This window comes from Carcharhinus amblyrhynchos, chromosome 4 (assembly GCF_965287045.1).
Source record: "Carcharhinus amblyrhynchos chromosome 4, sCarAmb.v2.hapA, whole genome shotgun sequence".
Classification (NCBI taxonomy): Eukaryota; Metazoa; Chordata; class Chondrichthyes; order Carcharhiniformes; family Carcharhinidae; genus Carcharhinus; species Carcharhinus amblyrhynchos.
In genome coordinates this window covers 100,705,660-100,919,416 of record NC_137327.1, presented here as the reverse complement: position 1 = coordinate 100,919,416, position 213,757 = coordinate 100,705,660, and the positions used below count along the sequence as shown (strand labels likewise).

The 213,757-nt window shown below is 42.5% G+C and overlaps 4 protein-coding genes and 1 pseudogene across 4 annotated transcripts; 3 read left to right on the top strand and 2 right to left on the bottom strand.

Moving 5' to 3' along the window:
* The first annotated feature begins 64,571 nt into the window (after nucleotides 1–64,571).
* fundc2 (fun14 domain containing 2) lies at nucleotides 64,572–84,093 on the top strand. The gene is made up of 5 exons (XM_080187674.1): nucleotides 64,572–64,624; nucleotides 71,050–71,206; nucleotides 72,834–72,909; nucleotides 77,749–77,877; nucleotides 81,162–84,093. The coding sequence occupies exons 1-5, from the start codon at nucleotides 64,609–64,611 to the stop codon at nucleotides 81,237–81,239; spliced, it is 456 nt and encodes a 151-aa protein (XP_080043800.1). The 5' UTR covers nucleotides 64,572–64,608; the 3' UTR covers nucleotides 81,240–84,093.
* On the bottom strand, nucleotides 71,464–71,565 carry LOC145342737 (U2 spliceosomal RNA; annotated as a pseudogene).
* Nucleotides 84,094–89,222: 5,129 nt separating the features above from the next.
* On the bottom strand, nucleotides 89,223–94,717 carry cmc4 (C-x(9)-C motif containing 4 homolog (S. cerevisiae)). Its single transcript, XM_080187675.1, has 3 exons — nucleotides 94,540–94,717; nucleotides 92,004–92,071; nucleotides 89,223–89,559 (listed from the first exon to the last, which is right to left on the bottom strand). The coding sequence occupies exons 2-3, from the start codon at nucleotides 92,059–92,061 to the stop codon at nucleotides 89,414–89,416; spliced, it is 204 nt and encodes a 67-aa protein (XP_080043801.1). The 5' UTR covers nucleotides 92,062–92,071; nucleotides 94,540–94,717; the 3' UTR covers nucleotides 89,223–89,413.
* A 62-nt stretch (nucleotides 94,718–94,779) lies between these two features.
* brcc3 (BRCA1/BRCA2-containing complex, subunit 3) lies at nucleotides 94,780–121,165 on the top strand. The gene is made up of 8 exons (XM_080187673.1): nucleotides 94,780–94,996; nucleotides 102,207–102,327; nucleotides 103,517–103,603; nucleotides 109,558–109,646; nucleotides 113,439–113,494; nucleotides 113,900–114,031; nucleotides 116,558–116,601; nucleotides 119,541–121,165. Exons 1-8 carry the CDS (start codon nucleotides 94,892–94,894, stop codon nucleotides 119,690–119,692), a joined length of 786 nt encoding a protein of 261 aa, XP_080043799.1. The 5' UTR covers nucleotides 94,780–94,891; the 3' UTR covers nucleotides 119,693–121,165.
* An 8,460-nt stretch (nucleotides 121,166–129,625) lies between these two features.
* LOC145342459 (amine oxidase [flavin-containing]-like) lies at nucleotides 129,626–211,958 on the top strand. The gene is made up of 15 exons (XM_080188023.1): nucleotides 129,626–129,674; nucleotides 142,026–142,120; nucleotides 148,363–148,500; nucleotides 173,160–173,264; nucleotides 175,195–175,286; nucleotides 176,955–177,096; nucleotides 178,270–178,419; nucleotides 179,509–179,668; nucleotides 188,561–188,657; nucleotides 193,181–193,234; nucleotides 198,383–198,440; nucleotides 199,694–199,791; nucleotides 200,587–200,698; nucleotides 204,101–204,163; nucleotides 210,405–211,958. Exons 1-15 carry the CDS (start codon nucleotides 129,626–129,628, stop codon nucleotides 210,549–210,551), a joined length of 1,560 nt encoding a protein of 519 aa, XP_080044149.1. The 3' UTR covers nucleotides 210,552–211,958.
* The last annotated feature ends 1,799 nt before the right edge of the window (nucleotides 211,959–213,757 follow it).

The following is a 213,757-nucleotide window of genomic DNA, read 5'->3' as shown; positions in this document are numbered from 1 at the left end:
AGTTAGCCCCATCTTACCCATGTAACTGTCTCAGTTCTTTTTTTTTAAATACAAAATTGTACCCATCTCTATTAATACCTCTGGTATCTCACTCCAGACACTCACCACCCACCGTGTGAAAACATTGCCCCTCTGGAGCCTTTTGTATCTCTTCCCTCTCACCTTAAACCTATGTCCTCTAGTTTTAGACTCCTCTACCTTTAGGAAAAGAAGTTGACTGTCCACTTTATCTATGTCCCTCTTTAAGATCACTCCTAAGCCTCCTGCACGCCAGAGAAAAAGTCCCAGTGTATTCAGCCTGTCCTTATAACTCAAACCATCAAGTCTAGGTGGCATCCCAGTAATTTTTTTCTGCACTCTTTCTAGTTTAATAATATCATTTCTAAAATTGGGTGACCAAACGGTACATAGTATTCCAAGTGTGGCCTTACTAATGTTTTGTACAACTTCAATAAGGTGACCAACTCCTGTATTCAATGTTCTGACCAATGAAACCAAGCATGCCGAATGCCTTCTTCACCACTCTGTCCATCTGTGGCTCCACTTTCAAGGAGCTATGAACCTGTACTCATAGATCTTTGTTCCATAGCTCTACCCAACGCCCTACCATTAACTGAGTAGGTCCTGCCCTGATTCAATCTACTAAAATGTTCTAGGATTTAGACCTAGCAACAATGAAGGATTGGTGATATACTTTCAAGCCAGAGTATTGAGTGACTCAGGCATCTGCTGACAGAGGCCTAGAATACCAGACACTCCTATGCAAAGGCCCAGACAAAAATGATCACCTATTGAAGACTAATTCCCAAAAATAAGCACACAAATCACAACCTGAGAATTTTGGAGTATTTTAAATAGTCCTAGAATACATTCAGAAGGCATTTGCGTGAAAAATGCTCAGAGTTTCTATGTAAAACCACCTTTAATAGCTTGAAAATTCAGCATACAATTCTTTTAAAGGTCATTGCATTTTCTTCAGCAAAAGTTTTTGCTCGCTGTAAGTTTACAGAACAAAATTCATGAAACATAAAGAGCATAAACTGTAACATGTGGAGTCCTAGTTACTGAGAATTAACCATTGAGTGCTATACTGTACTCACCTAAAAACTACCAAACAACAGGATTGCTGGATTGACTTTACCACAACACATAAATGAACAGTTTTGTACATCGTACCTGAGGTTGTATCGTTCACCGAAGATACAAAGTATATCCAGAACTGTGACTTGAAATGCTCAGTACATGAACCAATGTTGCACTGATCAAGGTTTTGTTAGCCCCCACATGTTTTGTCCAGATGCATAATTTGTCCTTAAAGTTTTCACCAACATCGCCTCCTTCATATTTCTCAGCTGTTGAATCCAACAAAGTCTGAATGAGATAAGGGTACCAGTGCTAAGTTGGGAATTTGGTGCAGGGGAAAGGAGATGTGTCTTTTCTTAAAATTTGGCCCCCAAAAGCTGAAGAGTGTTCAAAACCTTACTTAGGTGAACAAATAACGTTTTAAAGATCTTATCCCGATACAATATGCTAGGTAGTTTAAACCTGTACTGCGGAGATGTAAGTATTACATTTATAGCTTAACTCGTTAAACTATGTATAACTACAGGCAACACTTGAGTGATATTTCTAAACATGAAAGCTAATTAGTTAAACAAAGAAAAGGCAGAGCAGGTGATGTGCTGCAGCTGTAGCATGTGGGATACTGGTGGACACCCATGTGATCCATGGCGACCATATTGGCAGTAAATGTCTGCAACTCAAGGAACTTCCATCTTATGACCTGGTGTTGGAACTCTGGGCACTGCATTGTTGTGGATGAGGTCAAGTGTATTTTAAATTCATTCATGGGATGTGAACTGATATTTATTGTTATAGTGGTATTGTCACAGGACTGGTAATCCAGAGACCCAGAGTAATGGTTCCATGCATGATTTTACCACTAAGTTAGTCCCAATTGCCCGCATTTGTGTGATGAAGCCAGGTTCATTCAAGGCATTCAATTGGGAATTGGATTGTTATCTGAAAAGCAAGCTTAAGGGGAGTAGACAAGAAAATGGCATTTCATGGAACTCTGGTCTTTGAATCCCACCAGGGCAGATGGTGAAATTTGTTGGATCCCTCACCACATGCAACAGTCCCAGTTTAACAGCCACAGCCTTTAGGACTGAGCCAGCTCAGTCTGTGGTGGTACAATCAAGCCACTCTTGGTGATGGACCTTGAAGCCCCCATTCAAGGTACATTCTGCACCTTGCCACTCTGTTCTGTGCAGCTGAGAGCATGAGTCTCAAGTTGTGTTGCCTGCCTTGATGGCAGTTTTAAAGATATCTTCTCAGGGCTGGAGAGGAACTTGGAATGGGAGGAAAGGATCAAGTTGTGGTGGCCTACATGGGTACCAATAACTAGGCAGACATAGGAAAGAGGTTCTGCTGAATGAGTATGAGCAGCCAGGCACTAAATTAAAAAACACAACCACAAGCTAATGAATTATGGATTACTACATAAATGATGAACAAATTGCCAAAGGGTAAATAAGATCAGAGTTGAATGTGTGACTCAGAGATTGAAGTGGGAGAAATAGGTTTCACCTCATGGGACACTAGGGAAAGTGGGAGTTAGATTCAGAACAGATCTAGTAGCTCAAAACTGGGCATCCAATGTCAAATTAATCTTAGTATTGGTGAGGCTTTAGAGACAATGGGGCAAAATTAATAATCATTTAGGAAATTGAGTTAATTAAGGAAATCCAGCATGGATTTGTTGACGATGAATTGTGTTTAACTCGGCTGGATTTTTTTTGAAAAAGTAACAGAGATGGTTAATGATGGTAATGTTGTTGCTATGGTATATGTATATGGACATCTACAGGACAATTGATACAGTGATACACAACAAACTTGTGAGCAAAGTTATAGCTCCTGGAATAGAAGGAACATGGATATAAAATTGGCCGAGTGACAGGAAACAGGGTGTAGTGGTTAATGAGTTTTTGTCACACTGAAGGACCGCTTATAGTGGAATTCCCCAGGGGTTCAGTATGAGACCTTAGCTGCCTCTTCCTGACATATAATGTTGAGCTAGACCTTAATGTATAGGGCACACTTTCAAAGTTTGTGGATGATAAAGCATTGAGAGCTGAGAGAAGGATAGTTTAGAACTTCAAAAGGACGCACACAAGTTTGTGGCATGTGCAAACGAGTGACAAGTGAAATTAAATTTAGGTAAGTGTGAAGTGATCCATTTTGGTAGGACGAACACGGAGATAGCATATAAAATAAGGGGTGCAATTCTAAAGGGGATGCAGAAGCAAAATGATCATAAATCATTGAAGCTGACAGCACAGCCTGAGAGATAAATAAAGCATACCATATATTAGACTTTATTAATTATGAGCTTAGAGTACAAAGGGAGAGCAGTGCCATAGTGGTATTGTCACAGGATTAGTAATCCAGAGACCCAGAGTAATGGTCTTGGGACTAGGGTTCGAATCCCACCACGGCAGATGGTGAAATTTGAATTAAATTGAAAGGAAATCTGTAATTAAAAGTCTGATGATGACCACAAAACTATTGTCAATTGTTGTTTGAGCCATTTTGGTTCATTAATACCCTTTATGGAAGGCAATCTGTTGTCCTTACCTGGACTGGCTACATGTGACTCCAGACTCACATCTGCGTGATTGACTCTTAACTGCCGTCAGGGATGGAAAATAAATACCAGCCACATCCCATGAATGAATTTAAAAAAAAATTTACAAGAACAAGAAGTTAAGTTAAATTTGTATAAAATACTCATTCTTCCTCCAATTCTGGATGTCACACTTCAGGAAAGATGTGAATGCATCAGAGTTTAGAGAAGATTCATAAGAATGGTTCCAGGGATGAGGAACTTAATATTAAATAGTTGGAGAAATTGGGACTGTTTTCCTTGAAGGAGAAAGTTGAGAGGAGATTTAACAGATATTCAAAATCATGAGGGCACTGTTCAGGGTAGAAAGGGAGAAACTATTTCCATTGATGGAAGGATTGAGAACCAGAGGACACAGATTTAGGGTAATTGGCAAATGAAGCAATGTCAAAATGAGCTAAAATCTATTTCATGCGAGTGGTTAAGATCTGAAATGTGCTGCCTGAGAGTCATTGAGGTTTACAGCATGGAAACAGTCCCTTTGGTCCAACTTGCCATGCTGTCCAGATGTTACCACTAAGTTAGTCCCAATTGCCTGCATTTGTCTGATGAAGCCAGATTCATTCAAGGCATTCAATTGGGAATTGGATTGTCATCTGAAAAGCAAGCTTACGGGGAGTAGATAGGAAAATGGCATTCCATGAATTGCTCATTCAGAGAACTGGTGAAGACACAACGGACTGAATGGTTTCCTTCTGCACTCTGACAATTCTGTGATTCAGCTGCTTTAGGCCTGGAACTGTTGGCCAGCAAGGACAGTATGGACAGTAGATGCTTTCTCTAAAGAAAATTAGTGAACTAGCTAGCAACCATTACTGATAATAGTGTTTTTAAGATTTTAATTGAATAAAATGAATTTAATTTCTCCTGCTGCCAAGGTGGGTTTTGATCTCAAGTTTCTGGATCATTAGTCAATACAGCAGGATTACCAGTCCTGTAACAATTATTGTGCTACCGAACCACGGCTGACAGTGACTGCTTCTATTTAATTTGTGTATCTGAGGGAGAACATAAAAATCAAAGCTCAGAAAAAGGCATCACATGATGGAGGATTGTGTGAGCAAGAAAGGGTAGTTTGGATAGAAATTCCTGAATTTGAACTTAAGAAAGGGAAGATATTTAGTTTTTGATTTGATTTATTATTGTCACATGTATTAAACAGTGAAAGGTACTGCTTTTTGTGTGCTATACAGACAAAGCATACTGTTCATAGATGAGGAAAGAAGAGTGCAGAATATAGTTTTACAGTCATAGCTAGGGTGTAGAGAAAGATCAATTTAATGCACAGTAGGTTCATTCAAAGGTCTGATGGCAACAGGGAAGAAGCTATTGAATTGGTTAGTACGTGACCTCAGACTTTGTTTTTTCCAATGGAAGAAGGTGGAACAGAGTATGTCCAAGGTGCATGGGGTCTTTGATTACGCTGACTGCTTTTCCAAGGCAGCAGGAAGTGTAGACCGTGTCAGTGGATGGGAGGCTGGTTTGAGTAATGGACTGGGCTTCATTCATGACCCTTTGGAGTTTATTGCAGTCTTGGACAGAACAGGAGCCAAAGCTGGAGCCGTAGCATCAAGAATGTTTGGTGAAGAGGAAAAGATGCTAATAAAGATACTTCTCAAATTTGAGAGTTTTTGGTTTTTCATATAAAAATATGCAGTTTGTTTTTCTGACAGCTTTAAGTTTATAAATGTTGCTATGAATTTTGGGTTTGTACTGTGGGTTCGGCATCACTGGCCTGTTACACAGTCAACCCCTATCTCTCATCATTTAGGTGTTTATTGGTTAGTATATATTCATGCAACAGTGGTACCAATGAAGTGTCTTGTTACATGAATTAGATACTGAAATCCCATATGTGTCACCACAAGGGAGTCTCTCATCATCTGAAAAGCAATCTAGTGAACAATTTAGTGAAATGAGGCTAATTATAAATGATTGGCTGATTTATTTGAAAAATAATAAATTATTGTAGAAAATAACCGTCATAATAAATCTCAGCTTGCTTTAAGTTATTTCCATAACAATGTGCAACATGTTATCCTTGTTAGTGGCCAATATCCATTCCTGTGGTCAGAAGATTTCCCAAAAATGTTTAACCCTGAGACTTAAGAGAGCATCTTTAATTTGGGTGGAAGTGGTATGGTGGGAGGTGCCCATCCACCACTCACCCACCCAATAAAATCTCCAGCTTGGAGGCAGTATCCTCATAGCTACTCCTCCTTTTCACAACATAGTTCCAATTTACAAGCTGCAAATGGAGCAAGCATATATTCTTAATTTCCACATCACAATCTTACTGTTTGATCCCTATCAGATCAAAGGAGACTTTTTGACCATGTGTTTCTTTGCTTCCCAATTATTCCCTTAGTTGGACAAGTAGGTAAACATCTCTCCCCTTCATCCCCCAGTTTTCCATGTCCAGGCATTGGTCAGTTGAGTCATCAGTCAATCCATCTACTGCCCTCCTGAGTAAGGGTCTGTTGGCAGCTAATCTCTTGAATGAATGGACTCTTGTCCATATAATTGGTGGAATTTCATGTTCTCCCTCTTGGTGGGTTTGGCAGTGGGCTGGAGATTTTATTGGGTGGGTGAGTGGTGGATGGGCACCTCCCACCATACCACTTCCACCCAAATTAAGTCTGCAGTGGAATGGCCTGAGGTTGACCTTTCTGGCCCATTGTCCTTAAGTTGCTAATTAATGATTACTTAAGGACCTCATCCCTTCATCATTGTTGAGAGAAGATTCACCATGTGGGGAGCATGACAAGTAAATGTGGGGGGGAGGGGGTGCAGGTTCCAAGTTCAAAGACACAGTGCCTTGGCATTAGGAAAAAGGGGCCCACTGAGAGCCACCCCCACCCCCATACCCTTACACGTGACCCCCTTCCCTCCCTGAGATGAGAAATTTCTGCACCCAGACTGGTGAGCCTGAAGAATTTTTTACAGAGGAAACAGCTGAGGTCAGGACATTGTATATTTTCAAGAAGGAGTTAAAGTTTTGGGCTAAAGGGATCAAAGGACATGATGGGAAAATGGGAGCAGGTTACTGAGTTGGATGATCAGCCATGATCTTCACGAATGGTGGAGCAGGCGCAAAGGGTCGAATGGTCTTCCCCTGCTCCTAATTTCTATGATTCTATGTTTCTTGCACCCTAACCACCCCCTTTCTTCAAATCACTCGTCTCTGACCTGGGTTCCTCCACCATTCGAGATTGCAGATTACTGTCATATCAACAGCAGCCACTGCCTATCCGGTTATGATACCATTTAATAGAGCTCGCAGCCTCAAATTGGCCAGCCCCAGGGCTTCTTGTTCCCAGGGAAAGCCTGCCACTGCCAGTTTTCTGAGTGGCACCTGTTGTGGCAGGCCATTCCAGAAAGCAGCAATACTAGTCTCTCACCAGCTCTTAGCCAACGGACAAAACCCTTGTTTGCCTCTGTTAAATGCCACCCAATGAGTGTGAACATTTACTGGAATATCTAAATGAACCTTAATTGTCTTAAATGATATGTATCTAGTACCATTCTGGACAGATGACTCATCTGCATCTAATCTAACTTTCTCAGAAACAACATGTTATGGAATTAATCTAAACTGAATTTCATTTAACGTCATGATGTTAATGTAAGTCACACCAACAGTTTTCTGAGTCCAAAGAGTCAGAAATATTTTGGCTTTGACAGAATCACTTCCATGGTAAAATAAAAATCTTTGTATTTAAACACAATTGTTAAACCCCTGCCCCTAATTAGAGGGTGGCTGTGGCATAGTGGTAATGTCACTGAACTAGTAATCCAGGGGTCCAGGCTGTTCCTATGGAGGTATAGAGCGGAATTCTCCCACAGCAATTGGTGAAACTTAAATTCACCCAATAAATCTGGAATTTAGTAATGGTCTTAGTAATGATAACCATGAAGCTATCAGCAATTGTGTAAAAAAAAGTATTTGTTTCACTAATGTCCTTCAGGTAAGGAAATGTGCCATCCTTAGTAGTTCTGGCCTACATGTGATTCTGAGCGCACAGTAATATAGTTACTCTTAACTGCCCTCTGAAATGACCTATTAAGCCATTCAGTTCATGTGCAATTAGAGATGGGTAACAAATTCTGACCTTACTTTTGATGCCCACCATGAAAGGATTTAAAAAATTAAGAGGGACAACTGCTCACATTTATCTACAACACTTTGCATCCTCAAGACATATCAACATACTTCACAGCCAATGAACTACATTTGAAATGTAGTCACAAGACAGCTCAGTTGCGCCATAACACCTTCCACAACCAACAACGAGCTGAATGATCAGTTAATCTATTTCTGGTTATCTTGGTTGAGAGAAAATTAGTAGACAAGACATTGGAAGAACTACCCTGCTTAAATAGTGCAATAGGATCTTGTATGTCCACCTTAACTGGCAGCTGGGGAATCAATTTAACCAATCAATTTTTCCTTCTAAAAGGAGAGTATGTGCAACATTCCAGCATTTCCTCAGTGCCCTGTGTACGTGTGTCTTGGTTATGTGCTTAGCTCTTAGGAGCAGGAAATAGACATAGTCAAATGCTATTGATTTGGGTTTGGTGGTGAGTATAGTCATGCAGCAATCATATTACTGGATTGGTAATTCAGATGCTGCACTAATACTCCACACAATAAAAGTTCAAATTCCACAAAGGCAGTTTGAGAATTTAATTTATTTGGAAGACAAGTATAGGAATAAAATTGTTGTGAGGTGTTAGGCATAGTTTGGTAGATCTTGTTAAGGTACTCATAGACTTAGATAGTTCAACAATAAGCATTTATTAACTTGTAGAAACTATATCCATAGGTACTGTAAAGGTCCAAGTGATGATCTGTCTCCATGCCTGCTCCTACACGTGGCTCTATCCAACACTACACGGACTCCCCTGAGGTCTAGGACATGTGTTCCTTTCCATCACTGTGTGGGTCGTACTGTGCTCAGTCCCACGTAACCCTTTATGTGCCAGACCCTGACACTGCAAAAACTGCTTTCAGTAGAAGTGACCATGATTTACAGTTTGTCATAAAATTGGTTCACTAATGTTTTTTAAGAAAGGAAATCTGCTGTCCTCACAATCTCTGGCAACGTGTGACTCCCAACCCAGAGTGAGGTTTCCTCCCACAGTCCGAAAGATGTGTTGGTTAGGTGCATTAACCCAAACAGGTGCCAGAATGTGGTGACTAGGGGAATTTCACAGTAACTTAATTGCAGTGATAATGTAAGCCTTACTTGTGACTAATAAATAAACTTTAACTTTATGTGGTTGCCTCTTAACAGAGCCCTGAAATAGCATAGCAACCCATTCGGTTGTATTCAAGAAGAGGCTTCCATTGTCTTCTTAAAGGCCTTTCGGGATGGCCATTAATTGCTGGCCTTACCAGAGACACTCATGCCTTATGCATGAATAGAAAAGTACAAGTTTGGAACACAAAATGTTTAGGGATTGATGCACAAAGAGAAAAGACCAACATCTATATTTAGTGATGCTCTCCTGGAATACTGCCGGATGCCTTTTCCGAGGAAAGGAGGAAGAAGCGTCCAGCTCTCACCAAAGAGGCATAGTCAGATATGCTTGAGGAGATGAGAAGCAGGATAATAGTTTCCTACTCTTGGATCAAAGTTGAAAGTGGTTTAGTGACTTAAATCTGTCAGAAAAAGTGAACACATGTTGCATAAGGAATGCGATGAGTGCAAATGAATGGATAAATGGATAGATAGAAGAGTGCAGGAAAAGTGAAGGTTGTTGGAAAACCTTAAATGTGTGTGAGGCGTGACGTTCTCATGGATTCCCTACAGTGCAGAAGGAAGCCATCTGGCCCATTGAGCCTGCGCTGACAACAATCTGACCCAGGCCCTATCCCTGTAACCCCATGTATTTACCCTTTTAGTCCCCCGACACTAAGGAGCAATTTATCATGGCCAATCAACCTACCCTGCACACCTTTGGAGTGTGGAAGGAAACTGGAGCACCTGGAGGAAACCCATGTAGACATGGGGAGAATGTGCAAACTCTGCACAGAAAGTAAACCAAGGCTGGAATTGAACCCAGGTCCCTGGCAATTTGAAGCAGCAGTGTTAACCACTGTGGCACTGTGCTACTGCATACATGAGGTGATGTGATATAGCACACTTGGTACGCAAAGTAAGAAGAAGATGTTGTGCACCACAGAATGTAGCTTAAATGTATTCACTTTCCTTGACAGAATTAAGTCATTGATTCACCTGATGAATGCAGTTGGAACTCAAATGTAGCTGATAATGCACATTCTGACTTTATCAATGATTGAACTAGGACAATACAATTGATTGTCAGGATTGTTACTTTGACACAATAAATTCATATCCCTGTTCTTGTCTTCCAGGGGGTTAACACATACAGCAAGTATTGCTGGAGATGCATGAGATTAATTCCTCAGGAGATTACACTCCGTCCCTCTGTTAGAGGATGTATAGTCACGCACCAATCAAAATACTCACACTTAGTCTAGCTAGAGAGTTAGTTGGATTTTAAACTGGTGATTAATAATTTATAAGTCTGAGCAGATATGGATGACAGAGACAGCTGTGAAGAGTCCGTGTCAGGGGCTGGAGAGTGGTGAGTTACTCTTCGCCAAGCTCAGCTTTGAATACAGATGTCGAACTGCAGAAACTATGTTGGAGAAGTAGATGGGACAGCAGAAACTTTGAGGTGTTGACAGATGTTCCACATACACCATCCACAATAAAGGGGCAGATGGAGGTGTCCAACTTTAATATAAATGGATTCCGTTACAATTATGTTTTTGTACTGTAACTTTCACTTAAGGTAACACGTAGGGAGTCAGGTGATCTGTGTTGAAGTCTGCTGGACAACAGACCAAGGTGAGGGAACTGTTAGCTTTGAAGGAAGGCTCAAATTGTTCTGGTGGGAAGAAGGTGTAAGACATTCTGCTTGGAAACCATGGCAGCAGAATCCAGATTTATAGTTGTTAGACTGCTAATCTCCAGAGTCCTAGAAAGGTTTTGAGAATCTCAGGTTGTAAAGAATTATGTCTTAAACTATCCATTTACTTTCAAGATAATAAAGTAGGGGTTTTGAGGAAAGCTCATCAGCGTTTTTAGCTGGTACAAGGCCCATGTGATTCATGTTGCCAGGTTTTAAGAGGAAAAGAATTTCGAAGACATCCCTGAAATCTCACAGACACAGGCAGTCCACTCTGATCCAGGAGAGAGAAAACAACTAGCGTTCAAATGTTTTTATGGGTCACTGGGCAGGAGTGCAGGTGGGAGCTCACATTCAGATTAAAAAGACCAAATTCATGAGGAGTTAAAACAAGGCTGGAAGATTAATCCAGGTTGAGGAGGAATCTGCAAAAAATACTCTCACCATGAAGGACAGCTCCCTGACAGAGAAAGGAAAAAAATGGAAGTAAATAACCTCATATGGTATGGAAACTGAACCTATGCTGTTGCATCACTAACCAGCTATCCAACCTACTGAGCTAAGCCAAGGTCTTTTGTGGGGTTTTGAATTCCCAGGTTGAGACAAGGACATCCTGAGGTTTAGCCAAAATTTAAACAAACAAGGTGTCACAATGTGTTTTATTGCATTCACTGAAACGTTAAAATGGTTAAACTTATTGCTGAAGTGTTACCCCTAGACCATTTTAAAGAATGGATTTGTCTCAGTACTTCCAAGACATCAGGGAGGGATTTTGACCCAGCGACAGCAAAGGGAAGGCAATATATCTCCTTTTGGCTTGACGGCATTTGTTGAGTGAAGAATATGAAGATAAGAACATAAGAAATAGGAGCACGAGTAGGCCATCTAGCCCTTTGAGCCTGCCCCGCCATTCCATAAGATCATGGCTGATCTGAAGTGGATCAGTTCCACTTACCCGCCTGCTCCCCATAACCCTTAATTCCCTTATCGATCAGAAATCTATCTACCCATGACTTAAATATATTCAACGAGGTAGCCTCCATCACTTCAATGGGCAGAGAATTCCATAGATTCACCACCCTCTGAGAGAAGAAGTTCCTCCTCAACTCTGTTCTAAACTGCCCCCCCACCCTTATTTTGAGGCTGTGCCCTCTAGTTCTGCTATCCTTTCTAAGTGGAAAGAATCTCTCTATCTCTACCCTATCTAGCCCCTTCATTATCCTGTAAGTCTCTATAAGATCCCCCTTCAGCCTTCTAAATTCCAACGAGTACAGGCCCAAACTACTCAATCTCTCCTCATAAGCTAACCCCCTCATCTCCGGTATCAGCCTGGTGAACCTTCTCTGTACTCCCTCCAAGGCCAATATATCCTTACGCAAATAAGGAGACCAAAACTGCACACAGTACTCCAGTTGCGGCTTCACCAGTGCCTTGTACAGTTGCAGCAAGACCTCCCTGCTTTTATATTCTATCCCCCTCGCTTATAAAGGCCAACATTCCATTCGCCTTCTTGATCACCTGCTGCACCTGCAGACTGAGTTTTTGCGATTCATGCACAAGGACCCCCAGGTCTCTCTGCACACTAGCATGCTGCAACTTTTCACCCATTTAAATAATATCCCATCTGCCGGGCCATGAGGTTGTGGATTGTGCTACAGTTCCACTGCTATTGATGGCCCACAATGCCTCATGGATGCCTAATCTTGACTTGCAAGATCAGTTCGCAATCTGTCCCATTTAGCACAGTGAATTTGCCACACAACATGATGGAGGTTATTCTCAGTGTGAAGGCAAGATTTTGTCTCCACAAGGACAGTGCGATGGTCACTTTTACCAGTGCTGTCATGGACAGATGCATCTGCAGCTGGCAGATTGGTAAGGATGAGGTCAAGTATGTTATTTCCTCTTGTTGGTTTCTTCACCACCTGCTGCAGACCCAATCTGCAGACCTAGTCATACCCTTTAGGACCCAGCCAGCTCAATCAGTAGTACTGCTGCCGAGCCATTCTTGGTGGTGGACATCAAAATCCAGAGTTCATTTTGTGCCCTTGCCATACTCAGTGCCTCCTCCTAGAGTTTAAATGTAAAGGTTATTCTGGATAAGGATCAGCCCTGAAATTCACCAAATGCACCAAGCCTTTGATTAAATCTGAATACAAACCCCCTTGTCCTGGTCGACAAGAATATTTTACAATGTTGCTGAACAGATTCTGCATGTGCAGACAACTAAGGGCAGCATGTTGCTTCAACTTGAATACAGTATGGGTGTGACAACATGTGAGATTGATGCAATTTCATTTTCTCTCATTGTTAAATAGTCTATTGTAAGCAGATGAATTTGATGGTCTAGCTGTCATCTGATTGAAATATAGTAATCTAGTCCTATTTTGGAGAGGAGTGAAGAGGGATCAAATGAAATATCGGATCCTGTATCCTTTATCCTTTCCAATCTGTTTTCATGTTCCCAACAAGAGTTTAAAAGGTCGTAGTTACTGTGGGGAAGCAAAGGTCTCTGTTTATAGTTACTTCCTGTGTGGCTGAGGCACAACCTTCCTTCATCTGTTTCTAACTGAAAATGATTCACCAGAGAAAAAAAACTTAATGCAAATTAGGTACGTTTTCATCTTTAAAAATGAGTAACTTTGACATTCTAAATCACTTTGATTTTTCCTACCAGTGAGGTCATTAATTCTAAAAATAATAACATACCTATTGCTGAGCATGTGTGTAAGAAACCCCCCTCCACTCCCCTGCGTGTGACTCACCTGGATCTGGAGTTTGTGAAATTCCAATTACACACACACACAGACTCATGCACACAGATACACAGACAGACATATACACAGACACAGACACACACACAGACACACGCACACAAACACAATCTCACACAGGCACACTCACACCGACACACACAGGCCAATACACAGACACACAGATACAGACTCACACAGACACATACATACACACACTGACTCACAGAGACAGACATAGGCACACACACACAGCCACACACGCTGACACTGACACACATACACACATAAACTCATGCACACAAACACACACACAAAGACACACACATGTACACAGACACACACAAACATGCACACTGACTCACATAGATGCACACACAGATGCATGTACACAGACACACACACAGATTCATAAGACACATGGACACAACACAGACTCACACAGAAGCACACACAGAAAAGCACTCAGACTCACACCAACATATACTGACACACACAGATAGACTTAGACACACACACATACACACAGAGTCATGGACACAGATGCACATACACACAGATGCATACACACATAGACATATGCATACAGGCACAGCCACACAAACCCCTACACAAACACAGACACAGACACGCACACAGACATGCACACTGGCTCACAGACACACGCACATAGATGCACATACACACGGATGCATGTGCACACACACACACACATGCAGATTCATATAGACACATGGACAAACACAGACTCACACAGACACACTCACAATGACACATACAGACACATACACAGACACACAGATATAGACTCACACAAACATGTACACACAGGTGCACATACACAAAGATGCATGCATACACACGCACACACACATATGCACATATACACAGAAGCATGTATAACAGACACACGCTTACAGACACAGACTTATACAGACACACTCATAAACACGCATACAGACACATGCACACAGATGCATATATACACACACTGACACATGCACACAGACATGATCACAGATTCACATGAACATAAGCACAAAGACACACATACACACAGACGCATGCACACACAGATACACACTTGTACACAAAGACATACACACAGACACACACAGATGCACATATACTCATAGAGACACAGATACAAAGACACAGACCCCCACACATGCACAGACACACACACTGACACACATCACATTAGCAGATAGACGTAGGCACACACACACATACACACAGACACATGCACACAGATGCACATACACACAGTCACACACATGCACACAGACACACAGGCTATAGACAAAAGTGTGTAGTTTAAGATGAGATGAAGCCACTTTGAACCTGCTCTTTAACCCTTTGCACAATGGGTTTGTGGCTCAGGTTTCTCAGCCTCTTTTTCTTGGCAGTGGTTTCAGCTTCCTGACAAGCATTTTAAGCGTGACTTTGTGGTAATTTTGTGACAGTCACCACTCATTACATTGCTGCCACTTGCCACCTAATCTCATTCTTGTAGCTGTGAGTAAGACTGATGACAGTTCAGTTTGAATAGCTGGGAAAGTCCTGCCAGGATTATGCCTCCAGTAATCTCTCGAACCTTATGCTCTAATCTACAAAATTAAAAACAGTGAATCCTCTAATCTCGGAAAAGCTTTCAATAAATAGTTTACTTGTGTCTGCAGAGTGGAGCTCTGGCATACCAATTTAGCATATGTATTATGTATACAGTGGAAGGCCATATCTGTAAAACAAATCATCTAATCTCGAGAAATAACAGCATGCCATGGACAAACACAACGTGTGCTTAGACAGTATCTTTAATGTAATCAAATCTTCGGGCAACTTATAAAACAAAATTTGATAGCAAGCCATGTAAGGGGACAGAAAGTTTGATAGTCATAAACATGATCTGGAGATAAAGAGTGCCTTAAAGGAGGAAAAAAGGAGAGAAAGATGGAGAAGTTTAGATGTGGAATTCCAGATCTTAAAACTGGGGCTGCTCAAGACACCAATAGAGAGGAGTGCAAATATGTTGGATTTTTCTATGGCTGGAAAAGATTACAGACATAGGAATGAACAAAGTCATGGATGGATTTGAAAACAGGATAAGGATTGCAAAATCAAGGCAATATTTAACTGGGTGACAGCAGACATCAGCAAATAAAAAGGTTATAGGTGAACAGAATTTGGTGTAAGTCGCAGACAATATAGTTTTGGGACTTTAACCTGATGTTGTAAGACTTTTTACTGTGTTTACCCCAGTCCAATGCTGGCATCTCCACATCCTGTTTTCGTTGGAGCAGAAAAGACTGAGGGGTTGACCTGATCAAGGTGTACAAGATTATGGGGAGCCTAGACTGAGTGGATAAGGAGCAGCTGTTCCCTTTAGTTGAAGGGTCAGTCACAAGGGGACATAGATTCAAAGTGAGCAGTAGGAGGTTTTGAGGAAAAACTTTTTTACCCAGAGGGTGGTGATGGTCTGGAATGCACTGCCTGGAAGAGTAGTAGAGGTAGGTTGTCTCACATCCTTTAAAAAGTATCTGGATGAGCATTTGGCACATTGTAACATTCAGGGCTAGGGGCCAAATGCTGGCAAGTGGGGTTAGGTGGGCAAGTCAGGGTTCCTATCCCACGTGCTTTAATTTTGCCAACTAACCTCCTGTGGGGGATTTCATCAAAAGCCTTCTGACAGTCCACCGTGTTCACCCATTCCCCTTTATCAATTTTGTTAATAGCATCCTGAAAAAGTCCAACAGGTTTGTCAAACATAATTTCCCTTTGATACTTCTACGTTGACTATGACCAATCAGATCATTATTATCCAAGTCTCCACTTATCAAATATTTTACAATAGATTCCAACATTTTTCTTACTACTAATGTAAGGCTAATAGGTTAGTAGTTCTCTCCTTTCTCTCTCCCTCCCTTCTTAAATAGTGGGAAGACATTTGCTACATTCCAATCTGCTAGAACCATTCCAGTATTTATGAAATTTTGGAAGATGATCACCAATGTTGGTGTGCATTTTGGTGATAGTGACCACAATTCGGTTACGTTCACCTTAGTGATGGAAAGGGATAGGAATGAACCTCGGGCTAGTGGTTTTAGCTGGGGGAAGGGTAATTATGAGGCTATTAGGAGAGAATTAGGAAGCATAGGTTGGACTAGGAGATTACAGGGACTGGGAACGTCTGAAATGTGGAGTTTTTTCAAGGAGCAGCTACTGCGAGTCCGTGATAGGTATGTCCCTGTCAGGCAAGGAGGAATTGGTAGGGCTAGGGAACCGTGGTGCACCAAAAAAGTTTTTTCGTTGGTTAAGAGGAAAAAGGAGGCTTATGTTCGGATGAGGCGTGAGGGCTCGGGTAGTGCACTAGAAAACTTTAGATTGGCTAGGAGGGAGTTGAAGAGTGAGCTAAGAAGGGCTAAAAGAGGACAGGAGAAGACTTTGGCTGATAGGGTTAAGGAGAATCCTAAGGCGTTCTATAGGTATGTTAAGAACAGAAGGTTGGTTAGGGCAAGATTAGGGCCAGTTATAGACAGCATAGGGAAGTTATGTGTGGAACCGGAGGAGATTGGAGAGGCATTGAACCAATATTTCTCTTCGGTGTTCACGCAAGGGGACATGGATATAGCTGAGGAGGACACTGGATTGCAGGGGAGTAGAATTGACAGTGTTGCAGTTGATAAGGAGGATGTGCTAGATATTCTGGAGGGTCTGAAAATAGATAAGTCCCCTGGTCCGGATGGGATTTACCCCAGGATTCTCTGGGAGGCAAGAGAAGTGATTGCAGAGCCTCTGGCTCTGATCTTCAGGTCGTCGTTGGCCTCTGGTATAGTACCGGAAGATTGGAGGTTAGCAAATGTTGTCCCATTGTTTAAGAAGGGGAACAGAGACTTCCCTGGGAATTATAGACCGGTGAGTCTCACTTCTGTTGTGGGCAAGGTTTTAGAAAAAATTATTCGGGATAGGACTTATAGTTATTTGGAGAGTAAAGAATTGATTGGAGATAGTCAGCATGGTTTTGTGGCGGGTAGGTCGTGCCTTACTAACCTTATTGAGTTTTTTGAGAAAGTGACCAAAGAGGTGGATGGGGGTAAGGCAGTGGACGTGGTGTATATGGATTTTAGTAAGGCGTTTGATAAGGTTCACCATGGTAGGCTTCTGCAGAAAATGCAGATGTATAGGATTGGGGGTGATCTAGGGAATTGGATCAGGAATTGGCTAGCGGATAGGAGACAGAGGGTGGTGGTTGATGGTAAATATTCATCATGGAGTTCGGTTTCGAGTGGTGTGCCTCAGGGATCTGTTTTGGGGCCACTGCTGTTTGTAATTTTTATTAATGATCTGGATGAGGGTATAGTTGGGTGGATTAGTAAGTTTGCTGATGACACCAAAGTTGGAGGTGTGGTAGATAGTGATGAAGGGTGTCATAGTTTGCAGGAAGACAGACAGGTTGCAGAGCTGGGCCGAGAGGTGGCGGATGGAGTTTAATGCGGAGAAGTGTGAGGTAATTCACTTTGGTAGGAATAACAGATGTGTCGAGTATAGGGCTAACGGGAGGACTTTGAATAGTGTGGATGAGCAGAGGGATCTAGGTGTATGTGTACATAGATCCCTGAAAGTTGGGAGTCAAGTAGATAAGGTTGTTAAGAAGGCATACGGTGTCTTGGCGTTTATTGGTAGGGGGATTGAATTTAGGAGTCGCAGCGTCATGTTGCAACTGTACACAACTCTGGTGCGGCCGCACTTGGAGTACTGTGTGCAGTTCTGGTCCCCACATTATAGGAAGGATGTGGAGGCTTTGGAGAGGGTGCAGAGGAGGTTTACCAGGATGTTGCCTGGTATGGAGGGGAGGTCCTATGAGGAGAGGCTGAGGGATTTGGGGTTGTTTTCGCTGGAAAGAAGGCGGCTAAGAGGGGATCTTATTGAAACATATAAGATGATTAGAGGTTTAGATAGGGTGGATAGTAATAGCCTTTTTCCTCTGATGGAGAAATCTAGCACGAGGGGGCATGGCTTTAAATTAAGGGGTGGTAGTTATAGGACGGATGTCAGGGGTAGGTTCTTTACCCAGAGGGTGGTGAGGGATTGGAATGCCCTGCCTGCTGCAGTTGTAAATGCGCCTAGTTTGGGGGCGTTTAAGAGATCCGTGGATAGGTTTATGGACGAGAAGGGATTGGTTTAAGTTAGTGGGTCATTGTTTTGTAACTGGTCGGCGCAACATCGTGGGCCGAAGGGCCTGTTCTGCGCTGTAATGTTCTATGTTCTATGTTTAATGTAACCACAATCTCCACAGCTACTTCTTTCAACATTCTGGGGCGTGGAATATCAGGTCCTGGAGGCTTAACAACCTTCAGTCCAATTTATTCGTCCAATGTAACCTTCTTACTAATACTAATGAACTTTAATTCCTCATTCTCCCTAGCCCCTTGCATCTCTAATTCTGGGGATTTTTTGAATTTTCTTCAGTGAAGACAGACACAAAGTAATTATTTAGCTTTTCTGTTATTTCTCTATTCCCCATTATAAACTTTCCTGTCTTTTTGCATATCTATAGAAGCTTTTGTGTCTGTTTTTATGTTTTTGTTAGTTTACATTCATATTCTTTTCTCCCTTTCTTTATCAGTTTCTTGCTCGTCCTTTGGTGTATTCTAAAATCCTCCCACTTGTCAGGTTAATGACTACTTCCAACAACTTTATGGGTCTTTTCTTTTAATCTTATACATTCCTCATTTTCCTTTGTTATCGACAGTTGCTGGACTTTTCTTTTTGGGTCTTTGTGCCTTGAAAGAATATATAGTTGTTGTAAAGTTTGTATTAATTCCTTCAAGACTATCCACTGCTTATGTACCCATCATTCCTTTTACTGTGTTTTCCAATCCACCTCAGTCAATTTTTCCCTCATAATTTAATTTGTTTAAATGTAACACTTTGGCTTCAGAATGAAGTATCTCAGTTTCAAACATAATGTAAAATTCCATCATATTATTATTGAGGTGTTCAAGATTATGAGGGATATGGAAAGGGTAAATAAGGAGCAGCTGTTCCCCTCAGTTGAAGGGTCAGTTACGAGGGGACACAAGTTAAAAGTGAGGGGTGGGAGGTTTAGGGGGGATTTGAGGAAAAGTTTTTACCCAAAGAGTGGTGATTGTCTGGAATGCACTGTCTGGGAGGGCGGTGGAGGCAGGATGCCTCACATCCTTTAAAAAGTACCTGGATGAGTACTTGGCATGCCATAACATTCAAGGCTATGAGTTAACTGCTCAAGTGGGATTAGGTGGGCAGGTCAGGGCCTTTCATGCATCGGTGAAGACTTAATGGGTCAAAGGGTCTGTTCTGCACTGTGGTATTCTATGATTCTGTGATTATGGTCATCCTGAAAGGTTCAGTCACAACGAGCTTATTAATTAGCCCTTTTCATCACAGAACCCATTGTCTCATCAGTTTTTCAACAAAATGCTCAAGAAAATAATTTTTCACAGCATTAGTGCTGATTAGGTTAATGCAGTCTATATGCAGATTGAAATCACCCATGAGTTCTGTATCACCCACACTAACTGCTTCTCTAATCTGATTAACTCAATGTCACACATTACCACTACTGTTTGTGGCTTACAAACAACTCCTCCCAATGTTTGCTGCCCTTTGCTGTTTCTTGGCTCCATCCAAAAAAATTCCACATTTTGTTTTTCTGATCTGAGATCCTCCCTTACCAATGTACTGAACCCAGCCCTTATTATCAGCACAACACCACCTCCTTTCTACTTTTGCCTGTCCCTCCTAAATGTCGAACATCCTTGAATATTCAGTTGCTAATCTTGGTCACCCTGTAGCCACATTTCCACAATGGCAATTAGATCATGTATAGTTATCTCTTTTTATGCCTTTAAATCTTCTACCTTGCTGTGAATTCTTCATACATTCAGGTAGTGTGCCGTTAACTTTGTCTCTTATAATTCATCTACACATCAAAGCTTGCAAAACCTCCCCTGCTTTTTGAATATGGTATTTCCATATCCTGCTTTAATAACTTAGCAAACCTACTGGAAAGGAACAGCATTTATTGTTATACACAAGACAAAGCCACTATTCCAGAATTCCCAGCTTTATTTTTAAAAATTTATCCAATTACAAGTTATTCAAATACATTATGAATTACAATACATTATAATTTCAGTCCATTTTACCAGCCTCTTCAAAATAAGTGCTACTGAATCATGGTTTAGAATGAAGTATTAAGAGGCTGGCAGAATTGGCCCTTTTCTTGAGGAGGTGGCCAATTCCCCATTAACTGTCAGCTGAATTAAACAAACTACCACAGTCAATCTTGACACAAAACCATTTTAGACAGCCAGAACCAACCTCTTTTCTACAAAAGTTAATAGCATGAATGTTTTTACACAATGATAAATTATTAAAACAACAGGCTGATATAATCATCAATGTCAACAGCAAAAATACCTCACACAGTGGAAACAGTTCAAGTTCTTGTATGCTAATTAAAACAAAGGGTTTAACCTTCCAGGATGTCACCTTCTACGACACATAATTTCCAACCGGAACAACAGTTCTCACGCAAGTCTGGACCAGGATACTGGGACAATAATTCTGCAGACCCTTCCTGGTATCTTCCTTATAAAGAACTCAGGTGACCAGTTCACTTGGGCAGGTCATTGCCTGTTACCAAGGGAACACATATTCAATGCCATCACAGGGAGATCAATTAGAGATTCCCCACGGAACTCACGGGGATTATCACACCTGCTCATGTCTTTTGATATTATTGGATAATTTAAGCTTTGCTACCACTCTGAATTCTTCTTTCATTTCGTTGTGTCAGATGCAGCGAACCTGGGTGAATGTCTGCCTGGACTCAGAGTCGATACTGAGACTCCTAAGCAAAGCTGTTAGAATATCCTTGTGCTTCCTGTGACCACCATGTGAGCACATCCCACATTCAAGCTCTCTATAGAAGATTTGCTTTGGTAAGCAAGTGTCAGACATTCTGGCTGATGACCAGCCCAACTCAGTTGAACTGTCTCAATATATCTTGGCATGCCAGCTTGGTCCTGTCATCTGGTCTTCAGAAGCTTCCTATGGCAGTCCAAGTGAAGGTGAAAGTGGCATAAAACTGGCAAACAGTTCAAGTCTTACATGTGTAGAGCTGAGTAGGCAGGGCTATTTCTTATAGACCTACAGTGTGTCAGGTATACTTACTCCTCTTCATTCTCAGATTGATGTTTGAAGTCTGCTGGAGGTTACATCTGCTTTGGGAATTCTTGTGTGTGTTTCATCTTCCATATAAACAGCTCAAGAGAGAGAGAGAGAGAGTGTGCTACCAAGGTAAGTGAATTTGTTTGCTGCTGACCTGATCTGGTAATGGTATAAAATCTTGGGCACAATATAGGGCTTTCCTGAAGCAGGCTGGCACATTATTTTGGTTTTCTTCTAGTGCTGGTTCTTAAGGCCAAAGTTGTCACATACATTGGAGAACAAGTCCACATTATGCTGCACATCCAGCTCTGCAATGCACACATGCACAATCTTCAGCAGCCAAGAAATTGCAAAGTTTGACCTTGGAGACCTTAGTCTTTGCCTGGAACTCTCTAAAATTGAGCAGCTTCCTGTCCAAGCGAAATCTGATTTTGATGCAAAGATTGCCATCATGGAGAACCAGAGAGCATGGTAGAGGGAAACATGCTGAAGAAGGTTGGCCCTAGCACACAGCCCTGTTTAACTCCATCACTGTCTGGGAATGGGTTAGAAGAGTCACATGTGGACAAGTACATGCATGCCATCATAGAACTGTCAAACCGTTGTGATGAATTTGTCAGGGCAAGCAAATTTCATCATTGTCTTCCAAAGGCCCTCAAGGCTGATTGTGTCGAAGGACTTGGGTCAGGTTCAATAGATGTGGTATGGAGCTCCATGTTTTGTTCTTGGTGTTTCTCCCGAAACTGTGAACACCACATCAGTGGTCCCTCAACCTTTCCTGAAACCACATTGATTCCTTGGGAATGAACTCTGGTCTAGATGTTACACTAAGTCATTCAAAAGAATTTTCACAAAAATTTTAAAGGCAAAGAAGAGGAGTGAGATTCCTCTATAATAATCACAAGATTGGTCAGCTCTTTTCTGCTTGTACAGTAGGGCAATGGAGGCATTGTTGTTTTCTTGCAAGATGATTTCTTGCTCCCACATTGATTGAAATAATTCAATAAGTTTCTTGACCAGCATTGACCTCTGGCCTTTTAAATCTCAGCTGGGATAGCATTGGCTCCTGGAAATTTACAACTAGACAGGAGTTGGACAGACCTTGTCATTTCTAACAGTTTGCAAAACTCATTAAGAGAATACTTGATGGTAACCTGTGGCAGCCTGTAGATTGCTTCTTTTTTGATGGATGAAGACTGATTGAGAATGTGGTTAAAGTGCTTTGCCAATCTTTTGAGAAGTTAGGCTTTTTCTGTGAGCAGTGATCCCTTTTGGTGCCAAGGATTGGTAATAAACCAGGAGACTGGGGAATATGGACAGATTTCATCGCATTATAGAATATTTTCCAATCTTTTTCGTTGCAATATGACTGAGGGTTGTCTGCTTTCTGATGCAGTCAAGTATCCTGCATCTCTCTGAGGTTGCACTGGATGGTCATGTGGATGTTTCGGTAGGTATCTTGCTTGGATGGGGATAAACTTGTCATTAAGGTAAACCCTGTAGAGGTGATCGGGCAAATTTTCCCCCTCCACCCGCTACAGGTATCATACTGAGCAAAGAGCGGACGAAGGAAAGGACTGTTGACCCTGGGCAAGGTACCTGGTTTCAGAATGAGGACAGCCGGAAACTTCCAGACGATTGTTTTTCCCAGTAGTTTCTGGATTATCTGATTAAAATTAATCGATAAAGTTTATTTATTTATTAGTCACAAGTAAGCTTACATTAACACCGCAACTAAATTACTGTCAAAATCCCCTAGTTGCCACACTCAGGCGCCTATTCGGTTACATTGAGGGGGAATTTAGTATGGACAATACGCCTAACCAACACGTCTTTCGAACTGTGGGAGGAAACCGGAGCACCTGGAGGAAATCCATGCAGAAACAGGGAGAACTTGCAAACTTGTTTAAGAAGGGGAACAGAGACTTTGCCGGGAATTATAGACCGGTGAGTCTTACTTCTGTTGTGGGCAAGGTTTTAGAAAAAATTATTAGGGATAGGATTTATAGTTATTTGGAGTGTAATGAATTGATTAGAAATAGTCAGCATGGTTTTGTAGCGGGTAGGTCGTGCCTTACTAACCTTATTGAGTTTTTTGAGAAGGTGACCAAAGAGGTGGATGGGGGCAAGGCAGTTGACGTGGTATACATGGATTTTAGTAAGGCGTTCGATAAGGTTCACCATGGTAGGCTTCTGCAGAAAATGCAGATGTATGGGATTGTGGGTAATCTAGGAAGTTGGATCAGGAATTGGCTATCAGATAGGAGACAGAGGGTGGTGGTGGATGGTAAATATTCATCATGGAGTACAGTTACGAGTGGTGTGCCTCAGGGATCTGTTTTGGGGCCACTGTTGTTTGTAATTTTTATTAATGATCTGGATGAGGGTATAGTTGGGTGGATTAGTAAATTTGCTGATGACACCAAAATTGGAGGTGTGGTAGATTGTGAGGAAGGGTGTCATAGTCTGCAGGGAGACTTAGATAGGTTGCAGAGCTGGGCCGAGAGGTGGCGGATGGAATTTAATGCGGAGAAGTGTGAGGTAATTCACTTTGGTAGGAGCAACAGATGTGTCGAGTATAGGGCTAACGGGAGGACTTTGAATAGTGTGGATGAACAGAGGGATCTAGGTGTGTGTGTACATAGATCCCTGAAAGTTGGGAATCAAGTAGATAAGGTTGTTAAGAAGGCGTACGGTGTCTTGGCGTTTATTGGTAGGGGGATTGAATTTAGGAGTCGCAGTGTAATGTTACAACTGTACACTACTCTAGTGCGGCCGCACTTGGAGTACTGTGTGCAGTTCTGGTCCCCGCATTACAAGAAGGATGTGGAGACGTTGGAGAGGGTGCAGAGGAGGTTTACTAGGATGGTGCCTGGTATGGTGGGGAGGTCCTATGAGGAGAGACTGAGGGATTTAGGGTTGTTTTCGTTGGAAAGAAGGCGGCTAAGAGGGGATCTTATTGAAACATATAAGATGATTAGAGGTTTAGATAGGGTGGATAGTGATAGCCTTTTTCCTTGGATGGAGAAAGCTAGCACGAGGGGGCATGGCTTTAAATTAAGGGGGGGTAGCTACAGGACGGATGTCAGGGGTAGGTTCTTTACCCAGCGGGTGGTGAGGGATTGGAATGCCCTGCCTGCTGCAGTTGTAAATGCGTCTAGTTTGGGGGCGTTTAAGAGATCTCTGGATAGGTTTATGGACGAAAAGGGATTGGTATAGGCTAGTGGGTCATTGTTTTTGTAACTGGTCGGCGCAACATCGTGGGCCGAAGGGCCTGTTCTGCGCTGTAATGTTCTATGTTCTATGTTCTATGTTCTAACTCCACACAGACAGTGACCCAAGCTGGGAGTTGAACCTAGGTCCCTGGCACTGTGAAGCACCAGTGCTAACCACTGTACCACTGTGTTGCCCCACTTCAAACCAGTCTTGATGCTTATTGGAGGTCGGTCCAAGGGCTTCTAGAGTCATGGAATATACTGTATCCCTGAAGATTGCCCATTCATCCCCAGTACATCTAGTGTCCATTTTGGCTATTGATAGGCAACTCTTGAGTTTCTCTAACAGAGATTTCTTCATAATTGCCTGTTTGATCCTTAAGACAGATCTTCCTGCCCTTGGGGCATTTAGGGTAATGGATCTTGATGTTTAGCTTTGAAAAAAATGGTGGTCAGTCCAGCAGTCATGGGTACAATGTCTAGATCCCCATCCTAAGTGAAAATAATCCATCTGAGGAAGGCTGCACATGGCTCTCATTCTTTGCAATATCTATCTGCCTTTCTGTCCAATACCAATACATGGAACAGGAGTACTTCCAAGATGTCTTGCTACAATTAGGGATGTGGAAAACTTTGTTGATGATTAAGGGCTCATTCATAGCCCATATCTTCAGTAAGAGGAAACCATTGATGTTAATGCTGAAAACCACATTTTTATTTTCCCTGACCCTCTTCCCTTGTCTGGTGATCTGCACCAACTCCGTTCAAGTCACCAAGAATGATAACCTTTTCTGACTTCAGTGGAGCTTCAGCCAAGAAGTGGAGATCATTATGAAATTTATCCTTGACTTTGTCAGGGTGGATTCTAGTGGGGTCACAACACACTGATGAGAGTTGTGTGCCTTTTGCCACATTGGGGGAGTTTTCGCGTCATCAGTTGATCACTGGCACTCTTGGGAAGACAGGTCAACTTACTGATGAGATCATTTGTGACAGCAGAGCCTATACCAACTTTGCACCATCCTTCTTTTCTATGGCCGCCCCAAAAGAAACCCACCATCTTGCATCCATTTCCTTGTGGTGACTTATCCAGGTATCACTGAGGGTGGGGATCTGAACACTGTACCTAGCCAGATCTCTATTGACAAAAACAGTACTTCTCTCAGGTCTATTGGCTATGGTATTGTCCATGTGTATGCTTAATGTGTTCATGGTTACTGGTGCTTTATCTAACTGAGACATAAAAACACAACTCAAATAATTCAACTCTATTTGACATAAAATACTACCTGATTGTGAATTCTGAGTGAATTTCCATTGGATACCTCATCCAACCCACTGTTACAATGATTCAGTGTAATATTCAATTGTTCCATGTTTGATTGTATGTGCCTGATTATGTGCATCTGTTGACTCTTCTCTGTTCTGAATGCTGTTACTCAAGTCTGTGGGTGTGGTTCGAGAAAGAGAAACTGAAGCAGAAAGCTTCAGTGAATTAATATCCATATCTTTAGGGTTTTTTGTTTCATATTATTCCTAGATAAAAACTATCTTTAAAGTTTATTTATTAGTCTTAAGTAGGCTTACGTTAACACTGCAATGAAGTTACCATGAAAATCCCCAAGTCACCGCACCTGTTTGGGTGTAGTGAGGGAGAATTTAGCATGGCCAATGCATCAAACCAGCATGTTTTCAGACTGTGGGTGGAAACCGGAGCATCCAGTGGAAACCCACCCAGACACAGGGAGAATGTGCAACCTTCACATAGACAGTTACCCAAGCTGGGAATTGAACCCGGGTCCTTGGTGCTGTGAGGCAGCAGTGCTAACCACAGTGCCACCATGTCACCCTCTTTCCAATTTCTGTCGTGTGTGTGTGTGTGTGTGTGTGTGTGTGTAGTTCTGAGGGCCATTTTCCGAGTTTGAATGTATGAATAAACAATACTTCTGATGTAACCCATAAGAAGATTTGCTGTAAGTTGTTTTAAAATTGGCTTGACCGGAAACAGACCAGGATATTTTGAGGATCATGATTATGAGGGTACATTTCCTTTTCAAATGAATGAAGTTAAAGTTAATTTATTAGTCACAAGTAAGGCTTACATTAACATTGCAATGAAGTTACTGTAAAATTCCCCGAGTCTTCACACTGCAGCACCTGTTTGGGTCAATGCACCTAACCAGCACATCTTTCAGACTGTGGGAGGGAATCAGAGCACCCGGTAGAAACCCATGCAGACACAGAAGAACATGCAAACTCTACACAGAGAGTGACCCAAGCCGGGAATTGAATTCAGGTCCCTGGTGCTGTGAGATAGCAACGCTAGGTGCTGTGAGGCAGCAGTGCTAACTACTGTGCCACCGTGCCACCCATTGTTGTATCCAATTGTTCACTCAAGTCAAATTGTCACACACTTTGACCTCAAGTGCCATATGGACCTTAAAGTGATTAGACATTCATTAGTCCAGCCCAGCACAACATGTTACCTGCTGCCCACATTAGAAGCAATCAACAGTTGCTGTGACACTCACCCAGGCAGATTGAGTGAGGTCATTAACACCTTTCCAGGACTGTACTCATGATCTTCGATGCATCCATGGTTGCTAACCTCCTCCACCATCTCCAGCCAGGCTGCCTTGTCAGGCAGAAGAGTCTCCCATTGTCATCACTTGTGAAAAGTACTTCCTAAAGGCATTGCTGAACCATTTGGTCAGTTCTATGTCTTTGCTCTGATATTTCCAAAGTGACATGAACGGGATGGTACATGATGAATCTTGCAGTCCCAGGACAATAAAGATTAATGCAGGGGGGAGATTTCTGAGAAGTGGTGCACAGAAAAAATGAGTCTGACTTCTGGTAAAAAGGAGGTGGGCAAAGAAGTTGGGACCTTGTTGCAGAGCCTCCCTGTTTTTCCAGGCAGCTCTTTGAAAACCTGCGCAGAACTCCTGAACAGTCACATGATGGTGGGATCCTTCAATGGAAAACCACCTGTCATGCAATTGCACATGTTTCGACTACCCCACACCATTCCTGATACAAAAGTGGAAGTACTATCCACCTCCATTTCTGCCATTGGGAAGGATCTACCCTTGATTAAATTCTGGTCCCAAGCAAGAAGTTATCAGACTAAGAGCAGAAATGTTAAAAGTATTGTAAATAAAATTCATTTTTAGACAATAGAAACTGGTATCATCTCTCTGTACCTCTGAGGCATAAAACACAATACTCAGCGTCTTCAGCAGGCACTATGCATCTCCCCTGGAGAGGTGAGGCTAGTTTAAGTATTAGGCACTTACATTGTTGGGTCCCTTTTTGAGCTGTGTAGCTAATGAACATTATGGAGAGTGTTGGTTGTGTGCGGAAATCACTACAATGAGCACAAAGTTAGCACATTGTCTATATTTTACTGAATAGGCGTCAGCTAATTATGCATTGGGATCCTGTCCCTGTTTTCAGGAGTTAACTCATTTAACCCTCATCAAATATAAGACTAACATCAAATGAAACTGAATGAACAAACATTGTAGAAGTAATAATATCAGCAGGCCCTTAAATCAGATGAAGCACATACATCAACAACAAATACTTGTAATTGCATAATGCGCCCATGTCGAAAAGATACCTCAGCAGGAAGTCATTGAAATGTAGTTCAAGCCCTGCTGCAAGCCTAAGAACATCAACTCTTACTCTCAATACATGGAATTGCAAACATAAACTGCTGTGGATCCTTTATTCCTATCTCACTCCAACACAGCCTCCACATTTTTCAGTAATTTCTCCTGAATAAGTGGACAGTTATGAGAATAGGTAGTCCAAAGTTGTGCATGTTAGATGGAGTGGCCATGCTAAATGGATGGCATTAGGGGGATAAGGCAGAGGGGATGCTGCTTTGGAGGGTTGGTGCAGACTCAATGGGCTGGATGGCCTCTTTCTGCACTGTAAGGATTTTAATTAATCCTGCTTCATTCTCCTGTACACAGCACCATGGGCAGCTGGAAGTCTGTGGCTACCAACATGTAGGAAAGGTGTGTCCAACACCTCCTTTACCCTGGGGACTCTGAGATTTTCAGCTTTTATTATGTGAGGAGACAGGAGACTACACGGGCCTGACTTTATAAACAGGAAAGCTAACAAGGATCAAATTGTTGGCTCAGATTGACTGCCAATAAATATAACTCCAACCCAAACCTAGCCCCAAAATTTTTCTTGTATATCAGCCCTTTTATGAGGTTTTCATGAAGGGATCCAGTTCTCATTTGCCAAAAATCTCATACCTGAAAAAATAAATAGTAAAATTTAGTGACAAAAAAAATGCCTGCACTTATGGCTGCTGTAGGTTATTTTATTTCTTTCTTGGGATATTGGTGTTGCTAACAACAGCAGCATTTAATATCCATCCTAAGTTGCTGTTGTGGTGGTGGTGGTGACCCTTCCTCATAAACAGTTCATGTGTTGACAGCACCCCCACCCAAGGGTTAATTAGGGTGTTCCAGGAATCTGACAATGAACAAACAGCAATGTATTTCCAAGTCAGGAAGTTGTGTAACTTGCAAGGCCAATTGAAAGTGGTGGTGCCCCCATGCATTTGCTGCCCTTGGCCTTCTAGATGCTGGAGGTCATGAGTTTGGGAGTAGCTGTCAAAGAAGCCTTAGCGAGCTGTTGCAGCCATCCTATAAGTGATACACACATATTAAAGTTAAAGTTTATTTATTAGTCACAAATAACCTTAACCTTGCAATGAAGTACTGTGAAATTCCTCTAGTCGCCATACTCTGGCACCTGTTCAAGTCAACACATCTAACCAGCACATCTTTCAACTGTGGGAGGAAATCCACACAGACACAGGGAGAACATGCAAATTCCACACACACAGTGGCCCAAGTCAGGAACTGAACCTGGGTCCCTGGCACTGTGAGGCAGCAGTGCTAACCACTGTGCTACCGTGCCACCCATTTGTGAAAGGAGTCAATGTTTAAGATGATGGATGTGCTGCCTATTAACTGGGCTGCTTTTGTCCTGGATGGCGTTGAGCTTCTTCAGTTGTAGCTGTGTTCATCCATCTCACTCTTGACTTGAGACCTGCAGAAATATGTAATGTTAATGTTTTGATGAATAATGTGTGCACTAAGGAGGTAATTTTCCCAGCCCGCTGTGCTGCTTTTGTAGCGGAGGCCATTTCGTGGGCTTCCTGCTGACCACCATGATGTTCGCGTGTTTCTGGCAGCCGAATTTCCTTTGCTGTCAGCTCCACGCCGAAAATTGGTGCAGGGCTGCATAAATTATTTAAATTAGAATTTAAATGCAATTTCAATGTCATTAGCGGACCCGGGACTGAAGTCTCCAGGCCCACTAGCCTCTCCCCACTGTGCCAGGTGGCTTTACTATAGCTTCCCACTTATGGGGAGTTGGCAGCCCGATCACATTGGAGAGAAGGGAGGGCAATCGAGGCTCCCATTGGGTTACAGACCAGAGGGTGTCCCTGGGCATTGCCACCTTGGCAGTGCCAGAATGGTCTCCCTGGCACTGCCCAAAGACAAACTGCCAATGCCCATGGGGCATTTTGGCACTGCCCATCAGGCATTGGATAATGTCAAAGAGTGTGGCCTAATGAGGAAGGGCCTGACAGGAGTAGGGCACCTCCGAGGGGTGGGGGGGTGGGGAGGGTGTGTTCTGTGGAGGGGGAGTGATCTTTGGTGGGGGGGGGGGTTCCCACTGTCACTGACTTTGGGCTGAGGGACAGAGGGAGGGAGGCCAATGATCATGGCTGGTCATCGGGATTTGAGGGGGAAATCTGGGTTGTAGGAGGGGGTCAGGACTATGAGGTGAGGTAGGGTCAAGGCTGCGGTGGAGGATTCGGAAGGCAGGGTGGGTTGGGAGATTGGGGTTCCAAGTTGGTGGGGGCATCTGTAGGTGGGGGAATCACACAGCTGGCGATGCAGGGGTTGCAGGGCTGACCAGTGATCGAAGTGGCCACCAACTGGGAGGCCAGCAGACAGGGGCCACTGTGCATGCATTGAACTCGGCACTGACAGATCAGTACATATGCAGTGGCCCGCTCAGCACTGTACTGCCGGCCTCTCCAGCGGGAATAGGCTCTGCCCACAGATTTTTCATGTGAATCACACTAGTGCATCTGCAGTACACAGCGTGTGGGAGACTCATTTTGAAATCCCCACTGAGAAAAACAGCGTGATTTACTCCAGTTTTTAAGTGAATTCGCGTTTAGAATATTTTTGGGAGAGTCGCCCCCTATATGTTGGATACTGGCAGACTGAAAACAATTACTTTAAACAACTTGAATCAGGCCAGAAAGAAATTTCTCTTTAATAAAAACAGGATGATGCTGGTTTCCATTGCAATAATAACTGAAAGAAAATGTAATTTTGGAACATTTAACTGCACCCGTGGATTATTTCACAATAGAGAAAAGGAATTCCTCCCCAACATGCAGGAAAAAAACTAAAATTAGTATTTAGTATATAAGTCACTTTTGTATTTTGCTTTAGGAGTAACCAGATTCTATTTGCGCTTTTACTACTTTGACAACCCAAATTTTATGATGCATGGAGTTAATTGGCAATCTTTGTGCAAGGGTCTTGCTTCAAACATGATGGGGGTGGGGGGATGATTGTTCCTTCATAATGCTTGTACCCATTCCAATTTTCCCAACTGTAACCTCAATAGTCGTTGTGTGACTTTGCTTTGTAACCACAACCGGCCAACTCATTTATACTTATCAGACACAAGGTTGAAATTGAAATGTCAACATGAAGCCAGAGGTTTTTACTGTTCGCTAGACTAGGCAACTTGAAAGGATGACATCATTAACAGATTAAAAAAATTCTTCAAAAAAAATTACCACAAAACTTTCCTCAGGTGATGATGCGAGTGTCATGCAAATAAGAAGCAGAATCAGCTGATGAGATGAGACCTGGAACTTTATTTGACGTGAATAATTGTCAGAAAATCACACATCAGCCCCTACATTTCCTCTAAGTTCTCCCGCCACAATCTTGAGTCTAAGGATTACATTATTTATAAAAATAGATGCATATAAATAGGGCTGCAAGGCCAGTTCAAAAAAATGGTGACAGACATTTGTCTGTTTGTTTGCATTTGTGCTCTAAGTAGTGTTTCTGTCCTAAACTGTGCTCGATGGAATTAGAAAAAGGGAGACTTTTGCACGCTAAGAGCTTGACAAAGGATAATCATGAAAAATGCACAGGAATATCAGGGATGCAGGAATGCAGGAGATAAAGGTAAATTACCATGATTATTGAACTGCAGATCAAATCTGGTGTTAGTCAGCTGATAGGAATTGCTTGGTCTATGGTTTGAGCGCAGGGATTATTCTCAAGTATTAGTTAGTGCAGTGCAGTGAGGGAGAGTGGCCTGAGAACTCAGAGCAAATATTCAGTGCTACTCCTATAAGATACTTCAGATAGCCATTCTGCCACAACAGAGTCAGTGACCAGGATTAAATCGGAATGGTAGACACAGCAGAAGCTCTAAAGTCCTGATCTATAGTGCCTTTCAGAGGCACCATCTACCTTCACTGCTATAGTGAAAGTTATCAACAACTTTAAATCACCTCAATGCAGAATCCATTAACTATCAATGCAAAATGCAACATCCTGTCCCTGATTGTTGCATGAATGGTAAAAGGGCTGTGTCTTTCTGATGCTGAGGCTGTGCTCTATGCAGCAGATCATGATGGACCTTGACATGCTCTTTAGTGAATATTGTGGGTGTAATAAGTCTTCAGAGGCAGATGCCCCTTCACCAGAATCCCTTTACTTACAATTCCAACAGCAGTACACAAAGTGCTATCAGTCAGCAGTCTACCTTTGCAGTGCCAGAGGAACTGACGCTACTGGTTAAATACAAGGAAAAGACTCTCTGATTGGCCCTTCAACTGAAAGAGTCCACATTCCAATAGGCCAACCTCAATTGCCTGATTGAAGTCATTACAGTAGCATTCTTCCAAATCAGACCAGGCAGAGGAAGAATTGTTTTGCTATGGTTATGATCTGCTTGTGACCTTTTGTAAAGCTCTTATTATACACATGCTACCTTTTGTGTTGGTTTGTGTATCAGAATCATGTGCCATGTGGTCAGCAGATAATCCTCCCTCTTATTCCTCTTTGGCAAGAGAGAATGAAATCCATTCAACTATCACATTAAAAAAGCCTCAGTAACCTCCCCTATGCAACAGTGAAAGGCAAACTGGGAGATATTCCAAATATCACCTGCCTGGAAGGAGCCTGATACATAAAAGTTTGTGGCTATGGTCAGATTCATAGCGATTGTTAATGCTAAATTTGCCTCAGTCTGAGGTTGCAGCCAATGGCAGTGAGTATGTCCTTTTGAGGGATTGATATCTGGAAAACTGTTCCTCAATGAAGTTCGGGTCGTAAAATTATTTACTGAAGTTTCTAGTTGCTGGCTTCCTGCTGCCAGACCTTATCCCCTTCCTGACCCTCCTGTGTCCAGCCATTTTTCCTGCTCAGTGCTGCCTCTGCTCATTTTCCCTGACATACATTAGGACAAGGTATAGTACTGAAACCATATCTGGGTGCACAGAATCCTTGAAATTAGGACAAAGTCCTTCAGCACATGGTATACCACTCTCTGTACACAAATTTAAACAACTGTAATAAATCAAGGCAACTCAAAGTGGATCAAATTAACAATGGAATTGCAGCAAATGATAAACAGATTTTTACAATGAAAGGGTCAGACAGATTAAACAATGCAACTGTGCAATGCTCCTCTCTGGCTCCAACTAAGGATCCTCCCCGACCCGGGATACACATTCTCGCACTCGATTGGTTCAGCTTCCTGTCTCAACACTCCATGGGTTCCATTTCCCTTCATTTTTGAATAATCCTTTTTGCAATCTTTCAATTTAATGGAACCTGCCCTGGATCTAAGGATTTTGGGAAAATTAAAACCAATGCATCAACTATCTAATTAACCACTTCTTTAAAGACCTTCAGGTGAAGTCCTCCTGGACCAGAAGATCTGTCAGCTCACAGACCCAACAATTTGCCCAGTACCACCTCGTTGGTGATTGTAATTTTCCTGAGTTCCTTCCTGTCTTCCATTTCCTGACTTAGATTTTTTCTGGAATGTTACTTGTATTCTCTACAGCGAAGACAGATGCAAAATTCCTGTTTAATTCATCTGCCGAAGCTCTACTTTCCAATATCAATTCCCCAATGCTTACTTTATAATTCTTTCCTTTTTAAATAAATAAATAAGAACCCTGTTCTTAAATGAGTCACAATCTGAATACAAAATACCTCTCACGCTGCTCACAGATTAAATTGAACCACGACATCTTCTGCATCTGAATTGATCCTTTTCCCATTTAGACTGTAATGTGGATTCCTGTGGTGCATTGCAGACAGGATTAAAAAGAACCAATAGAAGGTCTATTACAAATTTAAATAATCTTTCTTGTCATAATTGGGAAATCAACACGAAACAAGATATCATAAAATAAATCTCATAACACTCATTGAGAGCAATTTTCTCAAAATAATTCTAAGTGCCCAATGGGAGTGAAAATGAGAGATTTTCCCACCCTTTTTTTTGGGTGAGCTGAGTTTTGATAATTTGTGGCACTCTGTGCAATACAGAGGCCGTCAGACGACTCATACAGTACGGGGGAATGGAGCCTACTTATTGTCCATCTTTATTTTACTGGCTAGATTTTCTGCACCACCTAGCTTTTCCTGCCTTATAGATCTTTTTGTCATTCTTCAATGTTCTTCATATATTTTTTCCAATCTTCTGTCCTGCCACTCATCTTTGCACAAATATATGTTTTTTTCTTTAAGTTTAATACTGCAGTATAGTGTGTCTTTGAGGAGAGCATGCATTGGCTGCCCCTTGTCTTTCTAGGTAGTAGAGTTCACAGATTTGGAAGAAGCTGTCAAAAGAGCATTGGCAATTTGCTGCAGTTCATTTTATAGATGCATGTTGGTGACGGAGGGAATGGATGGTTAAGGTGGTGGCTAAGGAACCACCAAGTGGGCTGCATTATCCTGGATGTGTTGAGCTCCTTGAAGACTGGGTGTTGGAAATCTGGGTTCCTAGGATTCCTAATATGATAATTGTTCACATGTGACTCCCTGATAGAGCTTAGCATTTCTTTCAAAACAACCGCAATTGAACTGAAGAAATGGTCAACAGTCTGCAGGTTAACCCGATCAGATGCTAAGCACATACCTGTCCATCAAGACCATTTACAATTAATCCATGGCTTTAATAAATTTACTGAATTCTTTCTCAATGTTAGTAATTATCATAATTTCTGGCGCTCAAAGTGGCAGGCAATGTTGTCTGTTATATTTGGCAGAAACATTTACTAGGTCATGTGTGAAGACAAGATTGTTGTATTTTTCAACTGGTGTGAGACTTCCTTAATGTTGAATTATGGATAACAAGCTCAGTTACCTCTCAATGTGGCACAAGTCATCATTTCATAAAACTGAAATGCTGGCCAGACAACTCAGATCTGATTAGTGTGTTTATAGGCAATAACATCAACTTTCATTTAAAACTAATTGAGTAGAGAACATGGTTTAGTGCTTCAGCTGCAGTTCTAAGATCAAAGGAAAGTTATTTCTGAAGTCCAGCAACAGCATTTCATTAAGTATTTGGAATACTTTTTCTCACTGAAAGTTCATGGAGGTGATTTTTCTGCCCCACTATGCAGGTTGAGTTGCATAGCAGGGCAGGAAATTTCAGCGGGAGGTCAATAACAGGAATCGTGCCCGGCGACTGGCTGGTTATGATCTTCACAGACTACGTTTGGATGCTGAGGGACAATACTGTCTGGACTCACTTAGGTTTCTGATCTCAGCAGAGGAAGTCTACACCAGTGGGGATCACAGATGGTCTCCAGCAATTAGGAGCTGACGTGATGGCCTTGCTGGTGTGACTGGAGGCCATTAAGGCTACCCGGCAGGTCAGGGGTGGGCAGTTTTCCTCGATCAATGCCAGTCTGGCATACTGACTGCAAAGGGGGTGGGGCCTCTTGTGGGCAGGGCCAGACTGAGGGAGGGGAGTTAGGAAGGGAGTAAAGAGGGGATCTCTGCATGGGGGAAGGGGGTGAGGGCTGGTGGTGGGGTTGGCAATCGGGAATTGGGCCAAACTTTGGGAGGCTGGATATCGGGGGGTGGTGGTTGCTGAAGGGGGGGGGGGGGGGGAGGGGTTTGTGATTCGGCGATGACCTAGGGTAGGGGAGGTCGGAGCTGGTGATTGGAAGGCCGGCGATTGGGAGGCTAGCGATCGGGGGAGTCAACCGATCTAGCCCCCTGAGTACTTCTATGTTAGGGAAAACTCAGGGGAATAATAGTTGTTGTTTTAGCATATTGAAGAGGATAGTGAAGTTTACAAAGTTCAAATATACTGTTTGCAATAAGCACTTAATGCTGCATAAATTGATGCAATTGGTTTACAGTCTGAGCTGTAGGTTGATAGTCATTCATCACCAAGAATGAGGATGCTATGTGTGTCATATAAAGTGAAATACCATAGCAATATTTCCCTGTTTAATTCCTTGGTCTTACTACACTTCATTAGATCTTGCAAAGATAAAATACGCTCCTTAGAGGTCATCAGGTTTGCTAACTAGAGTGGTTATTGATGCTGGATTAAACTGAATGTCAAAACTCCAAACTATATAAATTAAGCTGTGTTGACTGCGAATGAGACTGCACTGTCAATATGGAGCCTTGCAAAAGTCATCCTTAAATAACACACAGATCTTACAGCATGAGATTGATGGAGTTCTGAATACATCACAATGCCATTATTATTGCTTTTGCACAGGAGACCAAATTTGGTAAAGAAAGATGTCAATTCTATGTAAAATTACATGAGGGAAATAATCAGAAGGCCACTGACAGATGTTAAATGTTACTGTAAATATAGGCAGCGCGAAAGAGTGGCTTGGATTGAGAGTGAAGTAGGTAAATAAATTTCATAAAGTCCTTGGAGCAATTTGAAAAGTTGATTAAGAGAGAATGTTGGCTCCAAATGAATCCCAGTATGTTGAGAACTGGGATATATGCCAATTAATTTATATTAAGCTTCCAACAAAAAGCATCCTTGACCTCATTGGATACCCGATGGTAGCAACACAAGGAATGATATGTTGGACCTACATTAGTTTTGGGTAAATCAACTGGAGTACCTATGGAAAATACTTACTATTTCTTGGGAAATGCTGACTGCTTCTACCTGAGTTATCTCAAGGGCAGACCTCAGGAGCTCTTCACGTCTTACTCATAAATGCACAGCTCTGACCGTATAGAAAAGGGCAAAGAAGAACATTGCATTTAGGGATTGGGAAGGAAAACGTGCACAAAGCTGTTTATTTAGATGATTAAAAAATATAAAAAGTTCTGAATGCGTTCTTGTCCAAAACAATTTAAACAATTGTGGTTTAAGATTTGATTGTTGCAATATGCTTTGATAGCAAATTGTAAACAAGAAATCAGGACAATATTATGTGATGTTAGTAGTTCACTATTTTGCTTGTGGTACGTAAATCCTGTGTGTGCCGTGAGATTGGGGGTCAGGTTTTGCAGATAAAAAAAATTGCATTCCTTGAATGTAGACAAATTTTGAATGTTTCTGACCAATTGCTGTATAGAATTCCAAATGGCTCAACTCAAGCACGTCCCTTTGATAAATTGAATACTTTTGGAAAGTACCTGCAATTGTTAATCATGGATTCTGTCTGATCATTTCAGTCAATACAGGACATAATAAATCTTTTAGACCCATCAACTTTGGTCCTACCGCAGGTCATGTGCAATGTGCCCAATCATGAACTATGTTTGATTTAATGATGAAAAGTTCTACAAAACTTACTAAGCTGAACATCAGAACATTTCTCCATCTTTACAGGTCCACTATTCAAGTGCAATGTCACCCAGACAAACTTTCCACCAACCATGTTGTTGCAGCATAGGATTATTTTGTCCCCTAGAGCATTTGATCATCTCAGCCTGTCCCTATAATGTTCAGCCCCATTCCCAACCAAATATTTATTTTTCTGCTTTTGGAACAAGTTAATTAACATATTAATGACTGTTTTTGCTGGAAATTAGTTCCTCAAAATCTGACAAAGGGTCTGATGAAGTGTTATCCAGACTCAGACTATTGGCTCCAATCTCTCTCCACAGATGCTGCCAGACCTGCTGAGATTTTCCAGCATTTTCGGTTTTTGTTTCAGATTTCAGCATTCGCAGTATTTTGCCTTTATCTCAAAAAAGCTGCTAGCTATCATGGCTATCACAGCAACCATGAAGTGAAAATGCTTTGACTCATTGGGTCAGATTTTACCACTAAGTTGCGCCTGTTTTCGGAAGCGAAAACTTGGTAAAGTTGGGCGTGAGGTGAGTAGCGCAATCAGTACCCGCCTCTGCGCTGGTTCCCCCTTTACCAAGGCCCCAAAAATGGTTGTGATCAAGACCATGCCCAAAATGGGTGTGACGGCCATTTAAATCCACTTGAATTCAGAATTGCTGATATTTTTGCAGGCAGAGTGTGTATGGGGGTGCCGGGGAACAGGTCTAAAAGTCGGATCTGAAATACTCCCAGTTTCACGTCCGCACAGCACTTAGAATCAAAATGGTAAAATAGGGCCCATTGAATTTCTGTTTTATATTTTAGGAAGATTGGTTGCAGCAGTTAAACTATTGAGACAAATCATATAATCCTGTAATATATATGTTAGCCATCTGGAACATGTTAATTGTCCTGAGCTTGATTTTACATTGTCATGACAATGTGCAGTGTCCACGTAGAATATTAATCCTTAATTTCATTGGCTGTTCAGATATATATTGAACTTCTTTAAAATGACTTTTGCCAAACAAAAATGCTGACTCTAAAATGACTGAAGTCACCTGACCTACAAATTGGCAAAGTCTGGCAACTTCTGAATATGGGTTTGCCAGGAGACATAACTATAAGCATTTTTTCTGATGGACTGCACACCTACCATTGTCTAAACTCTCTACACAATGTAAAGGCAATGGGTCTTAAATTTCTGATTCTGGAAACTACCAGGAGCAGTAGAGGACCAATAAAGCTATATTGCAAGGAGAGTACAGCAGTGCAACAGGCTGGAATGTTGATCCACCAGAAGGAACTCTTCAGTTATAAGCAATAAAATAAAACAAGACTTACTCCAACTTATAAATCAAAGAAAAAGGTTCAATAAAGAAATTTTATTATTCCAACAGTTGAGGCCTCACCCTGGGCCATTCAAAACTCCCACATACCCCAGCAGCTTCTTATTTATATTGAGTCAGCTGACCATCATTTCATTTTGTCATTGGTTGCATAGTTTACTGGGTCAGCTGACCCTTACAGCATGTTATCATTGGTCACACTACAACAGATCCAATGTTATCATTTGTTATATTCTAACATGGGAGACATAAGCGGAGCCGTTAAGTTCTGTGCCTTGATATTAGGTGCAAATGTCATATTTATAGGATCAAGAGAAATCAGAGTATACTCAATCAAATTAATGTAGGACTTAGGTTGCCGTTGAAATTTTCAGTTGATAACAAAACATGATGTATGCATAATACTCTAGAAGATGGAAGGAAACTTCAAACAGCCTCTGTGCATTTCTGATCACCGGATTTCCAGCGTCGTCAACTTCACACTAGAAATCAGCATAGAACTGATTAAAATGAATAAATTCAAATTTGAATGCCATTAGCAGGTCTGGGATAGATGTCTCCAGGCCCGTTAGCCTCTCCCCACCCGCCAGGAGTGTTTCACTCCAGCAGGGTTTACAACAGGTCTCCACTAATGGGAAGCTGCCGGCCTGACCCCACTGGAGTGAAGGGAGACCATGGAGGCCCCCCCAGGAAGTTGGGATAAGGGGATGCCACCTGGGCTTTGCCAGCCTGGCCCCCTGGCATTGCCCAAGGGACAAAGCAGCAATACCTAAGAGGCACTTTGGCACTGCCCACTGGGCATCGGCTGTGCTAAGGGGGTGAATGATGTGGAGATGCCGGCGTTGGACTGGGGTAAAACACAAAGAAATCCCACAACACCAGTTTAAAGTCCGAACAGGTTTATTTGTAGCAAAAGCCTCAAGCTTTCCAATGGGGTGAAGCCAGAGGGAGCAGGACTTTTTGGGGGAGGGCAGATTGATGGGGGTGGGAAGTCCCTTGGGATCAGTGACAGAGGGAGGGGTGAACAGCCATCAGAGCTGGCCATCGGGTTGCGGGGGGGGGGGGGGGTGGCAGCGGGGGAGAGGAGGTGTGGGAGCACTCGGCCTGTTGTGGGTTCAGGGCTGCAGTGGGGTATGGGGAGTTAAGAGGGATCAGGAGATCGGGATTGCTGGGAGATGGATTGCAGGGGAGTGATCAAAGCGGGCCAGGGAGAGGTCAGGTCTGGCATGGAGATGTCCAGAAGGCCAACAACAAGGGATGGGGTATTGGAGGGACAGTGTTGTGAGGTCACAAGCCTGGCCAGCAATCGAGCTAGCCAGCGATCAGGAGGCCGGCAGTGCAGGACTGCTGTGCATGCACCAATCCCCACTACGATAGATCAGTACACGTGCAGTCAGTGGCCTACTCAACACTATGCTGCCAGCCTCTCCAGCGGGAATAGACTCTGCCCACAGATTTTTATCATGATCTGCAGTGGAGCAAATGTGGGAGATTCATTTTGAAAATCCTGCTGAAACAAAAACAGTGGGATTTAGTCCAGTTTTTACCTGATCTTGGCAGTCAGAATTTTTTGGGAGCATCCCAGCACATGTTAGTCACTTATACTAATCTTAATAGAAATTCTTTTGTACCTGACACAATGTAGATAAATGCATTTCTCCTATGTCTATTTACTTATCAAATATCTACCATTATACAGCCAGCAAATTAACCATTCATAACAAACAAAATAAATCCTCATTCGCTGCTTTTCATCTTACCACTTTACCAACAAATTCACAGAAGAACTGTGATTATGTTCACATAGCATGCAAATGTAACTATTGAAATCATATGTCTAACTGCCATGTCTATTGTTTTTTATTAGTTGACCAGAAATGCAATTAGCCACATGTGGCTACTGAATTGGACATCGTAGAGTAAACTGTACAAGACTGTACAAGGTGGCACGGTGGCACAGTGCTTAGTAATGCTGTCTCAAAGCTCCAGAGACCTGGGCTTGATTCCTGGCATGGGTCACCATCTGTGTGTGGTTTGCACATTCTCCCCATGTCTGCATGGGTTTCCTTCCATAGTCCAGAGATGTGCAGGTTAGGTACATTGGCCAGGCTGAATTACCCCTTAGTGTCCCAGGATGCATAGGTTAGAGGGATTAACAAGGTAAATATGTGGGGTTTGGGGGATAGGGTCCAGGTGGGATTGTGTTGGTGCAGAATCGATGGTGCGAATGGCCTTGTTCTGCACTGTAGAGTGTCTATGGCCGTAAAAATAAAACAATTAATTCTTCAGAGCTTTGAATGTCAGCTTGTCTTAATTAGAAGATTATAGAATCATAGACTACCTACAGAACGGAAGGAGTCCGCACTGATAACAATCCTACCTAGCCCTAACTCAGTAACTCCACATATTTGCCCTGCTAATCCCCTGACACTAAGGGGCAATTTAGCATGGCCAATCCACCTAACCTATTTAAGATAGGTTCTTGATTGGTAAGGGGATCAAAGATTATGGAGAAAAGACGGAAGAATGGGTCTGAGAATCATATCAACCATGATGAATGGCGGAACAGACTTGGAGAGCCAAATGGTCTAACCCACACATCTTTGGAGTGTGGGAGGAAACCCAGGCACCCGGAAGAAGCCCACACTGACATGGGGAGAACGTGCAAACTCTACACAGAGAGTGACCTGAGGCCAGGATTGAGTCCAGGTCCTGATGCTGTGAGGCAGCAATGTTAACCACTGTACCATCGTGCTACCAAAAGATTAAGGGTACAACCCCAATCCAGAGAATATCAGGCTAATACTCCAGCGTTTTAGTGAGTGTTGACGTCAATAAGTTGTTAAACTGAGCTCTTAGCTGCCTGTTCTATTGGTTCAAATGGACATTACATAATAACTGAGATGGTTCCAGGATTGAATAAGGTGCTATGTAAATGCAGGCTCTTAATTAATTTTAATAAAGCACATTTAAATTTTGAAACTCGATTAAATAAGCGCACTGTATATCACTCAATAAGAAGGAGGGAAGTGAGAGATAGTTTCAGTCTTAACAAAAATAATTTTATTTTCTTAGAATATTTTTTCTGATTGAGTCAATACTTCAATACATCAATACTTTGATGCCTGTTGACCTTGTGATTTTTTTTAAACCTAAATTATTGGTTTTTTCTTAAACACCACCTGGGAAATTTATTTCATTTCAATCAATCAGGTCATTAAAAATTCCAGTTCATGCAAAAGAAAAGAAAATTTCCCAACTGTACTAAAGTACAGTCAGGATGGTGTGGTGGACTTGCCACTTTCTAACAGATTGAGTGCTGACGGGGCCGACACAGGGGAAAGTGTCGGGAAATGCTCCAGATGAGATGACTTTCAATTCGACAGCCTCCAGTTTCATGTCAGACACAGATAATCATGATATGAGAAGTGTGGGGCTGTAGGCACGTAGTGTCCCAGAGTAACTGGGGCAGCCCCAGCACTGACTAACAGCACCTCAGCAGCCTTTGAACAACTCAGGGGCTGAACCAGGGGATTTCACCCAGCTATAACTGACGTATTAAAAGGTTGGCTGAGGGCAGCTCAGAAAGACCGATGTACAGTAGAACAGCAGTCTGGCTAACGCCTGCTCAGAGAGAGTGGTGTATGAAAAGACACATGACAGTAGGTCTGTTGCCTACTGCTCTGTTCCAAATCAGGCTGCCTGCACCTGCTAAATATTCTCTAGCTCCCGCTCTGGGTTTGGAGTTTGCCTGCAACGAATAAAAGATCGAGCTACTGCTACACTCAGTGTGTGTTTGGTGATTGAACAGCTCATCGCTGGAGTCAAGATTGAAGATGCCATCTCTAGCTGAAGACAGCAAATACTGAACAGGTATGTTACAATTCATGGTTAATATTCTTTCAACATATCAAAAATGTAAAACAAATACTACAAGTAAAAAGGCACACATCCAAGTTTTAATAAATGGAGGTTTTACTAAAATAAATTTGTTCAAGGTGACCTGATCAGTTTTGTTTCACTCTTATCATCTGGCACGATATGGTGGACCTTTCTTCTATTTGTAATGTAGAAATACAATTTTTAGTTCAGCTGTTTCAGTTGTGTGCTATTTGTTCAGTGTATATGTCTGTGTGACATACTGTTCCAACTATACAGCTTTGTTCAGTTCAATATGTCAGTTATTTGACACATCTTTCACTCCGGCCAGTTCTTCAGTGTAACACCTTTTATTTGTCTAAAAGCACTGTTGAGTCCTCACAACTACCATTCCAATGAGTTTTCCATATGTTTGTAAGCTTAGCTTTATGTAACAGGCTCATTACATATTAAGCTGCACTGATTTAAACCTACACATGAAACAGTTAAGAATATTGATAAGATATCGAATCAGAGGCGTAAACATGGGCATCTGTTTTCTGTTTGTGCAATAAGTTCAGGAAACAGAGGGGAAGCATTTTCAATGAAAAACGATATGACACGTCTGGCTCAGACCACCACATAAACCACAAACAGCATCTCGACACCTGCTGACATAAACAAAGCATTCAGCAGTCTAGGTTCATGCCTGGCTAATGAGATGCTATGCCGTCGTCTATCAAAATAACTAGAATGCAATCTAATGTCCCATCAGAGCATATGCAATTTCCTTCTATTTGTTAGGCACTTAGCAAGTTTACAGTTAAGAAAAATGTAGAAATAGTTCCTGGTATACAAGTTCATTGAATCAAGGAATTCCACTGCATCAGTAGTTATGGTAGTTTAGAACATAGATAGAACATAGAACATAGAAGATTACAGCGCAGTACAGGCCCTTCGGCCCTCGATGTTGCGCCGACCAGTGGAACCAATCTAATGACCCTCTAATCTAAACTATTCCAATGTTATTCGTATGCCTATCCACTGACCATTTGAATGCCCTTAAAGTTGGCAAGTCCACAACTGCTGCAGGCAGGGCATTCCACGCTCTTACTACCCTCTGAGTTAAGAACCTACCTCTGACATCCGTCCTATAACTACCACCCCTTAATTTAAAGCTATGCCCCGTCATGTTAGCCATCACCATCCGAGGAAAAAGGCTCTCACTGTCCACCCTATCCAATCCTCTGATTGTCTTGTATGCATCAATTAGGTCACCTCGTAACCTTCTTCTCTCTAATGAAAATAACCTCAAGTCCCTCAGCCTTTCCTCATAAGACCTTCCCACCATACCAGGCAACATCCTGGTAAACCTCCTCTGCACCCTTTCCAATGCCTCCACATCTTTCTTATAATGCAGCGACCAGAACTGTACGCAATACTCCAAGTGCGGCCGCACCAGAGTTTTGTACAGTTGTAACATGGCCTCACGGCTCCGAAATTCAATCCCTCCACCAATAAAAGCTAACACACCGTACGCCTTTTTAACAACCTTATCAACCTGGGTGCCAACTTTCAGGGAGCTATGCACATGTACCCCGCGATCTCTCTGCTCGTCAACACTACTAAGTCCTTCCATTAGCCCTATATTCTGTACTCCATGATTCCATGACTAGTTAATCATCAAATGTGCAGATTGTATTAATTAGTTGCTAGTTAATGAAGGATAATTAAATGCTAAACTGGCTCTTGAGATGAACAACAATGGGGGAATCCACATTTAAGAGAAAGATCTGGAAAAGACTTTATAATGATGCTGTATCCAATTATTATTTTGCTACATAATATACTCTTTTGATGGAATGATTTAAATGATATTCAAGTTTCCAAACACGAGGGAAATATATTGCCTGACAGACACTTTAGGCAATGCATTCTCTTTAGGAAAATAGTCATTCTATTAATCTTATGTTGATGTTTTCTGGATGCTTTAAAATAAATTGTTGAGTTATATATTTATGGGAACTAGATACGCCAGTTGTACTTTCCAGGGTTTCCTGAAAATACAAAATGTCCACTCTAGACCAAATGTTAAGTAGGTAACAGTACCCTTTAAACTTTACACATTGGGCTTAGAATAGCATTCCTCTTCTGTATTAGAACCATAGAAAATTACAGCTCAGAAATAGGTCTTTTGGCTCTTCTTGTCTGTGCCGAACCATTTTTTGCCTAGTCCCACTAACCTGCACTTGGACCATATTCCTCTACACCCCTCTCATCCATGAACCCGTCCAAGTTTTTCTTAAATGTTAAAAGTGACCCTGCATTTACCACTTTATCTGGCAGCTCATTCCACACTCCCACCACTCTCTGCGTGAAGAGGCCCCCCCTAAAATTCCCTTTAAACTTTTCTCCTTTCACCCTTAACCTATGCCCTCTGTTTTTTTTCTCCCCTAGCCTCAATGGAAAAAGCCTGCTTGCATTCACTCTATCTATACCCATCAAAATCTTGTGCACCTCTATCAAATCTCCCCTCGTTCTTCTACGCTCCAGGGAATAAAGTCCTAACCTATTCAATCTCTCTCTGTAACTCAGCTTCTCAAGTTCCGGCAACATCCTCATGAACCTTCTCTGCAATCTTTCAACCTTATTTACATCCTTCCTGTAACTAGGTTACCAAAACTGTACACAATACTCTAAATTTGGCCTCACCAATGCCTTATATAACCTTACCATTACTACAGTAGATGTTCATATCCCTTTGGAAGACATAACGATCAGTTCCAAACCCATTCACTGCAATAACATAGAATGAGTGAAATACACCCATCTGGTCCTGCACCTTCCTGCGTTCCCAGAAGAATCAGAGTAAGACATAGTTCCAGAATAATAGTTTTTTGTGCCAAGGGGCCTTTGAGAGGTTCTGGCGGTAATGAAGGTGAGCATGGTAGAAGCCACAGATAGCAGGGGAGGTCTAAACTATACGCCTGGCCCTGTAAGGATTTACCTGCTTGGGCCTTTTCTGGTCACAGGTCATATTCTGTCTTCAAAACATTATTCTCATTTAGGCTACAGTCCAAATTGCATTCAGGGTTCAATAACATCATCAGACCCTGATCTGCACATTTTTTGAGTCTCTCCAGGCAGTCACCCTTGCACCCTGCTCAGAATGCCAGATGGTGAGACCCATGTGAAATGTCAGCGGTTAAATCATCTCGATGATTTCAACTGCCCAGGCTGGTGGGGTTAAAATTGTTCCAGTAATTGATCATTTTCTGTTCTATGTAACATATCCATGTCATGCATCGATCAGTTTCTGCCTCTACTGGCATCCTGTTTTCACTCTATTTTACACTGACAATTTAAGAAATATATCTTGTTTTGCAACTTACATTCTTTTGATTTGTGGTGGCTCATTACCGACATTACCATTCTGGCTAGAAAAGCTCCTTTGCAGCATTTGCTGAAAATAAATAAAATGTAATGAATACATTTTTGTTGATTCGTATCAGAATTTATTAGGTTTCCCTAAAACAGTATGTGAGGCAAAAGCTGAGTGAAACAATAAATTGAAAAATAGAAAATGTTGCATTTCAATCTTCTAGTTATCAGTAGGTTCAAACTCACTGGCAGTTCAATTAAAGTGGCAGCATGGTGTTCTTCTGTGACTCTGCAGGCTATCCATAAATGTGACATATGGAGGAGGCATATTTATGCATCGTTCAGAGATCCATCTTTGGCAGCCTGTATATAAGCTGGTAAATGGTGCATGTGCAGTTGCACACATGAATTGTTTTGCGAGCTTATTTTAACAGTGATCTTCCAACATCTGTTTGATTTTGACCTCAGTGGCCTCTGCTGGTCATGGAGCTTTGGCTTCTTAAAATCTATTCATTGTTCATGTATTTTCCGTTTTTATTACAGGGTTACATGAAACCCCCAACCTGGCTCTGCAGAAGTCACAACCTGATGATCCCAAAAAAGATGTTAATCAGTTGCTCAGTAGCTAGTGTAGGATCTGTTCCACAATACTACAGCTACATCTGGTTACTGGGTCTCTGATGACATTATCAAACAACAAATGATGTTCATCAGGAATGAGGAGTCAATGGGATCTCACAAGAGCGTTGGGCAAATGGCAGTGCCATTGTTCGAAGTTCGGGTTCATACCTGCTTTTTACCACTTTGAGAGCATTTAACTGCATTTTATAACTTGACATTCATACCATTTTGTTTCCTTCTCATAGTAATCAATGGCACAAGCTCCAGACTGTTAAGTATGCCAAATGTGCAATCTATCCCATGCCCATCACTATCGGCTTCAATCATCTCATTATCATACGCAATCTATAAGAACATAAGAACATAAGAAATAGGAGCAGGAGTAAGCCATCTAGGCCTTCGAGCCTGCCCCGCCATTCAATAAGATTATGGCTGCTCTGAAGTGGATCAGTTCCACTTTCCCGCTTTCTCGCCATAACCCTTAATTCCCTTGTCTATGAAAAACCTATCTACCCATGACTTAAATATATTTAGTGAGGTAGCTTCCACCACTCCAACGGGCAGAGAATTCCAGAGATTCACCACCCTTTGAGTGAAGAAGTTCCTCCTCAACTCTGATCTAAACTGCCCCCCCCCCCCCTTATGTTAAGGCTGTGCCCTCTAGTCCAGCTATCCTTTCTAAGTGGGAAGAATCTCTCTACCTCTACCCTATCTATCCCCTTCATTATCTTATACGTCTCTATAAGATCCCCCCTCATCCTTCTAAACTCCAACGAGTACAGACCCAGTCTATTCAGTCTCTCTTCATAGTCCAACCCCCTCATCTCCAGTATCAGCCTAGTGAACCTCCTCTGCACTCCCTCCAAGGCCAATATATCCTTCTGCAAGTGCGGCGACCAAAACTGCACACAGTACTCCAGCTGTGGCCTCACCAGTACCCTGTACAATTGTAGCAAGACCTCCCTACTTTTATATTCTATCCCCTTCGCTATAAAGACCAACATTCCATTCGCAACATTCCATTTATCAGATTATGTTGCAGTATAAATACATTAAAGTATAATATAACTGATCAGTGCTGACAACAAACCTGATGAATAGAATTTAAATTAAGTGGAAAACTAAATAGAGAGAGAGGTAAGGAGATGCAGAATTTGAAGAGAGAATAGCAGAAATATACACTGTGAAGACAGTGTATATATTTGCATCACTCAGTGTTATCTACTTAAATTTAAGGATGCTGAGAAGTCATGACGACCCAGATCTTCGCAGAATATTCATCGATGTGGGTTTATAAAATATTTGCTATCAGTTGAGGAGCTTTCAACCAAGCCAAAAATAAGTCAATAGCAAGTGCTACATAAAATATGAAAACAAAGAACAGGATAGCAAACAGTTTGACACTAGAACTCAACTTTAAGAACATTGGAAACTAAAATGATCTGATAATGAACGGGATTTATTCAGCTCCTGCAATCCTGCATTGAGTTCACTAATTCCCTTGGTGTTACTGATTCACTGCAATTCTGCATTCACTAAACCCCATGGGGTCAAACCTATACCAAGCTCCCTATAGCCCAAAGGTTAGTGCATCAATCTAATGCTGCACTAAGCTCCCAAACCAACACAATAATTACTGTAATCCTGCATTAAACATTCTTAACTCTACATTATCCCTGTGTCACTGCAATCCTGCGTTAGACTCTCTAACACCCACATTTTCATTAGATCACTGCAATAGTGATCACACTCCTTAACTGCAACACTGAACATGTTTTTACAGTCCTGCACATAGATATTAATTTCCCATATAACTTAAGCAATGCCAATGTGCACAAACATCTTTGCCTTGTGAGCCCAGTAGTGGTCATTAGAACCCGGGAGTATTCCCTGGATAGACTTCTCTGATTCCTCCCCAGTGCTTACTCCTGAGTTCTGGTGGGATGACTCTCCATGTTGTTGGGCACCTACATGTTTGGCTTAGACACTTTGTGTTATTAGTTAGTCACTACAATAACCCACGTAGCCTGACTATATAGGGATGTTCTTTATTGTTATACATAAAATAAAATTACTACTCTGTGGCCTATGTGCATAAGTCCCAACTTTCTTTTTACTTTAACAATTCATCCAAATACCCTCCATCACCGAGGGTCATCACTTGGAAGGACGCACTTTGGTCTGCCCGAAACTTGCTGATCTTCCAATTGAAAGATTTGTCCTCGATCGAGTGTTGCAATCTGGCACATTCCAAGGTCCAGGACTACGTGCTGAGGGAAGCGCTGAAGCTTGGGGCAGCCACCGCAAAGGCATAATGGGGAAAGGCCACTGTGTAAAGCCTTTCAACCGAGGCAGACTGGGGGCCTGGTAACTGCAGAATACTCTTGGTCTGCGTAACTGTGTGATAAACTGAAAAATAACAGCACACAGTAAAATATGATGTATGTATATAGTTCTAAGTTTTGAAATGTAATGAATGTAATGTGTAAATAAGCATTGTATAGTATTGTAAAAACGACTGTTCTTTTGCACTGTCTGTGATCATTGGATGTGTTGTTTTGCATTGGTTTATTTGAGAGTTTTTTTATGAATAAAGTATACTTTTGAAACAAAAAAATTCATCCAAATACATTATAATCCAAATACATTATAAATTACAATCCAAATACATTATAATTTCACAATGATTAAAACAAGCTGATATAATTACAACAGCAACTATACCTTCCTTAATACAGCAGGGGGTACCACTCTGTGCTGTCTGACTCCCTGGTTCCCAATTGCACCCCCCCCAATCCCCCTTTTACTCCAGCGGAGTTGGGTTGCTAGCTTCCTGAAAGTGGGGAACTATTCGAAACCTCACTGGAGAGAAATACTGTGGCAGGAGGGAGATGCTAACTGGTCTGGAGACTCAGTCCCGGGCCCGCTAATCTCATTTAAATTATATTCAATTGACTATTTAAATGGTCTGCATCTCCCTGCCAATTTCCAGTGCAGAGCAGACTCTGCTGGAAATCAGGCACTGGAAGGTACAAGCAGAGCGTGAATGCTTGCACAAACCCCTGGAATCAGCCACCGTGGGATTCTTCCAGCGCACTGCATTATGGGAGAATCAAAGCTGCAAGCTTTATTTCCAAAGAGCCCGTGGTTTTTTTTTATATTGTTTTTGAATACCTGGACTGCTCACTCAGCCAGGTCTTTTGAAGACGGGTGATATAATGCCATGTGCATGTGTCTTACTCCATTTGTATTCACTAAGGTTTGAAACTCCCTACTGGTAAATGGGGTCCTGAAGTCCATTACAAGGACCTCAAGAGTAGCATGTATGCAAAGGATTGCCTGAGTTTTTCGCTGGTGTTGTAAGAGGTAGTAATGGTCATCTAGTGCACATCGATCCATTTTGAATGGACATCAACCAGAATTAATAACATAGAGTCCATAAGTGTGTGTACCCGCACCCAAGGTCACAACAAGGCTGCTGAAAGACCTTTTGGTTTTCCTGGCAGATTTTGCACCACATGACCAGGTTTTCAACGTCCCTGTCTGCACCAAGCCACCAGATATAAGTTCCTGCAAACATTTTCATTTCGATGCAATTTGTGGGGTATTGGTCACTGGCCTGGACAACCATTCAGGTTCTTCATCAGATGATATCATTCTCAGTATTCACCTCTGGATATTTGGAAGTATATGGTTTTAGATCCTGTGAAGGATGCCTTTGTGGTCCACCATTTAGGATGATATGACACTGCTTCGCCAATGTAGGGCGCTTTTGGGTCCAAATTTGAATTTGGTTGATGGATACTGGTGGAGTGTCCATGAAGTTCAATGTCATGATGGATTTTATCCATCTTTGGAGGTGAGGTAGGCAGGTGGGTAAGCGGCTCAAGGCATCCACATTGGCGATCTGTCTCCTTGGAAAATGTTCTGGGGTACATTCATAGGTGTCTAACAGCAGTAACCATCTTTGGACCTGAGCTGAAGTTATGGGAGGAATCGCCTTGTTTCCTGCAAAGAGGCTCAGAGGTTTGTGGTCCGTCATTATGGTGAAATGCCGACCATAGAAGTATTGGTGGAATTTTTTTTACTGCTAATACCATGGGCAAATCTTCTTTCTCAATTTGCGCATGCCTCCTTTCTGCATCCGCCAGGGTTTGTGAAGCGTACACCATAGGATGCCCGGTCCCATTGTCTCAATAATGTGACAACACCACTCCTATCCCATAAGGGGAGGCGTCGCAGGTTACGATGAGTGGTCTCCATGGATTATAATGGGTCAAACAGCAATTGCTGTTTGACACTTGTAAAGGCTTTCTTCTGTGGCATTTGCCATGACCATTTCTGATTTTTTTTAGCAGGACATGGAAAAGTGCCAGTTAAGTCACCAGGTTTGATATGGATTTCCTACAGTAGTTGATGAAACCAAGGAAAGACCGCAACTCCATTATGTTCCTTGGAGATGGAGCACCTTTTTTGGCCATCACCTTCTTCCCGAAAGGGTGTAGTCCAGCCTTGTCGGCTCTGTATCCAGCGTACATTATTTCATTTATCTGGAACACACTTTTCCATTTTTAGCCTGACACCAGCCTCAGAAAAATGCCATAAAATCTCCACCAAACTCTCCAAATGTTGCTTTACTGTAGCTCCTGAGATGAAAATATCATCCAGGTAGATTGCAACTCTGGCCATCCCTTGAAGGGTGTTCTCCATTACCCTTTGAAAAGGGGTGCAAGCCAAAGACACCCCAAAAGGCAAGCAAGTGTATTTGTACTGTCCTTCGTGAGTATTTATAGGGGCATACTTCCTGGATGACACCTCAAGCTCCTATTGGAGGTAAGCATGGCTCATATCCAATTTGGAAATATATGACACCCAGCCAGTTTTACGTATAAGTCTTCTATGCATGGCATAGGCTATCTGTCTAAATGTGAAGCTATATTGAATGTCAACTTATAGTTCCTACAGAGACGGACTAAGTTGTTGGGTTTTAAAATGAGAGCACTGGCACGGCCCATTCAGCAAATTGTACTGGGCATATAATGCCAAGTTCCCCTAGATATTCCAATTCAACCTCTACTTTGGCACGTACTCATGCCTTGAATTATTCAGGTTGGCACGTGGCTCCACAAAGGTCTTGGCTCTGGCACTTTAATCTTCTCAACGTCTTCTTGGAAAACTTTGGGGTACATCCCATTGACTTTGCATAGGTTGCTAGTACCCATTTTAAAGATCGATAGCCAGTGCAGTGGATTTTCTGTATAATAAGAAGTCCCACAACACCAGGTTAAAGTTGAACAGGTTTATTTGGTAGCATAAGCCACAAGCTTTCAGAGCGCTGCCCCTTCATCAGATGAGTGGGAGTTTTGTTCACAAACAGGGCATATAAAGACACAAACCCAAATTAAAAAATAATGGTTGGAATGCGAGTCTACAGGTAATCAAATCTTAAAGGTACAGACAATGTGAGTGGAGAGAGGGTTAAGCACAGGTTAAAGAGATGTGTACTGTCTCCAGCCAGGGCAGTTAGTGAGATTTTGCAAGCCCAGACAAGTTGTGGGGGTTACAGATAGTGTGACATGAACCCGAGATCCCAGTTGAGGCCATCCTCATGTGTGCGGAACTTGACTGTCAGTCTCTGCTCAGTGACCCAGTGCTGTCATGTGTCGTGAAGGCCGCCTTGGAGAAAACTTACCTGAAGATAAGAGGCCGAATGCCCGTGGCTGCTGAAGCATTCCCCAACAGGAAGAGAACACTCCTGCCTGGTGATTGTCGAGCGGTGTTCATTCATCTGTTGCCGTAGCATCTACATGGTCTCCCCAATGTACCATGCCTCGGGACGTCCTTTCCTGCAGCATATCAGATAGACAACGTTGGCCGATTTGCAAGTGTATGTACTGTGCACTAGTGGATGGTGTTCTCATGTGAGATGATGGCATCCGTGTCGATGATCCGGCATGCCTTGCAGAGGTTGTTGTGGCAGGCTTGTGTGGTGTCGTGGTCACTGTTCTCCTGAAGGCTGGGTAGTTTGCTGTGGAGGTTGTGTGGTTGTTTGAAGACAAGAAGTGGGGGTGTGGGGTGGCCTTGGCGAGATGTTTGTCTTCATCAATGACATGTTGAAGGAGAAGATGTCATAGCATCTCAGCACCTCAGCACTTCACAGTACAGCAAGCCCACGGATAACCTCATGATGCTCTACTTCTCCAGCTTCCACACTAAACACATTAAAGAAGCCATCCCCTATGGACAAGCTCTCCATGTACACAGGCTGTGCTCAGATGAGGAGGATCGCAACAGGCACCTCCAGATGCTGAAAGATGCCCTCATAAGAACAGGATATGGCGCTCAACTTATCGATCGACGGTTCCGACACGCCACAGCGAAAAACCGCACCAACCTCCTCAGAAGACAAACACGGGACACAGCGGATGGGGTACCCTTCGTCGTCCAGTACTTCCTCAGAGCGGAGAAGCTATGACATCTTCTCCAGAGCCTTCAACATGTCATTGATAAAGATGAACATCTCGTCAAGGCCATCCCCACATCCCCACTTCTTGCCTTCAAACAACTGCACAACCTCAAACAGACCATTGTCCGCAGCAAACTATCCAGCCTTCAGGAGAACAGTGACCACGACACCACACAACTCTACCACAGCAACCTCTGCAAGACGTGCTGGATCATCGATATGGATACCATCATCTCACGCGAGAACACCATTCACCAAGTACACGGTACATACGCTTGCAACTCAGCCAACGTTGTCCATCTGATACACTGAAGGAAAGGATGTCCCAAGGCATGTACATTGGGGAGACCGTGCAGACACTACGACAATGAATGAACACCACTCGACAATCACCAGGCAAGAGTGTTCTCTTCCTGTTGGGGAACACTTCAGCAGTCACGGGCATTCGGCTTCTGATCTTCGAGTAAGCATTCTCCAAGGTGGCCTTCATGACAAACGACAGCACAGAGTTGCTGAGCAGAGACTGATAGCCAAGTTCCGCACACATGAGAATGGCCTCAACTGGGATCTTGGGTTCATGTCTCACTATCTGTAACCCCCATGACTTGCCTGGGCTTGCAAAATCTCACTAACTGCCCTGGCTGGAGACAATACACATCTCTTTAATCTGTGCTTAACCCTCTCTCCACTCACATCATCTGTACCTTTAAGACTTGAATATTGTAAAGACTTGTATTCCAACCATTATTTTGTAATTTGAGTTTGTGTCTTTATATGCTGTATTTGTGAACAGAACTTCCATTCACCTGATGAAGGGGCAACGCTCCGAAAGCTTGTGGCTTATGCTACCAAATAAACCTGTTGGACTTTGACCTGGTGTTGTGAGACTTTTTATTGTGCTTATCCCAGTTCAACGCCAGCATCTCCACATCATGATTTTCTGTAGCCAGTGCTACAGAAGACTGGGACCCGATCCTTGCACTGCTACTAGAGAGTGTCAGACTATCTGTTGCCCATGTGTAACTGGGGTTACAGTTGTCAAAATAATACGCAAGGACTTCCCAGCATATGTGGCCAATCTAGCCTTGGTGTCTCGCATGCTTAGAGGCAAGTTACCTAATTAGAGTTGCCTAAAGGTGCGCTCCCCAGTGACAGTTCCTGTGGCACCGTGTCTACGTCCATGTCTAGGAGGTGGCCATTTACCTAGAGTTGAATCCAGATTGGGACCACTTTGGGTGTAGTGATGCAATTTAGTTGCATCAATTCCTCTCCTTGGGCTGATTTATTTGCAAAGCCCTGTTTTGAGGTGTCTTTGCCCTTTAGCCTGGCAATAGGCATTTTGCCAGTTTCAGTAGCCTTGTCTGTGGTGAGCACAGCATGGATGTGCTTGCTCGTCACTGTGTTGTGGAGAAACCTCTCTCCAATTCTGGGCTTTTGCGCCCTCCTCGTCCAATTGCTCTTCCTTGGCAACAAACGAGAAATGTGAGTACTAACTGTAGGTGACTTGGTTGTGTGGTACGGAGGTCACCAAAGGCTGATGACTTTGAGTTGTCAACAGATCCCTGAAGCTCCTGCGCTCCTTCCTTCCTTTTTTGTGAGAAAGGGCCAGTTCTATGGTTTTCTTAAGGTCTGAATTCAGCTCAGTCAGTAGCTTCCTTTGGGTCAGTATGTTATTTATTCCACATACAAAACAGTCCCTTAATATTTCCGGAAGTGCTGGTCCATGTTCTGTCAATTTCCACAGTCTTGTCAAGAATCCCATAAGCGGTTCACAGCAAGTTTATTTGAATGTTAAACCTGTAGCGCTGCAATATAGCAGATGGTTTGCAATTAGAATCATAAAATAGAACCAAAGAATCCCTACAGTGCAGAAGGAGGCCATTCAGCCCACTGAGTCTGACCAACAATACCCACCCAGGCCCTATCTTCGTAACCTCACGTTTACTCTGCTAACCCCCTGACACTAACGGACAATTTAACATGGCCAATCTACATAACCTGTACATCTTTAGACTGTGGGAGGAAACCAGAGCATCCAGAGGAAACCCATGTAGACACAGGGAGAACGTGCAAACTCCACACAAACAGTCACCCAAGCCAGGAATTGAACCTGGGTCCCTGACAGCAATGCTAACCACTGTGCTGTCCTTGTAGTGGTTTACTACCAAAACTATCAGTTCTTTAAAGGATTTTGAATCCAGAGCTGCCACGTATGTTAACTCTTTATAATGCTGAAAGTTGGGCCCCCGCAAGCAGTCACAAGGATGAATTTCCATCGGTCGACTCTTCTATCCGGTATGCCCGGAAGCAATAATTTGATAACCCACATCATACAGTACCAATTTTCCAAACAACAGCATTGTCAAATCTCCTCGTTACTGGATTACTGGCTCCGTGGAAAGGCAAGGTTATCCAAAATGTTCCTGTTGCTTGATGCCAGTGTAATAATTCAGGAAACCCAACCAGAAAGAAATAGTATTTATTGTTAAACATAAAATAAAGCCACTATTCCATGGTGTACATACATAAGTCACGACCGGGTCGATAGCTCTGCAAGTCCTTCCCAATGTCTGCCTTATAAAGGGCTCAGGCGATGAGTTCCACCCGGGCAGGCCATTGCCTTATTACCAAGGGAATTCATTCTTGTACTCAACAAGCGCCCCCCTTCCATGCCCGCTCCGCACCGCAGGGACTGGGGTGTATTATTGACCTCTTTGGTCACATTTTAATTTGATGTTTTAAGTTTCCTTTCCACTTTGTTTTTTGTTTTGGGCAGTTCCCTCCTTTGAGGGAGCTGCCCTTTTTAAGTTGTCCCTAAGTTAATTTGATTTTGTTTATTTGGTTGAACACAAAAAGACTCAACTCGCGCCACAGGGAGATCAATTAGAGATTCCCCTGGAAAACAGGGGGGTTTTCACAGACACATTGTTCAAATACAAACAGGAAAATTTAAAACAGGATGTAACATTTAACAAATAACAAAATTATAGTCTAGGCCAGGACAATTCATGTGCAAACAGTCATTATTTGTTGACAATAATCAGAACCCCTGGGTAACAGGGTAAGCAAAGCATATCAATGGATAGCAAGAGATAGAGGACCAAATTCTCCCATTTTGAGGCTAAGAGCCCATCTGGTGGGAAAACGGGAGTGTTTCTCACTGGCACTGGCATCATCTTTCAAGTGGGATTCACCTGTGATTTCTTCAAAATGACGGTGGTTTTCAAAAGAGGAAGTGAAACCACAGGCTGTGAATCAGGCTTAGACTCAGTCAACATTGTGGTCAGGATCAATGGGGTATTGAGATCTATTCAAGTGTGAAGAGAAATAAGCATAAACATAGGTGACTGCAGCAGAAATCCAATGAGCTCTCAATGAAGCTATTTCAGAGCTCTGCACATTGAATTTGTTAGAAATAAAATGGTTCCACTGGAATGGAGAGGGTTATGAAACCTCAGCAACTTCAAATCAAAGCTGTTCAGACATTGGAGCTGAGTGTACAACAGTGCTGATTGGACCCACCCCTTCCTACTCGCCCCAGGTGAAACTGACATCTGCTCTTTGTCAGTGGACTTCAAAAGAGTCTGCTTTCACCTGCAGCTTCTGACAGGGAGAAAGGAAAATCTCTACTGCACAATGGAGTGTTGTAATGATTTAAAGTCCTGCCAGGTGACCAGAGGACAATGGAGATTAAAGTGACCTGGCTACTTCAGAATTGACTCAACTGACGGGTAGGAATGCAGACGTTGATCGTAGAATTGCCTGAAATTATCAAACCAGGGTGATCTTCAGGCCTGTCAGTGCTAGAAGGAGGAGTCCACTCACGACACTCCCATCCTGGCAGAGTGGCCTTGCCCCCAGCCTGAGACCACTCTACCCCAGGATCCTCGAGGGACTCTTCCACTGAAGCCCGGCAGCAGCCTGGTAACAGCAGTGGGGCAAATGGCCACTGGACTTTCTTCCTCAATTCTACTTGGGGCCCAAGACGAGGATGTCAGTGCCAAGGAGGAGTGCACTGTTGGCACTGCAAGGCATGTGACCAGAAGGGAGGCCAAATGAGGAATCTGAAAGAGGGCTGAGTGGGGAGTCTGAGGGGAAAGAGGGCTGATTGGATGGCCTGAGAAGGGAGGGTTGAGGGAGGTTGGGTCACGCTCATACTTGCGTGGTGTATGGTCAGGGGTGGGGGGTGGGGTAGGGATGCCCTGTAATTTGTGGGAGGTGGAGAGGATGCCTCTCTTTTCTAAGGGGTTGGTGAGGCTCCCCTGGACCCTCAGGGTCCAGCATGCATGACCTCATTTGTGAGTAGCAACTGTAAAGCCCGTCTGCTGCTGATCCCACTAATGGGCCAGGTGGATGGTGTGAGGCTGGTGAAAGGCCTGTCAAAACCCACTAATCATATTCAAATTAGTGGGTTTACATAGTTATTACGTTACCTCCCAATCTGGGCTGGAATCCGTTCGGAGGCAGCAGGGCTGGAACCTAATCAAAGGTGGCAGGGCTGGAACCCAATTGGAGGCGGCAGCATTGGACCCAACCAGAGGTGGCAAGGCTAGTCGGGTGAATCCTGAGAGCCCTGACGCCCACTGGGAATCTCGATTTTTAGCCAATGACCTGTTCACTGGGGCATCAGGATTCCACTGGCCATATAGAGGTTGGAGAATCAGGCCCAAAGTTTGTTACAAAATGTATTCAGAAATGTTTTAAAACTCTATTCCTTAATAAATGTTCATAAAAACTAAACATGCTTGGTGCTGTGGATCATATTTGGAATAAATTTTAAAAATTCATGAGTTGTAATGCTCATGTATACAGTCCAAATTCTTGTTGTTGCTCCGTTCTCTCTACTGGTCTCTGTTTCCAAACTGCAAGCTCAATTTTCTAATTTGTCTTAATTTCCCACAAAATTACAACATCATGGGCAAATAGTGCAAAGGATTATAAAAATACAGTTATTCCTCAGTGCACAATATGTCTCCAATGTTCCCTGATGCTCCTACAATTGTGTAGAAAAAATGATAGATGCAAACCTCTTCCACAGCTTCAGCTAATCATCAGAAACAAAATTCCTCTCCAGAGATATGAAATTATCAAGACAGTTTTCATTTCTAATACAGCTCACCTGGAGGTACAAATTAAGTATTGGAGCAAAACAAAATTGGCAGAGATCTGTCTTACAGGATCTTCTCCGATTTTGAGCCTGACCAATTACAGATTTTTGGAGGTACTGATGAGTCCAACTAGAAATAGTTGGATGCTTCATTGTCGTATTATGATGTTAATGTTACCTTGTATAGATGTTTGTTTTCCAAAACGTTATACTCACCAATACATTTCACTTATTAAATTTGATCATCCAGAAATTCATGGAAGTGATTAATAATAATCTTTATTTTATTTTTGCAGTTTATCCTTGGAATCAAATCTATTAGTGTAGACAGTTTGTAGGATGACTGCAGTGCACCTATGTTTCCAAGCAAATTAATCTTTTGGACAATGGATAAATCCAATGAAATCCCTCTATGTCTGTGATACCTAGATAAAGAGAGGTGGGATGAAGAATGATGGGGAAAGCAAGTTAATTAAATCATGGGAGGGTTACATCTGTCAGTTATTAATGTTACAAGTGCTTATGTAGACAAAGGTGCAGACATGGATTATTGCCCATGAACCAATCTTCCAGCCACTGGGATTTATCATTCATCTACATTCAGGGCTGTCAATCTTGCATTGATTTGGAGATGGTCCGAAAGTCAGTCAGGATAACCAACTTCACAACCAAGATCTGGACGTTAAATATTTGTCATAGGCAGCTTGTTACACATGTGTACAACCAGAGGAATCAATCTTTCACCCGTTGGAATTAACCATCAGGAACTACATGATAAATCAAATTTTAGATGTCAGAGATACGCAGGATTGATTGCAAAAGTAATCAATCTTATCAAAATCTATTCCCAGTTTAGCTGTGTTGCTGTTGAGTCAGCAATATTAATTAACCTTATGTTTGTTGTACCAGGTGTCAGGCTGTAACCTATAACCAGAGGAACCAATGTTGCAGTTACTGGAGCCACACTTCTATTTTTGACGTAGTCAGAAAACCTGGCTTTCTGACATTACAGTCAGCTTGGAAACCAGCAGGGCAACTGCCTTTTTAGCACGTCAGTCTTCTGCTCCAACATGAGCTAACTAATTGCAGGAAGTTTAGTTACTATAACCTAAAGGAATCAATTTTCTAGGCACTGGACCCAGGCAGGGCCACAAAAATTCTATTCAATACAGCAAGCCTATCTTGTAGATTCACAACCAACCAGAACATACATCTCTAAGAGCAAACTTTCAAGCTACTAGAGTCAAGCAGGATCAATACCCCGATGAATTAACTTGATAGCCATTACATAGGATAGTTAAGCTGCTGCCCATTGGTCTAAGCCTTTACAATGGTTATTAATGCACGTGGTATTACATTACAAAGTCAGTTAGATTTACCACTAAAGTAACTAGCTTTTCAATCATTACAACCAATCAACCTTTCTTCCAACCAAGATCTGTATCTAGGGTAATTATTTTTTCATTCACTCCAGACGTTTTATCTTCATGTTAATCTTCTTTCTATTGAAGCTGCTGGGCAAATGGAGGGGAGGCATCAGAGGAGAATGATGCGGATGTTTAGGGATGGGCAACAAATTCTGGCCTTCCCAGCAACGCCCATATGCCATGAAAAGACTTTCAAAATTCATATCCAAAACTGCAGAGAGGTTAAGGAGGGATCATGCACCATGATTGCACTATAGTCAAAGAGAAGATAATTTGTGGCTTTTATTAGGGCTGTTTCAGTGCTGTGGCTCTAAAATAATTCATTTTCTAGTAAGTTTTTACTTCTGGGTCTGGAAGCCCAGGGGTCTGGGTTCAGTCGTCTTCTTATCAATTAGTTCACAGGTTTTCAAGTTGGAAAATGTACTTTAAGAGGAAGATCAAGTGAAGGTTACAGTCTCCCTCTCAAGTCAGGTAAAGCAACACGGATAGATTGGATTTATCCAGACTTCCTGAAGAACACCAGGGAGCAACTCTCCCCGCCTGCTGCACTGCTCTAGCAGTACAGCAGGCTGGGAGACATCAGCAGAGGCCATTTAGTGTGTTCCCAGCTGGGCACCATGGCATTTCCCGTGTTGTCAGCTCTGTGCCGAAAACTGGCATGGAGCTGATTTAAGTATTTCGATCCCATTAGTGGGACTAAATTCTCTGCTAGAGATTCCCCCCACTACCCTTCGCCAGGAGTGGTTTCCTCCAGCGGGGTTTACAACAGCACCCCACTAATGGGGAACTGGCAGCCAGGGCCTGATGGAGTGAAGGGGAACATGGAGATCCCCCCATGAGGTAAGCGGTAAGAGGGAGATGCTCCCTGGGCATTGCCAGCCTGGCAATGCCAGTCTAGCCCCCTGGCACTGCCCCAGGGACAAAGTGGCAATGCACAAGGAGCACCTTGGCTCTGCCCAATAGGAATTAGACAGTGCCAAGGAAGTGAGGTCAGAGGGGGTGGGGTCTATGGGGTGGAGGCCATGGAGGCAGGGCCTATGGGGAGGAATTGGGGGAATGGGAGGGTCCCGTTGCCACTCTATGCAAGGATCAGTGGCAGAGGGAGGAAAGGGGCTAATTGGAGTTGGCCACTGGGGTGGGGTTGTTGGCAATCTATTTATCAACATTCGGGGAGATCAGGACTGGCGGGGGGACCATCGGGAGAGGTCCAGGTGGCCAGCAGTTGGGTGGGTAGGGGGGTCATGGGTTGGCCAACAATTGAGCTGGCCAATGATCAGGAGGCCAGCAGTGAGGGGTCACTGCACATGCGCCAATCTCAGCACTGCCAGATCGGCACATGCACAGTGGCCCACTCAGTGCTATGCTGCTGGCCTCTCCAGCGAGAAAAGACCCCGTCCACTGAATTTCAATATGAATCTCGCTAGAGTACTCCGCAGTGCTCAGAGTGTGGGAGCTTCATTCTGAAAATCACCCTAAAAAAACTAGCAGGACTTACTCCCGTTTTTAACTTGGCACTTTGAATTTTTTTGGGAGAATTGTGGCCCAGATCACAAGGAAAGAGGTTGCTGGCAATCTATTTATCAACATTCACAGCACTGGCACCATTCCAAACATCTGATGGCAATCCAAGATAGTGGCCATTGGCCAGGTAGGGGAGCCACTTGATGACCCATGTAGTTACCAGCTCATTATCCTGCTATCAATAACATATAAGATCCTGGCACACCTCCTGCTAAACATACTGAGACCCTAGAAGACTGTCCTCCCTTCTGAAAACCACCACAACCACTATTCCTCCAACCCTCCAACATCAGGCAGGTTTTCGTACAGGCTGCTGCTGTCCCAAGTAAATCCTGATGCTGACCTCACACCTTGAGGCCAGTTTCCAGAAAGGCCAGGAGGTGCCTTGGTTGACTTATCCTGTGCCTCTGACATAATGTGACGCACAAACATACTGCTGAAACTCTCCAAAATCATCTGCTGTGTGAAAACCCTAAAACTAATCAACTTCGTGATCAGCAACCAACAGCTCTGTGTGCACCATGGAGATTAAATCAGCTGCCCACGTGTATCCAACAACAGGCCCCCACATGAATTATATACTCATCTATGTACTTGTGTCAGTCAAGTTTTTTAGTCCAAATCTTTAGGCAAAAAGTAGGGGTTCTATTTGTACATGGGTAAAATTTTTGAGGGGTTGACAGACAAGTGTTATCAAAAGACATGAAAAGCATTTCCTAATTACTGGTAAGTTATGCCATGCTTTCAGTATGCTAAGCAGTAGCAATAGCTAAGCAGTAGCAATTGTGAAGGCATATTTGGGAGGAAAGAGAAGCTGTGGAAAGAGAATGATTCACAGCATCAGCAGGGAAAATATGTAAACATTTTTGTAATTATGACTGATCCCCTACTTGGAACACACACATCCCGAAATCAATGGGACTAATTGTTTTTTGCTACATCTGCAAATCAATGAGAGCTTGTATATCTGCAACTGCTCCAAAAGCCAGAGGATGCCACCAAAATATAATTAGTCTTTTTAAGGTCTTCGCAATTAATTAGTACTTTTGAAAGATAGTCACTTTTGTAATCAATATTTCTTGTAACATTTCATTGTTGTTCTCTGTGTCTTTACATTTTCTTGCACAACTACTCATATCATACTTAAGACTGATTAAGGCTTGTATGGAACTTTCCAGATTGCTGTATGTCAGCTGCACATTGATTGTGATGTAGAAAACACAGCAACCAATTTTCACACATCAAGCTCCCACAACCACTATATGAGATTGACCAGATACTCTGTTTTCATGCAGATTGAGGGATAAATATTGACCACATGAGAGAGAAAACAAAACATCAGCTTAAATTCTCATCTCAGAAATGGGGCAACTAGGTTGTTAGGGAGCCTCTTTGAGGATTTTCACTCAGAATCATGTGGACTGCAGTGGTTCAAGAAAGCATCTTACCACCATCTTCTCAAAAGTAATTAGGGAAGCACTATAATTGCTGGTCTTGCCAGTAACACACATCCCAGAACTGAGAAAAATTACATGTTATTGGGGAGTGCTGCATCATCAGATATGCCATTTTGATTTCACAATTCTTGATGTGAAATGAAGGGGGAGGGGGAGGGGGGGAGTGGTGGTACCACACACATGATGGATGTTGTCCTTAGTGTGAGGATGGTACTTTGTCTTCTCAAGGTGGTCACTCTTAACAATTTTCATCATGGATAAGTACATTTTTGACAGGTACGTTACTGAGGGTGAAGTCATTTGGGTTTTTCCCTTATGTTTCCCTTCACCCCCTGCTGCAGACCCAGTCAGGCAATTCTTCAGGGATCCATCAGCTCAGTCAATACTGGTGCAACTGAACCATGGACACTGAATCTCCTTGTCAACCCACCTTACCCCAGGAATGTCCACCATTTCTTTTGTACTCATGTGGGACTTGAATCTACAAGATTGGTAAATATAGGTGATAACTGGTTAGAAAGACAAGTGTTAAAATAGGTGATTTGTTAGGTAGACGGATACATTAGCATATAGACAGAAAGTGCAAAGCCATCTTCCAAAATTGAATTATTTCTAGGGCTGTGGGAAGAGGAAGGAGACTAGGTGTAATGGGATAAATCTTTCAAAAGAGCAAGCATAGGTGTGATGGGCTGAATAGCCTCCTTTATTGTATAATGAATTGAAGAATTACATCAAAATTACAACATGGAAACATGCCATTCAGCTTTTCTGCTGCCAACATTTTAATTATGCGCATCGTTCTCTCACATGGCATGATATATTAACATTGTACGTCACTAACAATAGTGTAAAATTGGTGTTATATAATAATTTGCATCACTATTATATATATCTTAACAGTGCACAAAACCAATATCTATGGAGTTCTAATTCTTTAATCAAAATGTATTACACATAAGAGAAAACACTGCGGGAGTGGTCTCTATCCTCCCACCACATGCAGCTACAGGCAGCTCCTGGAAGACTAGCCTTGGTAGGCTGACCCTAGCATGTGGACACTGGCATGCTGACGCTGGCAGACTGACCCTGGTTGACTGACCCTGACAGAATTACCATGACAGACTGATCTGGACTGATTGACCCTGGCAGATTGATCTGACAGAGTAACATGACAAACTGGACCTAACAGATCAGCCCTGGTAGACTTACCTTGACAGGCTGGCCCTGGCAGAGAGACCCTGGCAGAGTGATCCTCAGACTGACCCTGGCAGAATGAACTTCATGTTGACCCTAACAGAATGGCCCTCACAGAATGAACCTCATGCTGACCCAGGCAGATTGACCCTGACAGGCTGATCCTGGCAATGACCCAGGCAGTGACCCTGGCAGAGTGACTCTGGCAGAGTCAGCCTGGCAGACTGTTCGTGGCAGGGAGCCAGGCAATGACCCTGACAGGCTGATCCAGGTAATGACCCAGGCAATGACCCTGACAGGCTGACCCTGGTAATGACCCAGGCAATGACCCTGACAGGCTGACCCTGGTAATGACCCAGGCAATGACCCTGACAGGCTAATCCTGGCACTGACCCAGACAGACTGAAACTAAAGCTGACAGACCTGGTTGTCAAACTCGATGACTAACAGCGCATGCTCACGGTGACGCGGCCCAGGCAACGGTTAGATTCTATCTATTTCCGCTGGTGTGGGAGGATTGTTTCCGGGTGAGGGGGTAGAACAGGATGGCGGAGGCGAAAGGTGAGGAAGGGGACTGGAGCGGGGCTGGGAAACTGATGTTCGTCATGCGGGTTGAGAGAGACCGCAAGGGGGAAGCGAGAGGCGGTGGGGAAAGAGCAGCGGGCAGCCGGTCGAAAATTTAGGAGTCAAGTCAAGGTTACACCGACAAACTCGCCATGGACAGGCCTGGCGTGGACCCAAACATGTCTATTATTCATGTATAAACTGTACTGTCAGTTTATATTACTGTTTGATATTGTAATAGTGTCAGTGATAAACCATATAAACTGCACAGTAATGTCAGTTTATATTAGTGTCTGATACTGTAATTGTCAGTGATAAACAATATAAACTACAGTAATGTCAGTCTATTAGTGTTTGATACTGTAATAGTGTCAGTGATAAACTGTACAGTGGTCAGTTTATATTAGTGCCTAATACTGTAATAGTATCAGTGATATATAAATGGCAATAATGTCAGTTTATATTAATGCCTGATACTGTAATAGTGTCAGTGATAAACATTATTATGTAAACTGTGCAGGAATGTTAGATTATATTAATGTGTGATACTATAATAGTGTTAGTGCTAAACATTAAAAAACAATCTTGTTATACAGTAATGGGACCTCATCTCCAGTGAGCAGTGTTCTCTATTTTGGGGTTAACTGTTAAACCTGTTGGGTGAGATAGTGAACCGAGGCCTTTGTCAACTATCTCAGGTGGATATGTAAGATCCCATTGCACTATTTTGTATAAGAGGAGGAAAGTCAATCCAGTGTACAGCCAGTATTTATTCCTTCATCACATCATAAAAAGCAGGCTTTTCTGATCATTATCATATTGCATGTATTGGCTGCTATGTTTCTGACATAACAACAGTGGTCGTGCTTCAAAAATACTTCATTGGCTGTAAAAATGCTTGAGAACGTCCTGAGGTTGTAAAAGGCATGAATCAAATGCATGTTTTTTTTTTCTCTCCCTATCAAATAACATGTAACGTTCAGAACATTAGTAGAATTGATTTCTTTTGACAGATACCATCAGCTTTCAGACAATCAATTCAAGATAAACTATTGATGGGGAAAGCTAAATTATAACCAACACAACCATTCATGTAAGCATCCTAAATAGAATGATCATTGTCCCCAACCTGTTTGCGGTACTGCATAGCCCTGGGTTACTGTACAGCCACACTCCCATGCAGCTTGGAGAGAATATTGGTTATAGTAGATTGATTGTAATTAAACTTATATGAGCAGTTAGTGGTGTTATTAAGTCCAAAACATTGACTGGTATGTGCTGTTTGCTGTATATTTTCAGCTTCATCTGATTAGTTTTTTATTTTCAGTTTCCTGGCTGCTTCAATATCTTGTCACTTACTTATTATTATATGTCTTATATTAGTCAATCTATTGCAACTAATATTTTCTCTAAACTGCACAGTAATTTAGGATATTTGCATGCATGGTTGTGCAAAGGGACTGCACAATGCAAAATTAGAGGCACATTGGTTATAATTTAAACTTTACATACCAATAGTTTACCTTGAATTGATTGTTTGAAGACTGATGATATCTGACCAAAGAAATCAATTCTACTAATATACTGAGTGGTACACATCATTTGACAGAAGAGAAAGATAAAACTTGCTTTCGATTAGTGCCTTTTACAACCTCAGGAGATTTGTTAGTTTGCTCTGAACAATTGAGGGAGAAACCTGACCTCAGGTTAAACAGAGTTTACTAACTGGGCTACAGTACAATGCAATATGATTTTACAGTAGACTGTTTTTCACATAAATGTTTTGTCATAGAATCCCTACAGTACAGAAGAGGCTATTTGGCCCATCGGGTCTATACTGACCACAATCCCAACCAGGCCTTATTCCTGTAACCCCACGTATTTACCCTGATAATTCCCTTGACACACTAGGGTCAATTTAGCATAGCCAATCAACCTAACCTGCTCATCTTTGGACTGCAGGAGGAAACTGGAGCGCCCGTTAAAAGTGCAAATTCCACACAGTGACCTGAGGCTGAAATTGAACCTGGATCCCTAGTGCTGTGAGGCAGCAGTGCTAACCACTGTGCACCATGCTGCCCCATGTCTGTATCTATAGTCAGATTCATTGGATAATTCCTTGTTCTGATTGGTTGCTGTACAAGCTTTTCTTTATAATTTGAGGATAGTTAAATGCTGTAAATCCTGAATAACATATACTTTATGTTGGCCTTTACTGACCTTAAGATGAAACCGCTGCTTATTGTAAGGAAGATATATCCAGTGGTTAATGCATAATCATAGAACACTGCAGCACAAACAGGCTCTTCGGCCCACAAGTTGCACCGATCATATCCCTACCTACCAGGCCTAGTTATAACCCTCAATCCCATTAAATCCCATGTACTCATCCAGAAATCTCTTAAAAGACCCCAACGAGTTTGCCTCCACTACCACCGACAGCAGCCGATTCCACTCACTCACCACCCTCTGAGTGAAAAACTTACCCCTGACATCTCCTCTGTACCTACTCCCCAGCACCTTAAACCTGTGTCCTCTCGTAGCGACCATTTCAGCCCTGCGAAATAGCCTCCGAGAATCCACCCTATCTATATCTCTCAACATCTTATAAACCTCTATCAGGTCACCTGTCATCCTTCATCTCTCCAGGGAGAAAAGACCTAGCTCCCTCAACCGATCCTCATAAGGCATGCCACCCAATCCAGGCAACATCCTTGGAAATCTCCTGTGCACTCTTTCAATAGCTTCCGCATCCCCCTTGTAGTGAGGCGACCAGAACTGCGCACAGTACTCCAAGTGGGGTCTGACAAGGGTCTTATAAAGTTGCAGCAATATCTCCCGACTCCTAAACTCAATCCCCCGATTAGTGAAGGCTAGTACACCATATGCCTTCTTGACCACATCTTCCACCTGCGAGGCCGATTTAAGAATCCTATGGACCCAGACCCCAAGGTCCTTCTGATCCTCTACACTGCTAAGATTCCTACCTTTGATATTATACTCCTTCATCCCATTGGACCTGCCAAAATGGACCACTACACATTTATCCGTATTGAAGTCCATCTGCCACTTCTGCGCCCAGTCTTGCATCCTATCTATGTCTCGCTGCAACTTCTGAATCCCTCCAGACTATCCACAACACTACCAACCTTTGTGTCATCGGCAAACTTACCAACCCATCCTTCCACTTCCTCATCTACGTCATTTATGAAAATGACAAACAGCAAGGGTCTTAGAACAGATCCCTAGGGCACTCCACTGGTGACCGACCTCCATGCAGAAAAAGACCCATCCACAACCACTCTCTGCCTTCTGCAGGCAAGCCAGTTCTGGATCCACAAGGCAACAGCCCCTTGGATCCCATGCCCTCTCACTTTTTCAAGAAGTCTTGCATGGGGGACCTTATCAAACGCCTTGCTGAAGTCCACGTAATCCACATCCACCACTCTTCCTTCGTCAATGTGTTTAGTCACATTTTCAAGGAACTCAACTAGGCTCGTAAGGCACGACCTGCCCTTGACAAAGCCGTGCTGACTACTTTTGATCAAACTAAACTTCTCTAAATGTTCATAAATCCTGTCCCTCAGTATTCTCTACATCAACTTACCAACCACTGAAGTCAGACTCACCGGTCGATAATTTCCGGGGCTATTCCTGTTCCCTTTCTTGAAAATAGGAACCAAATAATTGCCTTCGCGTCACTTATAATTGCACATCCAAGGTACCAACAAGTGAGCTTTTGCCCCTCCATTTTCCATATTTCTACAGCAACTGATTTACTCATCTCCATTTATAAAACGCTCATACCCAAGAAAATCTTTATACTCCCCATTTTGGCTGTTCCAACTAATATTGTCACATCAATCCCTGTTCTGCATTGACAAGATTGAACTTAATGTCATCAAACCCACCAATATCTCTCTACCCATTGCAATCGTTCTGTCACCCTCCTTGACCACTACCTTGAGTTAAACCAGAATAAGTGCAATCTTTCTATCCTATTAGACAATGCAATGAGTTTCTAATACCTTTAAAATTTACTATTCCAATACTTTATTTCTATCCTCTCTCCTCTGTAAACTCCAGCTCATGCATATTGTATAACAAAACAAGTGACATCACTGCTGATTGACATTGGCTTCTGTTTCCCAAATGTGTCAAATTTAAAATTTTTAACCCTGTATTTGGATCCCTACATATGGCCTTATCCCTCTGCTGTTTTTCCATAGCTTCCTTGAGCCCTATGACTGCCTGACCACCAACAATGCTCCTCCCCCACAAACTCTGTTCTTCCATTCTGATCTCTTGTTGACCTATGCCATCAATTATTTAGGCTCCACACTACAATTTCTCCTTAAATGTTTCAGTCTTGCATAAAACTTTTGATCACTTTCCTAACATGTCCTAGTTTGGCTCAGCATCCATTTTTACCTGATCATAATTCTGTAGCGTTCTAGCCAATGATAGAGAAGTCAGCTTGGGTTACTGATTTTGATGACTGTTAGATGATCTATACTATAAAATATAAAGGTTTGGACTTTTCATCTCCTTGTTGTCTTGCTTACTAACACTTGTTTTCCTCATTTACTTTAAAAATGGCACATGGGGAGATGCTGGATAATTGGTTTGGAAATAAATAGAGCACTACCTTTTTTGAACAGAATTTTGGAACTGATATAAGAATGTCTCAAGAAACATTTTTACCTTATCTTCATTTGATTACATACAGACCTACTTTGGGTCTGTGTACTAAAAGCAGCTGCTGATGTCTGTCATTTTACAGCTGCCGCATGGGAATCCTGCAAGCATTCTTTTCATGGTTTGTGCAGACTGAAAAGTGACAGCTGATGTGGGTTGTTGGGATTAAACCGCAGGACTATCAAATCGTCTTTGATTTTGGCTAGACCGAAATGGTTTCAGCTGCAAGTTTGTTTGCAAACTTTAAAAAGTGGAATGGATGACATACAGAAGAGGGTCGGTGCATCTCAGGCTCATTCAGTTCACATGGTATCTAAATGTCAGCAGCTGATTGACAAATATAATTGCCTCAACACTTTACTTTTACTTGCTCAGTCATTTTACTGAATAACTATCTTCTACATCTCTTAAAACCATGATTTTGTTTTGTTATTCAACTACTCAGTTGTGATGTTAAATAGCGACATGTCATGATACATCAGTTGTGTCCGTGTGCAAGAAGAATGTAAGAAAAATTAGTAAGAACCCCAGCTGATAACCGTTTGGCATTCCTGGTCTGAGATCTAAAATGTGACTGCCTCCAAGCTGGCCTTTGTGGCTGTTTGTTCTTCTCGTAATGTAATTTTGTACTTTACACTGCAAAGATCAGAGTTAAAATTATGAAACTAAAAATAAATTCTTGCGAAATGTACTTGCTTGGTATGCTCAAGTTCATATCTCTGGTTTTATTCGGTGATTGCGCTGTCCTGGATTCAATAACCTGTGATGTTTTCTTTGATCACCATAGTGAAGCATTACAGTCATTATGGTCATCATGGGGAAACTGTTCTCAGCAGGAGTACCCACCAGGTTTGGTTGATTGTTAATTATCATATCTTCTATTTAAAAAGAAAAGCTAGTCTCCTATGCCTATAAATGCCATTAGCAGGTTCTGACACATGTTCCACTGAGCACTGAACCATGACATAACTATATTCTGCAATGGCAGACATCCCTCAACCCAATTATTAAATCATTATTTTGGCAATACTGGAAGTTAAAAATGCACTTCCCGTACCACTTCAAATGTATGAATTGGGATGTTGCACCTTCATTGTTCCTAAAGTTTTTGGATGAGAAGAAAATGTTCCATTACACCTGTTTGTAAGTGATTTTGTACAATGTACCATGATGGTCAGAAGATCAGGAGCACAATATTGGAAGGGAAGAAATGTGCAGTTTTTTTAGGCACTACTTCCCACATCCCATGAGTGAATATCTCTAATTACCCTTGAGATGGTGACAGTGAACTGAAGGAGGGAGTGGGTATTGAAGGTGCCATTCAAGCAGGTTGCTTTGTCCTGCATGGTGTCAAGCTTCTTGAGCGTCGGTGGAGTTTCACTTATCCAGGCAAGTGGAGAATGACTTGTGTCTTCTAGATGGTGGATAGGAGCCAGAACGTGAGTTACTGTCTACAGAATTCCCAGCCTCTCACCTGCTCTTGTAGCTGCAACATTTGTATAGTTGGTCCAGCTCTGTTTCAAGTCAGTGGGAACCCTACGATTTTGATCGTTAATATACTCTTTGTTCCCTTCTAAGATGTTGGATTCGCTTGAGAGTTGCTATCTGTTCACCCTGTCATTCTATGGATGACTGTGCAGCTTGGAAGAATTTACCACAGATAGCAGATGATACATTTAGATATTCTCTGCAAAAAAAACTGAGATCTTATTGTTTCTCTCCAGAGCAGGGCAATGATAATGGTCAGTTTGAGGTGTTGGATTTAGCTGAATATGCCAAACGACAAAGATGGTGGAACCGATTCTTTGGAAGAAATTCTGGACCAATTGCTGAAAAATATACAGTTGCAACACAACTGATGATTGGAGGAGCCAGTGGTTGGTGAGCTTTGAACTTTTAAATGTTGACCCTAAGCAGAGGGGTTTTTTTTTGTTGTTTTTATTCCAATTCAAGCAAATCGAATCCAATTCAGAATCTCAACACTTTGAGACATTCCCGATCCAAGCTGACAAGACAGGGCTTTCACCTCCTGTCTTGGGCTTGATCTGCATGATCCAAGCTGATTGGAGTAAGCACAGCTCCTCTTCCAAGGCTTGATCTCATTTGCATCTTAGCCAAAAGGCCGTGATGCCGCTTTTAAAAATTGCTTCAAATGAAGCTAAAATGTAACCTAATGACTTCCAACCAAGCACAGCATGTGAATACTACACTTGATCTTAGCCAAAAGGCCGAGAGGGTATTTTTCTGCTTGTTGGGTATTGCAGTTTGAATGAAGAGAGTGGGCAGATGTTGATTTTATATATATATATATATATACATACAGATTGTATTTGAAAACTCATGTTATGTGGTGAACAGATTAACAAACACTAACTGTGAAGTAGTATGATTGTTGCCAGGTGAGGTTACTTTTCCAGGAAACATTGAGACTGAAGCTATGCAAATTCATTCTGATGGTGAAGTAAAATGAAAGATTTCCATTCCACTGCAATATCCTGTGAATGGATTGCAAATGTAATAAAGTACCATGTCTAAGTCTATGTAAATTGAAGAAAGTATCTAGAGTATCCATCTATTGTGATTTGCATCAATAAAGTTAAGTTTATTTATTAAAAGTCACAAGTAGGCTTACATTCACATTGTAATGAAGTTACAGTAAACAGAGTTGGCACACCCCGGTGCCAGTTCGGGTACACTGAGGGGCAATTTAGCATGGCCAGTTCACTTAATCTGCACATCTTTGGACTGTGGGAGGAAATCAGAACATCCGGAGGAAACGCCACACAGTCAGTGACCCAAGCCGGGAACTGAACCCGGCTCCCTAGGGCTGTGAGGTAGCGGTGCAAACCACTCTGCCAGCGGTGGCACGTGACGATCAAAGTAGCTCAAATAGTTTTTGGTTAGGTGAATAGATGAGATAGAGTAATTTAATTAAACACAAATTCCATGTTCCCATTTGAATCACTGACTGTTCCTTAAATCACTTCTAATTACTGGTGTGTTCCTGCCGGATTTCATTCATGTAAGTATTAGAACAGATTCAAAACCTCAAATTGAAGAATGGTGGTTTCAATACTTTTTGCATTAGGTATAAGCATGAAGCACTCTCTGGTCAAGTGCCCAATACTCTGATAATTTCAGCCTCAAACGTCTGCTTTAGCAGCCATCCTTATTTCTTGAGTGTGGCTTCAAATTTGTGCAAACTTTTGGATAGTTAGTGTGGATTCATAGTTTATAGGAACTAAGCTGCTTCCGCTATTTCATTTTACCCAGGGTCTTTATTTCCTAACCCTTTCATACTATTAGTCTAAGCTGCATTCAGACTCATCTTCAATTTTATATCCAATTGCAATATACAGTCCCGAGTTACTTTACAAAATAATTTGTACAAGAAGCTCTTCATTGTCAACTGAATCTAAAATGTAATGAAGTTTCTTTTTGGATGAGGTGAATAACTCTATCATTTTCTCCATCTGTTTGTAATTTTTCTTCCACTTTTCTTTTGCAGGTGTGCAGGGTTCCTGTTTCAGAAGGTTGGAAAATTAGCTGCAACAGCAGTCGGTGGAGGCTTCTTCCTGCTCCAGGTGAGACTTGGTATTTGATTTACCAATTCAATGACATTCTGGAATAATGGACTTCAGGAAGAGTGTACAGCTGTGGAAAAGCTGAGTCAGTACACAATCTGGCAGTGGTCTATCATGATCCATGCATATTTTGGGGCTAATATATATTTGTTGTTCTAGGAATTTAATCCTGTAAAAAAAAACACTGGGTGGATTTGGACTGATAGTCAACGAACAAATAAATGAAAACACCTGCACTAATTAAAGCATATTCATTAGTTCATCACTGACTGTGTATGAAAAGTATGTAATTCATTCATTTATTGTCTTTAAAAGATGCCTTGACTACACCTCACACTTTGCTTCCTATAAGTACTCATTCAATTTTCCCACTTTCTCCATCTCTGTTGCATCTGTTCTGATGATGCTATCTTCCATGGCACTTCTGACATGTCTGCCTTTTCCTCAACAAAGGATCCACCACCCCCACTGTGGTCGATAGGACCCTCGACCGTGTGCAATTCATTTCCACACTTCTGCCTTCACCTCTTGTTTATCCCCTCAGACACGTGATAGGATTCCCCTTGTTCTCTAGCATGCTGCCACCACCAAACACCTCTTTCCCTCCTCTCCCAATCAGCATTCCAATGGGTCCATTCCCTCAATGACACACTGGTCCACTCTTCTATCATTCCAATACCTCATCTTGTCTGCATTGTACCTTCCCATGCAATTGCAGGAGGTGTACATCCCTTTGTCTTCCCTCCTCATTGGCTAAGGCCCCAAGCATTCCTCCTAGGGGAACCAGTGATTTTTGTGTACTACTTTTAATCTAATCTACTATATCCACTGATTATAATAGTCTTTGCTACAGTGGGAAGACCAAATGCAGACTGGGTGACTGCTTGGAGGGACACTTTCTCCCAGCCCGCAAGCATGACCGCAGCCTTCCAATTGCATGCCATTTAAACTGACCACCCTGTTCTCATGCTCACATTTCTGTCCTTGGCCTGCTATAGCATTCCAGTGAAGCTCATCGCAAGCTAGAAGAACAACACCTCATCTTCCAACCAGGCACCTTACAGCCTTCTGGACTCAACACTGAGTTCAACAACTTGAGACCATGCACTCTGTCCTCCATTATGATTTTTTTCTCCCTAAATTCTGGAATATATCTGCATCTCGTTATGCTTTCAGACAGGACTGACCTTTATTCTGCTATTCACACCTACTCTGGACCGACCCTTTGTTTCTTTAATACCTTCATTGCCACTCCCGTTGCCCCTGGTCCAATGATATCTTTGTCATTTAACCTGCCCTACCCTCTAACCTATCATTGACTTTCTCTTTTGCTCCACCTGCCTGTTTTGCAATAGTACAAAACTGATCATACCTATCTCTTAGAAGAGTCATATTGGACTTGAATTTTGTTTCTTTCTCCACTGGAGCTGCTAACAAAGAACAGGCCCTTTGGCGTCCAAGCCTGCGCTGATCGTGTTTACATATCCAGACCATTGCTATTATCTCCCTATTCCCTGTTTGCTCATACGTCTATCAAGATAAGTCTTAAATGTGGCTAATGTAACTGCCTCAACCACCTCCTTGGCACTGCATTTCAGGCCCTCACCGCCCTCTGTGTTTTAAAAAAAACTTTCCCCACACATTTCCACTGAACTTTCCCTGCCACCTTATCTTGAACTTGTGCCCCGCTTGTAACTGTCATTTCTGCCCTGGGAAAAAGCTTCCAACTGTTCATCCTATCTGTATCTCTCATAATTTTATAAACTTCTTTCAGGAACTAGCTTCAACAGCTTTCTGTGGTAGAAAATTCCACAGGTTCACAGCTCTTACTTCCTGCTGGGATTTTCCAGCACTTTGTCTTTATTTCAGTACTTTACTTTTATTTTACCTCTGGTCCAAATGTGGATGAAAGAGCTGACTGCCCTTGACAGCATTTGATTGAGTGTGTCATCAAAATTGAAGTCAATGAGAATAGGGGAAAGTTCTCACTAGCTGGATGAAGCACAAAGGAAGTTTGGGGATGACAGTCATCTCAGCTCCAGGATATTACTTCAGAATCTCCTTACACCTTGGATAACTGTGTGGAGTTTGCATGTTCTCCCTGTACCTGTGTGGGTTTTCTCCTCGTACTGCGCTTCCTCCCACAGTTGAGGGGGGCAGGCGAAGTATAATTCGGATAAGAACATAAGAAATAGGAGCAGGAGTAGGCCAACTAGCCCTTCGAGCCTGCCCCCCCATTCAATAAGATCATGGCTGATCTGTCGTGGCTCAGTTCCACATTCCCGCCCTCTCCCCATAACCCTTAATCCCCTCTCTCATCAAAAACCCATCAACCCGCGTCTTAAAAATATTTAGCGAGGCAGCCTCCACCACTTCAACGGGCAGAGAATTCCAGAGATTCACCACCCTTTGAGTGAAGAAGTTCTTCCTCAACTCTGTTCTAAACCGCTCCCCCTTTATCTCGAGGCTATGCCCCCTAGTCCTACTATCCTTTCTGAGCAGGAAGAGTCTCTCCACCTCTATCCTATCCATCCCATTCATCATCTTATACGTCTCAATGAGATCTCCCCTCATTCTTCTAAACTCTAATGAGTACAAGCCTAATCTATTCAGCCTCTCCTCATAGCTCAACCCCCTCAACTCCGGCATCAGCCTAGTAAACCTCCTCTGCACTCCCTCCAAGGCTAAAATATCCTTGCGTAAGTACGGCGCCCAAAACTGCACACAGTACTCCAGCTGCGGCCTCACCAATGCCCTATACAGCAGCAGCAAGACCTCCCTACTTTTATATTCAATCCCCCTCGCGATGAAGGCCAGCATCCCATTCGCCTTCCTGACCACCTGCTGCACCTGCAAGCTGGGTTTTTGCGACTCATGCACAAGGACCCCGAGGTCCCTCTGCACCGTCGCCTGCTGCAGTTTTTCTCCATGTAAGTAATAATCCTTCCTACCATTATTCCTACCAAAGTGGACCACCTCGCACTTAGGGTAGTGGGGGTATGGAATGCTCTGCCAAGCAAGGTGGTGGAGGCAGGCACGCTGAAGTTGTTTAAGAGTTACTTAGGCACATGAGCGGGATGGAGATGGAGGGATATAGGAGACTGTTTTAAATAAGGTTCAGGAGCCTTGGGACGTCCCTGGGAATTAATATGGATGTGGATAATACTGATGTTTTTCTCTTTTAATCCACAGGTGCTTTGGTCCGCCTTGTTGTCCAACAAGGGGCATACATGTGATGGGTCGTACGAGGGCTGCTCTTGGTTGTTTCGAGAATGGCCTAGTACTTCAGTTCATTAGTGTATGCTTAAACTGGACCAGATGCTGGGCAACACGACAGCTCAGTGACTATCACTGTTTGCCGTGCAGATACGTGGATTTGGGCCAGTGTCTGTGGGAGTTTGCGCATTCTCCTCGTGCTTGCGTGGGTTTTCTCTGGGTGTTCCGGTTTCCTCCCACACCCCAAAGATTTGCTGTTAGGCTGATTGGTGTAACAACTTGTCCCTAAATTAGTCTTCCCTCAATGTGGAATGCCATAAGCATAGACAAGGGTCATGGGTGGAGGGGGGACTCATAATGTTAAAATGGCGGCACGGGCTTGTTGGGCCAAAAGGCCTGTTTCCCGGGTTGTTTTGTTCTTTGTCCAGAGATATGCAGATGAGGTGGATTGGGTATGCTAAATTACCCCTTAGTGTCTCAAGATGTGTACGTTAAGTGGATTAGCTGTGACAAATGCATGGGGTTATGGGCGTAGGCCAGAGGGGAGCGCCTGGGTGGGATGTTCTTTCAGAGAGTTGCTGCAGACTTGATGAGCTGAATTGCCCCTTTCTGCACTAAAGGGATTCTATGGCAGTGTCATAGGCTCAATTAATTCTCAGCTGCTTCATTAGTGACCTTCCAGCTCTGCAAACACTACCACCTACACTGTGGGAGCACTGGAACACTGCCACCTACAAGTTCTCCTCCAAGTCACATACTATCCTGACTTGGAAAAAAATTGTTTTTCTTCATCACTGCTCAGTCAAAATCCTGGAACTCCCTACCCAATATCATTGTGGGAGCACCTTCACTACCACTTTCTCAAGGGCAGTTGTTCATGGGCAATTAAAGCTGGTTTTGTCCGGATCTCATAGAATCCTACATTGCAGAAGGAGGCCATTCAGCCTATCAAATCTGCACCATCCATAGTCCCACCCAGGCTCTATCCCCATAACCCCATTCATTAACCCTAGCTAGCCCCTTGAAACTAAGGGGCAATTTAGCATGGCTAATCCACGTAACCCACACATCTTTGGACTGTGGGAGGAAATCGGAGTACCCAGAGGAAACCCACGCAAACATGGGGAAAACGTGGAAACCCCACATGTACAACAACCCAAGCCGGGAATTGAACCTGGGTCCCTGGCGCTCTGAGGCAGCTGTGCTAAGTGTTGTGCCGCCCGTGAATGTCCTGTTGCACTGTGATTTAGCATGCCTGTGTTTATCAACCTGTATATAGTGTTTGTTATTCCCTATCCCAAGAGGAGATAGCAGATTGAATGCTGTTGAGCAGAGAAATTAATCCAGTTTCCGGAATACAAATGAAAAAGGGTCCGCATTTGCTTCTGTGGAAATGGTGAAAAACAACATCCTAAGAAGGTGTTCTTGTTTCACTTGGTAGAGGGGGAAGAGACAAACTATAGTGACAATATTCTATGGCAAAAAGCAAGCTTTTCTCATGATTCAGAACTAAATAATGCATTTATACACTAGGAAATTCTTTACTTTTCACAGGGTCTGGTGTTAATGATTGTTAAAGCCTCCCCATTAGGTGGATGTGGTGATACTCTAGCTTTTTTACAGATTGCCAATCACACCGGATATATCACTATTGATTGGAAGCGAGTGGAGAGGGATGTGAACAAAGCAAAGAAGCAGTTGAAAATGGGCAAGAATAAAGTTACTCCAGAAGTACATGGTGCAGTTGATGAGGTAAGGAGATAATGACAGAGTGGTATACTTTTGTTAATGCAGCACAGTCTTAGTAAGCAAATAAAAGTCAGTGGTTAAAAACAATTGATTCTCTTGGCACTTGTTTTCAATTTCATCTTATCAATGAAGCTGCATTCTTTAATTTTGGTTTAAGTGACTCCTAAGTAAAGATGAAAAACACTATGGATTGCTGTAATTTTGTGCCATACCTAGCAGCAATGGCGTTTAGATTTCTGATTTCAAAATGGTGTCTTTGCCAAAGCTGGGCAACTAGTTTATTTTATTTCTGTAAGAGCAATGTTATTTCTTTAAAATTACTGTCAAAATATCTAAGTTTTGTTTCAACATTAAGCTGCTTTAATTGTATAATCTTTCCTGAGACCATTTTGCCCTGTAAGCTCGCCTTTCTCTGGAGCTTACTAAAAATAATTCTTAATCTGTCAATCAATCTCCCTTCAAACAGTTCCTGACCCTTTTACATTTCTCCTGTCTAGTGTCCCACCGCATTTAAATACTTGGATGTTTTCTTGCATGTGAGAAGCAGTTACATAAAAAGAAACTGTGGAAAATGTGATGCCATATTTGTGGTGTCAACCGTCAGTGTTGAGGGGGAAGCTTTCAATATGTTTCCTGTGCAATATGAATACAGAAACAACAGTGAACATATTTCCCATAAGATTTGAGTAAATTGCTACAATGTATTAAATGTATTTTAAATGCAAAAAATCTGGAACACGTATAGTTGAGGTATAAGTATTATAGTGAGCAATTTGTGCCAATACATTTCTAATAGCCTTTTTTAACTTGCTGACATCATGTTGACAATTAGTAAACACTAACTTCAACTAATTCTTTAAAACACTTTCCCACAGTAATTGAGGACAGTAGTTTTTTCAGTTTCTCCCTTTTTCTCTTCTTGGTTTCTCCCCTTTTTTCTTCATCATACTGATGACCTTCAGGTTAAATCACCATCAGTCAGCTGTTTCTCAAAAGGGAAGAGCAGCCTATGATCCTCTGGGACATTGGTGACATTTACATTTCCTGATTTCATGCTACAATACCTATTTCACATGCATTGCTAGTCCTCCAGTAACATGTCCATTTTGCACACTTTCACATTCACTTGACAAAGGACAAAGTACAGGAACAGGCCCTTTGGCCCACCAAGCCTGTGCTGATATGCGGTTTCAATCCCCCCTTTGCCTCCCATTCATGTGTCAAGATACACCTTCAACGTTGCTAACTTGCCTGCTTCCATCACCTCCATTGACACTGCATTCCAGGCACCCACCATCCTTGTGTGAAAAACTTTCCCCACACATCCTACCCTTTAAACTCACTGCTTGTCACCTTAAACCTCTGCCGCCTTGTAGCTGCATGTTCTACCCTGGGAAAAAGCCCCTCTCTATCCTATATATGCCTCTCATAATTTTGTAGACTTCTATCAGGTCATCCCTCAGCCTCTGTCTTAACAGTGAAAACAATTGGGTTTATCCAACCTCTCCTCATACCTAAAATCCTTCAGACCAAGCATGGCCCTGATAAACATTTTTTGCACCCTTTCCAAAGCAGTTACGTCCTTCTGGTGGTGTGGTGGCCAGAACTGTCAATGTGGCCTAACTAAGGTTTTATATTGCTAGAACATGTCAACTTTTATACTCTGCCCCAGCTGATAAAAGCAAGCATGCTGTATGCCTTCTTGATCACCTTAGCCACCTCTGTTGCCACCTTCAGGGGCCCATGGACCTGCATACGCAGATCCCTCTATGTCAGACTTTAGTTTCCACTTCCTAAAGTCAGCCATTTTCCTTGCTGTTTACATTTCAGATTTCTGTGTCATCTGCAAACTTTGAAATTAATTTGAAATTACAAACTTTGAAATCTACAACAAAAAGATCAGTAACCCCATTGCTGAACATAACTCTACTTGGCTCTAGCCTGGAAAAACCTCCATCTGCTACTAACTGTGCTTTATGGTGGCACAGTGGTTAGCACTGCTGCCTCACAGGAACCTGGGTTTTGATTCCTGGCTTGGGTCACTGTGTGGGGTCTGCACTTTCTCCCCGTGTCTGCATGGATCTCCTCCGGGTGCTCCAGTTTCCTCCCACAGTCCAAAAAGTAGTTGGTTAGCTGCATTGGCTAAATTCTCTCTATGTACCCGAACAAGTGCTATGGTGTAGTGACTAGGAGATTTTCACAGTAACTTCATTGTAGTGTTAATGTAAGCCTACTTGTGACACAAATAAACAAATTTTAAAACTTTTGTATCCACACAGCTATAGCTCCTTTGACCCAATGAGTTTTAAATTTGCTAAAAAGTCAATTATGTTGTATTTGATCAAAGACTTTTGTGAAATTTCAAATGCACATTAATAGCACTGTCCCCTCTGTTACTTCATCAAAGAACTTAATCAAATTCATCAGACCAGATTGTCTTATCAAATCCACACTGGCTGTCATTTAGCAACCCATGTATTTCTGGGTGACGGTTTCTGTGAATACTGTCTTTAGAAGTTTCTCTACTGCTGGCAAGTGGGTTAACTGGACTGTAGTTGTCAGTCTTCTGACATCACTTCCATATCTAAGGAGGATTGAAAGACTATGGAAAAAGCCTTTGTCATTACTCCTTTTACTTCCCTCACCATCCTAGGATTCTGGATCAAATGACTTGCACTTTTGAGTTCTAAATATTTTTATCCTCTCCAATTTTTCTATCTCCTCCTTTTACAATGATTTTGCCAGTATCCTCTTATTTTGCAAAGACAAAAGTAAATTACCCATTTAGTAGTTAAACCTTGCTCTTCACCTTCCTTTTACTCATGTCTCTTCTGTACTTGAACAATGTCTGCTTTGAAGGTCTCCCAAGGCCCAGTTAATGTTTTACTAATCAATCTTTGTTTCCAATCCATTTGAGTCGGATCCTTTTATTAGTTCACTGAAATTAGTTCTCTTCCAGTTAAGTATCCTCACTTTGTCCCTTGTCCCTTTCATAAACTACTTTAAACCTATTGATATTTGAGAGATTTTTTTTTTGTTAATTAAACTTGATCATTAAGCTTTGCTTGATTAAATGCTGCCAAAACAAAATTTCGCAGTGTGTAGTGAGTTCTCATTACAGCTCTAGACAATGTAAATCTGATACATTTATGATTTGCATTGTTAAATATCACTGTTTTAGAAACAGCTTAAACTTGCAGCCTTGTTCCATGACGTAGGGTGTCCTTTGTTCTCTGCAGATGCTGTTGGATGCTAACCGTTCTATCATTTTATTCTCTCTTACACAGGTCACTGTGTTTGTTAAGAAGAACATCGTCCTCACTGGGGGTTTTGTTGGTGGATTCCTACTTGGACTTGCCTCATGAGGATTAGTTGAAGACTTTACTTCAATTGAAGAACTACACTCCATTATTACTTCCCTCCCTGCCCCTGAAACCATTGATAGATTGTATGTGCTTTTTATGTAGGGTATGAGCGCCCCTTAGACAGTGCTAAGCTAGTATACTGTACTGGAGGGGATTTGTATTACTGAATTGACTCTGGCCTCAATATTCTTAATGTGTGATTCAGAAGACTATCAGCATTTGCTTTTGCCCTGGTTTATAACCATAATCTAAATTGTAGTACAGTGCTTTAAAATGGTTGGTAGCATTGTTTGAAGAATGGGATTCACATTTCAACTTGTTTCATAGTATGATCACAAACCCTAGTGATCTTCCCCTGCCGAATATAAATATTATGATATTTCATAAATGACATCTTGCACATTTTATCACCATGTGTAACTCAGAACTGACATTGCCCCTATCTTTGTAGGTTTGTTGAGCTATATGCTGCACATTGCCAACAGTATGTATTTTCTAAATGTTGAGATGTTTATGAAGGCTGGGCACTGCATAATGACACTTTAGAAAGACTGGAACCTATGTCACTTGTTTGTATTACACCACATGCTGTAATTAGCAGCATGACACGGGTATATTGACAAATCCAATGCGATTTTTGAGTTCTGAAATTGGACTCTTGAGAGTATTGTAAGGGTATCACAATATCTTGAGTTCAGATGACTTTTTATAAACACTTCCTTGTTTTGCTTTGTCCTTTGAGCATCTTGATAATAGTCTAGCTTTTAAAGTCACTTCTAGATGTCTCCATTCTGATTAATAGCTTTGCCACAGTTGTTTTCAGATCATGTCGCTTACAAGCAAAATCTTAATCAACATCTGCTTTTCCAGAGATTGATGTTTATAGTTCAACTGCTGCAGTACACCTAGGGGTTAGAACTTGTTTAGCTTCAGCAGTAGTGATTAAAAGATTTGTAATGTTGGGACTTCAAGACTTCTTGTCACAGTAAATGGAAAAGTACTCGAAGCATGTTACTGGGTTTTATGATGCCTTGCCATTTCCATATTTGCACTGTTGTTATCACTTCTAAAGTTAAGACTCGCTTTTGAATTGGAAAGCCATATGTTCATATCCCACTTCAGCATGAAATCCAGGTTGACACTGCATTAATAGAGGTGGTGTTTTTCTGATGAAATATTATACTCAGGCCTCCCATTCCTTTTTGGATGGATGTAAGAGATCCTATGATTGTTTGAGAGTTCCAGTGTCCTGACCTATATTTATCTCTTATCTAGGATCACTGAAACAGATTATCTAGCTACCATACGACCTTGCTGTGTACAGATTTGGATGTTGTGTTTGACGACACATATTTTGACTATATTTCAAAAGTACTTAATTGAACGTGAAGGGTTTGGGGCATCTTGAGAACATGGAAAGTGTGGTGTAAATGTGAGTTTATTTTTTAACTTTTAAAAGTGAGCTAAATTCAAATTTCTATTTGCTACTAATGAAAACGGAAGATAAGACACTAACTTGTGTTTTTGGTGTAGGCCTATAAGACCTATAATCTACATTTAAATACCTAATTTTTGGATGAACTAGTGACTTAGTTCTTAAAAAAAATCCCCAGTTATCCACTTAAAGCAGATAGTAGCTTTTATCTGCACTATTCAGAATGGGACCCAAACATAACTCTTCAATCTAAATCTTTCATATCTGTTTTACTGAATGACTTTCCAATATTTAAAATTTTCATTTACTAATTAACAAAAATTTAGGTAGTCACTTTCATTTAATTTTATGTCCTCGGTTGATTTTGTCCTCCACCCTTGCCATCCTACTCAGAACTTGGATTGAAATGTAAGTTCTATCATGGGGACGTTGATAATTGTGTCGCTAATTTATTACTTGTCTGAGAATTGTGTCTTCAATTTGAGGAAATTAAGTAAAGATACAAGGCCACAAGACAGCTATATGTGCACTTGCCTCTGTCCACCACACAAAAATTACTGATTGTAATTACAATTCTTAAGTTGAAGACCTTGACCTACCAGAGAATAAGATATACTAACAATTTTGAAGATGTTTGTTATTTAGTCGCTGCGTTAATGATCTGAAATGGGGAGTCTTTTTCTTTCAAAATTAATGCACCTATGGGAAAGGATCATTGCAGTAACATTGCAAAATGTGTCCTAGTCTTCAATCACTGATTCTAAACAAAATCTAATGCCTTTCAAATTAGTATTAGAAAATTGTCATTTCTTTCTCTCCTACGTCACCACCGGTTAAATTTGTCTTATTCACAGATAACTATAACAGGATGTGAAGGGAAGGTTGGAGGATGCGGCTGCTACAGCTGTATTCTATATTCATTCAGTGAAAAGACAATATAGCTTTTTTCATTTTTAAACATATTTGCTTGTCTTTCTAGCCAAAAGGCAGTATTTTTAGAGGCAGTTAGTTCTTTGCTGAAAAAATTAATGCATTAGAGATTTTGTTGTCAAATGTGTCCCTGATTTAAATTTAACAATGCAGCTGAAGGGCATGTATGATGTTGCAATAGTGTACTGTATTTAAACGCATTTATAAGTGTGCCAAGATGAAGGCAGTACTGTGACCTGCAATCTAATATGCATTTGAGAAACTGATCATTTGCATTAAATTCTCATGTATGTAGAGATCTATTTTTAAAGTGTACACAGTTACTTCATGCTTAGTACATATATGTGCTTTACTGAATATTTTGCCACGTTGTGCCTCCTATTTACATTATGTTTATGATTGTACTTTAATTATATTGTTTCTTGAAAAAATGCACTATTCTGATAACTTGGTGTGGAGAAAGTGCTGCATAAAGTTTTACCAAATGTTGTGTACCTCATTGCTTTTTGTATTAATCCCAATCTACAGTGAGATCTCATGGCAACATGGCCTAACCATGTGTCACCTAATGTGACAATAATCAAGCTGTGAAGTTACTGCAACAGTCCCATATGAAATCTTTGGTTATCATATGTTAAGATATTCTGATGGAGTTGCCACTGGATGTCAGAAGTGCTTATTCCAGAGGTGCCAGCAAGTGGAGTGAATCACTGGTATGGCAACATTGTGGCCTTTACAATAAAAAAAAGCAGTCATGCTTCCCTTCTGTGGAGAAGGATGGGGGCACAAAAAGTGGCCATTTAGCTGATCATAAATTGGTTGTCAGTGTAATTTTTAACACACAAGATTATTTAGCTATGTCCAACCGCAGAATCACATCGAATGTTGGGCACTGTTTTGAGTTTTGCAAGCAAGGATTGGTTGGGTACAATCTGTACCTTGCCCACTGTGAACACCGGAAGGGACATGCTGTTTGATGTGATCTGCCAGTCTTTGAGATTTCTGGCTCTTCCAGGGTAATCTGAGGTAGACTGGGCACTTTTCAGGGCTGAAAGTGACAGCCTAAGGTGCATTCATGAGTTTGCAGACATGCAGCTTTTATCTCACAAGATGTCTTTGATGTGCCTTATTTCAACATCAAGCTTGCATGGTGAGCAAATGGCTTGAGCTCTAAGACCAATCTTATAGCACATGGAACTGTATGAATCCCAACCTGTGTATTGATCAGTGAAAGTAGGCTTGGGGTACAGCATTGTAGAGAAACTCCTGGTAGATTTCTCAATTAGTACATCAAACCAAGGAGAGTTCATTAGACTGTTCATTTCAAAAATGAATTATGGAGCCCAGCAAGACAATGTAAGGATATTATTATGTGTTGTTATGGATTTAAATATAGCAAATATATCATCCACATATAGGATATATGCACGAGGTAGGATGTTAGGTATCCTTCCTTTGAAGAGTGTTACTCATGGAACCTGGCTAAATTGTTTGGGTCTGGGGGATCCCATGGCAACATCATCCATTTGGGCATTAATTGTATTGGCAAAGCTGAACTCAACTGCATGAACTGTTGAGTTCATAAGCTCTAAGTACTGATTTATGTATTGGTGGTGCATCTAGATCGCCATGATATAGTGCTGCAGCACAAATATTTATGGCTTCCTCAGAGCATTGGTAAATAGGCTGACCATGTCAAATGAGCATGTGGACACAGCATTACTATCAATATGCAAGTCCTGTATGGTTTCTGCAAATGTGAAGGAATCCCTCACTGTACACGTGGAAAACTTTGTTAAATTCACCCAACCATTTGGCCAATTTATGCTGTGCTGAACCAGTCATAGATAAGAGGGTGTAAGGGACATCACTTTTATGTATCTAAGGCAGCCCCCACACACATGTGGATGCAGTGAGCTGTAAGGATGAACCCAGTCATATATATCACATGGCAACTTATTGCTCTTGCACAAGTCCAACAAATTGATTTTATTTTAGCTTACTTTCGAGCAAGCTAATCCAGTCGTTATTGAGCAGCAGGTGGATCCTTAAGAATGACATGCATTTTGGTGATACAGTCACGTTTGCTAAAAATTACTTTTCCCATCCTTTTGTCAGGTTTATTGATGTGTATGATTGGGTTGGCTTTTAGGCCTTGCAACACTAAGATGTATTCATCACTTTCAGGATACTCTTGACAAGCCTGTGATACATGAGTAACGTGGTTTATGAATTTGTGTCAGTACGATGCTGGGTGTGTAGGACGAAAATCCCCAAGTCTGGTGAATCTTAACGGCATGTCCTTTCTGCCTTTCCCAATGGCCTAGGTACATCCTGTACTCAACCAACCAGTGCTTGCAAAACTCAAAACACGTCCAATATTAGATGTGATTCTGTGATTGGACAACATTTGCTAAATAATGGTGATGCGCTAAAACATTATGCTGACAACCAATTTAAGATTGTAAGAGGGGGGTCACAGTGTGGCATATTTGCATATACCAGAAACTATATAAGTTAATATGCAGGGTCCTGTTTTTCGCAGACGGAAACAACATGTACACGCATTGTGCCTGTTTCAGCTAAACAAGATAATTGATGGCCATTTGTTGCTTCATTCCTCAGAGCAGTGCTTTGACGAGAGTCATGCTGGCTGGTTTAAATTTTCAAACAATGCTTGGCAGTTAACTGTCAGTGACAATTAACTGGTGCATTTGCTATGCCAATGCATCTGTCCAAGTCCACTTGCCAACAAATCAGTACTCCCTTTTCATACACTATAAACTTATTTCCCTAACGTTACATTCTTGTGACTGTCCTGAAGACTGCAAGACAAAAAGCTTCAATAAAATGTTTTTTTCAGCAATGCTCTTACAACTTCCTTACAGTTGGACAGAATGTCTCCATTTCACTGGCCCTTTTCTATGATTCAAACTGATTTTCTTTGGCCAACCTATGACATTAGTCATTGTGAATATTGGAAAGCTTTGATCAGGCCTAGAGATTTGTTTTGTAAACTGAAGCACTGAGGTACATGGAAACTAGTCTTACATAAGATAATTTTGGAAATCTGCAATTCTTAAATTTTCTTTGGAAAGAAGACAAGAATATATTCTCTTGATCCCTGGCGTAATTATCCTTGGGGAATTCCAGCTAGCTTTAATCTATTCTTGGAATTTAGGTGTGGCTGGCAATGTCAGCATTTGTTGCCCTAAGGAGGTGATGGTGGACATGCTTGAAGTTACAGAAGATGATGAAAGGACTGTCAAAATACTGTTGGGTTATAGTAAAATCCAAGATTTTGACCAAGTGAAAAGGAGGAACATCCATTCACATAAGTGTGTTTGGTGTTTGGCTTGAAGATGATGCACTTGTCTTTCTAGGTGGTACAGGTAGTTCATCTGAAGAAACCCTGATGAATTTCTGCCACTCGAGAAACATGACATAATTCTTGCAATATTTGTCTTTGGTGCCGTTGGCCTTTCATCCTCGGTGGAAAGATGAGGAGGAATGTATTTTGAGATGAAATAGATGGAAATAATGTGCCCTGAGGCAGATGTCTTTGCAAGGAGAATCTATTTTCTGATTCTAGCATTATTGGCTACTGTCAGGAAATTCAAACAGAGTAAATGCTATGTGCATTAGGCTTCTGGATACAAGAATGGCAGGAAATGACTTTGAATCACTTAAGAAGAAGCTGAGTGTTTTAAGAGCTAGACAGATGAGGTGGACCAAGTAATCTTCCACATATATTCTTTGAAGGAGGCAAAATATATGGAAGATTGAAGAAGAAAACGTGTTTGGGGACAGGTCCATTTGTGAGATGGACTCTAGTTCTACAAAGTATCACCTAAGACCATGTTTGCACATATAGCTTTGGATATGGTTTTTCACAATTGTAACAATGTCAATCAGACACATGACCTTCCATATTTCTAAGAATCCTAAACTCTGTTACTTTTACTTCATCACAAAGTCCTATTTAATGCTTGAATATACATCAAGATGTTCATGGAATTCTTCCATTCTCATTTCATGAATGTGTTATACAGAAATGTATTTTATATGTTGATCGTGGAAGTGATCCAGTGCACCTTACTGATGATTCCTTTTGCGTAGAGACGATACCATCAACTGTACTGGTGTCACTGTTCATTGGGTTTTCTGTCATCACTAAAGGACATATTTTAATAATACAAGGACTGCATTTCAAATCTGGATATCCAAAAACAGATACTAATGTATGAAAACTGGACATTTTTAAATGTTGCTATGCATGCATTATTATTATGTTATGTATAATAAGTTGGCAGCGTGTTGGGCGAGGGGCTGCATTGGCAGAATGACATGTATGCTGAGCCCAGCAGATTTAAATGGATAAATCTAGTGACATAACAAAAGTTTATTTTCTGTGTGATGGGTTGGGAACAAGAGACTGGCACTGGAATTAAGATTCATCTAAATAATGTATGGTTGGGGTTTAGGCATACAACTGCTATGTTGTATCTATAACAAATGCAGACAACCCAGGAAAGCTTTAAAATATCAAACGGGTGTTAACCTTGGGAAAGAGACATGACACTTCTAATCATGGTAATTTCTTAAATGGGGGAAATAAGGTACCTATCGAGAATTCCTTGTACCTATAGGAGTATTTTTACTAAGCAGGATTCAGTGACCTGATAGAGATCAGTAAATGTGTTTCAAATCTTGCTGTAATAAATTCATATTAGTATGTGATGGCTATCTTATAAGGGGAATGGTGAAATTGTTTTTCTGTGTACAGTAATGCCTCTGGAGGGAGCCAAGAGGCAAGTACCTCTTTGCCAGTAAATACCTAGACATTCTGATATATAGATTAACAAGGAGCAAATTACATCAATTATAGATAGAATGGTTAGTCATTTGACTCTCGACATCTATGCTCTCTAAGAACTAATCAGTTAGTCTCTTTCCCCTACAGTCCTGAAAACCTCTCTTTAGGTACTTAAATAATTCAAATAAATCCACCATATTGCAGGTCCAACCCAGACTGTATAAAAAGATTTCTCATCATGTTGTCATTGCTTCCTTTGACAATTGCCTTAAATTGGTATCCTCTGGTTCTCGAGAATACTGCCAATTGGAGCAATAGCTCCCCATCTATTCTGTTCGGACTCCTCACGATTTTGAACATTTCTATCAAATCTCCTCACAATCCTATCTAAGGAGGACAGCCCCAACTTCAATCTATCCTTGGAACCATTCTTGTAAATCTTTTAGAGTACCCCCACTCTGAAACTTTCTCATTTTTCTTAAGGTGCAATGCCCAGAACTGGTCACAATTCTCTGGCTGAGGCTGAACCAGTGGCTTATAAAGGTTGACCATAATCTTCTTGTTTAATACCTCTATTTATAAAGCCCAGGATCCCTTATGTTTCATTCACTACTTTCAACAGGCCTTCAGCAATTTCTGCACACATGCACCCAGGTTCTGACTGTCCTTCTGTTTAAATCTTACACAGAGTCTCTATCATTAGGCTGCTCTTGTTTCAAAATGATATTCACATTCTAGGATTAAATAACTGTGATACCAGTTATTGGTAGTTTAAGAAATAATGTGGAGTTGATGGCCAGAAAATTGTACAACGGGTTAAACTTTAATACATTATTCAATTAATTTTTGTGTAATTCTGTACATTTGATTTAACATTTGACTGATTTGAAGTCATCGCTGTTATCATTATATCCTCTTTTTCAAATTCGTCGTGATCAGTAGTGATGTGACATGGCAATCTGTTAAGCTGAGGCATGAGCAAAGGATTTGCGCTCATTGGCAATCAGTTGATGTTTGTGGTCTTTTCTTGTCTTCTTTCAAAAAGCCTGAACAACAAACAGATGTCTTTGCATATATCTGACAGCACTTACGCATTTCTTGGATCACATGCTGACATTTGCTCTCCTGATAATTGTAAGCTATAAAAGAAGCATGAAAAAGTATGCATCATCCCCGTTTCATAGGTGTTCATCCCAGTATTTCTTTCATACAGAGTATCTATCACAGACCCCAGCTAGTTGTCTGGCAGCACTGAACAGAAAGCCAAAATTCTTTTCCTCCAGAAATTACTCTGTTCAGTTCATTAGTTTACGTTGAGAAGTTAAACCATAATACAATGTGATGAAGATAAAACTGTTATGATCCCAGCTCATTGTTACTATTGGACAAGTCAGATCTAGGGTGGAGACCTAACCTTTTTTTTGTTTAGCGATGTGGATGGCTGTTACTGAACAGAGCGACAGGAGTCAGCTTACACTTATCAGACAAAATATTAATTATGTTACACCAGTCTTTGACTCATACCATACCTCTAACGAAGGATCATCCAGATTCAATATTAACTCTGTTCATATATCCAAAGATGGTGTCAGACCTGAGATTTTCCAGCATTTTGTTTTTGTTGCATCTTCTCTCAGTTGGCTGGATAGCAGGTTTGTGATGTAGCGCGACATTAACAGCGCAGGTTCAATTCATGTACTGGTCGAGGTTATTTGTGATGGCCCTGCCTTCTGAACCTTCTCCCTTGTGTGTGGTGTGGCGATCCTTAGGTTAAATCACCACCAGTCAGCACTCTCCCTCAATGGGGACAGCAACCTATGATCATCTGGGACTATGGCACCTTTACCTTTTCTGATATATATAGATTTGTACTGATAACACCAGGATACAAAATCTATCTTATACTCTGATGTTCTCAGGCAGTATTCAATCCATGTAAACCAAAAGGCAAACAGTGGTCAGAAATCCCAAACTCTGAAACCAAGTGGCAGATGCCACCAAAAACAACTTCTATGGATTTCTCAGTACTTGTCCCACTGTGAGCTGGTTTCATTGGAATTCTTTTACATAAGGATTTCCAATCTCCACTCTCAAAGAACATGCCTTGAAATCTTCCTCAAAGGATGCTTTCTCTTGAAGTCTTTATCAAGGATCCACCTCCAATTTTCAACTGTCCTGCAGCACCAGATTAATTCAAGCTTCCTTTCTACACAATCTCACAGATACCCAGCTATGCCAACAGAACTGCTTCTAAGGCTCGTAGTAAGGACTCAACATCCTTATGGTCATCTTGGACCTCTGGCTTCTCATAAGCCCACTTTGCTTTCCATCTGCTTTCTGCAGCTTTATCTTTTTAACTTGGAGCCCCTACCTGAACTTCACTGAACATGACCTGTTTCTCAAATTCCCGTCCTTGTTTCTTGACTTCACTTTCTTTCTGGAACCCTCTTCTGTCACATTCCCTGGTTTCTGGGACTTGTTTTCTGTAATATTGTCTGTTCTGGCCATTTCAGTGCAAAGCTCCTTGCTTCTAGGTTATATTCTCTCAACTGCACTCAAGTTGCCTTTGCTTTTCTGTGTGGGCCCTTGGTTGCCAGGCAAAAGCCCAGTTTTTTGTATTGTATTTCTTTTAGATCTGTAATAACCTTATTAAAAACGTAAGCATCTAAACAAACCCACAGCCTTACAGGCAACTTTTAAAAATGAAACTTAAACTTTAAACTATATCTTATGTCCAACTCACATAAAGCAAATATAGATTATCTAAAACTATATCTATTTCTGAACCACATGTTTCTTGCCCATCAGTTTCTCTTCCTCTTATGAAGGCACTAACTCATGGTTCTGTGGGTTCAAATGGCCAGTCTTTGTATGCAGATCTTGATATTCTGTGACAGGCCATTGAATTGTGGGATATTACTGAAGGAGAGACTCTGGAATACATTGAGCACGTCTCATAATTTGGCCACTTTGATCAAAAGGCCTCAATTGGCAAGGAGGTTCAACATTTGGTCAGCCTGGGCAGTTCAGCCTTCTACAAATTACAAGCAACAATGTTTGATCACAAAAACCACTGTAACATAACAGCTGTTCTGTACACTAGGACTTTTGTTACTACCACACACCTGTACTGCAGTAATGCCTGGGTTATATATCAGCAACATGCAACAACACGACAGAAAATTGTATATTTAATATTAGTGATAAAGTGTCAAACACCTTGTGAAACACAGAAAATATCGACAAAATTTATCTTATACTCTAATGTTCTCAGTCAGTTTTCAGTCCAAGTAAACCAAGAGGCAAACAGCGGTCAGATATCCCAAACTCTGAACCAAGTGGCAGATGCCACCCAAAACAACTGTGACAGATTTCTCAGCTCTTGTCCCACTGTGAGCCAGCTGGTCTCACTGGAATTCTTTCTTTTACATAAGGATTTCCAATCTCCACTCTCAAAGAACGTGCATTATCTTAGTGTCTCAATAAAATTAATTTAAGATACATAATACTGTGTATATGAGTGTTAGACTGAGATACTTCAAACTAAGTACATGGAGTGAAATGGGAAAATGCTGAATTTTACCTTGTAAGCACTTCTGTATTTCACAGGCCTGTTTCTGGCAGGGATCTTTGGTAGACATGGCAGTATGCCTGAAAAAGAGAAGAGCATATATGTCACTTTTTGTTTTGCATTTTTATACAGTTGTCTCACTTCCCTTGGATACTCTAAAAAGAAAGCTTCAATCATAGGAAAATGATCTGTTTATCAAATTTATGTAAGGCAGGACACTCACAATTATAGGTCATATTCCAAGCTTATTAAGAAAGTCTAATAACTGAGTGATGCATCTTTAAAAGATGCTTTAGAAACCTGCCCAAACTAAGTTGAAATTCTAAGATAAAAGCAAAATATTGTGGATGTTGGAATCTGAAACAAAAACAGAAATGCTGCAAAATCTCAGCAGGTCTGACAATATCTGAGGAGAGAAAATAGGGCCAATGCTTTGAGCCTGGATGATCCTTTGTCACAGCGCCACAAATGCTGTCAGACCGGCTGAGATTTCCCTGCATTTTCTGTTTTTACGTTGAGTTGAAATTCTCGTCAGTTAGCAAACAGGATCTGGCATCTTTATTGAGCTCAGGACTAAATCAAGTCTGATTGAGAGAGCTTTATAAGGAACTGATGTGATCATTTGTGTAGTAGATGGTATTTTTCTGTTCCTGCAGCAAAGATATGCAGTTGGCAAAGAATAGAGTTCCATCCTTCAGCGAACCTTGACTACATGGTCTAAGTAGAAAAAATATCCTTTTAATTGTTGCAAATGAAATATTGATCTCCGAATATAAAATATCCTGTATATCTGAGCTAATCAGCTGTAAGTGTTACTCACATTTTGCATCTGTAACATTTTCATGTGATATTGAGCTGTAATAGCCATATGCAAAATGCAAGACTTTTAAGTAGATATTTAGAGAAACAATAAAAATTCATGAGATGATTAGAAATCTGTTGATTTCATTTGTAATTAAATAAGGTCATAGCCAGCTCAACAGCATGGAGCTGCCAACACTGACGCCAGATTTCTTGTTTAGGTCAGAAATAAGAGTTACATTTAAGAGTTGATTTAGTCATTTTAAATGGAAAAAAAAGTCCCAAAGTGCATTTATACTGTAACTTCTCAGTTTCTATTTCACAAACATGCTGAAGTCTCTACATCATTTGAGAAGTGAAGCATAGAAGGGGACCATTTGGCCCATTTTGTCCAAACTGAACCAAAGACATGCAGCTGCCCTATCTAATCCCATTTTTCTGCACACAGTCCACTGCCCTCCAGCTTATAGAACTTAAGGTGCAGATCCAGGTACTTCTTAAAAGTTTCTGCCTGCACTACCAATTCAGACAGCAAATTCCAGGCACCCACCACCCTCCACGTAAAAAAATCTTAACGTCCCCTCTAATCTTTCTGCCACTTAGCCTGAATCAATGATCTCTGATTTTTGAATAGTTCTGATATGGGACTCTCCAGAGAAGGTACGTCTGTTTCAAATTTTAAGAACTGGTGCCTTCATCGTCATACCAAACCAAGAAGTAGGGAAGTTCTGTTTAAGAAGTGAGTTTTGGGCAGCTACCTTGTATTTTCAAAATTTCCAAATAAGTGTCAAATAATTCCAAAACTTAAAAATTCAAAAAATGAACAGTTCTGTTCCAAGTTTCAAAACTATTGTTATTATAATAACCAGCTCCACCCTGTTTACATTGCCTAGCAGGAATTTTGTTCCAAATTCTGGCAGTAGCTAAAACATTTATATTAGCTGTAGACAGCAATAAGTATCCCATGATTGTACCATCACTGTATGTGGTGTCTACAAAGTTAACATTAAAATCCAAAGTTGACCGTATTACTGCCCACTATTGGTTTTGGATATGGCAACAAGTGTAAACACTATCTTGAGCCGGTTTCAAAACCTCTGCTAAGTTTGCTGATGCCTCTAAAATTACGTCCTCCCATCAAGATATATCCTACTCCTAAACACCCAAGTTGAGGTGACTTTAGTTTACCTACTTTGGTATATCTCTCAACTACATAGAAGAAATCTCCATGTGTTTGCATTCACGGTGGCACTGTGGTTAGCACTACTGATAAACAAAGCCAGAGACCCAGTTTGATTCCCAGCTCCAGTCACTGCACAGAATTTGCACATTCTCCCCATATCTGTATGGGTTTCCTCCAGATGCTCTGGTTTCCTTCACAGTCTGAAAGATGCACTGGTTAGGTGAACTGGCTATGATAAATTCTCTCTGTGTCCCCAAACAGGCACCGGAGTGTGGAGACCAGGGGATTTTCATAGTAACTTCATTGCAGTGTTAATGTAAGCCTACTTGTGACACTAATAAAACTTTAAACCAGTTTCTTCCTTTGGTCAAAGACTCACTGACGTTAATTTGCAATAACTAGGATTAATATTTTTATTCCACTTCATTTGGACTCTTAGCTGGGGGGAGGTTTATGCAAGAGCAGCTTCCTTTGAATCTCAGGATGTGAAAGTTAATAGCTTTTCTTTATGAGTCTGTTTAAAGATTATAACTCATTCTGTGAACAGTGATGTATTTTTCTCACCAGCCTGAATTCAGTCTCCTCCTGCCCTTCACCTGCTGGAAAGCCGGTGTCACCTCATAATCTGCTCGGGTTCAGCTCAGTATGAGCCGCTGAGAGGTAAATAACATCTCAACCCCGCCTGACAGCCCCCCCGAGTGAACAACGCGGACTCCCTCGGCCTTCCACGCCTGGTGTGATCACTCGGTTTATTTTTCTTTGCTGCCGCTCGCTCCGATTTCACTCGGCGAATGTTCCGGAACCCAGTTGCGCCGCCGCGTTGTTCCACCCGGCACCGATTGCTGCCCATGTTTGCCGGGGAAGGGGATCCGGTTTTGGTTAAAGGGAGTTTACATCCGATCCGGGGGGCCGGACAATGGCGGTGTGCGGGGTTCACTTGGACTCGGACGCGTTCCTGGTCTGTTTAAATCATGCCCTGTCCACCGAGAAGGAGGAAGTGATGGGACTCTGCATCGGAGAGGTACCTCGCCCGAGCCTTCCCTACGCAACCGGGAGACCGTCACCCTGACAACCGCCCCCCTCCCCAGCCGAGCAGAGCACTGTTACCCTGGCAACCAGCCCCATCCCTTCCCTGACCTCCCCTGGCCCCCCCCCCCCCCCCCCCGTCCCCGGGCCTTCCTGGGGATGGGATGGGCTGTTCCATCCCATCGTCAGGACCAACCATCTGGCACTGCCTGAATTTCCATCACTCCTTCAATGCGATGCTGCTTACAAAATAATACTGCAGGAGGCCATTCATCCCATCCCCACCTCTGTCGAGGTTTTCCAATTACTTCTCTAAATAGTCCTTTTCAAAATAAGAACGTAAGAAATAGGAGCAGGAGTAGGCCATCTAGCCCTTCGAGCCTGTCCCACCTTTCAACAAGATCATGGCTGATCTGAAGTGGATCAGTTCCACTTTCCCACTTTCTTCCCCATAACCCTTAATTCCCTTGTCTATGAAAAACCTATCTACCCATGACTTAAATATATTTACCTAGGTAGCCTCCACCACTTCAATGGGCAGAGAATTCCAGAGACTCACCACCCTTTGAGTGAAGAAGTTCCTCCTCAACTCTGTTCTAAACTGCCCCCCCACCCTTATTTTGAGGCTGTGCCCTCTAGTTCTGTTATCCTTTCTAAGCAGGAAGAATCTCTCTACCTCTACCCTATCTATCCCCTTCATTATCTTATATGTCTCTATAAGATTCCCCCTCAGCCTTCTAAACTCCAACAAGTACAGACCCAGTCTATTCAATCTCTCCTCATAGTCCAACCCCCTCATCTCCAGTATCAGCCTAGTGAACCTTCTCTGCATTCCTTCCAAGGCCAGTATATCCTTCTGCAAATGCAGTGACCAAAACTGCACACAGTACTCCAGTTGCAGCCTCAGCAGTACCCTGTACAGTTGCAGCAAGATCTCCCTGCAAATATTCTAACCCCCTCGCTATAAAGGCCAACATTCCATTTGCCTTCTTGATCACCTGCAGACTGAGTTTTTGTGATTCGTGCACAAGGACCCCTAGGTCCCTCTGCACCATAGCGTGCTGCAGCTTTTCACCTTTTAAATAATAATTCCTCCTACTATTATTTCTACCAAAGTGGATCACCTCACGTTTGCTAACATTATACTCCATCTGCCAGGTCCTCGCCCACTCACTCAGCCTATCCAGATCTCTCTGCAGACTTTCCACACCTTCCACGCAACTTGCTTTTCAAGATAATGTGCAGGGATTAATTACTGAAGCTATTGGATCCCTACAGTGCAGAAAGAGGCCATTTGGCCCTTTGAGTCTGCACCAATTCTCAGGCACCTTAATCAGGCCCGTTCTGCACCTATTTTTGTAACCCTACACATTTACCAGGCCCACTCTGCTCCTGCTTTTTGTAATCCCACGTGTTTACCTTGCTAATCCCCCTAACCTACACATCTTGGGACACTAAGGGGCAATCCACCTAACTTATACAACCTTGGACTGTGGGAGGAAACCCACACAGACATTGGGAGAATGTGCGTATTCCACTCAGTCACCCAAGGCAGGAATTGAACCCTGGTTCCTAGTGCTGTGAAGCAGTAGTGCTAACTGCTACCACCAGAATGAATCTTAGAACTTGAGCTATTAACCCAACCTCTGCAGAAATCATATACAAGTTCCAATATGGTGAAAGGCACTGGTGAGGCCGCAGCTGGAGTACTGTGTGCAGTTTTGGTCGCCGCACTTACGCAAGGATATTTTGGCCTTGGAGGGAGTGCCGAGGAGGTTTACTAGGCTGATTCTGGAGTTGAGGGGGTTAAACTATGAGGAGAGGCTGAATAAACTAGGCTTGTACTCATTAGAGTTTAGAAGAATGAGGGGAGATCTCATTGAGACGTATAAGATGTTAAATGGGATGGATAGGATAGAGGTGGAGAGGCTCTTCCTGCTCAGAAAGGACAGTAGGACTAGAGGGCACAGCCTCAGGATAAAGGGGGGGCGGTTTAGAACGGAGTTGAGGAGGAACTTCTTCACTCAAAGGGTGGTGAATCTCTGGAATGCTCTGCCCGTTGAAGTGGTGGAGGCTGCCTCACTCAATATTTTTAAGACGCGGGTTGATAGGCTTTTGATAGGCAAGGGGATTAGGGGTTATGGGGAGAGGGCGGGAATGTGGAACTGAGCCACGACAGATCAGCCATGATCTCATTGAATGGCGGGGCAGGCTCAAGGGGCTATATGGTCTACTCCTGCTCCTATTTCTTCTGTTCTTATGAAAGCTGTTATTGTTTTATTCAAATACAATTTTTTTTCCTGACAAAATAACATTTTGAGTTTTTAATTCATTTACGGGATATGGGCGTCACTAGCCAGGCCAGCATTTATTGCCCATCCCTAATGGCCCTTGAGAAGGTAATGTGAGCCGCTTTGAACCATTGTAGACCATTCTAATGGTATGAGTTATTTAAATTTGATAACTGTAGTTTGCTTGGGAAGAACAAGTGATGTTGGATCTATGCTTCCCCAGCTCTCTGCTATTTGGGTTTTGGTCAGATCATTGTTAGGACCCCTGCACTACAGTAGAGTAATTCACAGAATTGTTACAGCACAGAACCTGGCCTACTAGTGACTCCAATTCACAACAATTTTAACTGCCCTCCAAAATGGCCTAACAGCCCTCTCAATGGAAGGGAAATTAAGGATGGCCTTGCCAGCGATGCTCATATCCCTTGAAAGAATAAAGGGAAAACAAATTCTTCTGAGTTCCCTTTTAGCCACATTGCATTGGAGCTGGAGAGCCTGCTTTATGCAATTTTGCACTATTTTGGATTAGTTCATAATAATGCTGTGAAATTATTAAAATTCCAATAAGTATCTGATTATAGCATTACCTCCAGCAGAGATTTGAGCCACCATCATCACAGCAACAGGCCAAAGTGTTTGTTCTACTACTGTATGGACACAGAAACTGAATAACTCAGCCCAGAAACCAGCTGTTAGCCATCATAGTTTATAACTCATGGAGGGGAGAACAAGGTCAGCACCTAATGCCAACTAAGCCTCGGTTTTGTTCCATGAATTGCCTGGAGCTCACTGTTCCTTAACAGTTTGCTATTCTGTTCTTGTGTTGAAAGTTTCATTTTCACAGTGCTAGCCACTGTGCCACTGGGCTGCCTAATGGTTATTTGACTGAGATGGTTGCTACTACTGAGCCGCAACTAAATTTTGTTTTGATTAATTATTGTCACATGTATTCGTATACAGTGAAAAATATTGTTGCATCCTCTTTCTTAGCAACTTACCTCTTTTTTTTTGGACAATGTGTGTCCTTCCGAAGGAAATGTCCACTCCATTCGTTCCTGGAGTGGAGAATAGCATCACCCATGGTATGATGTTTTTGATAAGCGAGGGGATTAAGGGTTATGGGGAGAGGGCGGGAATGTGGAACTGAGTCACGACAGATCAGCCATGATCTTATTGAATGGCGGGGCAGGCTCGAGGGGCTAGATGGCCTACTCCTGCTCCTATTTCTTATGTTCTTATATTTATGTTCTTATGAAAGCATTCAGATATTGACAAGAAATGTAGAGAAGACTGTCTTTTTAAGATGAGAAATGCGAGCATTAGTTATGTGTCAACAGAACAACAAGAAATTAATCCAGGCATTCGGATCAAATTAAAAGGTTTAGGATTTGGATTCGAGGGAGGCAGGCACATGGGGTGGAAGAAAATTAGTGAATGCATTTAGAAATCATATAAACCCTATAGTGCAGAAAGAGGCCATTCGGCCATCAAGTCTGCACTGACCACAATCCCACCCAGGCCCTATCCCCATATCCCTGCATATTTTACTCACTAACCCTCTAACCTATGCATATCAGGACACTAAGGGGCAATTTATTATGGCCAATCAATCTAACCTGCACATTTTTGGACTGTGGGAGGAAACCGGAGCACCTGGAGGAAACCCACGCAGACATGAGGAGAATGTGCAAACTGCACACAGACAGTGACCCAAGTCGGGCATCAAACCCAGATCCCTGGAGCTGTGAAGCAGCAGTGCTAACCACTGTGCTACTATGCTGCCCATTTTGTTTCACTTAACTTTGCATGAAAAATTTGATTCGTGGTTAGGTACCAGGACAGGCCACCTGTGAAAAAACTCAATCAAATTAATTAAAATATAGTTTGTGTTTAACAAATCTGTGCTAGTTTGCTTTAACTAATCAACCCAAATCCAAGTGCTTGTTAATTTTATCCCTGATTATAATTTCTAAAAACATTCCCACCATTATGGTTAAAGTAACCACTGTTGCCACATCCATAACCTGTAGGGTGACCATCTGTTGAAATGTGTTATCTATGAAACCCAGTCTTGTGGTCTGATTTAACTTGAGTTTATTTGGTTTGACCTTAAAAGAGGCCCAGTCTTGTGTTTGCACTCTCTGACTTTAGCCCCACTCAAACTCCAAAACCTGGAGTTCAAACGTGTTCTGCACATGTCATTGTCCAGGACATGAGAAGTTTCCATGTGAAACTAGATGTGTTCCTAACTAGATTGAAGTGTCCAGTCACATCTTTAGTTCTAGGACGACTAAGTAAAATTCTGAAAAAGAACATTTAAGATTTAAAATCTGATTCAATAATTCTAGTTCCTTATCTTAGTTCTTAAATTCTTAGCTCATATTTGCCCTTGACACTGATCTTGGCTCCTTCAGGTTCTGCTGTTTCTTGTTCTCTGCACTGACTTTGACCTCACTCATCCCATTTTTGCCTGTGATCCTTCTGGCCACACCTTTGCTCTGCCATTATACCTGTTAGCAAACTCTGCTCCTCCTCCAGCTCTGCTCTCGCTCAGCTCCAAATCCTCCTGCTCTTAGACTTGATCTTCCCACTGCACCTTATTACCAGCTTTGTTCTTACTCAGCTGCTCTCCTTTTGGTCAGTGCTGTAGAAATATTTCCAGGAACTGCAAGATAACTATAATATCCAGATTCAATCCAATAGGGACAAACTATTTTTGGGTACTTCCTCCAAGATTCTCTCAATCAACCACCTGAACTTCAAGATTTCTCCCCCTCTTGGTTACTGATCCCATTGAACTGCTAGTCTGGGACAGGTGGTTCGAATGCATAGGGTGACAAAATTAGAACCTGAAGAAAGGGCAAGCCCAGGTCTCTGTCTTAACTCCAACCACCTTGTACAACAATGGTCTACCTCCAACCCAATCCCTGAAGTTTATCTTTGCAGATAACATCTGCTGTAACATATTAGCTGAGAGATGTACCCTGAGTTGGAAGGCACACTAAATGACACTATTGCAAAGCTGCTGACCACTGAAAGAAGTCTTACTTGATGAAGGAGCTTGAGACTCCAAAAGCTAGTGCTGCCAAATAAATCTGTTGGATTTTAACCTGGTGTTGTGAGACTTCTTACTGTGCTTACCCCAGTCCAACACCGGCATTTCCACATCATGACCACTGAAAGACTTGGTGCCCAAATGTGAGCATCAGTGCAACACAGTGAACATGGAACGTGTTTGACAATGCCAGCATTCCCAGAAACTGAACGTCACCCTAGATGACCAGGAATTGAACAATTATCCCTGTCCTGTTTTATCCTGGTGTTATCCTTGGCAGAAACTTCAAGTACAAACAGCACCTCACCAAGACTGCAGAAAAAAAACTTGCAATAACCTCCTTTGTAAATTGGCCAGTTGCTCATGGAATCATTGCTCATGACCCATCCACGCTGCCCCCCCCCCACCAATCACGTACTCACTACAAGAATACTGTGCATGAATGTACTACCAATCTGTCCACACCAAAGTTGTCGACATGCAACTTAACAATGTGCACTATTGTGTACTCTTCAGCCAACTCACCTCCCCCGTCTCCCAGTCCTCAATAACATTGTCACCCTTGCCTCCATATGTTAAAGGGTTAATTGCACCAGGGAAGGTACTAGAGAAGTTCTACTCCAACTGTCCTTATTGAATGACTTCTTCAATCCATAAGCAGTATGCCTTCCATCATAGCAGCCTGTATGGTTAAACCCACTACACTGAGGATCTATGGCAGGAGAAAACATTCACCAGAAACCACTCTCATCCTCGACCCCACTGCCCATCTTTGATCTCCCATGGCAATAGTGGGCCCTTCTAAGCTTTCCAGACCGGCCATGGCTTCTGTACAGCCATGTAATATTATTGGGTCACTAATACCTTCCCAGCTGCAGCTATGGTGTGGCCCAAACAAAGATTCACATTGCCGTATGAACAAGTTGCAGGAGTACACCATTTGGTTCCTCAAGCTTGTTTCTGCCATTCAATAAGATTATGGCTGATTTGATTGGAACCTCAACTCCACATTCCCACTTGCCCCTCATTACTTTTTAACCCATGTTTACCAAAAATTTATTTAGCTCTGCCCTAAAATGTTCAGTCTCTGTTTTCACTGCTTTTTGAGAAGAGAGTTCCAAAGGCTTTCAACCCTCTTAGAGGAAAATATTTCTCCTCACCTGCTAAATAGGCTCTATTGTAGATTTTCCCACTACAGAAATATGCCTTTCACACTTGTCCTGACAAGACTGCTCAAGATCTAATATTTTTCATTCTTTCATTTATCTTTTATAGTCGAGAAATATCCAGTGACTAAACTTGAAGGGCTTAAAGAACTCCATCTAGCCATTTACAAGGCTGTTGCTTGGCTCTGTGACTGCACACACTGAATAAATAAACCTCAAGATTAATGGAAGCCCAGTCTTTTGCCACATGGCAACACTTCTGCCAAATGATTGATTGGAGAAATACAGCATCAATAGTGTTTTTGTGTTATGTTTACCTGGTTCTGAAGCATGTTGCCAATAGGGTAACAGAATACTTTCATTTTAGCTAATCAGTATCAGCATTATGTACACTCAGGTATAACATGAATAGGATGCAGAGGTCTCTCTATCTTACTCCAATTATTTGGAATCTCGGTAGATCACTCTGCATTGCACTTGTGTGACATTTCCATTTCTACAATCATCTCAAGTTTAATTAGAACGGCAAAAGCTCACAGTCAGCAGACATAAAATTTTAATCTGTTTTCTCTGGCTGGACATGAGACCAGCTTCCAGGGATAAGAGATAATGTTCTAACTCAGTTTGCCACCAATTCCCTTTAATATGCTATAATGAAACAGAAGGTAATTAACTTCTTCATTTTTGTTTCAGGTTGACACAAGCAGAATAGTTCATATTCATTCTGTCATCATTCTTCGCCGTTCAGACAAACGCAAGGATCGTGTGGAAATTTCTCCAGAGCAGCTTTCTGCAGCTTCTACTGAAGCTGAGATATCCTTTCCACAAAGATTACTATCAGGACAGACTCTGAGATTCATGTATGATCACATTTTAAATGGCTAGCAATACATTACCATAGTTTAAAACAAAATTATCAAGATGAGACATCTAAATGCTCAGAAATAAGGATCTTTTGCAGCCAATGTTCTGTTCAGCAGACCAAGATCGGATAAATTCAGGTTACGTGAAGAGTAAAGCTTGCTTCCCCCATTGCCTTGTGAAACAGTCTGAGGTCAGATAATAGTATTTGTAACCATTTTTACTCAGGTACAAGGCAACCAACAATTGCCACTGCAAATAAATCCACGACCTTCATAAAAATTGAACACTGAAATGACAAAACTTCTAAAACCCTTAATTTGCCATTGTGTGTCAGTTAACATATCCACAAATACATTGACCCTTGCTTTCATTTCATACAGTGTCTTCCCATTAGTGTATTCCACTCCATTATTGTTATGAAATTTCAGTGACTGCTTTGATTTTAGTGCTGGCTGTTGTTGCTGAATTTGCATTTCTCCCTGTATCTACCCTGCTCACTTCAAAAAATCGGAGAAGAAAGCCTGGACAAGAATGAGAGGGAAAATTGTCATTTAAATGTCAGTAGTAGTGCAGCAGAGCAACAGCTGAAAGTAGTAGCTGATAGGGATGCATTGGTATACTACTGCTGGGCCCACTGAGTTTAGAAACATAGCTCCACTGACAAGAAATCTGAGAAAGGATGTGATCTGCTTCAAAATGTCACCCCCCGCTTCTACAACACCAAATTCTTGGTTCTTAATAAGGATATAAGAATGTTAGTCTTACATGTGGGTTTTGAAGTTGAATGCAGACTCAAATTACTAGCAGATGAAGAGTAAATCTCCCTCCATGCTGCTATATCAATGTATGAAACAAATTTAATCTTGCCTATTTAACTAGAAGCTACTGAGATGAGACAAGAAAATGTCTTTTTAAATCATAATATTCCTTCACAACCTTATTTTTCTGTTTTTCTATTTGGATTAGGAGAAATTCATATTTTTTGATGCGCTTTGATGTCAGAGGATTCTAGGGAGGTTTGCATTATATCGAGTTTATGAATTTGCAGGATTCTGGGAAGGTGATTTTATGATTCGAAGATGCATCGCTTAAAGCTTACGCGGCAGAGGTTTCATTTATGATCTTTGACAACTCGCACAGGTTAGCTGAAATGACTGGTCGCCCAATGAGAGTGGTAGGATGGTATCATTCTCACCCTCATATCACAGTATGGCCTTCACATGTGGGTAAGTAAATGATTGAATTAGTTATCAAGTAACAGTGAAGCTATGGTGATCTATGTGAGCAATTAAGAGAGTAGATATCCCCTGCTAGTGAAGACTTTTCTCCCCTTTTCTCCTTAATGCCAAAGTTGTTAACAACCATAGAATTGTACAGCGCAGAAAAGCTCCTTCAGCCCATCGAATCTGCGCCAACAATAATTATTCGTAAAGTCATGGTAATTCCATTTTCCAGCGCTTGTCTCATATCCTTGAATGTAATGATATTTCAAGTGCTCATCCAAATACTTTTTAAAGGTTGTAAGGCTCCTGGCCTCCATAACCTTGTAAAAAGTCTGACAACACCAGGTTTTAGTCCAACCGATTTATTTGATAGTAAACTCACAAGCTTTCGAGGGGACTCCCTCTTCGTCAGGTGAATGGAGAGTTCTGGCCTCGGACAGAGCATATAAAGCACAGACAGTTTAGAGATTACTGATTAGAATGTGAATCTTTACACCTAACCTGCTGTTCAAGTCCTAAAGTGGCTGACCATGTGTGTGGAAGGAGCACTGATCACAGGTTAAAGAGATGTGTATTGTCTCCAGACAGCACAGTGAGTGAGGTTTTGCAAACCCAGGCAAGTCACGGGGGTTACAGATAGTGCGACATGAACCCAAGATCCCTGTTGAGACCGTCCTCGTGTGTGGAACTTAGCTATCAGTCTCTGCTCAGCGACTCTGCGCTGTCGTGTGTCGTGAAGGCCGCCTTGGAGAACGCTTACCCGAAGGTCAGAGGCTGAATGCCCGTGACCACTGAAGTGTTCGCCAACAGGAAGGGAACAGTCTTGCCTGGTGATTGTCGAGCGATGTTCATTCATCCGTTGTCGTAGCGTCTGCATGGTCTCCCCAATGTACCGTGCTTCGGGACATCCTTTCTTGCAACGTATCAGATAGACAATGTTGGCCGAGTTGCAAGAGTATTTACCGTGTACCTGGTGGATAGTATTCTCACGTGTGATGATGGTATCCATGTCGATGATCCGGCATGTCATGCAGAGGTTGCTGTGACAAGGTTGTGTGGTGTTGTGGTCACTGTTCTCCTGAAGACTGGGTAGTTTGCTGCGAACAGTGGTCTGTTTGAGGTTGTGTGGTTGTCTGAAGGCAAGAAGTGGGGGTGTGGGGATGGCCCTGGCGAGATGTTCGTCTTCATCAATGATATGTTGAAGACTCCGGAGATGATGTTGTAGCTTCTCCGCTCCGGGGAAGTACTGGACGACGAAGGGTACTCTGTCCACTGTGTCCCGTGTTTGGCTTCTGAGGAGATCGGTGCAGTTTTTCGCTGTGGCGCATCGGAACTGTCGATCTATGAGTCGAGCGCCATATCCTGTTCTTATGAGGGCATCTTTCAGCGTCTGGAGGTGTCTGTCACGATCCTTTTTATCTGAGCAAATCCTGTGTATATGGAGGGCTTGTCCATAGGGGATGGCTTCTTTAACATGTTTAGGGTGGAAGCTGGAGAAGTGGAGCATTGAGAGATTGTCTGTGGGCTTACGGTACAGTGAGGTGCTGAGGTGACTGTCCTTGATGGAGATGCATGTGTCCAAGAATGCAACTGATTCTGGGGAATAGTCCATGGTGAGTCTGATGGTGGGGTGGAATTTGTTGATATCATCATATAGTTGTTTCAGTGATTGTTCACCATGAGGCCAAAGGAAGAAAATGTCATCGATGTATCTAGTGTATAGCATCGGTTGAAGATTCTGTGCAGTGAAGAAGTCTTGTTCGAACCTGTGCATGAAGATGTTGGCATATTGAGGTGCAAATTTGTTCCCCATGGCTGTTCCGTGTGTCTGGATGAAAAACTGTTTGTTGAAGGTGAAGACGTTGTGGTCCAGGATAAAGCGGATGAGTTGTAAAATTGCATCTGGAAACTGGCAGTTGTCAGCATTGAGTACTGAGGCAGTCGCAGCAATGCCATCGTTGTGGGGGATGTTGGTGTAGAGGGCCGAGACATCCATTGTGACGAGGAGTGTCCCTGGTTCAACTGCTCCATGTGTGCTGAGTTTCTGTAGGAAGTCCGTAGTGTCGCGACAAAAGCTTGGGGGTTCTTTGTACAATGGGTTTCAGGATGCCCTCGACGTAGCCGGGGAGGTTCTCACACAGAGTCCCATTGCCCGATACGATGGGACGACCAGGTGTGTTTGTCTTGTGTATCTTTGGAAGGCAGTAGAGATCTCCAACGCGGGGATTACGTGGAATGAGAGCACGGAGGGTGCTCTGAAGGTCTGGATCAAAGGTCTTGATCAGATTGTTGAGTTGACGAGCGTGTTCTTAGGTCGGATCTGTGGGTAACTGTCTGTAATGTTCCTCATTGTTTAGTTGTCGGTACACTTCTTTACAGTAATCCGTTCTGTTCAGTATGATGATGGCCCCTCCTTTGCTGGTTTGATGACAATGTTGCGGTTTGTCTTGAGAGCGTGGATGGCATTGCATTGTGCTCGGGTGATGTTCGGGGCTGTCTTGTGAGTGTGGCTGATGAATCTGGTGTTAACACACCTCCTGATGGTTTGGGCATACAAGTCCAGTCGAGGGCAGCGGCCTTCCGGAGGAGTCCAATTGGACCCTTTCCTCTTAGGTTGTTGCACTGCGGATCTCTCTGTCAGCTGTTCTGGTTCATTGGCTGTCTCATTGTGTTCACTGTTGGCCACTTGGGGTTTGTGGAAAAACTCACGCGGTCTCATTCGCCTGCTGAATTCCTCCATGTCTGCTGCGAGACTGATGGGGTCCATTTTGGTGGTGGGGCAGAAATTGAGCCCTCGGCTGAGAACTTCGATTTCATCTGGTTGAAGTAAGTTGACAATAGACCTCCCTGCGGTGGTGCTGTTTCTACTGTGGTGCCGGGGGAGGCTTGGTTGTTGCTGGCGGTGATGCCGAGTTTTTCAAGTTTCCTGTTCTTGGTGAGCATGTAGGTGATGTAGTTCCTTTGTCTCATCTGCTTGGCAGAGTTTCGCAGTTGGTCTACATCCTGAGCGCAAGTTGAGAATATGTATTCCATTTTAGTTTCCAGGGTGCGGCGTTTGCTGTAAAGCTGGTGTATGAGGTGGTTGAGGAGTGTGAGAGAGGTGCGACGGCAAAGTCTCTCAGCGTAGTCTGTGTTATAGGTTGCCCTGAGTGGGTTTGTGATCTGTAGTCCTTTTGGTATCTTGTCTGCTTTCTTGCATCTCTGTAAAAACTTGATGTCTGTGTCGATATGCGCAATCTTCTTGGAGATCCTCTCCACTTGGATCCGGCAGTTTGCGGTGTCGATAGTAGTCATGATGTACTGTCTGGAGACAATACACAATTCTTTAACCTGTGATCAGTGCTCCTTCCACACACATTGTTAGCCACTTTAAGACTTGAACAGCAGGTTAGGTGTAAAGATTCGCATTCTAACCAGGAATCTGTAAACTGTCTGTGCTTTATACGCTCTGTCTGAGGCCAGAACTGTCCATTCACCTGACAAAGGGGCTAACCCGAAAGCTAGTGAATTTACTATCAAATAAATCGGTTGGACTGAAACCTGGTGTTGTCAGACTTTTTAATGTGTTCACCCCAGTCCAACACCGGCATATCCACATCGTAAAGAAAACAATCCAAGCCTATCGGGTCTTTCCTTATAGCTCAGATACTCCAACTCGGGCAATATCTTGATGCATCTCACCTGTATCCCCATAGTGCAATCACATTCTTCCTGTAGTGAGGTGATGAGAATTTCACACAATACTCCAGCTCTGGTCATCCAGTGTTCTGTACAGCTCCAACATAACCTCCTTGTTCTTATTCTCTGCATAAGTGATAAAAGCAAGTGTCCCTTATGCCTTCTTGACTACCCTATTCACCTGCTCTTCCACCTTCAGGAATCTGTGAATAAGTACCCCAAGATCCATCTGTTCCTCTGAGCTTCCTAGTGTCCTATCATTCACTAAATACTCCCTGGCCTTGTTACTTCTTCCAAAGTGTAACAACTTGCACTTATCAGGGTGAAATACCATTTGCCACTACTATGTCCATCCAACCAACCCATCTATATCTTCCTGTAACCTTCTTCCTTACTGTTAACCACCAATACATTACCATAGTTTAAAAAAATATTTTATCAAGATGAGACATCTAAATGCACAGAAATAAGGATCTTTTGCAGTCAATGTCCTGTTCAGCAGACCAAGATTGGATAAATATGGGTTATGTGGAGAGTAAAGCTTGCTTCCTCCATTGCCTTGTGAAACAGTCTGAGGTCAAATAATAGTATTTGTAACCATTTTTACTCAGGTACAAGGCAACCAACCATTGCTACTCCAAATAAATCCACGACCTTCATATAAATTGAACACTGAAATGACAGAACTTCTAATACCCTAAATTTGCCATTCTGTGTTGGTTGACATATCCACAAATACATTGACCCTCGCTTTCATTTCATACAGTGCTAATCTTGGTGTCAACTCCAAACTTGCTTATTATTTCCTCCACATCTGTATCATTTATGTATATAACAAATAATAGGGACCCAGCACTGAACCTTATGGTATGACAGTGGACACCAGCCTTCTACCTTCAAGTAGCCTTCTACCACCACCTTTTGTGTCCTATTATTAAGCCAGTTTTGGATCCATCTCACCAAATTTCCCTGAATTCCATGTGCTTCAACCTTCTCAATCAGTGTCTCATGTAGACCTTGTCAAAAGCTCTGCTGAAACTCATATAAACTACATCAACTGCACTCCTCTCATCAACAGAGTTGATTACATTTTGGAAAAAGTTTCTCTAATTTGTTAGGCATGACCTTCCTCTGACGAAGCCATGCTGACTATCCCTAATCAACCCATGTCTTTTCAATGGAGGTTAATCCTCTCCTTCAGAATTTTCTCCAATAATTTTCCTGCCACTGATGTGAGATTCACCGGTCTGTAATTGCCTGGTTCATCTCTACCATCCTTTGTGAAAAGTGGAACCACATTAGCCGTCCCCCAGTTGTCTGGCACTTCCCCCGTGGACAGAGAGAAATTAAAAATTTGTGTCAGAACCCCTGCAATTTCTTGCTTCGCCTCCCATAGCATTCTTCTGATACCTTACTCAAATAAATTATTTTTATGTATGAGCTAGGACACTGTGAGATAGACTTTTAACGTTCACTGACAGATGTTGATGTTAGCATTGTGGATTGAATGTTCGTTGTGCACACCTTCCAGTATTTCCTATCATCTTCAATAGAAGTTGAAAAAAAAATTGACTTTTGTATCTTAACTAATTGTCCGGAGCACGTGTACTTACAGCGGATCACTTATTTGTATTTTCTTCTTCCTGCCTGGCTTTGTGGTTTACAACCTAGTTGAAGTATCCTCATTGATTCCAAAGACTGGCAAAATCAGAACAGAATCTGGAATCTTTGGGTCAAGTGGACTCATGATATCAAAGAGACATACGGATGCTTCCATTTAAAAATAAACGAGATAAACCAAAAGGCTTTTCACATTTTACTAAGCATTTTGGATGGTTTTTACCCCAAAGTCGTCAGGGAGCTTTATCCAGTGGCTTAAATTTGTTAAGTGACTTTGGTTTCTAATATTGTCATGCAGCATGGGCTTCTGTGATCTCTGTTTTGTTTGAGTCTGCTTAAAAGAGAAAATTGGTCCTTTGCTTTTCATTTTGCAGGAGTGGATATATTTCCTTAAGGATTTTAACAGTAACTGTCTGCATGAGGGCAGACAGTTATGTTAGCCCTTTGGATATTATGCATTATGTCATAATAGAAGTGCACCTTGCCAGTAAAATTTGTCTTAAGTCTGTAATATACCAATTCAGATCCTAACTGTTAATGTCTTTTTGCTGGAATGGTTTGGAGTACATTTAGTTTCCTTGCCAGTTCAATTTACACAATCAATCTATTCAAGAAGCAAACATGATCAATTTCTTTATATTCTCTGTTATCTCTGTCAGATGTCCGTACTCAGGCCATGTACCAGATGATGGACCAGGGCTTTGTAGGGCTGATCTTCTCCTGTTTCATTGAGGACAAGAATACCAAGGTACGTACCAGCTCTTTACTCTACTGTGTGTCCTTTTGGTGGCAGCCAGTGGCGGTTTACTGCTTCTGAAAAAAAGTCAGATTGGACTTGTGTTTCTTTCTCCACGGAACTGCTGAGCTTTTCCAGCACTTTCTGTTTTTATTTGTGATCTGCAGAATCTTCAGTATTTTGGTTTTATTTTCATGGTTCACTACTTTTTCAAAGGATGGTAGAGAAAATCATTTGACCTGCTTTTGCCCTTTAGTGGCTGTTGACGAACAGCATTGTTGTTGCCAGACAGACTGAAATGAAAGTTTAGTGAAGAAAAATCTCTTGTCAATAAATTCCATCCTGACTTAGAAACTGTCAGAAAGCCAAGGCAGTTTTAAATAACCTACGTTTGTACTGTTGGGTATCAGAAGTAAGGTATGGATTTAAGTGAGTTTAATTTAGTTTTTCTGGGTAAGAAAAAACTCTATGTTAAACAAAGGTGTTTGCACGTCTGTGTCTCTATTGTGCTTATGTTGTGAGCTTGGAGAAAGAATGAGCTGTTGCATAGCAACCATGGGCCACCTTTAAGAAAAAAACTAGAGAGGAATCCCACAAAAAAATTCCAAATATTGAATTTGCATGAATACTGGAGTAAACCACGCCAGTTTTTTCAGCGGGATTTTCAAAATGAATCTCCCACACTCTGTACTGCAGATGCGCTAGCATAAATTTCATTAAAAATCAGTGGGTGGGGCCTATTCCTGTTAGAAAGACTGACAGCATAGCGCAGACTGGGCTACTGTGCACACACCGATCTGTCAAAGCCAAGGTCAGTACACGCATAGTGGCGTCTGTCTGCCAGCCTCCCAATTACTGTCCATCCCCACGACTACGCAATGCTGACCCTCTCAGCCCCCCATAGCCTGATCGCTGGCCCCCCGAACATTCCGGACCACCTTTGACCTCATCCTCCCAGTCCACCTCGATTTCACCCCTCACCATATTGCTGACCCCACCCACCAATCGCTGGCCTCTCTCCTTCCCCCAACTGTAGTGGCAGCAGGACACCGTCCCCCACTGATTGGCATTGCTCACCAGGCAAAGGGGAAATGTGCCCCTGGGCATTGGCACTTTGCCCCTTGGACAGTGCAGGGGGCCCAGGCTGGCACTGTCAATGTAGCAATGGTCAGGGGTCTCTCCTCCAACATCTGACCCTCTGGGGGGCCTCAGTTGCTCCCTTCACTCCAGCGGGGTTGGGCCGTCAGCTCCCCGTTAGTGGGACCTATAATAAACCCACTGGAGTGAAATAATCCTGGCAGAGGCGAGGAGAGGCTAGCGAGCCTGAAGACTTCAGGCTCTGTAAATCATTTAAATCATTTTAAAATCAGGGTCTGAAATATAATGCAGCTCAATGCTGGAAATCCGGCGCTGGGAGACATGCTCAGAACTGGACACTAAAAAATCAGCGCAGCGGGCTGGAAGAATTGTATCCCCCGCCCCCCCCAGTGTTTTTGGTTTAACTGGACCCTGACAGAAGGAGCTCAGCAGCTGGACAGAACTGCCCTCTCTGCTCCGTTACATGCAGAACAGTGGAGTAATGTGCAAAAATGCAGGTACCAGAAACTAAAGAATAGTCATAGAAACTAGAGAATTAAGAGAAGTGTCCAGGAACACTGAAGTAAAGCTAGAGATATCAGAAGCATTCCTGAAATTGGTGGTAACTTAGTATAGCCTGTGAAGTTAAAGTTGAAGCAATTGGTGGCTAGATCCCTGAAAGGTTATGTGCAAGTTTGAAAGCTTGCAGTTATTCAAAGAAATACTGAAAGTAAAGTTGCAAATTCTGTAAATGGATCCTTGTTGGAAATAGTTGAGGGAAGACATTGTTTGAAAGGAGGGTTTAAGGTGTGTCTTTTCAAGAGCAGAGTTCGGCAAGTCTCAAGTGAAAGCCAGAGTCCATTGAGATCAATTGACTCACAGTATAATAATCATCTGGAGGATTTGAGGAGAAACCTACAGAAGCTCAATTGGATGGCATCTGCCACTTGGTTTCAGTGTGGGGTATTGTCTGACCACAGTTAGCTATAAATAAGAACTATAAATATAGTTCAATAAATATAGGTATAGTTCACAGATATAAATAATATCACTACAAATAAGAACCTGTTGGGAATTGTGGGGAGCTTGGATAGGCCCAGGGCAAGGCCCCAAGTTTGGAGTAAGGGCCCTTCTTGCCCGTTTTGAAACCTCGGCCTTAATGAGGACCTTTCTCCCTGCGTGCATAGTGTTAAAATCTGCCAAAAACATGGAGCTAATGCGTGACCCTTCTAGTGCCAGAGAAGCATCTGTTAATACTGATGGCAATTTTAGATTCATACCCAACTGGTATGGACTATATGTTTCTCCACACCACCACTCCGCTCCCCCCCCCCCCCCATCTATAAAGAATTTTCGAACGCACTGCCCATGGTAATGCAACCTGCAATTTACAGCCCAGTTGATCCACCAAAATTTTATGCACCATGTCATCTGTAGCTGCGTGATCCCTTTCACAGAGCCCATTGCTGAATGGGCTCTCTGCTGCAGTTTGCATTATTACAGTATTTAAATTTTCACACACACCTTGAAACTCATCATTTGCGAATTCACCGTCAAAAATTTAGATGGTGTCCCCAATCCTGTTTAAATCCAGAATTTTATCTATAATGGTCTTTTTATCTTTGTTGTAAATCACCGTAGATAGGCTAAACTGGGTGGCCAGGTCCACAAAATGCAATAGATAGCCGTCTTTGTCACTGCTCCATATCTTTTGATCCATTGCCACTACATCATTGAAATCTCGTGCTAATGGTAGACTCATGACTGGATGTCCTTGTATACTCCAAAGAAACACTGTTCAATAGTGACATCAACTGAGCTCAGAACAAAACATATTGGTTTTTTCATCATCACTGGAGCCACCTACCTGACAGCAATATGGGAGTAATATCACCACATGGACTGCAGTTAGTTTAAGAAGAATTACTACCACCTTCTGGGATGGGCAATAAATCAGTCCTTGCCCATGACGTTCACATACTTTGAATTAATTTTTCAAAATGGAAGAATTGTATCCCCCGCCCCCCCCAGTGTTTTTGGTTTAACTGGACCCTGACAGAAGGAGCTCAGCAGCTGGACAGAACTGCCCTCTCTGCTCCGTTACATGCAGAACAGTGGAGTAATGTGCAAAAATGCAGGTACCAGAAACTAAAGAATAGTCATAGAAACTAGAGAATTAAGAGAAGTGTCCAGGAACACTGAAGTAAAGCTAGAGATATCAGAAGCATTCCTGAAATTGGTGGTAACTTAGTATAGCCTGTGAAGTTAAAGTTAAAAAAGGACTATCTGTTGCAACAGTATAACGTTGCCCAGACAAATCCTCCTTGTTGCATTGATGAGCATGATTGCCAATTTGTAACGATTTATTGCTAGTTTCATGCTGTAGACTTGGGTTGATACTGATCCAAATGTGTTTCACATCCATACCTTACTGCTATCAAAGGTAAAAGCCACATTTATCCCTTCAGTCTGGCTTAGATTTGAATATATGCTCATAAAGAGAGAGGCTGATTTCAGAACAAGTTTAATTAAGGCATGAGTACTTTCCTGCAAAATTATTGTGATTCATGCTTCAGGATGTGAGTAGTTAATTGAATTTCACCTAAATTTTACGGTAGCTTTTATTGTAAAAAGCACCAGTTGGAAGGATTTGTGGTTTAAAGTAAGAAGACAATAGAAAAATTAGGCAGCAGGATTAAAGAATATGTTTTTTACATGTTTTTTCAGACTGGCCGAGTTCTCTATACCTGTTTCCAGTCAATTCAAGCACAGAAAGGTTCTGAGTAAGTATAATGTACACTAAGTATGTTACTCTAATGAAAATAATTTAAACTGAGGACCATCGTTTTTAATATGAGACGATTAATGTTATAAGTATGGGAAAATGCTAAGTGGAAGTAATGGAAAAGTCGGACATTTGGCCCATGCATGCATATGTCCTTGTAGTACTTTTCAAAAAGGCTGGGAGCTGACCGTTTGCCTTCTCTGTCAGGGTGTGAACATTGTGTGAGATAACCAATTAGTGGAGAAAACAATATCAATTTACAGAGATTTAATTTTCAGAATACATAGAAGTTAGTAGAGCTGTAATTTAATCTGGGGGTCATACAAGTATAAAGTACTTGACCTAAGCTTATAGGCTAGGATATTGTCCAAATCTCATTAACCTTTTGATAATTTGATTACAGGTATGAACGCATAGAAATCCCTATTCATGTTGTTCCCCATGAAACCATTGGTAAAGTGTGTCTGGAGTCTGCTGTGGAACTTCCAAAAATTCTTTGTCAAGAGGAGCAGGATGCTTACAGAAGAATTCACAGGTAAAGTTAGAAATGAGATGTAACTTTGAGTATTTGACACTATTTAACTAGCGACTAGGTAGAAACAATGGCGGTCTAAAGAGACTTTGGCTTCCAGGTATGCCGATCATTAAAATGTCATGAACAGGTACAGAAAATTATCAACAAAACTAGTGGAATGATGGCCTTTATATCACGAGGAATGGAATACAATGGATTAAAAGACATGCTTCAGCTATGTGAAGCTTTGTTTAGATCACACTGGAACACAGTGAGCATTTCTGGATGTCATGCCTTAGGGAGGATATATTAGCCTATGGAAGAAATGCAGCATAGATTTATTAAAATGATGCCTTGTCCCAAAGTTAAATTATGAGGAAAGATCACACAAACTAGGATTATGTTCCCTAGAATTTAGAGGTTGAGGGTTGTTTTGATCAAAGTTTTCAAGGTATAAGAGGAACAAATAGGATAAATTGGGAAAAAACAATTTCCCCTAGTCAGGAAGTTTGGAGTTAAGGAGATTAGTCAAAAGATTAGAGCCAGAACTTTTAGAGGTGAAATTGGGAAGCATTTCTTCATGTCAAGAATGGTACAAATTTGGAACTTCCTTGCACAAACTTCAGTTGATGATAGATCAATTAAAGAATTAGTCATTGTTCACCATAGCTTGAGGAGCACCACTCCCATGTTAATAATGGGACAAGGCAAAAGGGAAGGCTTCTGTAATCTATCGCAGCCAGTATGGGGATTGTATATGTGTCATTTATATCATTCTATACCATTCAGCCAACTGGGCTAATCGACTCCCATATATAGATCAAGTATTAATTTTAAATTTGGTAGATTTTTGTGGACCAAAAGCATGAAGGGTTATGAGGCAAAACTGGGTATATGGAGTTAGGTCACAAATCGCCATGATCTCATTCAATGGAGGAAAAGGCTTGGAGACTAACTGACCTGCTCCTCTTCCTATGCTGAATTTATGTATATGTGTGTTTATATATTATATATGTGACCAATTGTCAATGAAGTCCTTCAGTTCTGTTGAGTGGATGCATTATCACTCTGGAGAAAAAAGACACTGAGGTCAGTGCTGTAAAGGAATCTATATTATAGTGCAAACTAAAGGATTGCACTTTATTCCCTTCTGCATATCATAGAAGTGATTAAGATTTTGTCAGCGGCATTATGGTTTTGTTGACTTGTTTTTATACAAACATTTTAATTCACTTATCAAACAGATGATGCTAATGCTGCAATGCTAATTTGCAGCCTAGCATCAAGAACCTGAAAACCAAGTATAAGGTGGGTCAGATACAGATAATTTGCTCCAACAGTGTGCTAATGCGTATGTTTCAAGATCACCCTCTTTATCACTTTATCATATCAGTAAGCTAGATGATTAACAATAAACTGAAATTAGTGTTGAGTTAAGCCTTTGTTTTCTTTATTCTTTCATGGGATATGTGCATCTCTGGCAAGGTTATTAGCATTTGCTGCCCACCCCTAATTGTCCTCGAACTGAGTGGTTTGCTGGGCCATTTCAGAGGATATTTCAGAGCCACATTGCTGTGAATCTGGAATCACATGTAGGCCAGACTAGGTAAGGATGGCAGATTTCCTTCCCTAAAGGACATTAGTGAACCAATGGTCCCATGGTTATTATTAGACTGTTAATTCCAGGTGTAGTTATTACAGTTAAATTCCACCATTTGCCATGGTGGGATTCAAACTCTGGTCCCCAGAGCATTACCCTGGGTTTCTGGATTACTAGTCCAGTGACAATGCCATGATGCCACCACCTCCTCATCGGCATCAGATTTATGTTTGATTATTAGAACCTGAATTAATTATTTTTTGCTGAAGATTCAAGCTCACTTGTATGTGGTTGGGACTGCCAAGACCTATTTACTTGATATGATTGATGGCTTTCAGACAGTGAATTTTGCCCCCCTCCCCCAGAGTGAAAGGGCAGCCAGTAGCTCAGTGGATCATCCAGTCTTTCTCTTCTTACAATAATCAAACACTATGATCCTGATTCAGTTAACCCAATTTTTTTTTATTTGATGTAATCAAAACTAATGTATATTCCAGTGAAAATATATGATGGTACTGTTCATGTCTACAAAACATTTCTCAATCTGAAATTCCAGAGTTTTTGAACAGAATACTTCTGTTGAAGCCATTATTTAGAAGCCAAATTAAAAGCAATTGATGATACTAACAACTCTGTAACTGTCACAAGCATCAGTTGGATTCATTATCTCTTGTACAAACAATCCTGAGATATTCCTCTCCCTATAGCAGAAGACTCGGTTAATCTGCTTTCTCGTCTCCCACCTTAATTTGTTTTTATTTATTGGTGTTTGTACTGTTGGAAACAAAATAATGATTTTCTGGTGGATTACTAGATTATACTGTGCCCTTTGCCTTGTTTTTGTATGTGCAAAGTTTATTCATCTAGTTTACTTTCTTGCTGTCAATAGATGTTTGTATCCAATGGAAAGCTCTCCATAAGCTGAAACTCTCTACCATTTCTTTCAGCCTGACACATCTGGACCCTATAACCAAGATTCACAATGGATCAGGTAGATAATGGCTCTGTGCCTCCAAAACCATATTTTTAACAAAAAAAAGTGCACATTAAGTTCATAATTGACGTCACCCTGACTTGAAATGTTAGCTCTGTTCTCTTTCCACAGATGCTGTCAGAGTTGATGAGATTTTCCAGTATTTTGTTTTAGTTTCAGATTCCAACATCTGCAGTAATTTGCTTTTACGTAATTGAAGAGTATAGTTGGAGACCTGTGTCTATGACCCTGGGCAGCAAGGACCTAGATTCACTGCCAGCCTTGGATGATTGTCTGTGTGGAGTTTGCACATTCTCATGGTGTCTGCATGGGTTTTCTCTTGGTGCTCCAGTTTCCTTCCACACTCCAAAAATGGACAAACTAGGTAGATTGGCCATTCTAAATTGCCCTTTAGCGTCCCAATGTATGTAAGTTAGATGGATTATCCATGGTTTAGGGGAGTGGAAGAGGAGGAGTGATGGATGTAGATGCTCTGTCGAACAGTCAGTGCAGTCTTGATGGGCTGAATGGCTTCCTTCTGCATTGTGGGGATTCTGTGAGGTTCTATGATGAGAGAGTTAGAGAAGCTATAATAAGAAGGGGAGAACTATGTAGATGAAAGATGGCTATTTCACAGATTGGGTCTTTTTTTCCCCCTTGCCCTTAGTTTACAAAGGTTTTCTGTAGGAAGAATGGTTAACTATGAGCTGAAATTTATATTCCTTCTTCTTGACTTCTCTGTCCAAAGGCGGGTCTGACCCACAGTGCCACAACCTCCATCATGGGTTAGGCAAGGAGATAATTGCTGAATGCTCCCAGCCAGAATGGGGATTGAATGCTGTGCTGTTGATACCAATCTCATCCATACTCACTGCCCAGCCAACTTAGCAATCTAGCTTTTCCAAGGAATCCTGAGTTGCTGTAGCAGTATACATTTGTACATGCATCTTGCAGTCTGGAGCTATGGGTAATGATGGTAGAGGCCCCAGTTTCTTCCCATCACATGGCTGATCAGGAATCTGTCCCACTTTCCTGCCATATTTGGATGGATTTACAAGTTGATACCCAACCTATTTGTTGGCATTATGAATACACTTTCCTTGGCCATCAATACAACTTGAACTGGGGCTTCTGGCTTAGAAGCAGGATACTATCTAATGTGTTACAAGACCTCCAGACTGCTATATAGGAGACAAAAATTACAGATAACAGCACTGAGGGGATCTTGAAGGGTTACTGCTGCCATAAGCTGACGTTTTTTAAATTGAAAAATGTGTAAGAAACTGGTGTAAGATACTGCTGTAAGGCTGCCTGATTTTCAGTAAGATGGAAAGGTTTATAGTATTTGCCATATGTCTGGAGCACATTTCAAGCTGTGCCACAGATACATTGCAGTGTATGTCACATTACAGTTGTAGAATTATGGTTGATCGGTAGAACTGCTAGCACTAGGTTAAACATGGAGTGCATTGTGAAATTGCCTCCCTGAAGTAGAGCTCATTATTAATTGTCTAGTGTGTGCCTGTCATGCATTATTGGATATGCTTTCTTCATCATTGATTAATATTATATCTGAATACTGTTGTTGATGCAAAGTGATTATAGTGAACAAAGCTCATCCTTTCTTTGAATACTCTGCATTTTTAAATGAAGGGAAAGGGAAGGACACTGTTGCACTGGGGGAAGGTGGAGTAAAAGTGCCAACATACTGTATGGAGTTTACCAGTAGAATTTCTAACTGGCAGGGAAAGGATAATTATTGTTAAGGTAGTTTGAAAAATTCAAAATTTAGTTAGGTAATGTCCCTCGGGACCCTAGCAACACCATCCCACCCCAGGAAAGCAAATGCTAATTGTTGCAGGAGGAGTGAGGTCAGCATGTTGAAGGAGTATGCAGAATTCTAAAGTTTTTGTGTCTAGCCCTGGCAGAATTACAACCTGTGAAGCTTGAACAATATTCAAGAAGTTGAGAACCTTGAGTTGACAAAGACATGGATGAGAGTTTCAGTGGAAATCAGGATGGTGAAATAGGAATAGAAATAAGTAATGTTACCAATTGAAATACGTGATTTTTGTAATGGATTGGATATAGAGTATAAAAGGGTTCTGAGACTGTGCACCATTAGGTCCATAACTAGTGAGTTCCACAAACAAATGATATAGTAGAGTATACAAAAGCAAAGTACCATGGATGCTGGAATCTAAAACAAAAACAGAAAATGCTGGAAAATTTCAGCAGGTCTGACAGCATCTGTAGGGAGGGAATAGAGCCAATGTTTCAATTCTAGATTACCCTCCATCAGAAGAGTCATCTTGACTCAAAACTTTGGCTCTATTCTCTCCCCACAGATACTGTCAGACTTGCTGAGATTTTCCAGCATTTTCGGTTTTTGATACAATAGAGTATTTGCTTTTAAAGGGCAGTGTTACAGAAGTTATCTTTAAGTTAGTTTAAAACAGAAAGGGGTTTCCAAATCTGTTTGAGAAGTCTGATATTTAGCAAACTTTCTCACTATCTGCTGTTGGACATATGGTGTGATGCACCTTAAACTGGAAAGTGCCATCTCAGAAGCAATCCTATTATTAAATACCACCAGATGAATTAAATGAGAATAAGAGGATGGGGAAGCAGTATTTTACTGTAATGTTCCCATTTTTGTGTAAAATTATAGATCCAATTAAAATAAATGGTGCAAAGTATGATTGAGCTCTTTGACCTGACATTTACAAAATGTGAAAAATCACTCCATCGGTGTAATTCTAAACATTTTTTTAAGTAAGAATGAGCTAAATTTAGGGTGAGACATACATTGCTTTAGAATTCTATTTGTACCACTTATTTTCTCTGAATTAGTTATACATTTGTTAGCATATTGTCAGTACAAAAATATTCACTCATGAAATATACCCTATGTGGTTTTAAAATTTCTTGACTGACTTTTCATCTTTTATGTCTAGTTTTCACGAAGAATCTGTGTAGCCAGATGTCATCCATTAGTGGTCCTCTGCTGCAATGGCTGGAGGATCGCCTAGATCAGAACAAACAGCACATCCTGGAACTTCAGCGGGAGAAAGAACAGCTCCTCCAGGAACTAGCAGCCTTAAAGTGAAAGGAACCATAGGAGCTTTGGAAAGAGGGACAGGAAATTGCACACACATTACTCTTTGGTTACTGATGAACAAGGAAGCTATTGGACTGCAACCAAGATCCCCTTTTCTTTTACCCTTCATCTTGCTTATCAAGCCAATCTAATGCCCAAACAAATGGAAGCAGGCACTTTGCAGCTTTGGTTGGCTTTTGTGTCAAAGGGGGACTGTTTCAATCATTATTGGACTTAGGAGTCTACATTTCAAGAGTCCAGCACTGAATTGGGTGGCGCTATTTACATAAAGTTGTTGTATTAACAAGTTTTCTATCAATGTTTTAATTATCTTTTCAGTTGCACAATGTGGTGTTAGATGTTGGTTTAATCAATATTATTTCTCAAACCAAGAAAACAATTGTTGACTGTTTGATAAATTTGTCAACAAAACAATGGCTGCTTGTGTTTTTATTTGCCTGCATATCAGACAGTTGTTAGCCAGTAGATGTTCTGATCTTTTTATACGTGCCAGATATTGGAAAATGTTAGAACTGGCAGATACTGGAGAACGAATCTTTCAAAGCCACAAGATTCAGCTACAACTAAGGAGGGTAGACTGTTTATTTTTCACTATTCTCCCTGAGAATGGATTTAGTGAATAAAATGGACAAAATTCTGTGTCTCAACTCCTGATATATTTACAATGGTATGAGATCTGGAGCAGACGGTCAACACATCACCAGTCAGCATTATATTGAGTAATTCAACACTTTGGCCCCTTTATCCTGTGACGTCTAGGTGGACCATTACCTTAGACAAACAGCAGATCCTGGAATTTCAATAAAGGGCCAGTTTTTTTCATCACCTCTAAAAGGAAAGGAATTACGGGAGCTATGGGAAGAGGGACAAGTAAATTGCACATAGACTATTTCTCTGTTTCTGATGAGAAGGGAAATCATTGACTTGCAACAAAGCTACATAGCTTGGCTTACATTGTAACAGGACCACTTTGCAATCTACTATCATGTTTAAACAATTTTGAATGTGCCTTTTTTTCCTGAAATCTGAGGCGTAATTTGAATTACTTCATTCATTCGTATTCAAGCTCAATCTGAATACACTTAGTTATTAATATACATCTGATGAGCTGTTAGATGATACAGCCACAATTCAGTCTGAAATGCACTGAAAGTTTCTATAGGATTTGAATTAGTACTTTGTAGAAATAGTTTACACATATCCCACAATGACTGGTGCTGCACTTCTTGCCAAGTTGTAGTTTCCATGGATAATAAAAATTTTGACTTGCTTACTATCGTTGCACTAACTTCCCATTTGTGATTTTTGGTAAGGTGGACTGACCTCTATAGATCAACCAAAGCAGCCTTGTAGCCTTCAGTTTAGATATGCACTGATATGGTTATGGGATAAATTGATATTTGTATTTAAAATGTAATTTGTAATTAAATAGTATTAAGAATAAAACCTGCTTTCTATTGATCTGACATAAGGTATAAAAGCATTTGCTGCCTTAAATATTTTCCATATGTACATGTTCATTGAATCTTAAAAAAGGCTTGTTTAAAGTCATGATTGTACAGTTTACAACTGATTCCTTGGAGCATTAATGCTTGGAACTTATTTGTAATATAAAAACATACCAATGCACGTACTATTCACCACACATCATTATTTCTAATCAGACAGAAAGAGTAATTTTTAAAGAACAGGCAATGTCTCCAGAACCAAAAACAAAGGGCTGAAGACTCCAGATTGTCTTCAAAGCCTAGGATGTAGATTTCCAGTCTGAAGAGCAATACATAGCAGCAGTTAGACTTGTAGGCACAAAAGGGACATACACACATTTAAGTTTTAGTAGATAAATAATATTTTATTTGGTATAAACAAAGAACAACCCAGCACGGGAAACAGGCCCTTCGGCCCAACAAGCCCGCACTGCCGCATCACCCTGCACCTATTCTACCCTGCGTATCCACAAATAGAACCCCTGACTTAGCCAGATTCAGAATAGTGTCAATTTGGTAAAACCAATCAGCCTAAGAGCACATCTTTGGGGTGTGGGAGGAAACCGGAGCGCCCGGAGGAAACCCATGCAACCACAGGGAGAATGCACAAACTCCCACAGACACAGGCCCAAATCCATGTATCTGCACAGCTAGCAGTGCTAGTCACCGAGCTGTTGCGGCGCCCGTCTACTGGTCCAGGATCAAGCACACACACCGACACGAAGTACTAGGCCACTCCCGGAACCTCCAGGAGCAGCCCACGCACGACCCACCGTGTGCATGCCCCTCGTTTGACAACGAGGTGGACCTCCACCTGCGGAGTGAAAAGACAAAAACGTTAATCACAAGCCTGCCTTTCCAGTGTCTCCTGAGGTTCTAACCCTTATTCAATAACCCCTACCATAACCCTCCATCCTCGTTTCACTCATGTGCCTATCTAACTGAACCTTAAACGAGTCCAACGTTCCCGCCTCCACCACCCCACTCGGTAGCGCGTTCCATACCCCCACTACTCTCTGCGTAAAGAACCTTCCTCTCATATCCAAATTATACCTCTCCCCCCTCACCCTTAAATCATGTCCTCTTGTATTCGTAACCAATCTAGGGAGCAGTCTCTCACTATTGACCCTGTCTATTCCCTTCAGTATCTTATATACCTCTATCATGTTACCCCTCAATCTCCGTCTTTCCAAAGAAAACAGTCCCAGTTTCTCCAACCTTTCCTCGTAACCCAACCCCTCCATGCCAGGCAACATCCTGGTAAACCTCCTCTGCACCCCTTCCAGAGCCTCCACGTCCTTCCGGTAGTAAGGTGACCAGAACTGGACGCAGTACTCCAAATGCAGTCTAACCAATGTTCTATACAACTGAAGCATTAGACGGCAGCTTTTAAACTCTATACCTCTTCCTATAAAGGCTAGCATTCCATAAGCCTTCCTGACAACATTCTCCACTTGTGTCACAACCTTCATGGATTTGTGAACCTGCACTCCCAGGTCCCTCTGTGTTTCTATACTCCTAATTTGTCTACCTTTATCACATAGCTCTTCTCTACATTATTCCTTCCAAAATGCATCACCTCGCATTTGTCCGGATTAAATTCCATCTGCCACCTATCTGCCCAATGCACCAACCTATCTATATCCTGTTGTATCACCTGACAATCCACTTCAGTACCCGCCAACCCTGCCATCTTGGTGTCATCAGCAAACTTGCGGATCACACCACCTATGCTCTCTTCCAAGTCATTTATGTAGACTACAAAGAGGAGAGGTCCCAGTACCGAGCCCTGCGGCACACCACTGGTAAGGCAAGACCTCCCTCTAACAAAGCCATGTTGCATATCCCCAATCAGACCGCAACGCTCCAAATGCTCATACATCCTACCCCTAAGTACTTTTTCCATTAATTTCCCTACCACCGATGTCAAACTCACCGGCCTATAATTCCCAGGGTTATCCCTACTACCTTTTTTGAACAGCGGTACCACATTTGCCACCCTCCAGTCTTCTGGGACCTCACCTGTGTCCAAAGAAGAGACAAAGATTTGCGCCAGAGGCCCAGCAATTTCATCTTTCACCTCCCTAAGCAGCCTGGGATAAATACCATCAGGCCCCGGAGCTTTATCCGTCCTTACACTACCTAGAAGCCCTAGCACTTCCTCCCTCGTAATAGATATTTCCTGCAGCTGATCCTCAGCTCCCTCTAACAGACCGCACGATTCCGAACCCCTCTCCTTTGTGAATACCGACGCAAAGTATTCATTCAGGAGCTCCCCCATTCCCTCCGACTCAATACATAACTCCCCGCTTTTGTCCCTAAGAGGACCAATTTTCCCTCTAACTACTCTCTTGCTCCTAATATAGGAATAAAATGCCTTTGGACTCTCCTTAATCCTACCAGCCAAAGCCATTTCATGCCCTCTCTTCGCCCTTCTAATTCCCCTTTTTAGCTCCCTCCTACTCTCTCTATATTCCTCCAGCGCACTCTCCGTACCCAGTCGTTTCGACCTAACATACGCCTCCCTCTTCTTCCTGACCAAGTCTTCGATACCCCCTGTAATCCACGGCTCTCTAATCCTACCTTTCCCATCCTTCCTCTTAACCGGAACATACCTCCCCTGCAACCATTTCATTTTGCCTTTAAAAGCCTCCCACTTGCCAACCGTGGACTTGCCAGCTAACAGTCCTTCCCAATCAGTGTCCTGCAGCTCTCTCCTAATCCTGCTATAGCTCGCCTTTCCCCAGTTCAGCACACTCCCGTTCGGCCGGCACTCGTCCCTTTCCATTTTTATCCTAAAGTAGACGGACTTGTGGTCACTATTAGCCACATGTTCGCCTACCTCTACCTCTCCCACCTGCCCCGGCTCATTACCTAACACTAAATCCAGTATAGCCCCTCCCCTAGTCGGACTAGTTACATACTGCTCTAGAGACCCTTCCAAAACACATTTCACAAACTCCTCTCCCTCCTTACCCCCAGCTCTAGGCCCCCTCCAATTCACCCCAGGAAGATTAAAGTCACCCACTACAACCACCCTATTCTTCCTGCACCTATCCTGTTCCTGTCTTTAAAATAAATCCACTGTGATTACTTGGGGAACAATGCACATAATTCAGGCATCATTCATCTTAATTGTGTGAATTTTTATGACCTTTGAAGTTGATTCAAATTTGATCACGGTTGCTGGAGCTGTGAGGCAGCAACGCTAACCACTTGCTTCGCTGTGCTACCCTGAGACAAACAGTGATCTGTAAACAGAACAGGGCAACAGTGAGAGATGAAAAAGCTTGGCTCAGGAAACCTCCAGTACAGTACCATACAGTACCTTAGCATAGGAATACATATGAAACATCTGGGAAGAAGCAATAATTTGGACAAAAAGTGTAGGATGCCATTTTACCTGCCAGTGCCATGGCACCAAAAAAATCCATAGACAGGAACAGTGTCCTGCAAATACTGAGGAATGCTTTCTCTGCAAAAGATTTGGTGCTTTGGGGAAGTCGTGCTGAAGTAAAAACTTTACAGGTCAACAAGACATGCAATGTCTGCCTTTTCTATGTTGGAAGATAGTAACTTTACTGCTACACCAGGTCTGCTGGATTTCAAGGGAAACTAAGTATTGATCAAGTGGTTTTCTCACAACTGCCCAATCTACCAAAACAATTTTTTATAGTCTTCCTAGATTATCTGAGTTTGAGAATGAGTGACCACAAGGACTCATCACTCCAGAAATAAGGAAAGACAGAAAAGACCATTCAAGAGAACCACCTTAACACACAAGGAGAGGGAGCATGTGAAATGCATGGAGGGATAAACCTATAAAATCCATCCAAGGCAGAGAGACAAGTGATTGAGAAAGCATAAAAGCAAAGAGAGGAAGAAAAGGATTGAGTCTAGATCAAAATAAAGCAGAAAAGGAGTATCAATCCAGAGATGAAAATCAACAGAGATCTTATTTAGTACATATTTCAGCAGGTACTAAATAAAGAAACAGGAGGAATCTTGTCTTTATTCCTCAAAAGCAATCATTAGTTGTACATGAGGAAGAACCAGATGTTGAATCAGAAATTGACAAAGAATGAGATACTGCAACCCTCAATGAAGCCTTACCAAGTTAAGAAAAAGTTCAGAGAGACTACAGATTTTATGGGGGCAATTTTCCCAAAAAGTAACTAAGTACATAATGTGCAGGAAAAGTTGAATGAATTTCCGGCACTCTGTGGTCAACAGAGTTCGTTAGGAGCTTCACACCAGTAAGGGAGGGCAGGATGGGTTCTAATTCCACCCAAGAGGCCAGCACAACGCACTGAGCGGGCTACTGCTCACGTGCCAATCTGTCAATAAGAGATTGGTGCATGTGGACTGCCTCCTCCCCAGTTGCCAGCATCCCGGTATTTTCCCTAACCCTCCCACCAACTGCCAGCTCACAACAGCCCCCTCCCTGATTGCTGGCCTCCCTGGGCGACCCCCAGCCCCCAACAATGGTCAAACCCGATCGGCTCCTCCTCCCTCCTCGCCAATCCCTAATGTAGAGTGTGCAGCGGACCATCCACCACCACCACTGATTGCTCCCCACAGTCAGTCCCACCCCCTTGCCACTGCCCAGTGCCCGGTCAAGGTCCCAGGGTGCCAGGCTGCCACTGCCCAATACCTGGTCGATAGTCCCAGGGTGACAAGCTGGCACTGCCCAAGGGGCACCTCCTGCCTCCCCCACCCCCATAATTCCCTACCCTCCGGGTGGTCTTAATGGCCCCCGTCCTCACCAGTGAGGCCATCATAGCTGGTACCCATTGATGAGGAGGAATCTCTCTTGCAATGGGGGGGAAACATTGGCAAGTCTGGACGATACCATCCCGGGATCACTAATGATATTGAAAGTTTAATTTCAACATGGATATCAGCCTCACACTGATTTCCAGCATGAGTCTGATTACATTTTTAAAAAATAGCCTGGGAATGCCACAAAAGACCCCTTACTGACATTTCTCGGTCTTATCTGAGCAGTGCAGTGGGCTGGGAAAATCACGCAATACAAGTCTGACAAGATAATGTTCAGGGAGAGTTATGAAGCCTCCTGACCAACTGAATCTACAAAGTCAGAGATTTAGGATGTGAGATGGGCTAGTAAAAGTATAATTGGACAAAGACTTGAGGGAGACAGGTTAATATGTGAAACTGTATAAACAGCACTGTCTATAATGATGATGATGTAGGAGACACATGACCAAGTGGGAGAATGTTTTAACTTTCACAGTAGCATCTAGTTATGTATATCTATATAGTTCTGTTATATATAAACAAAAGCTATTGTTTAGAAATATCCATGTCTCAACAATCACTTTGCAGCCAATCCTACCAAGATACAACATGTGGAATTGTTTATCCAACCACATCATGTTGCAAGCATACATTGAATTTATTCATTTTTTATAACTGGTAAGGGGAAGAACAAACATATTTACATAAATTACCAGTTCCTAAAGAACTCCACAACTAGTTAATTTATTCTGAAGTCTGATCAATTGCAGCAGAATATGGCTTTTAATTTGCGCAAAGCAAGGTCACACAAAAGGTAGATTGTGACCTGGTATTACCTTTGAGCATGTTGAGGGAGCAATTGTATGTCAGGATGCTGGATAACTTTGCTCTTCTTTTAATAGCACCATAGACTCATAACCATGTGCTCAAGTAGCGGGGCATTGACTTATGAATACATTTGAGAACCAGAATTTATATGATGCCTTTCACAACCTCAGGATTCCCCAAAGAGTTTTACAGCCAAAGAAGTACATTTGAAGCATTATTGCAGTTATTGTTTGGATACATGTAGTAAGAAATTATTACACAGCAAGATACCACAAACAGCAATGAGATAAACGGTCAGGTAATCTAAATATTATTGATTCAGAGACAAATGTTGGTCAGGCCACTGGGAGAACTCCCTTGCTCTTTTCAAACAGTACCATGAGGTCTTCAACGTCAAGTTGAGAGTAGATTACGTCACCATTTAATCTCCCATCTAAAATAAAACACCAATACCATTCCCTTGTTGCTTCACTGAAAGGTCTGCCTCGATTTCAGCCTGATTTTACATTCTGATTTTGTAGTGAATTTATCAGCACTCGTCATCATTTGCTTCTCTTAAGAATGTCTTATTGAAGTCCCTCCAAAATGCAGTTAATTTGATACCATTGAACTAATTTGAAATTCCACTCTAAGAGCCATTAAGAAACCTTTGATAAAGTAAATCTAATTTGATTTACTAAGTTGATAATTACATTACCTGAAAGAGCATTTTTTTTTATTTTTAGAACTTCGGTTTTCTCCATTATGGAAGAAATTCCATTCTTAAAATTTCTGATATTTTAGCTTCTCTTTTAATCCCATCTGTGTCCCTTTTTTTGACATCTTGCCATCTAAAAATTGAACGTGAATAGATTCAGTGATTTTTACTTAACAGTTTGCTGTCAGTGAGAATATTTGGCTACTAACCCTGCTTGATGATTTCATTGCAGTGGGATGCCTGGAGATCCCCTTGATTTGGTACATGATTCAATCTGACACTGGTCATGGGGAGCTCTGTGCCACAGAGATTGCCAAATCTAGGTGGGTAGCTTTCCTCAGGTCAGCAGTGAGAGCCATCATAACAGTGTTGACTGAAAAATCCAACTCAGTATGATCCTGGAGTATCCCGCTGGGTCTGATTTTAAATCACTCACAATCAGAAAATCCACAAAATTCCTAGATTAAATTCTGAAGGAGACCCTTCAGCCCATTAAGTCTGTACTGACCACAATCCCGCTCAGGCTGTATTCCTGCAATGCTACATACTTAGCCTGCTAATCCCCGTGACACTAGAATCAACTTAGCTTACCTTTGGACTGTGGGAGGAAACCGGAGCAGCTGAAGGAAATTCTCCCCAGACATGGGGAGAATAAGAACATAAGAACATAAGAAATAGGAGCAGGAGTAGGCCATCTAGCCCTTCGAGCCTGCCCCTCCATTCAATAAGATCGTGGCTGATCTGAAGTGGATCAGTTCCACTTTGTGCAATGTGCAAACTCCACACAGAAAGTGATCCAAGGATGGAATTGAACCTGGGTCCCTGGCACTGTGAGGCAGCAATGTTAACTACTGTGCCATGTGCTGCCCAAAATCTATTCACAAACTCAGATCGGAACTTTTCCACCTTGCCCACCACAGAATCAGCGTGGGCAAGAGTCCGGCAACAGAAATCTCTGTTGATCTTGGGTAGGAATTTCCGGTCTTGTCTGCGTGAGACTGTAAAATCCCATCCACAGAGTTAAAATTGGGTCCTGATTGTCCTGTAATTTATCCCAACAGATCATTTGCTACATGCAAATTGGCTGCTATGTTTACCTACAGCACAACAATGGCTTCACTTAAAAAGTAATCAGTTGATTGTAAAGTACTTTGGAATGACAGATGGCATACTAAAGTTTTGGAATTTAGTTCACTCATAATTTTCCATTTTTTTCACTTCCCTCTTTCAATGTGCTCCCCCCTAGAGTATCTTTGATTCCCAGTTGGACATGGTAATAAATATGCAGGACAAGTAATTTTGAAAATTTCAGTGTCAATGAATGTTTTTTACTGTACCATCCTTTGATCATCTTTGAGATTCAACTTACATATTATTGGCTGACTCAAATAATAATATGAATTGGTAATACTGCACTGTAACATCTCGATGCTCATTGGGTCTATCAACTGGTTCCCTGTGAAAAGAAAAAATACTTTACAATAGCTGATTCCATGTTTCCAGAAAAATAAAACCAACCTGAGAAGATAAAATGACACAGTTATTATAAATGGTCGACGTAGTGTTATTGGAATACAGCTAGCATATACTCGCAACCATGGAACTTTTGAGACATATGTTGATTCTTGCCAATAAAACATAAATATGTCTGGTTTCTATCCCTACAATAGATGAATTAACTTAGATAGTAATAATAAATCATTAAGCTGCTCAACACTGTGATCCGAAATGCAGGCCACTAAAGAACCTCAGAATATGGTTTAATTAACAGCTCTGAATAAGGTAATTCAATATTTCTGTTTTATCCTTTCTCTGTTTTCAAATGTGATGCTCTTATTTGTATCTGTCCACATCAGATTTCCATTTTTGATTCTTCGCTCGAAGAATTGAATGCATAACCTAGAACCATCTTGTTAGTGGTCCCTCCTCCTGAGCAGGAGACATCACACTGTGATAAAAGAGGTACATCCGTGTCAGGCAGTCTCAAGCATGAACAGGTGCAGCTCAGACCATACAAACAAACACTGGTTGATTTAGTTGCAGCCTAGAGCCAAACGCCACCAAGTTGTACAAAGAGAACAGAAATCAGCAAGCAGCCACATCGAAGGTCATCTACGCAAAAGGCAGGTGTAAGCTGATAAGGTGAAAATGTCCAGTGGAAAACAAGACGTGATAATCATTGGCGGGGGTTTGTCGGGTGAGTTTCTTTGTGTTCAGCTTTTTCAGTTTCACACTTTTTCCCCTAAGTTGTCAGCATGATGGGTTCAGGACTGGAGTCTTTCAAGTGTAAAACAGCTTATACTTTATGAATAAATGGGTATTATGTTTAAAGGACAATAATTCAGGAAGCAGTAATCTGGATTGCCATCATTTCATAATTATAGAGTAATGGGGAAATTGGTGTTAAATCCTTTTACAAACATGTTAGAATTTATTCATAATTTCTAAAAAAAATGCCAATTTATCCAAAGAATATTAAAGTGAAAATGAATGTTTTCAATGAACATTAATTTAGTTCTTACCTAAAATTCAGACTTCATGTATGCATGGGCTGCAGGCATGATTGTAATTGCCTATCTCTTACATAGAAGGCTTTTATATGCAATCCTCTTGCAGAGCTGTGAATGATCAATATGGTATCAGAGCATGCAATATTAAGAGTGCTTTTTATAGTAGGCATTCTATACAGGTGTCTATATGGTTGCGGTTCCAATTACAATGTGTATTTTCACTGAGCCAAAACAATCAGTTTCCACTGTTCAAACAGACAATTTTTAAAAATTAAATCAACAGATGACTGGAAATAAGAAAAGGTATGTCAAACAAACCTTGCTGGAGTGTGGTATCTTGCAGCATGCCCCGTTAGTTAGATCTTTTCCTGCAGCCTTTAGCCTGAAGAGATTTCTCCCCATAATTTGCTGGCAACATGGGCTGATAAATGGCATAGCCAGGTTGATGGGGAAATCTGGAATCTTCGGGAATGACAAGATCGACAGGATTGATTAGTTCTTCACTATTGAGGACTAAAAAAGAAACAAAAACAAAAGAGAAACGTTGTGATTTAAATTCAAATCATGCACTGAAAGCCAAATAATGAGAGGGAAAGAAGGATTGAACTGAGCGAGAGAAAAAAAAGCACCAAAGAGAAAAAGAAAAATTAAAATGACATTTCGATGAAGACTTTACTACTGAGATTTAAATCAATCCTCTTCTGCGCCAGTTTGATTTTTATTGTATTAAGCGAAGATTGTGCTGTTGAAAGGATACTTACACTGTGAACTATCAGCCTTAACATTCTGTGGTGAGTTTAAAGGGAAATTAATGTGCAGATGCATTCATTTCTGAAAATAAATATTGGGGAAGTTAAGAGAGAGGAGTTGTTTTCTCAAGGCAAACAGCAGAGCAGTGTAAATCAACAAGCACAATATGAAGATTTGCAACTCACACCGTATTTGTTCACTCCCTGAACATGCTTGCATGTTAATAACGGCATAGGTCACTAATACGCTGTTATTTTTTCAGGAACATTTGGCCCAATATATTTTAATAATGGGCTAAACTTTTAATGCATTTTGTTGTTGTTAAGAATAGAGACATTTCATTTTGTGAATCTTTGTGCAAGATGCTTTGAGCAATCTGGGTGTTGGCCTGAATCTTCCAAGGTGGCTGGAGATGAGCATGTATACCATTTTGGAGACTTGGACACTCCACTCACATGACACACTGGACTTCAACATGAATGCTCCAAATAAGGATGGCATGGTGGCACAGTGGTTAGTACTGCTGCCTCACATGACAGGGGCCTGGGTTCAAATCACGGCTTGGGTCACTGTCTGTGCGAACTTTGCACGTTCTCCTTGTGTCTGCGTGGGTTTCCTCCGGGTGCTCCGGTTTCCTCCCACATTCTGAAATATGTGTTGGTTAGGTGCATTGACCCAAACAGGTGCCGGAATGTGGCAACAAGCAGATTTTCACAGTAATTTCATTGCAGTGTTAATGTATGCCTTACTTGTGACTAATAAATGGACTTTTAACCTTAAACTTAGGATGTAAAGACTATGGGGAGAAGATTTACCACCAGGATGGGGTGCAGTTGGTTTCCTTAGACCAGTGGAGTGGCCTGGTAGCACAGAACTTAGCAATGAAGCCTCACAGCACCAGGGTCTTGGGTTCGATTCCCGGCTTGGGCCACTGTCTATGTTGAGTTTGCACATTCTCCTTGTGTCGGTGTGGGTTTCCTCCAAGTGGCCTGGTTTCCTCCCACAGTCTGATTGTGCACTGAATCAAACAGGTGCTGGAGTGTGGCGACTAGGGGAATTTCATTGTAATTCCATTGCAGTGTTAATGTAAGCCTTGGTTGTCACTAATAACTAAACATTTACTTCACTTTATGTTAATTAGAGATTTACAGAGTTCAAAGTCATTATGGTAGCTGGAAGAACTGTTACAGAGAGAATGTGCCAAATGGTCACCTGCTTTGCTGAATGATTTTATGAAATGAAAAATTTTAGAGTTTTCCACAAAAATAGGGAGGAAAACAGGTTTTGCCAATTTTGTGGCAGAAACATCTGGAAATATATTGGTGGTAATGAGTTAAAACTTGATAATTTGCAGTTACATGGTCCCTTTTAAGATCTTAGAACATTCTAAAGAATTTCACAGCCAATTAATTATTTTTTGAACTGTTATAGTTTTGTCATGACAGCAGGGGGCCTAATTGATGGACCAAAAAAGATAGGGAAAGTCAGCAGGGAATCTGCAAGTTGCAAGATCCCATAAACAGCAAGGAGAAATGATCAGGAAATCTCTGATGTTGGTTGAAAGCTAAATGATGATCCTGATACTTTTCTTGCTTTTCAATGAATAGAGTACTGAGACCTGTAACACTCCTACTGAGATAGCTGAAAAGGCTTCTCGTTACCAGTGTAGTTGAAAGACTGCATCTCTGACACTGCAGCACCCTATCAGCATTGCATGGAAGTGTCAGGCCAGAGTATAGGCTCAATTCCCTAAAATGGGGCTTAAATCCACAGCTTTCTGCCTTAGATGATCCCCCCCCCCATTCACACTTTTATGTTTGCCCACTCCCAGGGCCAATATAAAAGAATAATTCTGACTTTGTGGCCAGCAACAAAGATTCATTGCTTATCTCTGGTCTTGAAGAAAGCTGCTCCCAAAACCAAGGAATCTCTATGACATGGATACCCCTTTCCCAACATAACTTTGATTCTGACGACAAGTCAAAGGGATCTTTGGGCATTCAACAACAGTGAAGCAAAGTAAGTGGCCAATCACATTGAAGTATTCCTACAGACAAAATGCTAGGGACTAAAATTCACTGATTATGCTTCACTTTTAACGATATTTTGCAGAAGATAAAACAAATGATTTGGGAGAAAAAGCTGGAAGGTGGACTCTTATATAGAAATCTCTGTAAAAAATATTTTGAAAAAAATATGAAATTTATCATAGTGAAGAAATGTGACATTCCACAAATATAAAATTAGGTTTTTAGGGTCAGAGAGATTTTTCAGCAGTAACTATGGTCTTAGTTGATTTCTTTAAAACCCAGTTAGACCTCGTTTAACAATGTATAGGGTGGGATTCTCCCCAAAAAATTCTAAGTGTCAAATTCGCATAAAAGTTCCTGCTGGAGAGGCCAGCAGCATAGTGCTGGGTGGGCCACTATGCATGTGTGTTCTATCAGAGCAGAGATCAGTGCATGTGCAGTAGTCCCACACTGCTGGCCTCCTGATCACTGGCTATACGACACCTCCACCATCTGATCACTGCATCCCTTCCCCCCCAGCCCACCTCAGTCTCCCCCCCCGCCCCCCAGCAGAGCCTATTTCCCAATTCCCCATTCCCCATGCCCATCCCAATGGCCAGCCCCGATCACTGGCCTCCCTCCCTCTGTCACAGCTGAGTGCAGAGTTTCAGTGGGACCCCACCCCATTTCTACTGATCACTCCTCCCTTATAGGCCTCAGGCCCGACCCCTTGAAACTGCCTGATGCCCAGTGGGCAGTGCCAAGGTGCCCTCTGGGAATTGCTACTTTGCCTCTTGGGCACTCCCAGGGGGCCAGGCTTGCACTGCCCAGGGGACACCTCCCTTACCCCCGACCTCCTGGTGGGCTTCCTTGGCTTCATTCCAGCGGGGTTGGGCCTCCAGCTCCCCGCTAGTTAGGAGCTGTTGCAAATCCCACTGGAGTGAAACACCCCTGGCTGCAGTGGAGGAGGGGAGGCTGGGCCCGGATTCAGTCTCATCGTAAGTCATGCCCTGCAGTGGGGGACAGGCTCAGTAATAGAAGTAGTAAGATTTAGGTGCCACTTAACACTGACAAACCCCTGACCCCATCTCATCTATCTCTCCTCCAACAGTAAGTATGAGGAGCTCAAGAAATTCTCAGTCACTTGAGACTGAGACCATTGTCTGTTGCCTCTGCAACACTCTCCCTTCCACTAACCCACCAGGCAAATTTCCTGTAAAATCTACCATTCCTTAGCTATGAGCTCGCATCTTTCTCTAGTTTCTCTCCCATCTCTCTTTATGTCCTCTCGAAACTCACCTTGTCCATTGCCCATTCCTTTGATTCTGTTCCCACTACTGGTATCCCCAGCCTCTCCTCCTGGCCCAGGATAGCTGATGAGGTTCCCTTTCATCAGGATAGGTCCCTCCTTTAAATCTACGCCATCACCACTCTCCTCAAAAAACACCCCTTGACTCCTCTGACCTTGCAAACCACTATCCCATCTCCAATCCAACCTCTCTTTCACTTCCCAAATCCTTGAATGTGTCAATCCCCTAACTGTGCTCAACTTTCCTGGGACTTCACGTTTGCATTCCTCCAACAACCTCCACCGTGACACATAACCAAAACAGCATCACAAATCACATTCTATTTAACTGTGACAGTGATGAAGCTTCCTATCTCATCCTTCAGGACCTGTCTGCAGCTTTTGACACTAAAGAAGCACTGGGGAATCCCTCTCAGAACTCCCTCTGCAAACTTCCTCTGGGCAAATTCCCTGCACTGTGAACAATCGCAAACTTCAGGTTACATCAGCAGTTAATCAGAAAAATTTACAAGAATTAAAATCTCTTCTAACTGCTGAGAAGCTATTGTAAGTAGACCACAAAGCCATCCCCACCCATCACTCCAAACTGGACTCCCCCCCACATTCCCAATTAACCACACCCCTGGAACCCCATGGAATTCCACTCGCCTGCACAGAACCAGCCACCACCCAGCCTCCAACCCAACCCAAATCAGCCTCTATACCCGACAGGGGGCCCCTTCCATAGGCCCAACTCACCCTGATATTTACCCCTCCCCCAACCTGCAGACCTGACACCTGCCCCACTCGACCTGATCCAATCTGAGCCTCCCTCTGACCCTACCCCTGCATGCCCGAGCCAACCCAACCCAATATGACACGCTAACTCTAGTGCAAACCCAATACAGATTGATTCGACTCAACCTCCCTTCACAGCCCCAACTGTTCTGACCCGAGTCAACTACCCTCCCGACCTGACCTGACTGCTCCTCCATAGGCAGAACGGACACCACCCCCCCCACCTGACCCAACCCCCCCCCACCACACCTCCACTGTGATCCAAATCCACACCCTGCACCCCGCCATGGTCCTTCTCTCTTCACACACTCCCACTCCCACCCTCGAGTGCTGTAAAAAGGAACATGTTGACGGCTGTGGCTTCAGTTGTCTGGGACCTAACCCTGCTTCCCACATTTAGGACATTCCTTAAAAGCTACTTCTCTGACCAAACTTTTGGTCTACCACATCTACCAGAAGGATGTGGTGGCTTTGGAGAGAGTGCAGAAAAGATTTACCAGGATGTCGCCTGATATGGAGAGCATTAGCTATGAGGAGAGATTGGAGAAACTTGGTTTGTTCTCACTGGAACGATGGAGGTTGAGGGGCAACCTGATAGAAGTCTACAAGATTATGAGGGGTATTAGGCAGAGTGGATAGTCAGAAGCTTTTTCCAAGGGTGGAAGACTCAATTACTCAGGGATATAAGTTTAAGGTATGAGGGGCAAGGTTTAAAGGAGATGTACGAGGTAAATCTTTTACACAGAGGGTGGTGGGTGCCTGGATCTCGCTGCCAGGGGAGGCAGTGGAAGCAAATACGATAGTGTCTTTTAAGGGGCATCTTGACAAATACATGAATAGGATGGGAATGGAGGGATATGGTCCCTGGAAGGTTTTAGTTCAGTCGGGTAGCATAGTCGGTGCCAGCTTGGAGGGCCGAAGGCCCTGTTCCTGTGCTGTAATTTTCTTTGTTATTCTTTGTTCTTACCTGCTTATGTGGCTATCAGATTTTGTTTTTGAAAGCATCTTTGAAGTGTCTTGGGGCATTTTGTTACATTAAAAAGGTGTTATATGAATGTAAACTGTCGTTATATTGGAATTTCACGAATTGTTTTTAGGAGCCACAAACCTTGGCTTCAGAGCAGAGCCAATTGTGCAGAGAAATGATGCCAAGAGAGCACAGAGTGAATGGAACGGCATAGATACTCCAGAGAGACTGATATTGTCCAGGGAATCAGCCAAGGGAACGTTACTGCTTTATTCATTTGTGGGACATGGGCACCGCTGTCTGGCCATCCGTAGTCGCCATTGAACGACTGGCTTGTTAGGTCATTTCAGAGGGCAGGTGAGAGTCAACCACATCTCTGTGGCTCTGGAGTCACATGTAGACCAGACATTGTGGCCTTACCAATGTCTTGTATAATTTTAGCAAGACATCCCAACTCTTGTATTCAATACTCTGACCGATGAAACCAAGCATGCCGAATGCCTTCTTCACCACTCTGTCCACCTGTGACTCCACTTTCAAGGAGCTGTGAACATGTACCCCTAAATCTCTTCTGTAAGTCTCCCCAGCCGAGTAAGTCCTACCCTGGTTCAATCTACCAAAATGCCTCACCTCACATTTGTCTAAAGTAAACTCCATCTGCCATTCATCAGTCCATTGGCCCAATTGATCAACATCCCATTGCAATTGGAGATAACTTTCTTCACTGTCCACTATGCCACCAATCTTGGCCTCATCATCAAACTTACTAACCATGCCTCCTATATTCTTATCCAAATCATTAATATAAATGACAAATAACAGTGGACCCAGCACGGATCCCTGAGGCACACCACTGGTCACAGGCCTCCAGTTTGAAAAACAAACTGGAGGGGGACCAACCCCCCCCCTCAAAACCAGCGTGTGTCCAATTAGTGCGAGGAAGGGAGAAGTTAAACAGCTGGATTGACCAGTGGGAGAGGGGAAAATGTCAAGGACTGTGGTTTTCTGTCCAAGCGATGTAAAGGATGTTAAATCTGTTCTAATAGCTCAGGGACAAGTGCCTCCCCACCCACCATACACTGAAAAGGTGAAGTGAAATCAGAAAATTCTGGAAATTCTCAGTGATTCAACTCTTCACATCATTTAATGAACTTGACAATCAGTGTAACAGCTATTTCAGCACACTCATAAACTGCTCTCTGAATTTAGTCTGGATAATGGCATAAATATCAGTGTTTGTGCAGCAACTCACAGTATTGCTACAGTGCCGAACTGTATAAAGTAACATGTTCGGAGATCTGAGTAGTTCCTCAATCAAAGAATGGGACCAGTAATGTTGCTGCCAACTGATAGGTGGCACAGTGGCACAGTGGCACAGTGGTTAGCAGTGCTGCCTCACAGCACCAGGGACCCGGGTTTGACTCCCAGCTTGGGTCACTGTGTGGAGTCTGGACGTTCGCCCCAGCGTATGGGTGAGTTTCCTCCGGGTGCTCTGGTTTCTTCCCAAAGTCCGAAAGATGTGCTGGTTAGGTGCATTGGCTAAATTCTCCATCAGTGTAAGCAAACAGGTGCCAGAATGTGGCAAAGAACAAAGAACAAAAACAGCCCGGGAAACAGGCCCTTCGGCCCAACGAGCCCGCACCGCCATCTCAACACCACCAGTCCCCCTCTCCACCCACGACCCTTGTCTAATGTTTTATGGCCATCCAGATTGAGGGAAACTGATTTAGGGACAATTTATTCCTGCCAATCAGCCTAACAGCACATCTTTGGGGTGTGGGAGGAAACCGGAGCACCCGGAGAAAACCCACGCAAGCACGGGGAGAATGCGCAAACTCCCACAGACACCGGCCCAAATCCATGTGTCTGCACAGCAGATGGGGGGATTTTCATAGTACCTTCATTGCACTGTTAATGTAAGCCTGTTTGTCACACCAATAAATAAATTTACTTCTGCTTCTGATTCCTATGTCCTTTATCAAAGCGGGATAAAGGGATATGGGGAAAAGGCAGGGAATTGGAGTTAGGTGAGATGGAGTGGGGAATGGGATGGATGGATAGGGAATGGGGATTGTGACTGGAACTGAACACAATAGCTTCATTCTTCCCCAAGCGTAAATGATAAAAAGAGTAATGCAGATAAAATATAGTTTGTAGGATTATGTCTGATTTCTGTCCAAGAAGGCCTGGGGCAACTCACAGAGATCAGAAGTGAAGATGGAAGCCTCTAGCAACCCAGGAATATCACATGCAGCAGTGGGTGGATGGAGCATAGACAATGTGGATCTTCCAGAAGGTGGATCTTTGGACTTGAATGGTGGGCCAGTCGACATCTGGCCAGCTGTTAAATATAGCACATGGATATGATGTTGGCACGTGAGCCATCCAGTCTGCCCTACTGTGCTAAACTTTGGGAAACTCCTGATTGCATAACTAATTATGTCGGCGTTATACAATACAGTGCAAATTCCCAGCAGCCTCTGCAGCGGGCAACTCTCCCCATTCCAACCCCCTCCACAGGATTTAGTCTAGGAATGGAAAATTCCACCCCATGTTTTTCTTCTCAATCAGGAGAAATTTTTCAACCATTCCACAGACCTGTGAGAAAATTTCAGAGGAGAATTTACAGGCATTGTCCCGGAGAAGCAGTTCAAAGATGAAGACATTTCCTGGCCAAGAGATTGGCCTCTGACAATCCTATTGTTGAGCTAGTCACAAAAAATGCACGGAGACACAAAGTGAGTTGCCTGCCAGTTTTCCTTCATTAATTTGACTGAGAACTTGGGGCCTTTGCCTAGATAAAAGGACACATATGTCAGACTCCTATTTATTGACTTCAGTTCAGCCTTTAACACCATTATTCCCATGATACTCATTTCCAAATTCCGTGGCCTGGTCCTCGGCAACTCCCTCTACGGCTGGATCCTGAACTTCCTAATTCACAGACTACAATCAGTGAGGATAGGCAACAACACCTTCTTCACGGTCATCCTCAACACCGATGCCCCACAAGGCTGTGTTCTCAGCCCCCTACTAAACTCCTTATACACCTATGACTGTGTGATCAAATTCCCCTCCAATTTGATTTTCAAGTTTGCTGACGACACCACCTTAGTGGGTTGGATCCCAAACAATGACGAGATAGAGCACAGGAATGAGATAGAGAATCTGGTGAGTTGGTAAGGCAACAATAATCTCTCTCTCAATGTCAACAAAACAAAGGAGATTGTCATCAACTCCAGGAATCGTAAAGAAAACATGCCTCTGTCTACATCAAGGGGGATGAAGTAGAAAGGGTCGAGAGCTTCAAGATTTTAGGTGTCCAGATCACCAACAACCTGTCCTGCTCCCCCCATGCCAACATTACAGTTAAGAAAGCCCACCAACACCTCTACTTTCTCAGAAGACTAAGGAAATTTGGCATGTCCGCTACGACTCCCACCAACTTTTACAGATGCGCCACAAAAAGCATTCTTTCTGATTGTATCACAGCTTGGTATGACTCCTGCTCTGCCCAAGACTGCAAGGAGCTCTAAAAGGTCATGAAGAAACCCAATCCATCATGCCAACCAGCCTCCTATCCAAAGCAGCCAGCAAAATTAAGGACCCCACGCACCCAGGACATTCTCTCTTCCACCTTTCTCCGTTAGGAAAAAGATATAAAAGTCTGAGGTCACGTACCAACTGACTCAAGAACAGCTTTTTCTCTGCTGCCATCAGACTTTTGAATGGGCTTACCTTGCGTTAAGTTGATCTTTCGCTACACCCTAGCTATCTCTATAACACTCCATTCTGCAATCTCTCATTTACTTCTCTATGATGGTATGCTTTGTCTGTAGAGCATGCAAGAAATAATACTTATCACTGTATGTTAATACATGTGACAATAATAAATCAAATCAAAATCAAATCAATGCAGAATTTGTTTGTGAGAAAGTATATCTTACTACTCTGTCAGTATAACATAGTTCATGGACATGTATGTCATACAGGAGATTGGGAAGGCCTGAAATTAATCTTTTTGCTTGGGGGCACATCAGGCATGTGATAGGCACATCTTGTGATGTGCCTACCCAATTGAATCAGAATTAATACATCATTGTGGCCAGGCCTCACTTAGTTTACCCCAGATAACCGATAGCCTGGCATGTGTTTCCTCAGTAGCTCACTGATCTGGGGGTGGGTATTCCAGCAGGAGTAGGGAGTTTTAAAACTTCTACAAATACAAAAACTTTAAAAGAAGGTTTGGAAATATTTGGAGTAAAAGAAAGCACAAGCTTTGACGGCCAGCAAAGATTTTGTAGCCCATACAACAGCAAGTACATTAACTGTGAAAGCCTCAAAATCCACAAGTGACTGGCATAAGAGTGCACCTAGCTTTCCCTGCCACTTTTTCATCTGCCCGTCTCTCTTTCTCTTGGAAAATGGTGCTTAAAAGTCACCTTTTTAACTGAGTGTTTTGTCTCCCATATCCCATTCTTTGACTTGGTGTTAATTTTTGTTTGATTATGTTCCTATCAAGTGCCTTGGGACTTTTTACTATTTTAGCGGTACTATAGACAAAGAGTCCTCTGAACTCCAAAGGTCAGCTCTTTCCTCTCCTTACAGATGCTACCAGCCCTGCTGAAATTTTCCAGCATTTTCCCTTTTGGTTATATGAATACAAGTAGAACATAGAACATTACAGCGCAGAACAGGCCCTTCGGCCCACGATGTTGCGCCGACCAGTTAAAAAGCAATGACCCTCCAACCTAAACCAATCCCTTTCCATCCATAAACCCATCCACGGATCTCTTAAACGCCCCCAAACTAGGCGCATTTACAACTGCAGCAGGCAGGGCATTCCTACAACTGCAGCAGGCAAGCTGCTATTGACTATTGTCATGCATTATATGTCTGTGTCTAGATCAGCCATGATCTTATTGAATGGCAGGGCAGGCTCGAAGGGCTAGATGATCTACTCCTTCTCCTATTTCTTATGTTCTTATGTAGAGTTCATACGTCTGTAGCGTCATCAGCAATGAGGAAAGAAGGCATTACAAAATCATGCTCATGGCATGATTGCCCTGTGGTAGGTATGGTGACTTCAGTAAGAATGTTTCCTTGCAGTGAACATGACAATATGGACATGTAAACAAGCATATTTTGGTATTAGATGGCTCAAAGCCCTTTAGCACTTCATTAAAAAAAAGGCCACTGAAATTTCTTACAAATGTAGAAGTTACGTATAAATCTATTCAATATTATACATTTTTGTTAACTTGCATTTTACCAAAAGACAACACTAGCCTTTGACAAGGTTACATTATGATAGTTTTAATTATAATTGAGCCACTGAAACAGGATATTGCATCCTTAAAATGTATCAAATGAAACAAGTTGTATGATGTGTAGACTTGACCAGCAATAACAGCTGGTGTTCAGAAATCATTTCTGTTTAGTTGTTTACCACCCTCTCTCTGAGGCGTGTAATTTCCTGGCCTGCTGCTGCACTTTGACGTGTATTGATTTACACCTCAATAGCTTGAAGAAATCATCTCAGAAACCTTTATTGTACTGTCAGTGCATCGGAAATGAGTGGGAGGCAAGTGCTGTGCTGAATGCAGATGGATGGCTTTGAACTGATTTATATCAGTGAAAAATCATTAAACTCTAAGCTTTACTGGTAGTGGAAGTGAAAGGATCTTGCAATGCCGACAGATTTATTTTGTAATCTTTGGAGCTGGGTTTGCTGCTGCTTTGAAAGAAAAACATTTTTAACATGCAGCTTTTAAAAAGGAGTGAGAGTTAGCAAGACCAATGTGTGAAGTCATGGAGCGATGGGATGTGCACCCTAATTTTTTTCATTTCAACAATATGTCTAAGTTGTTCTATTTTAATAAAAATGTGATGACATTCGCTGATCAAGCCAATCAGTTATCTTTGACTCCATACCCTTCCAGGATGACGTCCATTAACCAGAATGTCCTTGTCGATTTTCACAAAAAACTGGCTTATTACGAAGGATCACAAATGCCCTGTGGCCTGAACCTAAGTTTTCCCATTTTAAGTTGATTAACAGCATTTCATTTTGTTGTAACATCGCAAGCTGATGAATCTAAAGAATTAATATGGGGTGACTTTTTTGCCAAGTTATTTTAATGCAACTTCATTTTCTAGTCGAGGCCTATCCTCAGCAGAAAGATCCTCCTGATTCCTTTCTTATCCTGTTGTCTTCATTCTCTAGGTCTGTCCGCTGCCAAACTCTTAACAGAGAGGGGCTTGAAAGTGGTTGTTTTGGAGGCCAGAGATCGTGTTGGTGGAAGAACATACACTGTTCAAGTAAGTCATGAAAATGACTCCGACATGTACATTTCAGGAGTTGCAGAGGTTCCAGAAATTAATTTAGGAGTTATGTTCAGGATCTGGGCTATGTTCTGTGGAAGGGCAGATTATACTCTGGCTAATGTGAAGGATGTTTGGTTGGGACTGATGCAAGTTCCAATGTTTTTATACAAGGCTGAGGTTGGAACTCAAAGGAAATGAGTATTCAAACAGCCAGGAGTGCAATTATTTACGTGTTTGAATAATAACACAACCTATCTGCCCAGATTGTCAACCAGGCAGGCAGAAATTGAGCTTTTCCTTTATTTCCCAATATTTGAAAGTTAAACATTGTATTTGTCCCCTCAGTGACTCGATGTAACTGATAATGTGATCAGTGACTCCTGAAGTATTGTGATGTTTTGTACAACGGAACATCACAATTTTTTGCACAGAGACTTATTCCAAATACTCTTGCTGCCCTGTAGTACATGCTGACTCTGAGCCTGTGTTTGAAAGAATTGTAAATGTATGTAATTGAAGCCTGATTCTATACTGCAGTAAAAGGCATCTGTCACAAACACAAAAGAGGGGCCACTTGGTAACTTTGAAAAAAAGTTCCAACTGTCCAAGCTGTTCCGTTGTTTTACCCAGCTTAATATTGTACTTGAAAATCCGTGTACTGTAACAGTTAACACTTTCCTTCAAAAAGGAAAGATTTATTCAATTGCCTGAAACCCCACTCTCATAAGCTCAGGGTGAGAGTGACTACTGTTGACATCAGAGTGCCATTTGACTGTGGTGCCATTTGACTGAGGGCCTGATTTTACCATCATGTTGCGCCTGTTTCCAGGAGCAAAACTTGGTAAAGTTGGGTATGTGGTGCCCGCCTCCGTGCTGATTCCCCCTTTATCAAGGCCTGAAAATGGCCACAATCAGGACCATGCCTGAACAGGTGCAATGGCCATTTAAATACGCTCACCGACACTTCCCCCTTTACCAGTGTGTTCACCCAATCAGATCTGGCGCCAAACAGACATGCTCTACAAAAGTCTGATTTGGGTGGTCCAGTTAGTGAGGAGGTAAGTGCCAAATATCCGACAGCTTTCTGCTTTCTACTGCCACTCTGCCTGTGATCAGTGGGGAGGAAAGGGGGGTCTGCTGCCACTCTGCCTGTGACCAATGGGGGGAAAGGGGGGTCCGCTGCCACTCTGCCTGTGATCAGTGGGGTAAAAGGGGGGTCTGCTGCCACTCTGCCTGTGATCAGTGGGGAGGAAAGGGGGGTCTGCTGCCACTCTGCCTGTGATCAGTGGGGGCAAAGAGGGGTCTGCTGCCACTCTGCCTGTGATCAGTGGGGGCAAAGAGGGGTCTGCTGCCACTCTGCCTGTGATCAGTGGGGAGGGGAAGGGGGGTCTGCTGCCACTCTGCCTGTGACCAATGGGGGGAAAGGGGGGTCTGCTGCCACTCTGCCTGTGATCAGTGGGGGGAAAGGGGGGTCCGCTGCTAATCTGCCTGTGATCAGTGGGGGGTAAAAGGGGGGTCTGCTGCCACTCTGCCTGTGATCAGTGGGGGGAAAGGGGGGTCTGCTGCCACTCTGCCTGTGATCAGTGGGGAGGGGAAGGGGGGTCTGCTGCCACTCTGCCTGTGATCAGTGGGGAGGGGAAGGGGGGTCTGCTGCCACTCTGCCTGTGATCAGTGGGGGGAAAGGGGGGTCCGCTGTCACTCTGCCTGTGATCAGTGGGGAGGGGAAGGGGGGTCTGCTGCCACTCTGCCTGTGATCAGTGGGGGGTAAAAGGGGGGTCTGCTGCCACTCTGCCTGTGATCAGTGGGGGGAAAGGGGGGTCCGCTGCCACTCTGCCTGTGATCAGTGGGGTAAAAGGGGGGTCTGCTGCCACTCTGCCTGTGATCAGTGGGGGAAAAGGGGGGTCCGCTGCTAATCTGCCTGTGATCAGTGGGGTAAAAGGGGGGTCTGCTGCCACTCTGCCTGTGATCAGTGGGGGGAAAGGGGGGTCTGCTGCCACTCTGCCTGTGATCAGTGGGGAGGGGAAGGGGGGTCTGCTGCCACTCTGCCTGTGATCGGTGGGGAGGGGAAGGGGGGTCTGCTGCCACTCTGCCTGTGATCAGTGGGGGGTAAAAGGGGGGTCTGCTGCCACTCTGCCTGTGATCAGTGGGGGGAAAGGGGGGTCCGCTGCCACTCTGCCTGTGATCAGTGGGGGGAAAGGGGGGTCCGCTGCCACTCTGCCTGTGATCAGTGGGGGGAAAGGGGGGTCTGCTGCCACTCTGCCTGTGATCAGTGGGGGGAAAGGGGGGTCCGCTGCCACTCTGCCTGTGATCAGTGGGGGGTAAAAGGGGGGTCTGCTGCCACTCTGCCTGTGATCAGTGGGGGGAAAGGGGGGTCCGCTGCCACTCTGCCTGTGATCGGTGGGGGAAGGAGGGGGAAGGGGATGTGATCAATCTGGGTGGTAGAAGGATGGGGGGATAAGGGAGTCAGTAATGTTGTGGGGGTGGGGCAATGTCTGTGGGGGCCAGGAGGAGGTATTATCTAGCCCGGCAGTGATGTGGCAGGGGAGCCACATTCTATTATTTTTTTCTGCACATGTGCAGTTGGAGCCGCCGATTGGAGGTACAGAATTAAGCCCCGCCCACAGGCTTCTACAGTGCGATTTGGAATTGCTGATATTTTTTCAGGCAGAGTGCGTATGGAGGCAACGGAGAACGGGCCTAAAAGTCGGATCTGAAACACTCCCGGTTTCAAGTCCGCCCAGCACTTAGAATCAAAATGGTAAAATAGGGTCTGGAGTGCGGCATAAAGAAGCCCTAGCAAAATGGAAGTCAGTGGGAATCTAGGGGGAAATGCTCTGCTTGTTACAGTCACATCTAGCACAAACAAAGATGCTTGTGGTTGTTGGAGATCAATCACCTCAGTCCCCATGACTTTGCTGCAGGAGTTCCTCAGGGCAATGTCCTGGGCCCAACCATCTTCAGCTGTTTCATCAATGATTTTCCCTCCATCATAAGGTCAGAAGTGGGAATGTTTGCTGATGATAGCACAATGTCAAACACTATTCATGACTGTTGAAGGAATTCATGCTCAAATGCAGTTTGGACAATACTCATATTTGAACTCATAGGTGGCAAGGAACATTTGTGCCATACAAGGGTTGTGATCCTTGACCAGACCCCCAGGTTTTTGGAGAGATTTGGTTAGGGACCAATGACATTTTGTTTAAAGTCAATTGGCCATGAATTTCACCAAACTCCAATCTCTCTAGCTAGAAGATTCAAGATACTTGCTAAGAGGATAAAGCCCCAAGATTCCAAGGGTTCTGAACAAACAAAAATAAACTTTACTATATAAGATCAAAAAGACACAATAATTTACAATATCTATGTTATGCTCTAGGATTAATGTGAGGTAGATATGAGGCACAGGCAAACTGTTGTTGAACACATCTCACTGCACACTAAATCGCAAATACAACCAAAACATATCCCACAGATTTCTATTTAATCTACCCATGTATCAGTAAACACTCTTGAGTCAAATAATCTCAATAAATCTCTGTATGTCTCATGAAGTACTCCAAACTTTTCACTTTCAAACATCAAGCCTCTGAATTCCTTCAAAACTGCTCCAACTCAAATGTCTTGCTGCTTGCACACCTCCCAGCATTTCAAACTCATTTCCTAAGACTTTGTTCCCCTAGATTTTTGAGTCTGCACGTCAACGTCTACTTATTGGCTCACTTCCTGAACAAGTGCTGGAGTGTAGCAACTAGGGGAATTTCACATAACTTCATTGCAGTGCAAATGTATGCCTTACCTGTGACTAATAAAATAAACTTTAAATTTAATTTTAGTAGCTGGCCAACTTCACTGGGCTGGCACAGCCCCTGAATTTCACCCAGCTCCAATCTACACTCTATACCAAGCTATAAATAGCCCTCAGGGCTTCTTCTGAGTCCCAATCCTTTCTAGTACAGAGCCAGTAACTTCCTGTTATCTTCCCAGCTGCCCCAGGAATTCTCCTGAGCCCTAACTGCACAGAGTTATCAAAAGCCTCCCGGGACTTCTCATTAGCCCCAACAATACAGAGCAGCTAACAGTAACATTTTTGCCACCTAACAGTGGCACATCTTTGCTTTGGACATTTCCCTTGCTGCAAAACAATCACTTCCCCTGCAAACACACAAATAAATGTGAAAGCTCCACCCATCCCCATGATTACAGGTCCTTCCAGGGCTCACTGAGTGCTTTTTAACTGATGGTGGTTCTGACTCCCAAAACAAAACAAATCTGGGCTGTACTTCTATGCAAGCAGTGTCAACACCTCATCTCCAATTCTTCAGCTAAGTAAACATGGCTGCTGTTCTATGATCTTACCTTTCCAGCTGTTAACCACTTAAGGCAACATTGTCCCACATAGTTATTTATTTTTATTGCCAAACAGTGCAAAACACTAAGCACAGTATTTAAAAATACACACATAGAAATCACACCATGTTTCTAAAAGTCATTACATTTTCAGCATTGATAACAAAATCAGGCAAAGCGTTCCAAGTATCAAATGGTTTATGTGAAGAGAAATGGCAAATATCAGGATGTGAACTAAATTCCTGTAGCTTATACTGATGACCATGCAAAGTACTATAATTGTGAGCAAAAAAGATTTCAGGCTTAGAGATAGTAAGGCCATGTATCAATTTATAAACTTCAACTAAATCAGAAATCAGTCTTCTCTAAAGATAAGCATATCCCTTTAAAATAATAGTCTTCAAGTTGTTTCAGATGAACTTATTTCATTTCTACAGTTTAACTAGTTTTCTCAGAACTGAACATTACCTCTTATTTGCTGCTATGAACCGTGAACTAGGTATTTATAACACAAGTGTCAGGCAATGACCATCTCCTACAGGAGAGAATCTAACCATCTCCCTTAACATTCACTGGCATTACCGTCACTGACTCTCCTACTATCAATACCCTGGGGTTGCCCTTGACCAGAAACTGAACTGGATCAGCCACATAAATACTGTGGCTATGAGAGCATATCTGTGGTTAGGAATTCTGCAGTGGATGACACATCTCCTAACACACCAAAGTGTGTCCACATCTCCTAACACACCAAAATGTGTCAACCATTAACAAGACACAAATCAGGAACATGATGGAATACCCACAACTTGCCTGGATGAGTGCAGCTCCAATAACATTCAAGAAGCATGACATTATCTAGGACAAAATAGCTCAGTTGATTGACACCACCTTAAACATTCACTCTCTCCACCACCGACACACAGAGGTAGCAGTGTGTACCATCAATAAGATGGCACTGCGGCAACTCACCAAGGCTTCTTCAATAGCACCTTCCAAACCCACGACTTCTACCACCTAGAAGACAAGGGCAGCAGTTGTATGGGAACATCACACCTATAAGTTCCCCTTCAAGCCATGCACCATCCTGACTTAGAACTATATTGATATTCCTTCACTGTCGCTGGATCAAAATAATGGAACTCCCTTCCTAACAGTCCAAGGTATGCCTACACCACAGGGACTGCAGTGGCTCAAGAAGACAGCCCAGAACCAACTTCTCAAAAGCAATTAGGGATGGGCAATAAATGCTGGCCTAGCCAGTGAAGCTCACATTTCATGAACAAATTTAAATATTCTGTTCTCAATGTTCTAGGACAACTATTATTGTCGTGTGCTCTAGGCATTCTTCCTCTGATTTATTTCTTCCATTTATTATTTCTTTCTATTTACTCTCCCCATTTTAACAAACCTTTCCAAGCTTTCCTTTTCAACCAAATTCTCTTTATTCCCCCTTTCTCCTTCTTAATAAGACAGCACTATATTTTTGCCTCCTCAATGTTAAGTGCTTTGAGATATTTTCCTGGATGGTGATAAACCAGAATGTAAATTATTATTGTTGCGTCCGTAGAGTTGCAGATTGCCGAACTGGCCTCAGTGTCATTGAACTGAAGAAGATTCCTAGCCCCAACCAGTCCCAATTGATTCCAACTGGAAAGCATATATGTATAAATGTCAGACATTGGTAAAATTTGTCCCTTCTGATGCCCACACTGTAAAAGAGCTTGTCAACAAATAGTGCCTAGATTTGCACTTGGAGAAGAGCAACTCAGTATAGCAGAGGAATACTGGCACCCAAACAGGACTTGTTACCATCAGAAGAGCAGACAAGAAATTTTAAAAAGTGCTACAGATAATAATGCTATTGATGTAATTATTTCTCATAGGGGCCAGAGTTCCAGTATGTTGACTTAGGTGGAGCATATGTCGGACCTACTCAAAATCGGATTTTGCGGTTAGCAAAGGAACTGGGGATAAATACGTACCAAGTAAATGAAAAAGAACAACTAATTCACTTTGTGAAGGTAAGATTTTCTACTTCATACTAAATTTGATAAATATGATATTGAAAGTGAGGGAGGTCATTTTGAAGATTGCAGTTGTTTGCATGTTTTTGACACTGATGTTAGTGCACACAGATGATAAGTGTAGTAGATTGTAGACATTTCAATCTTCCAGATTCTGTACCTTCACAGCTTCAGAGCTTTGGGGAATCAAGAGATGAGTTACTCACTGCAGAATTCCCAGCCTTTGACCTGCTCTGGTTTGCTTCACCAAAGTAAGAAGTCTCACAACACCAGGTTAAAGTCCAACCAGTTTATTTGATAGTAATCCCACAAGCTTTCGGAAACAGTGTTCCTTCGTCAGCTGTGTGGAAGGAACCTGATGAACCTTCCACACACCTGACGAAGGAACACCGTTTCCGAAAGCTTATGGGATTACTATCAAATAAACTGGTTGGACTTTAACCTGGTGTTGTGAGACTTCTTACTGTGTTTACCCCAGTCCAACGCCGGCATCTCCACATCATTGCTTCACCAAAGTCATAAAGACAGTAATTGCAGATCCTTTATATACAGATGACTCTACCCAAGCTGCCCACAACATAGCTAATGCATCCAGACTATGGCAAACCTTCTTGAATGCTGCTAAAAACCTTTGTATCCAAATTAGTGTGTTCAAGACTGAGGTCATGTTTCAGCCAACACCAATTACATGTTACGAGGTGTCAGGCATAACCATTGATGGCATCTGCCTTAATGCTTTAGAAATAACCTCATATTTGGGTACTGTGCTGGCTGGAGATGTCACTATATATCCATGTGTCCAGAAAGCAAATTCTGCCTATGGATGACTCCATGACATCCATGACAGTGTCTGGAAGCAGCACGCCATTAAGCTGACAACTATTACTCTGCCATTGGCTATTGTCCTTATCATCCTGCTGGATAAGTTGCAGAATCCTAGGTCTACTATGGATGCCACATCAAATCTTTGGAACGCTTTCACCAATGGGACGTGAGATCCATAATGCAAATACAATGTCAGGACAAAATCACAAGCATGAGGTTCATCATTGTCTGGGCTCAGCAACATGGAGACCACACTTGGACAATTCAACTTAGATAGACAGACCATGTCTCCTTTATGGAGGACTACAGATCCCCAAATAGACCTTCTTGGGGAATTGTATTAGGGCAAACAACATCAGGTTGTATAGGTGGGGAAGAAGAGGAGGAGTAGGGCTAATTATGGACCTTAAAGGAATTTTACACGTGGAGACAAGAGACTCTTTTATTCATTTATGGAATGTGCGCATCACTGGATAGGCCAGCAATCATTGCCCATCCCTAGTTGCCCTTCAGAAGGTGTTGGTGAGCTGCTTTTTTGAGCTTCTGCAGTCCCTGATATACATATAGTGCTGTTAGAGATCGAATTCCAGGATTTTGACCCAGTGATAGTGAAAGAACAGCAATAGATTCTGAAGTCAGGGAGATGAGTGACTTGGAGGGGAAGCTCCAGGTGGCGGTATTCTCAGGCATCTGCTGCTCTTGTTGTTCTGGTTGGTGGTGAGTTTGGAAGATGCTGTCTAAGAAACCTTTGGTGAATTTCTGCAGTGTATTTTGTAGATAGCACACACGGCTGCCACTGTTTGTTGGTGATGAAGGGAGTGAATGTTTGCGGAAGGGGTGGCAATCAAATGGGCTACTTTGTCCTGGATGTTGTTGAGCTTTTTGAATGTTGTTGGAGATGCACTCATCCAGGCAACTGGAGAGTATTCCGTCAACATGGTGGCACTGTGGTTAGACCTGCTGCCTCATAGCGCCAGGGACCCAGGTTCAATTCCAGCCTTGGGTGACTGTGCAGACTTTGCACTTTCTCCCCATGTCTGTGTGGGATTCCTCTGGGCACTCCAGTTTCCTCCCACAGTCCCAAGATGTGTAGATTAGGGGGATTAGAGGGTTTATGAGGATAGGGTGAGGGCCCTGGGTAAGATGCTCTGTCGGAGGGAGGGCAGTGCAGACTCAATGGGCTCAATGGCATGCTTCTGAACTGTAGGAATTCTATGATTCTATGATAACATTTGTGCCATCTAGATGGTGGACAGGCTTTGTGGGATCAGGAGATGAGTTACTCACTGCAGGATTCCTAGCCTTTGACCTGCCTTCATAGCCACAGTATTGATATGGCTAGTTCAGTTCAGTTTCTGGTTAATGGTAACTCTCAAGACGTTGATAATGTGGGATTCAGTGACGGTAATGCCACTGAATGTCAAGGGGCAATGGAAGTGGTTATTACCTGGCACTTAAGTGGCCTGAATATTACTTGCCACTTGTTAGTCCAAGCCTGGATATTATCCAGGTCTTGCTGCGTTTGGAGATGAACAATTTCAGTATCTGAGGAGTTGTGAATGGTGCTGAATATTGGGCAGTCATCTGCAAACAGCCTCCATTTTTGATCTTATGAAGGAAGGAAGGTCATTAATGAAGCAGCTAAAGATGGTTGACCCTAGGGCACTATCCTGAGGAATCCCTGCAGTGATGTTCTGGAGCTGAGATAACTGATCTTTAATCACCACAACCATCTTCCTTTGTGCTAGGTATTGCTCCAACCAGTACAGAGTTTTCCCCCTGATTCCTTTACATTCCGGTTTTGCTCAGGATCCCTAATGCCATGTTTGATTACTTTTTTCTGAGACTGTGACCCCATGTTTTAAATTCCCGAGGCAACGTTATAGCTTTCACCATCCAGTCAGTGATTTGATAGATCACATTTGTTACTTTGGTAGTTCATAGGGGAAAACTTACTTCATTCCAGCCATGTGACTGGGAATGAAGTGAGTAATCTTCTTATCTGAGGTCAGAGAAAGGATTTATAAAATATTGTAAAGTCAATGAAAGTGATTAGGCGAGCAACCTTTGAGATCTGAAGGTTTGACACCACTTCACTGAAGCAGTCTTTGATCAGTGAGCTATTTGTTCAGGATTATCAAATTGCAGCAAAAGTGTGCTTTAGGCTATATTTTAAATTGTGGAAATAGAAGCAAATCATGTTTGTCTCACTGCCTCATTGTGCTACGTGCTGCCATAAGAAGCTAAACATTACTGAATAAGTATCGATTTCCTACACATGTTGGCCGAGCTTTTGATCGTTGAATCAGTAAAATTGTCAGCTCGAATCACCTGTCCTGAGAGAAAATGTTCGCCAGGACTGAATTTCATTTTGCAGGTGCGGGCGTCTCACTGCTGTAGCAGTATCATAGTGATGTGGAGCTGGAGACTTGAACATGAACCATTTATTGATAGTATTTAAATATTTATAGATCCTAGGTTACTCTCAGTACTATTTCTATGAAGGTAGACTGCTTCTAGAGTGTTTTCACTAGCCTGTTCTTCAGTGTATATTACCATGTGACTCCATACATCATACCGTGGATGATGCTATTTTCCAGCCCCCTGTTAATCCTTGCTCTGCTGAACACATTTAGATGACAACGGCAAGCTGACACATATCGCAACAACCCCTTACATTTCAAAAGAAAATTTTAATACAATCTTTATTTTGCTCTCCCTGCTCTGCACCTCAAGTCTCTGACTTAATTCCCTCCACTGATGCAGCATTCTATCAAGCACATGGAAAATGGTTGTGGCTGTTGGAGGACAATTATCTCAACCCCAGATATTGCTTCAGGAGTCCTTCAAGGTTATGTCTTAGTTCCAGCCATATTCAGTTCCATCAGTGATCTTTCCTCCATCATAAGGTCAGAGGTGGGGAGTTTTATTTTTATGTGTCCATGAGATATGGATATCACTGGGTAGATCAGCATTTATTGACCATCCCAAATTTCCCATAGAAGATGGTGTGTGCTGCAGTCCATGTGTTGTAGATACATTCACAGTGCTATTAGGCAGGGCGTTCCAGGATTTTGATCCAGCAACAGTGAAGGAGCAGCAACATAATTCCAAGTCAGGTTGGTGAGTGACTTGGATGGAATCTTCCAGGTGGTAGTGCTCCCAAGTATATGCTGCCTTTGAACCTCTAAGTGGTAGATGTTGTAGTTTTGGAAGATGCTGTCTAAGGAGCTTTGGTGATTTATGGCCATGTACCTTGGATTTGGTACACGCTGTTGCCACAGTGCACCAGTAATGGAGAGAATAAATGTTGAAGGTAGTGAATGGGATGCCTATCAAGCGGGCTGCTTTGTCCAGCATGGTATCAACCATCTTGAATATTGTTGGAGTTGCACTCATCTGGTCACAGAAGAGTATTTCATTACAATACTGACTTGTGCCTTGCAGATGGTGAACAGGCTTTGGGGAGTCAGGAGGTAGGTTACTCTCTGCAGAATTCCAAGCCTCTCACTTGCTCTTTTAGCCACAGTATTTAAATTGGCCAGTCAATTTCATTTTCAATTCAACCGCTAGGATGTTGACAAATAGGAAATGCAGCAATGGTTGTGTTTTTGAATATCAAGGGCAAGTGATTCGATTCTCAGTTGTTGGAGATGGTCATGATGTTCCCCAAAGGTTGGTATTAGGACTCTTGCTTTTATTGATATATAATAATGATCTAGATCTGGCGTGAAGGGGACAACTTCAAAGCTTATGGGTGACACAAAGCTTGGAAGTATTGTAAACTGTGAAGAGGATAGTCTGAACTTCAAAAGAATGTAGACAAGTTGGTGGAGTGGGCAGATAGAAAGCAGATGAAATTTAATGCAGGTAAGTGCGAGATGATGCATTTTGGTGGGAAAAACATGGACAGAATATTAAAATAAGAGGTAAAATTCTTAAGTGGGTGCAGGAGCAGAGAAAACTGATGTTTATGTGCATAAGTTATTGAAGATGGCAGAACAGAGCAGTTAATAAAGCATATAGCATTCTGTGTTTTATTAATAGGGGATAGGGAACAAAAAAAAAAGAAAATACAAAGAAAACTTGCATAGAGTATGTTAACTTACGCAAGACACTAGTTAGACCTCAGCTAGAGCACTGTGTATAGTTCTGGGTATTGCAATATAGGAAAGATGTGAAAACATTGGAGAGAGTGCAGAAGAGGTTTACAAGAATGGTTTTATGGATGAGAAGCTTTAGTTATGAGGATAGATTGGGGCAGTTAGGATTGTTCTCCTGGCAGAGAAGAATTTTAAGAGGAGATTTGCTAGAGATGCTTAAAAATCATGGGGGAGCTGGACTGGGTAAATAGGGAGAAACTGTTTCCTCTCATAAAAGGATAAAGAAAGAGATTTAAAGTGAATTCTGAAAGAAGTAAATGTGATGTGAGAGAAACCATTTTTGGGTTCAGGTTCTGGGATGCACTGTCTGGAATTATGGTGGAGGCAGGTCCAATCGAGGCATTCAAGAGGACATTAGATGATTATTTGAACAGAAACAATGTGCAGCGATATGGGAAAAAAGCAGGGGAATGGTATGAAATCATGATGCTCATTTTATACAATCCCTATAGTACAGAAGGAGGCCATTTGGCCCATCAAGTCTTACCGACCACAATCCCACTCAGGCCTTATTCCTGTAACCCTACACATTCACCCTGTTAATCCCCCTGATGCTAGCGTCAATTTAGCATGGCCAATCAATCTAACCTGCATATCTTTGAACTGTGGGAGTAAACTGGAGCACCCAGGGGAAACCCACACAGACAAGGGGAGAAAGTGAAAACTTCACACAGACAGTGACCCAAGGCTGGAATTGAACCCTGGCGCTGTGAGGCAGCAGTGCTAACCACTGTACCATCGTGCCACCCATTTGGAGAGTTGGAGCAGGCAAAATGCACCAAATGGCCGTCCTCTGCGCCATTGCAATTCTGTGACTCTGTGATCAAGGTAGGCAGTAGATATGATATAAGGGCACCCTAAGAAATGCCTTACAAATCTCTGCATTAGATATCAGGCTGGCCTGTCCAAGTGAAGGCTGCACTTAAATGTGGTTCAGCATGTTCCTGGGACTATCCTCACAAACCTTGCAGCAATCAACTTCATAGATGCAGAGCTTCCCCCAAGCAACAACAATGACAGCACTAACTACCAGTTCTGTGGATGGCCATATGATCCTGCATCAAACTGCTCAGTCACAGGAAAATCCACAGAGAATGATGAAGTCATTTACTACTTGGACATAATAGAGCAAAAGAGGAATCTGCCAAGACAGGACATTTCCTGTAGCAGATTGTGGTAAGAACAATGACTTGGGAGAGTTTGGTTTTTGTCTTCAGCTTAATACCAAGCTGCTTCTAGGCACTGTCATAGAGTCAGCAATATGTAGAACATGCTTTCCGGTTGGATATATAGTAGCATTCCTAGACAACACACTACCTAAAGCAGATTGCAGACATTTGGTGTAGCAGATTGTGAGCATTGCCAAGATGTCCTGGCAATATCCCAGAAATGCATCTCTAACATGCCTCTGTGGAATAACAAAAAAAAGGTGACAGTTTCTTGTTGTGGTGACGCAGCAATCATCTTAAACTGCTCAGTAAGAATTTGAGTGCAGTTGAGAGTGCCCTCTATTGGTCTGAATTGTCTTCAGTAACCTTGTGTTTTATTGCTGGAATGCAAATCATTGACAGTCTTTAACACATTTCACTAAGATAAACCTGATAAAGGGCGCGACAATGGCACTGTGGTTAGCACTGCAGCCTCACAGCACCGGGGACCCAGGTTCAATTCTCCACTTGGCTCACTGTCTGTTTGAAGTTTGCACGTTCTCCATGTATCTGCATGAGTTTCCTTCAGGTGCTCCGGTTTCCTCCCGCAGTCTGAAAGGTGTGCATTGGCGATGCTAAATTCTCCCTCAGTGTACCTGAATAGGAACTGAAGTGTGGTGACTAGGGGATTTTCACAGCAACTTCATTGCAGTGTTAGTGTAAGCCTACTTGTGACACTAATAAATAAACTTTAAAACTCAAAAAATCTTCAGCATAGAATTTCCCATATGGTAGGATCTTCCATATGAGAAATGTTACAACTCAGACTGATAAGAGGCACTCTCAACTGTCAATTAGAATCTTAAGAGGCTGAAGATGATTTTAGTCTTAAGTATGCAGGGCAGCAGATGGTACATAAAGCAAATGGTATGTTGCCCTTCATCGTGAGAGGATTTGAATACAGAACAGGGATGTTTTGCTACAGTTATATAGGGCCTGATTGAGGCCACACCTGGAATATTACATCCAGCTTTGGTCTCCTTATCTGAGGAAGGATGTTCTTGTTATAGAGAAAGTGCAACAAATGTTTACCAGACTGATTCCTTGGATGGCACGACTAACATATGAGGAGAAATTGAGTTGGTTCAGAAAATTTAGGGGGGGATCTCACCAAACACTATAAAATTCTAACAGGACTAAATAGGGTAGATGCAGGAAGGATGTTCCAAATGGCGGGGAGTCCAGAACCATGGTCACAATCTAAGGATACAGGGTTAACCATTTAAGATTGAGATGAGGAGAAATTTCTTCACCCAGAGAGTGGTGGGTCTGTGGAATTCTCTACCACAGAAAGCAGTTGAAGCCAGAATATTGTATGTTTTCAAGAGAGAGTTAGATATTACCAGGATGTTGCCTGGTACTGGGGGAAGGTCTTATGAGGAAAGACTGAGGGATTGAAGGCTGTTTTTGTTAGAGAGAAGAAGGTTAAGAGGTGACTTAATAGAGGCATATGAGATGATCAGTGGATTACATAGGGTGGACAGTGTGAACCTTTTTTCTCGGATGGAGATGGCTAGCACGAGGGGACATAGATTTAAACTGAGCGGTGATAGATATAGGATAGATGTCAGAGGTAAGTTCCTTACTCAGAGACTAGTAAGAGCATGGAATGCCCTGCCTCCAACAGTAGTGGATTTGCCAACATTAAGGGCATTTAATGGTCATTGGATAAACATATGGATGATATTGGAATAGTATAGGTTAGATGGGCTTTAGATTGGTTCTACAGGTTGGCGCAACATCGAGGGCCGAAGGGTCTATAGTGTGCTGTAACGTTCTATGTTGTATGTTCTAGATATAGCTCTTTGGGCTAAAGGGATCAAAGGATATGATGGAAAGCATGATCAGGTTGCTCAGTTGGATGATCAACCATTAATGGCGGAGCAGGCCTTCTCCCACTCCTATTTTCTATGTTTCTATAATTGCCATGTCAACACAGGGCATGAAATGGCATGGTTGGCATGGGATGTGTGTGGTGTTGAGGTATATGAGGGTGAGGGCCAGAGGGATGGTTTATTCTTTTTTAAAAAAGGTTTGGACACAGATCCAGAGTCCCGAGGCAGGCCTTCTGCCCAGCTTACCACCGTACCCTCCTCACTACCCCTGGAGTCATCCACCTGGACTTTGGTGTGGTCCGCCCACATCAACATTTTAATCTCTGGGCAGCCACTTTTAAGGGCTGGATTTTCATCTTAGAGTTGGGTAACAAAAGTTGGAGAAATTCCAGGCTTTGCCTGCCCACTGCAGGAGAAGGTGCCAGGAAGGATAGGGTGTGAGTGTTGAGCCAGCCAACACAGGGAAAAGTTCAGAAGCAGCTTTAGGTGTTGCTGGGTACCAAGGTGAGCTGTTCAAAAGGCCTGCCTTGCTGCTGTGGGCCTTCATTCCATTTAAAATGAAAACAGAAAGGCCTTCCAACCCTCATCCCTCGCATCCTCTCACACGCCCTTACCCCCAACATTACATCCGAGACTTCCTAATCCAAAGACCTCAGTCAGTAATGATAGACCACAACAACTCTTCCACAACCATGCTTAACACCAGTGCTCTGCCAGGCTGTGTCCTCAGCCCCTTACTATTCTCATTAGTCACCTCTGACTGTGTAGCCAAATCCCCCTCCAACCTGATGATCAAGTTTGCTGATGAAACCGCTGTTGTGGGTCGGATCTCAAACAATGATGAGACACAGTACAGGAAGGACATAGAGAATCTGGTGAACTGGGTGCAATGTCAATAGTCTCTCCCGCAATGTCAACAAAACGGAGGAGATTGTCATAAACTTCAGGAAGCGTAGTGGAGGGCATGCCCCTGTCTACATCAATCAGGATGAAGTAGAAGTGGACGAGAGCTTCAAATTTTTATGTGTTCAGATCACCAATAACCTATCTCAGTCCCTCCATGCGGACGCAAAAGTTAAAAAAGCCTACCAACATGTCTACTTTCTCAGGAAAGTAAGGAAATTTGGCATGTCCGTTACAATTCTCACCAACTTCTACAGATGCACCGTAGAAAGCATTCTTTCCGGTTGTATCACAGCTTGGTATGGTTGCTGCTCTGTCGAAGACCACAATAAACTACAAAAGGTCATGAACGAAGCCCAGTCCATCACTCAAACCAGCCTCCCATTCATTGACTTTGTCTACACTTCCCGCTACCTTGGAAAAGCATCCGGCATAATCAAGGACCCCACACACCCCAGACATACCCTTTCCCGCCTTCGTCCATCGGGAAAAAGATACAAAAGTCTGAGGACGTACCTACTGACTCAAGAACAGCTTCCTCCCTGCTGCCATCAGGCTTTTGAATGGACCTACCTCACATTAAGTTGATCTTTCCCTGCATCCTAGCTATGACTGTAACATTACATTCTGCACTCTCTCCCTTCCTTTCCTATATTCAGTACGCTTTGTTTGTATAGCATGCAAGAAACAATACTTTTCACTGCTCACCAATACATATGATAATGATAAATCAAATCAAATCACTCTTCATGCTACTGCTGTCAAGCTATGTGTCCCACTCACCCAATGGCCTCACGCCCCCAATGCCAAGGTATGATCTCCACCCGCCTGTTATGATCCCTCATGCCAAGCTATGCCTCTAAACAATCCCTTGCAAAGTTATAGCATTTCAATGCTCATTCATCAACTATACACTTGATAGAAGTTATGGACATAATTCCATAGTGACAGTAGAGTATGTAAAGAGGAAGCTTTAAAAAAGCATAATTTATTGATATCTTTCCACTTCCTTTAAAAAATCTTCATTTTACTATAGCCCAGTAAAAATGCCAATCATTCAGATGCTTTATAGCATCAATATCAGAAACTGACATGACTCCATGGAATTATAGAGGACTAGGACAGGTCTATCTTCAGATGAAGCCAGCCAGGTCAAGAGTGCAGGTTGGAGCTTTTGACCCAAGCCAGCCTGCACCATCAAAGACTTCCTGAAAATCAGAAACTGAAAGAATGGGGTTAGGAATCAGGCCCTGTCTGTTAAAAGGTTTTCCAGCCATCCCAACTCGGTGCAAATCCAGCCCTCAACATCTGGTTTGCGGAGCCAGGAATTCTCCCAACTCCGAGCATCTGACTCACAGATGAAAATCCACGCTGGAACTTCAAAGAATGGACAAAATGATAATCTTTATGTTAAGTAGTGTCAATGAAAGATTGCTAAAGCCTCAGCAGTTACCAGCCTTTAAATCCAAAAAGGAAATTTTCTTGTATTCTATTTCTGTCTGTTTTTAATTTCCTTTACTTTACAGATAAAATGCTGAGTGTTTTCATCTTTTGATATAAAAGGCAGTGTGCTCCTATCTCTGTTTTCCAAAGAGAAATTGCCCTTTCTGGCTTGATTTTTCTTTTGTTGTCATGGATACACTGTTAAACTAAAGCTCCTGAAGGTAAGCTGTCATCTTCAATACATCTGTTTGTGAATTCTGATATCCAGCAATAACCTTTAGGAGTTATTTGTTGCAGGAGGCGGGGATAATTCCGTCTTTGTCTCTGACAGGATGCTCACTGCCTCTGACAGGATGATCTATTTGAGTAGATACTTGCCTCAGAAAGCATCCCGGTTTGAGTTTATGGCAGTGTACAAGAGATAATCACATAACTCCAAGTGGTCTCATACTTGTAATTTGACATTGGCCAGGATTTTCCCACCCTTCCCTCTGATGGGATACTCCAGTTCCACCGACAGTGCACCCCTGCCACAGATTTCCCGGCAGTGTTGGGGGGGGGGGGGGGGGGGCTGCATTCAATAGGATATCCCATTGACAATGGCAGGACCAGAAGATCCAGCCACCAGCAAACAGTGGGTCATCTCCCGCTGCTGAGCAAGGTGTTTAGGTTTTGTGCTTGCATTGTTGTATGACTGACCAGCTCTTCATGATAGCAGTCTGATGTGGCATGATGATTTGAATCCTACATTATTCAAACTCGTTGCTGTGACTGAACCTTATGATGGTAAAGTTTGTTGTGTGGATGATTCACTGTAGCTGTGTCATCCATTTGTTTACATGCTTATTGTAAATGTTTTGTGCAGTATTTTGAAGGACTGGTCCATGCATCGGTATTTGCTGATCAGAATTAGTGTTGCTTTCTCCCTTCTATCCCCAAGTCGTACAGCTAAGCAAATTCAGTGACAAAGATACCAGAATGTGTTCATGTCTCCTTTACATGCTGTGCTCAGTGCTACTGGCTAGCGTCGTGACTCCTGTTTACTGAATATAGACCTATGTATACAGGGACTCTAAACTTGACCATCAGCATTGGCAGCATAGAATCATAAAACCCCTACAGTACAGAAGGAGGCCATTGGGCCTGCACCAACAACAATCCCACCCAGGCCCTATCCCCCTTACCCCTCATATTTCCCTGCTAATCCCCCTGAAGCTAAGGGATAATTTAACATGGCCAATCAACTTAACCTGTACGCCTTTGGACTGTGGAAGGAAACAAGAGCACCCAGAAGAAATCCACACAGACAATCAGCTGAGGCTGGAATTGAACCTGGATCCCAGGTACTGTGAGCTAGCTGTGCTAACCATTATGGAACCATGCCGCCCCAGAGAGGGGAGGTTACAGGTATTCATTTCAGGGCATTAACTGTGGCCTGTGTGATCTGTTAAAATCTAAATAATACCTTGTGTAAAATATATCAAGTGTTTAAGATGTAGCAGAAAGCATTCATTAATGTAACACATTAAAGTTTCCTGGAGTATTATGCTCCCCTAGAAATGCCCCATCAACTTCATATGTTCCATATGAGGCTATTCTTGAGTTATCAGCTTATTTGTTGGTCAGCCTTTGCCTGTGTTCTGGTTGATGTCACTACTGTTAAACTAACTGAAATCTCCAACAACCTGTGACTGACTGTCTGAACTCTATAAAAAGTCTGTCACTGTGAGACTGACTGACTAAACCCCATTGTAGTGAGGCCCTATAACTATGTGATTAACAGAGTAAGAAGTCTCACAACACCAGGTTTGGGACCCTGTTGAGTGGCTGCTTGAACAGTTCAGAACAATCAGTTACATCTATAATAATGTGACCCTGTCACTCTGTGATTGGTCAATGATCATGTGGCATTAGGGAAAACTTGTTCATATATTTCCTGTGCATGACCGTGAATAAAAAACACAATAGAGAATTCAAACTAGCGTTAAGTGACATGAAGGCCATTCTGTGATGGATAGTTAAGATGGAAAACATGGACAATAGCTAAATTGGGAGTTAAAATTACGGTAGTAAACCCAAGAGTAGATCTTCTTTTGGAGCTGCTATTTTCCTGCTGTGTACTTACAAAGTCTTATGTTGGTATGTTTGCCAAGGAACTGGAGACTTCCTGCTCACTGCTTCCACTGATAAGATGCTGCCACTGATGCCGTGTCATGTCTGGTGACACTTCTGTTGATAACATTGTTAAACTTCTGATAGATTAGCTTCTGTATCCTGTTGCCTTTGGAATGGACTTTAGTTCCTGTTTGAGTGAGAACACGAGCATGGATTTGTTTGACCAGTGTTCCAGTGCTATCAAGGAATCATTTCACAAACAATAAATGTCATCCTTGCATTCTATTCCATTTTGTAATTTGTACAATGAAGCAACAGAAAACAATGTTTATATTTCTAATGTTTCCCCACTTGAGATCTAGGTGGGCAATGAGAATTTTGCCCAGACAGCCTAAACCAGGCCAAGTCTTCTTGGAAATGAATCGAGGGCCAGAAGAGGCCCAGAGAGGCAAGTCGCGTTTCAGAAAACAATTTGGCTTCTTTTTGGGTCAGGAGGAACATGAATATTTTTGTTAATTGCAACAGAAAAGCTGAAGCCTCCGTTGCCCCAGGCTTCCCTCCACCTCGAAACAATTTCCCAAAAAGGGAGGTACAGTGGCATAGTGATCGGCACTGCTGTCTCATAATGCCAGGGACCCAGGTTTGATTCTAGCCTTGGTTGACAGGCTTTGTGGAGTTTGCACACCCTCCCCATATCTGCATGAATGGTTTTCCTCTGGGTGTTCTATTTTCTTCCTGCAGTCCAAAGATGTATAGGTTAGATGAATTGGACTTCGTAAATGTGTGGGGTAATGGGGATAGGGCGGGGGGAGGTGCCTTGGTGTGATGCTCTTTTGGAGAGTCGGTGCAGACCCGATGGGCCTAATGGCCTCTTTCTGCACTGTAGTTATTCTATCGTTCTCACATTTACTGTCGGAGACCATTCAATCAGATCCCTGGAAACAGTCTTTTGCCGCATAAAAATCCCATTCCTAGCCCCTAGCCACCCAAATCTTCCTGATGGGTTTAGGTAAGAGACTTCCTCCGATTTTGTAGTTAAAACCCGAAAGTTGCATGGAGCTGAGGGCTCCCTGTCCACCTTTGTGCTCAATTAGAGTGATCCTGTTTATCTTTAAAATCACTCTACAATGATCAGTTAAGCTGACTACCATTGTAGGAACTCAGGAGATAATTTGTTTTCAATTTATTTAACTTAGCATCAGATAGGATATATGGCATAGAAACAAGCCATTCAGCAGAATGAGTCTCTGCCGGCCTTTTTTCTCCAATTGAGGACCTTCCCATTTTTCCATATTTGAACCTATCGTCATAACGTTTTATTTCCTTTTCCCAAACATGCTTGATTAGCTTTTCCTTAAATGCATCTATGCCATTCACCTCAACCACTCCCTGCAGTAGCAAGCTTCGTTTTCACCACACTTAGGGTATAGAATGTTCTTCTGAATTCCCTGTTGGATTTTATGGTGACAGTTTAATATTGATTTGTTTTGATTTATTATTGTCACATGTATTAGCAGTCAGTGAAAAGTATTGTTTCTTGCGCACAATACAAACAAAGCATACCATTCATAGAAAAGGAAAAGAGAGAGTGCAGGTGTAGCTAGGGTGTAGAGGAAGACCAACTTAATGCAAGGTCACTATTGCCTATATTCTTCTCTAATCTGCTCTGGTTCATTTCCCATTACTGGACACATTAGCAAATCTCCACATGTGGGGCTTTTTATATATTAGGTTATAAAACGTGTATGCAATCCCTTATCCCTCTATGGGACATTTGGCCCTAATCTCTCTATATCCATCTTATCCGTGTAACTATCTAAATGCTTTGTCAATATTGTTCCCACCTCTACTATTACCTCTGGCAGCTTGTTCCAGGCACTCACCACCTTTTGCCCCTCTGGACACTCCCCTCTCACCTTGAACCTATGCCGTCTAGTTTTAGACTCCCCTACTTTTGGGAAAAGATATTGACTATCGAGCCGATCTGTGCTCCTCATCATTTTATAGACCTCTAGAAGATCACCCCTCAGCCTCCTATGCTCCAGAGAAAAAAGTCCTAGTCTATTCAGCCACTCCTTATAATCCAAACCGTCAAGTCCCGGCAGCATCCTAGTAAATCTTTTCTGCATTCTTTCTAGTTTAATAATATCCTTTCTATAAAAGGCTGACCAGAATTGCACATAGTATTCCAAGTGTGGCCTTACCGATGTCTTGTACAACTTCAATAAGACATCCCAACCCTTGTATTCAATGTTCTGACTGATGAAACCAAGCATACTGAATGCCTTCTTCACTACTCTGTCCACCTGTGTCTCCACTTCCAAGGAGCTATGAACATGTTTCCCTAGATCTGTTTGTTCTGTTCTCCTAATCACTTCATGTCCTCTCTTATCATGCACTTCTCTGCTATATAAGTACTTATCATATGCTTATTCCTAATCACCTTATTCCTTAAGGTCTTTATTCATCCATGGAGTACCACTAGTGTTAAGCTTGCTTTTTTCCCTTTTTGGCTGAATATATTTTCCTTGCACTCTGTTGAACAATGTTTTAAATGTTTTTCATTATTGTTTACCAATATTGTTCCCCAAGTTCTGCTCTCAGCTCCTCAAAGTCAGCTTTTCTACAATCTAGTAACCTAGTTTTTATCTTGCTCATATCCTTCTCTTGCATGATCATAAAGCATATTGTATTATATTATGGTCACTATTGCCTATATTCTTCTCTTATCTGCTCTGGTTCATTTCCCATTAGTGGACCCAATAGCAAATCTCCACATGTGGGCTTTTTATATATTAGGTTATAAAACCTGTATGCAATCCCTTATCCCCGTTACTTAACTGAGACTGATACCTTAACTGATAACTTAGGCTGATACTGGAGTTGAGGGGGTTGAGCTATGAGGAGAGGCTGAATAAACTGGGCTTGTACTCGTTAGAGTTTAGAAGAATGAGGGGAGATCTCATTGAGACGTATAAGATGATGAATGGGATGGATAGGATAGAGGTGGAGAGACTCTTCCCGCTCAAAAAAGACAGTAGGACTAGGGGGCACAGCCTCAAGATAAAGGGGAGGTGGTTTAGAACGGGGTTGAGGAGGAACTTCTTCACTCAAAGGGTGGTGAATCTCTGGAATTCTCTGCCTGTTGAAGTGGTGGAAGCTGCCTCGCTAAATATTTTTAAGACGCGGGTTGATGGGTTTTTGATAAGAGAGGGAATTAAGGGTTATGGGGAGAGGGTGGGAAAGTGGAACTGAGCAGCGACAGATCAGCCATGATCTTATTGAATGGCGGGGCAGGCTCGAAGGGCTAGATGGCCTACTCCTGCTCCTATTTCTTATGTTCTTATGTTCTTATAACTCTTCTGTTCAGTTAATATCAAGGTTGTTGAAATCCCCTAGGGAAATGCTGTCATCCTGAGAGTCATTCATGCTCCAAAAAGCCAGATTCCCTCAGTATGCTACTTCAATAATCCTAGAAATCTCTTGGAAGACAGATTGCTGGACTACTACTGAGATCACCTAAAAGCCTCTGAGCATTGCAATTCTCAGCCACAATGACAGAAACCTGAGCTTTCGTCGCAACATTGAAATGTTGGGCATCTTCTTGTTGAACTGCAGAGGAAGCGCAGACAGCAACCACCAGATCCTTTATCATGACTAAGTCCACAAGTGTTGTTGTGGAGGTGGTCATCACTTCTACACTATGAAGAATTGCTCCAAGGTCTGTGTGATTCTCTTTACTATGTTGGAGCTGAGCTACTCTTAATGATAAAGGACTATTTGGCATGTCTATTGATGCATCATGCATACCCATCTTTGTTCTTCAGTATACCAAACTATCAAAGTTCTCATCTGTGTTCCCCGCAACAGAGTTCATCTGCAACTTTATTCTGCAGGCAGCCCTGGCCTGGCTTCAGCCCATTTGCATTTGCGTCCAGATCCGAACTCTGTAATACACTTGACGTTATCTTTGGAGTGTATTCCTTGAGCGCCTCCAGGCCTGTTGTGGAAACATGTCATTATCTCCTCCTGGTGACATCCTGGACTTGGGCCTCCTGCCCTGTCTCGAAGACCCTGGGAGCTCTCGTTCTTGCCTGTTGCTCTATTTGGTGTTCTTTTCACAGCCGTTTATCCTACACCAAGCAGCAGAAGCTTCTGTCTGATGAATGCAAGTTCCATTAAGAAGTGCAAGCTAACTGAAACACCACTGGCCATGTATGCTACTGGGTTTGCTATTGACTGTTCAGCTAGCTGACAATATGCATCGTGCTAAAACACCAAATCACTCCAATGACGAGCAGCATGACGTTTGCATGTTGCCTGCCTCAATGGCAATGGGTATGGCATAATTACAAATCCTGATTCCCATTCCCAAAACCAAAAGGGATCCAATTTTTAACCTGTTGACTCTTGCTATAATTAATGGGAATATTGACTTCACTCCAACTCCCTGCATAATCCAAGGACATCAACGTGAATTACACTTTTATCCTCAAGATCTGGTACCTCAACACAGACTGCAAATAAAAGCTGTGACTTTCTGATCTTTGTGGCTTCTTCGTATCCTACATGTTCAGCTTTTGGAGGAACACAAGTTCCATTTTAAGAGCATGTGTTAATATGAATCAGGAACTGTTTAAAGTTGATATTATTGTGAATCAGAAAAATATTGCATTGGGGAGTAATGGATGCGTATCTATTGCTGTAGTAAGGTCTACTGAGCTACAGGTACATAACCAGTGCTGTATTCTGTATCCATGAGTAATAGGTACATATCTGATGCATCTCTGGATAGCAATTACATATCCTGTGCTATAATGAAAATCTCTGAATAATAAACATACCCTGTACTGGGAGTTTTTCTTTTCATCGTTTATGGGATGTGGGCATCATTGGTTATGTGAGAAACACAGCTCACAGTTAAACAATTTAGTCAAGTCAAGTTCTGAAGGAGCAAGATTTTATTTGTCGTTCTTGCAAGACCGGGTGTCTAGTCAAAATAGGCACACCTTACATAGATTTGCAGCACATTTTATACTGTTTTTCAAACATTGTGATGGCTTGTATTGTGTTATTCCCCCTTATTTGGCTGTTAACCTTGTTAACTTTAAACACTGTAAATGGCTTGTATTGTGTCATTCCTTCAATTAACACTCTCTCAACTCCCATTTTGCGCTTAATCTCATCACTGCGGTTATCTGTTTCGTGTAACCTAGTTAACTGTCTGTCATGTGCCTCCCCCTTTCTGTATGCTGCTGAACTCATCCATCACTGCTGATTGTACTGTTAGCTCTTGCAGCCTTAAAAATTACACTACTTCTCACAATCCCCCCTTTTCTTTTTACTGTCTGTAATTTTTCACTAGCATCCCTTTTTCCAGGTTTAGTCCAGATATGCGCGAGTAGGTTGTTCCAGTTTGGCTAACATACTATTCACTTGCTCGTCCCAATCTTATATAATTTATCCAATCTTATATAATTTATCCAATCTTATATAATTTATCCAATCTTATATAATTTATCCAATCTACGTTCTTATTTATTGTTACCCACCAAAACAAGGATTCAAACCCAGCTGTAATCTGATTTCGAGCTTTAAATTCATCTGGAACTCCCCGAGGCACTCCTATGGGATCTAGATATATCTTTTCATCAAAAGAAATTCCTATCACTGATCTCTTGTTTTTCCTGATCCTTTTGATTTTTCAAATGCCAGGGTAAATGGTATAGCCAATTGGACAATTGCACATGTACCTTTCCACTGAGGGGGTAGAGTTGGCCTCAGTACCCTTCCTCCACAATACCACCATATATCTGCTCTGGGGATTTTCAATGATGAATAGTTCCCTCCCATTCCGTTCTCTGTAATGCTCCTGACCTCTGAGCATGATTCTAACTCCCCCATATTATGAGTTAACTCTGCCCTTTGTCAGTTCACACATGAAGTGTGATTCACAACGGCAGTGAGAAACTGAGGGGGAGTTTTTAAGTTCTTTGCTTCCACAGGAGGGAACATCAGGGATAGGGATGTGCAGTTCGGGTTGCCCCATGCTTCCTTTTCTTGATACAGGGCTAACATGCACTCCATACCTCTTCTGTCGCGTTTCCATCCCAGAGGGAAGGGTACTATTTGGGCCACTGGCTTCCCAGACGCACAGGCATAGCAATTGCTTTTATTTAAGCTTTTTACAGTGTATTTGACCCATTCTACCCAGGCATTAGTCTCCTCATACCCAGTCTCTATTTCAAGGATTTGTTTTAGGTTGTTTACTTCGACCACTCTTACTGCCCTTGGGTCGTTTTGGGGAACCTTATCATTCTAGTCAGGTGTTTTCAAATTTTTATCTACATAGATTCGGAAACAACATTTCAATTTGCTATCTTTTCCTCCCTCCTTTACCCTAATTCCAAATACTGCCTGGTGCAATTGTTGGTCCCTGGTCCAGTTACCTGTAAAGAAGGGCCCACCAGCTATGGAGTACCGGGAGAGGTTCTTAGGATCTAAGACTGGACTGCTTTTTTTTTCAGTCCATTTGGTCCCTATAAGATTGTATTCCTTATCTAGGCATTCTGATCTTGGCTGCATATGTTTCTGATGAAGGGATATTATGGAAGGGAGTTTACCCCAAGGATACTTTCCGTCGGCATAAAATTGTAAGGATTCTACCGAATATTTTTGCTGGCTCACCAGATCCCCACATATTACCAAAGAACACAGGTCTGTCTCTACTACCTGTGTTGTAGTGAGATCCAGAACCGTAACTGAGCTCATAGTGTTTCCCTTGTCCTCTTCTAACTTATCTGAATTATATCCCATACTTGTAAGTACTCTCTTGGACAAGAGGAAGGAAAGCATTATCCAGGTTACCCCTTCCATTCTATCCCTTTCTCGTTACCTTTTAGGAGAGAACTTAATTCAAAACAGTTCCTTTCCCGCGCTCACGCCGCAACTAAAAATTGATTATTTAGAGTCTTTTAAATTTCAGCTTCAAAGGTTCTTCAGTCAGTTTGACCATCCACGTGTTGGAATTATCTGGAGGTTTTACCAGTCCCTTGATTCTAGTATGATGTGTCCACCCCTTTTCAGCAGTCCTGATTACTGTCTCAGTTGTTAGGAGTGCTTGATATGGTTCCTCCCATTCCGGTTGCAGCTTAGTTTCTTTCCATGACTTTACCAGGACCCAATCTCCTGGTTGAATTGTATGTACCGTGAAGTCGAGGGCTGGAGTCTGCGACAATAATCCTTGTTTCCTAAGGGAAGATATCGAGGAGGACAGGCCCAGTATATATTTCTTTACAAATTGATCATTCATTTCAGGAACCGGTAACTCCCCGATTGCCCCCATATAAGGTAGTCCAAATAGCATTTCATAGGGGGATAAACCCAAATCCTTTCGAGGAGCTGTACAAATACGCAAAAGTGCTTTTGGTAAGCACTTAGTCCAAGGGAGTTTCGTTTCTATTATCAGCTTAGATCCTCTGTCCACTTTAAAACATTAGGTTCTTCTTCTAACAGTTTCAAATATAGTTGTTTAGTTTTCTGTGCGTACCCTTTGATCCACAATCTACAGTATCCTACTAATCCCACGAACCTCCTAAGTTCCTTTTTAGTCCATAGTATATTTAGATCTAGGATTCCTTGTATTCTTTCTGGATCTATTCTTCTCCTTCCCTCACTGATTAGGTGTCCAAGGTATTTAACTTCCTTCTCTACGTACTGCAGCTTTTTCTTTGACACCCTGAATCCCTGTTGTCCCAGATAATTCAATAAGCTATTTGTGGCTTCTATTACCTTTTCCTTTCCTCCTCCTGTTACTAGTAGGTCATCTACATATTGTAGTAACGTAATTTCATCAGGCTTTTTAAATCTTTCTAACACCTGCTCTAAGACTTGACCGAAAAGATTTGGGGACTCTGTGAACCCCTGTGGGAGCACTGTCCACCTGAACTGCTGTTTCCGTCCTGTGATAGGATTTTCCCACTCAAAAGCAAATAAGTCTCGACTTTCTTCCACCAGTGGGCATGTCCAAAATGCATCTTTTAGGTCCACTACACTGAACCATCCGTGATCAGGAGGAATCTTGCTTAATAAAATATAAGGATTAGGGACAATGGGGTGTCGCATCGTCACTATCTGGTTCAGGGCCCTTAGGTCCTGTACCAGGCGGTACGTTCCCTCAGGCTTCTTTACAGGCAATATAGGGGTATTATAAGGGGACATGCAGGGTTCTAACAGTCCATCTCTAACCAATCCTTCAATTACTGGCTGTAATCCTTTTTTTCCTTGCAAAGGTATAGGGTATTGCTTAACACACACCGTCTCTCCTTTTTTTAAATTTATTTGCAGAGGAGGAGCGTCTAATCCCCCTCGGTTTCCTTCCCCTGCCCAGACTATCGGGTCTATTTGCTGTTCCTGTCCGTCTGTTAATACTGCCGGGGTAGGGAGGTGATGTCCCTCTGCAGTAGTCTTCTAACACTTGGTTTTGTTTCTCCAGTTCCCTTACTCTGAATTCTAATTCCTTAATCTTTTTTATCCCCACTCCACTTCTTAGTGGAAGTGACTACTTGTTCAATTAGTCCAGCTAACTGATGTATTAACAATACTGCTATTTTCTTTGTTTGGTTTCTCTTTTCTAACTCTCTAATCTGTGATTCTGACGTTTTAATTTTCTCCTTGTCGTCAGCCCAATATTTTTTTTACCCAAGACTGAGATGTGTTCAATTAATCTGGTTTAAACCTGTTCAATTAATTCGAACTAAGAGAATTCCAATTTTCTTAGTTCTGTCCTTTTTTTTTCAATCATTTCCATTGTTGATCTAGTGGGTGAAATGGATCCCACCCCTAGGTCGCTCTTATCACAGTCCGGTGATACCTATCAGGGGTGATCAGTCCCCTCCGTACCACCGCTTACACTCGTGAGCTTACACCTTTAAGCTCACACTATTAAGCCGGCTTTCTTTCTTACTCACGTCTGAACACCACATCCCAGGCATCCTTCTCTAGCCTTTACACCCACTTCAAACTCCTGAGCTTTGCGTAGGGGGCTACCCCTCTTAACAACTGGTCTAGGGCTAGGTGTAAAGACAGATGCCTCCTTGTCTGTACGTGCTCAGCTCAGACCTCTCACACACACTCACACTTTTTCATCACAGATGAGCACCTACTGTACTTTGATTCACTCCCTTAAATTTGGTAATCTGTTCCGGAGCTCCAGTTGTGGCCATTCAACCGGACCCGTAAACAGATCCCAGGTTTCGGCACCAATCCTTGTAGGTAAAGATACCTCTGAGACTAATTGTGAGTCAAAGTACAGCAGTTTAATTAACTAAAGCCTGATTCAGAAAATCCAAAATAAGATTTATTTTTATCACCATTAAATATCCTCACTAAATCAAGACCCTTGCACCTTCTTACAATTCTGGTACAATAAAACAAAACATCACTTGGAGCACAGATGCACGAAGAAATACTGAAAGCATTCTAATGTGCAATCTACATGTTTAATTATTTCTACAGCTCTGCCTTTGTAACCAACACAGGCAAGTACAAAATCAAATCTACTGTGTGCCTAAATGGTTATCTCTCCTCACAACTTTAAGATGCAATATAATGCCACCTTTCCCACTTGGCAGAATTCAAATTTCTGTCCGATCCCTACATAATTTAGTAAACTTAAAAACTTAAAGCAATTCACTTTGATTGGCTATATCTATTACATCACATGAGGGTCTCAATTACACAGTTACACCCTCTCTCTCTCTCTCTCTCTCTCTCTCTGTACCATACAGAGTCAGCCTGCTTGTCTCTTTTTAACCCTTTACTGATGGGAGCTCACTGGCCTCTAATAAATTTGACCATGTTTGATTCGGGTGCCTCATGTCGTGACAAATCCCTTTCTCTCTCAAACAGTCATATAGTCATGCACAATTCCAAATACATAACCACTATTAGCGTTCTCCCCGCACCTCAGTAAAAGCCCATGTCAGGGTTCCCAGTTCCACTGACATACTTCTCTCTACCTCTTTCTGCTCAGACCAATTGTAGGTCCATCCCATTCATGCTGATCCATCTATATACTTCGTGACCCATCCACAAACTCCAGTGCCTCTAGGGGCACCTCTGTTATTCGACTTTCCTCTGCTCCCTCATCACATAACCTCCCCTGCAGCCCCTAAATTAACATTATCCAGCAACTTGCATGATCAATTCCTTCCTGGGACGCCAGCTGCTTCTGTCTCACATATTTATTAAGAATCTGACAAACCCAATCCTCAACCGAACCGTACTTTGGCCAGAAGACGGACGGACTCCTGATTGGTTCCTTCACCCAAACAAAGCACAATATTTCATCATTGTCGTCTTGTTTTTATCCCTAGTACTAGTGCCCAAACCTTCCAACATCCTTCCCAATGGACTTTCTGGAGGGATGTTCCCTGGGGCCCCACCCTTCTTCCAACATCCGTCCCAAAGGACTTTCTGGAGGGATGTTCCCTGGGGCCCCACCCTTTCTCCGCGGATTCCCAGCACCTTTCCCGGGGGACTTTGTCCTACTACCCCCACTTCCCATGGTTTACCTACCACGACCCGGTCGCCAAGGCAATACTTAAAAGTCACTTTTCTTACCTTGGTCTGTGCACAGCGTTGCCCGACCACACGACGGTGCCTATCGTTTCCCACTTACTCGTTCAGAACAACTTTCCTAGGATTCTCAACAGTCAGTGGCAGAGAGGCCCACCGATGAACACCTGGGACCATTCAATTTGGAACGGGACGCGTCTTCCCAGTTGTCACTGGCAACCTCCCTACCAGGGATGTTAGGATCCCGGACGAGCCCCCAATTGTGAGAAACACAGCTCACAGTTAAACAATTTAGTCAAGTCAAGTTCTGAAGGAGCAAGATTTTATTTGTCGTTCTTGCAAGACCGGGTGTCTAGTCAAAATAGGCACACCTTACATAGATTTGCAGCACATTTTATACTGTTTTTCAAACATTGTGATGGCTTGTATTGTGTTATTCCCCCTTATTTGGCTGTTAACCTTGTTAACTTTAAACACTGTAAATGGCTTGTATTGTGTCATTCCTTCAATTAACACTCTCTCAACTCCCATTTTGCGCTTAATCTCATCACTGCGGTTATCTGTTTCGTGTAACCTAGTTAACTGTCTGTCATGTGCCTCCCCCTTTCTGTATGCTGCTGAACTCATCCATCACTGCTGATTGTACTGTTAGCTCTTGCAGCCTTAAAAATTACACTACTTCTCACAGTTAGGTCAGCATTTATTGCCCACACCTAATTGCCCTTGAGAGGGTGAAGGTGAGTTCCCTTCTTGAACTAATACAGTTCACGTCCATCCACAGTGCTCAGTGGTTTAAACTCACATGACTTGCTGGGCCATTTCAGAGGGCACTTAAGCACATTGCTCTGGGCATGGAATCAGGCCAGACAAAGTGAGGACTTTTATGATTCAGGTTTTTACAAGAATTGACAGTAATTTTATGATTCCTGATACTTACTGAATTCAAATTCCACCACTGCTATGGTGGGTGTGCTGATTGTCCCGTTAAGGGCAACACAGCAGAGTAAAGGTCACCTGGCCTGAGTGGCCACTCGGGACTCATCACCCCAGGGGAAGGAGCTCTCCGAGGCAGAGGTGTTTTAAAGCTAGCTGCAAACATGCTGCTGCTCTTGAAGATCATTAAATAAATCCTGCTTTTTTCACTTATGAATTATCTGAAAGTGCATTATTGCATCTAATCACCACAGTGGGATTTGAACCCCAGTCACCAGAACTTTAGCCTGAGTGTCTAGATTACTAGTTCAATGACAATATGCCACCTTTGGAACAATTAGTGTTGTGTATCTCTTGCATAATGTATACACATAATGCTGCTATATCTGAGGGTGGGAGCACATATCCAGTGTTTCCAGGCGTATCCTTGAGTAACAAGGACCTATCCAACACAGTGATGGGTAACTTTGAGTAAAATGGTATATAACCTGCACAGGCCTGTATATCTCTGAGTATCATAAATATATTCATTGTAATGGGTATGTCTGATAATTGGTACATATCCAGTGCAATACAGAGTACCTCTGAGTAATAGATACATATCCAGCACATTGAATTGCAGTTCCCATTGCATTTGCTGTTGTCTTTTGCAGGGAAAGTCTTACCCGTTCAATGGGCCATTTCCTCCTGTGTGGAACCCTATCGCTTACTTGGATTACAACAACCTCTGGAGAACTTTGGATGAAATGGGAAAGAAGGTGACAAGTCTGCTTCTTTCTGGAAGTATTCTGAGTAGGAAAGATCACATAAGTTTATTTTCCTGTCTCTTTTTCTTGTCTTTCTTGTAGATATGTAGTTAGTGAAATAAGAAGGTGTTCTAACCAGCGCTGGCCAGTAACCAGGCACTGGGCTCACTGTGAGCCACCTGGTGGCTAACTGAAATCTTCCAGATTGATATAAATCTGGACTTTACATCTGGCAAATACATAAGTGTCAAAAGGATGCAACCAACTGTTCTGATAATCCTGGGAAATCTAACAATACTGAAAGATCTGAAGGCCCACTGAGCCATCTGTTTGGGAACAGGATCAAATTGAATGATTGAGTGCCTTGGCAGTCATTATTTACAGAGGAAAGCATATGGCACAATGGTTAGCAGTGCTGCCTCACAGCGCCAGAACCTAAGTTCCATTCTTGGCTTGGTTCACTGTCTGTGTGGAGTTTGCATGTTCTCCCTGTATGTGCGTGGGTTTCCTCTCACATTCTGAAAGACGCGTAGTTAGGTGCTGCATTGACCAGAACAAGCGCTGGATTGTGGCAACTAGGGGAATTTCACAGTAACTTCATTGCAGTGTTAATGTAAGGCTTACTTGTGATTTATAAATAAATAAACTTTAAACTTTATAAACCAAAATTGGCTGACCTGATGGAAATGAAATCAAAAATCCTCCTGTGATTTCCCTGGGGTGAACCAGTGGCATAAAAGATGAAAGCTATGGCCATGTCCTGCGTCACAGTAAGAGCTATCTGTACTGTAATGGAAATGCACATGCTTGAGGTGGACTTCCTGAAAAGGGTTTTTTGGCATGCACAGATTGATGTATCAATCCTGCTGCGCAGATAGTTTCAGGATGATTGAACTCCTGCCAAGTGCTATTTGGTTTCTTTTGTGGTCTCCTACACCTCTTCCTCCATTAGCATATACGTTAGAGTTACCAACCCTCCAGGAGTTTGCAGGAACTGAAAATCACTGTTCCGAACATTGCTGTATGCAATTCTGGAGAAAAATCACAGTGACATTAAAAAAGATTGTGTTCTTTTCTAATTTTCTTTGAACATTTGCCAGCATAGAAATATTAAAAATGGTGGTGGGGCAGGGAGGGGGGGGTGGCGGGGTGAGGGCTATTTGACATCAAATATCAGCCAATTGAAATCTTTTTGTTCTCCAATTAGCATGGAAAGGCAATGGGACACAAATTAGATGTGTTGGGGTGGATAATGGCTGGAGCATGAGTGGAGGAGGTTGTTGATGATATCTCCAGGAATAGATTCAATACTGCTGGCAATCCTATAAAATGTGATTCCCACGCAGAAACCTATCATGTGGTCCTAGCTCACTGACTGTGATGAAGTTGAGTAATTTCCGAGAGTAATGAGGGCTTCCTGCACATGAAGTGAGTAAAAATTTTCCAAAGCTTGTGGGTCCCCAAGAAATGGCCATAAACAATCTCAGTTCCCTTTAATCAGTTACAACTGCCTTGATGAAACGATCCTATCAAATGGTGCCTTTTAAACAGCTGCGCACATTCTCAAAGGGAAATGGATATGCAAATGTTAAACAATCTTGTCATAGCTTCACCTTTCAACTGTGCCTGCAATTGTGAAGATGGGCACTTCAGCTTGTCTGAAACGGAACGGTTGAGGCCAGTTCACTTCTGAGAGGGGCCTTGGCCCTGCCAGAAATTCCTGGCCCCACAAAAGCTTTACTTCTGACTCTTGCTTTCTGCACTGCTGCAATTTGGGGCCCTTTTGATTCCTGTCCTGGCAAGATTCATATCCTTGAGAAGAATGTCTTAATACAGATAATATATCAAAACTTGGAACCCTTTGCTCATCTTTCTTAGAGGTGGAGAGACAGTAGCTGACTTTGTCCACATATTGTAATGATCATTGATTGAATATTTTTAGATTCCCGCAGATGCACCATGGAGTGCTGAACGTGCGATGGAGTGGGATAACATGACCATGAAAGAGTTAATTGACAAACTTTGCTGGACGAGGTAGGTGGCTCCTGTTGGCCAAGGCAGTTAACAATGACAATAACCCCTTGATCCCTCAGAGGTCTACAGTTTCAGGGACTTGAATGCAGGATCATCCTGAAGACAGCCTTTTCTAAACATCTTATATTTAAATATACAAGCAGTCCTCAGCTTTATGATGCTCGAGCACTTACGATGTTTATAAAAGGCACCCTGTTTCAACTGGAGACTGTTGGTTTTGAATTTACGATGCCATGCCAGTGAACAAGTTCAAATGTTCATATATGCACATCAACATTCTGAGTCACACAACTCACTCGAGATGCTCAGTTACTGTTCCGACACATTTTTACTTGATGAATCTTTGTGATCCCAAGCTTTTACTTAAAATCTGTATTTTACAACATTAATTTATTGCTATACTACATTTTTAAAATTGAATGAGTACAAAATTCTAGGTAACTTTGGTGAAATTTGGTATTAGGTCTGGTTCAGGAACCAATCCCCAATTTATTGTTTTTATGGGAAACTTGGTTCCAACTTAAGATGTTTTGACTTAAGATGCAGTTTTGAGGAACCAATTGTGTTGTAAGTCTGAGGACTAACTACTTGTATGATTTCCTTTCTCTTGTGAATTTTGTATCTGTTGAGATAAAAGATTTCAGTATGCCAATCAGGATCATGGAATAACATTAGGGATAACATGGATTTTATAAGAGCATAAAAAAAAGAGCAGGAGTAAATTGCCCAGCCCATTGAGCTGACTCCACCATTCAATATGATCATAGCTAATCTTCTGCCTCAACTCCTGGAATAGATTTAACACTGGAGAATCCACAGCCCTCTTGAGGTAGAGAATTCCAAACATTCACAACCCTTTGAGTGAAGACATGTTTCCTCATCTGAGTCCTAAATGATTGCTCCTTAGCTTGACTGTCCCCGTGTATTAGATTAAAAAAAGGGAGGGATTTCCTTAAAACCATAGAAATGTTGTAGTGCAAAAAGAGACCATTCTGTGCTAGCCAAGATAGGGAAAAATAAACTAGCCAGTCATCTCAATCCCACTTCCTAGCACCTGGTCCAAAACCTTGCAGGTTACAACATTTCAGAAGCAGATGCAGGTATCTTTTAAATGAGTTCAGTGTTTTAGTCTCAATTATCAACTTAAGCAGTGAATTCCAGATATTTTCCTCATGTCTCCTCTAAGCCTTCTATCAATCACATCAAACCTCGTAAACAAACTCTTGGTAACTGACCCCTCAGGTAAGGGAAACAGGCCTTTCCCATCTAACCTAACTAGACTCCTCATAATTTTGACACCTGTTAGCTCTTTAGTTCGAAGGAAAACAAGCCTACCTTATCCAATCTTTGGAACTACACATTCAAGCCCTGGCAACGCTCTTGTAAATCTCCTCTGCGCTCTCTCCAAAGCAATTATGTCCTTCCCAAAGTGTGGTGACCAGAATTGTGCACAAAATTCCAGCTGCGGCCTAACTAGCATTTTATATAGTTCCATCAATGTACGAAAGCATTCCATATGCTTTCTTGACCACCTGTCCTGCCTCCTTCAAGGACCTCCCTCTTTTATTTCTGCCAAACATTTAAAATGAGATAAAGTACACGGCAAACTGTAGTGGAGAGCTATTATATTCTTTAACCAGGTATCTTACCTTATATGTTCAACTGCAGGGTGGCGAGAGACTTTGCAACACTCTTTGTCAACGTTAATGTCACTTCGGAGCCCTATGAAGTCTCCGCTCTTTGGTTCCTGTGGTATGTGAGACAGTGTGGAGGGACAAGGCGGATATTTTCTACCACCAATGGAGGCCAGGTTTGAGAGTTCAGTGATTCTTAGACCTTTAGTATTTGAACTGTCTCTCAAGACAATACAACCCAGAAAATCCACTCAGACTCATTTTATTCATTATATTAATTGATACTTTCAATTCAATAATGATATTTGATGGCCACTTTCAAAATGGGATTGTGTCATTTCCTTAGCTTCAAACTACAAATACTTTACCAAGAAAGAATGAAAATGTAATCACTTTATAACTCCACAGAGTTCATTCAGGTTCATATCTGATTTATACTCCACATTTAACATCATAAGCAGGTTTAATTTTGCACAGACACTAACCTCCAGGGTATTACTAATTCAAATTAATGTGGAACATTTGTCTGAGAATTATTATTGCTGATATTGTTCAAATAATTAACACAAATATTCTGGTTTAAGATTATTAAGTGTTTGACTGCTAGTATTGCCAACAATCATTACTAGACTGTTGATAATTGCTGAAGTTAGAGCGTAATGAATTGTTACATTAAAAGAATCATCTAAATTAAAATCTTGAGTTTTAATTCAGGTCAGGAAACAATGTTTAAGTTGTTAAAATGTTGACTATTAGATTGTGCACTTACACACAGGGTGAAAAATGTCGATTTTGTGTAATAACATGAAATAAATAAGAGCAAAAGCTGGTTGAAATGAATGGATATATAAATTAGGATGTAAAATCCATTGTCACCTGTTTTATGACACATCACAAAATCACGATATACGCAAAGTTTTATGTTGCCATGTGCTTTGGGTGTAACAGTGCATCACTGTGTCATGGCTTCCTTTTACATAGAATGTAGAAAAGATTGCAATATAGAAGAAGGTCTTTTGGACCAATCAACCCATTGTGGCATTTATTGTCCATGCCAAGGATAGTCCTAATTGAATCCATCAAACCTCTTTCCATCCCTTTTATTATTTGTCCTCTCAACCACCTGCATAAAGTGTTGTTAGATGTTGCCACGGTCTCTGCTTCCTAATTCCAGTAGTGTACTCTACAACTTCACAGTCCTCTACATGAAACATGTTTCCCCTGTTCTTTGTCCCGGATGCCGAATGTTGCAATATCATAGCTGTTTTATTAGTATTTAATGCTTCTCCTTTTACCTTGATTTTCCTTTGATGATGTGACACATTGAGTTTAACCTTTCATTCCACCAGGAAAGGAAATTTGTTGGTGGGTCTGGGCAAATCAGTGAGCGTTTAGCTGAGCGGATGAAGGATAATGTGAAGCTAAACAGACCAGTGGTGAGAGTGGAACAAACTGAGGGGACTATCCATGTGGAGACATTGAATGGAGAGGAATATGAGGTGTGTGATCATATGATTATATGTGAATGCCATAATAAAGAATATCAGTTGTGACTACCAAGCCCAATATCTTTTGTCATGTTATAAAATGTACCAATGTCATACTCAATTTGCTAACTATTTTATTTGTTTTATGAAAGTCAGGATTTGTCCATTAATGCTCTTAAACATAAAACAATTGTTTAAATACGACATTCCATCTTTCCACTGAGGTCTATAACCAATGCTTCTTCCATAGTTCAGGTAGTTGCTCCAAATCCTTTGGTACTATTCAGAAAAAAGAAGGATCTCCCATTTCCAGACCAATATTCTTCCCTTAACTCAATGTGGCACAGTGGCACAGCGGTTAGCAATGCTGCCTCACAGTGCCAGGGACCTGAGTTTGATTCCTGCCTTGGGTGACTGTCTGGATGGACGTTGCACGTTCTCCCTGTATCTGCGTGGGTTTCCTTCAGGTACTCTGGTTTCCTCCCACAGTGCAAAGATGTGCAGGTTAGATTTATTAATCATGCTAAATTGTCCCGTAGTGTCCCAGGTTATATAGGTTAGGGGGGTAAATACATGGAGTTATGGGGTAAGCCTGGGTAAGAGTTGGTGCAGTCTTCATAGACCGAATAGCCTCCTTCTGCACTGTAAGAATTCTAACAAATGACATGAACTGATTATTAATGGCATTAATTTGCAGGATCATGTTAAATGAAAAATAACTGCTGTATTTAGGGAGGGAGTGGTGTAGTGGTATTGTCATTGGGCTAGTAATCCAGAAACCCAGGAGCCCGGGTTTGAATCCCACAAGGCAGATAGTGAAATTTAAGTTCAATAAAATCTGGAATTAAAAGTCTAATGACGACTATGAAACCATTGTCGATTGTCATAAATTCCCATCTGGCTCACTAATGTCCTTAAGGAAGAAATCTGTTGTCTCTGATTATTAACTTCATCTGCCACCTCCACCAACTTGTCTATGAAGGTTTGAAGTTCTACACTGTTAGATCGTTCACGTACACACAGGATGAAAAAAATCGGTTTTGTGCAGTAATGTTACATAAATAAGAGCGAGAGCATTAATTTCCTTTGTGCAATTTTTAGGCTGATTATGTCATCAGTGCTATCCCGCCTGCCCTCACTCAGCAAATTCACTACAGTCCTCCACTGCCTCCACTGCGAAACCAGTTGATCCAGCGTGTGCCAATGGGATCCATCATCAAGTGTATGGTTTACTACAGCCGTGCTTTCTGGAGAGAGAAAGGTTGGTATCTGTGAAAAATGCTGAGAGAGTCCAGACCAAAGCATAATTGAGATTAAAAAAGATCTCACCTTTATTCACAACCATTGGACATTACTTTTGAAGTGTAATCACTGATATTACAAATAGCAACTGAACAATTAACGAGACAATCAGTTTTGGTTCTGTAGGTTGAGGGAGAAGTGTTTGTCAGTACACTGGGAAATCTCTACACTTTCTTGAGAACTGCTATCAGATAGATTCACCTGAGCAGCAAATGAGGTTTCAGAGTAATGTGAAATAGATCATTTCAGACAGTTGTTGTCTATTTCCTCGTGCTAAAATCCACTTGAATAGTCTACTATTTTTAATGTTAATGCATTGTGTTTTTGTGTAAAGCTGGAGGAAGCAGCAACAGTGATGTAACTTCACAGGCACTTTTATTAAATGCAAATCCCCCTCATACCTGATTGCAGTGACCTAGGATGTCGAGATTTCCCTTCTTTTGAGCGTTAGCTCCGCTATTTTGAAGAAGATTTTATTTCTAAAACAAATGCACTGAATAACATGCCATTAATGGCTTAGTAAAGCACGAAAACATTGCAACAATATTTTGCAAGCAGACATGAGGAACAATAACACCATTGTTTAGCACAGTGTCTCCACCAATTACCAATAAAGAATGCAGGACGGTTTGCCAGGAGCAACAACAGGCATATCTAAAAATGAGGTGTCAACCTAGTGAAACTACAAACTGCTTACAAAGCTACTTGTGTGCCAAACTGCATAAACAACAAGTAATAGATAGAGATAAGTAATTCCACAACTGGGATCAGTTCTAAGCTTTTCCATCCTGCATCCAGCCGTAAATAGTAATGGACAATTAAACAAATCACTGTAGGTGTCCTCATCCTCAATGATGGAGGAACCAAGCACATCAGTACAAAAGATAAGGCTGAAGCACTCGCAACAATCTTCAGCCAGGTATGCTGATTGGATGATCCACCTCAATTTCATTTCGAAGTCCACAGCATCACAGATATCAGTTTCAGACAACTCGATTTATTCAACTTCATATCAACATAAATGGCTGAAGGCACTGGATATTGCAAAGGTTATGGGCTCTGACAATGTTCCAGCAATGGCATTGAAGACTTATGCTCCAGTACTTCTCGCACCAGGGTCACTTAGCTCCTGACCCCACTACGGCCTTGGTTTAAACATGGACAAAAAGGCTAAACACCAGAGGTGAGGTGAGAATAACTGCTCTTGACATCAAAGCAGTATGTGACGAATAAGGCATGAAGGAGCTGTGACAAAATTGGAGTCAATGGGAATCGGGGGAAAACTCTCTGCTGGTTAGATTCGAACGTATTACGAGGGAGGATGATTGTGGTGGTTGGAGGTCAATCATCTCAGCGCCAGGATAGTGCCTGAGGCTCAACCATCTTCAACTGCTTCATCAGAGACCTTCCTTCTATCATAAGATCAGAAGTGGCGATGTTCACGGATGGCTGCACAATGGACATTCGCGACTCCTCAGATACTGAAGCAGTCCATGTCCAAATGTAGCAAGACCTGAACAATATCCAAGCTTGGGCTGACAAGTGGCAAGTAACATTCATGCTACACAAGTGCCAGGCAATCTCCAACAAGAGAAGGTCTAAACGTTGTCCCTTTGATATTCAGTGGCATTACCACCATTGAATGCTCCACTATCAACAACTTGAGGATTACCATCAACCAGAAGTTGAACTGGACTAGCCATATCAATACTGTGGCTACAAGAGCAGGTCAAAGGTTGGGAATCCTGTGATGAGTAACTAACATCCTGACTCCCCAATGCAGTATGTGACGAATAAGGCACAAGGCACAAGCCAGCAGTGTGATAGAATACTCCCAACTTGTGTGAATGAGTGCAGCTATAATAACATTTAAAAAGCTCAGCACCATTCAGGACAAAGCAACCCACTTGATTATTATCCTTTTATAGTAAATGCAATAATAGGAGACTACCAGTTAGTGAACAAACAACAGTGGGTTTATTGCTATTTACAATTATATACAGAGTACTATAATCGATGTGTTAATTCCCAATTCTAGGATCAATCTCGCTGCAAAAGCCCACACTCTGCCCCGAGATCACTGCACACATTCCCCATTGGGCGATTGGGTCACATGACCATTTTGATGCATGCCCTTTTAAGGAATATTATTACAGATAATAGATATTATTACACTCTTTCATAAATATTCAATCCTTCCACCACTGATGAACAGTAACAGCCGTGTGTCTCACCTATATGATGCACTGCAGGAACTCAGCAAGGTTCTTTAGGTTCTTCCAACCACAACAACTTCCATCCAGGAGGAGAAGGGCAGCAAATCCCTGGGATCGCCACCACCTGCAAAGTTGCCCTGCAAGCCAATCACCAGCCGGACTTGGAAATACATTGGCATTCTTTTACTGTGGTTGGGTCAAAATCCTGGAGCTCCCTCCCTATAGCACTGTGGGTGTACCTGCATCTCAGGGACTTCAGTGTTTCAAGATGGCAGCTCACCACCATCATCTGAAGGGCAACAAGCGGTGGGCAATAGGTGTTAGCCAAGTCAGTGACACCCATATCCGGGAACTGAGTTGTTTAAAAAACCTCTTTCTGCTCAGGTGGGTTCTTGGCCATTGGAAAGTGGCATTCTGGACAAAAAATGTATCACTTCATAGCCTGAGGCAATATTAACTCTCTCACGTTTCAATTTAATTCTGACCCTTGCAGAATAATAATTCAAATTCTGAGGTTTTCATCTTCACCAGTCATTCTAACGCTATTTGATGGAAAGCGAAAAAGCTGGAAATCTCAGTAGGATGGGTCCATCCAGACTTGAAACGTTGGCTCTGTTCTCTCTCCACAGATGCTGTCAGACCTGCTGGGATTTTCCAGCATCCGCAGTATTTTGCCTTTACCACCACTTGATTAATGTAGGATTCAAAAACAGAAAATGCTGGAAAATCTCAGCAGGACAAACAACATCAATGGAGAGGGAACAGAGCTAACGTTTGAGTCTGGATGACCCCTTCATCAGAGCTGAAGACAATAGAAAATAAGATGGAAAAAATAGGATGTGAGCCTTGTTTTAGGATTGGTTGACTAACAGCGCCACCCACTGGACACAGGGTAAAAGAATTCACAGATGTCGGTGTTTATATCCGTCTAACTGAAGGTACATTTTCCTGCTTTAGTCGACACTGTAGCTATGGGTTAATTGGTTGTGGCTGTGAAAGAGGGACAGGCATTCCAGAATGCGTACATGTTTTGAGTGTTACATCTGGTGGATCGATTGGTCTGGCCCCACTGAAGAGCTGAATCTGTGGAAACTAAGTATCGTAGAGGTTTATAGGATAGAAACAGGCCGTCGGCCCAACATGTCCATGCTGCCCAGTTTTTACCACTAAGCTAGTCCCACTTGCTAGCATTTGGCCCATATTCCTTCATATCTATCTTATCCCTGTAACTATCTAAATACTTTTTAAAAGACAAAATTGTACCCACCTCTACTACGGCCCCTGGCAGCTCGTTCTAGACACTCACCACCCTCTGAGTGAAAAAATTGTCTCCTTGGGCCCTTTTGTATTTTCTCTTCTCACCTTAAATTTATGCCCTCTAGTTTTAGGCTTCCCTAGCTTTGGGAAAAAAAGTTGACAATCTATCTACCATTATCCATGCCCCTCATTATTTTATAGACTTCTATGAGATCACCCCAGTTTATCCTCCTACACTCCAGTTTATCCAGCCTCTCCTTGTAATCCAAACCATCAAGTCCCCGCAGCATCCTATTGAATCTTTTCTGCACTCTTTCTAGTTTAATAATATCCTTTCTATAATACGGTGACCAGAACTGTACACGAGCCATTTTAAGGTGAATCAACCAGCCTTCTTAATTTCAATATTCCACCTCATTCTTTCCTGAGATATTTGATGCATATCGTGGTTCTGCTGAATGTGTCCATGTTACCTCCATTCCCCTTATCTCACCCAAACTGCAGATCATGGAAGTAAATTATTCAACTGCAGGAGGAATCAAATTTGGGCTGATCATCTTCCATTGTTATCCAGCTACGTGCCATTTGTAGCAGGGGTTAGAATCATAGAATCCTACAGTGCAGAAGGAGGCCATTTGGCCCATCAAGTTTGCACCAACCGCAATCCCAACCTGCCCCTATCCCCATAACCGCATACATTTACACTAGCTAGTCCACCTGACACTAAGGGGCAATTTAGCATGGCCAAGCAACGTAATCTGCACATCTTTGGACTGTGGGAGAAAACCAGAAAACCTGGAGGAAACCCACGCAGACATGGGGAGAATGTGCAAACTCCAGACAAACAGCGGCCCAAGCCAGGAATTGAACCCGGGTCCCTGGCACTGTGAGGCAGCAGTGTTAACCGCTGTGCCACCGTGCCGCCCAACCACTGCCACCGTGCTGCCGCGGAATACTGGATAATAATCAGGGGTAGGATCCTGGTTGATGATTTTTCTCCTCTTTCATTCTGAGCTACAGTGATCAATTGTCATAAAGTAAAAAGCAAAAGGTGGGCCGATGCTGGAAATTTGAAATAAAAACAAAAAATGCTGGGAAAACACAACAGGCCTGGCAGCACCTGTGGAGTGAGAAACAGACTTAACAATTTGAGTCCAATGGTGCTTCTTTGGAATCCAAAGTTTGATTCAGTTTCTGAAGAAGTCATACAGATTTGAAACATTGACTGCAGTTCTCCCGAACTGGAACTAAGTGCCCACATGAGTGGGAAAACAGGAGTGTTTCCCGTTGGCACAGGCAGCACCTGTCAGGTGGGATTCACCCATCTGAAATTCCCCTAGTCACCACACTCCAGTGCCTTTTCAATTCAATCCACCTAACCAGCACATCTTACAGTCTGTGGGAGAAAACTGGAGCACCCAGAGGAAACCCACGCAGACATGGAGAGAACATGCAGATTCCACACAGACAGTGACCCAAACTGGGAATCAAACCCAAGTCTCCGGGTAATGAAACCAGCCCAGCTACTCCAAGATTGGGGCCCTCTTATTAAAAATGAAATGATGACTCCCTCCACTGACCAGGCAAACATCACTAAACTTAAACCTCACTAAAGAAGGGCATCCTCCCCCACCCACAAATGAGAGGTAAACCACCTCCACACTACTACGATGAATGGCAGAGCGAAGTGTTCAGAGGATGCTGAAAGTCTGCAAAGGGATATAGATAGTCTGAGTGGGCGAGGGTCTGGCAGATGGAGTGCAATGTTGGTAAATGTGAGGTCATCTATTTTGTAGGAATAACAGCAAAATGGACTATTATTTAAATAGTAAAAAACTGCAACATGCTGCTATGTAGAGGGATCTGAGTGTCCTTGCACAGGAATCTCAAGGAGTTGGTTTGCAGGTGCAGCAGGTGATTAAGAAGGCAAATGGAATTTTGTCCTTTATTGTAGAAGGATGGACTTTAAAAACAGCGAGGCTATGTTGCAGCTATATAAAGTGCTGGTGAGGCCACACCTGGAGTTCTGTGTATAGTTTTGGTCTCCTTACTTGAGAAAAGATATACTGGCACTGGAGGGGGTACAGAGGAGATTCATTAGGTTGATTCCGGAATTGAGACGGTTGGCTTATGAGGAGAGACTGAGTAGACTGGGCTTATATTCATTGTATTTGAGATGAATGAGGGGAGACCTTATAGAAATATATAAGATTATGAAGGGAGTTGATTATATAGAAGCAGGGAAATTGTTTCCACTGCCAGGTGAAACTAGAACTAGGGGGCACAGACTCAAAATAAGGGGAAGCAGATTTAGGACTGAGTTGAAGAGGAATTTCTTCACACAAAGGGTTGTGAATCTATGGAAATCCCTGCCCAGTGAAGTGGTTGAGGCTACCTCATTGAATGTTTTTAAGGCAAGGATAGATAAATTTTTGAACAGTAAAGGAATTAAGGGTTATGGTGAATGGGCGGATAAGTGGAGCTGAGTCCACAAAAAGATCAGCCATGATTTTATTGAATGGCTGAGCAGGCTCGAGGGGCTAAGTGGCCTACTCCTGAACCTAGTTCTCATTTTCTTATGTTCTTATGTAAGCATTGCAAGGGATGGAAGGGGCAATCCAGCTACAAGACCGCCATCCCAGAGGAGAGTGGTGAGGTCAAACCCAGGCCCCCAGCCCAAACCCACCCAACCCCCAGAAACCAAGAGGGACCCTCCCTCTGCAGTCTGGCAACAGCAAAGGAGCAAATGACCATTGGACATATCTCTTTGATCCCTGCCTCCATCAAGCTGCCAGGCCAGGAGGCAGTGCGTTTTTGGTACTGCGAAGGCGCATGATCTGAAGGAGTGTCTAAGGAGGGAGTCTAAGTGGAAAGGGGGCTGAGTGGGAAGTCTGAAGGGGAAAGGATTCGGAAGGGCTGAAAGGGGGAATTGGATCAACCTCATGTCTGCATTGTGTGAGGGGGAGGATGCCCCTCATTGCTGAGGGGATGGTGTCTCTGGGCCCTCAGGGTCCAACATGCCAGGTCCACAATTGTGAGGATTTGTACCAAAGCTGGCAAGTGTGGATTCCACTGGGAGGTGGGTGAATAATGGGAGGGAATTGAATCGGGCTTCAAGCTCGCTAATCAGATGGAAAATAAGTCATTTGGTTATTTTATTGGGTTCCCGCTCACTCTGGTCAGGAAACCAATCAGGACTGGTGTGGCAGACTAGTAGCATCAGAATGAGTTCAATCACTTGCACAAAGCCGTTTTTCAGCCAATATCCAATTCTGAGGACCACTGCAATTGCTAATGGGCTGGAGCATTCCACCCACCATTAACCCTGGGCAGAATCTCCAGCATCCTCGCAACAGGATTTTCCGCAGTGGACGCAGCTCGCCATTGGCTTCTGGTGGGATATTCTGGTCCTGCTGAAATTGGTGGTGATTTAATTTCATCAGCAGCACCCTCCACTGTTGGGTAGCCTGCAGAGGGAATCGACTTGACAGGGATGGCACGATGGTTAGCACGGCTGCCTCGTTGAGCCGGGGACCCGGGTTTGATTCCCGGCTTGGGTCACTGTCTGTGGAGTTTGCACACTCTACCTGTGTCTGCGTGGGTTCCTCCCACAGTCTGAAAGACGTGCTGGTCAAATGAATTGAATCGAACAAGCACCAGAGTGTGGCAACTAGGGGAATTCATAGTAACTTCATTGCAGTGTTAATGTAAGCCTTACTTGTGACTAATAAATAAACTTTTACTTCACTTTAGGTTAAGCGTAGATTTACAGGCGTTCAAAGTCATTATAGGTAGCTTGATGAACTGCTACAGAGAGGATGTGCCAAATTGTTACCTGCTTTACTGTATGATTTTGTGAAAAAGAGAAATTTTAGGATTTTCCAAAAAAAATGGAGAAATGCAGTCCAAAAAATGTATGGATTAGGTGGATTGGCCATGTTAAACTGCCCCTTAGTGTCCTGGGAGGCGTAGGTTGGAGGGATTAGTAGATTAAATATGTGGGGTTATGGGGATAGGGCCTACGTGGGATTGTTGTCAGTGCAGACTTGATGGGCCAAATGGCCTCCTTTCACACTGTAGGGTTTCTATGATTTCTATAAATAATGCACCTTCATTGACCATCAAGTCCCAGCTGTGGGATTTGAACCCAGAACTTCTGGCTCAGACGAAAGAATACTACCCACTGCGCCACAAGATCTACACGTTTGCCAACCAGTAATACGTTTGACATTGGTGACCATAAGTGCACAGAGTAAGGTCATTTCTATGAGAAGATCCCGCTGTGGGGAGGGCTGGAGAAATTTACCCTCTGATTCTGTCTCCACAGGGGCTGTCAGACCTGGTGAGCAATTGTAACTTTGCCATTGACACTGTGGCTAGAATGAGCTAACCCAGCTCACACTCAGTGTTGTGTCTGAGGCCTCCTAATCTGTATGAGCCAGCTCCACATTGTGCAGTATTGATTTTACATCTCACCACCCACCTTCAGAAAATGGCTCTACCCTTATCAAACTAACAATTACAAGGATGAAATTACAAGCAAACAGGAGTGGTAGCAAACAAGCATCTTGTCATGTCAGATTACTCTCACACTGACCTATGGTTAGGAATTCGACTGTATTGTTATATGCTTAGGGCCAGACACTCTGTTTACCCCTTTGGCTAAAGGAAAGAAAATAGTTCATGGATGAGAGGTAATCATTTTCAGGACAATCATTGCTATGCCAATCATCACTTTTATATTGAAATAGTTATTTTCAGTGCGGCTCTGTGAAATGATCCATCTATATCAGTTGTTTGTCATTGTTTCTCTTTCTATTGGTACACAAAACAGACTTCCATCTGTTCCCACAGCAATGTTTTTCCTAGATCAGGTTGCTCGTGTATTGCCAGGGGCTTACAGCTCGAGGAGGTACCACTCCACCTCAAGCATGGCTGACTAGGAGACTCTCCTGCTCTTACTACCAGCCATCAGTGTGTTGGAATGACTTAACAGGTTGACATTCAACATGTTGGTCATGTTACTAATGCACCTTCATTGGTTATCACGTCCTGGTTGTGGGACTTGAACCCAGAACTTCTGGCTCTGAGACAGGGACTCTACCCACTGTGCCACAAGCCCTACATGTCCTCTAATCAGTAACACTTTCGACACTGGTGACCATGATTGCACAGAGTACTGCAGAATGTGATCATTGACAAAAGAACTGGAGATGACATGAGGAAAACCCTTTTTATGAAATCATTTGTTAGAATGGGGGTACAGATCTAATAGTAGTTTTCAAAACAGAATTGATAAATACTCACGGGAGAAGAATTTTGCAGGGATATGGGGAAAGGATGAATGGGTGAGACTAAAAGCATTTTTTTGCTGACAGGTTATTGCGGCACCATGATGATCGAGGATGAAGAGTCGCCTATTTCCCTGACATTGGACGACACCAAGCCCGACGGTTCCCACCCTGCAATTATGGGGTATATTTCACAGAGCTGAACAAATAAAGGCACACTACCAATATCTTATACTATATTTAAAAAATCTAAAATTAATACAAACAAACGTTGAAAGGTGCCTGGAGGCGATATTAGAGTCAATACTTTAAATGCCAAGACAATGTGGAGAAGTAAGCAAGAGCAGATAAATGCTGGGATATGTTGCCAGAACAGTGGAGTTTAAGTTTACAGAAGTTATGCCAAACATTTACAACACACAGGTCAGATTCTACTTGCAACGTGGAGTTCTATTCTAGTTGTCATGTGCATTGGACAGGTTGCAAAGAGGAACAACAAGAGCGATTATATGTAAAACAGAAATGGCTATATAGAATAAAATAATAGTTAAAGATACTAAAGCTATCCAGCCTGGAAGAAGGCTAATGAGCAACTTAATTGTGATCTATAAAGTACAGTTTTATGCAATTGTGCTTTTGGCATAGCCTTGTCTGCTAGCCTCACACATTAGAGAACTTGCAATTTATTCACCAATATTTCCTCAATAAGCAAGTGCAGTAACAGATATTCTGTAATTGTTCATACAAAGTACTACATTGAGCAAATAAGATTGTTATAATTCAGGCCAGAAACTCCAAAGTGTTTTAAGGAGCCCGCCTGAGTCATAGATTTTGCATTTTGAATTTGGCTAGGACAAGCATGATGTTTCACCCCAGGTATGATTCAAATGACCCACATACGTTAGCAATAACTTTTATCAATTACAAACAGAAACAAAACAATCATGATAATGTGTAACCCTTAACAAATACATCTAAAATGGTCCAATCAAACAAAAACTTCCCATAGACAAAATAAACCCCCTTTCCACATGTTTAACAGCAAAGACTAATGCTCATGTGATACTGGAACTAAATACTTTGGGTTGGGGAATTGAAATCCTGACTTCTGAGCCTTATAACTTTTAGCAGCCCTCTGGATACACTCAGAACAGTTGAAGTCAGAGCAGCTTCTGAGGACACCAGGGAGAAACTCTGGTCAAGACACCAGACTTTTCTACTCCAGGAAGGCAAGGGGCCTTGCTTTCAGCTAACCAGCAGAATTTCCCAAAGAAAAACAAGGAGAATGACAGAGAGAAACACTTCTTTTCAACTTGATGTCCCTTCTAAAACTGAAACTACAGCCAGCCAAAACAGAAAATGAAACCTTAAATTCACTAGGAAGGAAAGAAAAACCATCACTTACTAGCTAGTTTTCCTCCTGACAATGCAGGGTCATAAAAGGTCCCAAAGTAAAAATAAACAAACCTCATTTAAGTCACTAAAGGAGAATTAAAAACACCCTTACAGACAGCTAGGCAACAATGACACAAGCTGAGAACATGATTTAAAAACAAACACTTTTTAAAGGTACACTACCAGCACAAATATAAGCAATAACAACAACTACTTGCATTTATAAAATATCTTTAATGTAGGTAAATGCACTAAGACACTTCACAGGGGAATTACTGGACAAATTTTAACATTGAATCACTTAAGGAGATATTAGAACATCCAGCCAAAACCTTGGTCAAAGAGGTTGATTTTAAGGAGTGTTTTAAGAAACAGAGAGGTGATGAGGGAGGCAATTCCAGAGCTCAGGGCCTAGCCAGCTCAAGGACAATAAAATGTAGGGACATAAATGAAAACTAAATTTGAAAGAAATCTTAATGAAAAAAGAATCAGTGCTTGGTGCGTGGCTGAATTGGACTATCCTGTAAAGTAGTTATATCAATGACATTAGGGTGCTAGAAATGTAATTACATTCTAGGCAAGGTGAGCTGACGTGCTTGAGGGATGAGATTGATGGGTGATTGACCTTTCCTTATTCTTGGCTTTTTCTGACGTCTCCTTCCTTACATTATTTTAATTTCAGTATTGTCTCCAGCCTACTGTGCTCTAGGAAGCCATGTGACCCATGAATTAGTTAATCCCAGGAACAGTGCAAGTCTCATAGACACCAACCTCTGACCTGAATCTGTCCCAGAATCCACGAGAATCTGGCTGAATATCACGCCACCCAAACCCCCCTCCCCAATGCCCACCACCAGTCCTCCCCCACCCATCCTCACCATCATCATACAGCCAAAGATCACTGAGTAGAAATTTAAAATGCACTTCATTCTGCCTGGAACAACAAACAATATACTATAGAAAATATAAACTGGCTGCATTTATTATCTGAAGTGCCAGAATATCCCGTGGCAGAGTATATAACCAATCAGATTTACTGCCATGCATTCTACAATGATGACTTCCCCCCGAGTTTCATACAGGAAAAGAATTGATCATTGAGAATGCAAGAAGCTGTGTTAATGATGAGAAGGCAATGTTTCAGACCTTGGCCAGCTTCACATGGAGGTATGGTTATTCACCTATGTCTCTGTTATTAATTCAGTTGCTCCTGTAAGTGGCCCCCATGCCCCTTATGTGTTTGAGTTGGCCCACACTGCCCAATGTCTACTTCTACAATAAAGGAAACAATAGAATATCCCCTTTGACATACGAACTGGACATACAAACTCTTTTACATGTGCCCTCACAAATGCTTCTTCCATCTTTTCCAATGTTGACTGAGAAAATGCACTGTATTGCAACTATATACATATCATTAAGTAGTTTAATTTTGCATACAGCAAATGAACAAGTAAAGAAACAAGTATGCCTGTGTTGTGGGAAATTTTTCCAATGTGGCCTAATTAATTTAATGGCTCAATCTTTTTACTAACATTTTACTTTCACAAAGGCAACAAAAAAATTTATTCAATTCAAGGAAATTCTTCAGTTAAACTAGCTTTATTAAAAGATTAAAATGTTTGAATAAACAACATTACAATTTCATTTTAAGAAATACAAACATACAATTAGAACAAGACAATTCTTATTTTGGCCAAAATTGAGACCTATGATTCCACCTACACAGCTAATGCACTATCAGGCTTTCTCAAAAAATCTCAGATTTCATGCCAAAAAGTAGAATGGTTATACTTTTTGTTATCAGATTAATCAGTCCAGCGCTTAATTAAAAACAACTTCATTCATTCACTGTTCTATCAATCTAAAGATGGCATGTCCTTCAATCAATTATATTTTGATACCTTCAAATATAAATCTGTCATTTGTCTGTCCATTTTACGGAAGTTCTCTCCCAAAAATAGCTTCTTATGATTCAGCATTTCTCTAACCAGTTTAAACAGGTTCCAATACCAAATGAAGGCACCTTTATCTTTTGGCATCTTCCTCGGCCTGGATATTGCATCAGTAATTTACATTGTTGCATAATTTGTGCAAGTTAATTTCTTAGAAACATTGTTAATATGTTACTTAAATATTTTTTATTATTCTCAAACCACGTATTAAAACATTAGCTGCCAATTATCCGCAAGTTGGGTATTTAGAATTAATCAGAAGTCTCAACTACAAATGATAATGTGTTAGCAATTTTTCTAGCAATAATTGGCTTTCTTATATTTGATATTGACCTGCTGTCTGGCTTTCGTCCCAGAATATTTCATACTTTATGTTTCAGTTTCTTAATCAAAAAATCCATTGTGTTTCTTAGCCTCTTTACTAATTTGCTATGTCTTTCATTTGAGCTCGAACTTATCTTGCATATTAACCTTGAATGAATATTCAACATTAACTTTTTCATATAAAGAAATCTTTTTTAAATCTTATAACATATTAAAAATGTTAATATGATTCAGTTACTTTATCTGATGTTAAGTTGATTCCTATAACTAATTCCAAATCTATCTAGTCCCTTCTACTGTTAAATCCCATGATGTGGAGTTGCTGGTGTTGGTCTGGGGTAGGCACAGTAAGTAGTCTCACAACACCAGGTTAAAGTCCAACAGGTTTATTTAGTAGCATGAGCTTTCAGAGCGCTCTTCCATCAGCCGAGCAGCGCTCCGAAAGCTTGCGCTCCCAAATAAACCTGTTGGACACTAACCTGGTATTCCATTGACATTAACCTTGTACTCCCTTATTTATTTCAGTACAATTTGTCTTCATATAATAATACCAAATAGTAAAGTTGCTATACTTTCCCAAATTAATGAGTTGTCCTGCATCACTGCTACCATCCTGAATTCTTATCTAGCCTATGTTTCTGAATCTTATTCATATTTTGTGTTTCCGTCGCGATCATTTATTTCCTAGCATTCAGAACCCTAGGAAAAGACCTATCATAGAGAATCCCCCCTAGCCCTTGTGAACCTTCCAATACAATGGCGTGATGCATTTATCCACTACTGAGACAAGCTTATTAATTGTTTATTGATTAGTCTTTAGTGAAGCAGCTTTAAAACAGTGCTCATTAGTATTTAATTACCTTTAATTGTTTTTTAATGTGAGCAAATGGACTTAGCTTTAACTGTTAAATGTAACTTTTCCCCCAAACCTTAAATAGGGACAATCCCAGATGGCATCCATGTCCTACGGATCAGTAAATTACCACTAATTCAATTATTTAAGATATAATTGAGTGCTGTTATTTCTCTCTAGGTTTATATTGGCAAGGAAAGCTCGACTCTTACTTAGTCTCAGCAAAGCAGAGAGGTGGGTATTGTGATGTTTGATTGCTACTGCCTGTGATAGCTTTTAAAACTGCATGACATGTAAAAGCGGGAGAGTTTGCAGTTTTCCTACAACATTGCTGTGTTTAATATGGAAAATCTCAACATAAACCTGCACCTCTGTGCGCCTTAGCATTTTTGAAAGGAGTCTGTAATTAAAAAGAAAGCTGAATTAAATATGGGAAACATTAAATATCACTGATATTTGCATGGAACTACTGGGGTCACCGATACATCATGCTGTTTGCTTCCAACCCTTTTCCCAAAGGGCTACTGTTGTGAAATAGTTATGTTTTCACATTGGTGCAGTTAATTCTGTGAATGAAAAAGTGGTGAATTGTGTTGATTAGCTCCAGTCACTGGGTGCTGCAATGTTCAAGAGTTACCCCATAAAACTTGAAGCCAATCATAGAGCAGTTTCAGCACAGAAGGAAGCTATTCGGCCCAAGTGTCCTTGCCAGCTCTCTGCAAGAGCAACTCAAGTCCCACTCATCCACCTCTTACCTGTGACCCTGCACATTTTCATTTTTAGATCATTATCCAAAATCATTTTTAAAGCCACAGTTGAGTCTGCCTCTACTAGTGGTCTTAATACCATTTCTTGGGAAGTCTCCAATCTGAGGAAGAGCAGCTCACCTTCATTCTCTGTTTCCGGTCACTCAATGGAAATAAAAACCAGGAGAGATGGAAATCAGGTGGCTAATTCACTTCCCCATTTTACATTTTGTCCCAAAGTCTACCCCATTGTCCTTTCATCGCTGTAATGAGTTCACAACAGGTCTTAACTGATGTGCAAACTTTATGTTCACACTACAGCACTGTCCAGTGTAAATTGTCACAATTGGCACAGAAGAAGGAGGGAGCAGTGACCCCAGCAGTTCCGTGCACAAGTGTCATTTGAACAGTTGTTGAACACCACCTCCAAAAGGAGACAGTGCAACACCTGTGCCACCTGTTGCAGGACCTGGCACCTAGAGCCAGAGGTTGGGGGGGCAGGGGAGGGACGGAGTGGGGGGAGCACCATTTTCAGTGGCTGTCAAAATGATGGCCTCTCTGTACTTTTATGCCACTGGCTCCTTCCAGACCCTGAGTGGAGATGGCTGTGGCATCTCCCAATCAGTTGTGCATACCTGTGTCAAGCAGGACACAGAAGCCCTGTACACCCGGGCTGGACAGTACATCAAATTTAGCCTGGACCAGACCCATCAGGAAGCTCAGGCTGCAGAGCTCACAGCCATTGTGGGGATGTCTAACATACAGGGGGCCATTGACTGCACACACGTCGCCCTCAAGGCCCCCCTACAGAATCCATGGAGATTCATCAACAGAAAGGGCTTCCACTCCCTGAATGTTCAATCAGTGTGCAACCATAATATGAACATTCTGCGTGTCTACACAAGACATCCAGGCAGCATGCACGACAGCATCATTGTCAGGAGCTCAGACATCCCAGAGACATTTGAGGAGGAACCCAGGCTACGGGATTCGTGGGTGATACGGGATACCCACCAGACATGGCTGATGACATCTGTGAGGAGGCCTGTGACTGAGGCGGAGACCCAATATAATGAGGCCCATGTAGCCGCCTGTGCGACAGTGGAGAAGGTGCATTGGGCTCCTCAAATTGCGATTCCAGTGCCTGTACTGCTGGGGCCTTCCAATACCCGGTGATCTCTTCCCACGTTGTAGAACATAGAACATAGAACCTTATAGTGCAGAAAGAGGCCCTTTGGCCCATCGAGTCTGCACTGAACACAATCCCACCCAGGCCCTACCCCCATATCCCTACATATTATACCCACTAATCCCTCTAACCTACGCATCCCTGGACACTAAGGGGCAATTTCTTAGCATGGCCAATCAACCTAACCCGCACATCTTTGGACTGTGGGAGGAAACTGGAGTACCCGGAGGAAACCCACACAGACACAAGGAGAATGTGCAAACTCCACACAGACAGTGACCCGAGCCAGGAATTGAACCCAGGACCCTGGAGCTGTGAAGCAGCAGTGCTAACCACTGTGCTACCGTGCCGCCCCGTCGTAGTTGTGCGCTGTGCCTTGCACAACCTGAGTCTGCAGAGGTGACCTATTGGTGGAGGAGAAGGAGGCTGACCAGCTGGGCGTTGCTGGGGAGGATGACCAACAGGAGGAGGAGGAAGAAGAGGAAGAGCACACTGAGAAACACCACCCAGGCACTGGAGGGCTGGCAGCTTGAATGAGGCGTGTGAGTGTGGCTAGGGAGGCACTGATAACCAGGCGGTTCAGTTGCTAGTGGCTTGTGACTGTGGGTTCCATCCCCTCACACCCAGAATTCCTTCTGTCTCCTGCAACATTGTCACACCAGAGTGGTGGGCCTGGGTACTCTGTGTTAGTGAGTTTTTTGGCAGGCAGGAGGGTGATGACGACTCACTAAGCATTGTGATGTTGATACCCTGGTGCAAACTATTCTGACTCCTACCTGAACTCTGCATGCCCGCTGGCATCTGGGCCCACATCTGTATAGTAGGTAAGGGATCTGAAATCCCCGTACAGGGCCCTCGGGCAGGTGAGGTGGGGGACTGGAGGGAATTGCCTGTGGGTTCTGTGGAACCAATGGCCTCCATATGCCTCTATTTCCATCCCATTCACATAACTGTAAAGAGATTCCTTAAAGATAACTATCATATTTGGGTCCACGACCTCTTCTGGCAGCAAGTTCCAGGCACTCACCACCTTCTCTGTGCAAAAACACATGCTTCGTACATCTCCTTTAAACCTTGCCCCTTGCACCCGAACTCACGCCCCTGAGAAGTTGCCTCAATGTGAGTGGAGGAATGACAGGTGCTCACGTCTTTTCGGCAGCCCAACCATGCTGTCACTGACAGCCCGCATCTCCCCTTCCCTGGAGGCCTCCAGCAGCCACTCCTCAGAGGGGGTGAGGACCTAGAGGTCTGGCTTACTTCCCCATCTTTACCCTCTCACTGGTGTTATGGTCAGTCTTTTCTTGTGGAGACAGAAGGAGCCATGAAAGAAATGATGGCGTGAATCAAGTGGTCGCCCTTAGAGGGAAAGTGCAGTAGGGCTCCCGGGGCGGGGGGGGGATAGGAAGGAGGTGCTTGGGGGTCAGGAGCTGGAAGCATGGAGGGTGCTTGGGATGGGAGGATCTGGGGGAGATATGGGTTAAGATGCAAAATGGGGTTCAGGGCTCACCCTTGCTGCATGGATGAGGTCATTAACTTTTTTCCAGCACTTTACAGTTCGGGGGTTGGGGGGGTGCAGTGACCTGGCACTGACCATGGTGGCAACTGCCTCCCAGGCCGACTTTCCATCAGCACCCCTTGGTCTGCATCCTCCTGGGAGGAAGAGGGTGCCCCACCTCTCTTCTGCTGCATCCGGTAGCCTCCCCAAGTTGCCCTTAGAAAATCAGGGATGGGGAGGATGGTGGGGGGGAGGGCTGGTCGTGCACATATTTTGTGCAGGAATGCTTGCCTGCCTGTCCATTCTTGAGTTTACAATGGCGCTGCCCCTCGTTAGGGCAAATCAGCTGCAGGCAGTTTGGCAGAACATTCCGGAAAATTACATGCAGTTTGCTTGTTAGCAGTGAGGGGAAGGCAAGTGAACATTTGAAGGTGTGCACTAGGGAGGGGGAGTGTTGGTGGATCAGTGCCTCAATGACTGGGGACAGGGGAGAGAGAAGGAGGTATCATACAGCAATCGGAGTCTGGAGGAGGTGGGAGCCTTGTGTGGGAGGGTCCGGAGTGGGGGTGAAGTGGATCACCCTGCCTGATATCTGTAGGGTAAAGGGGGGGGCTGGAATGTGAATCTCTCCACCTGAGATCAGTGGGGGCAGTGGGGGGGGGGAGCGGAAAGCGTGTGGGGAAGGGGGGTCCACTGCCACTCTGCCTGAGCACAGTAAGAAGTCTCACAACACCAGGTTAAAGTCCAACAGGTTTATTTGGTAGCACAAGCCACAAGCTTTCAGAGCGCTGCTCCTTTATCAGATCAGTGGGAGTCGTGTTCACAAACAGGGCATATAAAGACACAAACTCAATTTACAAGATAATGGTTGGAATGCGAGTCTTTACAGGTAATCAAGTCTTAAAGGTACAGGCAATGTGAGTGGAGACAGGGCCAAGCATAGGTTAAAGAGATGTGTATTGTCTCCAGCCAGGACAGTTAGTGAGATTTTGCAAGCCCAGGGAAGTCATGGGGGTTACAGAGAGTGTGACATGAACCCAAGATCCCAGTTGACTGTTACGACAACAGATAAGTGAATATCGCTCAACAATCAACAGACAGGAATGTTCTCTCCCTGTTGGGTAACACTTCAGTGGTCACAGGCATTCGGCCTCTGATCTCCATGTAAGCGTTCTTCAAGGCGGCCTTCATGGTACACAATGCAGAATCGTTGAGCTGAAACTGATAGCCAAGTTCCGCACACATTAGGATGGCCTCAGCTGGGATCTTGGGTTCATGTCACACTATCTGTAGCCTCCATGACTTGCAAGATCTCACTAACTGCCCTGGCTGGAGACAATACACATCTCTTTAAACTGCGCTTAACCCTCTCTCCACTCACATTGTCTGTACCTTTAAAGCTTGATTACTTGTAATGACTCGCATTCCAACCATTATCTTGTAAATTGTGTCTTTATATTCCCTGTTTGTGAACATGATTCCCACTCACTTGATAAAGGAGCAGCACTCTGAAAGCTTGTGACTTGCACTATCAAATAAACCTGTTGGGCTTTAACCTGGTGTTGTGAGACTTCTTACCATGCTTACCCCAGTCCAACGCCGGCATCTCCACATCACTCTGCCTGAGATCAGTGCAGGGAATGGGGAGGGATTGGCGAATGGTCTGGGTAGCGCAGGGGGTGGGGGATAAGGGGGTCAGTAATGTTATGGGGGTGAGGCAACATCTGTGAGGGCCAGGGGGAGTTTAATGCTCACAGGCTTGTGCAGTGTGATTCGGACTCACTGATATTTTTGCTGGTGGAGTGCGTTTGGTCTAAAAGTCGGATCTGAAATACTTCCAGTTTCAAGTTCACTCAGCACTTATAATCAAAATGATAAAATAGGGCCCTATGTGTCTCAGTGTTAATCTAACCTGATTTCTGGAGAGGATGAAAATATCTCTTGTTTTTCAGGCAGCAACGAATTTGCCAGATTTATGCACGGGTCCTGGAGACAGAAGAAGCTCTGTATGTAAGCACCTTTTAATATAAGACATCACTGCAATCAATTATCATCCATTTGTAGTGAGGATGTGAGTTAATGGATAGAAATGTTTAATCAATTAAATTAATAAAACTGCAAGATTCTGTCACAGACAATTTGAAAACAATTTGGGGCTGCTGGTTTCATTCTCAGTGGTTCTCAGTTGCTGCCAATGGGAATGTTGGCAGGAGAGGTGAGGGGAAGGGGGTCATTCGAATCATGCTTCAGGAGCTGAGGGGTGGACTCCTGCTCCTCTTGGTTCCACTTGAATTGTTTTTTTAAGTGTACTTGCCCTTTTGGTGGCGGCTGCTACTCAGGTTGTATTCAACCCCGGAAAATGTGAGCAGATCAGGTAACATGCTTGCGTCACACAGGACATCCCGGTTTAACAGAGTGATTCTACAACAGGCATTAGGCTTCCCGTTACAGGAAGGGAGAAGGAAATGTGTCACTTTGCTGGGTGCAATGTGCATTTATGAAGGGGAAGGATATGAGTTATTGAAAGTCAGATATCCCCAGTATTTTCTACTTTTCTCTTGAATACACTGATTGGTGCAACCAGCTTTGCTGATTGAGACTAGGTAGTAAAAGTTCACAGGTTATTCATCTAGAAATTTGATGTCTAAGCTTTACTCCATTTGTGCCCAACATCTACAAATACCCATATCACTATCAAGTGTTTGACACTGAAGGGATCCCAGTACAAATAAGTTGAAGGCCATGGATACCTACACAACCACTCACAGAACCATTCTCAGCCACAGAGTTCACAGGTCTGGTCTCAAGAATTGGTGGAGCTTTAGGAAAAGCTTATGAATCACAGATAAACAGTCTGTTCATGGCTTAGCTGGAGGTTACATGCTCCTGAGAGAGTCTAAATGAGTAAGGCCTAACAAAGCTAAAATCTCCTCATTTACTGTCCATCAATGAGGTGACAGAGGCTCTTGACAGGAACTTCATTGTCTGAACAGAGAGAAGCAAAGAGAGTGCACACGTGGCTTTGCCAGAGTAATGGGCTTCCTCATGGTACAAGGTGCTTTGCCAAACCTCAACGGTGAGATGCACCAAAACTGCAAAGTATGTAACTGGTGTGTGAGCATGTCCATCTCATCATGTTGGTGAATTAACTAATCTCGCAGAAACCAAGAAATTGACAATACTTATTTACCCATATGTATCTAATGATAAATCCTGTTTTCATTATCTTTCACCATTAAAACACAAACCTTTCTTGTTGCCAGGCTGTTCATTATGAAGAAAAAGACTGGTGTGAGGAGCAGTACTCAGGTGGCTGCTATACTGCATACTTCCCACCAGGCATGTTTATTCAGTTTGGCAGGTACGTGTCTGTGGGTATTTACTCCAGATACCTGCATCATGGCAAATGGTGTTTGTTGCTAAAAGATGAGAGCTGAACTTTGTATCTATTTTCTCATGTGCACTACAGTGCCAGCTAATTGGAGTCAACATCCTGCCTTCACCTCACTAGACTTCAATAAATGGAATAATCAAAGTATGCTTAATTATCAATTACAACTGTGATGGAGCATGAAACTCACACTGTCAGTCCTATAACCACAGGAATTAATCTTTGCACTATCATTCCTTCATTTAACCTCTTCTGTATTTCATCTGTGTCATAATAATATAATACTTCTGGTTTATTTAATTTGCAAGACACAAAGCACCAATTGCTCATAAGGGATTGAGTAAACATGTTGTGGATTCATTTATTAAGACTAGGCACAGTCCAATATAAGTATAAATCTTAGAGACATCAGAGCTGTGCACATGCGCTCTGCCCAAAACAAAAGTGAAACTAAGACTAGATCATATAACACATTTTTCTTGTCATGTTGATATTCCTTTGGGACATATTACAATACCATATCACAAACTTTTTCTTTTGGTCTTTCCTTCCCTCCACCTTTGTCACATAATTTTTTAAAAACCTGTTATATCTTAAATCCAGTTTTAATGAAAGTTCATCAACCTGAAAAGTTAAGTTTGTTTCTTTCTCCATTGATCTGTCTGGCCTGCTGAGTATTTGTTGCAATTTCTTTATTTGTTTTGAATAAAGTGGTTTTGTTTGAAGGAATTGAATCGCACAAGTTGATTTTAATGTTTTGTTCAGAGTTCTGCGAGAACCCTTTGGGAGAATATACTTTGCTGGAACTGAGACAGCCACCAAGTGGAGTGGTTATATGGATGGAGCAGTACAGGCTGGGGAACGTGCTGCTAAAGAGGTACCACTGGAGCGAATGTCCTCTTTCTGTACTATAGGGATTCTGTTCAAACTTTAATATTGTCCAAGTGTTGTGATGCACCGAAAACTATAAGGCAACATCTGTGGTTTGCTCCTGAGCTAAGAAATGTACAGTAAGTGTAATTGTTTACCGAATGGATAATTTAGATATTTAAAGTTAATTTATTTATTGGTCACAAGTAAGGCTTATATTAACACCATAATGAAGTTACTATGAAATTCCCCTAGTTGCCACACTCTGGCACCTGTTCGGGTCAATGCACCTAACCAGCACATCTTTCAGACAATGGAAGGAAACCAGAGCACTCAGAGGAAAACCACACAGACATGGGGAGAACATGCACACGCCACACAGACAGTGACTCGAGTCGGAAACCGAACCTGGGTCCCTGGCGCTATGAGACAGCACTGCTAATCTCTATACCACCGTATTTGGTGATGATGATGATGATGGAGATCTTATTGAAACTTACAGGACATAAGAAACATAAGAAACATAAGAAATAGGGGCAGGAGTAGGCCATCTAGCCCCTCGAGCCTGCCCCGCCATTCAATAAGATCATGGCTGATCTGTCGTGTCTCAGTTCCACATTCCCACCCTCTCCCCATAACCCTTAATCCCCTTGCCTATCAAAAACCTATCAACCCGCGTCTTAAAAATATTTAGCGAGGCAGCCTCCACCATTTCAACAGGCAGGGAATTCCAGAGATTCACCACCCTTTGAGTGAAGAAGTTCCTCCTCAACTCCGTTCTAAACCGCCCCCCCCTTTATCTTGAGGCTGTGCCCTCTAGTCCTACTGTCCTTTCTGAGCAGGAAGAGCCTCTCCACCTCTATCCTATCCATCCCATTCATCATCTTATATGTCTCAATGAGATCTCCCCTCATTCTTCTAAACTCTAACGAGTACAAGCCTAGTTTATTCAGCCTCTCCTCATAGTTCAACCCCCTCAACTCCGGTATCAGCCTAGTAAACCTCCTCTGCACTCCCTCCAAGGCCAAAATATCCTTGCGTAAGTGCGGCGACCAAAACTGCACACAGTACTCCAGCTGCGGCCTCACCAATGCCCTATACAGCTGCAGCAAGACCTCCCTACTTTTATATTCAATCCCCCTCGCTATGAAGGCCAGCATCCCATTTGCCTTCCTGACCACCTGCTGCACCTGCAGGCTGGGTTTTTGCGACTCATGCACAAGGACCCCGAGGTCCCTCTGCACTGTTGCATGCTGCAGTTTTTCGCCATGTAAGTAATAGTCCTTCCTACCATTATTCCTACCAAAGTGGACAACCTCACATTTGCCAACATTAAATTCCACTTGCCATTTCCTGGCCCATTTGCCCAGCCTATCTAGATCCTTCTGCAGACTCTCCACACCCTCCGCACAATTTGCCGTTCCACCAATCTTGGTGTCATCAGCAAATTTCGACACCATACACTCGGTTCCCTCCTCCAGGTCATCTATATGAATGGTAAATAGCTGAGGCCCCAGCACCGACCCCTGGGGCACTCCACTAGTCACCAACCGCCAATCCGAATAGCACCCATTAACCCCCACTCTCTGCCTCCTATTTGACAACCAATCCTCTATCCACGCTAACACCCTACCCCCAACTCCATGCCCCCTGACCTTCTGTAATAACCTCTTGTGCGGCACCTTGTCAAACGCCTCTGAAAATCAAGAAACACCACATCCACCAGCTCTCCTCTATCCACCGCCCTAGACACATCCTCATAGAACTCCAATAAATTCGTCAGACACGACTTCCCCTTAACGAAACCATGCTGCGTCTGCTTTATCAAACAATTCTCCTCAAGATGCCTCGCTATTTTCTGCTTGATCGTGGATTCTAACATTTTACCTACAACAGACGTTAAACTAACCGGCCTATAATTCCCCGCCTTTTGCCTGGCACCCTTCTTAAACAACGGTGTAACATTAGCCATTTTCCAATCTTCCAGCACTTCCCCGGAATCCAGCGACGTTTGGAAAATAATAGAGTAGATAGAGTAGATAGAACCATAGAAAATAACAGCTCAGAAACAGGCCCTTTAGCCCTTCTTGTCTGTGCTGAATCATTTTTTGCCTAGTCCCACTGACCTGCGCTTGGACCATATCCCTCCACACCCCTCTCATCCATGTACCCGTCCAAGTTTTTCTTAAATGTTAAAAATGACCCTGCATTTACCACTTTATCTGGCAGCTCATTCCACACTCCCACCACTCTCTGTGTGAAGAAGCCCCTCCTAATATTCCCTTTAAACTTTTCTCCTTTCACCCTTAACCTATGCCCTCTGATTTTTTTCACCTCTCGCCTCAGTGGAAAAAGCCTGCTTGCATTCACTCTATCTATACCCATCAAAATCTTATACACCTCTATCAAATCTCCCCTCATTCTTCTACGCTCCAGGGAATAAAGTCCTAACCTATTCAATCTCTCTCTGTAACTCAGCTTCTCAAGTCCCGGCAACATCCTTGTGAACCTTCTCTGCACTCTTTCAACCTTATTTACATCCTTCCTGTAACTAGGTGACCAAAACTGTACACAATACTCTAAATCGGCCTCACCAATGCCTTTATACAGCCTTACCATAACACTCCAACTTTTATGCTCGATACTCCGATTTATAAAGGCCAATGTACCAAAAGCACTCTTTACGACCCTATCCACCTGTGACATCACTTCTAGGGAATTCTGTACCTGTATTCCCAGATCCCTCTGTTCAACTGCACCCTTCAGAGTCCTACCATTTACCCTGTATGTTCTACTTTGGTTTGTCCTTTCAAAGTGCGATACCTCACATTTGCCTGCGTTAAATTCCACTTGCCACTTTTCAGCCCGGATCTGGAGAAGATGTTTCCACTAGTAGGAGAAACTAGAAGCGGAGGACACAATCTCAGGCTAAAGGGATGATCCTTCAAAACAGAGTTGGGGGGGGAATTTCTTCAGCCAGAGAGTGGTGAATCTGTGGAACCCTTTGCCGCAGAAGGCTGTGGAGGCCAGGTCATTGAGTGTCTTTAAAACAGAGATAGGTTCTTGATCAGTATGGGGAATCAGGGATTATGGGTAAAAGGCAAAAGAATAGGGATGAGAAAAATATCAGCCATGATTGAATGATGGAGCAGAAACGATGGGCTGAGTGGCCTGATTCTGCTCCTATATCTTATGGTTTTATGTAACACAATCGATGAAGTCAATGGAGTTAAAAATAAGGGAGGACCTTTGGTGAATGGCTGATTTTTTTAATCGCCCATTTTACACTCCCACTAGCATCAAAGTCAAAACTCTATTCATTTGTCTTTTGGACCTGTTTGATCGATCTATCCATGTGATTAAACACTTGTTCAATGCTGCCCTTGTTTAGCCTCTGTTCTTTCTGTAGGTGATGTGTGCCATGGGAATTATTCCCCAGACGGCGATCTGGAGCCTGGAGCCTGAGGTTCAGGTAAGTGGTGAACAGATTAAGTTAAAATCTTAAAGTCACACAATGAAATGTCAGTTTGATGATTGAATAATAAGATAGGTTAATGATGTGGGAAGAAAAGTGGATTAAACCCTGTGAGATCCACTGGTAAATCTAAAGTGACACTTGAGGATATGTTCACAAAAGCAAATATATATTGCGATCAGCAGTTTTGATGAGAAGAATAAAGATCAGTCTGTTGTATTGATGGCTCAGCCTGGTTAATCACTCCCACAGGACTGAATTGAAATTGATGTTGTATTGAAGCAGGAAAGCAATGTCTGTGTGACTAGTCTCTCCTGTGCCCAGCTTTATGTGATCTATCTACCAGAGTGCAGTATTTCATGTTTACATTTTGTGTAGGTCAGGAACTTTGGATGAAAAGTGAATTGCCTTCATATATAATGGCAGTGAAAGGCTGTAGATCATTGTGTGGGAACTCTGTACTCAAGTCATGATCGTTGATTTGGAGATGATTCCAGATCTGCACTAGCAGCTCCTGTTCTTCTTTACCAAGTCTGTTCAGCATTCAAGGATCATTCAGGAATGCAGCAACAACTTTGGCTCAGTTCTCTACTGCAAACCATCATCTTAACCCACCCCCCAGTGCCTCCTCTACCCTCAGCTTTGACAGTGCGTGCGAGGAGCTCATGAACCTTTATGCCACATAGCTTGATGCCATCCATCCAGCTGCCTCTGTCACTACCGTCCCATCCATTAGTCCATCTGCCAAAACTCCCCCCAGGTTCTGCCCTGCTCTAATCCTCATCTCATATCTTGCTCTAGGTTATTTTCTATCTCCCCTCATGCCCACTCTGTGCTCATCTTGTCCATGAGGCCCTTCTCCCATTTCCTTTGACTCTATTCCTCATCAAATTGCTGACCATCCAATTTTTCTTTGTGGCTCCTATGATAGTGAATGTTGTTAGCAGTTTTCTCTCTCCCGCTTTGAAACTGGTGCCCTCTTCTTCATTAGCCATCTCCTCAAAAGAAAAAAAAACCTTGAACACTCTCTCTCTGCAAACTATGACCCCATCCCCAATTCCCCTTTTCTCTCCAAAGTCCTTGAACATCTTCTAGATCCATGCCCATCCTGCCCACAATTCTGTGCTGGATTCCCTGTAATTAGATTTCTGTCCTACCACAGTACTAAAACAACTCTGATCAAAGTCTCAGATGACACAGTGACAGTGAGCGTGGAAAACAAATCCTTCTTCACCCTGTCCAATCTGTCTGCAACCTTCAATGGCATTGAAAAGACACTATATATGCATGATGTTAGTGTTGTTTTCCTTTTCCAAGGTGAATTATTTTAAAAGCCTTGGCTGAAAATGGATTCAGATCATCACAGTTCTATCTCTGGGATCTGAATGATGAACAGTCCTTAGACTTGAGAAACTTTTAGCGGCCCTGAGCCTCCCTAGAAAGGGACTTGGGTCAAAGACTCATGACAATGTTATAGTCATATCTCAGGATCATACTGCAGTCCAGGAGTGCAGCCTCACTGAATTTGCCACTTAGCATTGATCATGCGGCTGCACAAATTTTTATTTTATTCATTCAAGGCCAGCATTGCCCATCCATTACTACTCTTGAGAAGGTGGTGGAGAGCTGCCTTCTTGAACTGCTGCAGTCTATGTGGACATCAGTACAATCACAGTGCTGTTAGGGGAAGAATTCCAGGATTTTGACCCAGCGACAGTGAAGGAACAGTGATGAATTTCCAAGTCCAAATGGCTTGGAGGGGCAGTACCAAGTGGTGGTGCCCTCTTCCTCCTAGACAGTAGCAGTTGTGGGTTTGGAAGTTGCTGTCTGAGGAGCCTTGTTGAGTTCCTGCAGTTCGTCTTGTAGATGGTGCACACAGCTGCCATTATGCACCGGAGGGATGCATGATGTTTATGGAATGAATAAATGAAAATAGTGAGGGTGAGCGACAATTGCTGCATCTAAAATCAGGTATGTCAGTTGAGCTCAATTGCTGTTCTATCTATTCATGGTTGTGGGTTAAATTCCCTACTATAGATTTCAGTGTTCCAAATAGACTGATACTTTAATGGAGTACTGAGAATATTCTGCATTGTTGATGTTGCAATCTATTGGTGAGAGGTTAAATTAGTTCCCTTCCACCTACTCAACTGGCAAGGATCTCAAAGCATTATTCAAAAGAGCAGTGGCCCCTCAGGACCCTGACAACATTTCTTGCACAAACAACACTCCCAAAAACCAGATTACTTAATCATTTAATGCTGTGAAATGTGACGAAGAAACCTTCAGATTTAAAGCAAATTCAGAAATAATGTATTCACCTAGTGGAGAGTAAGCATTGGAGAATTATGGCTCCATGGTTACAGTTCTGCTGTCAAATCTACTGAAAAAAGACTTCGCTTTAAAAATAATCTCTAATTTGTATTGTGCCTTGAGAGACCCTATAAATGCGAAAAACATTATATAAATTCAAGCTCTTCCTGGTTTATTTGAATGTTATATAAGGTTCTTGAGTGTCATTGGCATTTATTGAAAGAAATTTATCTCCATTCTTAGCATGCCAGCCCTAAACCTAGCCCTAAACCACAATTATGGGGTGGGGGAGGAGGCCACGGTGGCAGTGGTAATGTCACTGGACTAGTAATTCCAATCCAATGCTCTGGGAACATGCGCTCAAATTCCACCACTGCAGCTGGTTGAATTTAAATTCAATTAATAAATCTGGAATTAAAAAGCTAGTCTCAGTGATCCTGAAATCATCATTAACTGTCATTAAAATCCACCTGGTTCACTGAAGTCCTTTAGGGAAGGAAATCGCGCACCCTTACCTAGATTTGAGACTCACAATTCGGAATTCGGAATTCACATTGAATTCGGAATTCATCAAGTCTTATGGTATCAGGTCTAACATGGGCAAGGAAATCTCCTGTTGATTACCACTTACCATCCCCCATCAGCTGATGAATCAATACTCCTCCATGTTGAAAACCACTTGAAAGAAGTACTGAGGGTGGCAAATGCACAGAATACACTCTGATGGGGGACTTCATGTCCATTGCAAAGAGTGGTGGGGTAGCACCAATATTGACCAACTGACTGAGCTCTAAAGGACATAGCTGCCAAATGGGGTCTTCGTCAGGGGGTGAGGGAAGTAACATGAGCAAAATACCTGACCTTGTCCTCACCAACCTTCCTGCTGTTGATTCATCTGTCCATAACAGTATCGGTAGCAGTGACCACAGCATCGTCCTTGTGGAGACAAATTCCCGCCTTCACATTGAGGATACCCTCTGTCATGATGTGTGGGTCTACCACCATGCTAAATGGGTCCATCAGCAGCCACAGAATTGTGTTCAAATACGATCTGTAGCCTCATGGCCTGGCATATCCCCTACTCTATCATTACAAACAAATCCGGGGATTGACACTGGGTCAATGAAGTATTGAGGAAGGTATGCCAGGAGGAGAACCAGGCATGAGGTGAAGCTACAATGGATTATCTGCAGGTCAAACAAAATAAGTAACAGGTGATGGACAGAGCCATGTGATCCCACAACCATCAGATCAGTTCCAGGCTTTGCAGCCTTGCCTCCTCCAGTTGTGAATTGTTGTGGATAATTAAGCTGTTGTGATATCTGTGGCTGAGGTGAGGTGGGGGGAGAATGTAGGTTGGGGGGGGATACAGGAGGTGTTGGGGGGTAGGGGGCTTGTAGGGGATTCGTGATGGGGAATGTGGGTGGAGGGGGGGAAGGTGCGGTGCAAAGATCAGTTCCATTCAGCAGGTCTACAAAGTTTTAATAAAAACAGTAGGCAGCTTTATTTTGGTGTTCACTCTACAGGATCCAACGATCAACTGCTCTCTAGCTGCGAGTTCCTTTGAGACTGCAATTTCCACGGCTGTTCTTAACTTTAAGGTACATTCCAACAGCAAGCATCATTGGATTGCCTCGAAGATGCAGAGTTGGTTCCTGTCAGAGATTTTTCCCCTGTTTCTTACCGTTTACTTTAAGAGGACAAAGAATCTGTTTCCCTTCTTTCATGTTTCTGGGTTTTTTAATCCTGTTTTGTTGTCAGCTGTTGTTATGTTGTCTGTGCCTGTTGGGGAGGCAGGTGCAGAGATCAGATCCATTTAGCAGTTCCACACAAATTTTAATGAAAACAACAGGTAGATCTATTTTAAGTTTTCAGTGTACAATCCCCAACTGGCAGTAGGCCATGGTGGCTCTGGTGATGTCATAGAGTGATCATGGGACCATCGTCTTAAGGGGGCCCCACCACCCACAGTAATTCCCAAAAACACAACGTAAAAAACTAACTGAAAGAGGAAGCTCCTTAATAATGGGGAAGCCCAGAACATCAATGCAAAAAAACGAGGCTGAAGCATTTGCATTCATCTTCAGCCAAAAGTGCTGAGTGGATGATCCATCTCAGCCTCCTCTGAGGTTCCCAGCATCACAGGTGCCCAACCAGATATAAAGGAAGAGCTGAAGGTTCTGGATACTGAAAAGGCTATTGGTGTTAATAATATTCTGGCAATAGCACTGAAGACTTGTGCTACAGAACAAGGTGTGGCCCTGGTCAAGCTGTTCCAGTACAGCTACAACACTGCTATCCCCCTGGCAAATTGCCCAGATATGTCCTGTCCACAAATAGCAGGAAAAATTAAATCTGGCCAATTACCACCTCATCAGTCCACTCTCGATCATCAGCAAAATGACAGAAGGGGTTGTCAATAGTGCTATCAAGCAGCTGTATCTCCGCAATAAGTTCCTCATTGATGCTCAAAATGGGTTTCTCCAGAGTTACTTATTTCCTGACCTTAGTCCAAACCTGGACAAAAGAGCAAAACTCAAATGATGAGGTAGGAGTGACTGCCCTTGATGTCACTGCAGCATTTGATTGACAGTGGCATCAAGGAACCCTAGCCAACTGGAGTCAATGGGAATTGGGGAAAACTCTCCACTGGGGTTGGAGTCATACCAAGCACAAAGGAAGATGGTTGTGCTTATTGGAGGTCAATCATCTCAGTCTCAGAACATCATTGCAGGAGTTCTCAGGGTAGTGTCCTAGCTCAACAATCTTCAGCTGCTTCATCAATGACCTTTTACAACACAACATCCAAATCAGGAATGATTGCTGATGACAGTACAATGTGCAGCACCATTTGCAATTCCTCAAATACTGAAGCAGTCGATATCCATATGCAGATATGTCTGGACAATGTTTAAACTTGTGCTGACATGTGTCAAGTAACACAAGTGCCAGACAATGACTATTTCCAATGAGAGAGAATCTAATCATCTCCCCTTGACATTCAATGGCAATACCATCACTGAATCCCCTCGCCATCAACATCCTGGGCATTAGAATTGTCCAGAATGTGAACTGGGCCAGCCCATGTACAACACATTAATGTGTAGCTACAAGAGCAGGTCAGAGGCTGGGAATTTTATAGTAACTCACCTCCTGATTCCCCAAAGTCTGTACATTATCTGATTGACAGAAAATTTCCCCACTAGAGTCTTGTCAGGGTGGAATACTCTCCACTTGCCTGGATGAGTACAGCTCCTAAAACACTCAAGAAGCTCAGCACCATCCAGAACAAAGGAATCTGTTTGATCGGCAGCCCACATTCACATTAAACATTCACCTCCTCTACCACTGCTGCACAATGGCAACAGTGTGTACCATCTGCAAGATGTACTGCAGGAACTCACTGAGGCTCTTCCAACAGCACCTTCCAAAACCATGACGCAGGCCAACCAGAAGGACAAGGGTAGCAGATAGACGAGAACGTCACAATGTGTAATTCTTCTCCAAGCCACATACCAACTCCACTTGGGACTATTTCACTGGACCAAAATCCTGGAACTCCCTCCCTAATAGCACAATAGGTATACCTACACCACGAGGACTGCAGCAGTTCAAGAGGGTACCACTCTCTCAAGCGTGATTATGGATGGGCAATAAACACTGCCCTAGCCAGCACCACTCACATCCCAGGAATGAATACATTTTAAAATAGGCAGAGACCTCGATTCACGACCTCGGGAATCGTAGCAGGCAAGAGGCATACCATGGAAAATTCCATTGACCTCAGGTAGGATTTTCCAGTTTTGGGGTGAGCGCAGCTGGAAAATCCTGCCCATATTGCTGAAAATATAATCAGTTAATGACATGCAAGGTAACTGCTGTGCTGTATAGGAAATACTAAAACTCATTCTTTACCTTTACGCAGGAAATTCCAAGTCGACCAATCATTACAACATTCTGGGAGCGACATTTGCCCTCTGTGCCAGTATTCTTGACAATGCTCAGCATTTCCACCTGTCTGGCAGTTGCTGGTGTGGTAATGTCCAAGAAAATCTGTCTGTCCAGCGCTTGAGCTGGTAACTTTGTTGCTTTGCGATGGATGGAAACTTGTTGTGGCAAAAATCATCTGTTAGAATTCATTAATGGTGCCATCTTGGAGCTGCGGGCAGAGTTTGAACCTGGGCAACTGAGGGCAGGGCTATCAGGCAGATCACAACCAACCTTGTGGAGCCATCAGTTCTTTTGTTAAGAACATAGAACCTTTTAGTGCAGTACAGGCCCTTCGGCCCTTGATGTTGTGCCGACCTGTGAAACCAATCTAAAGCCCGTCTAACCTACACTATTCCAATATCATCCATATGTTTATCCAATGACCGTTTAAATGCCCTTAAGGGGGGATTTATCACATTATATGAATTTCTCAGTCATTCAAAAATATTGAAGCTCAGAGAGTTCACTGAGTCCCTTTAATGTCTTCTCTTCTCAACATAGCCTTAATGATCTCGACCGTGATGGATCTCTGTAAAGATAAAAAACAAATATCAAGCAGTAATGTTCAGGAGCTACTTTACTGAGGCTGAACAACTTGTACGTTAGCTCCTTACAATAACATCCATCACTGGTTAAAAAAAAATTCACCTAGCCCACTAACCAGTGGCCTGAATAATGCAACTTCTGGCTCAATTCTTCTTTCTCCAAACACTATACCAAGTAGTAGTACATAAGGAGATTATTAAATTCTCTTTTCAAAATTCACTGCATGATTATAAAACCACTGAAATGCCACTCTTGTTAAGATACATCATCTAACCTGGCCAGTTAGACTTAGTGAGTACTCCATATATTGGACAGTTTGGGCCTCAGCATCCCTGCTTTAGGGAGAGGACAATCAGTCAGCATTCACACAGTCTCTGTTAGAAAGTGTATATGGCTGGATTTGGGCAGCATAGTTGGTGCAAGTTTGGAGGGCTGAAGAGCCTATTACTGTGCTGCAATTTTGTTCCTTGTTCTTTGGACATCAGCTGAGAGCAAGGTTAGGCTTGTCCATGACTCTGCTCACATGTGCAGAACATTAATATCTGGTGAATTAGCTGTGGTGAATTAGTAAAAAGTGTCAAATTAAGTGGCTGAAATTGCTTTACTTTGGAAAGGCTACATTTGCCCTGATTGACAGAAGATTTCCCCACTAGAGTTTTGTATGTCTGTGTGCCTTTGCTACTGGCCTATCCCAAGACTCAGTCAGGCATGCCCTGAAACTGTATGCAAGCGGAATGAAATGGTGATGTAAGCTGCAAACTAGCTCTCAGCATAGAACCGAGAGGTGCTTGTCTGAATAGTGAAGGTGTCTGCCCGCGCTTACCCACTTCAACCTTTTATAGGTGGTTGCTGTTTGGAAAGTAAATACATTTTAGTGTCTTACATTTTTCTGATATGATAACCACTTCCTAGCTAAAAGCTAATGTTCATGTTTTCAAAGAAATCTCTGGTGTACTGTGTGCATTGTACCACTGTTGACACCTTCAATTAAAAGTGTCAGTGCAATCCTTTTGTGTATTGTTTCAATAATTCACCATACATCTACTCACTGCAATCTGTTCTTGGATTCACAGAATCGTTACAGTGCAGAAAGTGGCATTTGGCCCATCATGTCTGTGTTGGCCCTTTGAAGAATCAATTCATCTGATGCCACTCACTTGCCTATTCCCCATACCACTGCAATTCTTTCCACTTCAGGTAATGATCCAATCCCCTTTTGAAAATCTCCATCACGTTCTCAGGCATTCACATCCTAACCACACTCCCAAGTTAATATAATCAGCTCCATTAGCACCAGCCAATTGACCCACAAGGAAATTGGTCTCAGCTCTGATTGAGTGTAACTCTTCCAACCTGTACAGGTCCCATCACCTCCAGAGCTGATCCCAAACTCTCCAGCTCCAAGTTCATCTGCTCTGTCCTCCGAAATCTGTATTAGTTTGCACGTAGTATCAGGATTTTTCTTTACTCATTTGTGGGACATGGGCATAGCTTGCTGTCCAGTATTTATGCCCATCCCTAGATGCCCTTGACTGATACAACTGAGTGGTTTGCTAGGCTATTTCAGATGGCAGTTGACAGTCAATCACATTGCGTGGCTCTGCAGTCACATGTAGGTCAGACCAGGTAAAGACAGCAGATTTATTTCCCTAAAGGACATTAGTGACGCCCTTTTTTTTGACAAGTGACAATGTTTTCATGGATTCTCATGGACTAGTAGATTCTTAATTCCAGGCATTTTTATTGAATTCAAATTCCAGTATCTGCCTTGACGGGTCCCCAGAACATTAGCTGAGTTTCTGGATTAATAGTCTAGTGATTGCCTCCCCAGAATCGACATTTGAGGTTTTGCTCGCTGATTTCCTATCGAGCTCTTTCCAGGCTGTCTGCCAACCACATCCTCTTTCCATCTATGCGGTTGTTGCTGAATACTCTGTAACCATTCAATTATACTATTGACTTTGACACCAGGGAGGCAACATAACACGTAACATTATGAATTCACAGTTGTGACCACAAGATAGCTGTCCATTTCTCAAACTATCAGATAAGACCATAAGACATAGGAGCAGAATTAGGCCACTCAGCCCATTCAGTCTGCTCTCCATTCAATCATGGCTGATATTTTTCTCATCCCCATTCTCCTGCCTTTTCCCCATAACCTCTGATTCCCTTATTGATCAAGAACCTACCTATCACTGTCTTAAAGACACTCAATGACTTTAGGGCAAAGAGTTCCACAGATTCACTGCTCTCTGGCTGAAGAAATTTCTCCTCATCTCTGTTGTAAAGGATCGTCCCTTTAGCCTGAGGTTGTGCCCTCTGGTTCTAGTTTTTCCTACTAGTGAAAACATCCTCTCCACATCCACTCTATCCAGGCCTCACAGTGTCCTGTTTCAGTAAGATCCCCCTTCATCCTTCTAAGCTCCAACGAATACAGACCTAGAGTTCTCAACCGTTCCCCGTACGACAAGCTCTTCATTCCAGGGTTCATTCTTGTGAATCTCCTCTGGATCCTTTCCAAGGCCAGCACATTCTTCCTTAGATAGATAAATCTCCTATCACCCTGGCTCCTTAAATCTTCTTGCTTCCTTGCACACCTGGGTCAGTCATGGTGCCGTGGACTTGGTTCTGGCTGCACTCGCCAGATGACCCATTGATTTCATCAGTGTTCAGAACTGAGCACTGATCTGAGAGTGAGGTTCATTCACCCCTGCATTACTTGCCTATTTTTTTCTGACT

Coding starts and splice junctions, on each gene's coding strand:
- fundc2 (XM_080187674.1), top strand. Junction 72,910..77,748: donor GAGGCTTCTTCCTGCTCCAG/GTGAGACTTGGT, acceptor GCTTTTTTACAG/ATTGCCAATCACACCGGATA. Junction 77,878..81,161: donor TACATGGTGCAGTTGATGAG/GTAAGGAGATAA, acceptor TCTCTTACACAG/GTCACTGTGTTTGTTAAGAA.
- cmc4 (XM_080187675.1), bottom strand. CDS start 92,061: ATGTCTACCAAAGATCCCTGCCAGAAACAGGCCTGTGAAATACAGAAG. Junction 89,560..92,003: donor AATACAGAAGTGCTTACAAG/GTAAAATTCAGC, acceptor CTTCTTTTATAG/CTTACAATTATCAGGAGAGC.
- brcc3 (XM_080187673.1), top strand. CDS start 94,892: ATGGCGGTGTGCGGGGTTCACTTGGACTCGGACGCGTTCCTGGTCTGT. Junction 102,328..103,516: donor AGCTTCTACTGAAGCTGAGA/TATCCTTTCCAC, acceptor ACAACTCGCACA/GGTTAGCTGAAATGACTGGT. Junction 103,604..109,557: donor AGTATGGCCTTCACATGTGG/GTAAGTAAATGA, acceptor TATCTCTGTCAG/ATGTCCGTACTCAGGCCATG.
- LOC145342459 (XM_080188023.1), top strand. CDS start 129,626: ATGTCCAGTGGAAAACAAGACGTGATAATCATTGGCGGGGGTTTGTCG. Junction 129,675..142,025: donor CATTGGCGGGGGTTTGTCGG/GTGAGTTTCTTT, acceptor TTCATTCTCTAG/GTCTGTCCGCTGCCAAACTC. Junction 193,235..198,382: donor AGTCTCAGCAAAGCAGAGAG/GTGGGTATTGTG, acceptor CTTGTTTTTCAG/GCAGCAACGAATTTGCCAGA.